Source organism: Aedes albopictus, chromosome 2 (assembly GCF_035046485.1).
Source record: "Aedes albopictus strain Foshan chromosome 2, AalbF5, whole genome shotgun sequence".
Lineage (NCBI taxonomy): Eukaryota > Metazoa > Arthropoda > Insecta > Diptera > Culicidae > Aedes > Aedes albopictus.
In genome coordinates, this window is record NC_085137.1 from 486,327,348 (window position 1) to 486,579,164 (window position 251,817).

Here is a 251,817-nt window from a genome sequence, read left to right on the forward strand (position 1 = left end):
CTCTGCTGGTGTCGTTGTCGGTGGTCACCAGTGAGCCCAAGTACACGAATTCTTCAACCGCCTCGATTTCATCACCGTCGATATGAATTCGGGGTGGCGGGCGCGGTGATTCCTCCCTGGAGCCCTTTGCCATCATGTACTTTGTCTTCGACACATTAATGACTAATGGCTTCACTCTTTAGTCGGATGTACGTTTCCGTCATCGTCTCAAATTTACGAGCAATAATATCAATATCATCGGCGAAACCAAGCAGCTGAACGGACTTCGTGGAAATCGTCCCACTCGTGTTTATCCCCGCTCTTCTTATTACACCCTCCAAAGCAATGTTGAACAGCAAGCACGAAAGACCATCACCTTGCCGTAACCCTCTGCGAGATTCGAAGGGACTCGAGAGTGTCCCTGATACTCGAACTACGCACATCACTCGATCCATCCACCCTTGGAGATGGCTCAGTACAATACAATTTGGTTTGACGACATGACTTCAAACTATTCCAGTATTGTCTGTGTTGAGTGGCAGCCCAGGTGTGAATCTGAAGCTTTACCCAACACTTCGATATCGGAATAGCTGGCTCAGGGCCAATGAAGTCATGTGATGCTCCAGTGCGAGCTTACTCATCAGCCAATTCATTTCCAGCGATGGAAGAATGGCCAGGCACGCATACAAGGTGAACAGCGTTTGCTGAATTCAGCTCCTCGATTTTGAGTTCGACAAGCAATAACTATCTTCGACCTAGAGTTGGGCGAAGCAAGTGCTTTAATAGCAGCCTGGCTATCTGAACAGAAGTATATTACTTTGCACATTACGTGCCGTTGAACTGCTGATTGCACTCCGCACATAAGAGCAAAGATTTCGGCCTGAAAAACGGTGCAGTGTCTACTAAGTGAGTAATACAGATACAGCCTTAGCTCACGAAAATAAACACCAACACCTGCTCGACCTTCGAGAAGGGAGCCATCAGTGTACCATACGATGCCGTCTGAAATACTTCTTTCCAGATATCCAGATGTCCACTCTTTCTGGGAAGGGAATTTCGTGGAAAATGTCCTATATGGAAAATTACAAGCAATTGTAAGATCACTTGGAGCAAGGGCAGTTTTGTCTTAATTCACCAAAAGTGGAAACGAGGTGTGTGTTGATGTACGGTTCACAGGAGTTACCTCTAGAAGACCGATTACCGAGTACGTAGACGAAGTGCAAGAAAGTTGTAACGGGACTGGGAAAAGCGGAAGATAAGGTTCGGAGAAAAACAACCTTCACTTAAGCGCCAGGTGGCTATCAACCACCGCGAAGGAGCGTGTCCACAACTCTATCGGAAAGTCCCGTACCCGGCCAGGGATCCTCAGGGCGAGTCCTTTCTTCAGTCCTTAACCCAACAATCGAAACTTCAGCGCAACCGAAACCGAACCGAAGGAATAGCTTAACTCAAAATATATACAACTTACAGGGTGGTCCGGTTACCAATAAGGAGTCCCTTTCCAGAGCCTATTCTAATCCAACGAGAAAAAAAACGAACTGTGTTGAAACTTCTCAGACACTAAAACTGTAACAACTAAGAATTGCTTAAAAAAGGCGTTTGCAGAGCTCTTCGTTTATTTCCCTAATAACTTGTGGAACTAAAATAATGGCAATTCACGAAATTCTTCTTAGCGCTTTCTTATAATATATACATTGGTATAGGGGGGGGTTAGTAGTTACAAAATGGGTCGACCTTACTTGGTTTACGGCTACCAGGGACGATGGCGTGGTCCCACGGAGTCCAGCGGAGGATGGTAAGTGCACTTACTGGTTATCAACGTGGTCAAACTTACGCCTTTGACCGGTCACGTGGCGTATACGCAGGTGATGGCGAGGCGTGCAATCTTTCATGCAACAAACCGCCGGGCTTGCATGCGACAGATCGTGTTGGATGGTGACGAGTCGCCCTCTATCGGTTGCCCGTGGAAACGCTTGCGGTTGGTGGCTTGGACAGACCGCGTGGTGAGGTGAACTGACACATCAGCGAGTGACGTCACTATTTATGCTGCACGATGTATGCTTCGTCACAGCCTTATCGGTCCAACAGAATGACGCAAACGATCAGTTCTGTGATGTCACGCCGTCCGGGCCCTAGGGGTGCACCCTCGTTTGAAGGGATCTTCAAACGATTTTCAAATTATTTAATTTGCCACAAACAAAATCACTTTTGTAAATTTACCTGTACAATTTCAATCGATTGGTTCGAAAATTCGTTTTTGTTACAGATTATCGCTTGCACACGAGGGTTGCAGCGTTACGGCTTCAGCCTGAATATTAAAAGACTCACTTTGTAAGGAGAACAATACATTCTATTGTGACACAAACCTTCCTAGATACACGTGTTTGCTTAATTGCACTTTCTTTGATAGGAACTTTTAGCATAAAAAAGGAAATCTGCAATTGTTGTATAATTTCATAGAATTAATCACAATTTAATTAGATATTCGATTAAACAATACTTTTTGCTTTGAAAAACTCGATTTCCTTCTAACAATTCACAATTTTTCCTATATGTCACTGTATGTCACTATATGTCTTTAACTGTAGACAGTCGGAATGAGAGAGAATCTTCAACCCAGATTTTGATTTCAACAAACCTACGCGCGACCCGATTCTATTCATTCGGCTATTTTCGGGGCCTAATTCGAAAGTGAGCTAATTTTTAAAGACCGAACTCATTTATCAGATTCTCTATGTACGTTCGTTAAGTCAGAGACACGGAACGCCAACTTCGCTTCTGACAGTAAAGGCTCTATTTCAAATACTTTTTAAGGTCAAATATTTTTATAACTTTTATTTCATTGGAATTTGTTTTTTTCAGGTGATGGGATTGCATAGTAAAATTTAGTTTAAGTTTTTTTTTTTTAATTACTGTAACCATGTTACAAAGTGCTACCTGTTTGAGATGAATATGGGGCAACGTCAAAGAGATCTTCGAGCGCTGCCGTGGGAGTTGAAGAGAACGCTCCAGACATCGCCATTAAGCACATCCTTTGGAGATGGCCTAATTTTCATTGGACCGTTCTCACTTCACCCTTTTGCCACCACACAAGACAAGGATCGGTAAATTCGCCTCACTCCATTCATATTCACTCCTCTTTGCTGAAGCGAATTGAGAAAGATGCAGCAAACGGATAGTCGTGATCAAACACGCAACCCCATCACCAGTGGGAAGCGATGCGCAAGCTGGTTGACATGGATATTCGTGGCCGATCGTCGCAGTTTGGATCGCAAGCGAATGAATGAATGGCGAATGGTGACGAATGCTGGTGAGCGATCGAAACGGCTATTATCATAACTAGAAGAGAATTTCTGCATGTAATGCATACGTTTTTAGTGTATTGTTGTTGAAATGCTAGATTAGCAAAGAAAATAATAAACATTTTTTGAAAACTTCAAATATTCGTACGCGCAATATCACTCACGAATCGCATCACCTCTCCATCGCTTGCGATGCGAATGTGGACGAATGTTTAAACACACAAACTAAAGCGACAACCGTTCGCTGCTGACTGTATTCGAGTGTGGAAGAAGATTGAAAAGTGGAAATCAGGAACCCTGACACAAGACATCCATAGGCCACTATTGGCCGAACAACAGTTGTGTAAATCCATTTGATATACTTGGGTTTTAGACCCCAAGTTGTACCAAAGGTACGCCGGCATTGCCCGAAGGCCATACATGCTTTCTTGATTCTGAACTCAATATAAGGTGTCCAGCAAAGCTTGGAATCAAGAATGACTCCAATGTACTTTACCTGTTCAGTCACATTGATTCCAGAATCAAAGAGACGTAAAGGTCGAACGCCATTACGTTTTCGCCTTTCCGTAAAAAGAACAATAGATATTTTACTCGGATTAACCGAAAGGCCGTATTGGCGACACCCACCCCTCAACTATCTGAAGGGCGCTTTGCATCAAGTCGAAAAGGGTGGTGATACACATATCAACTAACAATGCTAGGTAGTCGTCGGCGAAACCATAAGTAGGAAAACCGCTATTATTGAGTTATCTGCTACGAGATTCCACAAAAGCGGTGACAAGACTCCCCCTTGGGGGCATCCGCAAACACTCAATTTCCTAATCCCTGCTAGACGAAATGTCGAGAAGAGATATCGGTTTTTGAGCATTTGATGAATCCAATTGGAAATCATTGGAGATATACCCGGACTCCGTGCGGCTTCCAATATGGCATCGAAAGGCACATTGTCAAAGGCACCCTCGATATCTAAGAAAACACCCAAACAAGATTGCTTTTGAGCGAATGCTTTCTCGATATGGTAAACAACCTTGTGTAAAAGAGTCACCACTTACCAGAATGGTAAGCATGTTGGTTCACATGAAGAGGCACGTTGGCCAGATGAACATCACGGATGTGATGATCGACAATGCGTTCTAAGCATTTCAGAAGAAAAGAGGTCAAACTGATAGGTCTGAAGCTCTTTGCTTCTTCATACGACGCACGACCCACTTTCAGAATAAACTTCTCAGTGATATCCCGCCAGGATTTGGGAATATACCCTGTAGCAAAACTGCAAACAAGTATTTTTTTTTTCAAAACATGTTTGAAATGATCAAATCCCTTCTGAAGCAAAATAGGATGCCCCAGGAGATTTGAAAGGAGCAAAGCTATTAAGTGCCCATGCCCACTCAATTGATTCTATAGTTATAGTCGAAGCCGGGGTATCGTAACTACAAGAAAAGACATCAGGTTCATCCGAAGATGTAATATCCACACATCCAGGGAAGTGTGTGCTGAATAAGCATTCCAGAACTTCCTCATCAGAGGAAGTCAGATCGCCATTTGGTAAACGAAGTTCGTTCACTCGGAAATCCTTAGATTTCGCAAGGATTTTATTTAACCGACTGACTTCACTCAAACTGGAAACATTTGTACGAAGGTTTTTCCAGCCGGATCGTTCAGCAGACCGAAAAGCTTTCTGATAGGCCTTGTGAGCCGACCTGAAAGCCTCCGATCCAGCCGAACGTCGTTTGTTCCAACCCTTTCTACATTATTTCCTGAGCTTCGCCTGATCAGAGTTCCACCAAGGGGTTCCTCTCGTGGTCTTCACAGACCGCAGAGGGCAAACTTCTTCAAAAGCTTTCATAATGAAGGCTGTTGTAGTATCAACGGCTTCATCTAAATCACTTGGAGTGTAAATGAATGGTGAGTATCCATGAAATTTGGCTGCAACCAAATCGGTAAAGAGATCCCAGTTGGTTGACCGGGGGTTCCTGAAACGCAAAGTTTGCGAAGTAACATTCACATGTTCAAAAAAGATGTAGCGATGGTCAGATAAAGATTCTTCATCTGACACATGCTAATTGGTCATTTCGTGACAAATTCTGCTAGAGCAAAGCGTTATGTCTAACACTTCCTCTCTAGCAGATACCATAAAGGTTGGGCGGTTGCCTATGTTAAGTAATCCAAGATCTGCACTACTTAAGTATTCCATCAAACTGGAGCCTCTCAAATTGATGTCTGAGCTGCCCCAGATTATATGGTGAGCATTAGCATCACTACCAACAATTAGCGGAAGGCCTTTTGAAGTGCAGTATGCAATGACTTGCTTGAAAGCATCCGTATGGGATGTGTTACCGCAACCACTGTGCGGTGCAGCAAAGAGTCCGATGTGTGAAGCAACCGGCTCATCCCTACGCACCGATACACATTATACTGATAGACGGCGGGTAAAATCTATTCACACGTACATATTGTACAGACAGTTTGAACACAATCAGTTAGTTTTCAGCTTGAGTTTGTTGAGTACATAGTATGTACTCCAAGTAAACAAAAATACTCTGTAGTATAGAGTATAATCAATAAAAATTAGCGCAAGTTAAAATAGTTAAGAGTACACAGAAATGTAAGTAGTTTTATTTCCTATTTTCTTGTAAAATTGATTAATAATAAAATATTCTTGCAGCTTTAAAGTTGCACAGTTTGGCAACTAAAAGACTGTGTGTTTCTTTAACTTGCGCCAACATCCTTTAAAGATTTCTTGGTCCAGAGTTGGACAGAAATTTTAATCTAGAAACAGTCGTGGAGAAAACTATTCCAGACGTACTGCGAGGATCATCCGTGAGGCCACAACAGTATAGTTTGTTCTGCAGTAAAGAACAGGTACTGTTTGATTGATTCGTAGTCAGAATCGATATCAGTTTCTCTTGGTCTGCCTTTGTTAAGCGAACACATTGTATTCGCACATCAGAGCACAGTGGTTCAGATGCACTGTGAATGATTGTTGAAGTCATATAATCATTTGCCGCAGTATGGCCTCTGGAGTGAACAACATGCAGACCAAAACAAACCCTTCACGGCTTCAGCTCGAGTTGGAGTGGTTGCGACTTCAAGCACATTTCCAGTTGAAGGAGTTTGAAGCAGAGAGGGCCTTTCTCAGAAAGAAGTCTGAATTGCTGCAGCAGTTGGAAAACGGTAGAAGTCGATCCAGCCATCTATACATAATCAGCGATCACGTAGTATGTGATTCGCGGTTGGCAGCTAGAGCACCTGAAATAGCTTCTACAAATGGAAACTCGTCGTCTACATCTTCGACACCAGTCGTGTCAACCAGCACATTGATTCGGAATAGCGCAGTTTGTTCCAGTACCCAAAGTGGATGCACGTCTACGACAAAACCTACCATATCAGCAATCGTTATGAAGGCTTCAGTACCTGCACCTAATTCAACAGAAGCGATTGCAGCAAGCCCATTGCGGCTAAAGTATACCGGAAGATCATCAATAGGCAATGAGTTCATAGGCCACATGAATGGCAGAAACTGGCGGATAAAAAGCCTTATGGCAGAGATCGTCCGTATATACATCAAAGCTGTTGGGATTCCGGAAAATGTATTGGCAGTCGGCATGTGGTGCTACGGTTTAAGCGGTTGTTCACGGGGTGGGGAATGTTACCGCAACCACTGTGCGGTGCAGCAAAGAGTCCGATGTGTGAAGCAACCGGCTCATCCCTACGCACCGATACACATTATACTGATAGACGGCGGGTAAAATCTATTCACACGTACATATTGTACAGACAGTTTGAACACAATCAGTTAGTTTTCAGCTTGAGTTTGTTGAGTACATAGTATGTACTCCAAGTACAGTATGCGGCAGGAAAAAATGCGAAAGTGTTTTTCAACTTCAAACCTCGTTTTCGTTCATTTGACGTTAGCCAATCTATGTTTCAACGTTCCATGATCTCTAATAGGCTAGTTTTCTGAAAAGTTTATTGAAAATTTTCCCATTTTGGTCACTAACCTTTACAGGGCGGCGCCTGAAGCTGAAGACAATCAGAATTTTCAAACCGCAGAAAAGTACACAGGTCGCTAAATTTCGTATCTGATAAAACAAAACTTTTAATTTTCTCTACAACATCATCAAATATATGTACTTATTTCATCTAGTATGTGAAACTACATGGCTCTGGATCAGTGTGGTCTGGTTGTTCATTAAATTTAAGCTAATTTTGTTACTGTTATAGTCATTTTGTTTAAAGACCATTGGGCGCGCAGTTTATTGATACCCGCTTATTAGGCTCACATTATCACATGTTAAACATCAAATATGTTCATTTTTATTTTTCAGTGCTACAATATAGACATTGACTGATACACTGTCATGAAAAAATAGTCATATATATCCCGTATTTAGCGTGTAATAGTGCCTTGAACTTTTCGCATTTTTTCCTGCCGCACCCTGTAAACAAAAATACTCTGTAGTATAGAGTATAATCAATAAAAATTAGCGCAAGTTAAAATAGTTAAGAGTACACAGAAATGTAAGTAGTTTTATTTCCTATTTTCTTGTAAAATTTATTAATAATAAAATATTCTTGCAGCTTTAAAGTTGCACAGTTTGGCAACTAAAAGACTGTGTGTTTCTTTAACTTGCGCCAACAGGATGGTTCATCATGCGGTAAATAAACCGAACAATAGACGTTTTTCCTGTTGAGGTTTCCAACAGATACATCGATTGTGATAGCACATACATCTGTGGTGGTTAATTCAGAGACGAGTGTAGCGTCAATTGCGTTATTGGCAAGCACACATGCTCGAGGCATGACACGCGACTTTGTCATTTCATGTTTACTGAAAATATCAAACACCGGGTTCACAAGGTTTCCTAGATAGAAATTCCTCTTACTACGAAAGTAAAGTTCTTGGACTAAAACCACTTGGGATGTTTCATTTTGCACTGAGTCGGCAAAGATTGATCCTTGCAGTTCTTTCATACTGAAGATTCATCTAAGCTATCCTCACCGTAGCCTTTATCCAAACCTGAAAGATTGAACTCTTTTCAATCGCAAAACAACAAAGAACAGCAGCAATAAAACCAGATCGGTATTGATTGGAAAGCGCCAAAGGGGAGGATACACAGAATACACTCTGTAAAACGCATAATACGAATGTCTGTGCTGTCTGTCAGCAAATATGCTTCTCGGCCACTGGTGCAATACTGTGCCACGTGTTGTTGCTGTTATTTTGAACCTCCGCATATCGTTCCTATCCATGTTTCCCAATGCTTCAGCAATCACAATATTTTCGGGCTGTTGTTTCTTACTGCAGTGGACTCGTTTTTTTCTGCTCTCACCACCCTGTACCGCTGTTCGGCTGGGTTACGGTCACTAGCATTCTACTGAAGGGGCTGACTCCTTAGCTGACGCGATTCAGCATTTTCAGATACCAGAACAGACGCTGTTTGAGCCGCACCTCCTTGGTGGACAAATGCTCGGTACGTACCCCCTCAATCTAGCTGAAGTCAGATAAACAACAGTGCTCTGGTTGTACTACCAACTAAGCACACAACTCTTAGTTGGCGATCTTTTTCATCAACTAATCCGTGAAAGCATGAAGTATGAACTTGTGAGAACCATAGCTATGTTAAACGCTTCTCCCAGGTTGACTCACAAATTTGCAGCCCTCTGCTAATTGGTAAAGATTTAATATTCTTTTGAGAGGATTCCTACATTGCAAAATCACATAATTTTATAAAACATCCAGCGGTTGGAGACTGTCTGTCGCACATCCATGCTGGAAGTGATGACGGCATAGCTACATGACAATTACAGCGACAAGTAGCTCCTTTATCAAGAAACAAACATTGTCTTCCACCCTTTGCTTTCGTTTCACGAACAGTGGTATTAAAGTTTGAATAGTTGTGTTTTGTTCTCCGCAATCTTGGGTTCAAAGGATAACAAACACCCACACCCCACTGACTCGACTCGGTGACGATGCGATGGTCGGGATGCTTGGTCCTAATGATAAGAACCACACAACCACTCCAGTGAAGGTCACCTCAACCAAGAGCTCTCCGAAGCTTACAACGAGCTGGGATTCGGTTTGTTGTGCAAATTTGACTTGCTAATTCCGCTGTTTCCGAAAAGTAAACCAACAACCTTGCCGGGTGCTTGGTCACGTTTCGGTTTTGGGGTCGTCGTCGCCAATTTCGTTTCGCGATGGCACTCAAGAGAAACAGCATGCGAAGTCGTGGTAATTGCAGGTAAAGGTTACTCTATCTGCGAGATCTGGACAAACGCATTTGAAAAGGGTTGCCAAAAACCGTTCGTTTGCTTTCGTTTCGTCCATTTGGAGATAGATACTCGATCTGCAAGCAATTTTTTTAAACGACACTGACATGCTACAAAATTCCCACGATTAGTAGGTGAGTCAGCTCAATTTCGGGAAAACTACTTAACTGAAGGCCACTTACCGTGGCTGCCGCTTGACCAAGGCATAAATGAAGCCGTCTTTGGCATTGCTTCTCATTGCCATCAGAGCACTCGGCTGCATGATTGAACTGAACTCAAGTGATGTAGGTACCTTCATTCATTATTGTTGCATAATGTGTACATACGAGTGAATGGATTCGAATCAAATAGGGAGAAGACTCTTACGCTAGAATCATCCGGCTGTTTGTTCTGTTTGCAGGGCTGGTAGCGAATTACTTTTTAGTGAGTCAAAACGTCGCTATAACTATTCTTTAACAGTTACAGAATGAATCAGTTAGTAAGTTTGTTAAATCACTGAAACGAATTTCATTAGAAGACGGAAATTTTTGAAACTGGGAGAAATTGTTGTCAACACAATTGTTAAAAAATGATAGTTACGTCCTTGAAATACTAAAACACGAAAGTTAACCACAAAATCTACATCCCTCCCCCTGGATATTCGATCTTGACGCGATGGGAGGGCTTAACCCATTAGCACTTTAGCGCCAGTTCATTCACCACCGCTTGGACTTTGAGCTAGATATATCTAGTTTAAGAGTTGAGCGCAAGTGAAGGAATCGCCGTAAGTGCTAATGGGAACCAAAGGAGTATCCGTCGTGCATTTATCACAAGTCAAAAACAAATTATAATTCAGCTTGCATAGACCTAATCTTTGCATTCTTTGAATTTTCTCAAATTTAACAATAATTGTTAAATATAATGTAACGCAAGAGTGGGTAGAGGAGGTCTCTGCGTTACACTCATCATTCGTTACTTGAATTCGTTAGTACACAGGACAGGGGACGCTAGGATAAGTTGACTTACAGCCTTACAGATTAGAGTCATTACAATTAGAAAATTATGGACTGATTAGGTAAAGATAAAACTGTTGATTATACGAGTTTATATTTGTATTTCTTATTTTTATGGGTTTTGTGAATTTATAAAAGTTGACAAATAATCATTATCATTTTTATTTTTGACAAAAATCAGTTGACTGAACTTTTTTGTTTTTATATCTTAGACGGTATTATTTCACTGATCAAAAAAGCAGGAATTTAGTTAGGACTTAGGACGGTTGACATTGTAAAGGGTTACGATGGATATAATATTACTTTGGACTGAGATGATCACAGATATGCAGAAGACAACTAGCGAAATTAGAAACACAATTTGATACATTATTGACTATATTTTGACAAATAGGGTTTGACAAATTTCTTTACAATATCGAATGGAAGCTCAAAAAGTGTTATCTAACACTAATATGAGAGTTATTTGGGGATGATGCTGGTGCTGTCAATGGCTAACATCGGTTATTGTCACTATTGGTAATCAGCTTGAAATAATTTTCAGAATGTATTATAAAATAACTGAGGATATTATCTGATTATTGTTTGGGGAAGCTGTCAGAAAAACTAGTTGCCCATATCGGCTAAAAACGCTAGCTCTGGTAGCTGTCTTCGAATAATTTTCAGAAATATCAAATCTTTAAAAATTAGCTACGACACATTTTTTTTTTCTTTTTGCTCTTTGTATATTTCTTAAGAATAGTACTCTGAAGGCGTTAACATAGACATAGACACTTTTTTTATATCTGAATGTTGTCCAGTGACCTCGGATATTTTCGATTATTGAAATATTGTTCAATTATCAAACCATCTTTGGAGCTTCCATTCGATCGAAACACTAGTGCGATGGGAAAAGTTAAAAACAGTATTTTTAAAAAACTACTACGACCCAATGCTAATTACTACACACTTTGCTCAAGTTGACGACATCGTCTAGTCCATCGTGAGTATTGGTCCTATAAGGGGGAAAGTTGGGAAAGGGTCCAGGCTTTGCTATCAGCTGTAATACAGCTGCACCTGGTCACCCAATATCTACATCTTTCGGAGTTCCTCTACAGCAGGTGTCCGGTCACGGCGATTGTCACGTTTTGCGGGTTCAAAAGAGCCCGGCTTCCGACGACAAATTTTTCACTCGAAATCACCACCGAGCTTCTGTAGTCCAACCTACGCCATTAATCCACATTTCGAGAGATGGCCATCATCATCGTTAGGTGTGGAGGAGAGTAATTACACCTAACAAGTCCGTTGGGTTTACTACACGGAGGCAGCAGCGCTGCCATTACGGGGCATTTTTAAGAGGGAGAGCTACCGCAACATCTGGGTTCGCACTTTTATTGCCCCCAAAGAAGGACGGGGAAAGAGTTCACACTCATTAGATACACGTTCTGCACTTCGCGCGCGGACGACGTCACATCACATCACGCATTCGTTCGCCTTCGGTGGGTCGGACGACGACAGGGAGGACTGTGGCTAATGAAGACACACGATTTTCAAACTCGAGTGTAATACGTGTTCTCATTTGCTTCCGAACCCAGCTGGAATGAAAGTGGCCGGGAATTCATCTTTTCATGATGAAGCGAAAAATTCTATTGTCTGGCACATGCTTGTTAAAAATGAGCCTTTGTGTGACACGTATTTAGCATAGTTGTGAGATTTTTTTTCTCGCTCGCGTCACGATCAAGGCGCCAATTTCCGGCGAAGCTTCGCATTCTGTACTCCTCTTTCAGTCTCGCAGCCTCGCATTTTCATAAGTTGTTAATTAGTTTATGCTGAAATATTGACAAAAGACTACTCTTGGAGGTGTAAGCTCTCTCCGGTTGTCTAAAATTTTACCATTCTTCTCTTCAAGCTTCGTCAATTCTTCTTCTTCTTCTTCTTGGCGTAACGTCCTCATTGGGACAAAGCTTGCTTCTCAGCTTAGTGTTCTATGAGCACTTCCACAGTTATTAACTGAGAGCTTCCTCTGCCAATGACCATTTTGCATGCGTATATCGTGTGGCAGGCACGAAGATACTCTATGCCCAAGGAAGTCAAGGAAATTTCCTTTACGAAAAGATCCTGGACCGACCGGGAATCGAACCCGTCACCCTCAGCATGGTCATGCTGAATACCCGTGCGTTTACCGCCTCGGCTATATGGGCCCTTAAGCTTCGTCAATTATGAAATTTTTATTCAGTTTTCCTTTCTTCAAGTATTGTATAATCGATGCTGTAACCCATTTCATTATTGTAAAAAATATACACAGACACACTTATTCACGATGTTTATTCCTTCAAAATTCCAAACATTGGATTAGGATAAATGCATCGCCTTTGAATCAGATTTTGCATTCTTCAGATGGGAGCTTCTATATTGTGTATAAATATTGAAGAAACTTAACTAAAACTTTTCGTTGTCTAGTGTTAAGTTTTATTCAGTTTGTACAGCCGCTGACAAAAGACGGTGTTCGTGTCTTTCCTTGGAAAACGTCTGAAGAAATTCCTGATGGAATTCTTAAACTTTAATAAAGGGTTAGGTAAAGAATTTATTGGAAGAGTTTTTGGAAATGTTTAAAAAAACCCGATTTAATCCACCTATGGTGAACAGAACCCTTCTTACACTTATTAAAACTATTGTTGTATTATTTGTATTTAACATATTTATTTTGTGTGATGGACCAAAATATTGAAAATATTGTGGATTTGGCATCTAGTGGATTGGTTCCCAAAATAGCATCATGGACCATGGACTAAACTACCAAAAATGCCAGACACCTTCTAGAATCTTGTGTGAAATTTAAAAAAATAGCTTACATATTCTGGAATATTGTATCTTTTGTTAACTGCCAAAAGATCTTGAATCGATTAACAAATGGATAAGAAAATCAGCGAGATATACTTTGTGTAATATCTCTTAATCAGTCGATTAAATTAGCTCCGAAGTACTTGGTATTCATGGTTATGGTGCAAAAAGGACAAAAATGATATATCTACTAAGTTAATCAGTTTTGGCATTAGCTAGTTATTTTGGCTGTCCGGTTCTTGCATTTTTCCCACAATATATAAATTCAAAGCTTTCATTTAACATATTGTTAGTTTTCATAAAATTCCTGTGTATTTGTAATTTGTTATTTATAATTTTATTGAAAGCAACAATACACTTTGTCAGCATTATTTATTGAAAAATAATTTCCCATAGACTGGCCAAAAACTAATGCAAGATAACAAGTAAGTGAATAGATTAATAAAAACCCGATTTAATCCACCTATGGTGAACAGAACCCTTCTTACACTTATTAAAACTATTGTTGTATTATTTGTATTTCACATATTTATTTTGTGTGATGGACCAAAGGTTCTAGAAAATATTGTGGATTTGGCATCTAGTGAATTGGTTCCCAAAATAGCATCATGGACCATGGACTAAACTACCAGAAATGGCAGACACCTTCTAGAATCTTGTATGGAATGTTTAAAAAATAGCTTACATATTCTGGAATATTGTATCTTTTGTTAACTGCCAAAAGATCTTGAATCGATTAATAAATGGATAAGAAAATCAGCGAGATATACTTTGTCTAATATCTCTTAATCAGTCGATTAAATTAGCTCCGAAGTACTTGGTATTCATAGTTATGGTGCAAAAAGGACAAAAATGATATATCTACTAAGTTAATCAGTTTTGGCATTAACTAGTTATTTTCGCTGTCCGGTTCTTGCATTTTTCCCACAATATATAAATTCAAAGCTTTCATTTAACATATTGTTAGTTTTCATAAAATTCCTGTGTATTTGTAATTTGTTATTTATAATTTTATTGAAAACAACAATACATTTTGTCAGCATTATTTATTGAAAAATAATTTCCCATAGACTGGTCAAAAACTAATGCAAGATAACAAGTAAGTGAATAGATTAATAAAAAAGAATTTATTGAAATACTCATCGTAATATATCTCAGTAATCAAATGTCGAATCGAAAAAAAAATTTTAAGGCCTCTTACAAGGATATTGTAGCTTTCATTTGGTGCTTAGAGAACCCAAATCGGTTGACAGACAGCTGAGATATTTATTATGGTACCCTTGGTCAAAAATCTCTCAAAAAGTTAACCTTACTCCCAAGTACTCTTTGAAAGATATCTCGGTAACCAAATGTCCAATCCTAATAAAATTGTATAGGGTTCTACTAGAATGTTGTAGCTTTCATTTGGTGCCAGGATAACCGAAATCGGTTGACAGACGGCCAGAATATTTATTATGATACACTTGGTCAAAAATCTCAAAAGGTTTAGTTGTATAAATCCTAGTACTCTTCGAAAGATATCTCTGTAACCAAATGTCCAATCAAAATAAAATTTCTGGGCGATCTACTAGGATGCTGTAGCTTTCATTTGGTGCCAAGAGAACCCAAATCGATCGACAAACGGCCAAATTATTTATTATGATACACTCCGTCAAAAATCTTGAAAAGTTTAGATGTATGACTCATAAGTACTCTTCGAGAGATATCTCGGTAACCATACGTCCAATCGAAAAAAAATTCAATAGCGTTCTACTAGGATGTAGTAGCTTTCATTTGCTTCCAAGAGAATTCAAATCGGTTGACAGACGGCTGAGAAACGTGCGTGAATTTTTTTTGTAACGCACATACACACACACACACATACACACACACACACATACAGACATTTGCTCAGTTCGTCGAGCTGAGTTTATTGGTATATGAGACTCGGCCCTCCGGGCCTCGGATCGAAAGTCGGTTTTTCGAGCGATATTTATACCCTTCTTATGGGTGTAAGAAGGGTAAAAAGAATTTATTGAAATACTCTTCGTAAGATATCGTAGTAATCAAATGTCGAATCGAAATAAAATTTCTGGGCCTTATACAAGGATATTGTAGCTTTCATTTGGTGCTTAGAGAACCCAAATCGGTTCACACACAGCTGAGATATTTATTATGGTACCCTTGGTCAAAAATCTCTCAAAAAGTTAACCTTACTCCCAAGTACTCTTTGAAAGATATCTCAGTAACCAAATGTCCAATCCTAATAAAATTGTATAGGGTTCTACTAGAATGTTGTAGCTTTCATTTGGTGCCAGGATAACCGAAATCGGTTGACAGACGGCCAGAATATTTATTATGATACACTTGGTCAAAAATCTCAAAAGGTTTAGTTGTATAAATCCTAGTACTCTTCGAAAGATATCTCTGTAACCAAATGTCCAATCAAAATAAAATTTCTGGGCGATCTACTAGGATGCTGTAGCTTTCATTTGGTGCCAAGAGAACCCAAATCGATCGACAAACGGCCAAATTATTTATTATGATACACTCCGTCAAAAATCTTGAAAAGTTTAGATGTATGACTCATAAGTACTCTTCGAGAGATATCTCGGTAACCATACGTCCAATCGAAAAAAAATTCAATAGCGTTCTACTAGGATGTAGTAGCTTTCATTTGCTTCCAAGAGAATTCAAATCGGTTGACAGACGGCTGAGAAACGTGCGTGAATTTTTTTTGTAACGCACATACACACACACACACATACACACACACACACACATACAGACATTTGCTCAGTTCGTCGAGCTGAGTTTATTGGTATATGAGACTCGGCCCTCCGGGCCTCGGATCGAAAGTCGGTTTTTCGAGCGATATTTATACCCTTCTTATGGGTGTAAGAAGGGTAAAAAGAATTTATTGAAATACTCTTCGTAAGATATCGTAGTAATCAAATGTCGAATCGAAATAAAATTTCTGGGCCTTATACAAGGATATTGTAGCTTTCATTTGGTGCTTAGAGAACCCAAATCGGTTCACACACAGCTGAGATATTTATTATGGTACCCTTGGTCAAAAATCTCTCAAAAAGTTAACCTTACTCCCAAGTACTCTTTGAAAGATATCTCAGTAACCAAATGTCCAATCCTAATAAAATTGTATAGGGTTCTACTAGAATGTTGTAGCTTTCATTTGGTGCCAGCATAACCGAAATCGGTTGACAGACGGCCAGAATATTTATTATGATACACTTGGTCAAAAATCTCAAAAGGTTTAGTTGTATAAATCCTAAGTACTCTTCGAAAGATATCTCTGTAACCAAATGTCCAATCAAAATAAAATTTCTGGGCGATCTACTAGATGCTGTAGCTTCCATTTGGTGCCAAGGGAACCCAAATCGATCGACAAACGGCCAAAATATTTATTATGATACACTTGGTCAAAAATCTTAAAAAGTTTAGATGTATGACTCATAAGTACTCTTCGAGAGATATCTCGGTAACCAAACGTCCAATCGAAAAAAAATTTAATAGCGTTCTACTAGGATGTAGTAGCTTTCATTTGCTTCCAAGAGAACTCAAATCGGTTGACAGACGGCTGAGAAACGTGCGTGACTTTTTTTGTGACGCACATACACACACACACACATACACACATACACACACACACACACACATACACACATACACACATACACACACACACATACAGACATTTGTTCAGTTCGTCGAGCTGAGTTCATTGGTATATGAGACTCGGCCCTCCGGGCCTTGGATCGAAAGTCGGTTTTTCGAGCGATATTTATACCCTTCTTATGGGTGTAAGAAGGGTAAAAAAGGAATTTATTGAAATACTCTTTGAAAGATATCTCAGTAACCAAATGTCCAATCAAAATAAAATTTCAGGGCCTTTTACAAGGATACTGTAGCTTTCATTTGGTGCTAAGAGAACCCAAATCGGTTGACAGACGGCTGAGATGTTTATTATGATACACTTGGTAAAAAATCTCTCAAAAGGTTAACCTGTATTACTCCCAAGTACTCTTTGAAAGATATCTCGATAACCAAATGTCCAATCCTAATAAAATTGTATAGGGTTCTTTTAGGATGTTAAAGCTTTCATTTGGTGCCAGGAGAACCGAAATCGGTTGACAGACGGCTGAGATATTTATTATGATACACTTGGTCAAAAATCTCAAAAAGTTTAGTTGTATAAATCCTAAGTACTCTTCGAAATATATCTCAGTAACCAAATGTCCAATCCTAATAAAATTTCTGGGCAATCTACTAGGATGTTGTAGCTTCCATTTGGTGCAAAGAGAACCTAAATTGATTGACACACGGCTGAGATATTTAGTATGATACACTTTGTTAAAAATCTCAAAAAGTTTAGTTGTATAACTCCTAAGTACTCTTCGAAAGATATCTCAGTAACCAAATGTCCAATCGAAATAAAATTTCAAAGAGTTCTACTGGGATGTTGTAGCTTTCATTTGCTGCCAAGTGAACTCAAATCGGTTGACAGACGGCTGAGATATTCATCAATATGCTAAGTGTCAAAAATCTCTCAAAAAAGCTAACCTATATTACTTCAAAGTACTCTTCGAAAGATATCTCGGTAACCAAATGTCAGATCGTAATAAAATTCAATAGGGTTCTACTAGGATGTTGTAGCTTTCATTTGCAACTGAGAGAATCCAAATCGGATATCAGACGGCTGAGAAACGTGCGTGACTTTTTTTTGTAACATACGCACACACACACATACACACACACACACACATACACACACACACATACACACACACATACACACACACACACACATACACACACACACATACACACACACACACACACACACACACACACACACACACACACACACACACACACACACACACACACACACACACACACAGAATCGACCTTGGCACCAGCCTGGGAAGTATCGGTAACGGAAGAAGTTTCAGTGTCGGGGAACTCTTCGTCGGATAGGGTAGATCCACCGTCGGGGACTATCCGAGTCGTGCGCGAAAAGCCGGAGTGCTAAATGGCACACGGACGGCAATTGAATAACAAATTAGGTGTATGTTTGTACCAACTGTGTCGCTGAATGGCGATAGGTTAGGTACGAACACTAAAAAGATTAGAATAACAAATTTAAAAGCGACAAAATGTGCATGAGCACAGAAGAAGAAGAGCGCATGAGCGCATTGCCCCCCCTGAAGCAGTCGCATCAGTGGTACCAGGGGGATCGAGGCGACAAGGTGTAGCAGAGTTTTTCCAATCGGTTTTCTCTGCTCGGGAGGTTGGGAGGAAAAAAAAAACACACACACACACACACACATACATACACACACAGACATTTGCTCAGTTCGTCGAGCTGAGTTGATTGGTATATGAGACTCGACCCTGCGGGTCTCGGATCGGTTTTTCTAGCGGTATTTATACCCTTCTCATGGGTGTAAGAAGGGTAAAAAGGAATTTATTGAGATAACTCCCAATTACTCTTCAAAAGAAATCTCGATAACTAAATGTCCAATCAAAATAAAATTCAAAAAAAAAAATGGAAGAGGATGTTGTAGCTTCCATTTGATGCTAAGAGAAACCGAATCGGTTGACAGACGGCTGATAAATTTATTATGACACATTTTATCAAAAATATCTCAATAGCGTAAATTTTATTAAACCTAAGTATTCCTCGAAAGATATCTCGGAAACAAAATGTCCCAACGGAATGAAATTCAATAGCATACTACTAGGATGCTGCACCTTTCATTTGCTGATGAGAGAACTCAAATCGATTGACACACGGCTGATCAATTTATTATGAAGCATTTTTTCGAAGACCTCTTAAAAAGTTAAGTTGTATTACTCCAAAGTACTCCCCGAAAGATATCTCGGTTACAAAATGTCCAATCGGAATGAAATTCAAAAGCGTTCTACTAGGATGCAGTAGCTTTCGTTTGGGGCCTTAAGAACCCAAATCGGTTGATAGACGGCTGAGAAATTTATGGTGATACACTTTGTCAAAAATCCTAAAATAATTAAGTTGTACTACTCCCTAGCACTCTTTGAAAGATATCTCGGTAACCGAACGTCCAATCAAAATAAAATTCAATAGCGTTCTACTAGGATGTAGAAGCTTTCATTTCGTGCTAAGAAAACTCAAATCGGTCAACAGACGGCTGAGAACCGTGAGTGACATTTTTTTGTAACATACATACACACACACACACACACACACACACATACACACACACACGCACATACAGACATTTGCTCAATTCGTCGAGCTGAGTTGATTGGTATATGTGACTCGGCCCTGCGGGCCTCGGATCGAAAGTCGGTTTTCCAAGCGGTATTTATACCCTTCTTATGGGTGTAAGAAGGGTAAAAAGTACTAGAAAAAAATGTTGTAAATTCAGATGCAATTCATTTTTGGTTGAATTTCTTGAAAAATTGTTAAAGGAAATCGTAGAGGAAATCACTTAAGATACTTCTGGATGAATAATTGGATGAATTATGGACTGGAGAACAGATAAGCACTTAGGGGAGTTCGATCAGTAAATTGCTGAAAGATTTCTTAGAGCAAATTCTTTGAAAGAAGTCTTAGTGAATTTATCAGAAACTTAGAAGACTTAACCGAGCTCCTCTCGAAGTTTACATGATTCACGCTCCTAGAGGGAAGAAATACTATCAGGAATTACTCTATGAACCCCTCAAATTATAGAATATATTTCTGGAAGATACAGTCTATCAAACAATTGTCGGTACAGTAATTTTTTGGTCAAAATAATTTTTCATTAAAATGTTTATAACTTTTTTATACGTCAATCAAAAACGCTGGAATTTTAATCAATACTAACCCATATATTAAAACTCCATTGGTAAAATTTTGAGCGAGATCGAATAAGTTTTATGAAAGTTATAGAACTTTTAGTAAATCTTAAAAGATTTTTGAACGCATTTTTAAAACATTATATCTCAATATGTACTTGATGAAACTTTTTCTTTTTTTTTGTTTTACAGCTTATACCTAAAGCTTTTATATGCAGCTTTATTTGAGGTTTTATATTCACTACAAAAAATATGTTAAATCTGTATATGTTCAGGCTCAGAGTATCATTTGAAAATTTATCATATTTTGATCAATAAAAGTGTCAACTGTTTTCAACTTTTTAAAACTATCTTAATGTAATATTTTTATACAGGACCTACTAAACTACATATGAAGAGTAGGTCCTATAGATTTTTCGTTCAGTTATTGAATTTTATTGGTGGAAAACGTTTGGCAGATTATATGTACAAAATATGGTAAATTTTTAAACATCGTCAACTACATAAGTACATTTTTCATATTTTTGTAGTGAATATGAAAAAACCTCAAACATAGCTGCATATGAAAGCCTTAGCTATAAGATGTAACACAAAAAAAAATGAAAAAAATCATCGAGTACATATTGAGATATAATGTTTTAAAAATGTGTTCAAAAATCTTATAAGTTTTACTAAAAGTTCTATAACTTTTAGAAAACTTATTCGATCTCGCTCAAAATTTTACCAATGGAGCTTTAATATATGATTCATGATTGCTCAAAATTTCAGCGTTTTTGATTGACGCATAAAAAAGATACACTGTGGTGCATAATTGATCGGACAAACGCCGATTTTCATACAAAATGGCCAAGTTTGAGATGCGGTAACTATGGTTTGCTTTGATGGATTGAGCTCAATTTTTGACACGGAACTACAAATATGCTGAATTTTGTGTATACAAAGTATAAAATGTTTTCGTTCACAGGTCTGGGCGTGGCAAGGCGTTGAAAAAGTTTGCAAAAGTGATCGGACAGCGGCACGCGTGTAAATCAAAGGGGTACCGCTGTCCGATCACTTTTGCAATATTTTCAACGCCTTGCCACGCCCAGACCTGTGAATGAAAACATTTTATACTTTGTATACACAAAATTCAGCATATTTGTAGTTCCGTGTCAAAAATTGAGCTCAATCCAACAAAGCAAACCATAGTTACAGCATCTTAAACTTGGCCATTTTGTATGAAAATCGGCGTTTGTCCGATCAATTATGCACCACAGTGTATGAACATTTTAATGGAAAAATTATTTTGACAAAAAATTTGCTGTACAGACAATTGTTTGATACACTGTAGGCTCGTTTTCAGGCAATTAAAACATAAAGGATGGTTAAGTTGATGACCGTCTGTACCTTATGCTTTGTTTTCATTTTTTGTGAATATTTCCAAAATAAAACATTTGTATTGGAAGTCTCGAACTCAATTGTTTAACGCAATTTAACCCTTCAGGACGCGCGTCGTTATTAAAAGTACAACACTACCAGCAGTTTTAAGGGGGTTTCAGAGGGCTTTCAAAACGTTTCAGGGGGTTTTGCAGGAGGTACCGTGGATAGGATTTTGGTGATTTCACGGCACAAGTAGTTTACGAGAGTTTCAGAAGGCTTTTAAGGGATGTTTCAGAGGGGTTCCAAGGCGTTAAGGAGATTTAAGAGGGTTCCTGAGAAGATTTCGGGAGTTTCAGCTGATTTTAGGGGCTTCAAAGGTAATTTCAGGTTTCAGGTTTCACAAGGATTTCATGGCGTTTCATGGAGATTTAGGGGGCTTTGAGTGGTTTTGGAGGGTTTCAGAAAGCTTTCATGAGAGTTTCAGCGTTGTTTCAGAATGGTTCCAAGGCTTTCCGGAAAGGAACAAAGTTTCATGGGGTTTTTGGTTTTATGCGCTATACATAAACTACCGAGACTCAATTTTGGCCATCTCAGACACCCCCTTCCTCCTCGTAGACTTATGTTCATACATTTTTTTTTATAAATACGTACCGTACCGGAAGTCTACGAACCGTAGACTTTGACCGGAGCCGTCCTCCCCTCTGAAAGTCTACGTTGTTAATGAATAGATCCTTAGGCATCGTTCACAAATTACGTAACGCTATAGGGGGAGGGGGGAGTATGGCTGAGCGATACGGCCCATACGAAAATTTCTAGGTTTTCATACAGAAAAGCGTTACGGAGGAGGGAGGAGGGGTTGAAAAATGTCGATTTTAGCGTTACGCTATAAATGGATGCTGCCTTGTGGGGTTTTCGAGGGCTTTCATACGAATTTGAGGGAAGTTTCAGAGAAGTTTTACTACGTTTCAAAGGAAATTTTTAAGAAAAGGGGTTTCTGGAGATTTCAACGGGCATTCAAGGGTGCATCAAAAGTTTCAGATGGGTTTTAAGGCGTTTCCGGACGACATTGATCAAACCTATATTATTTCAATTTAGGTAACATTACTTGTGTGGAAGCAAAACATATTTTCTCTTTCTTTTCGGTTAGTTTGAAATACTGACAAGCAACCTAGGCTACCCTGCAATTAAGAACATTTTCCCGATTTATTGGAGGGGAATGACTTGTGTAATTAAAAAAACTTTAAATATACCATACATCCACTGCCGACCAAACAAACCTCCCCCCTCCCCACTCTCACGTCCTCTGAAGATCTCATTTCCGCACTCCTATAAATATTTGATGACCCACTTTGGGGGTATCCAGTCCAAGCATACGGTGCGCGTTGGTGGCATAGATGAGGTTTATGCAGCACAATCATTGCATCCGCAATAGCGACAGCTCATTTACTCCTTCCCCCTTATCATCAACATGTAGGTTAGGTACATACGACGATACACACAACTATTCAACGCTGGTTATGGGACATTGAGCCCTCTTCCAGATGTCACCGGCCGGTTTGCTGCTTCCTTGTGCTTGTGCTTGTGCGAGAGAGCTGTCACATCCTCTTTTCAACGCAGAAATCTGCTTCCTATCCTGGATGTTGGTTGACTCCGATCGCTACGACAACTATTTGGCCGGTGCACTTTGCACTCACATACAAGTGGTTGATGATGCTCATAAAGTACATACCTCCGCACGACGGATCTGGGCTTATAGTGAGCGGAGGGAACCTGACGTCGTCGTCGCCGTCACCGCCTAAAGGGTTGTTTGCTCTACTGGTGAACAATGACCGACGACCGTCCGACCGACCGGGTAGAGTGGTTCTAGAAGCGCAGAACTGTCGTCGGCACCGACTGATGCAATATCGATTTTCTTCATGCTTGCATCTATAGTTCATTTTGGTACTCTTGGGTATGCTATCTAAACTTGACAGCATATAAGTCAAACAGCAACGCTTATTTTCATTCCAGTCAGGATACTGACTGGACAACTATCACAATGAGTTGATTGATTGGCAAGTTGAGAGATAAATTAACAAAAATCCACGGCGTTTCTTTTATCTTACTAAGATAAATTACTGGTTCAGATTCTACGGAAATTACAAGCTGATTCCGAGGCTCTAGCATTTACGAAACCATAATAATACCACCATAAAACTCTGATGTTAGCTGTCATTTTACATAGATTGAGTCTTCATAAGTCCTTTCTTCACAAGTTTCTTCATAAGCATGTATGAAGTCACAGTTATTCTTCTGACTTCAGCTAGAATGAATCGACGGTTTATGAAAATGCGCGAAGCGCCTAAGAGTGATGCACGAGAAGAATACCTCTAGAAGTCGGATGCTAGTGGCTGGTATTCAGTTCAGCAAAAATGCTGTATTGGATGACAAGAACAGAAATGAAACTAATTCACCGCAGCAAGAAACGACAGCACGAAGATCGTGTGATTGCTGAAGCACTGGAAATTATATATCAAAAAGATACGCCGAGGTTTTATGCAACTGCCAATGTAGCACGCCTCAAGACAGCGCCAGTGATCGCTGCGCTATGAGATAAAAATTTCATGGCAGACAAAACAATTGAAGCAACCAAGTTGAAGCAGCACTTCGAAGATTTGTGATGAAAGAACAGGATTGAATTGACATAGGATAGGAATAAAGACGATCAATCACTGGAACCACCTCCTCCACCCCCATGTGGATGATGCTACGAAGTACGTTAATGCACTGAACAACAGCCGTTAAGAAGGACAAATGGGCGGAAATAATCATCCATCAAATATGCATAACAAAATTCCCAAATCAGTACAATTTTATATCGAATGGTTTGCCCGTTATTTATTGTTTTCAATAACATCGCTAGACGCGTCCTGGATCAGTTCAATTACAGACGTCTTTACCGACAAACTGGAACCATGCTGTTCAGCATCTGCCTCGTCAACAGCTTTGATCGTCGTAATCACATCACTGCCGGACACCCTAAGCTTCGACTTCACCTGTAGCACATCCCTGGAATCCATCGTACCCGTTCGGGCCTCCGTCAGTGCCTGGAATTCATCCTGACGTAAGCTCTTCATCTTCGGGTTTTCCGTGTACCACCCGAACGCCAGCGTTTCCTCCACCGTGTACCGAATGATCGGGTTCGGTTCCAGCAGATTCGCCACCAACAGCTTAACCTGACCGGACAGCTTGTGACGAACTCTGGACCGAAACTGCCACTTCCGGTCCATTTGTGCCTCGTACACCACCTTGGTACGTCCCTTGAAGGGCATCGACTTGTTCAACATCACGTACAGAAGCACACCGTATGCCCACATATCGGAAGCCCTCGCATCGTACGGTTGACCTTTCAATATCTCCGGAGCGGCGTAATCGAACGATCCGCAATACGTACTGCTCAACTCTGCCGCACCATCCCTCATAATGTGTCGAGCGAATCCGAAATCACTTATTTTAACGTTGAAATTAGAAGTGATCAGAATGTTCTCGCACTTCAAATCTCGATGCGCGATCCCCAGTTCGTGCAAGTACTGCAGGGCCAACGCCATGTGCCGTCCCCAGATCCGCGTCTGGTTCTCCCCGATTGGCCCATGGGCCAAAATGAACGTCAACAAATCACCCATCTCGGCGTACCGCATGAAGATAAAGATCTTCGAGTGGCACTTCATGATGGCGTGCACCCGGATGATGTGCGGATGACGAATCCTCAACAGGATTGCCAACTCTCGCGGTAGGAACTTCTTCTTGAACTTGGCACTGCATACCGCGGTATCGATCAGCTTACATGCTAGTTTCTCGCTGGTGCTGGCCTCTGCCCGAGTGTACTCCGTCAGGTAGACCTTGGAAAGGAGGAGGTTGTAAGAGATTTCAGGAGAATCAACTAGCGAGTATGTCACCTTGGAAAAGGTTCCCTCGCCCAGTCGGGCGATGAAACGGTAACCTAGAGTTTTGATGTGTTCTTGTGCTGATTTTTTCACGCCAACAGATCCTACGTTCGATGGCATAATTTGGGAAACATTTTAAAATGGCGTATGAGTTGTTTACTGGAATTTTGAACGCAAGTTTTTATTGAAATCTGAAGATGGACTGACCTAGGGGAGTGACTGCCTGAATGTCCTGAATGTAGTGTCAATTACTGGCACACTTGGATGAATGAGTATTTGCATACCTAGTGCTCCGCGAAATTGAATGCTGTGTTGGTAAACTCATTTGATGAGTAATTTGGATGAGTTTCGCTGTCAGTTTTATCTTGCGCTGTCATTTTTTTGCCTGTGACTGCGCTGCCATAGTGTCGCGTCTGAGTGGAAGTGCGCGTCCAAAGGATTTGCGTGGATTTGCTGTTGTTGATATCCTTCTTTGCTGCTTCGCACACGCGCACTCCCACTCTCACGCGTAACTATGGCTTCCCGATTCATTTGAGTGTTGCATCACGTTGCATGCTTGGATACATGATTTTTGCACGGAAAATCAAGATAACTCATTTTTGAATTTAATATACTGAAAAGTAGAAAAACCAACATCAAAGATTTTGATGTTTTCGGGATATGATCCGCCTAGAACTCTTCTGGATTTGGATAGGAATTCTCTTTGGGAATTTCGCCAGGAGTTCCCTCTTGGCCTTGGGGTTCCGTTGAGAATTTTCTCTTCGCTTTTGGCCGGATATTTTCACTAGGGACCAAGCTAGGGACTCCGCCGGGAATTCCGCCTGGGGATTCCACCGGGAATTCCATCCGGGATTCTACCCGAAGTCGTCTGTAGATCCCGCCGGGAATTCCCTCCAGAGATTCCGCCTGAAATTCCCTCGTAACATTCTACCAGGAATTCGCTCTAGAGACTCCGCCAGGAATACCCTCTGGAGATTCCACCAGAAATTCTCTCTAAAGATTCGGCCAAGAATTCCCTCTGAATATTCTGTCAGCAATTCCCTCTGGAGGCTGCATCAGGAATTCCGTCTGGAGATTTCAACAGGATTTCTTTATGAAGATTCTACCAAAAATCCCCCTGGAGCTTCGACCAAGAATTCCCTGTGGAGATTCCGCCAGGAGTTTGGGAGGAGGAATTCCGTTAAAAGTTCCTTTCCCTCTACAGCTACAGCATGGAATTCCCTCGTAGTGAGATCCTTCTGGAGATTCCGTCAGGAGTTTCTTTTGAAGATTCCTCCAGGAATTCCTTGTGGTGACTCCACCGGGAACTCGCTGTGAGGTTTCCGCCAGGAATTTTCTTTAGAAATTTCTCCAGGATATCCTTTTGCGATCCCGTAAATTATTTCGATTAGGCAATCCCTCAGAAGTTCAATTTGGGGATTTCCCAGAAGTTCCTTCTGAGGATTTCTCCTGGTGTTTTCTTCAAAGATTCCTCCATAGTCCCATTGAGATTCCTCCGGAAGATCGTTCCGAGAGATCCCCCGGGAGATCCGTTTGCCGTCTCTTCAGAACTCCCTCTGCGGATTCCTCCAGGAGTTCCCTCAAGAAATTTTAGTATGAGTTCCCTCTGGGGAATCCTCCAAAGGTATGCTTTTAATTAAACCTATCTTTTGGTCTATGAGTTGCATCCATGGTGCCACATCGATGTCACGTTACACGTTATTCATCTGCAACAACCAAGCAGCTCATCAACCCATCGTAAGGAGGAAAATTTGATCCTACGACCAACATAGGCATGGGATGGTTTGAGGTTATGGTTTTTCATACAAAATGACAAGGATGATCAGGAACAGCACCATAGACAAAACTGGATTCACCCAGAGATTCCTCCTGGAATTTCTATAGTGATTCCTCCAGGGATTCCTGCAGGAATTCTCTCTGGGATTTTCGACAATTTTTGAACTTCAAAAAATCATAACTACACTAACTACACTTGTCAAAACTTAATTCTTTCGGCAGAAATTGAAAGCTATACTTGTTTGCTACAACTTCTCCCAACAACGTGTGCCAATAAAATTGAAGGAAACATGTGTAATTATCGCATTTGTGATCAGAAAAACCTTAAAAAGTTGATTTTTTGATAGATTTCGATCTGGAACACCCTAATACCCAAGTAACAATCTTAATTCTATTTGGTTTTATTTGTTTTTATGATAGTTTTATCGGAATATTGCATATTCTAGTTTATCTTATCGGAGTCTCAGCTGACCACAACTATTCTTCGTCAATATGTGGTTTTAAAAACACCTCCAAGAATACTTGAGGTTCAGTTCATAAAACCATAAACACAACAAGAACTGTTGAACTTATTTTCAGTTTTATAAGGTTCTTGTAGTTATCTTCAATCATCCGTTCTTGATCAAGAGTAACTGTTCTCGCATAAGAACAGTTTGGTACATGAAAAATATAAGAAAAAACTCAAGCATCAGATTTTGATTCTCATCGTTCCATTATTGCTGCCAATCAAGAACACCTACCCGGAAACCCAACCGCAACGCGGTGCAGTGCCAAGTTCCTCCGGTTGCAGCATTCGAAATGAGGTGGGTATGGTCATCTAGGACGTCGTTTCCCGTGTAATCGGGGTTCCAATCATCGATCTTCAAAATCAACAACTACTTACCTGTTGGAAGTGCTGACCGGAGGAATGAGGCACTGCACCGCATCAAGGCCGGTTATCGAAAAAGGTCTGCCTGGTTGGCAACGGTACCGGGCTGATAAATAAATTCATCGGACGAGATTCACAAAATCCACCGCGGTGCGATAATTTATTGTTTGTTTACAATTTGGCGTACATGTTTTATGACGTTCTTGGCGGAGTTAGCATAAACCTATATCAAGAACGTTATAAACCTGAGTACTCTTGTGTAATACTTCTTACCCTTGCATAAGATGAAATAAATTTAAGGCGTTCTGGATGGAGGCCAACCAGGCTGCATTGAGAACGTTATAAAGAAAACTCATGAGCAATGTTCGCATGACCAGGAATAATATTTTTAAATATTTTATTAGTGCGTTATAATGGAAGCGCGTTGCAATTTTTGGAAGTATCTTGCAACATATATACGATGAATTTCGCTTGGCATTTGGCATCCTTGTTACACCACGGAAATATTTCCAATTTGTGTAATAAATTAATCCCGATTTCAATAATGTGTCATTTTCATTGTGTTTTCAATTTCAATTTAATTCACCAAACTTTTCTGTCGACATAAAAGCTGCATCAGCAACAACACTGACAAATTTATTATCGTTTTATCGTGCACTTGAAGAATTCTACAAGGAGAGAGCAATTCGCCTTGAGGACAACTTGGGAAGTACAACAAGTTTTAAGAGAAATTTAAAAACAACTCTCCAAGAGCATCTTAGGATGGGCCTCTTTGGTCTTATGGCGGGTTTATGGTTGAGTTGATGTCGTGTTGCAGAGCAATTTGGTTTATGCATGGTTTTAAAGAACAGGTGTTGAAGAATACTTCAAAAGCATTATAAAATTAATTTTGTTGCTTGGGTATACATACCCTAATATACATACCCTAATATACATACTGAAGACATTCCTGGAGGAATCCCTGAAGATATTCCTGGAGGAATCCCTGAAGACATTCCTGGAGGAATCCCTGAAGACATTCCTGGAGGAATCTCTGAAGACATTCCTGGAGGAATCCCTGCAGACATTCCTGGAGGCATCCCTGAAGACATTCCTGGAGGAATCCCTGAAGACATTCCTGGAGGAATCCCTGAAGACATTCCAGGAGAAATCCAGGAATGTCTTCAGGGATTCCTCCAGGAATGTCTTCAGGGATTCCTCCAGGAATGTCTTCAGGTATTCCTCCAGGAATGTCCTCAGGGATTCCTCCAGGAATGTCTTCAGGCATTCCTCCAGGAATGTCTTCAGGCATTCCTCCAGGAATGTCTTCAGGGATTCCTCCAGGAATGTCTTCAGGGATTCCTCCAGGAATGTCTTCAGGGATTCCTCCAGGAATGTCTTCAGGGATTCCTCCAGGAATGTCTTCAGGGATTCCTCCAGGAATGTCTTCAGGGATTCCTCCAGGAATGTCTTCAGGGATTCCTCCAGGAATGTCTTCAGGGATTCCTCCAGGAATGTCTTCAGGGATTCCTCCAGGAATGTCTTCAGGGATTCCTCCAGGAATGTCTTCAGGGATTCCTCCAGGAATGTCTTCAGGGATTCCTCCAGGAATGTCTTCAGGGATTCCTCCAGGAATGTCTTCAGGGATTCCTCCAGGAATGTCTTCAGGGATTCCTCCAGGAATGTCTTCAGGGATTCCTCCAGGAATGTCTTCAGGGATTCCTCCAGGAATGTCTTCAGGGATTCCTCCAGGAATGTCTTCAGGGATTCCTCCAGGAATGTCTTCAGGGATTCCTCCAGGAATGTCTTCAGGGATTCCTCCAGGAATGTCTTCAGGGATTCCTCCAGGAATGTCTTCAGGGATTCCTCCAGGAATGTCTTCAGGGATTCCTCCAGGAATGTCTTCAGGGATTCCTCCAGGAATGTCTTCAGGGATTCCTCCAGGAATGTCTTCTGGGATTGGTAAATATTGAAGTAAGTATATGGTGTTTTAGAAAATTGTGAAAAATCGTGAAATTTCATCTAGCGTTTTCCGGAAAAAAAGCCATCTATGATTTTTTTTGGAATTCCATGTATGATGTATGATCATATATGGATATCATATATGGATATATGGATAATTGGAGACCCTTCGGCTCAAACCTGTGCGGTAATAAAAAAAATCCCCAACAGTCAAAATATTGACCTTGGGTCATACAGGTTAACGAAGTCACACATTCACCTTCGTCATGTAATTACTAAGTTAATTGGAAATTATCACCATTAAGTCACGGACTCTGGACCTACGCATCAACAACACACTCCAGCGCCAATGACAATCCTGAACCCCACAGAACAACACTGACATATATAAAAACCTGTTTCACTGCAACGTCGGAATCACTTTTAAAAGCTGCATCCAATTAAATCGTACGTACTTAATGTTGATGCCGGGACAAAACATGCGGTGAAGATGCTTCGAAGCATGCTTTCCTTTACAGATGACGATGGACGACGTACATCCATTGCATATCTTCACTTGTTGTGGGTAATGCAGGAGCCTCCCTCCGTCGAAGACGATTCGATGACTGGGCCAGGCCAGATGCATAACGGCACCAAGGCCAAAGACGTGACTTGGCTAACGGTCTGGCTGGTTCAAGTCGACTGTCGTGTACTATAGTCCGAGGACTTATTGCTTTTCTCTCTCACTAGATATAATGGGTACGGAAGAGTATAATTGCAGAGGTGTTCTATCTGTTGAGCATTTTGTGCTATTATTCACTAATATATTTTGTGGTTTCTCGTTCCCTTTGAATCTAGAGTTTTAATTATTAAGTAGTCAATCATGTACATATATCAATTCTGCTGTATTTGGTCTTCAAAATAGATTCGGTTTGGTCTGATATAAATTGGACTTGTCTTCCTGATTTGTTGCTGTTTTACTTAATTTCTTCTTACATTTCTCTCCTGGATGTCCTGTTGTATTGTTTTCCTTTTTCTTCTTTCATTGTCTATTATACTTTTTTTTTTAATTTTTATTTAAGTGTAACAATCTGTTGAACTCTTTCCTCTATTTCTCTTTATGTTTTTGTTTTCTTATCTTTGTTTCTTCATATCCTTTGTTTCCTTCTTTGCTTTTGTCTTGCTATTTTGTCTTACTGTATTACTTTTAATGTTTTTTCATGCTTATTCGATTGTCTTTTTGTGTCTATAAAACATATTTGACTATATTCTTCCCTATCAGGTCATTTCTCTCGTGAAGAGATGCCAATATCTCCGTAAGCCCTATAGCGAGCACACGCCGTGAGGCGAAACGAAAGCGAGAAAATAGTCTCGCCACTCAAATTAGCCAGCAGCGTGAGCTGCCCTGAAGAGGAGAAAAACAAACATTCCTTTCAATAACAGAGCATCGCCGCACTGTTTGTTGATGCTGCTCTGCTACCTCACAACAACCCACGAAAACCGGTCCAGATCGAATCTGGCTGGCTGGCTGGCTAGACCCGCCGCGCCGTGTCCCAGGCAGGTATTTGCGGGGCCGAGAGCAATGAGGCCAAAGTAGCAGCTCGTTGCACTGTGCCGTTAGTACCCCTACTATCGATTGAAATTGGACCTCGCGGTCCCCGGCAGGCGGTCGCTCGGTGATCAAGTCGCTTTTTTTTCTCCATACATTTAGCTGCACATTGAAGAGAAAATTGCAATTTGAGGATTGAGCACGAGTTCGACGGAACCAGTTTGGAGGTTGAGCTAAAGAAATTCGTTGAACTACTTCCTAGTTGCACGGGGATTGTTTCGAGCATTGAAGGACTGAATGCCGAGTGTAAGACTAAGGGAAACAAGATTGAATGGTGAAATGAGTTTCATTTCTTTAAATTGTTTGAAATATGATTTACTTCAATGATTTCAATTTTCTTTCAATGTCAAGTAATTTCTTTTATAATATTTTTATAGAATATCTGTAATAAGCTCTATAGAATGGAGATAGGCGAGCTCGTCCCCCTTTATCAATTTATACAATCATAAGTTCGATTTGTTCTAATTACTATTGATTGAAACATTTCATAACAAAATGTCGCTGTGCAGGCTTTTAGAATAATAATGTAAGATATTTTTCACTGTGCTGAGTTAATCTTTATTATTACTAATAACCCTCCCCTTTGACCCTTTCTCACTTTTGATGTGCAAAATGAAACACAATTTTTAATAATGGTCTAATTGTTGTTCCCTTCTTTTTCTCTATTTTCAGACGCACCCCTTCAATTTACACCCCTGCATGCAGAAATACGCAGTTCAAAAAAGTGTCCAGAGTAGCTGAATCGGAGTAGAAGGTGCCAGAGTGCATGTGACACACAATAAGCCCTTTGTGTACAACCCTTTAACCGAAAGAAGAAAAAAAATGTAAACAGCGGCGTTTTGTTTCGCAGTGCAAAAAAGAATCATCATCCACGTCGTGCCCCGTAGTGAATGTGTGAGTGTGCATAATTTTGCCCAGTGCAAGCGTAGTGATCGATTGGGTTTCCCCTTCTTCGGTGGAATCAAGCGAGCCTCCACACAGTCCTCTACAGAGTGGAAGAGCCTCAGTAGCTCAACGCAGCTGTAATTTTGTGTGTAAAGTGTGTTCGTTCGGGTCTGGTTGTGGATGTTTGTGGTGAGTTCAGTGAGGCAAAAATATCGGAAGCAAAAAAAAAATTGTAATCATTTGGGACGGGTTGTGGATGAAAAGAAGAAGCACGAATAGAGAGAAAAAATAATAACACGCGAATCAATAATGGAGTGCGCCTGTAGAGTTGTAATCAACATGACGACAACGGTAGATTGCCGACGATTATAAGCGGATCTAAGCGATTCTGTCAGGTGCGAAGAGTGTAGCAGGTTGAGACCAGTAGCGCAATTTTGCGCTTATCGAGCCGGTTGGATTTCATTTTTTGGAGGTAAGATGAGTTTGTATTTTTTATATATTTTTTTTACATAAATCGTTTGATATCATTTTTCTACGGATAACGCTTCTGAATCGAATGCAGAAGTTTTAGGTCTTAATCTTTGACTCGTCCCTTTCTTCCTATTTTTTATTGATGTTAAACACTTCGACTTTCGCATGAACTTACGCAAACGCAGTAGTATCGCTACCTCCCCTTTCTCCAAATTGACCTGCAATTTGATGTAACAGGCGTCGATTTTCCCGCGATGTACCTACTACGGAAAAAAAACCAGAACCCAAAACTGGTAAAATGCATCATAATTCAGCGATAAATCTATGTTTTAACGTGTTATAAAAATCGCCTTAAAAACAGCATATAATCATGACTCGTTGGGCCGTAACATGAAGCTAAAAAGAATAAATTGTAGCGTGAAATCATGCCGCATGTAATCAAGAATCATGACAAAAGTTTATGAAATAATAAGCCTTACTTATGAAACTATGTTTGTCGTTTATGATTCCTCATTGATTTTTTTATTTTTGGTTGTAACTCGTGATTCCAATTTTTTCTCAACCCAATTTGGTTTGAAAGGATATTAGATCCACAACAGGAGTCATACAACCCAGGTTACAGGAACTAGGGATACGAGCACCGGTTTTGGCCAGTCTAACAAAACCAATGAACCTATGAAAACTACCAACGTGTCAAATGAAAGGTTTCAATCTATATTTTGTAGACTAAATGTAGGTTTTGCAGGTTGTGCACTTTTCTGCTACAACTCAGTCAAGTTTTAACCAATTGACTTGAAATTTTGTACACGGCTAGATACTATACCTTTCTCACCAGGTTCCGAAATTGTGTCAATTGGTTCAAAATTGACTGATTAATAGCGGAAAGTGGCCAAAAATAGAAGTCTGCCCAAGTTCCCTACTTGATTTTTGAATTAAAAGTTGCACTGGTTAAAATATAAGCCCTACGTCAGTTTTGGCCAAATGGTTAACTTTGGTTTCTGTTTGGCTAATCACGTTTATTTCTTATGGGAGTGGCCAAATTAGAAACACCCTGGTCAAAAGAGCTGTTTTAAGGAAATTATTTTTTCTTGCATTTTTTATTCAAATTCAACATATCAAAAATGTCTGAAAATAACATCCGACATAAACAAATTTGATATATAACTTTCTATCCCATTTCACTGAATTTTACAATCGACAATTTCTTGAATGGAAAGTTTCAGACTGAGAGAAAGCTGTAAATTTAAAAACTGATGCCTTTGGTAACCATAACAATTTTTTATGAAAATGGTTAAAAATATTTATAATAATCGTCGTTAACATCATGATATTATGACTCGTAATCATCATTTCATAAAGGTATATATTTTATGACAACATGACATAAACAAAAAATAGTTATTTGAGAAAGTAAGGAGATTTCCATGAACTGGGCGCAAATTCAACTAGATCACAATAAAACCAATCTACAGCGCGGTGCTGCAATGAACTCAACAATTGTCGGACCCCCAAAACTTAAAATGGCATTACAGATGTAAAGTAACTGAATTTTTATTTTTGTGTACGCAGATCTCAAGAAATGCCGGTTCTGGGAATTTGCTGGTGGATGACCAGCAGTCCAAACCAAAATAGTGCAAGAACTAATCAATATAAAAAGTGCTAAAAAATACCGAATTTTACCGAAAAAACATTGCAATAAGTAGTAAGTTAACATTTCAAATTCAAATAACACAGAAAACTAATCGAAACATTATACCCAGCGCATGTACAACTACCAAAAACCCCATAGACAAATGCTCAGCAAAGCCTCCAAACAAAGAACGATTCCACTAATTGTAAGTAAAAACATTAACCCTCCTAGTTCCCCTGAGGATGGTAACAACCTGTAACGGGACTCGGGACGGCATAAATCTCGGATTTGATACTACCTCCGCTTAAGCGCCAGGCAAGCTATTTCTTGCCGCGAAGGAAGCGAGTTGTCTCACCAAAGAATCCCGACCCGGCTGCGAGACCTCAGGGCAGGTCCTAAATCGCGACCGCTGACCCACGACCGAAACCTTAGCACACGACCTCCAACGAACAGAAACAAACTATCAAAAGAAAAGCTATCAAACTGCAGGGTGGATAGGTTTCCTTTGTAGGTTTTCCTACCCAGAGCCTATTCTACTCGACCCGAACACCGAAATCTGAAATCACCAGTATTCTCTCATCCAATCACTTGAACTTACTAAAATTGCCAAAAGAGTTATGCATTTGGTACCAAGTTTTACTAAAACTAATCTTTGAAAAGGTGTGTTGCTATGTACATAATGATCTTAACTCTAGGGGGTTAGTATATACAATTTTGGGTAGCGCTTACTTGTTCTTTTCTCACTGTACGATCCTCTTTTCCTTTCTCCTTCTCCTTTCTGATAATGCGAATCTTTCCTTTACTCGCACGGAATCCTGCCACCGAAACACGTTCTCTTCAGGGTGTCACCTTTTTGATCGGGTAGCCTGCACGTGTGCGGTTTTATGCTTTCCGCGGCCCTCTCTCGGCGGATAGCGGCAACTGAACCACCATATGTTGCGTCACGTGGTGAACGTCACAATCACCCCGTAGCGGTACGTTCGGACTAGTGGTGAATATCCGTCAATGGAGGTAACGGAGGTTGAAGGCTTGGCTAGGATGACCTGTCACTGGCAACATCGATGCTCGATGCTCGCGATGTTGTTATGCTGCACTGGCACAATGCTCATCGGCCCAACATGGTTCGACGAATATCGTCGGTGGCCGTGACTTTGGACGGTTACCACTACGTCCTAGGGGTGGACCTTCACTTGAAGGAAAGTCTTCAAGTGAATAATTTCAGGCATTAATTTTCGATTTTCGTTCACTTGAGCATATTATAGTTACCTGATTACTATTAAACGAGGATTCACAATAGCTTTCTTTCTTCTCGAAAAGCACGTTTTTCTAACCTGATATAAAATTAAACATTTAGCACATTTTCTCTTTTTAATTGGCAATTACAATCTTACTTTTCAGTTTTGGGATTCGCACTCACTACTTTACACCAGAAATAATCCAATCATCGACTAGCTCTACAAAATTAATAGTTCAACTTTTTCTTCTATGTCGCACTGCCGTGTCTTAACTGTTCGGTGGTTTAGACTTAAGAGACTGGATTGTTCAGAATGTTGGACTTATGCCCTTGACCGACGATACCCGAGCTCGTAAATGTTCGGTGTTTTTCGTGTACTTCCTTTTAGGAACGCAAATCTTTAGTTTTGATCAGGCCTTTACTGTAGAATCGCAACTTATATGGGATCAGAGACATGGAACGCGGGTAAGCCTACACGGAAATAATATCATTTTTGGTTTCATTGCCATCTGTATATATTTTGTAATAAAAGATTACATTAAAATACTGTAACCTCGTTACATTTCCCCCTACCGATCGGAAAAAAAAATAAATGAAGGAACTGAATTTATTTTTTTTTTTTCAAAAAATAATTAGTTCTTGTTTGAGGTAGTTAAAATTATTGTTGATTTCTATTTTAACTGAGGCAAAATTTGTGTTGCTGCATGTATACTTACTAATAGCTTATCTTTAATTATTGAATTATTTAGTTTGATTTTATTTTTACAGGTTATTTTTATTGCTTATTGACGTTTACTATCTGTACATAACTTTAAAAATCTCTTTACTAATTTTCCGAACCTACTGTGCCGTTCTAATGGGATACCATTGCTGAAAACTTGGCGTGACCGTTCATCACACCCAACCATAATAACGCGAAGCGTCGAGAAACCTCCCAACCATATCTTAAACAAACCAAAATCATTATTGGACTATCCGGAAACATCCGAACCAAACTCCAAATCTAAATAAATTGTTGCTGGAACTATCGCAGTTCCAAATGACATCAACCTACGGTATCCCCATTCCAACAGCCTCTACTGTATTCCGATTAATCGACCCGTCGAAATAATCGACGAAACTTTTGACATTTCTTACTGTCAGCTAACTGTGTGGTGAAAATGAAAATGAAAACAAAACCAAAGTGAAAAGAAAACTGAAAAATGTTTAATTATTGTGAGTGGCAAAGAAACAACTTAAAAAAAAAACAACTATTGCAGCGAGAAACTTGGAAAAACTCAACAACTATTGCAGGAATCATGGATGGGCAACTGTGTCAGCTACGTCTGTTGTTTGTGGTGCAAAATCTATTGAAAAAGTGAGTAACAAATCGGACTAAACTTTCAAAATGTGTTCAAATGTGAAACGGACTGATGTAAACAACCCGCCCACGCACGGAATTCAAAGTGTATCGTGTACCTACTTTCTAATTGTGAAACTGCAGAATGCAGCGATTTTAAATGTTGCTATTTACAGTGTTTACCTTTAGTGCCTGGTGGTAAACATCCAGTGTTTTCCTTCGATTGTGTGTTTACATAGCTGTATTATTGTGAACTAACGACTCGTTCGAAGTGTTTTTGTGTTGTGAAACTCTGTCCAAGGATATGTAAGGGAAGAATCAAGGTTCGAACGACAGCCTGGTCATTGTCTGGCCCTACAGACTCGCACCGACTTCCAGCGTACTCTCCCTTCTCTGTTCACCTCGGTGAACTCCGGGCTTGGGTGGTTAAGCTGGCTGATCGTTCTAAGGCAACCGATTATTCCCATGCACATTCCTTTACATAGCTCTATCAAATCCTCTAGAACTAAACGCTATTCTTCCGTTTTAGGTTGCAAGCAGTCCTAGAGGGGATCCATCGAGCCGCGAAGAGGAGATCGCTTGTAAGGACAACGTTATTGAAGCCAATCCCTCTCGCCGAACTCGGAGTTGCCAAACCGTAAGTTTGTGTTTTCTTGGTCTAAACCGTTGTAACTGTGCTCCTATTTGCAACAGACATAGCTTTGAAGAGAATGATCGAATTGATTACTTTTTCTGAAGATGCGTAGCATGGTAGACGCCTAATCTATTTCCTTGGAGATCTACCAAGTCGTAACATGCTGTACCTATCTTTCCTACCACTTTTGCCATCGAAAATGGGTCAGCCAGTTTCGCAGAGAATTGCTTGCTTTTATTTGATTGATGGAAGTTCTTTTTCAAGACAATCTCCCCTATTTCGAACGACGGGATTGTCTTGTTCGATCGCAAGTTATAATGTTTAGCATATCGTTCATATGCTTTCTTTAAATTTGCTTTAACGGCCTCAAAGATCGCGCGCAAATTCTCGGTCATTAGCGAAGGTTCATATATGACATCAGTCCCTGCCTCCCTTATATGCATATATTCAGCTCCTGAGCTTATATAGTTACGCCCATAGTTAATGAAGTAGGGTGTAAATAGCGTTGATTCATGGACAGCTGTCCTAATCGCTAACGCTACCTTATGTATATCTCTGTCCCAATCTTTATGATCGTCCTTTAAATATGAACGAATTGCCGCTCCTATTACCCGGTTAACCCTTTCTGTTGGGTTGTTTTCAGGGTGATAGTTTGCATTTCTCCAATGCGTAACGTGATACTTATTTAGAAACTTTTCAAATTCTTTTGATTTGAACTGTACCCCATTATCAGAAATTACTATTTCTGGTACGCCGAACAGGAGGAATACCATGTTCTCCAGAAATGCAATCAAGGGCGTTGTTTTAGCATCCCTGAGCGGTTGTATCATAACAAACTTTGAGAATAAGTCTGTAACTACTAAAAGGACAGAGTTTCCCGCCTTGGACCTTGGAAACGGTCCGACAAAGTCAACGGATATCGTTTGCCATGGCATCGAGGCCAGTTTTTGTTTACCCATTAATGGTTTTGGGTTGGCATTAGGATATTTGGTTGTTTTACATGTTTCACAACCCTGGCAGTATTTTCGAACATCGTTCTCCATTGATGGCCAATAGAACTGCTCTTGAAGTTTTTTGTACGTCTTATTACGCCCAAAGTGCATTGCATCGTGGGTGTCTTGGACTATTTTGAATCTCTGGTGCACGGGCGGTACAAATTTCCACTGAAACCTAGGGTCAATCAATTTAGATGGAACCAGCTTATAAATTTTGCCCTGGTTTACCCGGAAATCTTTGTATTTTGCTTTGTTTGACAAAATGTTTTGCTTTAATATTTCATATTCGGGGTCTGTTACAGTAACATTGTTCACTGCTCTGGATAGCGCATCCGCGGTGACATTCAAAGTGCCCTTTCGGTATACCAGTTCGAAGTCGTACTGCTGCAATTTTAATGCCCATCTTATCAGTTTAGCTGATCCACCCTCGGCGTTACCGAAACGTAGGGACGAATCGAAAACCGTTATCGTTCTAGAGAAAAAAGGACTGATAAGCCGAATTTTCCTAACCTAGAATATTTGCATATTGCGGTAGAAATTTTTCCGGTGATTTGTCACGGAATTTCTCCAGTCATTTTCCCAGGAGTTCCACCATTTATCGAGGAATTTCTGTAAGAATTCCTTCAAAAGTTCTTCTGCGGATTTCTTCGGGGATCCGTCCGTTGATTTTTCAAGAAGTTCCTCCAGGGATTTTCTGCAGGATTTGCTCTAAAAAATAGCGGAATTTTCCGTTACTCACTCCCAGTCAGGGATGGGAACACTCACTTGCAAAGAGTTACACTCACACTTGCTGTTTTCTCAGCTCAGAAGCGTGCAATCAAGAAACGATGTATGGACGAATTTTGCCTTGTGGTTTTGTCTAAAAGTTTGCCGAATAGAGTAGGGTTAGCACACACATCCTAAAGTCGTGACAGAGCTGTGAAAGCGACTCTCCACGAGGTGAGTGTAATTTACATTCACCTCGTGGAGAGTTGCCTTCACAGCTCCCTCGTCACTTTGGGATTTGTGTGTGACCCCTACACTATTCGGCAATTTTTTAGCCAAAACTACAAGGCAAAAGTCGTCCATACATTGTTTCTTAATTGCACGCTTCTGAGCTGAGAAAACAGCAAGAGAGTGTAACTCTTTGCAAGTGAGTGTTCCCATCCTTGCTCCCAGTATCACATGAGGGTACCGGGATGCTTCGTTGGCATGGCCCCCTCGTTCGGCCTATCTTAACGTAAACCAAAAACTTAAACAAACACGCATAACAGGATATCGGAAAAGCTATGCGCCAAACAACTGTAACATTTCGTTTCAATTTTAGCACTTTGGAACATTAAACTTGAATGAAAATGTCACTTTGTTTAGCTTTTGTAGACGCTATGATTCTTCGGCTTAGTGGGTAGTCTTACACGTGATTATTAATGGCATGATTCTGGAACATTTCGAATTAACTTTTCAATAACTGAACATTTGATGCGACGGTCAAAGACGCTATTTTGAACTTGTATATTTGTTTTCAACGAATAATAATTATTTTACAAATTAAATGTGGGCCGAATATTGAGGACATTTTGTTCACTATGTATCCAAATCTTGGCCCATCAGTAAAGTGACGTCAAAAACACCGATAAACTGACGTCAACAACATTGCTTACGTAAGAACCAGAAAGAACGAACAGGAAGAAAGATTTTGTGTGCGTTGACTGTAAAAATATAACACAATAATAGGGTTGTGTTGTTTTCGTTACTAAATTAAGAAAGAACTTCAGTTTCAGATTTATTTTTAGTTTTTTGAAAATTTGGCTCCAAAAATGTAATTTGAAAGTAAGATTGGTGAATAAACAGTGATAATACTCCAGCATAAATATAAAAAAAAATGAGATAATAAAGGGTTCTAGCGCTTGGGAAGCAATAGGCCAACGTTGTATCCACTAATAGGTCAATTTGTGTACCATAGACCAACGTTGCATACCATCACATCGAATCTTTTCAACGTAATTAAATAAATTCTTGAATATTTACGTTAGTTTACTTCCAATTGGTGAAACATGCATTGCCTAGAGTGCGTAATAGGGTCAACATATTATATCTAGTGCTATTAATTCATGAGGGCTGGTCAAAATTGTCAAGGCGGCTTGCAAATTAGGCCAAGGAATGGTACATATACCCTGATGTCGAATTCGCTTCCTCTGTCATGTCGTTTGATGTTTAAAGGTCCAGTGTAATGATTGTGTTGTGAAGAGCTGGAGCGCGGAGCCTCATAGCCGTGCGGTTTGGGTCACCAAGCTTCTAATCGCACCATGCTATGGGGTGAGGGTTCAATTCCCGCTCCGGGCAAGAGCTTAACTGCCGTTCTACGCATAATTGTCCCGTGTTATATGGGATTACCATATAACATGGGACAATCGGGCGTAGAACGGCAGTTAATAACATTTATACAAAATTTGACATTGAAAACTTTCATAAAACTGTGAAATTGGTCGTTTAACGCTGAACTGGTACCAGGCTTGATTTCAGTAGGTAATACCATATATATTATTCTTTCTATACATCACGCTTATTAAATAGCAAAAAGTTGGAACCAAAAAAGTATAACGTAACTTCGAGGTATGACTGTATAACGTTTGTCCGACGCCTCGACGATATCGAAATGTATTGTTATTTTCCGGACATTTTCATAGTTAGCAAATATCCCCTGATTTCAACACTCTCGATTCCATTTGACGCGGATTATTTTCTCATTGTTTCCTATTAAAAATGGTTCTAATTGGTCCAGGCGTTCCGGAGTTATGACCCTTTTAGTATGTAACCCGGAAATGCACCGGCCGAAGTAGCCAGATGGCGGCTGCTTGGCTTAAAAACCATATAATGAGGTGAGGATATATTAGATATGAGGAAGATGTCCGGAGTCCAAAAATGATGATCAGAAACATAAGATGGAGGACGAAAATAATAATGGTAGTTCTGTTATGGAGTTTTTGGCCCTAAAACCATGCAATATGGGTATATTTGGTATTAAGAAGATATCCAGAGTCCAAGGTGATCAGAAAATGTAATATGGCGAACCAAAACCAATGTGGTAGCTGTTATATACAGTTTTAGGCACTAAACCATAGACTAATTTCAAGACCTCGATGTACCAATGAAAACCATTAAATTTTGTGTATCCAGTCCGGTACCCAATAATATTCATTATCGTGTATTTTTTCCGTGTAAATTCCATTTTGTGTAAATTATATTAACCTTCATCCAGCCAACGTACATTTTCCACCTTCGGAAAAGCACAAAAATGGTCATAACTTTTTTGTTTTTCGATGGATTTTGATGAAATTTTCACAGCTTCCCGAAAAACTCTTCTAGTTTATGTTGCCGGGGACATGGGTGCCTGGTCCACATGGTTCCGGAGTTATTCCGGATCTTCTTGGGGTACCAAAATTGGCCACATACTTTGCGCAACGTATATCTCAAGATCCCGATGAGATAGAAGTATAGTGTCTTCGGCGAATTTGTTTAGAAGGTTAAGAACTAACTGGCAACGGCGACTTTGGTTCGCGATTCGGCCGCTAGGCGGCGCCAGTGTCAACAATGTTCAAACCCTCATATCTCAGAAACCTGATAAGATAGAATGATACTGTCTTCGGCAAAATTCTTCAGCAAGCTCAGAACTATCTGATAGTAAAACCTTTGATTTGGGATTTATCCGCTAGGTGGCGCATTGTGTCTGAAAAATTCAAACACGTATATCTCGATACCCTAATGAGGTACAAGCATGTCGTTTCCAGCAAAGTTGTTCAGCAGGCTAAGAACTATCTGGCAATGGTGTCTTTGGTTCGAGAATCATCCGCTAGGTGCCACCAGGGTCAAAAATCTTCAAACTTCTTTATCTCGGAATTCTGATAAGATAGAATGATGTCGTCTTCAACAAAGTTCTTTAGCAAGCTAAAAACTGTCTGATAGTTGAGTCTTTGATACGAGATTTATTCGCTAGGTGGCACCTTGTGTATAATATTTAAACACGTGTATTTTGTTACAGTAATAAGCTAAAAGCATGGCGTTTTCTGTAAAATTGTTCGGCAGGTTGAGATCCATCCGGCAATGGCGACGCTAGGTGACACCAACAATCAAAACATTCAAACAATTTTATCTCAAAAATCGGAAAACGTCCAGCAAATTGTTCCGAAAGTTAAGAGGAAGTAAGACGTATCTGGTGTCCTTGGTTCTGATATTATTCGATAGGTTCCGTCTAGTATTAAGAAAATATTTGTATGAATACCCTAATGAACAAGAAGTTTTCCATTGTCAACATAGTTTTCCAGCAAGCTAAGAGCAATTTGGAATAGTAGACGGTCGAGTACGGTGGTCCAAGAGGGAATACTTTAACACCGTTTTTGACCCCCAGCAGACAAATTTTGTCGTCCTACAATATTGCTTCTTTTGCTCCGTTTTTTCTTCCGGCAATGTCTCCGGGATTTTCTACAGGAACTTCTCCGGGAATTTTTCCAGGAATATCTCCGGGAATTCCACTGGGAATTTATCCATGATCTTCCTCCAGGAATTTCTACAGGAAATCTTCCGGGAATTCTTCTAGGACATCCTCCAGAAGTTCCTCCGGAAAATCCTCTAGGAAATCCTCCAGTAATTCCTCCAGGGATTCCTCTGGAAATTTCCCCAGGATTTCATCTAGGACTCCCATCAGGAACTTCTTCAAGAGTTCCTTCGGCAGTTTCTGCAGGAATTCTTTTGGGATTTTTTCCAGGAATTCCTCCGGACTTTTTTTTCCAAGATTTTCTCCGAAAATTTCACAGAGAATTTCCACAGGAATTCGTTCATGAGTGCCTCCGAGAACTCCTTTATGAACTCGTCCGGATTTTGTTTAAGGAATTCCTGCAGGATGTTCTATAGGAATTCCTCCAAGAATTTCTTTAGGAATTTCTTTGGGAATTTTTCCAGGAGTTTCTCCAGGAATATATCCGGGATGTCGGTTTTATTTTTGAAGAAAATCCTCTGGGAATTTCTCCAGGAAGTCTTCCGTGATTTTTTTTTCTCACAAAACCCTCTAGATTTTCTCCCGGAATTATTCTAGGACTCCCTTTACGAATACCTCCGGAAATTTCTCCAGGAATTCCTCCGGGGACTCTTCTGAAATTCCTCCGTGAATTTTTAAAGGAAATCTTCGGGATTTCCTCAGGAAATCCTCTGGAAATTTAACCAAGTATACTTCTGAGAATCCCTCTAGGATTTCCTCCATGAATTTCTCAGGAAATTTCTCTAGGAATTCCTCCAGTAATTTCTCCAGCAATTCCTTTGGGAAATTCTTCAGGGAATCCTGGGGGATGCCCCACAGAAAATTCCTGGAAGAATCTCTGCAGAAATCCCCTGTGGGAATACCTGGAGGAGTCTCCGAGAGAGTTCCTGGAGAAATACCCGAATAAATCCTGGAAATAATCCCGGAAAAAGTCCTGGAGAAATTACTGGAGGAATCACCGGAGGAATTGCTGATGGGAGTCTTAGAAGAGTTCCCGGAGAAATTCCTGGAGGAAGTCGTAAAGAAATCCCTAGTGGAATTCCAGGAAAAATTTTGGAAGGATTTTCTGAAGGAATTCTTATTGGAATTTCTGGAGAAATTCCAGGGAGAATTTCCAGCGACATTCCCGGAGAAATTCCCGGGAAAATTCCAGGCGGAATTCTTGAAGAAAACAAAGGAGGAATTCCTATAAAAATTCCCAGAAAAATTTCTGGAGCAATTCCCAGAGCAAATCCTGGAGAAATTCTCAGAGGGTTTTCTGAAAAAAAAAATCACGGAAGAATTCCTGCAGGAGGACTTCCGTGAGAGATTCCCAGTGGATTTTTTTTAAACCATAAGTTTTCCTGAAGAAATTCCCTGGAAAAATTTCTGGGGGATTTCCCGGACAATTTCTTGAAGAAATTTCCGAAGCAATTCCTGGCGGATTTCCTGAAGAAATTCCCGAAGGAATTCCCGAAGGAATTCCCGGAGACATTCCCGGAGATATTCCTGGAGGAACTTCTAGAAGAATTCTCGGAGAAATCCAGCCTGGAGAAATTCTTGACATAATTCTTGAGCAAAATCCCGGAGCAATTCATGGAGTTATTCCCGGAGGAACTCTTGGAGGTATTCCTGGGAAAATTCTCTGAGGAAATCCGGAGGATTTTCTGGAGAACTCCTGGAAAAATTCCCAGAAGAACTCTAGGGGAAATTCCCGAAGGAATCTCCGCAGGAGGCCCTGATGTGGGTTCTAGAGGAAATCCTGGACAAATTTCCGGAAGAATTCCCGGAGACATTTCCAGAGGAAACCCTAGAGAAATTCCCGGAGAAACTCCTGTAGACATTCCCGGAAGAAAAAATGGAGCAATATTGTGGGGTGACAAAATTTGTCTGCAGGGGGTCAAAGACGGTGTAGCGAATAACCTAGCGAATAAATCACGAATCAAAGACTCAACTATCAGACAGTTTTTAGCTTGCTGAAGAACTTTGTTGAAGACGGCTTCACTCTATTTTATCAGGATTCTGAGATATAGAAGTTTGAAGATTTTTTACCCTGGCGGCACCTAGCGGATGATTCTCGAACCAAAAACGTCATTGCCAGATAGTTCTTAGCCTGCTGAACAACTTTGCTGAAAACGACATGCTTGTACCTCATTAGGGTATCGAGATATACGTGTTTGAATTTTTCAGACACAATGAGCCACCTAGCGGATAAATCACAAACCAACGACTTTACTATCAGATAGTTCTGAGCTTGCTGAAGAATTTTGCCGAAGACAGTATCATTCTATCTTATCAGGTTTCTGAGATATGAGGGTTTGAACATTGTTGACACTGGCGCCGCCTAGCGGCCGAATCGCGAACCAAAGTTGCCGTTGCCAGTTAGTTCTTAACCTTCTAAACAAATTCGCCGAAGACACTATACTTCTATCTCATCGGGATCTTGAGATATACGTTGCGCAAAGTATGTGGCCAATTTTGGTACCCCAAGACGATCCGGAATAACTCCGGAACCATGTGGACCAGGCACCCATGTCCCCGGCAACATAAACTAGAAGAGTTTTTCGGGAAGTTGTGAAAATTTTATCAAAATCCATCGAAAAACAAAAAAGTTATGAACATTTTTGTGCTTTTACGAAGGTGGAAAATGTACGTTGGCTGGATGAAGGTTAAGCATATTACACCGATCTGACAGTTAAGGACTAAACATAAATTACGTTATTGGGTACAGATGATTGTTCACAATCTGCAAACCTGACTGCGACCATGACGCCGCTGCTAAAACTATGCAAATGTCCGAAGTCCAGAAATGATAATCTGAAAATTTAAGATGGCGATCTTAAGAGTGCTAATAAAAAAAACCATGATTGCGGCTGCTGTATGGATGGTAGGGCTCTAAAACCATACAATATGGAACAATATGGTATGGAAAGATGTTTGAAGTTTTATGTTTGAAAATTACGTAATGAATATTCAAGAAGTAGGATCTTAAATTGATTTTGGTTCGCTATCTTGGGTTTTCTGGTTACCACATGTACCCATCGGAGATAGTTTCGGCATTGCAGTCTTGATGATGATGAAGATGAACCTGGGCTTGTTAGTGGAATACCTGTAAGTTAAACGAAAATCGTGTTAAGTACTGTTCCTTTTAATTTTACTAGGAATTTGCATCCTTTGACAGATACGTATTTCGACCTCAACTATAAGGTCGTCTTCAGTGTATTGTTCTTGATTCGAGTTGAGTCGAGTCAAGTACAAGACACTGAAGACGACCTTACAGTTGAGGTCGAAATATGTACGTATCTGTCAAAGGATGCCAAGTCTTAGTGGAATTAAAAGGAAAAAGGAACAGTACTTAACACGATTTTCTTTTTTTTTTACTTATTTGCAGTCTTGTTTTATTGGAACAAACTATTTAATTTTGTTCGACGTTTCGACACATGGTTCGGCGTCTTCTTCAGGGAAAAAATACTGGTTGTTCTTTGTCTTATGGAATGGTTGTTCTGTTACGGCCAGTATAAGGTTTTCGTCGGTACATGTCATATGATTGGACAATATTTTAGCATAACATCTTCCCATATTATATTGATTTGGTGCATAAAATATTACAAAAGCTTCACTAATAAAAACATAAATACATAGTCGCCATGGATTTATCCCCAAACTCCCATTATTATGCATTATTGTTCCTAGACTATTTCAAATTTCATTAGGAATTCTCGTCTCCCTTCCCTTTCAAAATGTTTGGCTGGTTTTTGCATTTTAGTGTGCAGTGCAACAAATATTTATCAAAATCTCGAGTCCTCATTAAAACTCTTTAAAAAATCTATTGAGTCCCGCCCCGCCCTATATCAGCCAAAGAGTTTTGGGGCAAATCAATTATATTAATACAGTTTCTTACCGATTTTGGCAACACGAGATGAATTTTATGTTGCCAAATTGGGGTGTTGCCAAAATCGGTAAAAAAAATGTGGATTATTTTCAACTTTTATGCGTCAATTTGGCTTATATTATAAATATGGACTATTCACAAGCTATAAAACGATCCCTGTAGGCGACGTTCAAAAATTACGTCATGATTTGTAAAATTGTCGATTTTGGAAAATTTAATGAATTTTTATTTTTTGAAGAAAAGTAAGGCTAAAATAACACTACATTTACAAATACAAACGATTTTTCGATAAAACTTTTTGGTCAAAATTTTTTGTTGCCAAAATCGGTAAAAAAAAATGTTGCCAAAATCGGGTGTTGCCAAAATCGGTAAGAAATTGTTGCCAAAAACGGGTGTTGCCAAAATCGGGAGTAGACAAAAACGGGTGTTGCCAAAATCGGTAAGAAACTGTATTTATAACGGCCTTATTGATTGTACATGAAAATATTACCTGATTCAAAAGCAGCAGCAGCTGCAATTTACTATCGCTTAACGATCATTTTACGACTAAGCATAAATTAATTAATGTTGAATCAACACTTCTTTCCAGCGAACTACACATAAGCCTAAAAAAGCCTTTCATTCACTGTCACCTGACCGGCCACGTAAGCATCGTCACCGTCTTCGCCGTATCTCACATTTCTTATCACACATTTACTTACTTGTAAAACCTTTTCTCCCTCCGTCCCGTTTCCCTGACCCTGTACCACGAAAAAAAATAGTCAACTCAGTGGTTCCGGTTCGATTACGATTACGATGGATCATGCATCGAACTAAAATCAACCAAATCAGTGCAAGTGTTACGACGACCGATGCACCTCCGCCTCGCTTGACGATGCACGATGAAATATGGGAAGGGAGGGAAGACACGCGAAGGAAAATCGTTAATTAAACAAAAATGAAAGCGACAGTCCTCACTGTCGTCGGTAGGTAGGTTTGTGGTACGATTCATAATTTTTAGAGCCGCGATTCACGTAGGGGAAAACGGGGTAAGATAAAAATTTTGTATGGAGATATTTTTTTTTATTTTTTTACATCACACGAAATGATCAGATTTGAAGACATAGGACAGCTCACAGAAATGATCGTTGAATCTATTATTTAGTGCATTGCCGACGTTTCGATCCACGAGTCTTTTTCAGGGCTCGAAATTATTCAATCCACTTGTGAAGCGCTGAATCGATCCTGGAAAAGATCCAAACGCAAGGATTGGTACGTCAGTGAAGCTTGTCGCGAATTAGATAGCACAATACTCAAATTAGCACAACCGAGTTTCAGCGAGTTCGCAAACGAACTGTCACTGTGACTGTTCTCGAAAAGTTATTACCTTATTTTGCTCGAGTAAAAAGAAGCCATTTTCACCTCTTACGCTAATAGTAACTGTATATAGCTAAGGTTGCCACTTCGTGGTAGAACGAAACCAGTGAAATGTACAATGAATGTCATGATAAACATGAAACATGTTCTACTCAGCTTTTAAAATATAATAATAGCATGGAACGAGTTCACCAATTTATGAATACATTTCTCCAAAACTAGTCGCACGTCGAGTAGTGCACTGACCGACAACAACTTTCACGTGAAATAAACGCATGAATGAAAACAAGTGGTTAGGGATACTATAAACTCACTAACGAACGCAACAGAGAAATGAACTGGTCTAATCCTGACGCATTTCTCCGAGAGCATTTGTCAGAAGAAGTAAACAATCACAACGACTTTCAACATGTCTTCAAAGAAACTCTTAGAATAGCAAAATCTAGCGCTTTGCTAGAGACAACAGAAAAACGTATGCTAACTTTAGTCCTACTTGTGATTATTAAGACTAAGAGAAAACATAAAGCATGCCTTGGGATATCTTGAACACGTAAATTTCGTTTTTGCAATTTCTCATCGTAATAGGCTGTTTTACCTCACGCAAATCTGACAGGAAAAGGCCTACTTTCCCGCACCAAATTAACAGTGCTGTAATGGTTCATTACAGCACTGATTTGCGTTGCGTAATGAACCATTATAGCACTGTTTTCAGTTTTGGTCAACTTCATGATGCTTTCTGGACGCAGTTTTGAAAAATTGTGACAACTGCACAGTATAACCTATTATGATCAGATTTTCTTAAACATTGGCTATGAACATCAGTGTACAGTTTGATGGAAAAGTTTTGTTGAAAACTATCCTCAAGGGTAATTTATCAAATTGCAAAAAACGTTGTACGCAACTCGGTGCAGAACTCGACTTTTCCAGCACTCGTCGCAATTATCCAACTCGGCAAGCCTCGTTGGATAAATGTACTCGTGCTGTAAAAATCGTCATTCTGCACCTTGTTGCGTAAACTACTATTTTCAAACAGAATTTTCAAATCATAATCTTGCTAAGCATCTTTCTGGTCTTTCTGACATTGGTCACAGCTAAGTAGTGTCCATATTGCCCCCATTCACCCTAAAAAAACGACTGGAACAGAAAAAAAGCCAGCAGCGACACCCCGTCGCATCGTTCCAAAAAAGGAACGTCTATATAAATAAATAAACAATCTACGCGGCCGCTAATAAGAAGGATGAATTGGTTCGAAACATTGTGGAAGAAATGAAGAAGGGAAATTGATGACAAATGTACTGGGACGGGGGCCCGTCCGTCCAGCGATCGCGTCGTTCGTCGTCGGTTGGGAAACCGGGCAGGGGTGTGAAATTTCATGTACGCTTTTACAGATGGTCGGTTCGGTTCGGTTCCGTTCCGTTCCGTTCGGTTGGTGGCTGATTGCATCAACTTGAATGGTGGTGGTAACGACGGCGGCGGCGTTTGGTGGTTGCATCAAAAGTGACAAGTGAAACGGAACGAAAACAACTTTTAATCGTTTTGACAGGTGAATGGCTTTTCGGAAACTGAACGAAAAGCGTGATTGCTATTTGTGGAGCGGCTTGGGAAAATCTGTCATTTTCGGAATGTTACGGTTATGATGGGAGCTGGCTCTAATGTGAATTGACTTGGATTAGTTACAGCGCTTCTCCCTTGAGCTTGGGAATCTGAGATGAAATTCGAGGCTAATGATTTTATTTTAATTTGTCATTCGGGCATAAACGTTTGAAGTTATTCGGTAACAGTGGACAACATTTTGTAAATTTTAACTGTCCATATTAATTAAGCTTATTGTAATTCAATTGATATCAATTGATAAGCTGAAGCCAAATAATATTTCGAACAAGAACTTCACCAATATGTCAAAACTAAAACAAGAACTTCAGAACAAATCATTGATCGGTCAGGCTAAGTGACCTCTGCTCTACAGGGGGTGGCCATTAGCGTGGGTCATCGAAACCGTTTTCTCAGATCAAAGCTTTTTTGGTTCCGTTTCGTGTCCTGAGTATCTGTGCAAAATTTGAGCACGATCGGTTGCGTCTACACTTTGCGCATTGCAATTGAAATTTGTATGGAATTTTGTATGGGAAAACATACTTTTTTGCATTTTTGTCATAAGTTGAAAAAGTTTGTCTGAAACTTTTTAACCGATACTGTAAAATGATAGCCTAGGATGTTCTGAAAAACTTTGTTGAAGACCGCAAAGCGATCCGATGCTTGTGAAAATAGTTATAACCAACGAACCGCATGCATGTGTTTATGTTTTAACATGTAAAGGAATAACAACAGCAACAAAATCATGCTGTTTCGTCAAGCAATGCCGACGCTATAACTTTTTTTATAAGCATCAGATCACTTCGCGGTCTTCGACAAAGTTTTTCAGGACACTCTAGGCTATGTTTTTCTTTTATCGGTTACATGGTTTTAGAAAAATTCGAGCTTGTTATGAGAGAAATGCAAAAAAGTGTGTTTTCCCATGTAAAACCCCATATAAACTTCAAACGCGATGCGCAAAACGTGGACATAACCGATCCTGTCCAAATTTTGCACACATATTTGGGTCCTGAAATGGGATCAAAAAAGCTTTGATCTGATAGGATACCATTGAATTTTTCATTTTTCCATATAAACGATAACCCACTCTAGTGGCCATAATGTTTCGGATAGGCAACTTTTTTTCTCTCACAAAAAAATTCAACATGCTGGAACTTTTCATAGAGTGCATCAAAAATTCTCAAATTTCGACTGTTTATCAAACTATTATATGAGCATCATTGGTACAAATTTTAACTCGATTGGTTAATCTTTCATGAAGTTAGGACCGTTCTGGTAAAACATTATTTTTTAGACAACAAATTTTTGAACTGTCGATATCTCGGAAACCAGTGAACCAAATTGAATGAAATTGAATTGAAATATTGATACTTGATACGACGTTATACAATGTAATATTTTCTCACGACGAATAAAGTCATACTGGTTTGACATTTTTACCCATATAGAGTCAAGTCAAGTCAAATTTACAATACCACACAAAATATACTAAATGTGTTTTTTCTTTACTTCAAATAGGCTCTACCATAACTTATAAGAGATATCTCGAAAAGAGAAGTAGAAAATCTTTGGATAATAAAACTAAAAATCAATGACATTGATGTAAACAAAATACATTTTTTCGAAAAAGATCCAAAAAGTGTCAATCAATGATAACTTTTTTTAACGTTCAAAAAGCACCTATGTTTTAATAACTTAATACATTGTTAATTTCATTCAATTTGGTTCACTGGGTTCCGAGATATGACAGTTCAAGAATAAGTTGTCTGAAAAATAGTATTTTACGAGAACGGTTCTAGCTTCGTGAAAGATTAACCAATCGAGCTCAAAATTTGTACCAATGATGCACATATAATAGGTTGACAAACAGTCAAAATTTGAGAATTTTTGATGCACTGTATGCAAAGTTACAGCATTATGAACTTTTTTGGGAGAGAAAAAAAATTGCCTATCCCAAACATTGTGGCCACCCCCTGTATATACAGGGGATGGCCAAAATGTTCGGGATAGGCAACTTTTTTTTCTCTCACAAAAAAGTTCAACATGCTATAACTTTTCATAGAGTGCATCAAATATTCTCAAATTTTGACTGTTTGTCAACCTATTATATGTGCATCATTGGTACAAATTTGGGCTCGATTGATTAATCTTTCGCAAAGTTAGAACCGTTCGGGTAAAACACTATTTTTTAAACAACTCATTTTTGAGCTGTCATATCTCGAAAACCAGTGAACCGAATCGAATGAAATTTTGAACGTACACTAACAATATACAAATGCTTCACAAACTATTAAAACAAAGATACTTTTTGAACGTTGAAAAAAATTATGGATTTACACTTTTTGGATTTTTCTCGAAAAAATGTAATTTTTTTAAGTCAATGTCAATAAATTTTAGTGCTGAAGTCCAAAGATTTTCCACTTCTGTTCTCAAGTTACCTTTAATCAGATATATTAAAGCCAATTTAGATTAAAGGAAGAGCACATTTAATATTTTTTGTGTGGTATTGTAAATTTGACTTATTTTCCTCAATATGGGTTAAAATTTCAACCCGGTATAACTTTATTCGCTGTGAGAAAATATTACATTTTATAATGTTGTATTAAGTATCAATATATTATTGATAAATGATAAAAAATTTATTCAATTCGGTTCACTGGTTTCCGAGATATGACAGCTCAAAAATGAGTTGTCTGAAAAATTGTGTTTTTCCCGAACGGTTCTAACTTTGCGAAAGATTAATCAATCGAGCTCAAATTTGTACCAATGATGCACATATAATAGGTTGACAAACAGTCAACATTTGAGAATTTTTGATGCACTCTATGAAAAGTTACAGCATGTTGAACTTTTTTGTGAGAGAAAAAAAAGTTGCCTATCCCAAACATTGTGGCCACCCCCTGTATATAGGAGGTGCCTCCATTCTATTCTATGTGTGTCTCCAGTTCCGCACTCTGCGTAGGGTCCGCAGATCGTCCTCCACTTGGTCGACCCACCTAGCTCCCTGCGCACCACGTCGGATGACTTTCGAGAACCATTTTATCCGGGTTGCTATACGACATCCTGATGACGTGACCCGCCCACCGTAGCCTCCCGATTTTCGCTGTGTGGACGATGGTTGGTTCTCTCAGCAGCTGATGCAGCTCGTGGTTCATTCGCCTTCTCCAAGTCCCGTTTTTCATCTGCACTCTGCCGTTCGAAAACTCCAAGGTCGCGTTGGTCCTCTGCACGTAGGGTCCATGCTTTGCTATGATGTACTTTGTCTTCGACCCATTAATGACTAATCCGATCGCTTGGCTGCACTCTTTAGGCGGATGTACGTTTCCCCCATCGTCTCAAATTTACGAGCAATAATAGTAATATCATCAGCGAAACCAAGCAGCTGAACGGACTTCGTGAAAATCGTTCCACTCGTGTTTATCTCCGCTCTCCTTATTGCACCCTCTAAAGCAATGTTGAACAGCAAGCACGAAAGACCATCACCTTGCCGTAACCCTCTGCGAGATTCGAAGGGACTCGAGAGTGTCTGTGATACTCGAACTACGCACATCACTCGCTCCATCGTCGCCTTGATCAATCGTATCATTTTATCCGGGATTCCGTATTCGTGCATAATCTGCCATAGCTGTTCTCGATAGATTGTATCATACGCCGATTTGAAATCGATGAACAAGTGATGTGTGGGCACGTTGTATTCGCGGCATTTCTACAACACCTGGCGGTTGGCGAACATCTGGTCCGTTGTAGCGCGTTCACCCATGAATCCAGCCTGATATTGCCTAACGAACTCTCTTGCAATCGGTGATAGACGGCGGCATAAAATTTGAGAGAGTATCTTGTAGGCAGCGCTCAATAGTGTGATCGCGCGATAGTTCCCGCAATCCAACTTGACGCCCTTTTTGTAGATGGGACACACGATACCTTCCATCCACTCCTCCGGTAATACTTCCTCCTCCCAAATCTTGGTTATGACCCAGTGTAGTGCTCTCACCAGTGCTTCTCCACCGTATTTTGGTTATATTTTCTTGAAAAACTTTCAGGAATTCTTTCCGAAATTTCTTCAGGCATTCCTCTCGAGAATCTTCCCCGGATTCTTCCAGATGTTCCTCCCGGAATTTCTGTAGGGATTGCTCCTGGGATCTCTTTAGGATTTTTTGCAGGAATTGCTTAAGGGATTGCTTTAAATCTTAAAGGGGTGATACACAAATTATGTCACGCAAAAATCGACAATTTTTAACCCCCCTCCCCCCTTATGTCACACTTTTTGTATGAGACCTCAACATTTTTTGTATTTTTTCAGCAAAGTGCTCCAACTTTCATCCTATCGGAAACAGAGCTAATAAGCGCTTAATGTTTTGTTTTTTTTTGTATTTTTTGTTGGGAGTGAGCATGCATGACAACAAAAAGAACGGAAACAACCGGTGCTTAAATCGTCTGTTTTTGGCATAGGATGAACATTAGGGCAGTTCAGACTTTGAACATGCCAAAAATTCAAAGCTCCCATATGTTCATTACAATCCTTGGTGCAAAACTAGAGTCCTGTCAAATTTTCAGCCATTTCGGTGGTGATTTAATGGTGGCCCAAAAGCAAAATAGGTTTATATGGGAATTACACCGTGTCCAATAAGTTCTCATACAAAATCAAATTGTATTCATTTCGCATCTGTAATTAGGATTTTCAAAGTAAATTTATTTATTGAAAGGGCAACTAACACTGAATAAATACAGCAAATGTTTTGGAATTAACTGTCCTTTATCCTTCTCTGCTGATCGCTTATGTGTCGTAAGTCCATTTCAGCTGGCACGCACGCCATTTCATTGGTATTTCGTCTCATTTTAACGAGTAATGGATTTACGTTGAAATAAATTAGGTTCCTGTCCTCACCATTGCTAGTAGCAACTATGACCAGAAGAGAAAAAATATGAGACTCTGTATTGGTGGAGTACGAAACCGTTTTATTTTGGACAAAATAAATCGTATATTAAACAGAAATGTTCATTTACCTGTTTTAATGTGACTTGTTGTGTTTAAGAAGCATGGCTGCATATTATCGTGTTGATTCACATTATTCTCACTTTTAAAACATGCATGAATCCCTGTTGTGGAACATTTTGTCCAAAATTTACGTTTTATGATGTTTATCTTTAACATAACGGTCATGTTCAAGAAAATCAGTCCAAGTTGAACATATTTTCTGATTTCTTACCATATCATCATCAAAATTCTATTGTTCCATCCTTAGTATATCCATTTGGCACAATACTTGGGATAAAAACTCTAAATTTATTGTTGTAGACTCTATTGAGCTACCGTAGAATGAAAAATGTTTCGAACATTTTTCTTGCGTGCCGGAGCAAACAGATTTCAGAAAACGGAAGTGTACTGCTAGGCTTATAAAAACTTATAGAAAATAAAGTCATTCTGAACCGTATGCTTTATTTAATCAGTATTATGTGGCCCTTCAATACATGCATTCATTTTGAAAATTAGAATCACAGATGTGAAGTAAAATTATATTTTCTAAATTTGTATTTTGTATGAGAACTTATTGGACACGGTGTACTATGGAGAATCTTCAAAAAAGGTTCTCCACGCTGTAGAGCATTAACACATGGATGAAGTCATAGGGTCAAAGCCGAATTGAATTCTTCAGACCTCAATGATGAATGTTGCCGAAGACCGCAACTCGTTTCGACTCACGAGACAGAAGTTATTAATCAATAGTCGTCCATGCGTGCTTGAACAGAAGACCACAGCTCGATCGACACGCTTGACACGCAATCATAGTATGCGTGTTACCTTCTTGCACACCTTGCAGGACATCGTGTATGAATATGCGCATGCGAGTGAGAATTTGTTTAATAACTTTTTACCCGATTGTCAAAATGACTTCCGGTCTTCGGCAACATTCATCATTGAGATCTGAAGAATTCAATTCGGCTTTGACCCTATGACTTCATCCATGTGTTAATGCTCTACAGCGTGGAGAACCTTTTTTGAAGATTCTCCATAGTAATTTCCATATAAACCTATTTTGCTTTTGGGCCACCATTAAATCACCACCGAAATGGCTGAAAATTTGACAGGACTCTAGTTTTGCACCAAGGATTGTAATGAACATATGGGAGCTTTGAATTTTTGACATGTTCAAAGTCTGAACTGCCCTAATGAACATGGGGGCATAGACTGAAGAAGGATGTTCATACCCTATAAAAGAATATAGATTTCTGTTGATATTACTTCAGGCAATCCTGGATATTTCAGACATTCGTGCCGGAACATCTGATGGAATTCCTTAAAAAGAAATTCCCGAGTTTTTTTTAGAGAATTCTTCAATAATTCCTTCCGGGATGTCTTCTATGATTATTTCACGGTTTCCTGCTCAGCTTCCAGCCGGCATCCCTGCCATGATATCGCTAAGGATTCCATCAGGTATTCTCTACGGGATTCCTGCAGGAATTTCTGACGGGGTTACTTCAGAAAATCTCGAAAGGATTCTTTCATGAATTATAGCCGACATTCCTTCAAAAATTTCTGCCAATATATTTTCAGATAATCCAATGGGAGTTTCTCTATGTATATATCCGCTTTTTTTGCACAGGGGATGCGTACCGTGCAAAAAAGTGTTTGATTCAAAATTCGATATTTCGTGCAAAAAAGTAAATTGATTTCTCCATAAATCATGCCAAAATAAGAGTTTGACAAAAAAAATTGTGTCGAAAATACGTGCAAATTGACAATCAAGCGTAAGTGCCGTGATTCCTGCTGGATTCTTTTAAGGATTCAATAAATTCCTTCCGGCATTTCTTCTGTGATTCTTTCAGGGATTCCTGCCGAGCTTCCTGCCACGATTCCTCTCAGGATTCTCCCAGATATTTCTCCCACAATTTCTGTATGGAGTCCTCCCGTAAGTAAGAGCTAATGAGAGTGCGACAGTAAGAGAAAAATATAGAAATAAGGAGAAATAGGCTTTTTGATAACATAGATATCTGTACTAAGCCATGATGTCATCTGGCAGTCATTTTCTTATTATTCTTGAGTAGTTATCCTCTTTTTCACTTATTATACTGTATCAATACATATAACAATGCAACGAGAGCATAAAAGTTTTGCTAAAATAGAGCTTGAGTAAATTATCATATTGAAGATTTTTTTAGACTTCCAATTTTATCGTAAAATCATGTTATTTTATTGGAACTTGACTGTTGATAACACAGCGTAACAAAAATTAACGTTTGGTCTGTCTCAAGAGCAAACTTATGTGTCTCTGACAGGGTCGCTGAATCCGAATCCGGTCTCAGATTTGCTCCAGCACGTCACAATTTTGAGCTATACTCCAATTTATAAGGCAAAACATGCGATTTTGGGCTTTTTTGACTGCCAGCCAAATAAATTTTCTAAGCAATCAAAAGGTAAATTATTCAATTAACCTGTAAATTAACGACTCATGCAAAATAGTTTGTTTTACCAAATCAAATTTGATACATTTAAGCATTTTATGTTTGCATGCAACTTTTGGAGAGTGGCTTGTATGGGAAATATCGTACCTAACATAAATCGCCTAAAACTATCAAATTCGATTTGGTAAAATGAGATATTTTGCATGAGTCGTTAATTAAGATGTTAATTGACCAATTTTCCTTTTGATTTCTTAAAAAAACATATTTCCATGCTTAATGGCTGGCAGTAAAAAAAAGCCCAATATCGCATATTTTGCCCTATAAATTGGGGTATAGCTCAAAATTATGACGTGCTGGAGCAAATCTGAGCCCGGATTCGGATTCAGCGGCCCAAAATCTGTCAGAGACACATAAGTTTGCTCTTGAGACAAAAAAATGTTGCGCTGTGTAATAAAACTTAATGAAGATTTAAATTGCGAGACACCTCGGGCGTTAACGGGTTTAAGAATAATAGCTGATTATTTTGGAGGAATACAAGGTCAACTGCATCATTCCTCCTTTTAGTGCAGTAACTAATACTTAATACCCCACAGGCTCCGTTTAGGGAATAGCTGCATCACACCATGAATTGGGGGTCACCTGTTTAGTGGACTCTTACCATCTACACTTAAACATAACTGCTTCCGCGTACCAGAAAGTCTAATTTTTCAAATACTAAATTTCAAATTGTGTAGAACCTGTTTCGATCAGCAAAGCTACGCCCATCATGTTTGCTATTTTGACTCAACTGCAACCAGAAAAGGTCACAGCGTGCAGGTTAATGCAGCAAAAGCAAAAAGCGCGCCCCCTCAACCTACCGAATAAATCATGTTGCAACTTACCGAACCGAGACCAGAGGCCAAGCGCAAAACTTCGTTTCAATGCATATGCTCCACCACCGCCAACAACAGTAGTGGAGCGATTCCAAGCAACAGCATCAAAATTTAGGACTTTTTTTAATTCATGATTTTCTATTGAGCTGAAACTTTGCACAGTTTTTCAGTTCCATCTAAATCACCATTTTTCGATATCATATCTTCATGTTGAGTCACGACTAACTTTTCAAAAGGGTGTATATGAAAATGGTTGAAAAATATTCAAAAAGCTGCACAGCAAAAACGGTTCGTTAGATTGTTATGATTTTGTCAGCAAAGTTAGATAACTAAATGGTGATTACTAAAAAAATATACACTGTAAAAAAAATATTTTTTTTGCATTAAAAAATATAATTTTTGTCACAAAAACTTAAATATCTCAAAACCCTATCTTTTTACCAACGTCATTTTTTTAGGGAAAATGGTCCGTTATATTAGCTATCTACCATAAAAATTTGGTGATGGTAAACTAATAAACAAAAAAGTTATGACATTTCAAACATTTCACAATTTTTTACATTTAGTAGAAAAAAATTTTTTTACCGTGTAAATTATTTCGAGAATCACAGTTTGGTGCTGTTTTTTTTGTTAAGGGTCTTGCGGGAGTTAAACAAGTTGTTTTTACGATATTCAATATTTGTGTATTCATTTGTATTATGTATATTATATGTATAAATATTATATGTATTTATATTATATGTATATACATGTAATATATATACATATAATATATATACATATAATATTTATACATATAAATGAATTCTCAAATTACACAACAATAATCATAGATTTGACACAATAGGGGTAAGAGAGGGCTAAGAGTTTTGGGTTTGGATTTTATTATGGGTTATGAGATCATGAAAACAGTTTTACTTATTTTTTATTTGATTTTATTTATTTTTTTACAATATCGAACACTTTGGCATTATTGTCAGAACAGTTTGAGTATAGTTTTGCTTTAATTTTATTTTCTGACAATGGAATGAAACAATGGAATTTTTGGGTTCCTTGGATCGTTTTCGCGTTATTATATTGCTCGCTGAGCTCTGAAGCCTTTATTTCGTACTCTTCCGTAGTAGTAAGGGGCTGTCCATAAACCACGTGGTCATGAAGGGGGGCCATTCTGCATCAATTCCGTACATTGATTTAAATTGACATAGGCTCGAAAAATTCTTACGGTTTTTGTACTGCGACGCTGCTCCATCAGACATAAAATATATCTTTTTGACTTCTTTATGTTTATCAACGCGTAAAAAGTTAATCATTTTGGCAATGAACAAGTTTACGGATATTGAATCGTGCCTTAAATCTTCGGAAATTACAATGAAACTAAAGTGTTCAATTTGCGAACTTCCATTAAAATAAATAACGAATGGATGAATTGTAGCTTGTTGCACGTTCCAGTGATGGGACTGAACTTCATCTTGCAATACAAAACTGTAATTTTCAGAAAAATCACAAATGACTAAAAATTCACCATTTTGTAACGTATTTTTCGTATTTTTTAAAAAGCTGGATTGCTCTGTTTTAATGAAATCGTGAGGGATTAAACTTTCTAATTTCAAGCAAAAATATGACACAAACTCATCTACAGGTTTTACAATTGTTTCTAGGTCACACCTATCCGTGGTTACCCATTGCTCAAATGATAACTGATCAATATATTTTTCTTCAAACTCACCGAATAAAGTATTTTCCAATAATGAAGAATCTGGACAATCCGAACAAGATCGTAGATAGCAATTTGATGTTGTATTTTCACACAAAAGACTACCAGTTAACATTTTAATATCCTTTGTTAAATTTATTCTTTTCAAACTATGTAAAATAAGGTTAATATTCTCATGGGTTGTGCACACACAAACATTATGTGTTCCTGAATTGGAAAGAAGCTTGCATTGCCTTGGCCGAAGGCTTGCAAATGAGGAAAAACCTACTTTAATATTATTGTGAATTTCCTTGAAGCGTGTGTAAGCTTCTTTCAATGTCGTCATCATTAATCGTTTTTGGATTGCTTGACGCTTTCCATCTTGTTTTACTGATACATAATCTTTCTGGCCAGGCATAGCTCGACTTACTTCATCATCTTCAAAATATTGAACTACTATTTCTTTTGCCTCGTCTGTTAACGCATTACTAGACCTAGTATTTTTGGTTGAAAGACAGTTATTCTTAAATAGTTTTGCCTCTTTTACTGTATATCTATTGGTTTCGAACTCATCAATGGCATCTTGAATAGACCACGAACTTGGCAGCATCGACAAAATCAATAATTTTTCTTTCCTTGTCGTGGCTGGATTCGAGAACCTTTCCTTCATATTCATAATTACCTCATCGTAGTCTGTATTTTCCACATCCTCAGGTCCTAATTTGAAGAGGTTTCTACGTACAGCTTCGTTTATTTCACGGTATTTTTTCTCTGGATAATAAACGTAGTCCATCTTCGTCCATTTAATCGGAGTCACTTTTATCCCAGCTATGCCCTCGTTAAAGCGTTCGATGTTTACCTTTTGAATACACTCATCTTCCGATTGATTTGTTGAAACAGATGTCGCTGATGGTACGGTGGCAAGGCTCTCTGCACTTGGAACTTCTAGTAATTCCTCAGTTGTTGTCATTTTCGAACTTCCTGCGCCCTGCTCTTCCGATGATATACAGATTGCTCGTTTGTCAACGTTTAGACGGCAGGACGTGCAAATGCGTAAATTTGTATTCAATGTGGACATTGGAGCATAACCTGTCGCTTTCAGTTTATCTATGGTGCTTTCGGTGAGATTTCGTAACTCTTTTGAGCACTTTTTTTCTGCAAACGGCCTACAACAGTTGAGAAAGCGACTACTCATGTTGTTCGTTAGATTTTAATAAACAAAATCACTTTCAAGTTTTTACTCACTAGTTTGGTGTCGTTTACTTGACTGAAGAAAACTTTTACTTTACAATCCTTAATAACCATAGCGGTAGTAATTTTTTGCTTTTTCTTGAGCATTGTCATGGTACCTATCATGCATTTGTTGTTGTTGAAGTTACTCGCTTCCTCTCGATATTTATGATTCTATTCTCTGATAGGTAAATTTTTGCAGGTAAACTAGACGTCTAGAGCATTGTCGTGGTATGCACCTATTATGTATTTGTTGGTGTTGCAGTTACTCGCTTTCTCTCCATCATAAAATCTATTATCTAAGAGGTAAGTTTTTTGCAGGTAAACTAGACGCATTCGTCTATATAAAACTTTTGTTTTGCAGCTTTTATCTTAAAAATAATATTACTTATGTTTCTTATTATCAACAGGTTTTAACCCTATTAACAGAATTTTTCGCCAGTCACGTACAATAAAAATAATGACACTATCAATACTTTTGATCACTACACTGGATCGCGTCTAAGTTTCTAATAGATGCTATAATAGTTATGAATAATTAAATAAAAATATCATGAAAATAACTTGTTTAATTCATGCGGTAGCCTTAACAATAAAATCAGCATCATAATGCGATTCTCTGAATAATGTACACGGTAAAAAAACATATTTTTTTTACTAAATGTAAAAATTGTGAAATGTTTGAAATATCATAACTTTTTTGTTTATTAGTTTACCATCACCAAATTTTTATGGTAGATAGCTAATATAATGGACCGTTTTCCCTGAAAAAATCACGTTGGTAAAAAGATAGGGTTTTGAGATATTTGAGTTTGTGTGACAAAAATGATATTTTTTTAATGCAAAAAAAAATTTTTTTACAGTGTATATTTTCTTAGCAATCCCCATTAAGTTATCTAACTTTGCTGAAAAAATCATAACAATCGAACGAACCGTTTTTGCTGTGCAGCTTTTTGAATATTTTTCAACCATTTTCACATACACCCTTTTGAAAAGTTAGACGTGACTCTATATGAAGATTTGATATCGAAAAATGACGTATTAGATGAAATTGAAAAACTGTGCAAAGTTTCAGATATTTTTGAAGTGGTCGCTCAGGATCGACTTGCGTGCCTCCGTGGAATCCCTCAGTGGGCAGACACAAAATGGTTCGAGGGCAAAGTCTATCCTGCTCGAAAGAGGTGAAAAATGCACTCCGTTCAACGGGCAGGTTTCTGCAAGGAGCGCCCCTATTTGGATCCGCATAAATAAACTTTATGCCTGCAAACTGTAACTGTTTGTTTTCAATGCAATTTCTTCAGGGTTGTTGTTTTCAAACTAATAAACCAGCTCTTGTATAATGCTAATAGCTAATGAGTGTAAATATATGTAGTTTTCTCCCAATTCCAGCACAATGACTTCAAATCTTAGCGCCATAATAGAGAGATAATCAGATTAAATAACAAGAAACGCACCATGAGAGAGATGTCATAAAGCTCTGTATGTATGTATTGTTGTTGTTCAGAGATAGACTGCACTGAAGGCACCGCATGTGCGCCACTTATCAGCTTCAAACCCAACCCAACAAACAAGAGGGTCATAAAAGTGTGGTGGATCATTTGTTCCTTTGCGCCGCTCATATGACTCTCGACTCGACAGTTGAAGTTCATTTCCAACGCAACCATCCTACTGAAGTGAACCACCGACTATGTATTTGATTTTCAATAAAACTAAACTTTCACTCCAGCATTGTGAGTGCGCCCGAATAAAGATTCCACTCGGATTCAAATGACTTCTCCATCGCCATATATTGCAACCTAACATTCCATAACCCCCGTACACCAGACAACGGTTGGCCGCCTCTTGGTCATCCACAGCAAAATATACCTTTCAACCAACGCAACTACGCGATACAACCGACCGGCCGCTACTTTGGGGGGCAATTTCGAAGTTTTATTTTTACCTTGCGCCTTTTTGGGCGCCAATTTGTGCGCCGATACTTCGGAAGGCAGATTGCGTTGGTCCAGTCGCCTATTGGCGTGGTGTATTTTGCATTAGAAGCAAATCAAAAAAAATCTAGTAAAAAAATTGAAATTTCGCTAAAGCAAGATGAAAAACCGGTTCGAAGATGGTAGGTTTTGGAGGCACACACGCCTAGTTGAGTTCGTTTGAAATTGACGGTGTTGATTCAGGGTTAGTCTTAGGTAAATTAGGTGTACTAGCATAAAAAGCTAGAGTCTGCTGAGTCAATGACCAGCGGTAGCAATGACGTTTCATTGGAGGCATCTCCTTTCCCTTTCTCAAAGAATTCTGGAACCTTTTTCATGACTCCAGCAAAAAATCCTCCAACGAAACCTCCAGGAGTTCCTTTGCAATTTTCTTCCGGTTTTTTAGGAATTCCGTAAGAAATTTCTCCAGAATTTTTTTATGATATCCCTCCCGGCGATTCTCCAGTTTTAACCCAGCCATTCCTTCAATAATATCAATTCCCGGAGAAATTCCTTTAGAAATTCAGTTTTTTTTACAGGAATGCTTCCTGAAATGTTTGTTGGAGCTCCTCGAGAGGTTTCTTCCTGGAATTTTTACGCAGATTCTCTCAGATATTGTTTCACAAATTCCTTTAGAAAGTTCTCAAGAGATTCTTTTTGTAGTTCCTCCACAGATTCATAGATTCTTTCAGGATTTTTTTCAGAAATTATTTCCGGATTTATTTCTTGGGAGGGACATCTCAACAATTTCTTCATCGAATTACTGCAGAGCATTCCTACAGATTTCCAGGCATGCCTTTTGAAATTTCTACGAAAAATTCAATTTCTTTAGAAATATATTTTAGTGATTCCTTCAAGGATTCTTCCAGATTTGTTTTAAAATTTCTGCTAGGTTTCCTCCAAAAATACCTCTAGCAATTATTTAAGAATTTGTTTCTGGGATTCTTGTTCACTTCTACCTTTAGACAATTTGCAAGAAATTCTTTTATGAACTCTTGCAGAAGCCTCTCCGGCAGTTCATTCAGGGTTTACTTCAGGATATACTCCAAGAATCCCTTCAAGAACTTCTCTCTAATACCTTTGTCTGCATTTTCTACTTCGATTCCTGCGGAAACTATTTCAAGTATTCCTTTTGGAATTTTTCCGAGATTTAAATTCCTCAAGAGTGTTCTCTAGAAATCTCTTTAGGGATTTTTTTCAGAAACTCCTTCAGGAATTCCTCCAAAAGTTTCTCATAAAATTTGTCTATGAATTCCTCCAAAAATCCTTCAGGGAATCCTTGAAAAATTTCTCCTGTATATTTGTATAATAACATTTATTTATTTTTTTATTATAGAGGTTTTAAACCTAGGTTCAATGTATAATTACATGAAGGACTTCTGTAAAATCAGAAGTAAAATCTGAATGAATTCTTGGAAGAAATTCTGAAGGAATCAAAGGAGATGTTTCCGAAGGTACCGTAGGAGCAGTACCAAAAAGAATCCTGCCAAAATATTATTCAGTTATCACTGACAAAATATTCCAAGGGATTCCTGGAGAATAATTTCCGAAAGAATCGCTGAAGAATTTCTGAAAAAGCTCAAGGTGAATTTCTGTTGAAATCCTTTTCTGAGATTTATGGCAGAATCCTTAAACTACTGAAGGACTCGTTGGAAATATTTGTGGAGGAATTCCTGAAAAAGTTTTTAGAAAGAATCCGTGGAGGAACTTCTAAAAGAATCCTTTAAGGATTTTTTGAACAAACATAAGGTTTAATTTCTGTATAAATCTAGTAAGATATTTAAAAAAATCACTGGAGAAATATCTGAACGAATCTCAAGGAAATTCTTAAAGAAATCATAGAAGGAGCTGCTGAAGAAAATGAGTAATTGAGTAATACCTGGGACATTGCTTGAGAAACCCTTGACGTATTCCCTTAGAAATTTATTGAAAAGAAGAGGAATTCTTAAAGGAAAAAATCGGGTGAATTTTGATAGAAATCAAAATTCACCCGATTTTTTTTTGCACGGGTCAAGTTTTTGTTATATCTCAGTCAATGTTCAACCGATTCTCATGAAATTTTGTACACATGTTGGTACGATTAGTACTTTTTTTTATTCTTAATCACTTAACCTAATTTACAGCTCTTTTGTCCACTAGGGTACTACGTGAGCGATTCTAATTGGACGCTGCACTTCCACTTTGTACAGCGCCTAAATGTATTCTATTCTATTCTACTGTATTGAACTGGCTGCCTTTGTGCTTCTTTCATTCTTCTACCCTGTCCATGGTAGAATGATGAGCACGATGATGCTGATATGTGGCTGCTGTTCCTTTTCCAGTCCGATTGGGGGTCCAATTATGAGTTGCGGTTTCGCCGATATCCAAATTCCGGGTTCGTTAGAGCCTGAGGGATGCGGACTCAACTTTTTTAGTCATTCAATTTGAGCACGTATCTTTTCTTCCTGTGCTCCCCGTTGTTGAGTTGCTTATCTCTATGGAGATCAATTTCATAGTGCACGCATGAACTACTTCACACAACATTTAAACATACTGATTGCAGCAAAAGTTACAATTAAACATAAATAATCAGCTGATTGTGTACCACATGGACTTGGAAGAATAATATTACAAATTTTGGGTAAGTTTTACACGTGATTTTCACACGTTTCAAACGTTTTTTGTACATGATGACAAAGTTTGTGTGTCATTGAACGTTTCACTTGCTTTAGCGTGACTCAGCAAACAATTTGTGTATCCAGGCACACTCTGATCATTTTGGAGGTTTGGCAGCAGTCAGGCTGCTGTCAAATTTCAGTCCGCAATCCTCAGATTAGTACTATCAGTGTACAAAATTTCATGAGAATCGGTTCAAAATTGACTGAGTTATAGCAAAATAACGACACGTGCAAAAAAAAAGGTTCGGGTGTTCTTGGATTTTCTGAAAGAATACTCGCATAAAGTCGTAAAAGTTCTTTTGGAAATCCTGGAAGAATGCATAGAGAAACCCTTCTTTAAAGTATAATAGAAAAATCGCACGAGAAAGGAATTTATTTAGTAGTTATACCCTAAGGAAGTTTTCTAGAGCAATTCCTAAATGCATTTTTTAAAGAAATCCTGGAAGATTTTCCGAGAAAATACGAGGAACAACTACTGAAGGAATCTTTGAATTTCTGCAACTTAGTGAAGAATCCATGAATTCATCTTTGAAGGAACCGATGTAGGAATTCCTGATAGAATCCTTGGATTAAACGGGAAACGTCTATAAATTACGTCATGCATTGAGGAGGAAAGAAAGATCAACAAAGTGTGACGACCCATACAAAAATTTTAGATATCCCTTACAAAATGTTTTCCATAGAGGTGACGGGGGGTTCAAAATGGACAATTTTTCTTGTGACCAGTGCTGAAAAATTCATTTCGTCATATCTAAATTCAATCATCTACAGCTCATTTGAGAAGCTGAACATGAGAATATGGTATATGAAAAACTTGTGCGGCTAGACCAGTTCTGCAAGAAAGTCACGGAAAAACCGCTATTTTTCGAATATCTAAAGTAAATGTCAAGGACTATCTTTGAAAAATGCCTAATGATATTCACCGTGAATATCATTTGGCATTTTTCAAAGGTTGTCCGTGACATTTACCTTAAATATTCGAAAAATAGCAATTTTTCCGTGACTTTCTTGCAGAACTGGTCTAGCCGTACAAGTTTTTCATATACCATATTCTCAGGTTCAGCTTCTCAAATGAGCTGTAGGTGGTTGAATTTAGATATGACGAAATGAAATTTTCAGCACTGCTTGTGACGCATTTTAGCAATGGAGCAATTTTAGAAAGAATCCATGTGAAGAGAAATCTGGAGAAATTTTTAAAGAATTCTCTGGAAGAATTTCTAAACGGAACATGAGAGATGTTTCTTAATCAATCGCTGGTGAGTTATCTTAAGGCATCCCTGAAAAATATTTCTTCAAGAATATTTGGAAAATTTTTTGAAGAAATTTTTGTAAGAATTCTAAACTCCTGCAAAAATATTGCTGTAACAATGTCGGGAATCCGTAGATGGTTTTCTGAAAAAATCGGCGGAGAAATTTTTGAAACAATCAATGGAGGATCTTTAGCATAGAAAAAATCTTGATAATATTCTTGGAGGTTTCTCTAGACCTAGAGGGAGGAATTTCTAAATAAATTCATCTTAAAGTTTCTGAAAAGTTCCGTGGAAAATTATCTTAAAGGAATCTGTGGTGAAATCTCTTGACGAACTCCTGAAAATCCCGGTATTATATTGAAGATTCAGTAGGATCGGAAATCTGGTTATCCGCAGTTGGATAGGCAATTCGAAGCCTAAATCATTAGGCTAACGGGAGTTTAACCGGAAATCTGCCGAGAGAATTTTAAAGAAGTCACCAAGAACACGAACGAAAAATCTCCAAGAATGTCATTCGTAAATTGCCATTAAAATCTTCCAAAGCCAGGATCTTCAAAGTGTTGCAGTAAGAAATGATGGTGATACAGTATTGTTCCGACTTTATCACGCCCCTATTTAAAACTGCTTTTAAATATTCTACAAAATCTATACGCGTTTTAAATATTTTTACCATCGCAAAACGCACCTTCAACATTCATCTTTAAGTAGAGGGGAAACACTTGTTCTCAAATGTAACAGCAAATCAATGAAAAATGAAAGACTAACGCGCGGAGGGCGTGATAAAATTGGAACATTACTGTATTTGCAAAAGATTCATAAAAGATGTCAAGGAAAAAACGTCAAAAATTTACAAGAAAAACATGCAAACCTCTTAAAAATTACCACTTTTATTGCTATCAGGTCTAAATGAACGAATCACCTGTAAAGTGCTGGCAAAATAATATTTGTCATTTTCTCATCAGCGTGGGTCGGCCGGGTCAACTTGACTGTCAATTTTGTACCTAAAACTTAATTTTTGGCACACAGTGAGATACGTATTCAACCCTGTGCAAAAATTTTAATCAATCGGTTTGAAATTGACTTAGTTATAGCGGCAAGTGCCCAAATAGTACAAGACCCTATATGAAAAACTTATGCGGCAGTACCAGTTCTACAAGAAAGTCACGGATCTCCACTATATAAGGTGAATGTCATCAACTACCTTCGAAAAATGCCAAATGATTTTCATGACACATTTATAGGGGTCTGGAAAAATAGAGGCCCATGAAATGCAATCCAATATTGATTGCCAACTTTCAGGCAATTTCGGGCAGAGGTCAAGTACTAGAGACAAAAACCTTTCCCTGCCACGGACTTCAAGTTATTGAGCTCAAGTGTCGAAACCCGAAACGGGATGCCCGATTAGGATTAGTTTTCCTAGAAAAAACCAAGCTATGAACACAGCAACAAATGCTATGAACTAAAAGGCACAGTGCCAACTAAAATACAATTCCAGGATGACTGATGGACCCAAACCAATAAATGAAACCTCGTCATCCTGTGATCGGAAGGAGTTATTCATCTAAATAACAGGGCGCATTTATGTTATGTGTTATGCTGCGTCAATTTGTGATGTTCCTAATTTGTGCATTTGTAAGGTTCTATGTGTATCGTGAAGTGTTAATACTTTGTAATAATTAATTTCTTTTATTTTTGTAACAGGGTTTTCCGTAATTTTCTTGTAGAACTAATCCAGCTGCAAAAGTTTTACATAAACGATATTTTCAGGTAAAGCTTCTGAAATGAGCTGACATTTTCAGCACTGATTAAATAGAGCAGCATTCTGCAAAATTAAATCACTTTCAACTATAAGCTTGCTTTGCAGATGTTTCACAAGACTTCTGATTAATTTCCAACAACATTTTGAGATTTTATTGAAACGACAAAAAATAGAGCAGCATTCTGCAACATCTCACGGTGCCCATGAGTCATTTTGGAATTCTATCAGAAACAGCTGAATTTCAGCATAAACTCTGATCAATGTGTGAAAAGAGATAATATTTCATCCGTATCATTTAGGGACTTGAAGAAAATCAGGTATGATTGTTTACTCTTTTTTTATCGCCTTCTGCAGAAAGTAGGCTTCTGATCTTCAACTATGCACATTCTTCTTCTTTTTCTTTGTGGCTCTACGTTCTCGCTGGAACTTGCTCTGTCTCTGTTCAACTTAGTGTTCAGCTTTCTCTGCCTTCCATTGCATGAATTTGTATATTGTGAGGCAAGTAAAATATTACTCTATGCCCAGGGAGGTCGATAAAAGTTTCCGACCGAAATGGGAATCGAACCCGCCGCCTCCAAATCGGCGATCCAAAGCCTTATTCATAAGACTAACTGTAGGCCCTATGCGCATTCTCAAGCTCATTTTATTGAACTTGCTTTGCTCTTCTAATTCAAATCCACTTTCCTTCCAAAAATGTTTCCGGGCGTGCGTCCTTCAGCTTAACATCTCTCCTCATTAGCATAAATTCTACATTTCCTTTCCACTAATAGATATACATGCATAAACACACCTGCATTGCACTTGCCCGTTGTCCCAGTGAGCACACAAAACATGATGCGGTGCATATGTACGATGAAACCATGCAAAGTTACACCGATGACCCATTAGGGCCTGTCCATAAACTACGTAGACTCTTAGGGGGGGACGGGGGGATCTGGCCAAAGTCTACGCTCCATACAAATTTCGAAAATTTTGTATGAACAAAAGTCTACGGAGGGGGAGGGGGGGTCTGGAGATGGCCCAAAATGAGTCTACGTAGTTTATGGACAGCGCCTTATTGTGCAGAATTGCTTACCTACCATGTAGGTATGTGTCAAGTTTTCACAATGACTCATGTCGACCTCCGCTCCCCGACTGCTGGCTGGCCACAACACCTGACACCAAGAGACAGACCGCTTGGCTTCACCTACATGTCAAACGGTTGTGTTTTGTACAAGTCGTTCGATGGCGGTCAAACTGTATATGTAAATTTCCTTCCGTTTTGTTTCCCCCTCTACTCTCCAATAATGTCACTGCAGTGCGATTCGCTTTTTGCCTTCAACTTACCAGCTGATCATGTTGCCTAGTTCGGTTTGCAACTGCAATGAACTACAACTTTCCCCTTTTTATTTTGATCAATGTGATGTATCAAATTTCTGGTTGCAATAGCAGCTTCATGGTGGAATCTCAAACTAGGTTACTCACAAATTGCTCAATGCACATGCTATGCTTCTTATATTCATATATTCCCAGACAAGCAATCGATTGGCTACAAATCCCAATCCCCCACCAAGAGCGTACTCAATCTTCATTGTAAAAGTTCGAATTGTAGATGAATTTGTCGCAGCTTTCGTTGGGCCGTAAATCCGTCGTCACCACGAATCCGTCTCCGTCCACGCAAAAGAGCTGCCCGTTCTGATCCTGGGCGTACTCGTAGTTGCCGTTGCCACCGCAGGCCAGCGTAAATGGGATGCCGGCCTCCTGGTAGATGACGGTATCCCGGGCGCAGTCTGTGAGATGCAACATGGGTGAGGTGGTGGAATTGAATGACGATGAAAGTTATGTGAACTGATAGCCTGATGAATGAAGTGGATACTCACTGCAGTTGACAGCGGATACCATGCTGGAGCGAACCTGGTAGGAGCCGATCTTTTTCCCGTCGCGCCAAGTGCAGTAGACTCTGTCGGAGAGGACAATTAGTTAATTGGATCACTCAATTTTTATGAGATTTGTGATGTTTATTCGAATTTTACTTTCGATCAACTTGTATGCAATCATGTAATTTTTCAGTATATGATGATTATTGCTCTCATCATAATGACTGATTTTTTAACCAGATGATGGCCCAAGTCCACGCTTCATATAAATTTCGATAACTTTGTATGAACAAAAGTCTACGACATGGTTAAAAATAAGTGCGTAGTTTATGGACAGTGTCAAAGGAAAATCATGCAAAAAACTAGACTAAATATGCTGAGTGCCTGGTGGTGTATATTATCACCCAAAATACCAAAATAATACAAACTCCAGGCAACTCAAACTAACCCTCGTTCCAGACAGTATCTACAACAACATCCAACTGTAGCGATTGTATCTTCTTTTCGAAACACACGATAAAACAGGTAGCTCCGACTGCATGATTTTTTGTCCTGGATGTAACATACACGATCAAAAGTTTGGGGTCACCCCCTCAAAAACATGTCATAATTTTAGGCCCATATCTCCACCAATTTGCGTCCGGTTACAAAATCCTAGGCCTCATTCGAAAGATAATAAGTCAAAGTAACTTTAAACATGATTTAGGTGAAAATTTTTCAAAAATATTTGTATGTAAACCTAACCCAAAGTTGCCAAATTTTCTAAAATATGAATATAAACTTACGGCAGTGTCGCTGGAAATTGGGTCGACCAAATTTTAAGATGAGAGCGGCAATATAACCTATTTTATATTAGCTTTCAACTGCTTTTTACCGAACTTGGCTAAACAATCTAGAAAAAAAAGTTATTGAGTAAACTAACTCTTGATGCCATCGACCAAAAGTTTGGGGTCACCCCTCAATATGATGTAAAGCATTGTCCAGTTAGAATCCGGACGCAAAGGATAATTTATTGTGACGCTCTCAATGATCATAACCATATTTTTTTTTACAGCAGTCTGATCATAAACAAGTCCTCTATTGATGGTGAAAATTTAATCGATTTTCTTGCTACGAGTGAAAAGTTATTTCAGATTGAAGACAAGTGAAGGAAAAAAAATCTTGCACAAACACGCTGAACGTTAAGCGTGGTCAGGTACGACAGTTGCGAAAAATGTTAATGTCTCCATAACCATTATGTGTGATGTGCACAGATGTTGTTAACCATGCCATGAGGAAGTGCCCAAGGAAGATTGAAGTTTGTGTTCATGGATAAATCTGCTTGGAATTCCAAGATTTGCCAGGAAGTTCGAGCTCTGGACATCGTTTTCTCACATCACGATTTTGACACCAAATGTGTACAAAGATGATAACCTCAAGAATCGCGTGTTGCTTTTCAAAAATTCCCACAAGGGATCTGTAGAGGTTTGAGCTAATTTGGTGAGCTATCACGACAGCCTGAGATGTGTAGTGGTGTCATCACTGTTGGATAGTGTTTATAAACGAAAAAAACACTCAAATTTCGCTTCTTTGGAATTCACTGAATAGCCCTTAATTTCGCAAGAAAAGAAATATTTTTTCAAAGTTTCTTTGGAATCCTAATCAGATTGGTAGAGGGTCTCAGGACACTACAGAGATGACCTGATTGTTAAACAAATCCGCCGAAGGGGTTGATGTTAAAATTTACTACCATTGTGCAGATTTTTAAGGAAGCAATCACGGAAAAAATGAGAAAATGTATTAAAAATTAAATTAAATAATTTTAATGATATTTTCCCATGAAACTACAGTAAATTATCTTTGTTTTGAGGGCTTCACCTTTTCTGTTTGTTATTCCACCTCTGAGATATAAGTGATTATCTGCGTCCGGATTCTAACTAGACAATGCTTTATCTGCCAAAAGTTTGAGGTCACTGTCGTAAAACATGTAAAACTGATTTGGGAATATCTTCGTCATCTATAGTTCAATTGTCATTATTTTTGGCTCATTTCAAAGATAATTAACTAAATTTATGTTAGATGTTTTTAATTTAACGTATTCAACGATTTTTATGTATAAAAATGCTATGTAAAGTCAACACATTTCAACACATTTCAAAGAATTAGGCACTTTTACGTTAAGTTTCATGATGTGAATTTTAACAAATATGTGTGGTTCAATGTCTATGCATCAAGTACCATTCATTATGTTTCAAATAAGCCAAGAAGCAGTAAAATTGGAAAAAGGATGACCAAGATGGACCCATATAGCCGAGGCGGTAAACGCACGGGTATTCAGCATGACCATGCTGAGGGTGACGGGTTCGATTCCTGGTCGGTCCAGGATCTTTTCGCAAATGAAATTTCCTTGACTTCCTTGGGCATAGAGTATCTTCGTGCCTGCCACACGATATACACATGCAAAATGGTCATTGGCAGAGGAAGCTCTCAGTTAATAACTGTGGAAGTGCTCATAGAAAACTAAGCTGAGAAGCAGGCTTTGTCCCAGTGAGGACGTTACGCCAAGAAGAGAGAGAGAGAGATGACCAAGATATCAACAAATCACTTATCCATGTTTCACGATAGTGACCCCAAACTTTTGGTCGATGACATCACGGGTTATTTAATTTTTTTTTTTCTAGATTTTTTAGCCAAGTTCGGTAAAAAGCAGTTGAAAGCCAATAAAAAATAGGGTATATTACCGATCTCATCTTAAAATTTGTTCGACCCAATTTCCAGCGACTTACAGCAGTGTTTATATTCATATTTTAGAAAATTTGGCAACTTTGGGTGAAGTTTACATACAAATATTTTTGAAAAACTTTCACCGAAATCATGTTCAAACTTATTACTTTGACTTATTATCTTTCGAATGAGATCTAGGATTTTGAAATCGGACGCAAATTGGCGGAGATATGGGCCTTAAAAAAATGACATGTTTGCAAAACTTTTGATCGGGAGTGTATTTATAAGGCATACTATATTTGTGTGTAGCGCCGTGTATTAATACTGAACAAATTGACCCTTGTTCCGGCCAAACTTCATGACGGTCGTTCAGCAGCGAGCGTCATAATCCCTGCGTCTGAGCAAAGTTATTGTGTTGGGCCGCCTTTTAAAATTGCAAAATATGAGCGTGGTGGGAGTTTCCATCGTATCAATGCATTTGTTCCGGGTTTATTAGCTACATGTAGACGGCCGGCTGTAGCGTTGTTGAAGGAAAACTGAAGGTGTAGATGCCGAAACTTTTGGTGATGGTGCATAAGACTGCGCCTTGAATTCCACCTTTCAACTGTACGCTTTGCATAAAACACTGAAGGATACTAATGCCGAACACCTAGGTTATCTCTAGTTAACCTAGGTTGCATTCTTGTATTCTTGAGACTTCAGTCTTGTTTAGACATTATCGATATACTTGGAACTAGTCGGATCTTCCTCCAAATAATTTGTGATAAAGTCTTGCAATCTTCCATAATTCCTCTGGAATGTCTAGCATGGCTTCGCTTAGGAATCTATTCAACCTATCTGAGCTCTGTTATGAGGACATCCATTATCAAAGAACAGATATTTGGGGTTAACCATTGACTCTAAGACAAGATAGACGCAATCTTCCAACGATCAAGAGCTGTCCTCTCCACGTCCTTTCGACAGCTGGGGATGAGCAAGGATGATTGGTTGGATGCCTACTAAAGAGAGTAGCAGAGACCTCTGCCTTTATTGCAGACAACACAGAAAGCTGGCAGTTATTGATGGTTGGACCAAATATACAGTATTTGGTCTACGTTCAGGCACCGATATTTCAAAACAATGTAGAGTAGAGTGGGGCAAAAGTTCGAGTGGGGCAAGAGTTTCTTTTGAAGTTTTTGAGCTCAATAGTACATGTTCGGTGTAGTACTAGAATTGTAGTAATGAGCTGATTTTTTTTGTATGGTGAGAAGGTCATTTCTCCGTTTCTGCAATGGAATGGTACAAAAAGCATGGGTATAATGATTCCTTGGCTAATTTGATGCTGTTTGAGCAAAACTTTGGGTAACTGTGTTGTTTACGTTGCAAGAAATGGAGAAAACAACAACAGAGTTACCCAAAGTTTTGCTCAAACAGAATCAAATTAACCAAGAAATCATAATACCCACGCTTTTTGTACCATTTCATTGCAGAAACTGAGAATGGACCTTCTCACCATACAAAAAATGAGCTCATTTCTACAAATCTAGTACTACAACGAACGTGTCCTATTCAAATTATTTCCTTCGGGTGTTAAGGTTGCTCTAAGCCTTTTTGAAAAAGAGTCTTGCACTTCTAAAATTATGAAAATTGGTCAATCTACAGGAACAAACTTAACGAATTGAACGTCAACGAATTCTGGTATACTGGAGACGAAATTGTCTCCCGGACATCCAGCTGCCCAAAACATACACCAATATAATGGAAATGCAGACGATTCCGGCACCCCTATTAGAAAAATATACACTTACACAATCGTATATCAAGACCAACCATTTTGAAGGCCGCATCAACATTTTGTAAACAAACTACTTTCTGTTGATTTAGGGCCTTCTGATCTCCACCCACACACCTCATCACTACTAACAGAAGGCTTTCTGTTAGTGGCGGTGAGATGTGTGGGTGGATCTCGGAAGGCCTTAGGTCGACAGAATCGTTGATGCGGCCTCTTCAATTGTTGGTCTTGATATAAAATTGTTCCATATTGTTGCCATACTTATCTGGACTGTATGTATAGTAATATTACTGGATAAATAACTCAGAACAGACGGTTTTGAAAACATTCATGTATTTTCTCAAGCGATTCTACACTTGGTCAAATTGATCATAACTGATTTTCAACCTTTAATGATGCAAATCAACATGGAACATTTTGTGAAATGGGAACTACGAAGAAAATTACCAAAGTTGATACTGGGACTGAAGAACTAATTTTTTTTAGATAGCGAAGCATAGGAAATCGATTTTAAAATTCCATAGGGTATTGGTTTCCTTATTAGGTAAAGTGGCTCCCATTTTCATCCTACGAACAACAAAAGATCGAAGCACTGTTTGTTTTGTTTCTTATTTTTGTATTTTTTTTTTGTTGGAAGTGAGCACGCATGAAAACAAAAAGAACGGAATCGATCGGTGCCGTAATCGCTTGTTTTCGAATAGGATGAAATTGGGAGCGTGAGGTTACTGATGGCACACAAACCCTACATGGATTCGTCTACTTATTTCTCCACGAATTCCTTCAAAGATTCACTCAAGCAAGCATTCAGAAATTCCTTCGGGGATTATTCTATAGATTTGTGCAGGAACTCTATCAGAGATTCTTGCACACATTGAAGAGATTCTCCAGGAACTTATCCATAAGCTACTCCACGAACTCCTCCATGTATTCATCAAGAAATGTGTTTCTTGATAGGTATTTCTTCAGAAATTTCTCCAAGGATTCCTTCAAACATTTTTCCAGGGATCTTTGTGAAATTCTACGATAGATGTTAAGGAGTTCTTCCCGCTATTCATCCAGGGATTCTAACAGAAAAACCTTAAAACATTTCTGGAAACATTTCTCCTAAAGTTTCTTCAGGATTTTTTTCTGATGTTTTTGCAGGGTTTACTTCAGACATCATCCACGGATTTCTCCAAGAATGATTCCAGGAATTTCAGAAAATTCTCGTTCATCTGACACTGCACGAGTTCATATAGCAAGATCATACTACTCATGAGGGTGGCAGATTCGATTCCCGATCAGTTCAGGATGTTTCCAAGTATTCCTCCTGGAAATACTCCAGTAATTGCTTCTGAAATATATTACTGGAGGTTTGTGCAGAAATTCCAGCTTAAATTTATTCAGAAATTTCTCCATTGATTCCTTTAGTAATTCCATCAGGAATGACTACAGGTAATCCTTCCAAGCAGGGCTGAAAATCGTCGCCGTACGACCAAAAAAGTCGACGACGAGAACGAAAACTAGATCGTCATCGTTGCTCGTTCCACATCGGATGACTCATTCAAGCCAGCGAATCGTCGTGAAGGGCTTGCGTCGTGACGAAAACAAAATCTTTATTCGCTTTGTTTTGCTCTTCGTCCAAGTGCATCTAGCCGACGGAGTCAATGTTGCCACCAGCAATACAAAAAAAAAGATTTTATTAAAAAAATAATTGCACCTGGAATCAAACAACGATCCTCTAGATTGCCAATCCAGCACTCTTACCAACTGAGCTAGTGAGGTTTCACATTACTGTAAGTGCCGAAACGCCAATAAAAGCTATTCCCAGTTGGCGTTCGCTTGGCCCGTCGTCGCTCATTTCCAGGGAACAAAGAGGACGACGGAAAAGTTGGTGGGTGACTATTTATCAGTTTGGTTCTGATCGTCGAGCCGTGTAGATCGTTTTTAATAGAGCGGAGCAGAGGTGACGAAAAGTTCTCGTGTGTGAGTTAGTTGAGACCACCACATTGGTGGCGGAATCCAAGGCCGACGATGTCGGCGTTTAGACGAAATGCGTTCCTGATCGATTTCAGCAACCTACCCAAGCTACCGAAACAAGAGGAAGCTCATCTTTTCGTAAACCAGAAGCTAAACCTGGGTTACGATGACGTTGACGCGATTCAATTAAGCAATGCGAAGTTTGCGCTCATTGTCGAGTGCGCCACCCTGGAGCTGGCAATCAACACAGTCAACAAGCACGACCGTAAACATTTCATCGAAGTCGACAAGAAGAAATATCAAATTTCCCTCAGTATGGACGATGGTGGCACAGATGTGAAACTTCACGATCTGCCGCCTCGAATGGATAATAAACTGATCGAAGACTGGATGGCACAGTATGGTGAAATCATATCAATTCGCGAGTTCAAGTGGACAGACAAGGTGTTTTTCAAGAACAAAGACAATGGTGTGCGTATAGTGAGGATTCGTTTGCAAAAGCCGATTCCGTCGTATATCACGGTTCATGGCGAAGAAACATACGTAACCTACAAAAACCAGACTCCCACGTGCCGCCATTGTGGGTACAAGGCTCACCGTGGTCGGGGATGCGTGGAGAACAAAATGGTTCTGGCAGAACGAGATGGTCGATCTGTCAACGATAGGATGGAACGAGCAAGGTCATCATATGCTGATGTAGTGACGAAGTCTGGCGACCTGAACAAATACCATGAGAGGATGGAAGATGAACCACGGGACCTGAACATTACCACGGCAGCTACTGGTGAGAGTACCCAAGCGGCTGGTAGTAGTTTGATGACAATAGGTGAGGGGAAACAGGGAGAACGGCTCTCGCAGCATCCGATAACAAAAGATAACCCAGTATTGGCGAACGTTCATGAACTAACACCAACTAACAAAACTGATGAGTCTACGGAGATGGATTCTGAACTGGATTCGGATGATCCATATACTGAAACTAACACTACTAATCAAAAAAATGATAAAAAATCGAATACTAACACGACTAACAAAAGTACGAAGCACAAAAGACAAGAGACTGATACCACAACTGATGAGGAGAGGCTTAGACCCAGGCCGAAACGAAAAAACATATAAGTATTAGCTGGTTTTCTTCAATTTCATAGCTGAACATTTTTTCTTCTTATTATTATTTTTTCTCGTGATGGATTGTTTGACTTACTATTTTTGCAGTGTTAATTTAAATGCTTTTTCGAATCAGACTAAAATCAATGCTTTCAGATCGTTTATTAGATCAATGGAACTTGATATTATTCTATTGCAAGAGGTTCACGGACGGTATTTCGATTTTCCTGGCTATAAAGTTATATACAACATAGATAACATGCGTCGTGGTACTGCCATAATACTTAGAGACTATATTCGTATTAAAGCTATTGACAAAAGCTTAGACACACGTATAACAACTGTGCTACTCGAGAATAATGTTCTTGTATGCTCGATTTATGCTCCGTCTGGTAGCCAGAAACGCAAGGAGAGAGAAGATTTTTTCAGACTGGTTCTTCCTTTTTACTTGAACAGGCCGTGCAGTTCACTGGTAATGGGAGGTGATTACAATTCAATAACACACGCAAAAGACTCTACGAGTGGAAATAACATAAGTCCACAATTGAAAAACTTGATACAGAACGCTAGACTCATTGACACTTGGGAAAAGATACACAAAAACGACATTGAATACTCATTCATAAGACCAAATTGTGGATCAAGGATAGACAGAATCTATGTTGATCAAAGTCTGAAGGACAAAATTGTTGATGCAAAACTACAAATTAATTGCTTTACTGATCATAAAGCTATCATTAGTCGATTGAAGATGCCAAAGTGCAGTAAAAGAGATGGTAGGGGCGTCTGGACATGCAGGGCAGAGGTCTTGAATGATGAAGTTCTAGCGGAGTTACAAACTAAATGGATTTATTGGACAAGTCGTCGACGTTTTCATAGATCTTGGATGGACTGGTGGATTTGTTTTGCAAAACCCAAATTGATTTCGTTTTTAAAATGGAAGTCAAAACATCAATTCAGAGTATTTAATGAAACCATGGAATATTACTATTTTTGTCTCAAAAGATGTTACGACGATTACGGTAGTGCGAGAGGGGATCTTTTTAAAAATATCAACAAAATTAAAGCGAAAATGCTATCACATCAGCGAAAATTTTCATTCTTCTACAAAAGATGTAATGAAACGTACATTCAAGGCGAAGAAACTAGTACTTTCCACGTAGGACAAAAATTTCAGAAACGACAAAAATCAAGATTTGAAAAACTAACGATAGGCGATACCACTTTTGAAGATTCTACTGACATTGAACACAAAATATTTGATTATTTTCGAAATCTATTTCAAGAAACTAACATCGATTATGATATTAATTTTTCACCCCAAAAATCGATTCCCAATGCTTGTGCAGCGAACGATTCTTTGATGAACAGGTTCACAGTGGATGAGGTTTTTAAATCCATTTGTTCAAGTGCTTCTAAGAAATCCCCTGGACTTGACGGATTGACAAAAGAATTTTATGTAAAATGTTGGGATATAATAGGAACAGAAATTACTTATATAATGAATGATGCTATTCAAGGCGCTATTAATCAGGATTTTGTCAAAAGCTATGTTGTTCTAATTAGAAAAAATAATACGGATGACATCGATTCAATCAGACCTATTACGTTGACAAATTTCGATTATAAAATATTATCGCGAATTTTAAAAAATAGATTAAACGAATTAATGCCTTTGTTGCTAACGTCATCTCAGAAATGTTCAAATCCTAAAAAAAATATATTTCAAGCTGTTCTAGCAATCAGAGATAGAATTCCAATGTTCAAGTATAAACGGAAAAAAGGAATTCTCATATCGTTCGATCTTAGACGCGCATTCGATCGGGTCAATCATGAATTTCTATTCAAAACACTTGAAAAAATGAACATTAACAAGCATTTCATTGATTTTTTGAAACATATTTTTTCAATTTCCTATTCGAAAATCTTGATAAATGGCCATTTAACGGAAGATATCAAATTAGGATGCTCTGTAAAGCAAGGGGATCCTCTTAGCATGCATTTATTTGTATTGTATTTGGAACCACTCATACAAATCTTGAGGCGTGAATGCAATGGCAATCTTGATCTAGTATGTGCATACGCAGATGACATATCTGTCATAGTTGAGGATTTTTCGAAAATTGATGCAATCAAGCAAATATTTGACCATTTCTGTCTCACTTCGGGGGCAGAACTTAATTTAGCAAAAACAAAAGCAATCAAATTAGGGGCAACCAATTCAGAAAACTTACCGAATTGGATAAACGTAACTGATGAGGTAAAAATTCTAGGAATAATATTTTACAGTTCAATAAGTGACACCATAGAACAGAATTGGAAATCAGCTCTCACAAAACTTTCAAGATTTCTTTGGATGAACAAAACTAGACAATTGAATTTAATTCAAAAAATCACTTTTATAAATACATTTGCACTATCAAAAATATGGTATGTTGGATCTATCATTCCAATGCTAGCAAATACCTGTAAAAAAGTAATACAATTAATTCGACAATATCTTTGGCAAGGACATCCAACAATTGTAGCTTTTAATGATTTGACACTACCAAAACTCAAAGGAGGTTTGAACTTACATAATCCTGATCTTAAATGCAAAGCACTTTTTCTGAATAAGCTTCATTTCGCGAGAGATGATAGTTTAATAGACCTCAACCAAATTATTGAAAATGTACCTATGAAACAATTGCCTTCTAATTTCAGTTATCTTCATAAATCGATTTTAGAACTTCGTAAAATTAGATCTGACGATTCCAATTCTTTGCTATCAGCCGCACTCTACAAAAAGATGATTGACAAATTACCATTACCGAAACCAATAAGAGATCACCCAAATCATTGCTGGGAAAGAATTTTCGAAAACACTAACAGTAAACAACTATCATCCATCCAAAGATCAGTATGCTATCTTTTTGTGCACAAAAAGATAGCATGCAAAGAATTGTTATATCGTCAGAAAAGAATCTCCTCTCCATATTGCGCTGATTGCAATAATATTAGTGAGACTCTTGAGCACATGTTTTTTGATTGCAGAAAAATAAGAATATTATGGCAGTACACACTAGCAAACATTCGTAAACTAGATACAAGAAGCTTTAGAAACAAAAGTAATGCCGATTTCCAATTCCCTGAGTTAACTTTTTTGAATAGAGTAAAACGAGACCAAACGATGAACATGTTATCAAAGTATTTAAAATATATAATTGAAACAAAGACTGAAGATAGAAGTTTAGATCATTATAAATTTAGTTTAAGGATTTGATGTAAACTATTTTATAGAGCAGAAAATAAAACAAGATTTTTTTTACAAAAAAAAAAAAAAATTTATGATTGAGCTTCGTCGTGACGCCCGCAGTCGACGACGAAAAGGCTAATCGTCACCGTTGTTCTTTCGGACGAAGATTGTTTTATTGTTATCTTCACGCAGTGGTGACGGTAAGGACGTTTGTCAACCCTGCTTCCAAGTATTTCTTCACTGATTCCTTGAGAAATTTAGTCAGGCAAGAAACTAGAAATTCTTTAAGGGTGCTTCTAGTTATTTGCAGGAAATCTGATAGATATTGCACGCATTGAATTTTCCTGGAATTTATCCAGAGATTATTCCACGTACTACTCCCCGTGCTCCTCCATAAAAAAATCGTTAAGGTATTCTTCTAGATAGGTCTTTCTTCAGAAATTCATCCAAGGATTCTTTTTAACATTTCTACAGGAATCCTTTGCGATATTCCACCAGAGATTATTTCTGAAATTCATCCACCGGAATTTTTGAAAATTCTCGTTCGTCGTGCACAGCACGAGCTGTAAAGTTAAGAACAATATTGCAAAGTACTGAGGGTGGCGGATTCGATTGCGGGCCAGCTTAGGATCTAAGTATTCCTTCAGTAACTTCTCTAGTGATTCCTTCTGAAATTTATTCAGGGATTCTGTGAATAACTACTGAAAGTTTCAGGATATGTTCCTGCTGAAACTTCTTAAGGAATTGATTCAAAAAAATCTGCAGGGATGCCTTCTGCAATTCCTCCAGGTTTTCCATCAAGAATTCCCACAGGTAATCCTTCATAAATTTCCATGAAATCTCCTGGGATTCCTTCAGAAACTCCTCCATGGATTCATTCAGGAATCTCTCCAGAGATATTCCAAGTATTTCTTCAGGAATTATTTGGAAAATTCATTCGGGAAAGCAGAGATTTTTGCAGGAAATTATCCCGAAATTTATCCATAGGTTCTTACACGTACTCCTCCACGTATTCTTCAGAAAAATTCTTTAAGGTATTCCTCTAGACAGGTTTTCCTTCAGAAATACCCACAGGCAATCCTTTAGGAATTCCTATAGAATCTCCTCCTGGGATTCTTTCAGAAACTTCTCCAGGGATTCTTCCAAATATTTCTCCAGGGATTCCTTGAGATATTCTTACAGGCAAGCAACCAGAAATACCTTCAGGAGTTCTGATAGACATTTTTGCAGGAACTCTATCAGATATTCTTGCACGCAATGAATAGATTCTGCAACAATTTATCAATAGATTCCTCAAGGTGATCCCTCCATGTATTCTCCAAGAAATTCGTTCGGTATTTCTTCAGAAATTCCTCCAAGAATCCTTTGCGAATTTCCATCAGATATTGCTTCAGAAATTCTTGGATTTTTCCAGAAATTCCCACAAAAATTATCAAATATTCATGCAGATGTTTTGGAGCGAATGCTTCATTAATTCATTCTAAGAGGAATCCGGATTTTTTTTAAGAATTTTTTCAGAAATTCCACTGGGGATCCCTTAAGAACTCTCCTGGGCTTTTGTCAGAAATTCTACCATAAATTATTCCTTTTAAATTTCTCTTCTGGGAGGAATCCTTCCATTTTTTTTAAGTATTTAAACTCCTCCGAAGAGATGTTAAGGAGTTCTTCCCGCTATTCATCCAGTGATTCTAACGAAAATCTTTAAAAAATTCTGAAGGACAGTCTCCAACAATTTTTTCGGGATTTTTTTCTGATGTTTTTGCAGGGTTTCCTTCAGAAATAACCTCAGGTTCCCTTCAGAAATTTCTTCAGGGATATTTACCCAACAATCCTTCCAGAAATTTCCATGTATTCCATCAGAACATCCTCCAAAGACTACTGTAGACATTTCTTCAAGTTTACTTACCAGAATTTTACAAAGAAATACTTAAAAATGCCACCATAGATTTCATTTGGAATTCCTGCAGAATCCCGTCCAGAGATTTCTTCAGAACCTCTTCCAGAGGTTCATCCATAAATTCATTCATACATTTTAACTCTAGCGGGATGTTGGAGTTAATATGGACTCAGACAGGCACGCTGAACGTACACTATACCATCGTGGTGCGAAATACCTAACATCTTAGGGGGTAAATCGCCCAGCAATAAAATGTGTGAGACTTACTCAAAAGTGTGTAATAGTTAAGACATTCACAAAATCTATTCTTGCGTCCTTTGTTAAATTCACAATGATTCTGCCGTGCAAATCAACTTTTAATTAATTAATTATCGATGTTTGCGTCTAACCCAGTCGAGTTTATTTCAAAATATCAGCCTTTAGAAATACTGATGAGAGTGAGAAATGAGCAAATTGAAGTGAAATTTGTGAAGAAATAACTTAGATTTTTTTTCAGGAATTGCTTCAGAGATTGTTTCAGAAATTCCTACAAAAACTCTTGCAGGGATTCCTGCAGGAATTCTTCCAGAGCTTTGGCCAGGAATTTCTCTAGAGATTACGGCTGGGAACGTCCAAGAGATTCTGGCAAAACATATTCCGAAGATTCTTGCAGATTTTTTTCAGAGTTTTAATCAGAAGTTCCGCTGGAAATTTCTACAAGAATTCGTCCATAGATTCCTTAAGAAACTCAATTTCTTTGCTTTTTTCAGGCATTTCCTCTGGGCTTTTCTCAGCATTTCTTTCAGAAATTTCTACAGGGGAATTCTCTTGAAATACCTCCAGAATTTCTCCTTAGATTAAATTTATCCTCTTAGAAAAAATATTCAGAGTTTCTTACAGAAATTATTCCTAGTATTCCTTTAGAAATTCCCTCAAGATTTTTTCCAAAGGAATTCCTCAGTTATTACCTCCAGGAGTTCTTCTTGTGATTTCTGAAGGGGTTTATCTAGAAACTCTTCTATGAATTGACACGTAGTGTAGATATTAGCACTTCTTACTTTTTCCCAGAAGGGTCTTCGACGACTTCTTACATTTTTGTAGGTTTCTGAATATTACATGAACTTTGAGGAACGAATGTTGAAAGTGTGCCATATTGGAAAAAAAATTGATACCGAAAATATTTGTGTGTATGCTCACGAACTTGTATTGTAGACGTGCATCGGGGTCATTTATCCTCAATGTAAATCAAAGGAGGGTTAAGGTGTCATGATGCAACACTAAGCTTTCAAACGAATCATTGTCTTTTTGCTTTTCAATGATTGTTTGCCTCGAGTTTTTCAAGTGATAAAAAAACTGCCAACTCTGCAGCAACGCATCAGAAAAAGTATCATCGCAATCACTGCGAGTGAGCATAGGATGATACTTTTTCATACGAAAATTCGCTTTGGTGGCAGAGAATTATCACTTTGAAATTTCGAGCCGCATATCCAACATTGCTGATGATGCTGTAAAAAGCCTTAACTATTCAGAGTCCAACTGTCACTATAAATAAACTTACACTCCATTCTCAATCTTGTATGCTCCGTAACTGCCATCGTAATCGCAACGAACATCGTTGAAACTCACTCCGTTGGTACCCCTTAGCGAAAACTTTTGCTGGATCTTCTTCTGAGCAAAGGCTGCACTTTCGCACTGCCGAAGGTATGAATCACCGTGCAGCGTATTGTTATCTGAAACCAGAGAAAAAAACTCTAATCAGTCACATATGACGTCTTCGCGTGACGCAGATATCGACTCACAACACGGTAGCAATCGCCACAAACTATCGTGTACGACCGTTGACCCAACCAATGGATCTCCAGTATGTTCATTAGCACACCAACATACCCCGGAATCGCACTGCAACGCTTCGTAGTTCCCATTCGGCAGACAGTGAAGGGTAACTCCCGTACGACCTTCGGCTTCCAGTTTGGCACGACGACGACTACACGCTAAAATAAAACATTTCTGCAATTAAGCTGCTGATTCCCAAAGCAACGAACGTGAACCGCAACCAACCGCAAGTCATTTTGCTGGCGTCCTTGTACCAATCCCAGCCGAAAATGCGCCGCCCATCCTCGCTGTAGCAGAAACACCTTCCGGAGAGTCGGTCACCTCGGCACTGCTTGCTGGCGTACGTCCCGTCCAGGTTGCACCGCGGATACCAACCGGCCCACTCGTCCTCGTCTTTCATGTGGATCGTGTGTAGGCAGGTCGCTGACAGTAGTGTGGAAAAATGATTTATTATCCACCAGCAGAACCAGAGAGGTTCAACAAGATAGAGATACTCACATCGATCGTAGATGCACTTGCGATCGGCGCACTTGAGACCCGGGGCGCACCGCCGGTTGGCCACGTTCACGTTGCAGACCTTCATGTGGCCCTGGCCGCCGCGGCATCCCGGACAGCACCCGTTGAGCAAGGCGCCGGAAATCAACACCTCGCCCTGGCCGCAGTCCGACTGGCGCAGCGACGAGATGCACCCGTAGAAGCCTTCGCAGCTGGGCGGTCCGATGGCGGCGTTTGATCGCGATGCCAGCAGGATGATTGACAGGGCGAGTGACAGTAAGAGTGCGGACATTTTTGAGTACCGACCGGCGTGTGTAAGCTTGACGGATGGAAGTGGGAAACTGGTTCGGAACGTTTGCTTGGAGTTTGGTTGACAGTCGGAAGAATTGAAGCTCAGATAAGAAAGTTGTTCGAGTGGTATCTTAAAGTGATTTTTGGTGTTGAACATTGAGAAGGATAGTGGGATGATTACTGGTTAAATTTAGGCGGAAAATATTAAGATAGATTAAGATAGTCTTCAAATAATTACAAACCATACTCTTTGAAAAATATTCACATGTGCTGGAGCTGTATCTTCCATTATATACAGAATGAAAGAGAACGAATAATTTCTAAATCAGAGAAATTAATAAAGTTTCGTAAGTTTGAGAACTTCGAATTCGTTTGATTATATTTTTTAAAATAAATCATTTATATTAGAGAGCCTAGCTATTCTGTTGACAGTCCAGTATATGTGATTACAAATAATGTAGATCGCAGTGACATTTCCCAACGATTTGACTAATTATCTAGATATTCTTTCGCATTTCAGTTGAATTTGTGAAAATACTTATGATCAGAATTCATAGACGAATATCTTGTTTTCCATGGGATATGATGAGAATATTTAGTCAATATTTGCCGACCAGCGCTTGAAAAATGAAGTGTTTTTTCCTAAACGAAACAAAATTTGTTTCCCTCTGACCGGCGCTTTTCATCCCAGGGCGGTAGCTATATACCTTCATTGACTAACATGCTTCAGGGAGCATGACCAATCAAATTTATTACTGAGAGTGAGAAACGATGGTTCAGTAGCGTGGTGGCTCTCTGAATCTTCCTCTTCGACGGTGTATACGGGAATGAATACACACTCGTCGTGTTCGATACTTTTTTGACGTTTTTTATTTTTATCCCGTTTTACACTGCAAATGACATAAATTCAATTTAAAGGTATTATAATAGTCACGTACACATTCCCTTACCACTAAAATAATTGTTTTACAAGTTTTGAGCAACAAATAAATCCATTGAATCATCCGCATCTTCACAGAAGTCGTAGTTGATTCGGGTTTTCTTTGCTCCCTTTGCGTGTTCCTTTGTAGTGGTTGCTGGCGCTGATTAATTGTCCCACTGGTGGGTCGCGGGCTGATTTTTGGTGGGTCGCGAAATCTTTATTAACTTATGTCAAATGTTATTGCTAGCCATTTTCTAATTTTCAAATACTGTCTTGGAGGATCCATGTCTATGGGTTATTTGTAAATTTTGGTTTTTTCCTTAATTATGTTTAAAATAAAGTCTTGTCTAGAGTATATTGAACATTGAAACTACTGTCTGCGATCTGATATCAATTCTAAAAGTATGAGTTTTCAATCGGACGTTTCAAGATTAGATTTCACTTGTGTGCAGGAAAAACTGAGTACAAGTTGTTGATTGCTGTTAGTATTTTCTATTAGACTTACACGCCACTTTTAGCAGTTAAAATATCAACAAATTTGGAAATACCAAAAACCAGCAAAAAATTATCAAACTTCGACAAGAAACCTTACCTTTACCGAACTTCAGTAAAGCTAAGCCTCTGTGTAATTCAGTTGAATGTCGATAATCTGAACTTTGATGGAATAACTGAAAAGTAATTTCAATAAAAATGGATATAAAATAAGTGTGTATGAAGGATATCATTAAAAATTTCAAGATGACTCATGTGGCCATCCAACAGTACTGTAATTCTAAAAAATACTACTTGATGTTCACCCACTCGCTGTGAATATTTATAGCATTTTCAACCGATATTTAAAGTAGACTGTAAAGTTCTGCAAAAGCATAAAATTAGCACTATATCTGAAGCCAGACTGGTTAAATGTATTAGAAACTAGGAATCTTATTTCAAATGTTTAAGACTAAGAGTTAACCTGATGCTGCAAAATTGGACACCTTAACCTTTCTTAGACTTTTCCAAAAAGCTAAAAAAACATTATAAATAAAAAAACTGGTTTTTCAGTTTGAGGGCTACGTCACGTAAGTTTATCATAATCTATGAAAGTGATAAAATGTATTTTATAATGTAAAAGGGAGTCCAAATTTTCCAAAAAAAATGGCTTATTTTATAAATTTTCGTGCTGGTGGGTCGCCAAATTCTTTGAAAATCAAAAGTGGGTCGCAAGCTGAAAAAGTTTGAGAATCCCTGATTTAGGGTATCGCGCCACTTAGGCGGTGGCTTCTATATTCGTCTGTTTTCCATTATAACTCAGTCAATTTTGAACCAATTGACTTGAAATGTTGTACACGGGTGGATACTATACCTATCTCACCACATTCCAAAAGTTGTGTCAATTGGTTCAAATTTGACTGAGTTATAGTGGAAAACAGACGAATATAGAAGCCACTGCCCAAGTGGCGCGATTCCCTACTAGTTTGTTTGTAGGCATCCTGGCTCTCGTCGGGAGTGTATTCTTTTTTATCCATTTTTTTGTTTCATAAATATAACCTTCAATTCTATTCGTTCTGTTCCCTTTGGAATTGAGCCTGTTTTTTCAATTGGTGTTTTGTATGCACTTCTGGATAAGACTATCTACGAATGATCCCATTCGTGGAACTGCGTGATAAACGGACGATGGCAATATATAAAACAATCAAAAGATCCATAAATCTAAATTCATAATAAAATTGATTTAAAAAAATGGATAAATTGCAATAATTCCTGCAGTTATCATGAAAAAAAAGTTCATTCTCAATAGAGACTGAAATAACGGTATAAACTATGTATTCAATAGACCGAGGAATCGCTTGCTGTCCGAACTTGCTAACGCTCGTCGGACTCAAAATATGGTCAACATCTCTGCATTCTACCGACCAAAATTTTGGATCGGCGGTTTGCCTAGAACCGAATCGACGCAAATACGGCGAGTCGGATATCGGAAACTTCGCGGCCTGCTGCCGGCACACTTTAATATGCCGTTTCCTTGAAATTGAAACAACGCTTCATAAGAACTTCTGATATCTATATTTGACGGGATGGATAGCTAAGAAAACCTTATTTGTACCGAAGAAATGGACGCCAACGTTCGTCGGACCACATTGATTATGAACATTGAACATCTCTGTTTGCATCATACTGTCAACTCCTTACAACTCGATATCCAAGAGACCATCGAGTTATGATATGTATGGAGATGAAAATGAAGCGGTTCTTACGATCAAATATCTCGAAACTAAAATATTGGTAATGTTTTTGCATCCGAAGACGAAATGAATTATGGGACATTTCCTTAACCAGATTTTATCTAGGAAGCGGCGAGAAGGAGAATCCGATCTCATGCATCTCTCATCTCATTTCCCATCTTATCTCTCATCTCATCTCATCTCATCTCTCATCTCATCTCTCATCTCTCATCTCATCGCTCATCTCGTCGTTCATTTCATCTAATCTTTCATCTCATCTCATCTCTTATTTCATCTATTATCTCATTTTTTATCTCATCTCTTATCTCCTCTCCTATCCCATCTCTCATCTTATTTTTCATTTCATCTCATCTCTCATCTCTAATTTCTTATTTCTCGTGAAAACATTTCACAAACATAAACAGTGGATATCACTGAATGGTTTGAATTTTCACATTCTTGGGGGAACGCTAATGGGGCTAGCTAAAGCATTGTCCACAACTGTGGTAAATTTTACCATCAACCCTTCGGCATGTTAATACAACAATCAAATCATCTATGCGAGGCAATTCAGTGAATTGATAAAACGCGAAATTGGAGTGTTTTTCTGTTTATAAACACTATCCATATGTGATGACTGATGATACAACTGAACGCCTCCGGCTGCCGTGGCAGCGCATAAAAATAGGTAAAGCGTCTACAGATCCCTTGTGCGCGTTTTTGAAAAGCAGCACGTGGTTTTTGAGGCTGTCATCCTTGTGCTAATTAGTTCTCATTATCTTGTTGTCAAAAAACGATGCCCAGAGTTCGAACTTCTTGGCAAACCTCGAACTCCAAGCAGATTACTCAATGAACCCAAGCTTCAGTCTCCCGGCGTCACTTCCTTATGCCATGATTAACAACATCTGTGCACAAAACGCAATGGTTTTGAAGATTATTAACATTTTTGCGACTGTCATATCTGACCACGCTAAACTTTCAACGTGTTTGTGCAAGATTTTTCTCCTGCTCTTGTCTTCAATCTGAAATAACTTCTCACTCGTTGCAAGAAAATCGATGAAATTTTCAACATTAAAAGAGGACGTGGACTAGTTTAGGGTCAGACTACTGTAAAAGAATCATGATTCGATTGTGATTATTGAGAGCGCCATTTGAAAATATACCATGCCTCCGGATTCTAAGTAAACATTGCTTTAGTGAGTTGTTTTCCGAACTTGGCTCTCGTGACTGGGGTGTTGACACTTCGCTTTTCGTAAAATTCAGAAAGTTAGGGACTACCACTGCCACTAACGTTAGGGACCATTAGGACCGATTTTTCAACACCTTCAGAACGCGGAACTCTTTTTTTTTGCTTAGTAAACTCAGTGTCATCTCATGTAGTTTTTCCAAAGTCTCCGAATATACGTTGTGATTTCTGATAGCATCCTCTTCAATTATTAAGTTTTTTATCTTTTTTTTGTAATTTTTTAAATTTAAAGCATTTTTGTTAAGAAAATTATCTATTTTTTTGCATCCGCTTAATTTTTGATTTTACCCATAGCTTTTACATTCGTAAAATGTCAAATATTACCTTCTGAATCACTTATTTTGGACTCCCAGAAGCTACGTTCAAAATTTGAGCGAAGTCGATTAAGTCTTAGGGGGTGGTAAATGAACTTGAAGTTTGCATGGGAAAACTTGGCCAAGATTATGCAGAAATCGATTTTGGCCGCTAGGTGGCGCTGTAACCGTTTAACTATATGCAGGGCTGTTATAACAGTCGCGGATTTCGCGATTTTCGCGGATTTGTCGCGGATTTATGTGCCACGACGCGGATTTCGCGGATCCTTGAAATTTGGTCGCGATTTTCGCGAATTTGTCTGATTTAAGTCGCGCATTTCGCGGATGCCTATCTATATGGCAGTTGTAATTTACATCATATGCTGATTTATCGACCGTATTCTATTAATAACTTGATGATTTTGTGGCTATATCGGTCTCTTTCTACTCATAGTATAAGGGAGTGGATAATGAAATGATAGATATGATAGAATTCGCTAGGTAGCGCTCTAATTCGCTAGGTAGCTTTGATCTCTACTCCCTTATACTATGAGTAGAAAGAGACCGATATAGCCACAAAATCATCAAGTTATTAATAGAATACGGTCGATAAATCAGCATATGATATGAAAAGTTTGGCTCAAAAAGAAAAGTGTTCTATCCTATAAGATCGAAAAAGCTAATAGGAAGAACACGCCGCGATATAGGCATACCCCTATGAACGGAGTGCGAATTCCGAAAAAGCTACCGATCGATAGAATTTGTGATGAAAACAGAACAATACATTAGGCAGTCGAGTGCCTGAAACTTTTGCCAGTCTTGGTAAGGTGGTATGAAAACTACCAACCAAGCCGATCTGTTTAAAAGCACAGGTCGCACGGCAGAAGTTTCACGCATTCGATGTATTCGTTCAATACATGGCCTACTTGCCTAATTTCACCTTCTATAAAAAAAAATTTTTCACACTTGTTCGCTACCTAGCGAATTCTATCATATCTATCATTTCATTATCCACTTTGATCTCTACTCCCTTATACTATGAGTAGAAAGAGACCGATATAGCCACAAAATCATCAAGTTATTAATAGAATACGGTCGATAAATCAGCATATGATATGAAAAGTTTGGCTCAAAAAGAAAAGTGTTCTATCCTATAAGATCGAAAAAGCTAATAGGAAGAACACGCCGCGATATAGGCATACCCCTATGAACGGAGTGCGAATTCCGAAAAAGCTACCGATCGATAGAATTTGTGATGAAAACAGAACAATACATTAGGCAGTCGAGTGCCTGAAACTTTTGCCAGTCTTGGTAAGGTGGTATGAAAACTACCAACCAAGCCGATCTGTTTAAAAGCACAGGTCGCACGGCAGAAGTTTCACGCATTCGATGTATTCGTTCAATACATGGCCTACTTGCCTAATTTCACCTTCTATAAAAAAAAAATTTTTCACACTTGTTCGCTACCTAGCGAATTCTATCATATCTATCATTTCATTATCCACTTTGATCTCTACTCCCTTATACTATGAGTAGAAAGAGACCGATATAGCCACAAAATCATCAAGTTGTTGTAATTTACTTTAAGACCATTTTTTTTCTCTTAAATTTATTTCTATCGAAGCTTCTTGTTGGGGACAGTCTCCTTCGGAATCAAACACGCATCGATAGCAGATTTTGTGGTAATCAGCTTCAATGCTAGAATTTATTTTATTTTAAATACAAATCTTACATTAATTCTAATTATAAACTTACATCCTCGTATTTGCACCAATCCCTGAAGGAGCACTTCTCCAAACAAATTCACACTTGCTCAGCTTCTCTAACTGCTGTCGTATATACAATTGAACGATCTAAATTCATACATAATGTCCGAACCTACTTTCTCGACAATGTTGCCAGTTTCACTAAAACTTTACAAGTGAAAGTCGTCACAACACTTCTGTCAAACGTTATCTTTTGCAGCTTCGAAGTAGTTTCTGTTTTAATAAACTTTTCAAAACTACGAAATATATTGAAAGTCGCAAATTTATGCAAATTTTTCCAACAAGTCAAAAGTTTTTTAATGGAATGCCAGCAGATATCACGAATGTTTTCGAAGAAAAGGTCATGCGATTTTGTTGAACTGATCTTATATCTTCATAAGAAAAACAATATGAAAAGAATCATGTCTCTACAGTTTCTCTAGATTCTGATGGTATTTCCCAAATTGGTTGAAATTCTCTACTGTGATATCGCAACTTTGAATTCAGTTTTTTGTTCTGTACCCACATAGACCTGTGCGCCGACTATATTTTGCTCGGCGGCGGCGTGAGGGCCTTTTTCGGCCGGCGGTGGCGGCGTGAATAGGCGTGACCAAAATTTGACCATAATGTAAACATTGGCAAAGCAAAGAAGTTGTCATTACGCTTATGAATTTTTAGTCTGAGCTTTTTCATGACCATTGATGACATAAACTATTACGTTTAAATGAATACCTCTATTGATTTCTGTTCGGGTCAGTGCCACCACATTACCTGCATCCTTAGTGTAGTGCATGTTGCATTACTTCATTTCAAATAAAGGGCAATAAAATATCGGTTTTGCTGCAGTTTTTGTTTTGTTTTCTTCGAACCTTCAGAAGCTATCACATTTGATAATAAGGTCGCATTATTTACACTGAGGAATCCCCGAATGATTTCAGGGAGGAATCTCAGAAGGTATTCCAGAAGGAGTCTTAAAGAAACTCCTGGAGGAATGCATGAAGAAAATTCTGGGCTTATCTCTACAGGAACTGCTGTTTTTAACCCTGAAGGACCTTCTGCAGGAATCTTTGGTGGTTTAAAAATCTCTCTTGGAGAGGTCCCTGCAGAAACTTCTGGAGAAATCCTTGATTTTCGAGGAATTTCAGAAGGAAATCCAAAGAGAATCATCGAAAGAGTTCCCGAAGGATTCCCCAAATGAATTCAAGCAGGAATTCCAGGAGAAATCCCCGAAGGAATTCTAGCGGGAATTTCTAAAGGAATCCGAGAAGGATTTTTAGGAGGAATGTACGAAAAATATCCAGGACGAATCTCTGAAGGAATTTCAAGAGAAATCCCTGAGAGAATTCTGGGAGGAACTGCCGAAAGAATTTCACGAGGAATCCTCGAAGATATTCTGGGAAGAATCCGCGAAGGAATACTAAGAAGAATTCCGGTAGGAATCCCCGAAGGAATTCCAGCAGGAATCTCCGAAGAAATTCGTAGAGGAATGACCAAAGGAATTCCAAAAGGGAGTCCCGAAGGAATTCCAGAAGGAATTCCCGACGGAATATCAAGGGAAATTCTCGAAGGAATTTCAAGAGGAATCCTTGAAGAACCCCCCAGGAGAAACCCCTGAAGAATTTCTAGAAGGAATTCCTGAAGGAACTGTGGGAGGAATCCACGAAAGAAATCAGGAACTTCTGGACCAGAAGAAATTTTTGAAGGAAATCAAGGCATAACCAGGCAGGAATAGGAAGTCCTGGAGAAGAAATTCAAAAGGAATCTCCGAAGGAACTCTAAGAAGAATCCCCAAATTCCAGGAGGAATTTCCGAAGAAATTCTGAGAGAAATCACCGAAGAAATTCAAGAAGGATATCCCGAAGCAATCCCAGGAGGAATCCACGACGGAATATCAAGAAGAATGCACGTAAGAATTTCAGGAGGAATCCACGAAGTAAGTCCTGGAAGAATCCCCAAAGGAATTAAAAAAAAATATGAAATTTGAGAAGAAATCCCTAAAAGATTTCTGAGAGGAGCCATGGAAAAATATCCAGGAAGAATCTTCGAAGGAATTCCATAAGGAACACCTGGATAAATTTCATGAGAAATCCCCGAAGGAATTTTGAAAGGAATCCGTGAAGGCATTGAGGGAGGAATTCTCGAAGAAGTTCCTGGAGGAATCCTCGTATAAATTTCATGACAAACCCCTGAAATAATTCTTGGAGGTATCCCCGCAGGAATTCCAAGATAAAATCCCGAAAAAATCCAGCACGGATTCCAAAGGAGTTCCAGCTATAATACACAAAGCAATTCCAGCAAGAATCCCCAAAAGAATTCCAAGGAAGTTCGAGAAAGAATGCCCAAAGTGTACCTAGGAGGAATCAACGAAAAATATCCAGATGAAATCTCTGATGGATTCTCAGAAGACAACCTCGAAGGAATTCTAGGAGGAATCCTCGGAAGAATCCTCGGAGGAATTTCATAAGGAATTCCCTGAGGAATTCCATGAGGGATCCTCGGAAAAATTCCAGGAAAGAAATCTTCGAAGAAGTTCTAAGAGGAATCACCAAAGCAATTCCAAGAGGAATCCCCGAAAGAATCCCAGGAGGAATCCTCGATGAATTCCAGGAGGAATCCCTCAAGGAAATCCTGGGGGATCCCCATAGGAAGTCTAGGGGGAATCTCCGAAGGAATTCCAAGAGGAATCCCCGTAGCAACTCTAGGAGGAATCCCCGAAGGAATTTCAAGAGAAATCCCCGAACGAATTCCAAGAGGAATCCCCTAAGAAATAGTAGGAAAAATAACCGAAGGAATTCCAGGAGGAAATCCATGAGGAATCCCTGAAGTAAATCAAGAAGGAATCTCCGAAGAAATTCTAAGAGAAATCATCAATGAAATTCCAGGAGGAAACCCCGAAGAAATTTCAGGAGGAATTCCCGTAAGAATTTCATAAGAAATCCATGAAGGATGTCCAGGTGGAATCCCGAAGGAATTCCAGGAGAAACTCCAGAATGAAGTGTAGGAGGAATCTCCGGAAGAATATATAGAGGAATCCCTGAAGTTGTTCAAGAGAAATCCTCGAAGCAAGTTCAGGGGAACCCCCCAAGACAGTCCAGTTGGAATCCCCGAAGATAATGCAGGGTAAATCTCTGCACGCAGGGAAAAATTTCTACTCAGTGGCTGAGTTGGTCTTACTCAGAAATCGAAAAATCCTTTGTTTTCTTACTCAGTTTCCGTTAAAAGTGGGACAACCCATTGCCAATGGGTTGTCCCACTTTTAGCCGAAACCGAGTAAGAATACAAAGGATTTTTCGATTTCTGAGTAAGGCCAACTCAGTCATTGAGTAGAAATTTTTCTCGGTGCATGAATTGCAGAGGAAATTCCCGAAGGAATTTTTTCGGTGTTTTTGAATTCTTCTATAAGATTCTCTGAGAGAACTCCTGTAGCAATCCCTGAAATGGAGGAGGAATCACTGAAGAAACACCCGCAAGAGCCCCTGAAACTCCTGGAGGAATCTCTGAAGGAGCTCCTAGGCTAATTTCTGTAAGAACTCCTGTTGGGATTTCTAAAAGCACTTCAGCATGAATCCCTGCAAGAACTCCTACACTAATTTCTGAAGACCTCCTGCAGGAATTCCTTTAAAAGGTTCTTACAAAATTCTTGATGGATCTCCAGGAGACATTTAAGAATCCTTCTGAAAGCCTCTGAAGGGACTTCTGGAAAAACACCTGAGCGAAGTCTTGTTGAAATAGTTCAGGGAGTTTCTGAAGGAATTCCCAATGAACACCTGATCGAACTCTTGTAAAGATCCTCGAAGGAACTTCTGGAGCAATCCTTGAAAGAACTCCTGTAAGAATCTCTGAAAAATTACATGAGGTATTCCGAAGTAATTCCAAGAGGAATCCCTGAAGCAATTTTAGGAGGGATGCTAGAAGGAATTCCTGTAAGAACTCTTGATGAAACTCCCAGGGTAATCCCTGAAAGATCTTTTTAGGATCCCTACAGAACGTCAGTAGAAATACCTTGTTGGAATTCTAGAGAATTTTCTGATGGATCTCCTGGAGGAATCTCTGAGGAAATTCTTTGACTAGTTTCTGAAGAAACTCCTGTAGAAATTCCTGAAGGAGCTTCAGAAGGAATGCCTGAAGGAACTCTCAGACTAATCTCTGAAGAACCTCCTATGAGAATACCAGAAGGATCTTATTGATGAATCTCCGATGTATTCCCAGGAGGCATCCCTGAATCCTATTAAAAAATCTAAAGGAACTCCTGGAGTTTTCCCTGAAGCTTCTACTGTCGAAATCTTACTAAGAGATCGTCTGAAAAAAATCAATCCTGCACACCAAAAAATTCTCAATTTTGATGGTGACGCAATTGAAGAAATTGACGTAATCAACCATGACATAAACTATATTATGATTCATTTTTGCGGCTTTGGAGATGTGAATGAACAGACTAGCATCGCTGAAACTGTTTAAAACTAGTTGGACATATTTGTGAATGCGTTCCCGTAACATTTAAACAAAAAACTTAGTTTTCAGTTCTATGTGCCTTATATTTACATGACCAATAACGTAAAACAGCCGCATTTAGTTTGTTTACACCGAAACGTCAAACGCCTTCGCTCGGAGGAGGCAAGAGTTGGTTAAATCTACTTCTAGTTACATTTACAGAATTAAAAGTTAATTAGTGCCCAATAAATTAGTTGATTAGTACCCAATAAATTATCTTATTGCACAGTGAGTGAATTTACGAGAGTGGAACGACAGCGTGTGCCAGCGCCAGGATGCCATTTATACGAATGCAGCTCGTGACGGCAGAAAAATAGCTCAAGTGCAAGAGGAGCTGTTCCGGATCACGAGAAAGTTGATGGAAGTGAAAAACAGCCAAATATCAAAATATTGTATTTACAGTGACAACAACTTGAATAAAGTACATTCGAACAGGATTCTTGGTCTCTATTATTTACTCTTAACCGAAAAAAAAAACAATGGAAGGGGGAATGTTTTGGTTAGTGGCTGGAGGGAATTGAGGTTATGTTATCGGTAGGAAACACTTGTAGTAAAATTACAAGCCCGCTTCAAAAAGCATCTTGTAAAAATAAGGTTAAACTTAATATTGTGTCATTTTGCTCGCTGCTATATGTCGCAGTTAAATGACGCAAAATTACATGGGTTTTTCGAAGTGTGTGGATCATTAAAAAAATCCTGAAGGCATACCTGAAAGATTTTCTGGAGGAATCCCTGATAAATCTCCAGGAGGTATCACTGAATCATTTTGGAAGAATCTTTGGAGAAACTCTGGAGAGATGTGAATGATGAATAATGAATGAAATCTAATGTAAAAAAAAAGTTCTAAGAGTTTCGTATTTGTATGGACACCCACAAATTGCATTAAAATTTCTTCAGGAGTTCTGAAAAGAGTCTTCTGCAGAGTTTGTCTAAAACAATAGAAAGACAAAAATAGACAATTTGACCGGATTTCAAATTGTTAGAACGTACTATTTTCAATTTAAATATCATAAGGGCATAACTTTAGTAAATGAATTTTTTTATTGATACATATTTTCTAATAGTATTCAGAAAATCGATGATGAGAAATCAATTATTGCAGTCAAATTCTTATGATAGTGACCGTGAGATTTTTTTTATCTCAACTTTATGTTAAGGACAAAAGTCTTGAAATCCCGCTTCAATAGTGCATCAGAACTTTATCTGTGACGAGTAACGAGTAACGAGTGACGAGTAACTGTTACTGTGACGAGTAACGGGTCTGGTGGTACGTCGACTGGTAACGGGTCCAGAGATAGTTGTTCCTGAAGCTCTGGGAGTCTCAATACGTTTACCGTAATAGCACAAACAAAGGTTGACGAAAAATGTGACCCTAATAAAAATAGAAAACTTCATAGGTTCTACGAAACTATTCTTAAAAACATGTCATTATTCAGTATAAAATCTGGTTCAATATGAAATTTGAATATTTATGTTCGTGTCGCGGATTTGCTTCTCGAGTCGCGGATTTTATTTCCGAAGTCGCAAATTCCGCGGATGATATTTTGGAAATTTTGTAACAGCCCTGTATATGTCAAACAAATTTGTCGATGACCGTTAGAGTGATCTGACTCCTGTAAAAAAAAGTTATACCCTACATCAAGTGAGGCGATACATTTGGGATTTCATTATTAATATTATTCCTTTACATGCACTGGCAAAGCAGCAATGATGTTTCGACTCATTTACCTACGTATAACATTTTTCACAGGCGGCGGATCACTTTGGGTTTTTCAACAAAGTTGTTTGACATATAGTCACCTACAAGAATACCAAAGGTTTTGTTTATAGAGCGGTTACAGCGCCATCAAGCGTCAAAATTCTAGATTTCTGCATACATTTGGCCAAAATTTCCCAGGCCGTTGAGCGAGCCGTTGAGCACCCCGTTAGACTTAATCGATTTTGATCAAGTTTTGAATGTAGCTTCTGCGAGTCTAAAACAAACGAATCAGCAGACATGACATTTTTCGAATTTTTTTCATAATGATGATATTCCTGAAAAGGAGTATATTAGTATACAAAAATATAAATATAAATAACAAACACATTTGCAGTGCGATATTGAAGGGGCCGAGGGATTGAGACAACATTGATTGATTTGACAAACACAAGATTGAAAAAGAAAAATAAATAAATAAAAAAACAAAAACCGTTCGCAGTAAAAGTCAAAAGATAAAAATAAAACACAAACATTACAAAAAATACATGAATTTTAATTTTTGCTCCCACTTGAAGCAGGAAAATAGCAAGATTGAAACTTGTGGCAGATGTGGCAGATCTTACGCCGTCACGCACCGTTCTGAGGTGATATACTCGTAACGTGAAATTTAAAATTTAATTGGACTCAACTCTCATACACAAAAAAAAAAAAATGTGATTGATGAAACACCCTTTACGACAAACATTGTTATCCTATTTATTTTTTATTATTCGATAAAACTGATAACATCATTTTTTCATCCAAAAATGTACTCCTCGCAGTTCGTTTCCGGTTGAACCCGTTCGGCCACCACAAAACCATCCCGGTCTACGCAAAATAGTTCCCCATTGCGATCCTGCAGTGTGGCATAGTTCCCATTACCTTCGCAAAGTAGTTCCAGCTGCAAACCGGCTGCTTGAAATATCTTCTCATCCCGGGCGCAATCTGTGGAATAAAAAAAAGCTTGGCTTTCATTTGAATGTTCTTTTAACCGACTGGGTCGCTGTTTTTTTTTTATTTTAAAGAAAATATAAATAAAGTGCTCGAGGACTATGAAGTTATCGAATCAATAAAACCTGATATATATTTGTCGACGGAAAAAATGCAAAGTACAAAGAAAGCCTAGCTCCTAAAATTATAAAAAAGTAAATGAAAAAAGAACGCAAACTTATTTAGTTCTTATAGTTTTAGTTGGTTTCAATTCAACCATTCAATTTGTTTCTTTTATATTGTTGATATAATTGTAGTCTTTTCATTTGACTATTTACTTTCTGTTCTTTATTATACATAGTTTTTCTTTTCTATACATTTAGTGTTCATTTTAATTGCTTACTATTAGATTGATTGATTGATTTGTCTTTATTAGAGAGACTCTTACTATTAGAGAGACGAACCAGCCAAGAGCTGAAAGTCTCTCAAATAAAGACAAATCAATCAATCAATCAATGCTTACTATTCTTATCGTTTTGTTAGAACTTTGCATTTGTCTATCTAGGGTGACAATGGGTATTATCGGCAGGATTGTTCTCTTCGTCATGGGGGGTTTTTGTCAGCCAAATTGCCTGAAACTTGGCCATATAATTCAGGTTTCAAAAAACCCCCTAAGACGAAGAGAACAAAACGGTCGAGAATAGGTAATTTCCCCTATATGTTATTTTTCCTATTACATATTAACGTTTCCTTTCTTCAAGTGTTCCTCTATGGAGTTATCCTGTCCTGACATTTTCTTCTAAGAAACCTGCTCGCAAAAGAATGCTTGTAAAATCGCAAATCAACCAAGTAGGCGTAAGAACATCCCGGGCCCACATCAATTACAAATTCAAATTTCGCCCCTATCGTCAAATACGGATTAAACCTACGATTCCTTGCAGAGAAGGAATTAAATTTCGATCTGACTTCGCCTACTCAACCATTAAATCGAATCATATTGCGAAGCAAAGCAATGAATGAACGACTTCGACGATGACGCAGAGCACAACAAAGCGAAGAAGTCCTCTCCTAGAGCAAGTCGAAATGTTGAAATCAAACAAATCTCCTCTGCCACCCAGTAGTGCGCCTTCATCATGCTCATTCAGCTGATGTTGTTTACTTTGGCAGGCGACAAAATGTGGATGAGGGCAGTGGTAGAACATGTAGCACAAGTCTCTTTCCCTGATGTAGTAAACATACCGTTCCACCTCCTCACACTCGCTCTCTTCTTTGAAGCAAAATGTCTTGAATCTTGAGAAACGTGTGCTGATAGTCTTAAGCGTCTCTATGTTGAGGAGCTGGCCTACATTCAGGCGATTAAGTTTTAGATTGGCTGTCTCGGTTTTACCGAATGGCTTGTTGTTGTTGCTTTTGCTGCTTTGTTGGTTATATTATAATGCCGGTGGCGGCGGTAAAATGTTCGGCGTATAAATAATACTTACTGCAGGTCATCAGGTGCGCCTTGAGGCTGCTCGTTTGGTACTGCTCGATCCGGGTGCCATCGCGCCAGGTGCAATATGCGCTGAAATTGAATTTTTATTACTTTTGCTGACAGTTTGATGTGGTTTGTTAGCACAGCGAGATGGCTCTAAAGAGGATATTCAATGGTTTTCTATGTACCGTAAACCGGGGTCAAATTGATCTCCGGGTCGAAATTGATCAGACGATTTTCCGTTAGATGAAACATACTTCAAATAGGGTATCGGGATGCTTCGTTGGCATAGTCCCCTCGTTCGGCCTATCTCAATGTAAACCAAAAACTCAAACAAACACGCATAACTCGATATCGGAAAAGCTATGCGCCAAACAACTGTAACATTTCGTTTCAATTTTAGCAGTTTGGAACATTAAAATTGAATGAAAATGTCACTTTCTTTAGCTTTTGTAGACGCCATGATTCTTCGGCTTAGTGGGTAGTCTATACACATGATCATAAATGGCATTATTCTGAAACATTTCGAATTGACTTTTCAATAATTGAACATTTGATGCGACGGTCAAAGACGCTACTTTGAACTTGTGTATTTGTTTTCAACGAACAATAACTATTTTACAAATTGAATGTGGGCCGAATATTGTGGACATTTTTTTCACTATGTACCCAAATCTTGGCCCATCAGTAAAGTGACTTCAAAAACAGCGATAAAAAGACGTCAACAGCATTTCTTGCGTAAGAACCAGAAAAAACGAACAGGAAGAAAGATTTTGTGTGCGGTGACTGTAAAAATATAACACAATAATAGGGTTGCGTTGTTATTGTTACTAAATTAAGAAAGAACTTTAGTTAAAGTGATTTATTTATAGTATTTTGAAAATTTAGCTCCGAAAATATAATTTAAAAGTAAAATTGGTGAACAAACAGAGATAATACTTCAGCAGAAATATTGAAAAAATTAGATAATTAGTGGTTCTAGTGCATGGATAGCAATAGGCCAACGTTGTATCCACTAATAGGCCAATTTTTGTACCATAGACCAACGTTGCATACCATCGCATCGAATCTTTTCAACTTAATTAAGTAAAATCTTGAATATTTACGTAAGTTTATTTCCAATTGGTGAAACATGCATTGCCTAGAGTGTGTAATAGGGTGGACATATTATTTCTAGTGCTTTTAATTCATGAGTTATGGTCAAAATTGTCAAGGCGGCTTGCAAAATAGGCCAAGGAATGGTACATATACCCTAGTTTCCAAGCAAATATCGTTGAGTATCGGTTCCCATCTGCACGATAGTCGAAAGGAAATTACTTAAAATATGCTAAACCTAACCAAAAAACGTGTGATCAATTTCGACCCGAAGATCAATTTGACCCCGGTTTACGGTACTCAGGATCAAGTCCTAAACAAGAATAAGAAAAATAGTCTTGTTCAATGAAGTAGGTTCAACAGTGTTGAAGTTGCTGCATCCTGTTCTTACCTATTCCTCAACAAATGGGTAAGAGCAGGATGCAGCAATATCAACCATGTTCAACATACTTCATTGAACAGGACTAACTGTAGTTGAAGTCAGCGGTATTCCTTGAAATATAACTTAGGGAAGCCGTAAGGTATTGTATATGTACTTACATTCCTCGTTCGAACTCGTTTACCCCATAGGTGCCATCGTAGTCACACACCAACGCTGTGTGAGTAACATTCACATGGCCATGTAAGGCGAATTTCTTTTCCAATTGCTTCTGAGCAAAGAACTCACTTTCACATTGTCGTAGGTACTGCTCACCATGAAGTGTTCGATTATCTACGGTTTTCGATCAAATTATCCATTGTGTTCTTCGAATAGTAATCAATACTCACAGCATGGCAACTTCTGCCACATTGATGGCAACACAGCCGGCACCCGTGGCCATGGTTCCCCCGTCTTGGGATCGGCACACCAGCACACTCCTCCATCGCACTGCAACGTTTCAAAGTTCCCATCGGCGCTACAATGCAAGGTAACATCTTGGCGTCCGGCCGCTTCCAAATCGGACCGCCGTCGACTGCAGGCGCAAGTCATATTGTCCGCCTTGCCTTGCCATTGCCATCCAAATATCCGCTTGCCGGTGGTCGAATAGCAGAAACACCGCCCCAGCAGCCGATCCCCCCGACACTGCTTCGGGATGAACTCCCCCCTCGTGTTGCATTGCGGCTTCCACAGGACCTTTTCGGACACGTGCCGGGTGGACAGGCAGCTAGCTGTTTCCAATAATAAATCATCTTATTTAATCCACCGTTGGTCACTAGAACTCACTTGCTCCAAAACTTACTACTATTCAACGCACAGATGGCTCCTTTGGCACAGAATAATCCCGGTGCACAGGCCGTCCCGTTGGAGTCACATCCCGTTTGTCCCAGTCCGAGCCCTCTAACGCAACCGGGGCAACAGCCGTCGAGGGCAGCGCCCGGAGTCCAGTACTCGTCCGCTGCACAATGGACTTGAGAGATGCAGCCGAAAATGCTGTTGCAGGGCACTTTGATAACGCTCTGTTGGCTTTTCACCACTACCGGAAGGAGTGCCAGTAAGAGAACCATACAAATCCGAACATTATTCATGGCTCTTGCACTTTGGGGACTGATTTGAACGAATGGCTGGTCGAGAACTAGTTCCAGCGTTTCTCGAGCTCGATGGCGATGGTAGTTTCCTGTGCAGAGAGAACTTTCAAGTGGCTAGCTGATTGCTGGTGGGTAATCACTCCATAGGATGATATAATGGTGAACGTCACTATGGATTTTATCAAAAATCCACTTCAAATTGCTTTCCTCTATCGTGAACTACTCGGACGTGTTGAGTGTTAGCTTGGTTATTTGTTCTTGTCGAGCCAGAACTGATCCTTCGTTGGGCACCTTACAGCAATATTGCTCTATATGGTGTGTCATCACTACTGATCAGAACTGTTTTGCTCTTTCTTGATCAAAGTTACATTAAAAGTTATTGCGTTGAAACGGCTATCTCAGTCATAATGTATTGACGATTTATTTTATTCTACCCGATGTGTTTATCGAAACATGGGGTAGAATAAAACAAATAGTCAATACATTAAGACTGAGATAGGCGTTTCAACGCAATTACATCCAGATTCAGTCGAAAAATTTCAAATCATTACATTAGAAGAAATTCAGTAACAGTGTCACTGTATTACTTAAAATGCATGAGAGCTCTGAGGTTGTACATCAAGTTTTATAGAGAATGTGCACAGTAAATGTAGCGTGATTAGCTTAGCTTAGCTTAGCTTAGACTGACTGCACATATCTATGGTTGCTACTTCGTGATTGACTCGAACCAATGACAGTTGCACAATGAAACCAACTAAAATGTAGCGTGAGTAAAAGCAACAAATTGAAAATTAAGCAGTACAAGTACTCTTCGATATAACGTACAAACAAAAATCTCTTTGTACGTTATATCGAAGTGTACGTTATATCGAAGCAGAGAAAAAAATAATATTTTTTGACGTGAAATAATGTAAATAATGATTTCGGTGAAATTCACAAAACCAATAATGCAAAACATGAGTTTTCACGAAAAACTCATTTCGTTTTTTGTGCTTCGATATAAAGTACAAAATTTTTTTCCCCATATTGCGCTAATTTTGGGTAACAAAACTAATGCTGCAACACAGCATTGATATGAGTGATTTCGTAGTTTATCTGGGGGTTCTTCCTGAGAAAAAATAAAAAAAATCAATGTTGTACGTTATATCGAAGCAAAATGTACGTTATATCGAATTCGCTATATACCTGTAAAACGATTTTCCCATAACTTACAAAGATGCATCATTTAAAATTTAGTCCATTCGTTGTGTTTCATCGAAATGCGCGTTATTTTTGTTTGATGCCTTCCTGAGCTTTTGTACAGTATCATGCGCAGGCTTGTAAACAATCGACACTTTTCACTACCTTCGTTTCGTTCCCGCGGTCGGGTGTCAGCTCGCTTTGTTTCATTCGAGCGCGACCGCTACCTCTTACACACAACACGAGCGGTAGAACGAAGATCAATAAACAAAAAAGTGGATCAAATCATCGTCATCTGACACGGTGACATTTGTCTAATTCCAGCTTTTCGCAAGATTTCAGCCAATTATGATTAAGATTGGTATAATATTAGTTTATTCGTGTGTGATAAATCGATTACGACACATACATTTGTACAAAACAGCTCTCTTTATGAGAAAGACATGAATAATAAAAACCGAACGATCTCCCGAAGACGCAATCGTGGTCAAGCGCATTCATTCGACATTTTTGTTCCGGACAGTAGTTTGATCGCTTGTGTTGCGAATGTTGGAGACAAAGGCAGCCGAATATCGACAAAAAAGATGTCAAAGACTGTGATCGCTAACAAGACTGATCATGCGCCACTAGTTTTGCAACATTTTATCAATTGCGCCTGAAGTTTTGCCAAAAAAGACGCTGCTATTCGTTTCTAGTTTTCGCTGCTAACACTAGTTTACAGCATTTTTGAACTCGGTTAGCTGATGATCATTTTTGGTGTAGAATCATGCCCTGAGTGCGAAAACGCGAAGGAAAAAATTACAATAGAGCGGATTTTTTTTCGACTTTCCATACAAAGTTGATGATTTAAAATCGATTTTTGTTATATTTTTATGCAAAGTCGCTCACTTCACACGTCTTATTCTCCGTAATCAATGCTCCGATTGAGCTGAATTTTTTACTGTAACTCGCCTTCATATGATATGTCAAAAAAAAATGTTGAGAAAGAATTTTTAGATTGTTTTTTTTTCTTATTGAAAAATATACATTTGTTCAAATATTTTTGGAAATTTTGCCAAAATTTAAAGAGATCATTTATAATTCTCGCCACTATCTTGAATTTCATCAATCTGACGCAAAACCTGCATTCAGATGATCGAATGGTATTGTATTCAGCTTTTAATTCTTGGAAACAGATTTTAAATTGGTTGAACAAAACGCAAGATATTTGAATTTTGTTCAATTCCATATTTTATAAAGTTGTAAAACCCGATATTGAGCTAAAACTTAAAAACTGCTTTACTTAATTTTTTTTAAGCACGGTTTCTAAATCGGCGCTAAATTGTACTTCAAAAATTTTGGTCGATGCCAGATGTTCACGACTTTCGTTTTTTTTTTTTGTAAATTAGTGTAATCAGAATCCAATTCGTTACAATTGGACGAAGTGTAGCGAATTCCGGATCATCGAATCCGCCACTTCAAAACCATGTGAATTTGGCAATTCGGGGCAATATTTACATTACTAGCAGATAGCAGTGTAACAGTTTCGAACCAGTTCGGGACAAGTTGAAACGGGTGGTGCAAAATTAAGTTTTGAAATAGATTTCAATAAAATTTGGAAATTTATCCTTCGCCAAAAGATTGTTTGAATGTATGCATTCTTCTTCTTTATGGCTCTACGTTCCAACTGGGACTTGGCCTGCCTCGCTTCAACTTAATGTTCTTTGAGAGCACTTCCACAGATATTAATTGAAGGGCTTTCTTTGCCTGCCATTGCATGAAATTGTATATTGTGAGGCAAGTACAATGATACGTTATGCCCAGAGAGTCGAGAAAATTTTCCCGACCGGAACGGGAATTGAACCCACCGTCTCCGGATTGGCAATCCATAGCCACTGGCTAACCCGTGTTATCGTAATCAAATTGCTAATCAAATTGTTTATCATCAATAGAAAACATCATGTTAACCCGCTGTTTCATTTTGCCCCATCCGTTTCAAATTGCCCCGTTGTACTTTTTACATGAAAATTAAGGTGGTCCATATTTTCGTGGAAATTGGAAACCAAACTTTTTTATTAGCAAAAATATCTATGTAGAGTAATGCGGGGCAAAAGTTCGCACGGGGTAAAAGTTCGCAGTGGGTATTTTTCTGAGCATAAGTTAAGAACCCAAACAAATCTGTATGGGTTCGACACATATGTAATCAGGTCAGTTACTCGTCAATAAAAATTGGAATGATTTCGGTATGGTTTGGCAGAGTTATGCGATAAAATGTGTTTCTATCAGGTATCAGGTATCAGTAGGTCGGCTCTAGAGGCACGTTCTCCTCCATTCGGGAAATTTGTGCCATCGCCATGAACACGAGCCTATTCATCATTTACCTGACGGAGAAGGGAAGGAAAAAGGATAGGACATGGGAAAGGACAGGTAAGGGAATAGGATCGTCATACTCGCAAAAGCGTACCACAATGGGTTCACATAGCGTCCTGAAAAGGACACTGTAATAACGCATAAGCGTACCACAATGGGTTCAAACAGCGCCCTGAGAAGGGCACTGTAATAACGCATAAAGCTTAAAGAGAGCCTATAGCTCTTTACCACAGCGGGTCAAGAACAACAGAACGTCCTGAAGATTCAGGTTTCTGAAGTTAGTTTCACTTAATAAGTGTTTCCCGAGTACTCGGAAACGCAATTGCGCAAAAACTGGACAGTTACATATTAAATGATACGAAGTTCCATAATCGGATTCACAGCTATCACAGGCAAATGAATCAGCTTGCTGAATATTCGCCATGTGATAACTGAGTCGGCAGTGGCCAGTCAATGCTTTGACCAGCATGCTGCAATTCTGCTTTGACAGATTTGTTAGATACTTTGCCACCCCTAGAGATGGCTCAGTACAATACAATTTTGTTTGACGACATGACTCCAAACTATTCCAGTATTGTTTGTGCTGAGTGGCAGCCCAGGTGTCAATCTGAAGCTTTACCCAACACTTGGATACCGGAATAGCTGGCTCAGGACCAATGAAGTCATGTGATGCTCCAGTGCGAGCTAACTCATCAGCCAATTCATTTCCAGCGATGGAAGAATGGCCAGGTACCCATACAAGGTGAACAGCGTTTGCTGAATTCAGCTCCTCGATTTGAGTTCGACAAGCGATAACTATCTTCGACCTGGAGTTGGCCGAAGCAAGTGCTTTAATAGCAGCCTGGCTATCTGAACAGAAGTATATTACTTTGCCCATTACGTGCTGCTGAAGTGCTGATTGCACTCCGCACATAAGAGCAAAGATTTCGGCCTGAAAAACGGTGCAGTGTCTACCAAGTGAATAAGACTGATACAGCCTTAGCTCACGAGAATAAACACCAGCACCTGCTCGACCTTCGAGAAGGGAGCCATCAGTGTAACATACGATGCCGTCTGAAATACTTCTCTCCAGATAACCAGATGTCCACTCTTCCCGGGAAGGGAATTTCGTGGAAAATGTCCTATATGGAAAATTACAAGCAATTGTAAGATCACTTGGAGCAAGGACAACTTTGTCCCAATTCACCAAAAGTGGAAACAACGAGGTGTGTGTTGAACTGCGGTTCACAGGAGTTTCCTCTAGTAAACCGAGTACCCATAGACGGTAAGTGCAAGAAAGTGCTTCTTGTTTGAGATGAATGTGTAGTGGGGCAACGTCAAAAAGAACTTCGAGCGCTGCCGTAGGCGTTGAAGAGAACGCTCCAGACATCGCCATTAGGCACATCCTTTGGAGATGGCCTAATTTTGATTGGACCGTTCTCACTTCGCCCTTTTGCCACCACACAAGACATCCATAAGCCAATATTGGACGAACAACAGTTGTGTAAATCCATTTGATATACTTGGGTTTAAGACCCCAAGTTGTACCAAAGGTTCGCCGGCATTGCCCGAAGGCCATACAAGCTTTCTTGATTCTGAACTCAACATGAGGTGTCCAGGAAAGCTTGGAATCAAGAATGACTCCAACGTACTTTACCTGTTCAGTCACATTGATTTCAGAATCAAAGAGACGTAAAGATCGAACACCATTACGGTTTCTCTTTTCCGTGAAAAGAACAATAGATGTTTTACTCGGATTTACCGAAAGGCCATATTGGCGACACCAACCCTCAAATTGCTAATCAAATTGTTTATCATCAATAGAAAACATCATGTTAACCCGCTGTTTCATTTTGCCCCATCCGTTTCAAATTGCCCCGTTGTACTTTTTACATGAAAATTAAGGTGGTCCATATTTTCGAGGAAATTGGAAACCAAACTTTTTTATTAGCAAAAATATCTATGTAGAGTAATGCGGGGCAAAAGTTCGCACGGGGTAAAAGTTCGCAGTGGGTATTTTTCTGAGCATAAGTTAAGAACCCAAACAAATCTGTATGGGTTCGACACATATGTAATCAGGTCAGTTACTCGTCAATAAAAATTGGAATGATTTCGGTATGGTTTGGCAGAGTTATGCGATAAAATGTGTTTCTAGGTGTTTTGATAAAATTTTTGGACCTTTCGGAATAAGAATTTGTAGTAACAAGAAGAAGAAGAATCTCATAACCTCTTGATGTCGGAGAATCGTTATTCCATAGTAGTTCAACAGGTGCACTCGAATAAACAATAAACTACTAGTGCTTCTTGCAGAAAGGGACATTGTTAAAACCTCGGCAGTGGGGCAAAAGTTCGCAGTAGCTGTGGGGCAAAAGTTCGCACTAGATTTCTGCATCTAGTACATCAATATATTTACAGAATCTTTGAAGCAATGATGATTTCGTATGGAAACTACTATATATGTATAATATGTGGCTGTCCATTTATTACTTAAGAATTTATGAAGGATGGGGGGGGGGGGGGGGTTGTGATGAGAAATCTTACGTGCCTTACAAAAATATTTTAGTTCTCATACAAAAAATCTTACCAAGGAGGAAGGGGGTGTCGGAAAATCGCAAAAATTCCCTTATGTAAATAATGGACAGCCCCTTAGCAGTTATGATGAGGTAGGTTGATCTCACGCATTATGTAAAAATTTCTTCGAAGAAATCATACCGCTAGAATCGACAATTTAAAAAGTGCTCGAACTTTCGAATTGTCAAATATGTTTTTTTAATTTTCTCTACAATTTCTCAATAGATCCCATCAAACATTCTTCTGCAAAATCTATGACTTAGAGAAAACGTTTATTATAGAAGGACAAATATCTGAAAAGGTCGCTCCAATATCCAAACATAGTGAAATTAGGAAGCTACAAGAAGAGCCTATGGTCAAAAAGAAGAGAAATCTTCAAAAAAGTTCGTAACTCTAACATCGCCAGCGAAAACTACATCAAGGAAACATGCTACGATGTGAAATTGTTTAATGATAATACTAGTTGGCAAAAAGGACCACCTTGTACCGACTTTTTGACCCTCTAAGCAGAATACCCTCTTCGAATGAGTGTAATCAGTTTCGTACCTTTTAATTCCACTTTATGTTGCTTATCCTTTGACAGATACGCGTATTTCGACTACCACCTGTAATCTTCCTCAGTGTCAGATATTCAAGTGAATAACTGACACTGAGGAAGATTACAAGTGGTAGTCGAAATAAGCGTATATGTCAAAGGATAAGCAACATAGGGCGGAATTAAAAGGTACGAAACTGATTACACTCATTCCAAAAATGACCATCCTTAAATGGAACATTTGTCTTTTTTTGTATATTTATCTTATGTCCTAAAGCATCCTCTAGGAGTTCATTCAGTGTTCTTTATTAACCTTCCTCTGATTCCTTCAGCTAACTCTTCAAAATTTTCTCTCAAAATCTCAAAAATCTTCCAGGACTTCTGTCAGGAATTCTGCCATCCACCTGAAATTTATCCAGAGCTTCCAAACGGAGTCTTTCAGGAGTTCTTCCAAAAATTTGTCCCGGAATTTTTCCAGCATTTTTTCAGGAATTCTTCCAGAGATTTGTCAGGAATTTCTAGCAGAGATTCAATCGGGAATTTCACCATCAGGTTCCCCAATTTCCCCAAAAGTCTCCGCCAGCAATTTCGGCAACAGTTCTTCCAGGGATGCCCTCAATGTTGATAAATATAAATTCTTCCGACATACAGTCAGGTTTTTTTTACGCGGGGGATACGTACCGCGTAAAAAAAACTCAGTTCAAATTTCAAAAAACCGCGTAAAAAAGTCTCAGCATTTCTCAACGAATCATGCAAAAATAAGACTATGAATTTTTTTTTGAATGGAGTTTTTATTTACGCTGCCTGTACTCAATTGCTTAAATTTTTTTCAGGGAATTACTCCAGATATTATTAATAGAGAACTCATAAGCAATTCGGCTTTCTGGAATTCCTATAGGGATTCCACTATGAATTTTTACCAAGTTCCATTTAGAAACGCCTGAAAAAAATCTAGAAACTTTTTCAGAATTCATTGACATTTTCTTTAGCAAATCCTCGATGAATTCCTCTAATGTTTCCCCTAGGAAATGCTTGTGAAATTCATCCAATAATTGCTCCAGTGATTTGCTAAAGATTTCTTCAAAGTATCCCTCCAAGAATTCGTCTAGAGATTCCTCCGCAAATTCTACCAGTGTTTCCAGCGTTGCGTCAGAGGTTCTTGCAGGAATTATTCCAGGGCTTCATTTAAATATTCCTGCTAAAATGCTTTCCATTGGTGCGAAACCACCAGTAATTGTTTTCGAGACTCCTCAAGCAATTTCTCCATAGATTACTCTAGAAATTACAGGAATTTCACCAGAGATTTCTCCAAGAGTTTTTTCAACGGCTCATCCAGAAATTCTTTCAGAAATCAATTTAAAAATTCGTTCAGAGATTCATTCAGGAAGCCTTCAGAGATTCCTCTAGGATTTCTTTTCCAAAGATTCCTTCAGAAGTGCTTCGAATAACTGATTTGGAAATTGCTCCAGAGGTTCCTCCCGGAATTCATGCAGTATACCTGCATTTGTTTCAGATTAAACCTGGTTTTCAATTGCCCAATAGCTGTAAAGGCGTGGATTTACCAGTGTGACCTTGCTGGGGGTGACAGATTCGAATCCCGGTGAGTCCAGGAACTTTTCGTAAAGGAAATTTCCTTGACTTCTTTAGACATAGAGCATCTTCGTGCCTGTTACACTATATACATAGAAAAATGGTCATTAACAGAGGAAGCTGAGAGACATGTGTGCAAATTAATTGAGCTTGAGCTGAGCTTGCTTGAGCTTTATTGACGGCCCGTAGATGCTACACCAGTATCGACAGACCAGGAACCAATGAGATTATTTATCTGCCGGGGACTAGCAGACATCTGTAGTGTGTGAGCGTTGGTGTAGATCATTTTAGGCGATAATGGCGCCTGTCACGTCAGGTTGCAGGTCTATGTGGGGAAGGAGAAGAAGTAATGATTGCAATCATTTGTATCCACATCCGATTATACCTCATGCGGGTGTCGGAGTGTTAGTAAGATGTGGTTGGCAGAGGTTCACACATTGGTGCATGGATGCCAGGCGTAAGGTGATAGATTTGTGCGATTATTACTATGAAGCTGAAATGACACAGTTCGCTTGCTTCCATAACTCGTAGGCGTTATCTGATAGATTGACACTGTTCTGTGAAAGTTGGAAGAAAGAGAAACGGCTTTTCAATCGTTCCTAGTTCTAGCGATGGCTATATACCGTGAGGTCGCCATTCACCGCTCATGCCCCATTCACCGCTCATTTTGGGTCAATCATACAAAAAGGATCAAATGTTAGTAAAGTATCATAACAAAAGTGAATGTAACATGCTGCCACATTAAAAACTTTCATTTCACCAAGTTTTTATATGGGTGTACCTGAAATCACGTTCTTAAAAAATATTTCCCACACTGCGCTGCAGGACAACATGGGAACTGTTCAAGGCAAACAGCGGAAAAAATATCCAACATGTAAAACCCGTTAAAGATTCCATTTTGACAAAACAGTGTAAACTGAACGTCATGAATCATCAATACATTGGTAAATAAACGTCATTTTGTTTTTATAAATGAATAGTTTCTGTGATTCCATGAAAAAATAATCCAGTGAGCGGTGAATGGATCCATTATGAGCGGTGAATGGATGCATGAGCGGTAATAGGAGCCAAGAGATTACACATTTGAATTTTTTATTTTTTCGGCTGTAAACATGTTTTACAATCGTTTTATATTTTTTCTATAATAACAACATAACTGTTGAGTTGTTAACGTAAATTAAAGTGCAATATTCGCAAACGTCGATTTTAAATGTCATATACTTTACGAAAATGCCGTTAAATGAGCGGTGAATGGTGACCTCACGGTACATGAGTTGTGTATGTAGAGAGGAGAGTATAGAGAAAATGGATAGAAAGATACAAATTAGAAGGAAAGGGACGGGCCAAGGATTGAACCCAGGACCTTCTGCATATGAATCAGAAGCGGAAGACACTAGATTACCAAGCCCGTCTCTGATTTGTGCATGCTGCAAAATAATTGCTGTGTCTAAATATATAAGTGGTTAATTCAGGTAAAGTCTGGGGCCATTTGGACAGGAGGACCTATTTTGGGCGTTTGCTACTATAATTCAGTCAATTTCAAACCGATTGACTTGAATTTTTGAACATAACTAGATACTGTACGTACCCTATTATTTTATGTTAAGTAGATTCGAGGTGTGTATAAATAAACTCCATCATAAAGCCAAAATAAAATCATCTTGGTTTTATGATGGTTCTCAGCACCTCTTTAAAGTAAATTATACATCACATTGCTGCTTGGGATGTATCTCAAGTGTTAGTCCAGAGCCAACTCCCTACATAATTCTTTTCGAATATTTTATGAATCTGTTGATTGATTGATTTGTCTTTATTAAAGAGATTTTCAGCCCTTGGCTGGTTCGTCTCTTACTATGAATCTGTGAATACTCGAAAAAATGGTTCAAAATTGCTTTCTTTGCTTTCAAAATCGTTCAAATTGCATTCCAGTACATAGCGCTACCAACCGATTTTGGATACTAATCGTCTACTTTTAGACACATTCCATCACCACCATGGAATGCCATGCAAGACAAACAATATGCATATTTTTCGCTGGCCGCCAGCTAGAGCAAACCAGCAAACGAGATATTTCATTGTTTCCAGTTCCAACCCGAAGTCGAGTTCGAGCTTTGCGCCCGCACTATCTATCCTCAGCCAGCCAGCCAGCAGAGACAACGGCGGAGAACCTTAATCGTCTAATTGCAATCTTTCGAGTCATTCGTCGGACTACCATCATCACACTACCCCCTACTACCACTAGGCTTCTGGGCTACCCCTTCCCCTGTGGTCCTGGGCCAAAGCCGAAGATGCGCGTAGTGCATCTTGTTTTCTTCGGGTTTATTTCAGTGTAGAGCGATGAAACAATCCGATTGAATGGAAATAACAAAATTTGTTACAAGTTGTTTTCTTTATTAGCAATGATATTGATAAAAACGGTTGTTTAAAAACAAATACAACTGTAACAAAAAATATAATGTTTGTTAGAAATGTGACAGCAACAATAACACACTTCAATATGAAACTGAACGAAATTATATCAACTACTGTTGATTCTAGCTTATTTAGTTGCTATAGCTGCGTTACAATCTTATTCTGTGGTTCTATTCGGGGATCGCCCGCTGAGGGAAGACTATAGCAAGCAGCCGAATTGTCATATCTTATCAGCATTACGAGGCGGTCGGTCGGTCGCTTGATCGGTACTTCGGTCGGTATACGTATAGCTTTCGTTACGTTATGGTCGCTTGAAGTCGACGACAACACACTATCTGCGTTGTTTGCCTACATATAGCCACATCAAGTCAGTGTAATGCACCGAGAGCACGTTCCCGATGCCGGATTGGTCCCGGCGTTGAGTGGCCTCAGCTGTGCGTTTCCCTCCGTGTCGTTTCGTAGGTAGTAGTAGCCTCTTCGGGCGGGAAGTGGCCGGCCGAACAACGGCGCGATAAAACCCCAGCAATTGGTAGGCTCGGGTAGTGTTTTTCGAGAATTGTGTCCGATTGGATGCGGTGAATTTATTCCCATATAAACGGGTCCGGTTCAGGCTAACGTTTTACGTGCGGCGCGTCACTAATTGATTCGGGAGTGTTTAACTTTTTCGCTTGTGTCCAGATAAGTGTATTTCTAGCAAACATGGTTAGCATATGAAACTTCTTAAGCGTTTAGTTTATCGTGGGCGAAAGATTTTTGTGTCAATACAAATTGAAAAGTTTTGCATACAAATCTGTGTTTATTACATGGATAAACCTTCATTAACCTTGGAAATCTATTTCGCTTGAATGTTTCTTGAAGAACCAATAGCATGACGTTATGTTTTAAGGCATCGAAAATTACATACGAATTAAGTCTTACTTATGTCGTTTTCGTTGGAACTGGATCAGATCACAGTTTCAACCCCAACCCGACTTTGGTTTCGCTTGTACTAAAGTTTGTTTGACGTTGTTTGTTTACACATTTTCCGCCGATCCAGTTCCAACCCAGGTTCAAAAACGAATTCGACATTAATCATCAAATTTAGTAAAAGCAATGAAAAATGGATATTCGGATTCTTTTCAGATTCAAATCTAATGAAAATAGAAAACTCTGAAATTGGACTAAACATATTGAGTTTGCAGAGGTGCATGCTCTTTAATGGATGATTTTGAATACTGGAATTTGACTTACAATGTAATACCATTCATTTTGTTAATTTTCGTTCCATTTTGAAGGTTCAAGATAGATTTGACGGGCTTGGTGATCAAGTGGTTACCGCTTCTGATTCGTATGCAGAAGGTCCTGGGTTCAATCACTGGCCCGTCCGTTTCCTTCTACTGTCTATCTTTGTATATACTTTATCATAGCCATCGCTGGAAACAGAAACGGTTGAAAAGCCGTTCCCCCTCCTTCCTATTTTTGCAGCACAGTGTTCAATCCACTGGCGTAGCCACGGGGGGGGGGGTTTAGGGTTAAAACCCCCCCCAGAGCCAAAATTTGTGGAACAAATTTTCAGTATAAAGCGCTTTGCGACGAAAAAATTTTCGGCTGCGCCGCTATTTTCAAACTACGAATACAATGGCTCATTACATTTTACAAAATGTAAATATCTAATCAAAAAAGGTATTATTGACCGTTGAAAACCCCTCCCAGAGACAATTTCTGGCTACGCCACTGGTTCAATCTATCGAATATCGTCTACGAGTTATGCAATCAAGCGAACTGTGCCACAAGTTTCATAGTAATAATCACACAAATCTATCATCTTACGCCTGGCATCCACGCACCAATGTGTGAACCCTCTGCCACCCATATCCCACCAACATTCCGACATCGGCATGAATTTGTGCGGACGCAGAGCTATATTCGGTCTGCTGTGGTTACAAACGATTGCAATCATCACTTTCTTACCCTTCTCCACATTGACCTGCAACCGGACGTGGCAGGTGTCATAATCGCCTTAAATAGAGGATTACCAACACTCACACACTGAAGATTCCTGCCAGTCCCAGGCAGATATCTCATTGATTCCTTGTGTGAGCGTAACGGATCTGGCGATACTGGAGTAGCATCCACGGGCGGTCAATCAAGCTCATGCTTATTTTGAAGCTTTTAGATTTATTTGATACTAACAGTATTCATGTTTCTTCTGGTAATCGTAAGGACTGTTCAATTTATAAAACGGACAACTTGCTTGTGCGATATCTTTTTTATTTTTCAATAAAGCCATTATCAGTTTTTTGCATAACTTTCTATAGTTATTCTCAAATGTAGGAAAAATATAACATTAACCAAGTTGTTCTTTATTGTGTAACTAAAGCGGTTTTCGTAAAACATCAATAAAAACCCATTTTTCAAAATTCGACATAACTTTCCACATACTTAACATGCACATTTTCATGAAGTTTTTAATGTATTGGAATCTTATACTATTATACTACAGGTAAAGCTCAATAGTACACATAATAATAATGCACCAAGCAGTCTCCAGCGTGATATAGTAAGTTGCCTTGTTTCCATAGAATTTATTAAAAAATGTTCATTTAAGTCCTGTGTTGCAATAGCATCACGGATTCGGCTAAAAATTTGTCCAGAGTAGTAGAATATTGCTCTCTGAATGATACAGAAGAGAAATTTACTTTTAATTGCATTTTTCATCCAAAATTTAATCCATAAAGATGGCCATATTAAAAAGTTTCATAAAGCCTGTATCCGCAATAATCGGGACACAGAAGTACGGCTGTAGCTCTATAATGAATCGGTAAAATTTGCCAAATAATTGACTGAGAACCCTTTGTTGTAAGTTTATTATTTGTGCCAAATTTCATAAAAATCGATGCATTACTTTTAACTGTGGATGAAAAATAAACAGACGTTGTTTTAAGCATTTTGTACAATCTTGACCAATTTTCATTCGCATAATAGATAGTTCTTTTGCGCTACAGTTCAAAGTGCTGTGAAGATAATTATGAAATTTCGTTAGCAGTTATGATACTTATAGAGACACTTTCTTGCAAAATTTCATCAATTTTGATCAATTAGTTTGAAAGTTACAGGTGTTGATAGGAGTGAGTGTTAGTGAATTTTTTTCGCGTTTTTCATGTCCGATGTTTGTCTATTCGTAATTTTTGAATTTCTCTGCCAATTTTCATTAAATTTTCACAGTAGATAGTTGATTATGTGTATATTATGCCTGCAAAATTTGATGATTATTGGTATAGTACTTTCAATAGTACAATCGAAACAATAAAGGGTGCTGACTAATTGCTGTCTGAGGGGCCAAAATCACGTTTAGTCCCAATACATGTTTCGACTAAAAAATTATTGATAGTGCATCGATTTTTTTGAAATTTTGCACATACAACAAATGAAGTTTGAGAGGTTTGTGTTCAAAATTTTAGCCATTTCCTTTTCCAAATTCAAAAGTTACAGCGCTGACTAGCAAAACTAGGGGCTGTACAAAATTCAATGGCGCACATTCTACTCTTTCATTGGTACAACAAAAAGAACTGCATCAATTCACATGAAATTTTGTAGGTGAAATGAACACATCTGAAGATGTTATTAAACCATAAAGATTTTCATGCGTCTATTGCAGAGTAATAGCTGTATTTCTGTGTCCCGATTATTGCGGATACAGGCTTTATTTTTTGCTCCATTGATACAGATTTTCGACTCTAGCGAATCTTGTTATTATTTATTTTCAACAAAGTTGGTGCTATGTTATTGTACACCTTATTTAATAATAATCGGATGCAAAGTTTTTATTTCCTACATCATTGTTTTGCAAAATTTGCATTTGGTTGCATTGTTATTTGGAAGAACCTTCAAAGAACGAAACTGTTTTGATAACTGTGTCTGTAATAGCGCACAGTAACCAAACCAACAATGCTATTAAGAAGCAGTTTTCTGCATTTAAAACCACATTATTCCCACTTTCGACTGAATGCATAAAAAAATTGATTATTTAATATTTTCATGCCCTTTTTGTTTTACAATTGAATTTTATTCAAAAAATCGAATCTCACTTGAGACTTTAATATCTCAACACTTAATTTTCCAATTGAGTTTAAATTTTGTCAGAATGTTTATTACTCATGCTGCTGCAGCATAGCACATACTTTTCTGGTATTAAAAACAATATACCATATTTGAACAGTAATTTTATATATATTTTCAATTTTCAGAAATCGAAAAATTCGCCTGATTTTACACCTGACCGATTTTCTTTAAAATAAACTATTTTTATTCGATTCAAAAATGATCACTATAATAAAAGATGATGTACTGAACAACGAATCAAGGGTGGCTAAATTTGAACTACGCGTCTTCTTTTTACAGCCTTGTAAAGTTGTCCGTTTTATAAATTGAACAGTCCTTAGCTCTTAGGAACTGTTACAAAAATTAAAGAAATTAATTACTACAAAGCATCAACATAACACGACACACAAAGAATCTTACAAATGCACAATATACAGACATCACAAATTGACGCAACGCGATTCAAAACATATATCCAATATATATGTTCCCTGTTATCCAGCTGGATAACTCCTTCCGATCACAGGATGACGAGGTTTCATTTATTGGTTTGGGTCCATCAGTCATCCTGGAATTGTATTTTAGTTGGCAGTATGCCTTTTAGTTCACAGTAGTTGTTACTGTGTTCATAGCTTGGTTTTGTCTAGGAAAACTAATCCTAATCGGGCATCCCGTTTCAGGGTTCGATACTTGAGCTCAATAACTTGAAGTTCGTGGCAGGGCAAGATTTACATATTTACTACTTGACCGCTGCCCAAAAAGCCTGAAAGTTGGCAATCAAAGTGGGATTGCAATTCATGGGCCTCTATTTTTCCAGAACCTTATAAATGTGCATTAAAATTATGGAAATACATACAAGTATAAATAAAACATACATCACAAAGAACGCACGAATAATGAACTTATAACACATTAAACAATTATTCTGTCTTATAATTGTAACAAATATTTATACCTGTAACACAATCCAACGTTTGAGCAAGAATTTTTCGTGAATCGTTCACCGATTCACTAAAAATTCAGCTCCCATATGATTCATATCCTTCATAACAATAGTGTTAAGGCCATATACTTAACACTACGATAAAGATAAATAACTTAACCTAAACTCAAAACGAAACCAAAACGAGTTTTGCTACCCGAAAGACACAGTGCTTTCCAGAAACGTAACGGTGAACAGGACTAACAAGTTCCCAAAAAACACCTCAACTCAAAACTAGATTTATGTTACCCGAAAGCCAAACTGCTCTCCAGATTTTGTAACGAATAAATCTTACCTCAACTAAACTTTACATTTATGAACGAGCTCTTGTCCACAAAAATAAAATGGCCTTAAAACTGTAGTTTGTTGTAATTCATCCAACTAGCTTTCATTTGCATACACGGGGTTTTTTAGTTGGGCGCCATGTTACTAAAATACAACATGGAACCCTACAAATGCTAGGGCCCCACGTAGGGGGGCCATGTTACAAAACTAAAAGAAATTAATTATTACAAAGTATTAACACATCACGATACACATAACTTTACAAATGCACAAATAAGAGACATCACAAATTGCCGCAACACAACACATAACATAAATGTGCCCTGTTATCCAGATGGATAACATCTTCCGATCACAGGATGACGAGGTTTCATGTATTGGTTTGGGTCCATCAGTCATCCTGGAATTGTATTTTAGTTGGTAGTTTGCCTTTTAGTTCACAGCATTTGTTGCTGTGTTCATTGCTCGGTTTTGTCTAGGAAAACTAATCCTAATCGGGCATCCCGTTTCAGGGTTCGATACTTGAGCTTAATAACTTGAAGTCCATAGCAGGAAAAGGTTTTCATCTCTACTACTTGACCGCTGCCCGAAAAAAACCTGAAAGTTGGCAATCAAAGTGGGATTGCAATGCATGGGCCTCTATTTTTCCAGAACCCTATAAATGTGCATTAAAATTATGGAAATACATACAAGTTAGAATAAAACATACATCACAAAGAACGCACGAATAACGAACTTTTATAACACATTGAACAATTATTCTGTCTTATAATTGTAAAAAATATTTATACCCGTAACACAAGACTGGAGAGTTAACCTTGGTCAAAGCTCAAAGGATTACATATTTTGAGGGTGATATAAAAACGAGCTTTTTATTGCATAATTTGAAAGTATACTAGCTAGATAATACAAATTCTTAATTTCATAAAGATTAGAGCATTAGAACGAATGTTACAGTCTATTGTAGCGCGCACTCTTCGTAAGGCAAGGCGAAGTGCGCAACTTTAAACACAATTATGTTGAAATCGTGTTTTTATAAATTGCCATTACGGTGATCACGATATCTTAAAAACTAGTTGACCGATTTGCAAACTTTTTTTTTCAAATTGCTTGTATTCAAAATCTGAACAGTTGACGATAAAAAGCTAGCATTGAGTCTAGTGAACCAACTGGTTCAATCCCTAGTTCGTCTCTCTCTTCCTAACTATTTTCTCCATCATATATAACTCATGTATAGTCATATGTTCCTAGCCATCGCTAGAACCAGAAACGGGTTGAAACAGTCGTTTATTTTCCTTCCAACTTCACGGCACAGTTTCAATTTATCATATCACACCTACACGTTATACAATCAGCGAATTGTACCGGATCATAATAATCAACACACATTTTATGTAATCTGACTCCTGGCATTCACGCACCAATGTGAACCTTCTGCCATACAGCCATTTCCATGAGCACTCCGACATCCTCAGAGGTCCCGAGCAGTTACCTCATTACTTCGTTGTGTCAGTGTAGTTGATCTACCGATACTGGAGAAGCATCTACCCGAGGTCAATCAAGGCTTTGCACGCGATTCCATGGAGGATTTGCTGGTGGAGTTTCTAAAACTAAGTGAAAAAGCATTTGAAAATTTGGAACTTGGTGTACAAGCTTATTACGCGTTCAATCCCAGATTTTGTGGAACTGAAGTTTTTAGGGGTTCAATTATCAATCTCAACTACCGTGAGGTCACCATTCACCGCTCATTTAACGGCATTTTCGTAAAGTATATGACATTTAAAATCGACGTTTGCGAATATTGCACTTTAATTTACGTTAACAACTCAACAGTTATGTTGTTATTATAGAAAAAATATAAAACGATTGTAAAACATGTTTACAGCCGAAAAAATAAAAAATTCAAATGTGTAATCTCTTGGCTCCTATTACCGCTCATGCATCCATTCACCGCTCATAATGGATCCATTCACCGCTCACTGGATTATTTTTTCATGGAATCACAGAAACTATTCATTTATAAAAACAAAATGACGTTTATTTACCAATGTATTGATGATTCATGACGTTCAGTTTACACTGTTTTGTCAAAATGGAATCTTTAACGGGTTTTACATGTTGGATATTTTTTCCGCTGTTTGCCTTGAACAGTTCCCATGTTGTCCTGCAGCGCAGTGTGGGAAATATTTTTTAAGAACGTGATTTCAGGTACACCCATATAAAAACTTGGTGAAATGAAAGTTTTTAATGTGGCAGCATGTTACATTCACTTTTGTTATGATACTTTACTAACATTTGATCCTTTTTGTATGATTGACCCAAAATGAGCGGTGAATGGGGCATGAGCGGTGAATGGCGACCTCACGGTATCAATTCAATGTGCATATCCAAGATTTTCTATAGGCCACGGAACCATGACAAAGTATCTAATGTTTGTAATTGTTCAAGTTAAAAGCGCTTTAAAAGGATAAAACTAATCATGTGTTCTATTTCTCTCCCATTCCAGGTTTCCGTAACGAGTGAAACCAATCCACAAGATGGACAAATCTTCGGCTGCGGGTGCGGCCTCTGGGCCTAAGGTCTCCCAGATTGCCAACCTCTTCCAACGGAAGCCGGTAGAACTGGCACCGGAAGTATCCGCCAAAGAGGTCGTAAGTCATCCCTCCCCAACGGCAACCGTGGTACGTACGGAGTCCCACGCGGCCCGATTCAACAACGCCCGAGCACTGTTCGAGAAACTCGGCGAAGGTCGGGTAAATCGGCCACCGCCATTCAGTATTAAGATGTCACATTCCAGCAGCAAGGAGGACAATCTGTCCGAGGTCGGTTCCGAGCATGATCGATCGCCTTCGCCCAAGCGGAGGCACCATCCAATCACCAACGGAATTGGCAAGCTAGATTCCAATAGAATACTAAACCAATCGAGACTGAAAACTGAAAAACCAGAAAAACCGGAAAAGCCGGAGCGGAAGTTCAACTCGCGGGAGTTGATCGAGAAGCAGAAGAACTGGACATCACACTTTTCCAAAACGCGAACCACCAAGGGCGGCAGCGATTTCAATCGATGTGATATTATAAGGACTGTCCCGGGAACGGGAATCATACCCGGAGGAAGCAGCGTCACTCCACCGCCTCCGGTCACAACCAATGGCGATGCCTGTGTGCAACCTGCCAAAGAAACCAGCAGACCCACCCGTCCAGACCCTCCCCCGCAGCACAGGCTTCAATCCCCGAGTGAGCCTCCCCCTAGTCCCCCAAAAAGACAGACTCCTCCTCCACCGCCCCCGGAGAAGGGTCCCCGAAACATTCGTCAGAATTCATTTCCATCGCCCACCAAACTCCCGCCAGCAGTTCCTCCGCACGCGATCGACCCCAGCTCGCTAAGCCCCACAAAAATCAGCCCGGAAAAGCTCAAGTCACCACTCCGGCAAGCGGAACCTCCGCCACCAGCCATTCCATCCTCCCTACCTCCGGTGGCGCCTCTGCGCAGCAACAAATCCGTCGACGAGCCGCCGGAAAAAGGCGTCCGGAAAAAGTCCCTCGAAACCACCCTGGACGACCAGACGACGCGACAGTTCAAGTACCCGGAACTGGGTGGCCTCCGGCGGCAGTCCACCGAAAAAGACAGCGGCACCAGCGGGCTGACGTCGCCTGCCCACGCCATCAGCTCGTCGCCGAGCCCCGGGGCCAGTGCCTCGTCCGGGCCTTCTTCGCCGATTCACACCGAAGACGAAAAGCAGGAGAACGAACCCACGGAGAAAGCCGACTGCAGCAAGCTGGACGAAGACGAAGGCATTCCGGCGGAGGAAAAAAGCGGTAAGTGGACCTAATCGGTTTTCCGGTTATTATTTTGGGGAGTGATAACAGCGATACCGTACCAGCGATACGCACACCATACATTTGATTTTCAGAGATTGTTTTCAAAACGCTGGAATTTCGACCGATAAGGGGACGGTGCTTTACCAGTGTTGGGTTTATAGGTTTAGGGTTCGGAAGATCAATTTAGTTCAGGCGGTTTCACACAAACAGTTTAACATTTATAGGATGTGTTCATTTACTCAGAAAGACATTCTAATGATTCAGCCATTCTATGGTAAAAATTAATGTAAACTTCATCATAAAATTCTTCAGAAGTTTTACATAGGGAATCGCGCCACTTGGGCGGTGGTTCTATTTTCGTCTGTTCTCCGCTATAACTCAGTTAAATTTGAACCAATTGACACAATTTTTGGAATGCGGCGAGATAGGTATAGTATCTACCCGTGTACAACATTTCAAGTAAATTGGTTCAAAATTGACTGAGTTATAGTGGAAAACAGACGAATATAGAAGCCACCGCCCAAGTGGCGCGATACCCTAGATTGATTTTACTTTGATTTGCATCAGATTGGTGATTCCTCATGGAGTGCCTTCAGGGATTGTTCCAGGAGTTCCTTTATTCATTTCTCAGGGTATTTACACAAGAGTTCTTTTTGAGATTTTTCAAGAAGTTCTTTATAGGATTTCTCCGGCAGATCCGTCAGGGTTTCGTCCTGAAGTTTTCCCCTAACTGCTTCTGGGATACAAATGAGAATTTCTTCTTACATTTTCTCCAGGTGCTCCTTAAAGATTTTACAAAAGTTCCCTGGTAATACTTCTTAAAATATTCTGAGAATTTCTCCAGAATTTCAACAGAAATTTCTCCAGGAGTTTCCCGAGGATTCCCTCAGTTCACCAGGAAGTTCTCCTGGAGTTCCTTAAAAATTAGTCTAGGAGCTCTCCAGGCATTTCGCTAGCAGTTCTCAGGAATTTTTAACAGGATTTATCCGGAATTTCCTCTAGGAGTTCCCTTCAAAAGACCCCGAAAATGCCTCCATTAATTTTTTGGGAATCCCTCCATGACTTCTCCATGCGGGATTTCCCCTAGAAGCTCGCCAAGAATTCCTGCAGCATTTGTGTTGGAATCTCTCAAGGATTATCCTGGGAATTACTCCATGATTTTTCTGGAAAGTTCCCTACTGAACATCCACGAAATTTACTTCGCTAATAATGCATGTTCCTCTCCAGGATTTCCCTAGGATTTTTCCAGATTTTTTTTTATCTTCCCAAAGACGTTCCTCGAGTGTATTCGCACGAGTTCCACGAAAATTTCCCGAGAATTGTTCCAGAAGTTCCTCGGAAATTCCGCCCGGAATGGAGGAATTCCCGAGTAACATTTGGAGCAATTGTGGAGGAACTCCTGGAGAGAATTATTTCTGCATTTTCGCGGAAATTCCTCCAGATGTTCATCAAGAATTCCTCCAGTAGTTCCTCTGGAATTCTTTCAGGAGTTCCTCGGGAATTCCCCCAGTAGTTCCTCGGAAATTCCTCCATGTGTTCCTCGAAAATTCCTCCTGACGATCCTTGAGAAGTTCTTCAGAAATTCCTCGAGAATTCCTCCAGGAGTCAATCGGGAATTCTCTCAGGAGTTCCTCGGAAATTCTTCTAGACGACACTCAGGAATTCCTTCATAAGTTCTTCGAGAATATCTCCAGTAGTTCCTCGGGAATTCTTCCATCGCTTCATAGGGAATTCCTCCAAGAGATCCTCGGGAAGTTCCCCAGGAGCCCCCGGTAATTCCATCAAAAATTTGTTGAAATTCCTGCAAAAATTCTTCAGAAATTCCTCCAGCAGTTCCTCGAAATGTCCTCCAGGTACTCCGGAAATTACCTCTCTGAGTTCCTCGGGAGTTACAGAGTATTTGCTTCGGGTATTCATAGGCAACATTCAGAGGCACTCAGATAAACTCCTGGAGATAATTTTCCTAGAATCTCCTGGAAGAATTTCTGAGATAATGCTGAAGGAATTCTTGAAGAACTCCTGGAGGTATTCCCGAGAAACTCCTGAAGAACTTCTCGAAGAACTTCCAGAGGAATCCCCGAAAAATACTGTATGAAATCTTGAGGAACTCCCAGAGAAATTCCAGAGCAACTCTTGCGGGAATTCTCAAGAAACTAGTAAAGGAATTCCCTGGGAACTCATGGAGGAATTCTCGAGGAACTCCTAGAATAATTCTAGAGGAAATTTTGGAGGAATTCTGGAGGAACTCTTGGAGAGCATTCTGGAGGAACTCCTGAAGAGAATTCTTTCTGAATTTTTGCGGGAATTTCTCCTAGAGTCCCTCGGGAATTGGAATTTCTCCAGGAGTTACTCGGGAATTACTCCAGGAGTTCCTCGGTAATTTCTGTAGGAATTCCTTGGTTTTGAACGACTGTGGATTCACTTTCAGTTTATGATTAGTTTGCGATGCAGTCATCAAATGGATATAAAACGATGATTAAATTTTTATCCAACTTTTCGCTCCGTATGGAAGCTTCTTTAGAAACGAAAAAACGATACAAATTGAGTCCGTCAAGAAGCTTCCATTCGAAGCGTTCTTGAAACGATGAATTTGATGACTGAATCGCCAACTAATCATAACCTGAAAGAAATTCCATGGGAATTCATTTTGGGAGTTCTCGAGAAACTCCTGAAGGAATTCCCGAGAAACTTCAGGAGGTACTCTTGAGGAATCAATGGAGGAATTCCCGAGTAACTCCTGGAGAAATACCCAAAGAACTCCTGAAGAAATTTGTCGAGGAACTCCTGGAGGAATGTCCGAAAAAATCCTGAATGTATTCCCGAGGAACTCCTGGATGAATTCTCGAGAAACTCCTGGAGGTATCCTGCTCCTGGAAGAATTCTCGAGAAACTTCTGGAGGAATTCCTGAGAAACTCCTGAAGAAATTCTTCTCCTAGAACTCCTGGAGCAGTTTGTCGAGGAACTCCTGACGGAATTGCCGGAGTAATTGCCAATGAACTCCTGGAGAAAATGCCGAGCAATTGCCAAGAAACTCCTGGAGAAATTGCCGAGAAATTCTTAAGGAATTTCCGAGGGAATGCCCGAAGAAATCCTGAAGGAATTCCCGATGAATTAATGAAGTAATCGAGTAACATTTGGAGAAATTCCCGAGAAACTCCTAGAGAAATTTCCAAAAAACTCCTGGAGGAATTTCCGAGGAACTCCTGAAAAACTCCCAAGAACTGCTGAAATTCCCGATGAACTCCTGGAGAAATTCCCGAGGAACTTCTGGATGAAAGAAGGCGCCGGGATGAACCTGCCTACGGCAGAAAATCCCGTAATAAAAAAATCTGAGAAACTTCTAGAGGAATTCCCGAGGAACTCTTGGAAGACTTCCCATGGAACTCTTGCAAGACTCCCCAAGGAACTCCTGGAGAAATTCCCGAGAAACTCTTGAAGGAATTCTCGACGAACTCTTGGAGAGATCTTAAGCATTTTTGGTTAATTCTTCGGATCAAGCTACGGAAAATCCTGGATGAAGCTCCTATCTGAAATTCGAAAAAAGTTCTTGTGAAAATTCCTAATAAAAACCTTTTTTAGACATTTTCGAAGGTCCAGCGGAAGAATGCACTAAAGTTTTTTTCAAAAAACCTTGCAAAAAACCGCGGTATTTGAAAAAATCGCTTAAAAGAGTCAAGTCACGGTAGATGTGAAAAGGTTTCAGGAGTTCCAGAGAGGCTACTAGGGGCGTTTCAAGAGGTCACAGGGCGTTTCAGGGAGGTTACAGGGCGTTTCAGGGGTTTCAGGGGGTTCCAGGATGTTTCAGAGGTGGCATGGGGTTCGAGGGGGTTTTAGGCGGATTTTGGATGAATTTCAGGAAGTTTCAGGGGATTTTCGTCGGGTTTCAGATGCGTTACAAAGGCGTTTTCGGGGGTTTTGGAGGATTCTAAGTGCATTACATGCTGTTCGAGTTGGTTTTGGGGGATTCCGGAAGCAATTCAAGAAAATTCAGAGGATTTTCGGCGGGTTTCTGATACGTTACAGAGGTGTTACATAGCGTTACATTGGCTCATTGGCATTTTCGGGTGTTTCGGAGGGTTTTAGGGGGATATTGGAGGTATTTCAAGAAATTAAAAGGATTTTCGGCGGGTTTTGGAGGCATTTCAAGAAGCTTCGAAGGATTTTCGGCGGGTTTCAAAGAGGTTACAGAGTCGTTGCATGGGGTTTTGGCGGGTTTTAGGGGGATGATGAAGGCATTTCAAGAAGCTCCGAGGATTTTCGGCGGGTTTCGGAGGCGTTTCAAGAAGCTTCAGAGGATTTTCGGCGGGTTCCAAAGAGATCACAGAGTCGTTACATAGGCAGTTTCGGAGGGTTTCAGATGCGTTACATGTGGTCCGATGGCCATGGGGTTTTAGGGAGATTTTCATGTATACATATCAAGAAGCTTCAGAGGCGTTTTTGGGGGTCTTAGGTACGTTACAAGGGGTCCTACGGGATTTCAGGGAGTTCCGAACGGTTTTCAGCGAGTTTAAGAAGAATTATAGAGGGCGTAGGTGACGTTCTCGGGGGTTCCAGAGGGTCTTTTTTCGTTGCCCTCTGGAACCCACAATAACCCTCCGAAACTCCTGAAATGCCTATGTAACGCCGCTAACGTCTCTGAAACTAGCTGAAAAACCTCCGAAGCTTTTTGAAATGCCTCCAAAATGCCCCTGAAACCCCATGTAACGGATTTTAAACGCTCCGAAACCCCCGAAAACGTGTATGTGACTCCTCTTGACCATCTCGGAAATTCTTCCGAAAATTCTCTGAAGCTACTTCTATCTCCAAAATCCCCGTAAAACACCTTTGAACCGCATGCAACGTACTTATAACCCTCTGAAACCTACAAAAACTCCTCTGTAATGTCTCTGAAACCCGCCAAAAATCATCTGAATCTTCTTGAAATGCCTTCAAAATCCTCCTAAACCCCCTCTAAAACCCAATGTTACATACTTAAAACCCTCCGAAACCCCGAAAACGCATATGTACCGCCTCTTTGACGTCTCGGAAACCCGCCGAAAAGAATTGTCTCCGAAATCTCCCTGAAACACCCTCCAACCGCATGTAACACACTTATTACCTTCCGAAACCCCGGAAAATCACTCTGTAATGTCTCTGAAACCCGCCGAAAATCTTCTGAAACATCCTTAAATACCTCCAAAACCCCCCCTAAATCCCTCTCGAACTCAATGTACAATGTAACGCCCCGAAACATCCTGGAACCCCCTGAAACCCCTTAAAACGCCTTAAAATCTCCCTGAAACGCCATGTAACCCTTTAAAACGCCTCTAGCTAGAAGCTCCCCTGTGGTATCCTGGATCCCCCTGATACCTCTGAAACCTTTTCAAATTTAACGTGACTTTACTTATTTTACGAAATGTTTTCAAATAACGCGTTTTTTGCGACGTTCTTTGAAATTACGCGTTGAGTCATGCGACTCCACCAGATGCCGTCCTCCAGTTTAGGCGCTGTTACATTCGAAGACTCTAAAGCCGTTCCGCTTACCCTCTCTGAAATTCCACGATTCATGGTCGTCTAAAACGACCGGAAGACAGAGTACTGTACAACGAGAGTTTTGTCTTCGTTGGCAGCCTACGGGACTTCAGATGGTTTCGCACACCGAAATTACCACGGCCGGACTGACGAAGACTATCAGCAATAATGCACTTGTTCTTTGTGGTGTTAAGTCCAACTCTCATTCTTCTTCTTCTTCTTCTTCTTCTTCTTCTTCTTCTTCTTCTTCTTTATGGCTCGACGTCCCCACTAGGACTAGGCCTGCCTCGCTTCAACTTAATGTTCTTTGAGCACATCCACAGTTATTAATTGAAGGGCTTTTTTGCCTGCCATTGCATGAATTTGTATATTGTGAGGCAAGCACAATGATACACTATACCCAGGGAGTCGAGAAAATTTTCCTGACCGGAACGGGAATCGAACCCGCCGTCTCCGGATTGGCGAGAGCCTTAACCACTAGGCTAACTGGAGACCCGGTGTCCCCCTTTTTAAATTAAAGGAACGCCTTTTCCACGGCCCAACGGTCGATCTCAATGATGACGATCCGCGAAGCCCTGGAGCATATTTATCCGACCACGTGACAGCACTGGTTTCGCTCCTTTGCACACCAGCTCTCCTTATCGCTCCTTCCAGTGCTATGTTGAACAGTATGTTCGAAAGGGAATCACACTGTTTCAGTCCGTCTAAGGCAGTGATCCTCAGGCGCATTTTTCAACTGCTTGTATTGCAACGTCTGGATCGGTCTGTGAATCATTCAACACGTTATTCTTGATTATTTCGGGAGCAGAACAACTTTCGTAAGAAACATTGATAGGAATTCTGCGGCAACGTAGAGAACTGGACATCATGTGCGGCCCGCGGGCCGCACTTTGGTGACCACGGGTCTAAGGTTACGAAAGATTAAGAAATTTCATCCGCAACCCATAGACTTGTTTAGGATTGGTCAAGCGTCGCACGAATCAGTCTAATCAGCATCGCGTGAAAAGCCATGTTTGATCGTAATCTGTCATACCTCGTTTCTCTTCACTGAATAGTAGTATACCTTGAAATCAGTAAATGGATGGTGGGTCTGCAAGTTGTACTCCCAGAGCTTATCGAGAATCTACCGCAGGATGAACATCTGATTCGTCGTTGATCAGTCCTTAAGAAATCCCGCTTTTTGAATAGAATTCCAATCCATACTTTTACGTTGATTTCTTCTGTAATTCGCGCATTCCAGTCGATGCCCTTTCTTGTATAGATAGTAAACACCGTTCAACAATTCCTCGAAGTGCTCTCTCCTCCTGGTAGCCACCATTGTTTTGTGGGTCAACAAGTTTCCATCACAGTTGCTGCACATGTCGGGAGAAGGCGCTGTTTTTCTCCGCATGCCATTGACAGTTTCGTAAAACCTCCGCATATCATTCTGTTCCATACCGCTTCCTGCTCTGCCGGGTCGCCGACACCAACATCAGGTCATATCTGGATGCTTTTATACGCTCCCGTAAATACTGGCCTGGTCACAAATAAGAAGATGCATCTCAATAAGTAAAAAATCGTCCAAGAAGGGGGAAGCGATTATCGAATGAATCGATTTTCCTAGAAAGGTATATCGCACCAATAATTAATAGCTTCTCTCGTCCCGGTGTCAAACTGTAAATAAATCACAAAACGGAGGGGACATGCTGTGTGTTTGCGTTGTTCATACCATAGGCTCACTGGCTGCTCGCTTGCGTGGTTGTTGTGGGTGGGTGCTGGCTGCTGATTGACCCGCTGCCGCTCTCGATCGGTAGCTGTTAGTAGTATGTTGCTTTGTTGAAAGCGTGTGTAGGTGTTCGACGGTTAGTTGTCGAGAGAGTCATGAGAAAAATTGAACAAAGTCCCGAAGTGTGTCCATGTCCACTGGAGTGACATGTAAATTATTAGATTAGGACTAGGGGATACGTCGGCATAGGGTTACGAACTATACCTACTCGCGTACTTAAGTGTTGCAGGGATCAATTACAATAATCGAGGCGAATAGAAATGTTGGGTGCAATTTGCTCGTTTAATTGATTGGTGTTTGTCGTGGGCGAGGGTGTTAATTGTTAAGCACATACGGCAGCTGGGGTTTTCCTGCACACGGTTCCTTAGCAATGCTTAGCAGATGAATGACATCTGCGCAAACATTGTCTGAATATGTAGTCTAGGACGTAGATACTAGACTGTCAGTGTAGTCAGGCTTGACAGAAACTCCCTCGCGAGAAAATGAGGAAGCGATTTTGGCGATTTTCTGAGGAGTGAAAATAAAACTCAGAAATCACAACGCACATCCTCAACAGCACCGAGCGCGAGCTGGCCGCGCAGCGAGGAGTTCGTCCAACACTCAAAATTTCTTGTTGTGTTTCTCACGTCCACTCACACTCAAAAAGCTCTCGCGAGTTCCACTCCCATACAAAGAAAGACTCTCGAGGCGAAAATCGCACTCAAAAACCCGAAATAATCATCGGCTCTTTTTTCGTTCCCCTCTTCCTCGCTCAGTTTTTATTGCCTCTCTGTTTGGGGTTCGTTCGCTCCCTCGCGACGAGGCAAAAGCAAAACACCGCTCTAGAGCATGTTGCCAAACTCTTTTGATTTCGAGGAGGATTATCAAGCCTGAGTGTAGTACAGATGGTCAAGGTACGTACGTCTTCTAGGATAATCAATTGACAAATGATCTTTCCTAGACCGTACGTTTTGAAACAATACTTGGTTCAACTTCTTGAACCTTATAGACGGGTACTGAAATTGTAAAATTTTGTATTGGCTGAGTCACATCAGGTTTATATTGTTAATGGAGAATTAGGATTACTACATTTACAGTTGTTCCAGTCACCATACTATCATTGTCATTCCAAAAATAAATTCTTTTGAAATGACTTCCTACTGTATGTATGCATTATTTATCTTATTAAAGCAGTTTGTATGTGCTTAAGCATCTGTTACACTATAGGCTGTCTGGACCAGCAGCGATATTGGCTTCCCACTGACGTAAAATGAGTTCAAATGACAGGAAACTTTCGTTCAATAATTTCCATCCAAAAGCTGCTAATGCCAATTAGCAAATGTACGTTGTATGACGTCAATCGCAGCAATAATGGTCACCAAATTTTCAGGTCGTAAATTTTCTACCCAAAAACCCAAGGATCGGAAGCGCAAAATCGTTAGGTTAATTGATGATTTCAATCCTGCCAAGTTTTCCCATTTGCAATCAGTGATTGAACTTTTCTTTTTCCTCGGAAATGGAATTTCCGAGCAACATCGGCAACGAAGTCCGTTCAACGAATTGAACTGTTTGTCCTCCTTTTACGGGGAGCATCTGCTGCTGCGCTCTCTGCAGCAATAGATATTTGGATTATCCTGAGCTATTGGTGTGTATATCGGTTGCTCACTGGTAGCGAAGTTGCGCTAGTTTGAACCATGGACTATTCAGTGCCACCGACGACTATGAGCCAATCATAAATCTTTGCCAGATTTGCTTGTTGCCGAAGTTTCTCTGTTCTATTGGATGTTTTTGTTGGCTTCGGCGTTGGGCAAGTGGTGTCATATTGTAAATGCAGATATTGATGTCCATTTAACATTCTGTTTGAATGGGGAAGTTTTTTTTTTGTTATCTATTTCCCATTAGCCCGGGTGTCAAAAGTTCTAAGATAGAAACAGATTGCTAATTTATGTAGTTTGTAACATTCTAAAATATTAGACATCACTCGAGATTCTCTTATTACAATTTACATATGTATTAGCGTGGTTCAAAAAATCGTTTTTGCTCCACACCGCTTATTCGATTCCTAACCAGATTATATGCCTTCTCCCAAAATTTGAGTTCATTTGGTTGAAAATTGAGACTGCACAAGCCCATCAAAGTTTGTATGGGAATTACTATGGGAAAATGATGTTTTTCATTCAATCGACCGTAGCATTTCCCCAAGTACCCTAGTGGGTTAGTCGAACCTTGGTAATCCTAGGCTACTCTATCAGCTACAACTTTGCCGAAGACCGCATTCAAATCGGACGCCTCATTAATTAGTTATCGATTTGTATCCAACTGGGCAAACTTTAATTAGGATTAGTTTAACCATCATGAGTAAAGATTTCGATTCTGGATAAAAATCGGTAACTAATTAATGAGGCGTCCGATTTGAATGCGGTCTTCTGCAAAGTTGTAGCTGATAGAGTAGCCTAGGATTACCAAGGGTCAACTAACCCACTAGGGCACTAAGGAAAATGTTACGGTGGATTGAATGAAAAACATCGTTTTCCCATAGTAATCCCCATACAAACTTTGAAGGGCTTGTGCAGTCTCAATTTTCAACCAAATGAGCTCAATTTTTGGGAGGAGGCATATAATCTGGTTAGGAATCGAATAAGCGGTGTGGAGCAAAAACGATTTTTTTAACCACGCTAATATGTATGTACATATTTCTTATTTTACGTTTGCTAACATTTTAAAAGTTTATGTACAGAGAAGCAGACGTAACACTTAGAACAAATTTCATTTGAAAACATCGTCACGAAAGTGTAACCGCCCAATGCTAAATCTACTGTGTTTGGCCGGGCCATCAATAGGTGGCGGTAGTGAGCAAACGTCAAACAGGAGTAAAAACGATGCCAGAATGGTCAATCGACCTACTACCACAAATTTGAATCGACCGTGAAAACAGAGATCGATGGGAAGCGGGTGGAGTGTGACGTCTGTTTCTCTGTGGTTTATGGTTGAAGAGAAAGTTTATCTTATAGAACTAACAGTTATTTGAATGCAAGAACTTCCCTCCTCTGTGTGCTTTTGTTTATGGAGTACAAGTCTATAACAACATTCTGCTCTTTGCATCTTGTTTAAAAGACTGCTACTACTTTTCAACAATTAGACGGTTGGTGTCAATTTTAACGTAATCGTGAGACAAACGCCACGACATACATTCCTCCGGTATAACGTGACAAACTCGTGTGATCTAATCACAACAGCGAGAAACATCCACAGCCTCTCGTCCAAGTAATCCGCTCGTTTCCTGCGACGTGTTCACATAATTCGTTATTTACATCAGTGTCAAAATGTGGTCGTTGAAACTGCCGGAGTTATATTCCCTCGCTGTAGTCGTCCTCCTGGGATATCTTATCTACTACACAACCACAGTCGTCAAGCGCCCATTTCTGGTCACTTCCAACGGACCGTTTCGAAGGTATCTTCGCAAGCATGTACCCATGACCCGTTGCCGGTATTGGCCATGCTGGTGGTGTATCGAAGGCCGAGCGCAGACGCTACTGGCAAGAATCGTTCGTTCCTGGATGACTACCGCTGTATGCTATCGAAGAGAGCTGCTTACGCTGTCCGATGGCGGTCAAGTTGCGCTGGATTGGTTAGACCAGGGCCGGACGCAGGAATCGCCGGTGGTTGTTATTCTTCCGGGACTGCTGGGTGATTCCCAGTCCGAGTATGTGAAACATCTGGCGAGGAGTACCGTGAGTATGGGAGCTAAGGCGGTCGTGTTTAACTATAGAGGACTAGCGGGCGTTCAATTGAGAACCCCGCGTCTGTATTGTGCGTGCAGCGTGGACGACTTATCCGAAGTTCTAAACCACGTTCGATCACTGAACCCTAAGGCGAAGATCGCAACTGTTGGTGTTTCTATGGGCGGATTGATCGTGGGAAACTACTTGGTTCATCGGACGGAGGAATCAAAGGAAGCGCTAACAGCAGCGTTCACGATTTCGCTTCCGTGGAACATGTTCAAAGGGTCTGAGAGTATCGATCGGCCGATCATGAACAGGTTGCTGGGCCGCCACTTAACCAGAAGTTTATGTCGACTTGTCAGCAAGCATGAAGTTCTGTGGGATGAGAAACACACCTGGAACATGAAAAATGTTATGGCCAGTCGATCCATCCGTGACTTCGACGCAAACTTTACCTGCAAGAACTTCGGATTCAAGGACTTGGAACACTACTACTCTCACGCCACGTTGCACGACAAACTGGATCGAGTGCAGGTTCCACTGGTGTGTCTCAACGCTGCCGACGACCCATTTCAACCGATGGATGCCGTTCCGGTAGTGGCAGCCAGCAAATCATCCCACGTAGCTATCTTTGTCACGGTTCGCGGAGGTCACATAGGCTTTCTCGAGGGAGCTTGGCCGTTCAGTCGGGAACCCTTTATGTGTCGGCTGTTTCGTCAATTCCTAACAGAGGTCCTGTATGACGTTAATGGAGATTTCAGTAGCACCACACAGCTTATGTTAAAACATCATCAAATGTTAAACTTAAGGAAATAAATATCAGAAAATGTTATAATACTTGCGCCTGTTTGTGTTTTCTTGTGGTAACAATGGATTTTGCTAAAACTTTCACAATTTCTCGAAAAACTCTTCTAGTTTAGGAATTCGGGAAGAGGGGTACCTGGTCCACATGGTTCCGGAGTGTTGAAGATCAAGTAGGCATTGGTGATCCCGACATAGTTTGACACATAGTTTTTCATTTCACTTCTTGTTAAACCTCCAACCAAGTTAGATCAAATAAAGATTTGTTCCTTACGTATACCGAGATTCCCAATAGGTTATGGGCTCGACCAGTAAAGACGCAGCGGTTAACGGAATCCCGCAGTTCCGGGGAGGACCTGGGTTTCATAACTGGAGTTTCCGTGTGTGCGCTTACCTGGAAGCAATGGGAGTAGACCATACGTTGACGGAGGACCCTCCCGCGCAAGATGCTTTGAAGGCCAAATTTGCAGAGGCGGAAAAGAAGGCAAAATCCTTGCTGATCGGATTCCTCGCTGATGAGTGTCTCGAAGTTATACGGGAGAAGAAGTCGACCAAGGCTATGTGGACAAGCCTGCAAAACACGTTTGCGAAGAAGTCCTTGGGAACGCAGAACCTGGTGCGGAAGCAGTTGAGCCGTTTGAAGATGAAGGAAGGTTCGTCGATGCGTGAACACCTGGTGGCATTTGAAGACTTGATCCGCCAACTACGTGTTGCTGGTGCCAAGCTGTCGGATGCGGATATGGTGGTAACACTGTTCGGAATGCTTCCAGATTCATACGACCCTCTCATCACGGCGCTTGAAAATCTGGGGGACGATGAAATAACGCTGGACCACGTGAAGCAGCGGCTGCTTGCGGAGGAGATGAAGCAACAAGAACGGCATCATGATCCATTTGAAGAGGTACCCACGGCGTTTTCTGGAGAAAAAGCGAAGCTCAAGCAAACGAAATTCGGTGGCCGGTGCCACAGGTGTGGAAAGAAAGGCCACATGAAAAAGGATTGCGAAGAAGTCAGTTCGGAATCAGCAGCGGTAAACAGGAAGGCGGTAAGTTTCATGATGGATCGGCACGGTGGTCAACGGAACGGCTCCAGCAAATTGACGTTCAGACTGGATTCCGGCGCGAGTGACCATGTAGTGAACGATTTGAAGGCATTTTCATCGGCAAGGCAACTGAGAGCTCCGATCATTTTCGACATTGCGAAGGAAGGACAGACTCTCGAAGCGGAAGCGGTTGGCGTTATTGATGGTCAGAGTAATAGAGGAGTACCACTCAACGTCAACCAGGTGCTCTACGTTCCAGAGCTGCGGGAGAACTTGTTGTCGGTTAAGCGTTTGACGAAGGCTGGCGTTACCGTAATATTTGAGGGAAGCGTTGCTGTGTTGAAGAAAGGCGATATTGTGATTGCGACGGCATTGCTGAGAGGAAATCTCTATGAATTGGACATCAAGATATCAAATACTAAGCACTGCGAGGATCAGACAAGCGAGCCAGAGGGGGAAAATGATGTCCCGCATGATGGAGATGAAGCTGAGAAGATTGAAGGCTGCATGGTTGATTGTCCGGATAAATTGAAGCCCTCTTCCCGGCTTCCGGTGATGCAGTGTGATAGGCGTGTGCAGCGATATCAAGATTGGCAAAGCGAAGGAACCGGTGACAAAACCAAGAAAGGCATACGACGTGTTCAACAATCGAGCAGTGGTTTCCTCAAGATAAGGGCTAATACGCAGCTGCTTGAATCTTGGAGGACTAATGCGAACTCGACCGTGAAACTGCGTGGTGTATGCAACCAGAGAGGAGCCTATGACCTGTCCAAAGGTGTCGGATCAAGAGGGGGTGTTGAAGATCAAGTAGGCATTGGTGATCCCGACATAGTTTGACACATAGTTTTTCATTTCACTTCTTGTTAAACCTCCAACCAAGTTAGATCAAATAAAGATTTGTTCCTTACGTATACCGAGATTCCCAATACGGAGTTATTCCGGCTAGTCTTTCTTCGGCAAATTTGTTCAGCAGGTTAAGAACTACACAGCGTAACAAAAATTAACTTTTTGTCTGTCTCATGAGCAAACTTATGTGTCTCCGAAGGATTTTGGGCCGCTGAATCCGAATCCGGGCTCAGATTTGCTCTAACACGTCACAATTTTGAGCTATACCTCAATTTATGTGCGAAATGTGCGATTTTGGGCTTTTTTGACTGCAAGCCATTAAGCAAGGAAATATTTTTTTTAAGCAATCAAAAGGTTAATTGGTCAATTAACATCTAAATCAACGACTCATGCAAAATATTTCGTTTTACCAAATCGAATTTGATAGTTTTGAGCGATTTATGATAAGTACGATATTTCCCATACAAGTCACCCTCTAAAAGTTGCATGCAAGTTTTCATACTAACATAAAATGCTTAAATCTATCAAATTTGATTAGGTAAAACGAAATATTTTGCATGAGTCGTTAATTTAGATGTTAATTGACCAATTAACCTTTTGATTGCTTAAAAAAAATATTTCCTTGCTTAAGGCTTGCAGTCAAAAAAGCCGAAAATCGCATATTTTGCCCTATAAATTGAGGTATAGCTCAAAATTGTGACGTGTTAGAGCAAATCTGAGCCCGGATTCGGATTCAGCGGCCCAAAATCCTTCGGAGACACATAAGTTTGCTCTTGAGACAAAAAAATGTTGCGCTGTGCTATCTGATAATTAAGTCCTTGGTTTGTGTTTTATCCGCTAAATGATGCCTTTTGTCAAAAAAGTTCAAACACGTATATCTCGAAACTATTGAGCTGGAAGTGTGCCGTTTTAGATAAAGTTGTAAGAACTATCTGACAGTGGGACCTGGGTTTGGGACTCATCCGCTTGGCGGCACCAATATCAATAATAGGCAAACCCTTGTTTCTCGGAATCCTGATGAGATAGAATGATGCTGCCTTGGGCAAAAGTTGTTCGGCAAGCTAAGAACTATCTGACAACGGCATCTTTTGTTCGATGTTCGTCCACTAGGCGGCGCCGGTGTACAAAATGTTCAAACATTTTTATTTCAGAATCCCGAATTTTGATTGATTTATCTTTATTTGAGAGACTTTCAGCCCTTGGCTGGTTCGTCTCTCCAGAATCCCGAAGATATTGTTCGTGATTATCTGATAGGTAGGGGTTTGTCGCAACAATTCTAACACCAATATATCGAAACTCTAATGAGTTAGAGGTGTCCAGCGGTAAAGTTTTTATGTTAGCTAAGAACTGTATATGGCCTTTGGTTTGGTTGGTTGATTTTGATAACAATCCAGTTAAAAGTTTAAATTCACTACTTTTACCCTATTCCACCCTTGATTCCACCTTTTCAAACAATATCGTATTAGACTGCTACATGTATTTTTTTTATTCCATGCTATTTTTGGGATAGGTCCCAATCCAATATTTGTTAGGTATGCGTTTGCTTTACATGAAATTGTGAAAGGAATTCCACTAGAGATTTTATCCATGAATTCCTTCTTTAGGGATTTTTTCAGGGATTTCGTCTGGGAATCCATTCCATTTTTTCTAGATATTCCACGAGAGATTTATTGAAGATTACTTCTACGGATTTCTTAATGGGTCTCCGCCAGGGGTTCCTCCACGAATCCCACACCACCAGATATACTTCCGGGGATTCTTTCAAGAATTCACTAGAGATTTCTACAGAAATTTCACCGGCGATTCATCCAGGAATGCCTTTTTTTCTCCTCAGGGATTCCATCAGGTATTCCTACAGGAAACCCATAAAGTATTCATTCTGGAATTCCCTGGGTATTTAAATCTACGTTCCAAATTGGATTTTTTCTTGCACTTCTTGTGAATTACACATAAAATTCTTCCAGGGGTTTTATGCAAGAGTTTCGGAATATTGGCAGGGTTTACCAGCTGGAATTCCTAAATGAATTCTCTGAAGATGTTCTTGGAGGAATCGCCGGAGAAACTTCTAGAATAATCTATGGAAGATTGACTGGAATGGTCCATCAAGAGTTCTTGCAGGAGTTTCGGGAGAAATCCTGGTAGGAATTTCCGGAGGAATCTCTACAGAATTTATTAGAAAATCCCCATCAAGCATGCAGAGTAAGGTGGCCCACACTTATATGAAAAACAAAAATTTCGGAAAATGCCAAGTCTTACCTCCTAAATCAGTTGTTTTGGACTCCCAGAAGCTACGTTCAAAATTTGAGCAAAATCAATTAAGCCTAAGGGGGCGCTCAAAACGCTTGAAGTTTGTATGGGAAAACTTGGCCAAATGTATGCAGAAATTTTAAGTTCTCGAATTTTGCCGCTAAGGTGGCGCTGTAAGCGTTCAATCATCACACCCTTTGGTACTATTGTAAGTGACTATATACCAAACAACTTTGTCGAAGACCGAAAAGTGATTCAACGTCTGTGAAAAAAGTTATACCCTAGGTAAAGTGAGGATAAACTTTATTGTTATTTTTTCAATACATGTAAAGGAATAATATCAATAATGAAATCTCAATACTTTGCCTCACTTTGCCTAGGGTATAACTTTTTTTACAGCCGTCGGATCACTTTGCGGTCTTCGACAAAGTTCTTCGGCATATAGTCACCTACAATAATACCAAGGGGTTTGATTATTGAACGCTTACAGCGCCACCTAGCGGCAAAATTCGAAAACTCAAAATTTCTGCATACATTTGGCCAAGTTTTCCCATATAAACTTCAAGCGTTTTGAGCGCCCCCTTAAGCTCAACCGATTTTGCTCAAATTTTGAACGTAGCTTCTGGGAGTCCAAAGCAACTGATTTAGGAGGTAAGACTTGGCATTTTCTGAAATTTTTGTTTTTCATATAAGTGTGGGCCACCCTAATGCAGAGGGAATCCTAAGAAAAGTTCTTTGAATAAATACCCCTACAATTTTCCTTGGAAGCGTCAATCGAGGCATTCTGGAGGAATCCATGAATAAGGCCTTGTTAGAATCGCAGGAGGCATTTCTGAAAGAATCTCAGGAAGGTTTCCCGAAAGTATTGCATCAAGTAAGTAATGTAAGTATGCCAGGTGAAATCCCTAGAAATATTCCTAGAAGTACCACCTTGGTGTAATAGGAATTACTTGAGGAATTCTAGGAGGAGTTGTAGGAGAAATTGCAGAAAGAACTGTAGCAGATGTTGCTTGAACAATCCCAGCTTGAATTCCCGGAACAAGGCCCGAACAAGGCCAATAGTAGCTCCTGGAGGAATCCCATGAGGAGTTTCTGGAGGAATCCCTGGATTAAACTTTGAAAGAATTCCTGGAAGGATCCCAGAAAGATTGTCTTGAATAATCCCACTAGGAATTCCAGAAGGAATTTCAACAGAGATTTCTTGAGGAATCCCGAGAAGAATTCCGAGAAGTATCAGTGTAATACCATCAGGAATGCCTGGGGGAATCCGAAGAGAAGTTCATTGAAGAAATGTCGGGAGGAATCCATAAAGAAATACCTACAGAAATCCCTGGATGGATCGGTATTCCTAGAGCAATTCTTGGAGGAGTCTCTGACTAAAATCGCAGGAGCAAATATTTCGGATAACGCAAAAACAGCTCAGAATGAAGCATTTTGAAAAACGACGAAATTAGAGGTGTCGCTTGACAATATTTGCTTACATTCGTAAAATGGATCCCGGAACTGGTTTCCAGGAAATCCGTACATCGGTTCCAAAATGATCAGAAGTATTTCAAACAACGTAAAACTAGCACACAATGGTGTACACTATGATAACCGCAATGTTTGAAATGCCGCATGAGAGTATTTAACCATTTTCAAAACTTGGCCACTGGGGCCGCGATTCCGGAGAATCGGTAAACCTATTCCAAAATGACTGTGTGTATTCTAAGTGAGCAATCATGATGATAATGTGCTACATATAACTTTTAAAATGATGAAGTTTGATATGTTTTATTCATCTTCGAATGGCGTCTTTGATGGTGTTTATTCATCTTTGAAAAATGGATCCCGGAACCACCGGAACCCATTCCAAACGTATTTCGGATAACATAAAAACAGCTCAGAATGATGTATCTTGAAAAATCATGATGTTTGAGGTGTCGTCGCATGATGATATTGAATCATATTCAAAATTTGACCCAGGAACCGGTTTCCCGGAACGTCCGTAAAACTGGTTCCAAGACACTTAGTGAACGAGATGGACTTTCAGACATATTTTTCTATCATTCTAGTTCGCTTAGGTCTGAAAACTAAACTGTTATATCGAAAATTCACTTTTTTCAATATGGCCAATTCCAATGACCCATTTTGGTTCCGGAATAACTCCGGAATCAGGTGACCATTCCAGCAATCCCTAAATAAGAAGGATATGCGCTTCACGTGTCAACAATTCGTTGAAAAATATTGAAAAACAAAAATGTTGTAGCGAAAAGAGTGTTTTTTTGCACTCTCGTTTGGGGAATGTGGTTGGTAACGGAAGGGTTCAGGACTCTCCCTGCAATTCCTCCAGGGATTGATCCAGGAATTCCTCTGGGGATTTCTACTATTTTTTTAAGTCCTCCTGGAATGGATCACTAAAACGGCTGCTATGAAATGAACAGAGAGCGCCACCGTAGCTATGTGTTTGACGTAACTCGTTTTGCAAAACTCCCCTAGAAGCGTGACGTATATGTATACGGACCCAGAGATGTTCCAGATGGCTTCAGGAGAGTTGTAGGGGTTTTCAATGGGTTTTAAGGGCGTTCCAGGGGTGTTCCAGAGGAATTCAGAGTGTTAAGGAGTATTTCACACCGTTCCAGGGGATTCAGCAGCGATCCGGAGTTTTTCAAGGGATTTCAGGAGCGTCCCAGGGGGTTGAGGGGGTCCCATGGGTTTCAAGGAGTGTTCCAAGGCCTTCAAAGGCGTTCGTTTCTTCAGTCGTAGTTTCTTCTACTCAAATCTTATCAGTAATTTCTGCTTTTAGTTGTGTTTAAAATTATTTCAGTCAACCAGATGGCGTTTGAATTATTTGTATCACTGATGTACTCTAGCGTGCGCAGCTTTTTCTTTTTCTCACTCACTCTCGTAAACAAACACGAGAAAGAGTAAGATGAAAGAGGTAGCATTTTGCCCCCTCTTTTATCTCGCTCTTTCTTGTTTTTATCAAAGAGAATGAGCGAGAAAAAAGAAAAAGCTGCTCACGCTAGTGCTGATGTATCGACCCATTTCCAGTGTAACTACAGTGATTCAACTTGGGAGTTGTTTTAACGTGAATTTCTTATTGACTGCTATTGAGAATTCCACTAAAAATTCCAAAAATACTTCCAGAGATTGTTGAACCATATTTTTTTTTACTGAAATTCCTCGTAAGTATGAAACATATATTTACGAGACATTGTTTCAAGAATTTTTCCCAGGATTACTCTTGGGCTGCCTTTAAGAATTCCTGTCAGGGATTTCTCTCGCTATCGTTCCAAAGATGCAGTCAGAGTTTCCTCCCCGTATTCCTAGTAGATTTTTTTCCACGAATTCTTCATGGGATTTCTCCAGTTGTCAATGCCCGGGATTTCTCTTCATCCCTCCAAATCCCGTGTTTTGTGCCCAGCTACTCATTCGAGTGACAATGTATTCCATTGACAAAGATTCGCTTCTCATTTGACAGGTGCTCTGATTGAATGAAATCGTTTTGAACATGAATAGAAAATATAAAAATGAATAAGACGAACTTTTGCAACCCTGAATAATTCAATACATTGTCACTCGAATGAGTAGGTGGGCACGAAACACGAAAAACCCTGCAAAATTCCGCCACACTGAAAAAATATCGAATGTTGGGTCAAAGTCGGGTCATTTCGTTTCGTTCGTTTTTAAGGCTTTTGAAAATTTTGGGATATTCCATGTATTCCAAAGTGTTCTGGAACTCTGTTCTTAAAAGTCTATGGCTATGAAAGTAGTTTCTCAAGCTAAAAATAGTAACTATTCATCATTAGACAGGGTTCAAATCAATAATTATTCCAAAATAGTTTTGAAATATTTCACATCAGCCAATTGAACAGTCAGAAGATTTACTGGACATAATAGATTACAAATCGTAGCTTTGTACAATGCATAAAGTTACCGGTATACCCGTAGACTTTAGGATGTAATCTCAAGAACGGTTTGGATGTCCTTAGACATCTCAACAGATCTGATGCTGTCTATTGAACTTTAAGATGTCCAATAAGTCATAATGTATTATAAGTCGTGGCTTTGTATTATGAATGAAGTTACCGTTACACCAGTAGACTTAAGAATCTAAATTCCAAAACAGTTTGGATGACCTAGGATATCCCAACTGATCTGAAACTGTCTATTGAACTTTCAAAAGACTTACTGGGCATGATAGACTACAAATAAATGAAAGAAGTTACCGTTACAGCCGTAGACCTTAGGATCTAAACTCAAGAACAGTTTGGATGACAGGATATCAAAAAAAAATACTCTGCATCATATTTTATCATTTTTATGCTGTAAAGCACCAAAACTACGGAAATATGTAGAAAAACTCTGTAATAATGCTTGGAAAAATATACGTAAAGGAAAACCGCGTTAATTCAAAAATACGCGTAAAAATAAACTGCGTAATTTAAAAATCCGCGTTAATGAAAACCGCGTAAAAAAACCTCGTAAATAACAACCACATAAAAAAAAACCTGACTGTATTCTGTCAGGATTCCTGGATCAATCGCTGACAAACTCAAGCTACGGGTTCATTTATCTACTAAACTCAGTATTCCAACTGCCTCCTTCAGCACACTCCTAAATACGTGCCTGAAAGCAGGTCAACAACCGACATAATCCCCACTTCGGCCGCATCTTGACTCGGTTAACCACATCATCCTCAAAGCATCCAACCAAATCGATATTGCCTGGACGCGGACGTGTGAAGATCAGCAAGAATCACTTTCACGCGAGCATAAGTCACACTCTCCTATGGGCCCCCCCCTCTCGACACATTCTTCAATCCCAACTCGTTCGTTCTTTTTTCTTATTTCCGAGTTGATACGAAATACACATGTTATCCGCACGATCTCAGGGGCCGTTGTTGCTTGCTGACGTGCGGTAGAAGCTGATGATAATAGTCATCATTTTTCACTCATCTTCCCTCCTCGTGCTCCAAGAGATTTCTTTCAGTACCATAGCATCATCCAGTGTGGGGTGATGCTGGAGGAAGCTAAATCAAGATGTGTTTTATTTATAGTCGATTCGCGTAGGGAGCCCATTCTGCGGTCTCCCCACTTTTCCCGATCTCCGGACCCCGACCCGACAGGCAGACGGACGTTTTCATCATGACATGTTGTATACAATCGTGCATCTTAATTAGTCGCGCACAGATAGGAACCGTCCTCGATTCATAAAACTCGATCGTAAAGTTTTTTCTCGGTTCACATCTACAGCACTGCCATCTGTCATAATAATTGTAATGAACGGCATTTCAGTGCATTGCACAAATGTGCTCAATGCATTGCACCAACAACTCCTGCACTCTGCAGACAATTTATTGAGTAACCAGCAGAAAATGATTAAATAAAACTCGTATGTTGCTCCCCGCAAGACTTCAACCTACGCGACAAATCGCGGCGATGAAAACCGTCCAATCTCCAAATTTTGCATAAAGTCTCGGTTGGCGGTATACAGTGCTTTCCAGTTTTTCAACATTCAGTAAACATGAAGATTTTGACCCCAACGAACGTATTTATTCTTCCCACGCATACGACTACACTAGTACCGTAAACCGGGGTTTAAATTGATCTCCGGGTCGGAACTGATAAGAAGATTTCTCTTTAGATAAAGCCTACTTCAAAACTCTTTAAAATGTTTCCTTCGAATATCATTTAGTATCTGATTCCAACAGTACGAAACTCTTCAAACTATGCTTGATCTAACTGAAAAACGTCTGATCAATTTCAACCCGGAGATCAATTTGACCCCGGTTTACGGTACTAGACAGATGTATAGATAGATATTTCCAAAAGCAGTTACGCCCTTTTCAGAGCTGGTAGCAAGTCACTTTTTAGTGACTTAGTCACTTTTTTTGGGTTGGTCACTAAAAAGTCTCCTTTTTCAAAAGTCACTATTTTCACCTAAAAAGTCACTTTTTTCAACTTTTTTGGGAAATTGAAAAAAAAATACGGATTGAAAAATATCCAAAAATGTTAAACTATTGAATGATGCCACATTAAAAAAGTTGAATTTTCCCCATACAAACCGTTCCATACGAAATAATTTCGCTTCGGGACTACTTCTATGTCTTTTTTCAGGATCCCTGGGAGACACTGAAATAAATGGCTACTACTAGCTGCTATCCTGCAATTCCAATCAAGTTGTCCGCGATGATTGAAATATTATAATATAAAAATCACCATATTGGCCATTAAATACCTCTGAGGAAACATTTGGTCGTCATGACCGCTTTTCTCAGTAGATCAATCCTAGCAGAATCTAAATCTGGTCTTAGTTATCTTAGTGAAGCGTGTTTTTACGAATTGGAATCTATTTTGTTAATTGGAACAGACATCTTCATACACAGATAAACGCCCAAAACTATGGAATCCCCTTATAATTTCATGGTGTTGAAACTGCTGTGTTAAAAATTGTTTATTTGAATTTTTAAAACGCCTCAAATAATGAGAGCGCACCATGCATGGGACAAACAAAAGGCCATGAATAATCTTAAAAGACCATCACAAATCTTTGCGGACCTCCATATTTCTTCGCAGACATTATTACATTACGGACCCACAGACCTGCACAAGCACTGGTTGTTTGTGGATTGGACACAAAGGCTTATATTCCATGGAGATCTTGTAAGATCTGTACCATCTACACAGCTAGTCGCGTAAATCTGGTCATTTATCGATTGATCCCTGTGTTAAGCTTCCATAAGCGTTGGTTCAACAATCAGCCGATTTATCAACAGACTCCATTGGAAAAATGTTTAATGGGGTACCTTTACCGAATCTTTCTAGTAAAACAAACTTAACGGTTGAGATTTCGGTAAAACATTACCGAAGTTGGTGATTTTTTTAAGTGTGTATACAGTTCAATACAATACTCCATTTACTTGTTAGAAGAGTCTAGGGCGTATAGAGTAGTCATTCGTATAATACTAGTTTCGCTTGTAGATCCTGTACCTACATTTCCTGGAGTTTTGGGATGACCTAGATCATATGTAGAAGTGAAAGTAGTAAAACTTGTGAAATCGTCAAAACATATGCGTTAAAAAATAACATCAATAGAACCTAATCACTGTACGTGTACATTAGGGTGGCCCACACTTATATGAAAAAGAAAAATTTCGAAAAATGTCAAGTCTTACTTCCCAAATCAGATGTTTTGGACTCCCAGAAGCTACGTTCAAAATTTGAGCAAAATCGGTTGAGCCTAAGGGGGCGCTCAAAACGCTTGAAGTTTGTATGGGAAAACTTGGCCAAATGCATGCAGAAATTTTAAGTTTTCGGATTTTGCCGCTAGGTGGCGCTGTAAGCGTTCAATAAATAAACCCTTTGGCATTTTTGTAGGTGACTATATGCAAAACAACTTTGTCGAAGACCGCAAAGTGATCCAACGTCTGTGAAAAAAGTTATACCCTAGGCAAAGTGAGGCAAAGAATTGAGATTTCATTATTGATATTATTCCTTTACATGTACTGGAAAAATATCAATAATGTTTCACCTCACCTTACCTAGGGTATAACTTTTTTCACAGACGTTGGATCACTTTGCGGTCTTCGACAAAGTTGTTTGGCATGTAGTCACCTACAAAAATGCCAAAGGGTTTATTTATTGAACGCTTACAGCGCCACCTAGCGGCAAAATTCGAAAACTTAAAATTTCTGCATACATTTGGCCAAGTTTTCCCATACAAACTTCAAGCGTTTTGAGCGCCCCTTTAGACTCAACCGATTTTGCTCAAATTTTGAACGTAGTTTCTTGTAGTCCAAAACATCTGATTTAGGAGGTAAGACTTGGCATTTTTCGAAATTTTTGTTTTTCATATAAGTGTGGGCCACCTTAGTGTACATATATCGAAACAACTTTTATAGATATTGGAGGACTGAGTTCCAAATAGTTTGGAGATCTTAGAAGTATTCATGGCATGTTTAATATGTTTTTCATATATTTAAGACATAAACCCTATGAATAGGGACAAGACATTATAAAAATACCGCAAACATATTTTTGGCCACCTGTTTGTATCATGGCTTGTATGGGGCCACCCCATGGTGCGTCGGTGAGAGTGCAGGCCAAATAGCAAGTCGCTATTTAGTGACTTGGTCACTATTTTAAGTCCCAAAATAAAATCAACTACTTCTCCCAGAATGCCTGTAACTACATATTATGAAAATTTCACTGAAACAATTTAAATAAATTACAAAAAAAATTGAGACATTTGAGGTAAATTAAAAATTCTATTATATTTTCATAGGGTAGTCAAAAAAATTGTTGTTTTCTTCTTGTAATTCTTCTGAAATTTTCCAAGGGGATACGTAGAGAAATATTTAAAGAATTCCATCTAAATTTCTTAATAACTTTCTGTTATATGTTTCCACAAATTTATTATTATTTTTTTTTAATTTTGAAAGATCTCTTGAAAACAATATTCAAGAAATCATATTTGAGAAATTCTTACTTAAATTTATTCACACATTTTTTAAGCATTTGTCTATCTATGTTTTCAACATGGTGAAATTCATGACAGAAAACATCCTACTAGTTCTCCAAGAGTTTTATTAGAAATTCCGCATTCGATGCACTGCCACAAAGTATGAATATTGTAATATTTTTGTTTTTATTTTTGACATAATTTTCTGTAGAAATTTTAGAAAATATCACTCAAAAATATTTTCTTTGAATCGGTCTACAAGTACAAAGGCAATACCCGCAATTGTTCAATAAACTTCCGTGTATGTCTTCTTTAATTCCTCAGATAAAATCGCAAAAATTTCTTTATCAACCTGGACATCCGTCAAAACTTTTTCTAAAAACTTTATCAAGAATTTTCTCAGAAATTCCATCAATGTTGCCTAAAGGGTTTCTATTGGAACCGACTAAAGATCAATGTTGGCACATCTATTTGAAGGGCCCAGAATCAAAGAAGTGTAAGTGTCCATTTTGTCGATTTTGAGCTGAGCATATCATAAAATTCTTCAGATGATGCTGGGTCATTAGGCCGAAGGTCATTAGGCCGAAGGCCATTAGGCCGAAGGTCATTAGGCCGAATGGTCATTAGGCCGAATGGTCACTAGGCCGAATGGTCATTAGGCCGAATGGTCATCAGGACGAATTGAAAATCAGCCGTTATGAGCCTGTAAAGAGATCTGTTGTTTTTACTTTTTCCAAAAATTTTTTGCCGAAAACTACTTTAACAATGAAACTAGAAAGAATAGCCTATGTTTTAAAGAAGGAAAAATTTATGAATTGAATATCAGCAGTTTCTGCGCCAAAAACTATTTTAGCAATGATACTAGAAAGAACAGCCTATGTTTAAAAGAAGGAAAAATTCATGGGTAAAATATCAGTAGATTCAGCATCAATAAAGTATCTTCGTGCCTGTCACACGATATACACATGCAAAATGGTCATTTGCCGAGGAAGCTCTCAGTTAATAACTGTGGAAGTGTTCATAGAACACTAAGCTGAGAAGCAGGCTTTGTCTCAGTGGGGACGTAACGGCAAGAAGAAGACCCAATTCGGCCTGATGACCATTCGGCCTAATGACCATTCGGCCTAATGACCATTCGGCCTAATGACCATTCGGCCTAATGACCTTCGGCCTAATGACCTTCGGCCGAATGGCCTGACACCATTTTGAAACTCCCATACATTTTGTATGGGATGAAAAATTAATCAAAAACTTAAAACCTCATTTACTCGAAAGTGGGTTTTTGTCACTTACACCCCTTTGCTTCTAACCCCCTCATTTACATTTATGCCATGCCCATCTAGTTCTGCACAATATATGCTAGAAAATTGTAGATAGGGAAGTGGAACCATCTCGGCAGGGGTCCTAATTTGGGCACTTTTCTGCTATAACTCAGCCAATTCTGAACCAATTGACACAATTTTTGGAACGCGATGAGATACTAATAGTATCTAGCCGTGTACTAAATTTCAAGTCAATTGGTTTGGAATTGACTGAGTTATAGTGAAGAGTGCCCAAAATACCGGCCGCTGTCCAATTGGTTTGCTACCCTACATGCAGCTTTGTTCAATTTTGGGAATGGAGCATAAAAGTTTGTTTTTGAAAATTTTCATTATGCGATACCCCAGGGTTTTCTGAATCAAATTCGTTCTACAATGTTTCCTCACTAAGCATATTTTGGTGTAAAAAGTCACTATTTACCCACTTTTTTGCTATCTGCAAGTCACTATTTGGTCACTATTTTCGAGAATTTGGTCACTAAAATAACTATTTTGACCATCAGTTCTTGCTACCAGCCCTGCCTTTTGTTTATTGGTGTCAGTTTGTTCCCTTTTACTGATCCTAATAGAACGTGGCAGGCGTCGGTATCGTCTGTTCTTTAATTGTAACTTCAAACTATAAATAAGTTTTATGCAATTCAGTATCATAATTTACATTTTTTATAACTCATTTTGGTATCATAATGTCCAATTTTTCCGAACTGGCTCATTATGCAACTGAAATGAGCTGCATAATGAAAAATAGTTGTATAATGTTCATAATGCAACTCATTTGAGTTGCATTATGAACATTATGCAACTCAAATGGGTTGCATTATGAAAAAAATCATTACATAAAATTTTGTATGGAACTCGTTGCAAAACTCGATTTTTTCAGCACTCTTCGTATTTATCCAACTCGGCAAGCCTCGTTGGATAAATGTACGACTCGTACTGAAAAAATCAACTTTTTGCAACTCGTTACATAAATAACTATTACAATTCTTTGAGACAAACACGGCACTTCACTGTAATATTATATTCAAATGAAGCAAAGCCGAACGATCACCCAAAAGCGATAAGCGTGACGTGCAAAAATGTGCGCTTGAACAGCCAGCGTTGGTTGATGGATTGGTCGTTTTGTCAAACGGTTCGACGACACTCTCCGCGCCGATTTCGTTGTCAGCGAGATTTGGGGCAAAAGTACGATTTGTGAATACACATACTTGAGTTCCATGATTGGTGTATCTAAGAGCAAACGCGCATTCTTGTTGATGGTAGACATCTACGCATGCGCGACGAGTGGCTTACAGCAGCAGTTGCAGTTGAGTATTTGCCAATATAGCACTTTGTTCGCTGTGTTGAGTGGGATGTTCACTTCTGGAATTACTCTCATTGAAAGAAGAATGTGTGAATACACAGTGCAGCGTTTCCCAAGCTGAGAGACTGCCACTCACTGGATAACTGGTGTCCTGAAACTTGTAAGCAATAATTTCTGAACATTTTATTCATATCCTTTAACACATCTTACAAAACAAATTTGATGAAAAACCAATGATGAATTTGAAGAACATCGTTTCCCTTTCGGTACTACCTTTCCTGTTCATACTCTAATTCGGATCCTTGACGTCATAGTTCACTACATCCTATATGTAGATTTCTTTCTTTGAGACACACAGCATTATCAAAAGGGTGATAACGATTTGATCATAAAAACAGATCATCTCATATGCATGTTTGATCATCAAAACACTCTTCTATCTCAACGCAAACCTCTGACCCTTCTAAAAATCTGTTTTCTGACTATCAGTGAGAGACGCTGAAACACTGAAACAGAGCTGGGGGGAAGGCTTACAGATAATCCCCCTTGTAATCCCCGCTCGTGCAGATCGTTTGGTGTCTACCAAAACACTGCATGTTTGCCCAATCAAGAGGACTGGGACCTTAATATCCAAGAAAATGCCTACAGCAAATCCTACACGCAGATTATAGATTAAAACCAGCATACCTAGTAGTATACAGCTGCACCAGTGCAGTGAGTTGCTCTTTACCGACGGCGCGGCGGTGCGCTGCGCAGAACCACCGAGAGAAAGAGTCGTGGGTAGAACGAATTTATTGGTAGATGTAGGTACTTATTGCGAGTGGCAACGCGAACAACGACTGATGTGAGGCTTAGAGACTACGTACAGTAGTGGACGAAAATATACAATCTCTGTAATGTCAGCTTGGTGAAGTCTACATAGAATCGTATCTACTAGAACATGTTGTCTGTCAACTATCTTGGAAATTGCCAGGTGTTTTATTTTATTGGAAATATCCTACAACTCATCAGAACATTCTAAATTCCGGTAAATGCATTTTTTTTTCTATAAAATTTTGTTACTAGCACAGAGATAATAACCTTTTAATTTCATGAATATTTAAGGCTTGCAGATTTTCCTGTCATTTTCTTTTACATTTTACAATATTGTTTTTTTTTTCTAGTTTTGAAAGTCTTTGTATGTGATTTTTCCCATTTCACCTCCTCAAATTCATTAAAGAAATTTTTGAAAGAATTTGTGACTAAAATTGTAGCTAGTTTTTTAAATCAATCTGAATCAATTCGAAAATATTTCCTTAGACTGGTTTAGTTCAGTCTTGTATAGTTTACACATAGTACACAAGTGTCCATTGTAGAGGTTCAAAAAATAGTTTTTGCTCCACACCGCTCATTCGATTCATAACCAGATTCTAGGCCTTCTCCCAAATTTTAAGCTAATTTGGTTGAAAATTCGACGAAAGAATGTGCAGGTTGAGGATCAAGGGCCGATTCTTCAACATCAGCATAATAAACGTGCACAGCCCTCACTCCGGAAGCACTGATGATGACAAAGACGGATTTTACGCGCAGCTCGAACGCGAGTACGACCGCTGCCCAAACCAGGACGGTATCGCAGCAGAACTCATCAAGATGGGCCCGGCCACCTGTCTGCACCAGTTAGTAGTCAAGATCTGGGAAACCGAACAGCTACCGGAGGAGTGGAAGGAAGGGATAATCTGTCCCATCCACAAGAAAGGCGATAAGTTAATGTGTGAGAACTTTAGAGCGATCACTATTTTGAATGCCGCCTATAAAGTGCTATCCCAGATCATCTTCCGTCGTGTTTCACCTAAAGTAAATGAGTTCGTGGGAAGTTACCAAGCCGGTTTCATCGACGGCCGGTCGACAACGGACCAGATCTTCACCGTACGGCAAATTCTCCAGAAATGCCGTGAATACCAGGTCCGAACGCACCACCTGTTCATCGACTTCAAAGCGGCATACGACAGTATCGACCGCACAGAGCTTTGGAAAATCATGGACGAGAACAGATTCCCCGGGAAGCTTACCAGACTGATAAGAGCAACGATGGACGGTGTGCAGAACAGCGTAAGGGTTTCGGGTGAACTATCCAGTTCATTCGAATCTCGACGGAGACTACGACAAGGTGATGGACTTTCCTGCCTACTATTCAACATCGCCCTGGAAGGTGTTATGCGACGAGCCGGGCTCAACAGCCGGGGTACGATCTTCACGAAATCCGGCCAATTTGTCTGTTTTGCGGATGACATGGATATTATTGCTAGAAAATTTGAAACGGTGGCAGAGCTGTACACCCGCCTGAAACGCGAAGCAGCAAAGGTCGGACTGGTGGTGAATGCGGCTAAGACAAAGTACATGCTGGTAGGTGGGACTGAGCGATACAAGACAAGCCTTGGCAGCAGGATACTTTCGAGGTGGTAGAAGAATTCGTCTACCTCGGTTCCTTGCTAACGGCTGACAATAACGTGAGCCGTGAAATACGAAGGCGCATTATCAGTGGAAGTCGTGCCTACTATGGGCTCCAGAAGAAACTGCGGTCAAAAAAGATTCATCCCCGCACCAAATGTACCATGTGGTTCTCTACGGACACGAGACATGGACGATGCTGGAGGAGGACCTGCAAGCACTTGGAGTTTTCGAGCGACGGGTGCCAAGGACGATCTTCGGGGCGGTGTGCAGGAGAACGGTGTGTGGCGGAGAAAGATGAACCACGAGCTCGCTGCACTTTACGGCGAACCCAGCATCCAGAAAGTGGCCAAAGCTGGAAGGATACGATGGGCAGGGCATGTTGCAAGAATGCCGGACAACAACCCTGCAAAGTTGGTGTTTGCTAACCATCCGGTTGATACAATAATGCGTGGAGCGCAGAGAGCACGATGGGTGGAAAAGGTGGAGCGTGATCTGGCGAGTGTTGGGCGTGACCGACGTTGGAGAGCTGCAGTTGCAAATCGAGTATTATGGCGGCAAATTGTTGATTCAGTATTATCATGAATTTGAAGTTAACTAAATAAATGAATGGTTGAAAATTGGGAGTGCACAAGCCCTTCAAAGTTTGTGTGTTTCATTCAATTGACGGTAGCATTTCCCCAAGTGCCCTAGAGTGTTAGTTGACCCTTGGTAGTCCTAGGCTACTCTATCAGCTACAACTTTGCCAAAGACCACATTTAAATCGGACGTTTCATTAATTGGTTATGCAATACAACAGTCGCCATCTTGAATTTTGGATCGCCATCTTGGTAAAATATCAGTTTATGGACTCCGAACATCTTTCCCATACCTAATATAATCAGGTATGGGAAGATGTGCGGGAATCCATAAACTGCATCTTGGATATTTTACCAAGATGGCGTTCCAAAATTCAAGATGGCGGCTGTTTCGATGAGTCTTAGGCTCTAAACCAATATAGATGTCTTCCCAATACCAGAAAGATGTCCGGAATCCATAAAAGGCAATCAAAATATTCATGATCTTCTTCTTCTTCTTTATGGCTCGACGTCCCCACTGGGACTTGGCCTGCCTCGCTTCAACTTAGTGTTCTTTGAGCACTTCAACAGTTATTAATTGAAGGGCTTTCTTTGCCTGCCATCGCATGAATTTGTATATTGTGTGGCAAGTACAATGATACACTATGCCCAGGGAGTCGAGAAAATTTCCCCGACCGGAACGGGAATCGAACCCGCCGTCTCCGGATTGGCGATCCATAGCCTTAACCACTAGGCTAACTGGAATATTCATGATGGCATCTGTTTTATGGAGTTTGAAGATCTAAAACCATGCAATTATTTGGTATGGGAAAGAGGTCTGAAATCCAAAATATCTAAGATGGCAGTCCTAAATGTAAGATGGCGGCTGCTTTGATGAGTTTTGGGCTTTCAAACCTTGCCATGTTGATATATTTGACATGGGAAAGATGTCCGGAGTTGAATAATTGCGACCAATTTTTCAAGCTGGCAGACCAAAATCCAAGATGGTGGCCCAAAATGCCCAAAATTCAATGTGGCGGCTGTTTTAATTAGTTTCAATTCTATTGGTAAGGGATAGGGATGCCAGCAACGTGGGGCATACAGTAATTTTCCAACTTTATCACTACCATCACAGGTTAATTTATAATAAATTTTCTGTCATTTTTCTGCTCTTCGTCAAGAGGAATGTTTAAGGCGAAACTAGATCCATTTCCTCACTTTTTGGTTTTTGATTTTTAACAAAATAACGAAGCAATATTTTGAAAATCGGTTTTCGTACACATGTAGAGTATGGATCAAAGTATCTCCTGAATTTTTCCCTGGTGGAAAAAGTTTTTCGTTTTTGCAGAAACCATTTTTAAACAAAATTGCACAAAAAAATGGTTTCTGCAAAAACGAAAAACTTTTTCCACCAGGGAAAAATTCAGGAGAGACCTTGATCCATACTCTACATGTGTACGAAAACCGATTTTGAAAATATTGCTTTGTTATTTTATTAAAAATCAAAAACCAAAAAAATGAGGAAATGCTTCCAGTTTCGCCTTAAGGACAGACTCGTTAGAATCTCAAAATGGCCGCCACAATGGCCGACATTGGCGCCTACTCACGATTTCGAGGGCACAAATCTCTTCGTAAACAATACCAGCGCACTTGAGCTTCTTATTTCAAGCTTATTGCAAGTGAGCAAGAATAGAATAATAAAATTCACTGTTGTTTGAAGCTTGCTTCTTGAGATTTGTGCGTCTAAAGTTGAAGCGAGATTTCAAGACGTTTGTCCTTCAAAAGCGTTTTGCAGCGCTAAATGTTTTTATACAATGTTTAAAAACATTATCGAAAAGGGTATGTTGAAATTGGAATTATCATAATAACGAATGGAGAAGATGCCCGGAGTTTAAAAGCGATGACCATAAAATTAAAGATGATAGTTCAAAATTCAAGATGGCTGCTGTTTTATGAAGTTCTAGGCTCTAAAATCTAGCAATATGATATTAGGAAATGTTCGGAGTCCAATAATAGTGACCAAGATTCAAGATGCTACTATCAAATTCAAGATAGCGGTGCACTATTCAGTGTTGCGATTTGTTTTATTAAGTTTCTGATCTAAAAACATGCAATATGGATAGGTAGGGTAATGGTTCCCTTATTAAGCATGTGGCTCCCATTTTCATCCTACGAAAAACAAAGGAATGAAGCACTGTTTGTTTTGTTTCTTATTTTTGTATTTTTTGTTAGAAGTGAGCACGCATGAAAACAAAAAGATCGGAATCAATCGGTGCCGTAATCGCTTGTTTTCGAATAGGATGAAATTGGGAGCGTGAGATTACTGATGGAACACAAACCCTACTTGTGAAAAAATACAAGATGGCAATTCTAAATATAAAATGCAGAGATTTGGATTTTGAATTTTGCATGTGTACATTTGATATGTAAAAAATTCAAAATTGAGAACTACAAATGAATCGTAGTCTTGGATTTCATCAATACTGAACATCTTTCTTATATAAATTGTATCCATTTTAAGTGGACTTGAAAAACAGCCGACTTTTTTTTTGTTAAACTCTAGTAGACCAAGTAGGTTCCATCAGGGATTCCTTTCTGAATTCCTTCATAGACTCCTAATCGAGAGGTCTACATTTATTTCTTGGGGTCTCCAGTTAGCCTAGTGGTTAAGGCTATGGATCGCCAATCCGGAGACGGCGGGTTCGATTCCCGTTCCGGTCAGGAAAATTTTCTCGGCTCCCTGGGCATAGTGTATCATTGTGCTTGCCTCACAAGGTACAAAATTCATGCAATGGCAGGCAAAGAAAACCCTCCAATTAAAAACTGTGGAAGTGATCAAAGAACACTAAGTTGGAGAGAGGCAGGCCACGTTCTAGTGAGAACGTAGTGCCATAGAGAAGAAGAAGAAGAACATTTATTTCTCCCGAGATTCTTTCCTGAATTTCTTTAGGCAGTTTTTCCGAGATTCCTTCAGTGAATTCCACCGGGATTCTTCTCAGCATTCTGTAGAATATTCTTTGATCGATGTTTCCCGATTTTTCTTCAGATATCTCTCCTGGGATTCCTTCAAGTATGCCTTCAGAATTCTGTTGAGGATCTCTCCATGATTTTTTTTTTCTAGAATTCCATTAGGAATTGGAACTCTTTGGGTTTCCTTCATTGATTTCACCCAGCATTCCAACAGGGATTCCTTTCGGGATTCCGTTGGGGATTTATTCTAGGGTTCTTTCATGGATTATTCCCGACTAATACATTAGGAATTTCCCCTGGAATCCCTTCAGATACTCCCCCAGAATTTCTTCAGAAATTTCTCCCGGTTTTTTTTTTCTGAGATTCCTCCAATAAATTCAAAAGGGTTTTCTTTTGGGATTACTTCAGGGACTTCTGCCTGGCTTTTTTCCAGGGATTTTTTGCGTGCTTCATCTATGGATTCCTTTTAAAATTTCTTCATCAATTCCACCCAGGTCTTTCATGTAGTCTTTCCAGGATTCTTTTATTGATTTATCCCGGGTTTCCTCTCGAGATTCTTTCTCGGTTATTCTTTTAACCTTCCTTTGGCATCACGTTGGGAACAGCTCGCTGATGCAGTGTACGGTTTGGGTAAAAACATACCTTAATGCCAAAGGAGGGTTGAGGCTTCCCCGGGATTCTTTCAGGGATCTTTCCCGGGTTTCCTTTATTGATAACATCATTAATTTCACCCGAATGGCTCTCTTCCAATATTCGGAAAATGCTTCGGGAATTTCTCCTAGATACTTTTAGAGATTTCTTCAGATATTCTTCTCGAATTTCTCCGCTGATTCTTTGTATAAAATTTATTCGATTTCTTCAATGATTTATCCAGGAATGCTTTTGGGATTCTTTCAAAAATTTCCCTCTTGATTCATCCTTAGATTTCTCATGAGATTCTTTCAGAGTTTCAGTGATTCCTTCCGGGATTTGTTTGAGAGATTTTTTCAGGATTCTCTCTAGGATTACTTTTGACCTTCTTTCAGGGATTACTCCAGCATTCCTCTAGAGATTCTAAGGATGCGGGGGCTCGTCCTGGATTATTTCAGGAATTCCTTTCGGTAAGCGTTCTGAGATTCTACGAGATTTTTTCACGGGAGTGCTTCAGAGGTGATCCCGTCCTATGGTTTCGATCTAGAATCTTGTAATGCTTTGATGTCAACAGAATTACAACGCTTACAGTACATAGTGCTTTAATTCGTCGATTTCATGCGCATAAGAAAAAGCGCATGTTTTGACATGAATAAGAGTTGAATAATCAATCTACCTATCAATCAATCAATATGTAAGATATAATTATTTTTTTAATTGCAAATAAGCGTTTGATGATCCTCGGCAAAGTTGCACAAAAGGCAGTTTTGAACAAATTGTAAAATTTGTCTAAGACGTCATAATGGCTATATCTCATACTTTACGAGATATATTGCGTTGTCTGTGCATGACCCATAGAAATCATATTTTTCATCATAATTATTGAACCAAATTGTTTACAAAGGTTTTTGATGGACATTAAAAAACTCTAGCTTTTGAAACAGCAAAGTTGCTTACAAATCACTCGAGGGATTCACTAAACAGCGTAAACCGGCGATTAAAGATTATCCTGATTCCCTTAAGTTTCACAACTACATCTACAAAAGACGCACGCACACATTTGAACGTGATTACCACTATTCGAAATTTCATGAAGCATTTCATATAACACAGAATCATGGTATCATGGCTAACGTAGCAGTTTAAACTGTTTAGTGAGCCCTGATTTTTATTGGGTAACTTTGAACTCCTGTAGCTGCTTTCGGCGCATTTGCAGATAACCGTTTTGAACCATATATACACGCTAAAACCACTCAGCACATAGAATGTGTAAGCCCTACTGATAAGTGCATAATTTCCAGACCACACAAAAATGTGTTACAGTTACACATTCTCAAAAACAGCTCGTACACTCGTCTGGATGCGAAATATCGATATTTTTTTTTGTTTTCCAAGGTCACTAGTAAACCAAGATTGCTGTAGATTTTTTTTGCGAATTTAACGATTTTGCGGACACAGGAGCTGATTTTGTGAATGTACAAGGGTTACACATTTTTTGGTGTAGTCTGGAAATTATGCACTTTAGTGCTGAGCGGCGTTAGCGTGTATACTAGTGCAATAGGGCTGACCAACAAGCTGATAAAACATTTGTAATTTGTAATAGTGCTTTATGAACACTAAATTGAAGAGAGGCAGGCCAAGTTCCAATGCGAACGTCGAGCCATAAAGAAGAAGAAGAATGCAGAGGGTGTCAGAAGTATCTTCGTTCCTGATACACGATATACGTATATGTACAAGCAAAATTGTCATTAGCAGAGGATGCTCTCAGTTAATAGCTGTGGAAGTGCTCATAGAAAGCTGAGAAACAGGCTTTGTACCAGTCGTAACGTTACGCCAAGAAGAACGCAAAAAAATCTGTTTTAATTGTCATTAATTATAAGTAGTCGATTTAATCATATTCTATCATTATTTTAACAATGCATGATTAAAATAGACCCTATATGTACCCCAGGAGGGGCTCTGGGACCTATTGAACCGTTTTTCATTATTCACAGCTGTTATTTTGATTACGCATTCCTATTGTTTTGTCCCTCACTGTACAAATACTACAACTTGCAGAAAGTTGTGACTGGAATTGTATTAGTACCGCTCTGGAACAAAAACAAAACATCGTCCACGCCAAGATCGCGATCGTCTGGTCTGGCGCGCCCGGTTCGCTCGTTCCAATTTGCTGTTCTGGGAGCTGAGCTGAGTGCAATATGGGGGGATCTCACTCACTCGAGTGTGTTGTGTTCATCAACACCGCACCGCCGCCGACGGCAGACCTGCTGCTGCTGTGGGAGGCACTACTTGGTAGTCGTCGCCGCGCCGCACCCATCCAGGGAACGTACGAGACACTCGTCGAATCGACCGACCGACGCTAGTTTTCGCGTTTGAACTCTGGTCACGGTTGGACGTGCGGTACGCTCTGTGTAGTGGCAGTTGTATCGCGACTTTTGACGGTTTGCGCCGTTGTCGTCGGCTTGCGTTTTCCGGTCGTGCCTCCCTTTTCCAGCCGAGTGCGGCTCCAGAAACGGCGCGTCGCCGCCGGCTGCCGGCTTTGAAAGGTGGAGCGAGGATCACTGTGCACGGCGGGAGAGGTGTACGCGCTGTTGTGTTCTTGCCGACGCGGGAAGGCGGGGAAGCAATTGACATTCCTCGTAAGGGGATGGCTATTGCTATTGAACAGAAGCAACTTTGCAATTGAAATGGAATTGTTATCTAATTGAAGTGTAATTACTCAGACGTGTGCATCCAGAATGGAGTAAAGCAAAGATCGATAAGTGATAAATGTGTGTGATTTATGGCTATGAATAATTTCATGAAGCTTCTTAAGAGCCGGATCTCAATCTACAAGCTGTGAAAATCCGAGAAGAATTCAAAAGGAGAGAAATCCCATCAACGAAATGGTTTTGCCTGGCTTTGAAAACGCATCAGTGTTCAGTGAGAATCGGTGAAAATTCGTATGAATCAAAATTTCCCATCTGCACACTTTACCCTAGATATAGGCGCCGGGCTTGGGCTTGAGTGGAGGAAAATGGAACAGTGCGAGACATGCTGAAGAACGCCCCATCGCATCGTCGACAGAAGAAGATTGAAAATAGAATCGGTCGCAGATCATCGCATTTGGATCGGAGGGGAGCCAGCAGCAAGCCGCTCGGTATTAAGAGCGAAAGTTTTCAATTTAGTATCGTCTGGTGCGGGTTCTTGATATTCGTTTACCCATTGGCGTAGGAAGATGTTTGTGCGACGAGGGGTTTTAAGTTATGATAATGGATTCTGAATCATAAGCAATCCGAATTTGATGATGATCAGATTGTTTTCAGATTTGACTATTTGGTAGTAATCTGGCAGTGAAATTTCTTAGTCTTACAGTTCGGACTCGCATACTCGGGGCAAGATTATTCGTGATTCGATTCTCTGGCTCTACGTTCCCACTGAACTTGGAATTCACATGGCGTTCCCTGGGAAATCTTTCAAGAGCTGTTTCGGTGATTCGTACTGGGATTTCTGAAGGTGTATTTTCTTAGAAAATCTCATAAGATTCTAATCTTTAGATTGGAGATGAACCAGCCTCGGGCAAAAAATCTCCATAATAAAGCTTATAATAATACCTTGAGATAGTCTCCCAGAACTTCTTTTTGCGATTATTAAAAGGTTTACTTCTGGAAATCCTCCAAGACTGTTCCTAGTATTACATTTCGAAGGATTCCACTTGATTCTTGATAACGATTCGTTAAGAAGTATTTTTATGGAGATTCTTTAAGAGCTTCCTTTACATAATCGTTATCTTGTAGGATACTTCCTTGCAATCTCTTAAAATTCCTCCAGGAAGTCCTCCTTCTGTGATTCCTTCAAAGAAGGTTCTGGGATTTCCCCAAGTAATCTTTAACGATTCTACTTGGTAATATCTTGCAATACGTTGAGAAGTTATTTTGGGATTTCTTCTAGTTCTTTCTGGAATTCTTGGAATTCGATGAGAAGTTTTTGATGTGATATAAAAAAGGATTCCAGACCCCTGGGATTTCTACAGAAGTTCTTTTTTTTTTCTGAAATTAATCCAGATGTCTCTTCTATGTTCCTTCTGATGTTTCTTTCATCAGCTCCACCAAGAATTGGAATTGCTGAACCTTTAGGAGTCGTAGCGTTTCACCGCTACTGTTGCATCTTCGAATATATTTGTAATACTCGGTTTCATCACCAGAGTCATATATGACCCCCTCCGGCCCCAAGGTGTTAAAGAATTCGTTCTTGGGATCCAAGAGATTCCTCCAGGTTTTTTTTTTTCTTCGCCTAGATGTTCCTTCTGACATTCTTCTAGGAGGTTCTCCGGCTCTGAACTCCCCACCGTGTTCATTCCCTTTTGGAGCTTACCCAGAAGTTCTTTCTGGGACACCTCCGAAAGTTTTCTCTGGCATTCTTTCAGAGCAGTCTTCTGGGACTTTTATAGGAAATCATTCTAAGATTTGTTCAGGACTTTCTGCAGGAGATTCTACTGGAATTCCTACAGGAGTTGTTTGAAAACCCTGCAGGAATTCTTTCTGTAATTCATCTATGACTTCATTCTTTAATTCCTCCAAAAACATCTGTTGATCTTTTTCAGAATTGTCTTTTGATTTTCAGCTGGTTTTTCTATTGAGATTCCTCCAAGAGTTAATTCTGGGGATCTTCCAGGAGGTTCTTCTGGAATCATGATCTGTATTCATGAACATGTTAACATTACTCTTGAATTTGGTATGCGTCGGTTATGAATGCAATTCCTAATTATTAAAAGAGTGACAAATTAGGGGATGATATCATGAAGAATGTGCACCGGATGGAATCGTGAACAGTTGCATGTGTTCACTCATTTGCCCTTTGAGCGGAGCCTTGTTATCTATGTAGGTGACCATGGAAGCGAGTTCATTTTATGTATACACGGCATCGCTCAAACGTCAACATTCTTGCAACATGACCTGCCCACCGTATCCTTCCGGCTTCGGCCACCTTCTGGATGCTGGGTTCGCCATTAAGTGCAGCGAGCTCGTGGTTTATCCTTTTCCGCCACACACCGTTCTCCTGCACACCGCCGAAGATCATCCTTAGCACGCGTCGCTCGAAAACTCCGAGTGCTTGCAGGTCCTCCTCGAGCATGGTCCATGTCTCGTGCCCGTAGAGGACTCTTATTAGCGTTTTGTACATGGTGCATTTGGTGCGTGGGTGAATCTTTTTCGACCGCAGTTTCTTCTGGAGCCCGTAGTAGGCCCGACTTCCGCTGATGATGCGCCTCCGAATTTCACGGCTAACGTTGTTGTCAGCCGTCAGTAAGGATCCGAAGTAGACGAATTCCTCCACCACCTCGAAAGTATCCCCGTCTATCGTAACATTACTACCCAGACGGATCCGGTCGTGTTCGGTTCCGCCTACCAGCATGTACTTTTTTTTTTTTTTTTTGAGGCATTCACCACCAGTCCGACCTTTGCTGCTTCGCGTTTCAGGCGAGTGTACAGCTCTGCCACCGTTCCAAATGTTCTGGCAATAATGTCCATGTCTTCCGCAAAGCACACAAATTATCCGGATTTTGTGAAAATCGTTCCCCGGCTGTTGAGCCCGGCTCGTCGCATCACACCTTCCAGAGCGATGTTGAAGAGTAGGCATGAGAGTCCATCACCTTGTCTCAGTCCCCGGCGAGATTCGAATGAACTGGATAGTTCACCCGAAACCCTTACGCAGTTTTGCACACCGTCCATTGTTGCTTTTATCAGTCTAGTCAGCTTCCCAGGAAAGCCGTTTTCGTCCATGATTCTCCATAATGTTAAGCCGCAGTTTTAATTTATTTATTAACTGAATGAAATTGGCCTACAATCAAGGTTTACTAGGCAGCTTAAGGAGGGTTAGTGGATGAAACGTTTTAAGATGATGTTGTGTGTGCATGCGGGGCCTTTCAGAGTTTTAGTGGGGTTTCATGGCGTTTTCGGAGGCCTCAGAGAGATTCCCGGGGTAGCAGCGGGCTTCAAGTCTTCCAGAACAGCTGCAGAAGCTTTAGAGAGGTTTCAAAAGGATTTGACCGCTTTTCAAGGAGCTTCGGGTTATTTCCGGGGATTTCAGGAGAGCTTCAGAGGTGTTTTAGAAGAGTTTTTACGCGATTCAAAAGGGTTTCAAAGCGTTTAGTGAAGTTCAGGGAGTTGCAGGGGCCATCAGTAGAGTTTGAGAAAAATGTACGGGAATCTCAGGGGCGATTCCCGAGGGGTTTCAAGGCGTTTAAGTTGATTTCATGATGTTTCAGAAGGTGAGAATGAAAGTTTACAAAGATCTCAAGAGAGTTTTTAGGGTGGCTTCAATGTATTTTAGGAGGTTCTGGGGCTTCTGAAGGTTCAAAGGGGCTTCAAACCTAAATGAAGTCTACGGTGATATCAGGGGCCTGCCCATAAACTACGTAGACTGTTAGGCGGCGACGGGAGGTTGGACTGGCCAATGTCTACGCTCCAGACACATTTCGAAAATTAAGTTTGCACAAACATCTTCGAGAGGGGTCTGAGATGGCCAAAAATGAGTCTACGTAGTTTATGCACAGCGCCCAGGGGGTTTTGAAGGGCTTCAAGGCGTATTATAGCGTTTCAGTGGATTTCAGGTGGCTTCAGTAGAGGAGCTAAACCTATTGATGCCGGACTGTTTCTCCGTTGTTGCCGCACCCTCGTTTACCTCGAAAACGTTTGCTTTGTTCGGTTCATTGTCGGGGTCATATATTACCTATCCGATTCCGAAGGGTTAAGGGAAGTCCGCGGGGTCTCACGGAGTTTTCTGAAGGGTTTCAAAGTGTTCCAGTGTATTCGCTTCTAGGAACGACGGTCCTTACTCAAGGGAGTTATTTAAGCCCCTGAACTCTGTGCTTGGACGAACATAGTTGCATGAGGCTGTGTAAGCATGAACTTGGTTCATAGCGCTTCAAATTATCACTAGTTAGTTAACCACATATGTCCGACAAACTTTTTGCTTTTTCCTACACCGTGTATTTTAAATGGGTGCTGGGAATCCGGGTACCCTGTCGGCCACATAAGGGTTAAGCTTTTAGGTTTAATAACCTATACTCAAGTGAATTCTTGGATACCCTTATACTCACTCCCGCTCCATCTTGGCATTAAAAGCTCTTTGACTTCATCATTGGCCTTTTCCCCGTAAACCTTACCCTCAGTCGCACATCTGCTCTAGATAAAATGAAACGTCATTTATTTCCATGTTACTGTAACCTTTTGGAACTGGATTGTTTCGCCTAAATATAATTTGTCTAATATATTCTATGAAGTTTCTCATGTATCAGCTTATACGGAATTCAGCTGATTATTTTGAGATTTTTTTTTATTGTAAATTGATTAATCGCCCGCTACTCCAGTATTGCCAGACCAGCTACACTTACACAAGGAGTGGGATGGGAAAGGAAATGGTGATTTCAACCGCTTGTTGCCAACAGGCCGTTGAGTCCTCTGCGCCTGCACAAGTTCATGCGGATGTCGGAGTGCTGTTGGGAAATACTTATTTTTGGCATAAAAGTTCACGCATCGGTGCGTAGATGCCACGTATAAAGTGGTAGTTTGTGTGAAGATTATTGTGAAACGGCCCAGTTCCAAACCAAACGCATAACTTGTAGGCGTTATATGATAGACCTACACTGCACTACTGTGAAAGTTGAAAGGAAAGGAAAAGGCTTGTCCGTTTCAGGTTCTAGCGATGGCTATTGAACATACTTCAAATGAGTGTAATCCAGCTTGGATATCATTCTTTGGAACTGTCTTGTTGTTCTTCAGCTGTACACTGGCATTTTTAACTTCCGCTCATCGTGGATTTAGATGTTCTCCAAGCTCCAGGTTTCATGCTGACTTCTACTTTAAGGCTCCGATTAGAACTCGTCCTGCAACTCTTCAACTTTGTATTCTTTGAGCACTTACACATTTAATAATCAAAGAGTTTCTTTGCCAGCCATTCCCAGCTTTCTCTTTACTATCTTTGTCTGCGTTCTCTATAACATTAGATGTTCTTCGTGGTGCTGCTTCTACTTTTCAACCATAACACGTATGCCCATACTCTTATCTCTTCACATGATGCCTCGCGGTAGATTCTAACATATTTACAGTGTACTGTATGCGAGTCGAGAAAATGACATGCGAATAATGATATGATGTGCATTGCAGAAATAGTGATGTTTTTTTCGATTGTTCATTACGCAGTCACCATCGCATTGGAAGAGAAAATCCAATTCTGTGAATGTTCAGCTTTTATTGCTTCACAAAGACGGTCTTTCCCAATCCCAAGACTTTGTTTGAACTATAATCTGAAATTGGTTGGCGCCTGGTTGGGGATGCTGATCGGTTTCGATTGCACCAATTTCGATGCGTAGGAGCACGAGCTGTAACGGATCAACTGTTGTTATTGTGCGACAGAGAACTCAACTCTCTGGCACTACTGGCGGTGGTCAATCTAGTTTTATTTTGCTGATCGTGGCTACCCACTAAATTCCCGAGAAATGAACGAAAATGCGAACGTCAACGCAAAACTGCACGACGAGTTCCGCCCTCATGCTCCGAAATAGCTGAAGCCATTCATTCGTTTGCTCAGTTCAAAGAACGTGGCTTTGGATGCGTGTGTTTGCATTGGCAGGTTCTGTTTATGTTTCTTGCCAACACCGCCGAGTTAGAACTGATTCGATGTAGGCAATTTGCGGGGAGGAAATTTGAGACACCACGCATAATTGGGTCATTGGCGCTGTCTTGCGCGCCGTTGCTGCTGGATGGTAGCTTTCGAAAACAAATAAAACTAACAAAACATCTGCATTTATTTAGTGTAAACAGCATGAACCGTTGTTGCTTTGCAGAGGAGGGTTTCGTTTTAACTCTCTGTCACGAATGAGGTGTACAACACGTATTTACTTAGCTCACTTAAATTGCTTCTGTTTTTACATCCGGAGAAATGTTTTAGACATGAATATTTTTTTTAGGCAACAATCTATTTTAACCTACAGGTGCACAATCTACAGGTTTCATCTGTAATACTTATAGCAAATTGACGTGTGTGTTTGAGATTGTCCATTCCATTGTTACTCGAATTTCTTATAAATATTGAGCATGGTTCTATAATCTTTCAGGTGAAACAGTTTTGTTTCGAACATTTTGTACTACTGCTTCTAATTCTTTAAAACAACTTTTTGAATTTTTGAATATACACTTTTCCTGAATAGTTAATTACTCGACATCATACTAACTAACATGCACGACATCGTAGGACTTTTAACTTAGTCATCGAATTTGATTCATCATCCTGTCGAATCCGCCATCAGTGGCAACCAATTTGTGCTGAGCTCAAATCCAAGTGTGGGTTGAAATCCGAGAAGTGAATTTTTCGGCGTCTCTCTACCAACACCGCTCGAGCAGTTTTGAAAGCGAAAATGCTCGTTCTTTCATTTAGGTTGGTTATTCATATTGTTGTTGCAGTGGCGTGGCGTCTTTCTCGTGCTGACAAAAATAACAATACACCGCGTCTGCCGTCGTCGTTGATCTTTTCCGCTGAGGATGATGCTTTTGCACTACGGCCCGAACGTTGGTCAATGGTTTCGTCGTCGGCTACTTTTACAATACACAAGACGCACTAAAATTTGAGTGGGATCAGGGACACACTCGTCTGTCGTCGCCGACGTCGATTTTTGCACTGTTCTGTGCGTTTTTTTTCTGTTCGGGGATGGATATTGGTTTGACAAGAACGCCAGACGATATTTGACAACGTTGACATCATCGGGCAACGCTGTTGTTTGGGCGAGTTCGTTATCTTCAGTCGAAAGAAGAATGATGGATTCAATTGTCTTGTAAATTAGCAAAGAATTTTGAAGCTGCAAATATACTTCTTTGAGCGCTGGCTTGAAGGCAGAGTTAGCAAATATACTATCAGGTATCAGTAGGTCGGCTCAAGAGGCACGTTCTCCTCCTAGCAAATATACTAACTTGAATATATAATTCAAGTTGTTCGTGGTGGTTCATTCAATTGCATCCTATTATTTGTCTCTAGTAGCAACTTTTTTCAATCACATCTTTGTATTGTTTTACTGACTATTCTAATCTGCTTGTTTTCGAAAATGACCTTTATGTAAAGTATGCAACAACAGCGGTGAATGTTGAAGAAAGCAAATGGCCTATATTTTACCTTTACCTTGATTCAAATAAGTTTTAAAAGCATATCGATTTATTTTTCATATACTGTATCCAAATTCAGCCTGATATCTAAGAGTGGCAAACCATACACATATTAGAAGCGGATCAGAGTCTCGTTCTTCTTTCAACTTTACTTAACCCTTTGGTTAACATAGAAACGGCTGTATAAATTCACACATTAAATAAAACAGAATACTGTCTTCGACAAAGTTGTTGCAAATTGAGTCCTCTAGTAAGTAAAAATTGGAATATTTGTATCTGAGACTTTACTGACAACCTAGAACATCCTGAACACTATAAAGTTTTAAGAAACGAAATAATGTATTCATTTAAACTTCGTCAAGGTTATCAAAAGGTGGTTTATAGTCTAGGTGCTCCAAACTGTCCTGCAGTAAAGTCCTTCAAATCTACAAGACTAATTTTATGTGTTTTCACCATGAAGAAAAGCATTACATAATCGACTGGGATTCGTAAGCTCTTGAAATTTGAATGTCATTTAGCTATAACTGTTGCGTAACCAACAGCGGCTACAGGACCATCCTGAAGTCTACTATAAATTATTGCAAACCTTTGGGACATTTAAGGTCGTCTAAAATGTCCTATAATAAAGTCTTTTGAATCTACAAGAATAATTTTGTGTGCTTCCGCCATAAATAATAGCATTGCATAATCTGCTGGGATCTTTGAAGCTCTTAACCCTAGTAAGATGTTAAAATGTCCTTTAATAAAGTCCTTTGAATCTACAAGAATAATTTTATGTGCTTCCGCCTTAAATATTAGCATTGCATAATCTGCTGGGATCTTTGAGGCTCTTAACCCTAGTAAGATGTTAAACTGTCCTATAATAAAGTCCTTTGAATCTACAAAAATATTTTTTTGTAATTGCGTTGCATATTCCCCTACTTTTCACTCGCGGCAAGGGCAATATAACGGCCTACTTTTCTTCACTAAAACAAAAGTGCCGAAAAGTACTACTTTTCGGCACTCTTAAGAGTGCTGAAAAGTAATACTTTTCGGCACTTTTGCCAGCGCACACTTTTTCCCAACTACCACCACTTCCGTTGATACAGCTGTTGCTTCTATATTCACTGAGCAGCTCGAGTCCGAATCAGGATGATTTAGATTCTGATTCGGACTGCAGATCAGGTGTAGATGCTGTAGCTGGACTGGAACTGCTTTCGCTCTTGCCTATGCTGCTGCATGACGACGACGGGAGCTTGAAAATTCGTGACACCCAGCCTACCATAGCCTACCTGATCGAACAAAAATACAACGCAGGCGTGCTTGGAGGCGCGCACGTGGTTTCTCTTGTTACATGTTTGTGTTACAAGAAGAGATTAAACTTAACGATTTTTTAACAATTACAAAAAAACTTTGTATGCAACTCGTTGCAAAACTCGATTTTTTCAGCACTCGTCGTATTTATCCAACTCGGCAAGCCTCGTTGGATAAATGTACGACTCGTGCTGAAAAAATCATCATTTTGCAACTTGTTGCATAAATAACTATTATGTGCTTCCGCCATAAGTAATAGCATTGCATAATCTGCTGGGATCTTTGAAGCTCTTAACCCTAGTAAGATGTTAGGGTCAAGTTGACCCAGGCAGGCACGCTGAACTTGCACTACGCCATCGTGGTGTGAAAATCCTAACATCTTAGGAGGATTAAAATCTCAAATGTCATTTAAAGTCACTATAGGTAAACCAAACTACCTTAGAGTTTAGAACTCCAGGTCTACATTCTTAATAGCAGCAAAGTCTACTTTACCGAGTATCCAAGTAACAATTCCATTGCTGATTGGTTTTGTTTGATTTTTTATTAAGGTTTTATTACAGCAATAATTGGAACTAACAGTTTTATGACTGCTTTTATGAAAACCATTGATACAATGTTTTATAGCATACTTGAAGATATTCATAAAGACAGATTTCAAGAGTAAACAAAACTCTCCGATATGTAAACCTTCTGGCAATCATTATTACCACAATAAAACTGTTAAAACTCTCAACAGATGGTGACATCTGTTGGTGGAAAAGCAGAAACTACGACACTGCTAGGTTTATTGCGGCCATCATAAAAGTAAACTTGCTTTCGTTTTATTTTCGCTGATTATGGTCGTCGCCATATTGAAAAATTAGCTTACGTGAATGGAAAATAGTTAATTTTGCTTAAATTAGCAATGAATCGATAGTTTGCCACCATTTTCATAACATGCTCATTGCTCACATAAATAAACTCTCTCTGCTGAGTTTTCTTGTGATTCGAGATAGTTTTACTGAATTCACAAATTGATTTACAGTATGCGGCAGGAAAAAATGCGAAAGTGTTTTTCAACTTCAAACCTTATTTTCGTCCATTTGACATTAACCAATCTATGTTTCAACGTTCCATGATCTATGATAGGCTAGTTTTCTGAAAAGTTAATTGAAAAATTTCCCATTTTGGTCACTAACCTTTACAGGGCGGCGCCTGAAGATGAAGACAACCAGAATTTTCAATCCGCAAAAAATCGCACAGGTCGCTAAATTTCGCATCTGATAAAACAAAATTTTTGATTTTCTCTACAATATCATCAAATATATGTACTTATTTCATCTGGTATGTGAAACTACATGGATCTGGATCAGTGTGGTCTGGTTGTTCATCGAATTTGAGCTAATTTTGTTACTGTTATAATCATTTTGTTTAATGACCATTGGGCGCGCAGTTTATTGATATCCGCTTATTAGGCCTACATTATCACATGTTAAACATCAAATATGTTCATTTTTATTTTTCAGTGCTAGAATATAGACATTGACTGATACACTGTCAATAAAAAATACACATATATATCCTATATTTAGCGTGTAATAGTGCCTTGAACTTTTCGCATTTTTTCCTGCCGCACCCTGTACTTACTGGACATGATAGAATACTAATCATAGCTTTGTATAATGAAAGAAGTTATCGTTACACGCATAGACTTTAAGATCTTAACTCAAGAACAGTTTGGATGACCTCTAAGATATCCCGTCTGATCTGATACTGACTTTTGAACTTTCAGAAGACTTACTGAACATGATGGATTACAAATCGTAGCTTTGTACAATGAAAGAAGTTATCGTTACACGCGTAGACTCTTGGATCTAAACTCAAGAACAGTTTGGATGGTGCTGAGCATGAGCATGAGCATGAGATGACCGTACAATTCGTAGTTGCTACTCCGTTTCTGACCAGAACAGTCAACATTGCACAGGGAACCAAAAGGATGGGGCCTGGGTGTAGCTTTCCATCCTCAATGTGCAATTTTGAAGGTTCAAAACTTTATATTGTCACTACCGGCGCCGGCCACGTCCTTACGGTCATCGGGGAAGGGAAGGAATGTTGGTGTGACATCCGTTGCTACTAGAGACCGTGTGTACCTCCGCATCCCCACGGTTGTCACAGGAAGGAAGTTTGTTGGTGGGAAGGGAAGGGATAGAAAGTTACATAGATCTGGATTCACATTGGTATGTGATATGAACTATGCAACCCTTGATATGATTTAGTCTTCCGCCAGCCGGCTGTTGGAAGAATACAATAATTTTATTGTATGTTTGTGTATTAAATTTAATTCTATACCGGGTATGAATAATTTTTAAACCACGCTTATGTCGGATCAACTCGTAATAACGCACGTTTTAAGCTTATCGTTCTCAGTCAGAAAATAAACTGTATGCAATTCCGTTTAGTGTTACTGCCAATGCTGAAAAACCGAAACCCGCGCCGTAGCTTTACGAGAAAACTGGACAAGTAAACAACTAAAATCGTTGCTTTTGAGTTTCACCTATGTTCTTGTATTACTTTTTTCGCGTTCCCGTGTTAATAAGATTGCTTATAATAAAACCGTTGTACATATTTATTATCCGCGAAAGTTCGCAACGCGTAATATAAGTTGAAGATGTGATGAAAAACAAAAATACATTATCGTAAGTGTTCGAAAAAGAAACCATAATTATGGAACTCGGCACGAATAAATCGACGCGGTCTACTTGTCACTGTATCGTACGGTAATCTTGACCTTTCTAAAGAAAGAGATAATTCGCCGCTTTGATCGCTGATTGCCTGCTTGTAAATCTGAAATAGAAAATAGTATTAAATTGTGATACGTTCTCCACTGTTATATTTTTGTAAATGGTTATTTATATATAGGTTAAATTTACCTGCATCCCTCTGAAACAAACGGTATATTAGCAGTGAAAAATAAATAGAGTAAAAAAATAAATAAATAAATAGTGTAAAAAAGTACACCAAATTTTGATCCTGGAATGTTCCTGCATTTAAATAAACCCGGCCGGAAAATAGCAAGATCAAAACTTGATATGGTAGATCTTACACCGTAACGCACCATTCCAAGGTGATCTACCCACGTTACGGGTCAAGAACAGTTTGGATGGTGCTGACAAGAAAGTATCAGAGGAAATTTTGATATTTCCAGGATGCTTTTCAATACTGGCTGTGCAATAGAATAGAATAGAATAGATAAACTCAGGAACAGTTATTGGATGACCTAGGATATCATGATTGTTCTGATACTGCCTTTTGAACTTTCTAAAGACTTACTGGACATGATTGATTACAAATCGCAGCTTTGTATAATGACATAATTTACCGTTACACCCGTAGACTTTAAGATCGAAACTCAAGAACAGTTTGGATGATCTAGCTCTAGCATATCCCGACTGCTCTGATACTGCCTTTTGAAGTTTCAGAAGACTTACTGGGTATAGTAGATTACCAATCGTAGCTTTGTATAATGAAATGTATAATGTACTAGCTGTCCCGGCAAACTTTGTCTTGCCTCTTATGGTGGTTTGAAAACAGTTGAGCTCAAAATAGCACCGCACTCTAGATTGATTTAGTTTTGGTCGTGTTGATTTCCTTCCCAGCTGAGTAGTGTCAGTGTGCGGTAGTTCGGCAGCAGCAAAGTTTCGCGCGCTCGCTTTGCTAGATTTTTGCGATTTCTTTTTCTTCTCTGCGGGGCACCGACGACGGGACGCCAAGCAGTCAGTAGTGTCAGTGTGCGGTAGTTCGGCAGCAGCAAAGCTTCGCGCGCTCGCTTTGCTAGATTTTTGCGATTTGTTTTTTTTTTTTCTCTTCTCTCTGCGGGGCTCCGACGACGGGACGAGTGTGCGCGCGCCGTGGTTGAGTCGGTTCCGAATTTTTCGCTTTCCTTCGGCGCTAGTTTCCAATACACTTTTAGTTGATAATAAATATTTTCTTTCATTTTTTGCATTTACACAAAAGAGTGAAAAATGTTAGTTCGGGTTCGTCGGTCGAGAAAAATTCCGGGCGCCGACAAGTGAGTCGCGTTCAGTGTATTTCTGTGTGGAATAGACTAAAGGTTTCTGCTCCCTAGTGGAGTGGAGACGCGCGATAGAATTTTCTTTTTGGCTAGTTCTTGCGTCGAAAAGTGGTCGGTTGTTAACGGCGGTTTGTGTATATTGATCCATTGTCAAATCATATCACCAACCATAGGTGACTCCCGGACTGACAATGTACCTTACCCTACTAACAAAAAATTCCTTCCTGAGACAAACGTGGAGATGCAGCGATTCGCGGTCTTTTTAACAACGTTTGTCTTACTAACATTCCCTTCCATCCTCGATGACCGTAAGGACGTGGCCGGCGCCGTTATTGACCTTATTAAAGTTGAGAGCTCTCGACCTGTGTACATTGAGAATAGTAAGCTAGTCCCAAGCCCTATTCATTGGTTCCTTGTGCAATTTCGATTGCTCTGGTCAATCACGGAGTAGCAACTACGAATTGTGCGGTCATCTATGCTCATGCTCATGCTCATGCTCATGTTGATTTCCTTCCCAGCTCATAAAAATCAGTACTTTATCAATTTTCTCACTTTTCAAATTGATTTTCGTAACTTTGTGTACATATAAACACAGCCACCACGAACACGAATCAAACCGTGCAAGAGCCATGCTGATTGGTTCATCCGTTCTTGAGTTTTGTTGCCTCAAAGAAACTTCAAACTCATTTTTATATATATAGATAATGAAAAGTTATCGTTACACGCGTAGACTTTAGGATCTAAACTCAAGAACAGTTTGGATATCCAGAAAACATATTCTGCATCATATTCTACCCTTTCTATGCTGTTGAGCACTAAATACTTAAAAAAAACATTATGATAACGCTTGGAAAAATTCCGGCTTCAATTCCGGAAAAATCCGGAATATCCGTATAGTGGGTATACAGAAAGCTTACTCTAATATACATTTACATTACATTCACACCGCATGAGCATAGATGACCGTACTATTCGTAGTTGCTACTCCGTGATTGACCAGAACAATCGAAGTTGCACAAGGAACCAACAGACGGAGCTTGGGAGTAGCTTACCGTACTCAATGTGCATCTTCGAGAATTCCAAACTTTATTAGGTCAATAACGGCGCCGGCCACGTCCTTACGGTCATCGAGGAAGGAAAGGAATGTTATTATGACGTGCGTTGCTTACTAAAGACCGAGATCACCTCTGCGTCTCCACGTCTGTCATGGGAAGGACTTTTTGTTAGTGGGGAGGGGAAAGGGCGCATGATATGAGTTCACTTTGGTAAGTGAAGTGATTCATGCAACCCTATTAATATCAAACCACTTATTTTCATTTGGACTAAAACAAAACACATGCCGACATCGAAGATGACGAACCATTCAGATAGTTTTCGAAGTGCGAAAATTAACGAAAGAGAAAATAAAGTGATTTGAACCAACGTGGCTTTGGAACTTGGGCCGACACTTGACGTGACGAACATTTCAATGTCTGTTGACTAAAATCGCAAAAAATGTTGTTTGTTGCATTTATCGTATCATAAATCGCCCCGTACGAAGATGAGCAGTCAAATAGACGACGACGACGACCGAATGAAAACGCGGCCTGTAAACTTTGCCTCCAAAAACTCACTCTCGCAAAAATCTAGCAAAGCGAGCGCGCGAAACTTTGCTGCTGCCGAACTACCGCACACTACTGACTGCTTGGCGTCCCGTCGTCGGAGCCCCGCAGAGGGAAGAGGAAAAAAAATCGCAAAAATCTAGCAAAGCGAGCGCGCGAAACTTTGCTGCTGCCGAACTACCGCACACTACTCCATTACATTCACACCCATATTGAACAGTATAAAAAATAAATCTGCAAAGATCTATTTATAGGATTGAAGTTATATCAGATAACCCTGACCAGTAAGAAGAATTTAGTTAGAATTCCGTGTTTTTCTGAATACCTATACTATGAATATCTAATCGTTTTCGGTTTTAAACCTAGGTCAGAGCTGACCCAGACTCCCAATAAACGAACGAACAGGCCCGGATTTAAGAGGGGCAAAGGGTGCAAGTGGCCCGGGCCCCCCGATCAGCGGGGCCTCCCAAAAATCCCTGAGCACTATATATTTTGTTCACGAAACCATAAAAAATGCACATCAAAGACGACTATATTTTATGTCAGTTCTAGGGTGGTTATATTGGGTTCTTCAAGGGTATCCATATGCATAGATTCATAATCTGAAATCAAAATCCAAAATATCATAATTTTGAAGCACTCGAGCTTTTTGCAGATTGGATTTGAAGTTGTTTTGGGATTTTTTCGGTATGAGCTCTGTTTTGTCGCTTTATATTTTGAAGCAAAGAAATTTGCTATTTCGATTCAGCTAAAAACAATATTTTAATTACTTAGTAATCCAACTGTTTGGAGTTGAAGTGTTTTTCAAAAAAAAAAAAATGAATATTTTTGGGGCTCGGTTGTAATGCTTGATTGCAGCAAATTCATCTCTAGATAAGCATAACAGTATTCAACAATTTGGTAGAACGAAGTTTTTGTTGTATTTTGAAATACGCGAGTTTCTCTAAAATCTCTTGAAAGTTCTTATCGAGTTCAGTAGATTTTTTTTCTGTAAGTTAAAGTTACTACACAAGAACGTCCCTAAGCATAGAGTGTTTAAAGAAGTTTTGCGGAGTAACTTAAAAATCAGTCTATTGATTATATATTTATTATAATTGTAAAATATTAAGGAATTCGCGCCACTTGGGCGGTGGCTTCTATTTTCGTCTATTTTCCGATATAACTTATTCAAATTTGAACCAATTGACACAATTTTTGGAATGTGGTGAGATATGTATAGTATCTACCCGTGTACAAAATTTCAAGTCAATTGGTTCAAAATTGACTTAGTTATAGTGGAAAACAGACGAATATAGAAGCCACCGCCCAAGTAGCGCGATACCCTACATTCTGAAAGCAACTGCTTAGAACCGATCTGCATAAGTTCATTGAGTACAGATGTTATCATGGGAAAGAGATAATGATTCCAGTAGATGTTTCGAAAACTCGGGGCAGTTTTGGAAATCTTATTTCCAAAAACATGTCGGAGCTGTGGTTTAACATCTCTATATTTTGAGTTTTACTCATGTTTTTGAGAATATATTGCTAAAGTTTCCCCTGGTGTCCTACCTTTTTCTATCTGAATCTTGCAATACTCAATATGCCTAGGTATTGTTATTAGAAAATGTTGGAAGTGGACATCTAAGGACCGATGGAGTTGGTGAATTACAAAGAAGAATGTGGGGTGTGATGAGTGTTGGATTCAAGTTTTTTTTTGTTTTTATTAACGTGTATTTTAATTAAAAAAAAATGGATTCAGGTTGGGTTTCTACTTCACAGAACCGTAATCTTTTCTGTTGCGGTGTTGGTTAACGCGCCTTGTCTAGCGACTTTAGGAAGACGTGGGTTCAATTCCCATCAGAACTACGTGGATTTTTTTGAATTTTTTCCACTCAATTTGTCAGTTTTTCAACATAAATTGTGCCTATGAACTTCAGTCATTACGTACGTCTAACATACCATTTCGGTTGATTATCAGAAAAACAACAACATTTGTGTTCGTAAAAATTAATAAAACAAAAATACGAACAATACACAACATTGAAGAAAAAAAATATATATCTTCAAAATCTTGCTGTTGGGGGCCCACTTTACAGGGTTTGCCCCCCCGAAGTCTAAATCCGGCACTGCGAACGAAAACTGATCTGGATCCGACCCAAATCGAGTCAACATGTAAACATTGTGCAAATCAATCGAACTGTCAGTTGCGAATTTTCGTTAAATTCTTCCTTTTATGGGTAGTACGCAGATCTCAAGAAATTTCTTGGCCTATCTCGATGTGATTACTTGAGCGATTCCGTTTGAAGTGCATACCTCGCTTTTGCGATTAAACGCACGTAGAAAAGTTAGTTGGCACATTCATTAGGCAATGCAGAAAACACCCAAGCGAGTACTTTATCTCTAATTTGCTTGAATGGGTGAGAATTTCTGGTTTTGAATGGATCAGAAAAAATCCTCAGTCCGAATCTCGCCATGTTTGGGTTGGGTTTGGGGCGGATCTGGATCCTACTCGATCGAATAAACGAACGTTTTGACAACAGTTAAGGCGGATTCAGAGCCAAACTAGGTTGAATAAACGAAAACGACATAAATTATGCTGCAGCTTAATAAATAATACAGAATTCACAATCAAAAGCATTCAGGTACACCAGGTGGCCACTTAACGGCAATTCGGAATGCTTCCGGGATCCCTCCCGGGATGCTTCAAGAATTCTTCTTGGTTGGGTCAAGAATCCTTCTGTGTTACTTCCAAAATACTTCTGAGATGCTCCCAGAATACTTTTGGGATGGTTTCAGGTTACTTCTGGAATGCTCTAGCTAGCATCTGGTTTCCTTTACAATTCTTCTTCTAGGTTGCATCAATCTTTCTGAGATGCTTCCCGAGTTCTAATGGTATACTTCCAGATTACATCTTCGATGCTTCCAGATTCCTTCTAGGGTGCTTGTTAGGAAAACTTCTGAGTTGCTTTCAGACTGCTCCCAGAATGATTCTGGGATGCTTCCATATTTATTTTGGAATGCTTCCACAATCCTTCTGGGATTCTTCCAGATTCCTTCATATATGCTTCCAGAATCCATCAGGGATGCTTCCTAAATTCTTCCGGGATACTTACAGATTTCTTCTTAGATGCTTCCCCAGAACCCTTCTGAATTACTTTCAGAATTCTTCTAGGTTGCTCCCAGATTCTTTCTGGGATGCTTCCAGATTCATTTTGGAATACTTCCCGAGTTTTTCGGGAGTTTTCCCAGATTCCTCTGGGATGCTTCCAAATTTCTTCTAAGATACTTCTTCTGGGATACTTATAGATCCCAGACCCCCTTCATTGCAATGGTGTATTCGAAGATCCTGTGTGAGTTTCGATGATACACTATGAATATTTCTCTAACGAACAGATATTGGACCGACCTAGAATTGAAACCCTCAGTATGGTCTTGCTGAGTACCCGAACGTTTACTGTTTCGGCTATATGGGCCCGTTAATTAAAACTACTTGGCATAAATCACCTGGAACCAGAAGAACTCTCTAAAGCGTGATAAATAAATTAGCACACAATGGTCTATTCACTATGCTGTCATCTTCAATGCTTGGAGGTTGATGCCCCCCCCCCCCCCTTATCGTAACTGACCCTTCTTGTTCGCCCGCAATGTTTTCATTTTGTAGTTGACCCCCTTTATCTCTTCATTCACCAATTGCAGTGAAGTGCCAAATTTAACGACAACGATCACAGCTTGTCGCCATTAATTGAAATTTTGTAGTGTCTTCTTCGTAGCCGTGATTTGCAATTCGGAATAGCGTTCTGCGTTCAGTGAGTGAGTGTTTTGTAAACAAAAGAAGATTTTTATCAACCTGCTGGCTGAGGCTGACATGGACAAGCCGAAAACCGATCAGAGATGAAGATGGAAGTGAACCCGACCAGCGGTGATGAAGTAACAAAGTGCCACCGAAACTGACGTGACAACGGGGGGTCACCGCCATCGTGGTCGGTCGTTGTGTTGGGCACGTGTCCCACGTTGTTGATGGGTTTTGGATGCGAATGGTGAAACTTCCCTGTCATCTTCATCGCATTGCATTGTAGTGAGTGGTTGGTTGGCTACCGTTTCTTGTCATCATCGACTTTGGTGTTCAAAACTGTTGATGGGCGGGGCAGACTACCTACTGTGAGTTCTGAATGAAAACAATTCATGGTGCGCAACAGTGATTCAGATCTATTCGGATTCGTCTTCTGGTTGAATTGGTTGCAGTTCTGCTGCAAGGATGTGCCTCAGCATTAGACGCTTCTGCATCGATTGTAAAGGTAAGAAATATTGTTTTAGGAACGATTATAAAGATGTTGTGTAGCCTCTAAAACCGTGCAAACCGTAGAAACATCAGTCTTGGATAATACAAATTCAAATCGCAATGCGATAAAGAGTAACAAAGGTTTGTTCTCTTCGTCATGAGGGGTTTTTGAGACCCAAATTGGCTGAACTTTGGGCATATAACTCAGCCCTGGTTGGGAAGGACTTGAGGCCGACTCTGAGTTCAACAGGGTTCAAAAAACTCCTCATGACGAAGAGAACAAAACTGCCGAAAATACGTAAGTTCCCCTATGATCGAACCCCAATTTTGCACGCTTGCACGCCAAAAGAAATATAGACGAGGAAGAAAGGGGATAAATTGATAATTATAAAGCAGGAAGAAGGGACATGGTCAGGGATTGAACTCATCAACTTCTGCAGACGAATAAGAAGCGTTAGTTCTTGGACCACAAATCCATACCTTGTACATTATGGCTATAAACTGGTTTAATTGAATGAGTTATGCGAAGATGAAGAAATTTGTCCTAAGAAATACAAATCGGCGGATAGTGCTACTACAAATTTATTGATATTTCTAAAATAAACTCGCTACCAGCAATTTTGATTTCAGTAAATGTATCCTCTTTCGTCCAGCTGCAGTTCCAGTTTTTTCTTCAGATATCCTAAAAGGAAAGCCCTCCTCTGCGCTTGGTTGTATGTTTCCAACTCCCGACCCATCGATTTGTTGGCCATGTGTGCTTCCAATTCTGTCAGCAAATTATCCAAATACACATCTTCTCCGGCTGGTGCTTGACCATCTAACTCCCGTCGTATGGCGTCCAGAAGTTTTTCGCTGTACTCGCCAAGTCCACCGCTCTCTTCCAACACTCCTTGCTCCACCACGCGTCCCATAAAGTCCTGAAAAGCCGTTTCGATCTCCTCATCTAGCTCGGACAACAGCAGCGGTCTTCCCGATCCCATTTCGAACCACCGAGGCTTCTCCCCTTCATCGGCCACGGATACAGCCAGATACGCGCAGAGCCCTTTTCCGTCGTCCAACTGCTTGGTACAGAGATAGCTGCAGAAGTCCTTCGCCCCACCTGCTATCGGCATGGCAGCGGCTTCCGCCGCTTCAAAATCCTTCAACCACGGTGGTTCATCCAAGTTCGAAGGCGCGATCGTCTGCGGCAATGGGTCCAGCGCTCCGGCCGGAGGTTTCGCCAGGAAGGGTTCGGTCAGGATTCCCGACTGAACGCACGTTACCAACTTTACGAGATAGAGATTGCGCTGCCGTTTGGAGTCTATTCCGCGATAGATTTCGAGGCACAGCTTCTCAAACCAGGATTCGATCAGTCCCTGCTCGACGGGTCTGCTTTGAAACAGATACATACTGCTGCGGGCGAAACTCAGGATGAAGAGGAAGTCTTCGTCCAGTTTAGTCTCCAGAGCAGGTCCTGCCGCCATTTTGCGTATGTTTGTTCTTGGGTGGGTTTGTCAAAAAACGAAGAAATACGCGAAATAAGCAAGTCTACTGAGATTAAGCTGTAGGCTGGGCTACTGCGTTCTGTGATTTCACGTGTGATTCAGACCTGTTTATGATGGCACGGTGGCACCCCTCCGGTTCTTCTGGGATTCCACAGGAATTCAATCCGGGATTCCTCCAAGAAATCTGTCACGGTTACTCCACGAATTTGTTCCAGGACTCCTTCATGAGTTTTATGTGGGATTCCCACGGAGTTCTTGATGATTCTTTGGGATTCTTCCAGGAATTACTTCTGAGACCATGTCTGAGACTCTAAAGAAATTCCGTTTGCGATTCCTTCAAGGGCTCTTGCCAGGATTCTTCAGAAACCCCTTCCGAAATTCTGTCCGGGATTCCTTCCAGGAATTCTATATGAGAATCCTTCCACAGTTCCTTCTGGGATTTCTTCATGAATTCTCATAGTGATCCTTCCAGGAATCATCCAAAAACTTCTTCAGGATTCTTCCTGGAGCACCTTCTGGGGATTCTTTCAGAAACTACTCCTGGGATTCCTTCCAGGATTCCTACAGTAACTCCACCGGGACCTTCTTCCGGGATTCCTAGAGGAACTACTTCCAGGATTCTTTTGGGAACTCCTTAAGGGATTCCTTCAGAAGCTCCATCAGGGATTCCTCCGGGATTTTTTTTTTCTGGGATTCTGTCAGGAATAGCTTCTGAAATTTCTTTAAAAACTCCTTCGTGGATTTCTTCGGTAACTGCTTCCAGGATTTCCGACACCAATTTAACAGCATTTTGTTAGTTGCCCTCAATGCGACCCTGTTCGTGAAGTGAAATCCAAATCATCGAATCCGCTAAATAAAAACCTTGGAAATCTGGTGCTGTTCCGGTACCTGAATTTTCCTGCACCAATTCTGAGTCAGTTTGCAATAGTTGCAAGCTGTTATACAAGTACCAAGTCAGGTCAGAACAGACCCTAACCGTTATATGTCCAAAAACACGCAACAGACACTTATTTTGACATGCTTAAACGTATATTTGTCCGTTTAAGTATCAGTCGTGTCGATACTGAAACCGCATTCACGAGAAACTTTCTTCGGGAACTTCAACAAGTTTTTTTAACTTAAAATGTTCAGAAACATTTCCTCTTTTCGACGATGTATGCAACACTAGTCCCAATTTTACGGTTTTCAACAGCAATATAGCCGTGCGTCATATCCGGATTTTTTTACTGTTTTGTGCAAAATTGCTGGGTGCTAAGGTCTGTATCCGCAAAAATCCGGACCCAGAAACACGGCTGTAACTCTGCAATGGATACAATAAAATTACTCAAATTCGGCCTGGAAACATCTTAAGATGTGTTCAATTCACCTGCAAAATTTCATGTAAATCGGTGCTGTACTTTTTGTTGTAGCAATGTAACAGTAAAACGTGCGCTAATGAATGTTGTACAGCACCTGGTTCAGCATGTCAGCGCTGTATCAGCAAAATTTCAAAAAAAAAATCGATGAACTATCAACAATTTTATAGTCAAAACACGTATTGGGGCTAATTGTGGTTTTAGCCCTTTCGACAGCAATTAGTGAGCACCTCTTATTGTTCCGATTGTACTGTTTAAAGTATTATTCCAATAATCATGAAATTTTGCGAACATAATATATACATGATTAACTAACTTCTATGAAAATTTCATAAAAATTGGCAGAGGTATTCGATAGTTATGAATAGGAATATATAGCATATGAAAAATACGGAAAATATTCGCAAATACTCACCCACATCAGCAGTGATAGCTTTCCAACCAGTTGATTAAAATTGATGAAATTTTGCTAGAGAGAGTATGAATGTACATCATAACTGCTCACGAAATTTCATCGTTATCCTAACTGTACTTTGGACTGCAGTGGAAAAGAACCATCAGTCATGCAGATGAAAATTGGTAATGATTGTACAAAATGCTTGAATATACCTCTTTTTGTTTTTGAGCTACAATTAAAAGTATCGCACCGATCTTCATCAAATTTTGCTCAAATAATAAACATACACCAAAGAGTTTTCAGTGAAAATTTTGGCCAATTTTATCGATCCATTGCAGAGTTACAGCCGTGTTTCTGTGTCCGGATTATTACGGGTACAGACCTTAGTAGTGGACCCTGCGACTATAGTGGACCCCCTGCAGAAAAATCCAAATACAAAAGCCCAAATCACGTGCCAAATCAACTGATTCCAGGCTACTTCCACAACGGGAACATAAGTAAATTACATTGTTTTGTTTTGTTGATGTTGTTTTCAATGAGAGTGAAAGGGAAGGAGAGAATTTCATATAGAGCCCTATAGGCTAGCCCCTTTTGTACGTTGACAACACCTGTTTTAGTCCTTTTCAGAAATAGTAGTACTAGGTAGTACTTGTTGAATGGTAGGTGCATCACACAGCTCAGTGGAGAGCTAGGTATCAACTGGTAGGTAAATGGAAATAAATTGTAAATATGTTATACCTAGATTGAATAAAGGAGAGGCACTGAGCTGGTAGCGATATCAGTCAGTGCCTGGGTTTGGAGAACAAAGCCTCGCCTGTGTTTTTATTTCCAACAGTGCTTAGTAGTAGTAACACAAATATGTATAACCAATAAAAAAGGATGCGCAAATACAACTTTCAATAACTTCTCTAGTATTGGAGCGTAATGCGAGGTATGCACTTCAGACGGAATCGCTCAAGTAATTTTCGTTCAGTGCATTATTTTTCCGTGACCAGAATGGTCAAGAAATTTGACACAGCAAGCCTGAATTTTGCACGCATCGAGATAGGCCAAGAAATTTCTTGCGATCTCCGTACTACCCATAAGCTGGAAAATTCAGTGTAAACATTATATACAGGGGATAGACAAAATGATCGGGACAGGCAAAATTTCCACTTTCCAAAAAATGTTCAACTAGCTGTAACTTTTCGAAAAGTGCATCAAATATTCTCAAATTTTTACTGTAAGTTCTTCAACTAGTAGTGTATTAGTGGACAAAATTTGGAAAATATCGGACAATTCTTCACAAAGTTATAAAGATTTTTGGAAAAGATAAAATTATCCGATAGTCAACTTTGAGCTGTTATATCTCCGGATTCAATGAGCCGATTGCAATGAAATTTTGACCATTCATGACTTATATAATGAACTCTGGAAAACATTTGACTTAACTTGAAATTTTTAACAGGCGAAAAAGTTATAGCGATTTTATTTTTTTCGCATTTTTTTGTAAATTGGCCTATTTTTAATATGCATCCCATTACTTTTTCAACTTATTGGCGGCTATGTTGTTACTTTCCTTCAAAACGCATTTATATATAGGTCAATTAGAGGGAAACGAAATGAACTATAATTTGCATCTTGAATTTTGTAACGATTTTGATGTTTTGGATAATTTGGTGTTTTATTAGAAAAATAATCTAATCGTTATAATTTTCTTCTGTGTTAAAAATATTAAGTTAAGTCAATGGTTTTTCATAGCTCATTATATAAGTCTTGAATGGTCAAAATTTCATTGCATTCGGTTCATTGAATCCGGAGATATAACAGCTCAAAGTTGGCTATCGGATAATTTTACCTTTTTCAAAAATCTTTATTACTTCGTGAAGAATTGTCCGATCTTTTCCAAATTTTGTCCACTGATACACAACTAGTTGAAGAACTTACAGTTAAAATTTGAGAATATTTGATGCACTTTTCAAAAAGTTACAGCTAATTGAACATTTTTTGAGAAGTGAAAATTTTGCCTGTCCCGATCATTTTGTCTATCCCCTGTAAGCTGGAGAATTCAATAAACATTATAAAACGAGCTCACCCATTTTTATCCGTTCTTTATGCAATATGTGTCTATAAAAACACCGACTTAACGACGATTATTTTCTCTCCTTCTCAATTGCAGGAAAATCCTCCCGTTCCGAAGACCTCGACGACCAGCACGTTACGCGGCGCAAGAAGGCCTCGACGAGCATATGCTTCAAGGTTCCGGCGGCGGGTCTGGGTGCCCGTCCGCCCAGTATAATCAGCAGCAGTACCACCACCGACGAGGGCGGTTTCAACGAGCCGTCGCCGGAGATCAAAGCCAAACTGAAACCGGCGTACGATTTCGATGTGGTGGCCCCAGATTTGCCGGCGTCTCCGCCGAGGAGGCCCGCAACCGGGGCAGCAGCTACTGCCACCACCAATGGGGACGGGGAGGGAGCACTGCTGGAACCGCTGGTATCCGGCGGCGAGGAAGAACCCCAGCTCAACTACGCCGATCTGGGCTACCGGTTACGCCCGGATGGAACCGAGTGCGACGAAATCTACGGCGAGGTAGATCGCTATCAAAGTGCCAACAGCAGCAGCAGTATTATCACCAACAATAATAATCAACCGTTAGACTTAGTAGGCCACGGCGGCACTAGTAGTGTAGACAGTAGAAACGCTATTAACAATACCCGATCTCATTTGAACAATACTAACAACAATCAGCAACTTTCGGAAATGATCGCCACTAATGGCAAACCCGACACTGACGATGTGCCAATGGCCGAGATGGATCGAGTCCTGTACGCTTCGATCGTGCCTAAAGCGACCGGAGATTCGTCCTCGACCATCGCCAGCAGCGAGCTAGCGTTCATAGACATTGAAAAAGATGAGGCTAAAATTTTGGACCTGGACGAACTGAGCGAAGGAGGCGCCGAGAAAGGCTACCACAGCCCCCAAACGATCCTCGATCCGACGCGGCCTACTTTGAGTGAGTACGACGAGGATGACTACAGTAACAAAACTTTGCCGGATCCGCCATCGCTGATGTCGATGCGACCGCCACCCATCCCGGAAGGGCCACCTCTGGACCTGCAGGATGTGCAGTACGCCGACGCCAGCGACAACGAGCACGACAGTCTGGTGCTACCGGACGAGATGACGGCGGACGAGGCCGAGCGGTTACTCAGTTCGAGGTATGTGGTTATTTTGCTCTGTGTATAAATACAAACATGTTGTAGTAGGTAGCTTAGCTAAGCAGGAATGTGTCGCATTTTTCGCCGCCTACTCCGAGTTCATAGAGTGCTTCGCATTCAGAGTATGCACTATGCAAATGCGGCGGCGCTTGTTTTAGCTGCCTACTTCTCCCGTTGTTGTCGTTAGAGTTAAACATTTTGTTAATTTAGTCGGTAGGTATGTTGCAGCTGAATGAGCGGTTTGGGGCGGAGGTCAGATGCAGAAATTTGGGTATCAAGAGAAAGTGAATGACTTGCAAAATACTTGAGAACAGAAATTGAACCCTTTTTTGCTTCCCTCAACCTTTCTTTCCCATTGTTGCTCCAGAGTCTTCAGTTTTACTCATTATCACTCAGCTTTAGAGGTTTATGATCTTAGTGTTAGTGTTAGTGTTAGTGTTAGTGTTATTATATTATGTTATGTTAGTGGGTGTCTTATTTCATCATATACAAATTATGTTCCACGCCAAAATTTTGGTAACCTTTTGCTAGTTTTACACGTTTTACTTAAGTAATAACTTATGGTATTGACTAATTCGCAAATGTCGTGCACATCCCAGATCTGTCAGAGTGCCCAAAAGTGTCAATTTCCCAAACATATCAAATTTATGTGGACTACGGCACATCTATTCGAGGTTGACGTCCGCGCTACCCCGCTGTCATCATTAAATTAAAGCCCAGTTTAGCGTTGAAAAGGATCGCTCAAGAAATTTCTTTACCAATTCCTGGCAAAAACTTTTCACAGAGGCTGCCATCTGAATTGTTATTTCTTGGTAACTCCGTACTGTGATCGAAGATAAACGGTTTCATGGGCGATTCAGGCAAGGAATTTCAAGATTGGCCATGAACTCTAATGCTGAGTAAAAATTAATACATATGACTAAAACTCTGGAGCAACCATGGGAAAGAGAAAGAGAGAAGGATCTCGCGTGACATTTGAAAATGACCAAATATTTGGGTATATGTACTAACGTATTTCTGTTGTCCTAGCATCTAGCCATAAGATAAGATTCTTCTTCTTTGGTGCTACTGAAATTGATCAAACGTCTGTTGATGTGATTATAAGAACGAAATTTCCCCATCAGATGGCGCTAGGATGTGCATCACTACTCTCACTGAATTTCGTCTCGATGAAAAAATGCAAAATTTGCCATCCACAGATGCTTCCAAGATGCCTTTTTGTTGGGATTCTTTCAGGAATTCCAGTTGGGATTGCACCAGGAATGTCTTCTGGGATTCATAAAAAAAATCCTGGTGGGATTCATCCAGGACTTGTTTATGGGATTCCTTCAGATTTAGCTCCTGTGATATCTCCGGTATTTTTTTCAAGGATTCTTAAAGAATTCATCCAGTGATTTTTTTTTTTCAAATATAACTTGTTTGATACATCCATTAGTTTCTACTCGTAATAATTCCTGCTAGAATTACTCTATTGCTACACAGTTGGGGAAAATACTTTTTTAATTGCTCCAGGAGTTCTTAATGAGATTACTATCCGAATTCTACATCCGAATTGCTTCAAAAATTTCCTAAAAAATATTTTAATAGAAAATTACAGCAGAGCAGATTTTTTCTTAGAGAATTCCAGCAGAGATTATTCTAGGGACTTTTTCAGGAATTCCTCCGGTGGAAAATACCTGCTAGGAATTCTCCATGAATTCCTGATGGGGTTCCTCCAGAAATTGCTGCTTGAATTCCTCCAGCTCTTCTTTCTGGCATTTCTGTGGAAATTTCTCCTACAGTTTTTCCAGGGATTTCTCATAAGATTTGTTCAGCAAATCATTCACCGTTGATTTCTCCGGTAATCCTTCTAAAAATTCAGACTAGAACTCGTCCACAGGAATTCCTATTGAGACTCCTCCTGACATTCTTACATACATTGCCCATGTTATTCTTCCCGAAAACTCCTTCGGATAATTCATCAGGAATTTTCCTGGAGTTCTCCGTATATTGCTCCAAGAATTCCTAATGGAACTCAGAACATCTTCGGTATCTCCTGCGGGAATTCATGTAGGGATTACTGGTAGCAATCCTCAACGGTTTGCTTCAAGAATTCCACTAGAGATTCATCCAAAAATTCATCTAGGAATTCTTCTTGGGATTTCTTCGAAGATTCGTCCATTGATTTCTCAAGGAGTAGTTTAAAATACAACCAGGAGCTAACAAAATCTGGTTATCACTGTTCTATGAAAGAGTCTGTACACTTTACAATGTCTGTCTGCTTTCCTTTCTACAGAAGGATGTGTGGACTCCAAGCCAATACTATATTAAAGGCATCTGTGTTTGATCCCCGGTACGGTACAGGATTACTTAAAAAAAAAAAACACGGTCACGTTTAATGATTCCAGTGAGCTATTCGCTCTTTGAAGGAAGCACGACCAGGGTATGCAGAATATGACACCGCAAGCGAAAAACAGGCAACAAAGAAGGCACGGCAACAACGCTTTGTTTTTTCGTTAGCAGATAATGACAAAATCGCTCCCGAGTTTGTTCACAACAAAAACGGTAGGAATATTTGTCTCGTTCTGTTCACATCGTAATTTTCGCATTGTTTTACAACTGAAACTCGACTTTAAGGTTTGCAAGAGTCTTAATTCGTCCAAATGCGTATGAATTCGATGATGTGGGTCGAAAATTTCTGCAGAAAAGTCGGAATATCAGAACACGCACGGCAAGCGATGTTTGTTTTATTGCTCTCATCGCCTGACATGCGCTTGTTGCGGAGCGCCTTTGTTACCGACATACACCGTTTAGGACAAAGCGTTTGTTTTTCGGCGTGATCCGTTTTTCGTACCCTGAGCACGACACATGCAACGCCCAGTGACACAGCCGAAAACATTTCCTGACAGCTGCGGCGGGAATCGAACGGCCACGAATCCACCATACTTATTTCTTGCTAATAGAACTTTCTAGGATTTCTCTGAGTATGACCTTAGTATGTTACACTAAAAACTGAATGCCTGGAAACTGAATTTAGGAAATCTCAGCTAAATGCTTGACCTTCAATGTGTGTTGCTAGCGGTGTATCCATGGGTGCCGCTATGAATAAAGTAGACTTTTTGCTGATATATTAGTTAAATTTCAATTGCCGAGAGTTCGGCTGTACGATTCTCGACAAAAGAATGCAAAAGTCCGAGCTCAGTTAAGTGCTGTTATGCCAGTCTAATTCAATTGAAACGAGCATCTGAGTTGCAAACTTCTGAAACATGATCAATCCAATAGAATGACGTGTTTTTACTGAGCAAATGACTTGAGTGTCCACTTGCACGCTCTTGAATGCATCTTTGTTGAAGCAAGTGTTTACATTGTTCAACTCGTGCGGTGCGTAAGCAAACTGAATTGAATTCAGCTCATTTGACAGATGATCTGAGTTCAACTCACATGATTAAACATGTTCAACTTTCGTTCAAGCCAAGTCAGTTGCTGAACGGTGGTGTTTACACGTTCAATTCGCATTCAATCGGGCATTTTCCATTGACTTGAATCAAGCCACTTGCTCCATGTAAACTAGGCATTAGTGATGAGCTAGCATTTCATGACAAAACCATTGGAATAATTGCGGTTTAAGGAGAAACTTCAAAGAATACCATCATGGCTGCCACAATGGCCGACGTAGACCCCTACTTACGTTTTCAAGAGCACAAATCTTAAAAATTTGTAAACAAATGCGCTCGATTTGGAAAAGCTTCCTCTTTTTGCAAGTGAGCAAAGCCAGGATAATCAAGTGCGGCTTGGTTCGATGCTTCGTTCGTCAGATTTGTGCCTCTAAAGTTTGTATGCAAAATTGCAATGGGATTTCTTGATGTTTCACCTTAAGATCATTTGCTGGAATCTCGGCTTAATGCTTGACGTAATGTTCGTTGCTAGCGGTATTAGTTAAATGTCGATTCGGCTGTACGAATCTGGAGAATGCAGAAATCCGAATTCGACTGAGTGTGAGGGAACGCCACAACAATTCCTAAAGGTATTCTTACAATTCCCTGTACATTTAAATTTAATCGCCGACTTTAACAAAAGGATTGCCGAGAATCCAACAGCCGAGAATGCAGTAATTATTTTCACTGAATCTCGGTAAAAGTTTTACCGAGATGTCGTTAAAATTTTGCCGATATCTCGGTAATCCAACTTTTTACCGAGATCTCGGTAAAGTTCGCCGAGTCTCGGTAATGGTTTACCGAAATCTCAGTAAAAAATAGTAAGAAGCAACAAAATGTCTACCGGAGCCTGGAATATTTCATTGAAACTCGTTGTATTACATTCACATGATTCGTTTCACCGTTCGAGGTTAGATATTTGATGAAATCTAAATATTTGTTGCTTGTTGGGGGTGAACATTTGAAGCGACAAGTGACGCGATCGACAGTTTCAAAATGATGTTCTGGGGAATTCGGGTCATTAAAAATAGATGAATTTGAAATCACAGTTGAATCGCATGTTTTTGCATATTGATTGTTGTTTTTAACTACCTTCTTTCTTACCGAGTTTAAGGCTCAAATGAGAATCGCATATTCTCCAAAACTGAAAAAGCACTTTTCTCCAGAATGACGAAAAATCGAACAAAACCACCGTGTCCGATTGTCATAATTGACTAAATAAACAATCGGACATTCTTATTTTCTTCAACTTGTAGATTTTTTTTGGAAAAAGTGCTTTTTTAGTTCTGTAACATTTGCCATTCTCAATTGAGCCTTAAGGAGAAACTTCAGAGAATACCATTATGGCTGCCACAATGGCCGACTTGGACCCCTACTCACGTTTTCAAGAGCACCAATCTTGAAAATTCGAAAACAAATGCGCTCGATTTGGAAAAGCTGCCTCTTTTTGCAAGTGAGCAAAGCCAGGATAAACAAGTGCGGCTTGGTTCGAGGCCTCGTTCGTCAGATTTGTTCCTCTAAAGTTTGTATGCAAAGTTGCAATGGGATTTGTTGACGTTTCACCTTAAGTATAACAGGAACAGCTGATTAAAGCTATTGCAATCAGGAATGGGATCATTCATTTGCAAAAAGTTACATTTACTTGCTACTATCTCAGTTGAGAAACATGCTATGAAAAAAAAAACAATGTATGGATAAATTTAACCTTGTAGTTTTATCCTAAGTCGTGAGCGAGCTGTGAAGGCAACTCTCCACGCGATCAATATAAATTACATCCACGCTGTGGAGAGTTGCGTTTGCTACCTTCTGTTGACTTAATTATTGATGCTTCGTTAGTAGCTTGTTCTACAAGGTTTCAGGTAAAACAAAAATGAAATAGTGTTCCATACATTGATTTCTGCTACGATGTTTCTGAATCGAGTAAACAGTAAGTGCATGTAACTGATTTCAAATCAATAATCCCATCCCTGATTGCAATATTGATCACAGGACAGACGACATGGCGACCGTGACCGAACAGCTTTACATGGCTACCGAGACAGGGCGTGTTTTGTGTATGTGTATTGCGCAAATTGTTGGGAAAGGAAACTTTTCTCTCAGCTCTGAGTTTCTATAGAGTGCATCAAAAATTCTTGAATTTTGACAGTTTGTCAACCTATTATATGTGCATCATTGGTACAAATTTGTGCTCGATTAATCTTTTGTGTACCGTTCTCGTAAAACACTGTTTTTAAGACAACTAGTTGTTTACTGTCATATCTCCGAAACAACATTTTTTTTTGTTTTTATTCATGTGTATTTTAACTTAAACCGAATTCTACACTAGATGATGGAATGATATAAATATTTCTTCACACAATTTTCAAGTACCTCAAATCTGTGAAATTCTTTATCGGTTGTATAGCGAATACAATTTTGCTATTTTCTATAGCCTAATCAAAAGAGCACATTTTTCTGAGTATACATTTTATTGCGTTTCGATTTTGATTTCCGTGTTTAAGTGATTTAAACATTCGTACACGATCGGCCCTTTTACAAATCTAACCAACCACCTCTCTTGATTTTTCGTCGTTCCATATTCATCGTCTATCGACCGGTGGTTACTTGATATTGGAGCAATATACTTTATAAGTACACCACATGGCATTTGCATTTCTCAGTGTCTTATTTGGGATAATATTAGAAGACAAAATCTTTTTGGTATTTAGGTCGCGTCGTGTCTGCTCGCTGCTACTGTCTGTCTGTATCCAGACCAGACCTGCCAGCCTGCAATGCAACTAATAAGCATGTGTGTAGAACATCCCGTCCGTACGTTTCCCCTCGTCACGTCACCTGTAAACTGACGAGAAATGTGTGTACATACAAATTGGCGTCGTTGTTGGGCGCTCGTTGTACATAATTTCACCGTTCCAACGACTCCACTGTTATGCGGTTTAAATTGGTGGTACCAACTTATTTGGCATATCTTTGCGGGATGATCCATATACCACGTGTCCTAAATCTGAAGGTGCCTCAGAAGTTACAGGAATAAAACTACAGAATCGAAATGAAAACCAAATGATTTTAGTTGAAGATAGATAAAAGAATCAACCCAAATTTAGAATACTCAAACTTTAATTACTATGACATAACTTTTAACTACTTTATAAATAAATAATACACATGTGTTTCCACATCTAAAGTTCAATTGGTAATAATATTTACAATTTTAAGTACACTATCTGTACAGCATCTTGTTCCGAACTGCTCATTCTGCTGTGTACAAACTACAACTATATTTCCTATATTTCCTGTGTTATAATCAAATTAGCTCTATTTCACCGTCAGTTCTTCGCTCTCTCATCTTATTCCTCATTAGTTGATAAATGTATTTACCTCTATATATCTCTAATCACATACTTGTATCGTTTCCGGAATGTATCATCTTCCTTGCAACTTGCCGTGCTTGCTGAAACCACAACCCTCACCACTCAACCAAACCTTCTTCCGAATTTACCCCGCGTTTTGGCAAAATTTGCATGTGTCGTCGCTCAACAAACTTCCGCCTCATCATCTACCATACTGCAACAAAAACCGAAAAATGTTGATGACATTAAATTGCACCATCCATCAAATTGCCCAATGATCTGAAAAATATACCCCCACACACCTACATGTCATATACACACCACTTTCATCGCCACATTGAACTGCCTGTTCAACAAAACTGTATGATACTTACTTCTGATGTTGATGTTATTCGGTATGTTCCTGTTCCTGTTCATGTGTGTGTAGTATTTTGGAGTACAAAATCAGGTAATTTCTTTACTGTTTATTTACGTTTTTATAGTCTTTATTATTATAATTATTGGTGATAGTCAAATAATTTTGTTTGATAAGAATCAAAAATGGTAAATTGATGAAAAAAAAAAGGCGAAAACAAAATTCTAAATTTTAATTATTTTGTCACGAATGTGTAAACTGCCGTGAATCGCAAGTCAGTCCCATATGTAAAAAGTAGGCATTGAGAAAATGGCCTCTGAAGTTTTCAAATTTGATTTCTATGTGAAACTGTGATGAATTGAAAACTTCTGTGAAACGCCATGAATTGAAAACTTCTGCGATCATCATGAAACTTTCACATATTGTATCAAACGTGAAAACGTAATAGTGAAAAATATAAAACTTGCTAAAATAGTGTCAGGTTTTGTACTGGAGGGTGCACAAGTTCGTAATGGAACTGACTTGCGATTACTTTTCATTATGGGACAATCTGACATGGTGTTGTTTTTCAATTTTACTGAACAAACTATATATTTTTTTGCACGCAGCTGAAAGATCAGCCGAAGAAAGCTCGAAAACGGCCATTAACTCATTTTTGCCCAAAATGCAGATGGGACTGACTTGCGATTCACGGCAGTAAATCTGTTGTAATTTATATCTAGGAGTATACTCAATGTGTAGCTTTGCATCATATATAGCTTAGTTCTAGCTATTCTACTTCCTTTCAATGTTTTTATATCTCACAACTATTCTACCTATGATCGCATAACTGTCCCATATGAATAGGAAATCCAACAAATATGGGTCTGATATGCGATCATAGGCAGTATATCTCACAAAAAAAAGTTCGATCTGACCTAGATCTCTCCAACATACAAGAGTGGTAGGCATGAAACCATTCGATATAGATATCAATTTGACTACAACCATTTCATTACGAAATTTGTGTTATGATTTGAATGTTTACTTGAGTAAGAATTCAGTCAAATACCCATAGTGAAAACAATGACAAATATGATATTTAGGGGATTCACTAAACAGCGTAAACCGATTAAACTGATTAAACGTCGCAATCACCAAGGCAACCTTTGATTATTTCATTCGAAATTTCATAAAAAAAACTTTTCAATAATCAGATAATCATAGCTTACGCAGTTATTTAATATGTTTAGTGAATGCCCCTATTAATTTCAACCATAATGAAAAAAGCGTCTAGGGCTCTAGGGCCCTATTAAAATATTTCATTTCGACACACTATTCAGTATAAGAGTTTTTCCAAATGCAACGCCGCCACGGTTTTGCTACTTGTGTTGCCAATGTAATATTCTAACACGCAATTCAGATTACCCTTGAATCTCTGTTTATGTGTTCAAAATCATCATTTCTATCATACTGATGCTACGAAACTGGCCTTTCGGTAGTTGAAACTGGTTAAAAAAGCTCGGATCTCAACTAAAGGTTCATCCATATTGGTGACCAAGTAGCAGGCTTGACAGAAACTCCCTCGCGAGAAAATGAGGAAGCGATTTCGGCGATTTTCTGAGGAGTGAAAATAAAACTCAGAAATCACAACGCAAATCCTCAACAGCATCGAGCGCGAGCTTGCCGCGCAGCGAGGAGTTCGTCCAACACTCATAATAATTGCTTGTTGTGTTTCTCACGTCCACTCACACCCAAAAAGCACTCGGGAGTTCCACTCCCATACATAGAAAGACTCTCGAGGCGAAAATCGCACTCAAAAAACCCGAAATAATCATCGGCTCTTTTTTCGTTCCCCTCTTCCTCGCTCAGTTTTTATTGCCTCTCTGCTTGGGGTTCATTCGCTCCCTCGCGACGAGGCAGAAGCAAAACCGCTCTAGAGCATGTCGCAAAACTCTTTTGATTTCGAGGAGGATTATCAAGCCTGCCTAGTAGCATAATACTTTCTAAAGACGTGGTCATCATTTTTGGGAAATTAATAACAAGATTATAATCGTTATTGTTTTAAAGATTATTTTAAAATATACCTAATTTCTTCAGAAAATCCTCCTGAAACTTATTCAATTTTTTCCAAGGGTCGTTCCAGGAATTTCTTCTAAGAATTTTTAAGGAGTTCCTCCGAAGATGTTTTTGAAAATCCTTCAGTGAAGGAGTCAAGCTCCTTCGAGTCTGTTTCAGTCTTCCTAAAGTACTGTTTTATATACCCCTATTAAGGTTTCTTCTAAGGTTTTCATCAGGAATTTATCCAAAGAGTCCTTATAGAATTGCTACATTCCAGAAACTTATTTTAAAGTTCCCGCAGAACTGCCCAACTAACATTTATTGTGAATGTGCATAAACGTCAACAAAGCGTCCTGAATACGGCTTGATGCTGTGTTACTGTGTTGTACATATGGACGGAAGCTTTTATGAAAGTCCTTTACCAATAAATCTGGCGAGTTTAATCCACATGTATATGCTGTGCGAGCAGCTTCTATGCCACCAAGTCATAGCTCTTTTCTCGGTTCCTACATACTCAATCCTGAATTGCTTTTTCAGCACTTTTTTGACGAAAATAGAACAGCAGTACTATTTCGGTAGCTTCGGTAATCGATTTTACTGAGGCTCAGTACTCCAACTGTCAAAATCTGGTGCAAAATGTTAACAATGCAGTATAGTTCAGTTGTATACAGCTGTTCTGTTTTCGTCAAAAATTTACCGAACACGGTATTCCAAATTAAGTGTGTATGTAATCACTAACTGAATAACACCTTGAAAAGGCGTTTCTTTTTTTAGCCTTTTCACAGTTGTTAAATAGTAGTTATACGGCATCCCCAAATCGATTAAAAATAATTAGGTTTAGATACCGTGACGCAATACATTTGGTACTGGAATTATCGCTTTTAAAATTGAATAATTAAAGTACTTGCCGCTAGTTGGAATCGAACCTCCGATCTCCGTATCTACTGGTTCCGATGATGTCCTCGCTGCCACACTGCTATATATAAATAGCATAGAAAACAGCTCGTTTTGTTTTACTCCAGACAAGGCTTCATAATTGTGTCACTAGAAACCTTACCCATACTTCATCTTGCTGCAAAAGCTTGTAAAACGTCAAACGCAATAATATTTAGGGTGGGGCGGGGCAAGATGGGTCGCGGGGCAAGATGGGTCAGTGCCATTTTCGGGCGCATTACTCATGTTTTGATTATGTTAATAATTTTGTTAGATGACCAGCATGAATATACAAAAGTTTGGGGCATTGATTGAAAAATTATTCAATCTCATTGGAAATAAAAAATAAAATGGTTTTAGCCATTTTTCTTATGCGATGCATTCCATATAATCTCCATATAAACGGCCGCGGGGCAAGATGGGTCACTTTCAATATTGAACGTATTTTTGGAGCATTCAAAAGTTATTTATTTTTTATTACAAGAGTATCTCATAAATGACTTCAATCAAGCGGAATGAACGCTCAAATTCATAACATAAAATTATGATAATTTTTTAGTGAAAACATCGATTTTCAAGTCGCCTTAGGACCACTCAAATCGTAAAGTTTTTTATAGTCCAAATAAATTTATAAAATGTTTACTAGTAGCTCTTGTTTACTCAGTATGGATATGGAGCATATATGAATGCGGAACAAATATTATATTTTGACGTTTTTCGTTGAGAAAATGTGAATTACTTAAAAGGTGACCCATCTTGCCCCGCACTTTTTTCACGGTGCAAAATTAATCACTTTTTAAAACTGCTCGTTTAACATCATATTTTGTATTTAATGAACTTTTTATTGACTTTTAGCATAGCTAACTAGTGTATTAAAGAGTAGCGGACGAATACAAACCAATACGATTTGTATTTACAAAGTTATGGTGATCCATCCTTAAGCGACCCATCTTTCCCCGCCCCACCCTACATTGAACAAGCTGAAAGAGTGTTCTTTAAACAGCTACGAAGCGCTGCTGTTTTGTGTATTTGGCAACATTCAAAAACATACTGTATAAGAGCAGCTGTTTTATTGGCGCACATCTTCCGGGTAATCTTCCGGAGTTGGATTAAAGTACAATAAAAGCAACCCAAACATTTTCACAGCACAGAGAAGGACAGCTGTTCAGTATTTGTGTTGTAGCTATACATCCCACTAAAAGATTGTTTTGACAATAATGTTTACTTCCGACAAGCCGTGTTGGTATACCAAGTTTTTTTTATTACAGCTTCTAGTTGTAATGATATCGCATAACGGCCTTCAAAGCGCTGCTGGTTTGTGGATTTGTCAGTATTACGAATTGTACTGTATAATAGCAGCTGTTTTGGTAGTGGGGACTCCTATTCGATTTGTTGTTATCACACCTTCCGAGAAATCTGCCAGAGTTGGAATAGAGTGCAGTAAAGGCAGCTTCAGTAACAAGTGATTTATTTCTGAAAACGGAGCTTGATAGCTGTATGGTGCTTGGTTTGCAGCCGTGTATTAGCTTATGGTTTATATTTGACTAGATCCCTTTTATTCAGCGTTGACTGCTTCAATTCGATGGTTACAAAACAGAAAGCAAATGACTGAAGCTGAAAATATAGGTTGGGTGTCTCTTAAAATTCCTTCGAGGATTTCTCAGAAATTCGTTCCGGAGTTACTTTCAAGGGTTCTTTAGAGACACAACAAACTCCTTATATCAAAATTCCTAGATTCCATAGCTTCCTTTAATAAATTTTGCCAAAAGAAATATTCAGAAATTACTTTAAAGATATATCCATTAATGCCTTTGAGAATTCCTCCAATAGTTTATTCCGGTCCTCATCCAATCGTTTTGTCAGGAATCCCTTAATTTTTTTTTGAATTTCTCCAAGGATTTCGCTTTGTTATCCTATTCAACACGATGTACGACTTTTTATTGGTTGGGGAATTTTGAAACATTTTAAGTTTAAACGATGTGCAAAATAGCGGGGGTTAAATTAAAAAGTGTTCAGGATAGAAGCGGTAGTTGCAACGGAGGTAGACGGTACTATGTGGCAAAATGTTTTGATGTCAATTTTGCTCTAAAAAGAATGTACATAGTACTAACGAATACCCGGATTTGTTTTTAGATTTATATCTGCTTTAAAACCGCATTCTAAAATTTGTTTTTCCTCTTTTGATGTTTTATATCTCACTTTTTTATAAGATTGTTGAAATTGTATCAAGTAGGGTCCGGGACCATTTCGGCAGGAGCACCTATTTTGGGCACTTGCTGCTATAACTCAGTCAATTTCAAACCGATTGACTTGATTTTTTGTACATGGCTAGATACTGTGCTTAGCTGATCGTGTCTCAAAAATTAAGTCAATCGGTTGAAAATTGACTGAGTTATAGCAGCAAGTGCCCAAAATAGGTGCTCCTGCCCAAAGGGTCCCAGACCCTACCTAGACCTGTTAAAAAATATCATTTTTATAACGGGCTAGGCCGATCATTGTTATGATTTTTGATATTTTAACACCTAACATTGAGGGAATTTCTAATTAAAAACTTTGAAAAATACTAAAGATTTTTTTTAAGCAGGAGTTTGAGAAATATCCAAAGGCATTCTTGGAGAAATTTCCGAAACAATCCTAGAAATCGTTATGAAAGAATCCGAAACAATCATAGAAATCGCTTTGAAAGAATCCCCGAAGAAATCCTTCAAAGATTTGGTGAACAAATCACCTGAGAAATTCTATTTGAACCTTCGAAAAAAATTGGAATGAAATCGTTGAGGCAATTTGTGAAGAAATTCTTGGAGGAATTACCGGAAGAATACTTGTAGAAATTCCTTAACTCTAGTAGAATGTTGGGGTCAATATGACCCAGAGAGGTTCGCTGACCGTGCAGTACGCTGTCGTGGTGCGTATAGCGTAACATCTTAGGAGGGTTAAGTATTGCTTGGAAAAATACCTGAAGAAATTACATTTCAGTCCTGAGCACCCATAGTGGTGCAGAGGGCCGATTGAAAGATATGACGCGGTCAAATTACTGTCGATTTCTGGATTTCTGTGAGTATTTTTGGGGCCGGGGAAGGTTCGTAGCTTGGACTGAGACCTCTCCGGTCTCTGGAACGGGGGGGTCCCATACAGATGAATTTGCGGGGGACGTCCCCTGCAGTAGGCAGGCAGTACGACGTTTGCCGGAACAGCTAGTGAAGAATAAAAGCAAACAAAAACTACGACTTTGGCACCGTTGGCTATGTTTCGATTCGAATTTTTGATTACCGAAGTACAATGGCAACTCATTTTTGCGTAAAAAAATAATATTTCACTGTTTACAACTGGAATAAAGAGAAAACATTAATAAGTCCCGAATATATAAACTTCGCAAGAGGTACGCAACTAGGGTTCAGTGATGTTCTACATCTTTTATTATTATTGCCATTCTACGTTACAAGACACCTAGTTTTCAAAGTTCTACGTATGCTTCGGACACTTTATGATTAAAATATTGTATGAAGAGCGTTGAGCAGAGTAAAAATCTATGTTTGTTTAGAGTGATCCACAACAGCGTGAAACGATACATTATGGACCTCTGTTTAACCCCTTCCCGCCCACGACTTCATTCAAACTTTTGAATGCTGAAAAATGCTATGAACAAAAAGTGCTCGAACAAAAGTTGTTACAGATCACTTAAATTTATGAAAATCGTAAAAAAAAGTTTTTAATTGTTTATCAATAGTTATTGATTGTTTATCAATAGTTTCACTATTGAACCAATAACTAAGAGTTTACGAGTACTCTAATAAGCTTATAACCTCTTCCCAAACGCTTGTATAACATATTGAAGTGAACTGGTTTAGGTCGGATTCGCCAAAAAGTGATGGTGCTCTACAGTACAGACACCAGGAGCGTTAAAGGGTTAAAGGCGCATTATTTTAGTATTTGAATCCCACAATCAAGCAAAACTTCGCCAAATAGATACACACATATATACACAGATATCGACACTTTTAGAGCGTACCACTGCAGGAGTAGCATCTTGCAATTCGACCATTATCTGGCAGTCGTAAGAAGACAACTCTATCGTTGTATTATGTTACATATAAATGTAAATCACTTTTTATCACAGAACACAAGTTTTCGTGCCGAAATATATGATTTAAGCAAGATATTCGACTTTAAAACATCAAAGTGATTCGTAACTGCGTGTGATCTATAACTGTGTATGTACGGTATTTATAATCAGTCACAGAGCCAATGATGCAAATTATCACCTCACGAATGCTCAATCAACTTATCAAATGTATTTTTATCGCTTGCGATTGAACTGTACACTGCTCAGCGATGACCAGAGGCAAAAAAGTGGCAAAACGAACATGATGTAACTCACAAACGATTTTGCACACATCTGCCAGTGCCGCCACATGCTCAGCCGAACAGCCGAACAACACCGAATGGGTTGGTTTTAGAAGCTACGGCACGAACGCTCGACACTCACACAGAAGCAACGTTCGGATGTACCGACACCACACCAATAACGCTTCCAACCTACGATGCATCGCGATAAGCTGATCGAAAAGCATCGAAAGCGATGAAAAGACAGGCTTGGCTGGAACGCAACAGCTCAACGGCGAAACGGAGCAGCCAACAATGCTGATCAGCGTCGAGTCTATTCGTGTGCTATTCGTACGGGAGGTTGGTTTGATAAAGCGAGGAAGGGTGAAAACGTATTCGTTGTCGAAAGCGAATCGCATCATTTCGCGAATGTTTTCACCAAATAGCAAGCTTGCACAGAGCTTTTGTGGGGTGTGGATTGAAGGTTGGTTCGTGAATCAGCGAAGTGAAAATTGAACGGTGATGAAGTATACCTTTAATTATTGGCTATTTTCCATGTAATATGACGGGAATTAGCGCATATGACGGAAATTAGTAAGTAAACTTCTACACTATTAGGTGAAATTCTGCAACTTTGGACTGGTTTAGAATCGTTCAAAAATTGTTGGCAATTTATTCTTTAATAGTTCATGATAAGATTGAATTTAAAAAAAGCATGATTTTTTTTTTAATTGATTTTAATATTCTACTTCGTTTAAAATATGATTTGTATCCTGTAGTTTATACTACTCGAAGCATTTCAAATATTTCAATACTATACAATAGAATTAAATAAAAACAGTAATGATATTTTCAGTAAATGTATGCTATTCTTCCTAACTTTAACTTCTCATATGCAAATCTTCAATTAAATCAAATATTCATTCCTCCTTAAACATAATTTTCATTTATCTCTACCAACCTGTTTATATAAAACATGTAATCATATGAAATACATAGTAATATGAAAATTATAGAAACATATAGTATAGATAGGCTTGATATTTGTTGTTCTGAATGTTATGTACATGTTTTTTTTTATCGCAAATCCAAAATGATGCCACTTATTTCAAAACAATTTCTTAAAATTGAATTCAACAGGGCTGAAAAGGAAGCGAAACCCGTTTCGCACATGTAAGTAAATTGTATACAATTGTAAGAAGGTATTAAACCTCCAAACGTGTTGATTTTTTTAAATATATGTTTGATAGTCTTAAGAAAACACTTTCATTTCTAAGTGTACTTTAATGGCTCCTGTAAGAAACTACCACTCTCCTTAGCTTTTCGAGTATCTTTCAACTAATTTATTTGATAAACTTATGTCTGGATACAGCAACGACTCTATAATTTTGAATCCAATGAATCGCGTTGGACGTGAAAATGGGGTAACAGTTGAAAGAGCAGTTTTATGATTTGTTCTATGATCCGGTTATCATATTTCCGAGAAAGAAAATAATTGTATTGATAGTTATGGACATAGGGTATCAGTTCCCTTACTAAGCATATACGCTCCTATTTTCATCCTACTCAAAACAAAGGATTGTAATACAAGCAAATCGATCTTCAGCTTGGTAGAATACCTGAGTCAACCCCACGGTCAAACCAATAATTAATTACGTTTTTTATTACAATTGAGCAGTTTCAATTATTTTTAGAATGGTGAATTGTGGTATACTTACGCGTTTACCCGTGCATTTTGGCATGTTTTTAGTATGAATGAAATCTGAATGGATACATCAATCTGTTTATTATGGTATCCTCAATTGTTTTTATGTGACGAATTGTTTTCTTTTAGTTTTTGAAATCCTTTAACCAATATTATTTGACTATCTATCGAATTTGGAAGGAAAATTCCCGTTATATTAAGTTCTCATATAATTTCCCATATACCTTCCATCTCAGACAACAACCACTTCTCTCGGACGAACAAGCCCTCGAAGTGGAGCAGATCCTGCTCAACAACAAAACCGAAACCGACTCCAATCGACCGCCTCCACTACCAACACAATCGCTTCCAACCCCACCGCAGGAATTTCGTAAAGAACCAGACTCCCCTCCGGCGGTCACCTCAGCGGAACCAACCCCTCCACCTTCGGCCACGGACGAACCGGACTGGCTGAAAGACGTCCTAGAAGCTCCGGTCAAGAATAACATCGCTGCCCCACGGGACAAGCCGCCTCCTCCGCCACCGCCGCATACCGCCGCGTCCAATGGCCTGGAACCTCCGGCACCGCCCAGTCGCAACAACTCCACTAGTCAGTTCGAGGAGACCGCCAATTCGACCGATCTGCTCAACCAAACCATCCTGGATTCGTCGTCGATCCTGCAAGATTCGTACGTTTCCGGCGATTCGATGCCCAGTGTGACCACCTCGGACAGTCTGAACCTGAGCAAACAGGAGGAACAGTTGACGACCAACGATGCCGAGGCGGACGTTTCGGCAGACGAGAGCAACAACTCCGGGTTTTACAATGCGGAGTACCCGCCCGTCAAGAGCAAGGAGGTGTTCGTCAACCAGGACGGGGTGCACTTCTTCGAGGATGGGAACTTCTGGATGGAAGTTCCGGGTCTGCTGGACTCGGACGAGGAGGAAGACGTCCGGGTGATCAAGAAGAGCACCAAGGTGAAGTTCAGCACCAATCCGATGCAGGTGTTTTCGACGTTTTCGGTTAATGATTATGACCGGAGGAATGAAGACGTGGACCCGGTTGCGGCTTCGGCTGAGTACGAGCTGGAGAAACGGGTGGAGAAGATGAACGTTTTCCCAGTGGAGCTGATGAAGGGACCGGAGGGGTTGGGATTGAGCATCATTGGTGAGTTGATGGGAGGGTTTGGTGAGATTTTTAGGAGTTGTTAAATTTGTTTGCACTGTTTTTCGCAGGTATGGGAGTTGGTGCAGATGCCGGCTTGGAGAAGCTTGGAATCTTTGTCAAAACCATTACTGATAATGGTGCGGCCGCACGCGATGGAAGGATACAGGTAAGGGTTCTGCTAACTTTTTTTTTTCAACCATAAAAGGTCTTATTATTATTTTGATCCTGTATATTTATTTGAATTGGATATTTCTTCTCTTGCTCGCTAGGTAAACGATCAAATCATCGAAGTCGACGGCAAGAGCCTAGTCGGCGTGACGCAGGCATATGCCGCCTCGGTCCTGCGCAACACTTCCGGCTTGGTGCGGTTCCAGATCGGACGGGAACGTGATCCGGAAAATTCCGAAGTCGCCCAGTTGATCCGGCAGAGCCTACAGGCGGACCGCGAAAAAGAGGAACGGGTCAAACGCCAACTGGAGGACTACCTCCGGCGAAACACGGAAATTTCAGAAGACTCGACCCTGCCGGTATCGGCCAATTCCAGCGTATCGGAGGGTCCGGTCAGCCCGACAGGAGCGACCGCGGAATCGCTGTTCGAGACGGAAGCCGCCCGGTCCAGCGATGTGGAATCGCTTCGACGGATACTGCAGGAGGTAATTGATTGCTTTTTCCAATTTCGACACCTGCTTCGCTTGTTCTCCCTTCCATCAATCACCGTCCGCCGCCGTGTCATGACTCATGGGCAAACAGCAGCATTCATGAAATAGGGCGGATTCCAGTCATCCGCCATTTGGGAAAATGCTTTCGTCATTTTTCGCTTTTTTTCACCAGAGTGGAAATTTCCTTCCATATGAAAGGCCTTTTTCACGGTTGGTTCCTTGAATGATTTTTATTGTTTCATCGAATATTCTCACAACAGTTGAAATCCGTTTGTGTGTTGCGCCCAAAGTAGGAATTTATAATTAGTATCATGCGCCACCGAGAACAACAATGGGGGATTTTTCCATCACCGTGCAATTTTGGGTCGCAGGATATTGGAATTACTTGAATGGGGTGAGAGCGACTGGAGTTTTTGATTTTACTCATATACAATAGAAAAATTCGACTCTACTTCATTTGACATAACGCCTGTGTTTCATTGGGTATAACAAAATTCATACGCATCTTTTTTTCAAATAGGCGATTTCTAGAGCTATACCAAATGGCATTATGCCAAATGGGGTAAAGGCGAAAAATTCACCTAGTACACAGATCCTGCGGCTCAGTGTGGACGGTAGTAGAAAATAATCCCCAATACCATCCATTCAATGGAATGCCGTGCTTCAATGTGCTTCGTTCTAACATTATAGAAAAATACCTCCCTATTTGTTTGGAGAGCGTGATCATCATCGCTGCAATATTTCCCGTGCGTGTGTTGTTCTACTGTTTTGATCTCTGTGCTGATTTAGTTTTTTTTTCTCGTTTCTCGTTCTACTTTCATCTCATACTGTTTTAACAACGAATTAATACATTTAAAAAAAAACTCATATCGTGCGCATCATTGGAATGTGTTGGGACAGCATAAAGCGGTAATTGATTCCAATCCTCACCCTGTAGTGTACCACACTTGGTCGAAGCAAAGCTGCCTCTCAGCTTCAGTGCACACCTAAATGGAGTTATTCATTAGCATTTACGCCGTGGTTAACTTTGAGTTTGATTTAGTACCTCTATACTCCATTTTCCTCTGGCTTCCTTTCACATTTCTTCTCTAATATGTACCTAGCACACAGCCTCTACGCACAACGCTGCGCTCACGATTATCAGATTCTTGAGTTTTAACTCTGTTTACCCTATGGAATATCGCGATTATCGTTTCGCTTTCTAGAATTTTGCTTGCTTCGGTTTACTGCCTTTTCTTTCTGAATGCAAATTTTGCGTTTGAAATTTTTGCATGACTTGATGTGTTTTATCTTAATGTAACAGTAGTCAATAGTGCCAAAAGTCCCCCATGCAACACGGGACAGCACAAAACCACCAAAAATCTTAATTCAACAAAATAACTTTACATACTAAAACGGTAAGGTGATTCTTAAGTTTTCCAATCATTCTCAAAGATTTATTTTCGATTATTCACAGACTAACATAGGTATGTCACGAGTAAATTTCGTCGTATATCAATGCTTCTTTACTCCACGAAACTAAACCTTAAAATTTAAACTGTTTGACAACACTTATGCTATTTTCACAATATGCAACATAAAGACAAACAAATATCTTCTTCTTTGTCGTCCTTGTTGTGGACCATTCTTTGCTCCAGTTAGATCTTTCTAAATATCTAAAATTTAAATAAATTCGATCAAATATATTATATTTGAACCGTGGCACTCGTTTGACGCTTGCACGCTACACACTAGTTTGTGCTTCGCGAAACACGTAGATTTTAGTATTTGGCTACAATGTTTCAATAACTATATTTTAATTTTGGAATTATTGGCACCTGTATTAAGAAGTGTTACGTATGTTTGTCTGTGAATGAACAATTTCTTATTACATATAATTGTACTACAATTTTATTTGAGTTTATCATTCATGTGTTGTGTATTTTTCAAAGATTACAAATATGTTCTGAGCTTTCTCTTTCCTTGCTTATCATCGTAAATATTTTCAGAACTACACTGTAAACTCTTAACGTTGAACTTTTCGTCATTGAAATCATCGTCATCATCAAACATTTGAAAGCAGTTTTTTTGCTCAAAACAAAAGTTTTTGCTATGAAAATATATTCACTGTACTCCACATGAGGAATATAATGCAGTGAATATATTTTCATGATCCTTGTTTTGATTTGCAGCGAGCAAACTGCTTTTTATTTTCCGATGCTTGAGCCTTAATATTACCACAACCAGATGGTTCCTTCAACATCAGATAATGGAGAATTAATCATACCATAAGTCCAGCCAAGCAATTTTTGAAGGGGGGGAGGAGACAAAAAGTCAAAATTAAATCTGATATTTATTTTTGTGGGAGATCTTCAACTGGTCTGACCCGTTTCCCCGAAACACACCCTTCTTTATTTCATAGGCGGTTCTTGCAAGTTCTGTGGCTCTTCAGAACTGCAGAACACTACTGAAAAAACGGGCATTTCGGAAAACTGGTGTTCGAGGAAACGGCACTCGGGGAACCGACATTCGTGGAAAAATCATCAAGCACAACTACCAGTCCAGTATTAGCCAGCTGGAAATTATCTTGAGAAATCCATAAAGTCGTAATGAGTGCTGAGCTGAGCGGTCAGACTAAGGCCTGGGTGTCCTCTGCTATACGTAGGAGTGGTCTCCATTCGACTCGATCCATGGCTGTGTATCTCCAGTCACGCAATCTGCGAGGGTCCACAGATCGTCCTGCACTTGATCGATCCATCTCGCTCGCTGCGCACCACGTTTTCTTGTATGAGTCGAAATGCCTTCACTCAGCGAAGTAAACTACCGAAATTCATCAAAATACCTTATGAAATTTAGCCATAACTGTAAAGTATGGATGCCATAAGAATACCTTATGAAAATTGAACATGCTTATTATGACCTAATTACATAACATAAACTTATGAAAAGAGCAGAAAAATCACAAAATGATGCAAACTGGAATCGATCCATGAACGTCGAGATCACTGAGCTCGTGCACAACCCACGCGGCTATCGACGCTTGAGAATATCGTGTTGCTAAATGTTTATAAAAGCTAAACTGTGAGTCGATTCTGCGTCATAGACCTACAGGGGATAGACAAAATGATCGGGACAGGCAAAAATTTTACTTTTCATAAAATGTATAATTAGCTGTAACTTTTCGAAAAGTGCATCAAATATTCTCAAATTTTTACTGTAAGTTGATCAACTAGTTGTGTACCAGTGGACAAAGTTTGGAAAAGATCGGGTTATTCTGCACGAAGTGATAAAGATTTTAGAAAAAAGATGTAATTATCCGATAGCCAACTTTGAGCTGTTATATCTTCGGATTCCATGAACCGAATGCAATGAAATTTTGACCATTTATGACTTCTATAATAAGCTCCTTAAAACGTTTGACTCAACTTAAAATTATTACCAACAGAAAAAGTTGTAGCGATTTAATTTATTTTATGATTTTTTTAGTGAATTGGTATATTTTTAATGTGCATCCCATTACTTTTTCGATTAATTTCCGGCTATGTTGTTACTGTCTATTAAAACATATTTATATTCAAGACAATTAGAGGGAATTTAATAGAACTGTAATTGGCATCTTGAATTTTGAAACGTTACTGAAATTTAAGAAAATTTGTTGTTTTATTAGAAAAATAATCTAATCGTTATAATTTTCTTCCGTGTTAAGAATTTCAAGTTAAGTCAAACGTTTTTCAAAGCTCATTATATAAGTCATAAGTGTTCAAAATTTAATTGCATTCGGTTCATCGAATCCAGAGATACAACAGCTCGAAGTTGACTATCGGATAAATATATCTTTTTCTAGAATCTTTATCACTTCATGCAGAATAGCCCGATCTTTTTCAAACTTTGTCCACTGATACACAATTATAGTTGATCAACCTACAGTAAAAATTTGAGAATATTTGATGCACTTTTCGAAAAGTTACAGCTAGGGTAAGTGTACCAGTTATCGCCATAGTGGTTCCATATTTGGCCATAGCGTTAATTTGGAAAGTTTTCAAGCTTTGACCTATTATGAATGTTTTAGGAGCAAGAATTTAAAAGCATCTTGTCATTAAAACTCTTGAAATGATGCAAAATTTTGAATTATCTCAAATAACCACTATGGCCAAATAGGGAACCACTATGGCGATAACTGGTACACTCAGCCTAATTGAACATTTTTTGAAAGTGAAAATTTTGCCTGTCCCGATCATTTTGTCTATCCCCTGTACCTTATGAAAATCGTTCTAGCCGTTATGAATTGTTTAAAGGCCATTTCATAAGTTAGACCTTATGATAATCTTAGGTTTATTTGCCTGAGTGTTCGAGAAAGATTTTTACCAGGTTGTATTCTGACAACCTGGTGACGTGTCCCACTCACCGTAGCCTCCCGATTTTCGCAGTGTAGGCGATGATTGGTTTTCTCAACAGATGATCTGTGGTGCACCAGTCAACACCAACAGACGTGCCCATCTTCATTCAGGCTTATTTCGGTGGCCATAATACTATATGCTGACGCGAACGATGAGTCAACATCGAGCTGCGTGGACAGCTCGATTAACAGTTCGATCGTTCGCGGCGAGCATTGATCGGACCCCAGTTAAATTGTCATGCTGACCTCAGCACATACGGTCCAGAACTCTTCGCCCATAAGGCTCAGGCAAAATTGATAATGTAGCACAAGCACACCTTGGTGAAACACTTTTAGGCCTATTTAAGAAACCCTTGACGCGACAATAGAGCAGTCGAATTCTGGTCCACGGACCGCACAAGTTATTGGAGTTATCACTGTGATATCACCTCCCTGTTCGGCACGCGTGTGTCAACGTAAGTCAAAGTATGACTAGTTCTCAGTCTAGTGCTTCGTGAGTCTGCCGGTGTAAAAACTCTACTCTGCGGATCATCAATAGCAAGTTCCCTATTCAACACGTGAACAACCGGACTAGTACAGATGCATCTCGTGATTCATTCGCCTTCTCCACGTTCCGTCTTCCATCTGCACTCCGCCGTAGATGGCACGCAACGAAAACTCCAAAGACGTGTGGGTCCTCTGTACACATGGTCCATGCTTCGTGCCCAAGATGACTACCGATCTAATCAGCGTTTTGTAGATAGTTAACGTCTTGTGACGGCGACCTTTGTTTGATCGTAGAGTTCTGCGGAGTCCAAAGTAAGCTCGATATCTTGCCACAATGCGTCTCTGAATTTCTCTGCTGGTGCCGTTGTCGGTGGTCACCAGTTAGCCCATAAGTACACGAATTCTTCAACCGCCTCAATATCAGCACCGTCAATAGAAATTCGGGGTGGCGGGTGCGGTCACATGTACGTTTTCGCCATCGTCTCAATTTCACGAGCTATAATATCAATATCATCAGTGGAACCAAGCAGCTGAACGGACTTCGTGAAAATCGTTGCGTTTATCCCCGTTTTCTTATTTCACCCTCTAAAGCAATGTTAAACAGCAAGCAGCACGAAAGACACTCGGTCCAAAATCGACGAACAAGTGATGTGTGGACACGTTGTATTCGCGGTATTTCTGCAACACATGGCGGATGGCGAACATCTGGTCCGTTGTAGCGCGTTTACCCATGAATTCAGACTGATATTGCCTCACGAATCACGGTCCTGAGAAGATTCCCGTGATTATCTCGGCACATGTCGGCTTGTGGCACAAAACCTCTGCACGAGCGATTCAATTTCACGTAGAACTTCTGTGTGTTCTTAGCGTGGTACAGCTCTTCCATCTTTTTCTTCTTTTTTTATTGTAGTCCATGTAAATCGAAAATTCATCATTACTTTGAATATGTTTGAACCGGTCTCCTTAGGCTTCTGGGTGTTGTATAAGTTTTAACCGAAAATCAACACATCCACGTATTTTACCAGATATATTTCAAAAGCAATCTCCCTGGTAACGAACGATTCTCAGCTGCTAACTGTGAACACCAGTCCTAGTGTAGATATCCATGGACCTTGGAGAATGCTGGCAACCAACACAGTTAGCACTGTAGCCACAAAAGTAATGATTTCGATGAAACCAACTTCATAACGCTGCAGGAAACCCTTAACTACTAGTCGAGCTTTGTATAGAACGTGATGACCGGACTCATCTTCTGTCAACCGAAATACCCTTTAGGTTTTCAAGGGCTTCAATTAGGGGCTGGACATCTGGTTGGACGGCTTGAGCATCAGCCTGGATTTCTTCACCTTTTTGCTCATATCCAGGTTCTTTGCAATCTTCTACATACCGGTAGTACTTCTCATTGAATTTGACATCGCCAGCAATAACAATTCATTTGGTTGATTGTTCTACAGCCTTTACACATTTATCGCGCTCAGTATCATACGGAAGATCTTTTGATGTTTTTCGGTGCAGAACGACTAGGACTAGCATCTAGTACAATAAAAAAATAACTGGAAATGATTTGCCTGCCAAGTTATTAAACAAAGAGAAAATCGATGAGGAGAAATCGATCATTGTAGATACGTCCGTATGATACTAAGCGCGAGATTTGGAGCGTAGCCGACTCGGCTGTTAAATGGAATCCAGCTTCTTTCTGCAATCCACGGATCCGGGAATCCGAGCAAAAGGTTGAAAATGCTCAATTTCTGCATCGAAGACTTCTCCTTGTACTATGATTCAGCAGGGGTCAGATTCCGTGGAAGCACCGCAATCGAACTCTGGTTCACAATATATAAGCCCGTCAAAACAGCTGTTCTTCAGAGTGATTTTGGAACCTTCTAATCCATGGTTTCCAACCTTCGTTTCGCGACCCCCCTAGTGCTTGCAGGCACGCTGCGATTGTTCTACGAAAAGCGGGTGACAACAGACTGGGGGGTCGCGAGAGCCAAGGTTGGGAAGCGATGTCTAATCGATAACTATTGTCCGAATAAATTGTTCAGCTACTCAGTTCTGTTGGAGTCGAGAAGGCAACCGTTTTCTCGATATGAATTCCTGTTTTTTTCTTCTAAACCACGGGGGGATAATCTGCTCAACAGCAGGGATGGGAACACTCAGTTGCAAAGAATTACACTCACTTGCTGTTTTCTCAGCTCAGATGCGTGCAATCATGAAACGATGTATGGACGACTTTTGCCTTATGGTTTTGTCTAAAAGTTTGCCGAACAGAGTTGGGGACGCACTTACATATTAAAGTCGTGACAGAGCTGTGAAAGCGACTCTCCACAAGGTGAGTGTAATTTACATTCACTTCGTGGAGAGTTGCCTTCGCTGCTCCCTTACGATTTCGGTATGCATGTGCGACCCCTACTCCATTCGGCAAACTTTTAGGCAAAACCACAAGGCAAAAGTCGTCCATACATCGTTTCTTGATTGCAAGCTTCTGAGCTGAGAAAACAGCAAGTGAGTGTAATTTTTTGCAAGTGAGTGTTCCCATACTTGCTCAACAGACACCCGGTTCAGGTAGTGATGGGTTAAGGACCGTCTTCTACCAAAAAAAAAAAAAAAAAATAAAAGGTGAAAGCCAGGACTACTGTTTCCTCGACCCACTAAACAACATTCCCATGGTCACCAAACCCTTCGTCTCTACGCATATCGCATCCTTAAGGTTAGGCGTAGCCTGCCATGAACATCGTTGACTGGCTTTTGGAAGTCCAGCTGACGCTTAGCCAGTTTCCCGAGTGGTCCTTACTCTCCTTACTACTCCTTTTGTCCTCGGAAAGCAGGCAGGGTCGGCACTACGCCTGCTTCCAACTTCACAGCAAGTATCAAGAACTGATACCGCGTGCACAGCGATTTGACCTTCCCACAAGTAACGGGTGGTCACTAAATAACGGGAATGCTTTTAGCAGCTGATTAAAAACAATAGAAGCGTCCATAGAGTAAACATTTTTTAGACAAAACCATCGTCTATCTATCCACAAAGTCAGCGTATTTTTTATTCTGTGTCAACTTATTCTGTTCTGCAGAAAACGACATTGAAACAGGAAGCACTACCAAAACGCCTTGGACGGCTCTACTGATTGCTCAAAACAACCGTAAAAAAAGTTAATAGTAAACCATTATAAAACTAGAACCCGCCCGGTTTTGAATGAATTCCACATTTCGGCATCCCAAGAAACAGATCCTGAAGGAAATAGAGGAAAACTAGCAAAACCAATAAGCATGATATCATTTCACATAATAAAATCTTCTTTTGTGACATGGGCTGGATAAATCAATAGAATGCCTTGTTAAATAACAAATATTTACATCAAATCACATTTACACATTGAACAACATGTAAATGGTTAGTTATAAAAAAATAGCACAAAAAAAGTTCAACAATGAACCGCAGTGCACAAATTACATCGACACGTTTTGGTGATACAGAAAAATAACATTTTTTGGAAATTTCTATAAATGTCATTTACGGGAAAAGGCTACAACCAAAGCAAAAAAAAAAACAAGTCAGTATCCCCATTTTTTCTTATTACTGTTTGAGTGTGTAGATGCTAAAGGTAGCTGAGAAACCATTTATTTTGACCAACGATTTCACAGACGCAGAAAATGCGTGAAAGTAAACTCTGAAAAGTCGTACAAAGCAGTTGCTCCAACATCACTGCAAAAAAATACTGTACAAATTACTACGTTCAACTTTCTTAAATTTTATATTTTACATGGACGTACATTGTTAAACCTTTATGATAGTTAAATTCAGATTGCCATTTTTAAAGATCATATATTTTTAAGAGCACATTCAAAGCATTCCCGTTATTTAGTGGCCACCCGTTAAGACCCTATCAGCCAGCACACAGAAGGACGTGCCGACATGGAGCCTCCACCTGCTCCGGTTCGAATTCCTCTGGCTGCATAGAATTTTCATTGGCTTCTAGAACAATATTCATTTACCTATGATCAACCGTAAGATGTTGCCACACCATCCGTGTGCTGCGGTTTGTACCACTTTGAACTATTCGAATTCCGCAAAAGCTTCAGATTTTCTCTTGATTAGGTACACGGTGGTGAAGTGGGTGTGATCGTCAACGAATTACAACAGACAAACAGACGTAACACTCTTCAAAACGGTTTGACACATGCATTTACCGATCAATTCAAATTTCATTTGATTTACGCGATCCTTCCACCAGAGGTGCTAGTGTTTGATCACTTTGACGTTAGCCAGTGTACACGTTGCTGAATGATGCAAACGAAAATTACAGGCGTTTCGTGTAGTAGTGTGCTGTGCGTGTTAGACAAACGTGAAATTGAAATCCAACCATCAAAGTTTTTGATGAATTTCCTACGGCTACCGTCCCAGAAAATCGGCTCAATTGGTCCACACACGTCCGAGTGGATATGTTGATGTGGCCTTGTAGCTCTTTTCCGCGAGCTGGTGAAATGATCATTGCAATGCTTAAACACAGGACATGACAGAGGATAGGAATAGGACACATATTTGGCAAAAGTCTAGTTTCTGTGGTTTAAACTTCACGCCAACTGTTAGATCTTCTCGAACTAATACCATCACGTCTCCTTCGTTAATCCTGGGACTGGCGGGTCCAATCCCCTTTCCGGTCGGGCAAATTTTCTCGGCTCTCTGAGCATAGTGTATCATTGTACTTGCCACACAATGTACAAATTCATGCATTGGCAGGCAAAGAAAGCCCTTCAATTAATAACTGTGGAAGTGCTCTAAGAACACTAAGTTGAAGAGAGCCGGGCCAAGTTCCAATGCGAACGTAGAACCATAAAGAAGAAGATACTCGAAGTGTACCGGCAGCGCCACAACTTGATGTCTCCAACATTTGCCAAGTTAGCAGTTACCTGTTGTTGTTCACCTATTCAGCTTTAGAGCGTAAAGATATCCACGAAGATAAACCGCACCATCTTTATTCAGGGTTGCAACCTTTCCATTGAACGGAACTTCAATGCCAGCGTTTGTCAGCTTCTTGATCGACAACAATCTCTCACGAAGGGACGACCCGAACATGACACCTCTTGCTACCGTGATCACTGATCATTACACGGTTGCTCGCGCAATCCTTTGACCAGAGATTCCCCAAAACGGTTATAATAAGGTATCTTCTGTTCCAGCTCCTTGCATCTTTGTGTCGCTATGAAACTGGAAGCCAGATTTGCATGCCTTCACCTACTTCTTCTTTGAACGCGAACGCCCCAGCTTTTCTTTAAAGCTGTGCATCCTGTCTATTCTTTTCGATTCTTAACTGAGTAGCCAAGTCTTCATCAGTTCATAAGACAGCTCATCCTTCTGGGGATTCTCCGACTCCGTCATTAACGACTCAAACGGTTCGGTTACGGTGAGCATTGAACAGATGGTTACTTTTCTCACCACGAAGCGATGATTCTTCTTGCAGTTGGAGGCGCGCAATATGCTTCCTGATGACGATCTGTCTTCTTGTCGACTGCCAGGAAAAATCTTCGAAATCTTTAAATATTTCCTTAAAGGTCTTCTTCATCCGAGCTTATCCAAGGTTTCAACCGTAATGAAGATTACCGGCAACGATTTGGCCCTACAATTCTTGAAACTTGGTCGCTGCAACTGCTTCCACCGAAGCATATTTCTCTATACTCACGTACCAAACATCAAAAACTTCTTCTATATTCTTTATTTGTAGGATACAACAATGCCAAATCACTTGCTCGACCATAAGAGGCAGTTCAAGAATAAGCCCTTTAAAATAGATCTTTCATGATAAATTAAAAAAAATAATTGATGAACAATTTGAAGGAAGGATTGAAGACTTCTTTAAATGCTATGAAATGATAATTATATTGTTTGCGTAATTTTAAGTTTAAGCGAAGACAACTTTACCAAGAAGACACATAACTCTGTTATTTCCCCATACTGCCGGCAAGCGTCACCGATGGCACCACCGCCTGCTGAGCTAAGGTGGTACCTTTGTATAAAAGTGTAAGAATGTATTGATGCGAGTATGAAGTACACACACTATCGTGAATAGTGCCACCTTCATCCGTGGTGGCGCTGCTAACAGTAACTCCCGATTTTCAGCAGTGCTGCAAGCCTTCTTGATAAAGTGGTCTTCGGTTAAGTTAAGTTTGGACTATCTTAGTTATACCCTGTGACTATTTATAATATTGCATGAACAATTATGCTCTTCTGACATCGTTTGCAACCCTGTTATGCGTTTTACAGTTTTGGCCCCATGGAATGCATTGAACCCCCTACTCATCCAAACTTGCTGCCCATTTTATTTTCTCGCCCTTCTTATGATCGTCTGTCTCCGTATCCTTATCAAAAATACTCAAAAATGAAATTATAATTGTACTGAAAAATATAAACCCCTGCCGTATATAAAATTTCCAGAATCTTAAAACCATTGCACTGCATGAGGGCGATATCCTTAACCTCAAACAACAGGTAAGTCGTATTTTATGCCTTCAATACCTACTTATGTTTTCCTCTGTCTCTATCCTCTTCTATTTCTATCTTCTTCGGCGATTCAATTATCTCGGCAATTTTAACAAATCCCAAATTAAAATTTTTTGAAACAAGGTAATAGCAAACCCCCTTTTTATCCTTTGCCACTACTAACCATCAATCAAGATATATAATTGCAATTTGGCGAATCTAAACCCGCAAGAAATGTACCACCCCCAAATTGGCAATCAATCGCCTTTTCGCTTCTAAATATCTTGCACAACTCTAACCCCCTTATCCTCTGCATAAACACGTGTGTTGTGTACGCATTTGAGCTGTTTTGTATTACCGTGTACTTCCCCCCTCAAAACAATCGCGAATCACCTGTGTTTGTTCCCGGATGTTTTTGCCTCGTGACGATCCTTGTTTTCGATGGTGTGCCGTCCAGTTGTAATATGTCCTCAACCCATTATGATTAGCAAACACCTGCATCATCCGTTTTTACACACCGGTATCTACCGCACACAGTCGTTACACTTTTGGCACCAAACTCTTCACTAATATAAACAATAGGAAGTTTTGTTTGAATCGTACGACACAGACACGATGAACACACACAGTCTACACCTGACGAGAGGACCACTGCACACGATGTTTGGTTAAGCACCATGCATATCCTTTAAGGACAATTTTGTAGGATTGTTTTACTATACGGGATTTCTCTTGGTTTTCTCCTATTTAATAAAACTTTCAGTTGATAACATCATGTTAAGAAGACTTGTGTTTTAAAACCTTTTTTGCTGTGCAGTAAATGTTCTAATAATTTGATTATTTCGAGGTTTCATCCGACAGTGTTGCCAGTCTTCTTAATATTATGTTTTCGACTAAATCAAATTCTTTTTTTTCGCTTGAACTAATCTAATTCTTCTTTTACCAATAACTCTTCGAAAACCTCTCAGCTCATCAAGTACCAACAGAACTGTAACGAGGCGGAACTGTTGGCCGAGCGGATGAAGCACACGGAACGAGAGCTGGCTAACATCAAAAAGGAAGCGAACAACTACCAGAACATGCTTCAGCAGAGTCAAGCCCAGTACGTTACGCTGGAGAAGAAGTACGGCCGAGTGAAGAAGATTTTGCGTGAGTTCCAGCACCGGGAGCGGGATATGGTATGTGGAACTTTTGTTTGAAAAGAAGCATCAACTATTCAAGTCACTGACCTGTAACCTATTTTTCAGATACAATTCCAAGAATACTATCTTCAGCACCTACAAGAGAAGGACACAGAATACAACGCCCTGGTCAAGAAACTCAAAGACCGAGTGATTCACCTAGAGCAGGAACTACAAGAAACCCAACGGAAGGCCGGGTTCCCAGTGATACTGCCATACGATAGCACCAGTCTGAAGTTGACCCCGCAAATGAGCCGCAAGCAGCCACCAAAGCCGGTGTTCCAGAAGCTGGAAACCGAACTGTCCGATACGGAATTTTCCGACCTTTCACCCGACGGGGAAGGCGAAGACGGTAAAACGGCCACCGTCGAACGGAAGCTACCCACCCAAAAAGACGACGAACTGGACACGGCTATACCGCAGCATGAGCTGTTGGATAACTCGCTAAACAAAGGCAAAAGCGATCTGGTAGCCCGCGGCGGCCTGTCCAAGCGAAGTCTTCCCGGAAAGAAGAGCCACAGCAATAGTGGTTCCGATTGCGCCTTGGACGAAAGCGAAGAGGAAATTACCGACTCCACTTCGGTATCGCACGAGTACACCGGACTTTACAGCACTCCTCAGATCATTAACAGGCAGCTAAACAGCGTTAAAAACGGCCAGGAGAACTCCGGCCTTCCGGTGTACGCCCAGGTCAACAAGGATCGCAGCGAAAATCATCACAGCTCCGGACAAACCCAGCACACCACCATTCCGAACATCTACCGGAATCCACCGTCGGACAACAACAAGCTCAACTCCAGCTATGGATCCGATCTCAATGCTTCCTCCTACGACAGCGATCTCGGATCGTCCACCGATAAGCTCAAAGACAGCGGCGTGTCCAGCGACAGTTGGATGTACCCCTCGCGGAGGCCCAAAGGACTGAAAGGTATTACGCCACCGATGCTGGCGGAACAGCTCAAGGAACGGCTAGCGGAAAGGCGAACTGGGGACGACGGGTCCTCCCGGGACTCAAGCGACGACTACTCCGAAATTAACCAGCGACACGTTAGCCCTGCCGTATCCCTTTCGCAGAACCTCCTGTTCGAAATCAAGAAAGCAGTCAACGAAGCACAGCCAAAAGGTAAGGCCAACACCATCACGATTCGACATACTTTTTGGCTCAGTTCTAAATGTCACAGTTTTCAGTCGATACAAAGGTTTCTGGTTCAACCAATTTTTCAAAACATTTCTGGATCAAAATAATAATTATTTATGAAATTGGTGAGCTCGTTCCATATTGCTTCATCAAGCTTTATTATCTATCTGATGATTGTACTTACAAAATTTTTTATCCACATGGAATAGCTTAGCAATTCAAGAGCGTGAACAATCATCTTTTCGAAACTAATATGAAAACGTGACATTTGAAATTGAGCAAAAAGATGTTGATCTTCTATTGTGCCGTGTAATCTGCGTGTTGTGTTCTCATTCAGTGTGCATTTGCTCGTAAGCTTCGATCAAAATTTCGCAACCAACCGAGTTCTGGAAATATAAGTGTGACGCATTAATGTTCATTTCTTGCTACCCGTAACAAAAAGGATGTGCAGCTGCACATCCATCGTAGAGAGAACCAAAAGATAATCGTAGTTCTTTTGGCGTTTTTTTCTTTCTTTTCACTTTCTCTTTCGGAATGATGCGGACGTGCAGTGAAAAACATTCTCCCACAAAATCTATCTCCTCCAGGAAGTAGCAGCCCGTGGCAGCAACAGCAGCAGTCGTCGTCGCCCCAAGTGGGCCAATCGGGGGGGACCGGATCGCAGGGTCCTCCGTCGCCGTCGAGTGTGTCCAGTGGTTCCACGTCGCCGGGGGCGTACTCGCCGAGCCGAACGCTCGATCTGTCCGGGTCGACGTCGAGCTTCTCGAGTGATCGCATCCGGGACTCGCACCAGTGGAAGAATGGTCCCGTCGAAGAGTGGTCCAATGATCAGGTGAGTTTGATGAATGTATTTTGTTGTGGAAATTGTTACTAGATACATATTTGCATAGACATTTGTCAGCCATTATCACTCAAATCTGATTCGTTCGTAATCGTTGGGCATCGATAAATAATTAGTAACACTGCTAATTGATACTCAAAGAAGTAACTCCAACTTTTTTCCACCGTTATCATAGTTTCAGTCGGACAGTAGATTACGTTGATATCGTTGCGTTCAGCTGCTAGATGTTTCGAAATGAAACTTTCTGTCTACCCATGTATGTACTTACTTACTTACTTTCAGTCCTGATCACCCACGGTGGTGCAGAGGGCCGAATTGAAAGCTCTCCATCCTGGGCGATTGCCCGTCATCGCCTTGACCTGTGGCCAGGTCAAATTTCTGTCGACTTGCTTTATTTTGTTGTTGAGGCTGCGCCGCCATGAGCCTCTGGGTCTGCCTAACGCTTGCTTATTGATTTCGTTTCCGCCCTGCGTAGAGTGTGGCCGACTCACCTCCACTTTCGCTCCCGAATTTCTGTCGCTATCGGCTTTTGATGATATCGACGATGGAGCTCCACGTTGGAGGTCCAACTGTGAGGCCACCATACACGAATTATATACCGCAAGCATCTATTGATGAAGACCTGCACTGCCCCTCTTGGCATGCCAGTCCCATGTTGTTTCTACTACGAATAATATTTTTGTCTTTCACGAGCCCATTTAAAATAAATTTGATATTTTTCTCGCCTCATTTCACAGCTCAATTTGCCACGAAAAAGTTAATGCATCACATGAATACATTTTTTTGAAAACAAGTGAAGTTATAGCGTTATTATAGTGCAAAACCTTGATACTTTGAAAAACAACATGGGACTGACATGCGAAGAGGGGCAGTGCAGCCGTTGCGTGTTCTCCACTGATACACACCAGGTTTCACAAGCGTACTGCAGCACAGGTTTTACGTTCGAGTTGAAAATTCGGATTTTGGTGCGTCGACTGATCTGATTGTTTTTCCATACATTTCTTAAACTCGCAAAAGCAGCCCTCGCCTTCTTGATCCGCGCACCTATATCGATCTTGGTGCCGCCATCGGCCGCCATTTGGCTACCAAGATTTTGGAAGTTTTCAATATTCTCTACTGATTGCCCAGGTACTGTAAAGCTGGAAGGGTTGACCGTATTTACGTCCAACGATTTGGTCTTGGGGGGCATCCATAAAGTAAGTCACGCTTAGAGGGGGGAAGGGGGGTTCTGAAAAGTGTGACAATTCAGCCAATTCGAAGTCATTTAGGTGTTCCATGGTAATGGGCTGCCACAGTAATCCACGATTTGGTTCACGGTCAATCGCACCTACCAGGATCTCGACGATTACGATGAGGAACTGTAGCGGTGATAGTATACATCCTTGCCTCACTCTAGCAACGACCCGGATGGGATCGGACAAAATACCGTTGTTCAGTGCTCTGTACTGTGCTTCAATGAGGCCGATGATTTTCTCAGGGAAACCTTTGCGCCTGAGGGCTTTCCACATGTTTCCGTGATTGAGACGGTCGAAAGCTTTTTCGTGATCAATGAACACCAGGTAGAGAGACTCTTGGAATTCATTGATTTGCTCCAGGAAGATACGGAGCGTGACAATATGATGCACACAGGATCGTCCGGCACGGAATCCTGCTTGCTGCCGTCGGAGAGTTGCGTCAATCTTCTCCTGTATCCACTTTGCAGAAGACTTTGAGAACGATACACAGTATCATGATACCCCGCCAATTATCGCATACAGTCAGGTCACCCTTTTTGGGTACTTTTACTAAGACGCCTTGCATCCAGTCGGCAGGTGATGCAGTAGTTGTGCGGATAGTACGGGGTCAGCTTTGAGTTTCTCAGCTGATATGCGGTCGACCCCTGGGGCTGTTTCTATCTCCTGCACTGATGGAGCTTCGGTGTTCACACGGGTAATGCGTCGCACCCTTGGCGGATCATGCTGAGGTGGTGATGACGTGACCGACACTTGATAAAGGTTTCCAAAGTGCTCGAACCAGCGTTTCAACAGGCATCGTAGCATTCATCTTGGTCCCACTAAGGCGACGTGAGACATCGCAGAGCAGACGGATGTCGTTGGTGTTTGCGGCTTTCTCCTCTCCGTCGGCTGCTAGAGAGTCCGCCCACGCTCTTTTGTCATGTCTACAAGGGCGTTTCATTTGCTTCTCGGGAGCCGAATAGCGCTAACGGACTTCGGATTTGGCTCCTCGTAGTTTCACTCGCTCTATCGCGGCTTTGGCGTTCCTGCGGAAAGTGAGAAAGAAAAAAGAAAAAGCTGGCTCCGTCAATGCTTGGCCTCTATTTTCATCCGTTTCTCCTGGGGTATGAAAACATATCCTTGCGATCCGAAGATTCTCAGTGGTCCAAAATCCGACTTGGTTCTGGGTATACTCTGTCAAACTGGGTTTTCGTGTACTGTACACAATCTTTAAATGTCCCTCAAACTTCTCTTGCAATAGGTACATCGTTGAATAGCGGCTGAAAGCGTCAATAAAGGTGAGGAAATGACGTCACCTTTCAGGTGTAACCGTGTTCAAAGGTCACAAAGATTACTGTGAACTAGGTCCAGTGTCTTGACATTTTTCTTGAAGCTTTCGGAATCGGTAGACGTGACATCATTCCTAGAAGATATGTTTCGCAGGATATTCACAATGCCGAACATCGATGCCACTCGCTAGCTCTCGGCGTTCAAATTCACGGATAGCTTCAGCATCACGGTGTCTACGTTTAATTATCATGCCATTCATGGATGCAATTCTTCGTACAACATTATTTAATCACGGTAGTCGCACTCTCCACCAGACGCATATGGTGCAGTCCATTTCTTCTACTATAGGTCTCAATTGATGATGACATGATGACATATCCAATCTCGTCAAACGTGACTTCAGCACCTTTTTGCACCAAACTGTCGGCGTATACCAGACTCATATCAAGGTCTGGAATGAATAATACATAGCTTAAAAGAATGACTTTTGTTTTCCCCATTTTGTCCGTAGCAATTCCACGCTTGCCATCAGGAACTGTCATGTAACGTGGCGAAGGTCTTTCAAAGTAAAAAAAAATCCTTCCTGTTGTTGCTCATGTGCGAACTGGCTCCTGAGCCCACTATCCAGTTAACTGCAGGATCTTCTCCTATGGTGAATGCAAACGTTTCTTCATCGGACTTTGCAACTTTTGCGTTTGGTTGTTGTTTGAAGCAGCTGATGCATCTCGTGGTTCATTCGCCTTCTCCAAGTCCCGTCTTCCATCTGCACTACGCCGTAGATGGTACGCAACACTTTCCGTTCGAAAACTCCAAGAGCGCGTTGGTCCTCTGCACGTAGGGTCCATGTTTCGTGCCCATAGAGGACTACCGGTCTAATCAGCGTTTTTTAGATAGTTAACTTCGTGTTACGGCGAATTTTATTCGATCGTAGAGTTCTGCGGAGTCCAAAGTAAGAACGATTTCCTGCCACAATGTGCCTCTGAATTTCTCTGCTGGTGTCGTTGTCGGCGGTCACCAGTGAGCCCAAGTACATGAATTCTTCAACCGCCTCGATTTCATCACCGTCGATATAAATTCTGGAAGCTGAACGGACTTCGTGAAAATCGTCCCACTCGTGTTTATCGCCGCTCTCCTTATTACACCTTCTAACGCAATGTTGAACAGCAAGCACGAAAGACCATCACCTTGCCCTCTGCGAGATTCGAAGGGACTCGAGAGTGTCCCTGATACTCGAACTACGCATATCACTCGATCCATCGTCGCCTTGATTAATCGTATCAGTTTATCCGGGAATCCGTATTCGTGCATAATCTGCCATAGCTGTTCTCGATCGATTGTATCATACGCCGATTTGAAGTCGATGAACAATTGATGCGTGGGCACGTTGTATTCGCGGCATTTCTGCAACACCTGGCGGATGGCGAACATCTGGTCCGTTATAGTGCGTTCACCCATGAATCCAGCCTGATATTGCCCCACGAACTCTCTTGCAATCGGTGATAGACAGCGGCATAACATTTGGGAGAGTACCTTGTAGGCAGCGCTCAGTAGTGTGATCGCACGATTATTCCCGCAATCTAACTTGTCGCCTTTTTGATGGGATGGGACACACGATACCTTCCATCCATTCCTCCGGTAATACTTCCTCCTCCCAAATCTTGGTAATGACCCAGTGTAGTGCTCTCACCAGTGCTTCTTCACCGTATTTTAGAAGCTCGCTTGGTAGTTGATCTGCTCCAGCGGCTTTGTTGTTTTTTAACTGGCTAACCTCCTCTTCAATCTCTTGGAGGTTAGGGGCTGGAATTCTTTCGTCCTGCGCACGTACTCCTAGATCTGTTACCGCGCCACACTCGGTGCTTGCAACGTCGCCATTGAGTCGCGAAGCCTAGTGCTGCAGCCGAGGTACTACCTATGGCGGACCGGATGTACCTCCAGCCATCTTCAAGTGTAGCTGCGCCAAGCTGCTCTTCCGTTGGTAGGGCCACTGCTAACTGCTGCGCGTAGTCTTGAGCCACTTCTACGTTATGCAGCTGCTCGATGTTGAGCCACGGCGTTCGACTTCGACGCGTGGTGATAACTGTCGAAAGTTTTGAGCGCATGCATACAGCGACTAAGTAGTGATCCGAATCTATATTCGCACTGCGGTATGTGCGGACATTGGTTATATCCGAGAAGAATTTACCTTCGAATAGAACGTGGTCGATTTGGTTTTCTGTTTGATGGTCAGGTGATCTCCAGGTGGCTTTGTGGACTGCCAGCATCCAGGTGTCGTAATTTTCGTGCATCAGCTTGACTTTTCCCATGTTCTTTATCTTTATAGCTTCAGATAGTGCAGGCCCATAATCTATAACAACCCATAACTTTATTAAACAATTCTTAAATTATTGTGATATGAATAATTGCTACGTTGCAACTGTAGACGATGCATGCTAATAGCAACATTGAGTTGCTACTATTGTAACTCCCATCAGCATTCAAGACGGTAATTTCTCGGAAGTTCTCACATTCCTAATGGTCGTGTGAGTGGAGCAGATTACTACTTCCTTCTACTCTCCAGTAGCGGTTTGGTTTCCCAGATCCCGACTTTCAACCAGTGCAGACAGGTTTCCAACTTTTGTGAGCCCATCTTGATGAGTTCAGCTGCGATACCATCCTTACCAGCTGCTTTATTGGTTTTGAGCTGGTGAATGGTATCCTTAACTTCCCTCAGCGTGTTTACCTTGATCTTCAGTGTTTATGTTCTCGGCGTCATTCAAATTGTTGTCGAAGTGCTATTTCCACCTTTCAATCACCTCACGTAAGTACATCCGTCAAGAGGCTGCCGTTCTTATTCCTGCACATTTTGGTTTGTGGCACGATGCTATTTTTGCGATAGGGTAAATCGGCCACCCTAAGGAAAAGTCAACTAAAGATGCAGAAAACAAGGTTGAAACTTCCGCAAAGCGTATGACCATAATGAATTTGATAATACTAAACTATATTGATGTGAAAGTTTTAGTAAAATTGTTTTTACATGTCAAAGAAAGATTTTTGGAAAAAAACTGTGTTTTTGGGTCGATTTTGAACCGACAGGGTAATATGAGTACCCCGTTTTTGATGAAGAATTCATCCCACCTAATGAAACACAAACTTGATGTGCGTCATTGTGCATCAAATCCTATAGTATCAACTTGAAATATATGGAAAATAAATTAGTTTGAAAGTTATCTATTAGCGTGGGTCATCGGAACCGTTTTCTCAGATCAAAGCTTTTTTGGTTCCGTTTCGGGTCCTGACTATCTGTGCAAAATTTGAGCACGATCGGTTGCGTCTACACTTTGCGCATTGCAATTGAAATTTGTATGGGATTTTGTATTGGAAAACATACTTTTTTGCATTTTTGTTGAAGACCGCAAAACGATCCGATGCTCGTAAAAATAGTTATAACCAACGAACCACATGCATGTGTTTAAAACATATAACATATAACAAGGAATAACAATAGCAACAAAATCATGCTGTTTCGGCAAGCAATGCCAACGCTATAACTTTTTTCATAAGCATCAGATCTCTTCGCGGTCTTCGACAAAGTTTTTCAGGACACCCTAGCCTATGTTTTCACTTTATCGGTTACACAGTTTTAGAAAAGTTCGAGCTTGCCATAAGAGAAATGTAAAAAAGTGTGTTTTCCCATGTAAAATCCCATACAAACTTCAAACGCGATGCGCAAAACGTGGACATAACCGATCGTGCCCAAATTTTGTACACTTATTTGGGTCCTGAAATGGGATCAAAAAAACTTTGATCTGGTGGGATACCATTGAATTTTTAATTTTTCCATATAAACGATGACCCACTCTACTATCTATGGTAGTGGTGCTCAGGCTGAAGGATACCGCGGGCCAAATTAACAATTCGGGATCGACCGGCGGGCCGCATAGAATATCGATGAACAAAAACAACAAAAAGAACCATTTTACAACACATTTAAAGAAAATCTAAACCGTTGAAACTTGCTTCATGTCGTTTTTATTTTTCGTTAAGTAACAAAAGTTGACTTATAACTGTGGTTCTACAATATATTTAGCAGAACTTTAATTATTATTATTATTATTATTTCGTTATTAGTGAGGCTTTCAGCCACAGGCTGGTTCACCTCCTAGAGCTTTAAGTTTTTTTTTTGTATTTTAAGGAAAACAAAACACAATTTAGATTCATAGGCTAAAGCAAGCCTATGTTTGAGTTTCAATTTGAAATTTAAACAAACAATTTAGGAGTCGCCCTAGATTGCCTTGAAGCCACTTCAAAAATTTCTCATGCAACTTTTATATGAATTTCTTCTGAATCGCTCCAAAAAAGCTGGATCTTCTTTTGAACTTTGTTCTGGAGTTGGTCCAGAAGATTTTCAAGCAATTTCTTCAACAGCTTATCTTAAAATTGCTTATTCAGAAAATTTTCTGGAGTTTCTTTTAGTATTTCTAGATTTCCCTTGGAACGCCTCCAAGAACTTTTATTGGATTTGCCTTTGGAATTGCTCTGAAGTTACTTCAAGAATTTTTCATGAATCTTCCAAGTATTTCTTCTAGAATAGCTTTCAGATTTTTCCAGAAGCTTCTCTAGAAATTTTCCTGGAGTTTCTCGAAGATTATAGTGAAGTATTTCCATAAGTCTCTTCTGAAGTTGCAGCTAAAGATTTTTATTAAAGTCTTTTAAAAATATCTTAAAGTTTTCTATGAACTTCAACATACAACCAAACCAGAATGTTTTATAAATAAAAACCAAACCAGAATGTTTTATAAATATTTCCCAAAGTGCCTTCAGGAATGCTCCTATGCTGCTATCGAAATTTATCCTAAAGCTGCTCGGATTTTTTCTGCTCGAGATTCTTTACAATTATTTCTGATTCTCACAGTTTCTTAAAAATTATCTTTTGAAGTTGCTTCAAGATTAATGTTCAGATTTTCCTTAGGCGTTGCTGCAATTGATCCTGGAATCTTGTTTGTAGTTTTCAGAATATATTTTGTTGCTCCAGGAATATCTTCTAAAGTTGTTTGAGGTATTTCACCTACAGTGGCACCGTGGCACCAGAACTATTTTTTTTGTGACTGGTTTTGTGGCTTACCCAACTAACATTTATTGTGAATGTAAACGTCAACAAAGCGTCCTTAATACGGCTTGATGCTGAGTTACTGTGTTGTACATATGGACGGAAGCTTCTATGCAAGCCCTATATACCAATGAATCTGGCGAACTTAATCAGCTTGTACATGCTGTGCGATCAGCTTCTATGCCACCTAGTCATAGCTCTTTTCTCGGCTCCTATGTAACCACTAACTGAATAACATCTTGAGAAGGCGCTTTTTCAGCCTTTTCGCAGTTGTTAAATAATAGTTTTACGGCATCCCCAAATTGAACGATTAAATATAATTAGGTTATGGATACCGTGACGCAATACATGTGGAACTGGAATTATCACTTTTACAATTGAATAATGAAAGTACTTGCCGCTACTTGGAATCGAACTCCCGATCTCCGTATCCACTGGTCCCGATGATGTCCTCGCTGCCACACTGCTATATATAAATAACATAGAAAATAGCCCGTTTTGTTTTACTCCAGACAAGGCTTCATAATTGTGCCACAAGAAACTTGACCCAACTTCATCTTGCTGTAAAAGCTTGTGAAACGTGAAACGCAATAATGTTTACATTGAACAAGCTGTGTGGTTGCGCCAACAGATTCTTCTTCACAGCTTCTAGCTGAAAGAGTGTTCTTTAAACGGCTACGAAGCGCTGTTGTTTTGTGTTTTGACAACATTACAAAACGTACTGTATAAAAGCAGCTGTTGTAGTGGCTGGGACTCTTACTCGATTTGCACATCTTCCGGCAAATCTTCCGGCATTGAATTAAAGTGCAATAAAAGCAACCCAAACAATTTCACAGCACATACATGGATAGCTGTAAAGAATTTGTGTAGTAGCTATATATCCCGCTTGAAGTTTGTTTTGACAATAATGTTTACATCCGACAAGCCGTGTTGGTAAACCAACAGTTTCTTTATTACAGCTTCTAGCCGTAATTAAATCGCATAACTGCCTTTAAAGCGCTGCTGTTTTGGGGATTTGTCAGTATAATGAATTGTACTGTATAGTAGCAGCTGTTTTGTTAGTGGGGACTCCTATTCGATGTGTTCAAGTTTTCACATCTTCCGGGAAATCTCCCGGAGTTGGAATAGGGTAGAGTAAAGGCAGCCCCAGTGACAAGCAATGGATTTCTGAAAACCGAGTTTGGTAGCTGTATGGTGCTTGTTTTGCAGTCGTGTATTAGCTTATGATTTATATTTGACTAGCTTTCCTTTTATTCAGCGTTGACTGCTTTTACTCGATGGTTACACAACAGAAAGCAAATGACTGAAGCTTATAGCGCTGAAAATGTTAGTTGGGAAACCAACAGTTTCTTTAGTACAGCTTCTAGCCGTAATTAAATCGCATAACCACCTTTAAAGCGCTGCTGGTTTGGGGATTTGTCAGTATAACGAATTGTACTGTATAGTAGCAGCTGTTTTGTTAGTGGGGACTCCTATTCGATGTGTTCAAGTTTTCACATCTTCCGGGAAATCTTCCGGAGTTGGAATAGAGTGGAGTAAAGGCAGCCCCAGTTACAAGCAATGGATTTCTGAAAACCGATTTTGGTAGCTGTATAGTGCTTGTTTTACAGTCGCGTATTAGCTTATGATATATATTTGACTAGCTTTTCTTTTATTCAGCGTTGACTGCTTTTACTCGATGGTTACACAACAGAAAGCAAATGACTGAAGCTTATAGCGCTGAAAATGTTAGTTGGGTAGCTATACGACGTCGGAATATTTCGGAGTCGTGAGTTCGAATCTTACCGGAAAGGATTGTTCTTTTTGTATTTTTAATATTTCATATGTGTTTAACACTGTGAAAATTGATCAGCTAAACTTTTTTGTTCGATTTCTTAAGAAACTGAACGAGTTATTCCAAAAAATCGTTCAAAAATTTCTGTACGTCGAAAAGTACTCCGCGGGCCGCATCTCAAGGCTTGGAGGGCCGCATGCGGCCCGCGGGCCGCAGGATAAGCACCACTGATCTATGGTATTAAAACAAGAGAAGTCTCATGTAGTGTTATTGGTCTGCCCTCATCGGGGTAATTTGACCAATGTTTTTGAAAATTATTTTTTTAATTTAGTGTGAACTTGCAGTACTTCGTTCTAACATCTCAATCGCTTCTATATGAGGCCTGTATTAGAGGTACAAGGTGAATTTGCAGAAATTACTAGATTTAATGTGTTTTTCATGAGGTGCTCATATTGCCCCATTGGCCAAATTACCCCGACTACCCAATAGAGCTCTCAGCTGCATTGTTTAAGGCTGATTTTACTATACACCAGGCGACTCCATCCTGCTTGCCCTCGTTCGTTACCGCTGTCTTGAGACTCTGCGCGTATGCTGAGGCGACGTCTCTAGGTTGTAGGTCGTAGGTCGATGAACGCGTTATCCGTCACAGAAATAACATTTCCCCCATTCACGTTTCACCCTGCAGGTCTGCCAGTGGTTGCTCGGCATCAGCATGGAGGCGTACATTCCGGCTTTCGTCAAACTCCAGGTCATGGGCGGAGCATTGCTCTATCTGGAACGGACGGACTACCAACTGCTCGGGATCGATGGCCAGGACAAGAAGCACATCAAGCGCAACATCAAGGAACTGCGGCGGCTCAACGAGAAGGAACGCAAACAGAAGGAAAAGGACCGCCGGGAGCGGGAGAAGCTGATCAAGAAGGCGGAAAAGAAGGCCGAAAAGGATCAGAAGAAGAAAAAGTAAAAAAAACGCCAAAATAGGAGGGGGTGGGTAGTAGAGTAAACCAGTAAGCGGATATTGTTTTATGTGCATTTATCTCATAAACACGTATATTGAGGGTATAGTGGGGAAGGGAATGATTTAACTTTGACCCGAAGCGTAGTGGGTTGTTTTGTATAACAAAAACTCAGTAACAGGATAATGCTATGATTGTAGCACAGACAGACGCAAATGTATAGTTAGTTGAGTGACTTTTGTTTGATATTTCCTCGACCTATTTCTTATGTTTTTTGTTTATAGTTTTCTTTTTTTTTTAGTTTTACAACAAAATTTGTTTGTTAGATAGCTTGTTTATATAGTACTAGTAGTGATTGATAGCTGAAGTTAATTTATACGGATATCAACAAAAAATAGTAGTACATACGTAGCATGAAACAGAAAATACACATTGAACACAAACAATAATTAGTTGTTAGTCTGCTAGCGAACGGAGATACCGCTGAGCGGTGGCTCAGCCGCTGCAGAGATTTTCCTTATTTCCCGTATGCAGGGGATTAGTTGTGTACCATATAGTTCTTACGGTAATAGCAAACCATGCAAATAAAAGCATGCGACATTTCTTAATTTGCTTCCCTTCCTATTTGAGGGAAACTTGTAATAAGTGTAAAATTTATCGTTTTAGTTTATTTGTGAATCTAAATTATTTATTTGAAACAATTCAACATATTAACACAGACATACATACAAAAACAAACTCACATTCATACACACAAAACAATCAACTTGTAGCAAATCACAAGAAAAGCCATTCGTCATTTTTCGATAGTCTAGTAGTTTTATGAATGATCGATAAAATAATGCAAATACAGCAAACATGGATAGATATGATACAAATACTACAACAAAAAACATTTGTATTAACGAAAGAAACTGTTATCCGAAATACTGTCGTAGTTGCTAGTAGAGAAAGTCTAATCACCAACGCCACTCAGTTTACACTTTACTTGGTACGAAAATTCTTGCAATCAGTTTTTTAATGTTAGATTCAGTAGTCAAGTACCTTGAAACTAGAGTGAATCCAGTATCTCGCAAGGGTTATCCGATGAAAACATTAAACAAAAATATGAATGAAAAACCAACCTATATGTCGGTATAACGAAGAGACTACGAGCGAGCGCAAAGACAGAAGGCGTGGGCGAGTGTATCAATCAGTGCGTGTTTATCTGTAAACTATACATCATTTTTTGAAAACGGAACGATACTAGAATGGGTATGCTAGCAAGCCCCCATAGTCGAAAGCAAAAACAAACCAAACTATTCGAAAGATTGTAGTGAGAACAAAAGAATATGAGAATAAAAGAATGAAAATTATGTTTTTGTGTTAATTTATTTGTTTACCAGCCCTTTATTTGTTATTTTTTTTACTTGCTAGATATCTTTCTTCATTTATTCCCCATTCCGTTACTTTATTTTTTTTTTCTATATGCGGGAACAAATAGCTGATATTCTACACAAATGCTCACATTTTTAGACAAGGTGTGTGCCGACTACATTTTGACAATTAAACTTCCTGACCTTCCAGGCCATTTGAGGAAACATTACAACTCACCAGAACTTTTTCACCCCATAGTTTCGCTAGAAATTTATTTAAAAACCCGACAAGTACTTGTTTCTTCTGAGTATCTTATTGTTCCATGACAACTCCAAGAACTTCTTCTTTATCAACGATTCCACCAATAATTTCAAGTATATGTATAGTATACCTACTTTAATATGATAAAGATAAAGGCGGAAAATATAGTATTGAACCCAAGTCTGAATCTCAATTTTGAAATACCGTTCTGTCACGGTCGCCATATAAGGTGGTTTGCCTCAAACTGAATAAACCTCTTGTAAGGAAAGAATGTAAAATCTTAAAATCAATTAAACAATAATTGCTTATTTGATTTTTGGATTTTACATTCCTTCCTTACTGGAGGTTACTGTACTATTCGTATGTGTTTAGGTCAGCGATCGATGGCGATCGATATTGGACTGAAGATAGAGAATCAATGCATTCTCTCGATAAAAAGTTTGGGGTCACCCCCTCAAAACATTCAATTTTTCTAGGCCTATCTGCCCCCACTCGCATAACAGTCCCATTTGACTTTTCATCACTTTTGAGTTAACGTTATGAATGGTCCTCATTTTTGATGTACTTCCAAAAACAATAATAAAAATTACGAATTTTTATGTCAATGTGTGAAAAAAATACCAAGTTATGAGCGTCCCATATCAAAAGTACCCGCATAACAGTCCCATCATGGATTTTTGTGTTACGTTACACAAAACTGAACAATTTTGTAGAGGTTGTAATATTTTTTACAGTTTTATATTCATGTGCAAAGCAATCTGTGAAAGTTTCAAGATGATCGAAATATTTTTCAAATTTTGGCGATTTTTCAAAGTTTTATATGGAAACAAGTTTTCAAACTTCAAATGCCGTTTTCTCAATTCCTACTTTTTGCAAATGGGACTGTTATGCGAGTGGGGGCAGTATATCTCCGTCAATTTGCGTCCCATTTCATGGAAACATTGTTTCCATGATCTTCTGCAGCGTCCCGGGGTTGCTGACGCACCCTTAGTGTTGGTCACGACTGTAGGCATCACCGCACCCCAGAGGGGTTCGTGTTGGTTGCCTGGTAGAGACTATAGAAGCACGTCCGCTTACGCCTATACAGCCGATAGGTTCGATTCCCGATCGGTTCAACCTCACTTTTCCAACACAATGATTCTATCTGCGCAAGTTCACGGTCGAACTGGTCATGTGTTTCGAACTTCCTGTGCAATAATCCACTTCTCAGCTATATTCCTATCGTTTTTTGTCCAACACTCCAAATTCGTACGCTATCTGAGCGTTCAACGTTACATATATTGTAAAATTCCTTCTCAACCTTCGAACCACGATAATCTCCACCTGGATCTCCATGCAGCAATCTCCGTGCTTCTCCTTCGTGTTGTCTTCCTCTGGATCACTCCTGTCGCCAATCTTCCGTCTAGATTCTGTCTTTTCATCTATGTGCGACCACCGAGCAACCGCAACTCCATCGAGCTCCTTCCGGTGACCAGCCAGCAGTCATCCACTTGACCGGTATCACTTTTCGTTCCCATGGATCCTGACCTCCATTGCAGGCAATCCATTCACCCAAGGATCCCGTGCTGGGACTCCGAGGCTTATGCGGCAGATACTTTTCCAAGCCCGAAACGCGCTGTGGAACATGCTCCTGAGCCCATAACCTGTTGGAGCTAGTCCACCATGGTTTCTGAATAATACGCAGTAGTCACTGCGTTCTTTTTCTTTATGATATAGAAACGGTCATCCATAGAGCTATGCCTCGCTGTGGCCTGCGTGGTCATGGTGGACTAGCTCCAACAATATACACATGCAAACTGGTCATTGGAAGTTTCCTAGACTCCCTTGGGCATAGAGTATTTCCGTGCAGTGCTGAAATAGTTATTTATGTGACGAGTTGCAAAAAGTTGATTTTTTCAGCACGAGTCGTACATTTATCCAACGAGGCTTGCCGAGTTGGATAAATACGAAAAGTGCTGAAAAAATCGTGTTTTGCAACGAGTTCCATACAAAATTTTATGCAATGATTTTTTCATTATACAACTCATTTGAGTTGCATAATGTTCATAATGCAACTCAAATGGGTTGTATTAGGAACATTATGCAACTCAATTCAGTTGCATAATGAATCAGTTCGGAAAAACTGGCTATTATGATACCAAAATGAGTTATATAAAATAGAAATTATAATACTGAATTGCATAAATGTCATTTCGATACCCGCTCTTTTTTTGAATATTTAATCATTTAATGTAAATGTCACGGACTACCTTCGAAAAATGCCAATTGATATTGATCATGAATATCATTGGCATTTTTCGAAAGTAGTCCGTGACATTTATCTTAAATATTCGAAAAAGATCGGACAAAGAGCAGGCTTTGACCCAGTTGGGACGTTACGCCAAAAAGAGGAGAGAAGATGTTAGCGGCGTCATGGTCGCGATTTTTTCCGCAGTCAAGTTCGCAGATTGTGAACATTCCTCGGTACCCACTTACGTAATTTATGTTTAGTCCCTTACTGTCAGAGCTGTCAGATCGGTGTAACACGCTAAATATAATTTACACAAAAGGCAATTTACACGAAAAAAAAATACACGGTAATGAATATTTATTGGGTACCGGACTGGACACAGAAAATTTAAGGGTTTTCTTTGGTACATCGAGGTCTTGAAATTAGTCTATGATGTTACCGAGGTGTTTCCTGGTTGTATTTCGAAATGAGATCCTTTTGGATCTTTTCTGGCCTCAGATATCCCGTTGTCACCACTCGGTAACAAATCACGTATTACTTTCTTACGATCCTACTTAACTTCGACTGACTATGACTCGGAGACAAACGTCCTCCTAGTTAGGTTTATTGCACGGGAATCCCGTGGATTCCGTGGTCGAGTTCAATGCGGGCTCCGGAGATAGGGATAGGTGCGTTCTACTCTCTCTCACAACGATGCTCTCCGCCTCAGCAGCCTTAACCTAAGGAGTGTGTGCGATGGAGTATTAGCTTTTGCTGCTACCACAAGCGTGGTTATGTTGGAGTGTTAGAGCCGATGCACACGGGCGGCGCGTCCACGCAGCGTGCACGCAAGTGCGTCCTGAGTTACACACAATCAAATGGGAGGATGCACACGAGAACGCAACGCTACCGCACCGCAACCGCGCCGCACCGTGTGCGGCACGCAATGTCAACGCATGCCCCACAGGAACGCTGCGGCGACGCAGCGTGAATTCACGCAGCGTCAATAAACGCTTGTGTGCATCGGCTCTTAGTCACCCTTCCTTCCGGAGACCACTCGCTTTACCTCAACGTGGTGGGACTTTGCCTCTTTTCGCGATGTTGTTGTTTTATTTGTATTAAACTAACGCTCCATTGCACACCTTCCACTGCGTTATGGGCTGTCCATAAACCACGTGGTCATTTTTTTCCTGAACTTTGGACCCCCCCTCCCCCACTGTGGTCTTGCGTAGTTTCAAAGTAACAACTTTTACCGAAATTCGTTGAGATTTCGGTAAAAATTACCGAACACGATTAGCTGTGTATCATTATAGTTGGGTGGTGTTTTTATCATCGATTTAATCACCCGAACCTATGCTGAATTCATTCATACTATTCTAATAATGCCAGAAGGGAAATATGTCACATAGAATCTTAGGAAAACTGGGTCTTTCAAGACACTTCACAACTGAACAGATTGTAGCACAAACATTACTTAAATTAGCTGGGATTTTGCAAGTTTTGAGTAATCATGAGAAAAACGCGCAAAAGCATCCAGATTGAAAAGAACCAATTTCTTTGAAATTTTCCATTAAAGTGCACTAAAGTGTCGTTGTTCTCAATACTTGGGTTTTCCTTATGTCATTTCTAGTCTAAGATCCAGGTGGTTTGTATCTACAAACTGTAAATGGACAACACAATTTTTCGTGCTGTGGACAGGAAAATTAAACTTATCCGGTTAAATAAAAAATCGATTGGGTTTTTAGAGTAGACAGGAAAAAAATACAAAAATAAAACACGTGGTTTGGTCGCAGACGGGGCAAGTGAGATGATTTCGTTTGACTTAAACAAAAAAGTTGAACATGTTCAACTTTCGTTCAAGTCAAGTCAGTTGCTCAACTGAGATGAACGGTGGTGTTTACACGTTCAATTTGCATTCAATTGGGCATTTCCATTGACTTGAATCAAGTCACTTGCTCCATGTAAACCAGGCATAAGGCAAGATGCGCCAAGTCGCACAATTTCTGGGCACCATCAGTCAGCGTCTATTCTTGGGTAGGGATCGCCTTGGAATTGCGGCGGCGTAAACGCGGCTTGGGGATTTGACTATGTAGATCGTCGGTGTAACCCTCCATGAGCAATCGCTCCGTGAATGCCGGGTTGTCGAATTACTAGATCAGCCATCCCCGATGGCTATTGATGACGGTCGGATATGTCCGTCATCCTCCGTGTTCAACCCTGTTCCGAATCTCCAGATGGTCACTGTGCAGTACATCCCGTTGATCTTCCCGTTATTGCGAGGTTTCCTTTCGACGTGGAAACTATCTCTTAAACTGTAAAACGACCAGTTCTACGGGTTGCACCGCTAGCTTAGCCTTATCCGCCACCTACTTCCGATAATAATGGCACAAATGTCCCAAATGGAGGATAACGTGCCTCTGGAGCCGGCCTTCTGATACTTCCGATAATGGTGCCTGCTACGTCAGGTTGCTGGTCAATGTGAAGTTCAAGTTCATACAGATATCGGAGTATTGTTGGAGTACAGCTTTTGGCAAAGGGTTCACACATTAGTGCGTGGATGCCAGGCGTAAGGAGCTAGATTGTGTTTTGATTGCTCTGTAGATGGTGCGGCACAGTTCGCTTGGTTGCATAACTTGTAGGCGTTATAGGATAGATTGATTTACACTGTGCAGTGAAAGTTTGAAGAAAGGGAAACGGCCTAATCAACCCGTTTCTGGTTCTAGCAATGGGTATGAACCCATCAATATACATAAGTTATGTAGAGAAGATAAAGAGAAAGTAGATTGAATGATACAAAGTAGGAGGAAAAGGACGGGCCAGGAATTGCACCCAGGACCTTATGCATACGAATCAGAAGCGGTAGCCATAAGACTACGAAGCCCGTCTCGCCTCATGCGCCATTGTCGAGCTTCCGATAAACAAGAAGCTGCCCGTTTGGGTGATCCTCCCCTCTTTGTGCGCATCGACCGCTATTCACTCCTTGGACAGAAGATCGTACGCCTTCTTGGCCAGAACCACCAACTTGCGGAGTTTCAGTATGCCCTGTTTGATGTTATTCCTCCCGCTGCTGGTGTACCCGATCAGCTCGTCGAGCGGCTCGGCAACTAAAAACATCTTTGGTAGTCTCCTGTTATGGTTCAGTACTCTAGTGATGTCTGTGCAACTCATCTGCGCTTCCTCTGCTGGCGCTGTATCGCCTCGTTTCCCTCCTGTGTGATCACTGGTGGATACTCCAGCTTCTGCCCTTGCCGCCGTGCCCTCTACTTCTCCACTTACGCTCACTTGTTGGTTAGACATCTCCATTGCTGTAGGGTCTTTTTGCCGATGAAGTAGTCGTCAGTGATCCTGGTGGTTACACATGCAGGGAGTTCACTCGAGTGTTGGCACAGCCCCCTATGGACTTATCCACCGATGAACCAAATTCATCGCGGTCCGAGAATTTTGACACTAGAGCGGGGTCTGTTCCAATCAGAATCGTCCAATTCTGATTGGAACGGCCCCGCTCTAGTGTCAAAATTCTCGGACCGCGATGAATTCGGTTCATCGGTGGATAATTCCATAGACGAGTGCACCGATGAACATTGAGTTCACCGAGCCTGAAAATTTTTGACAGCACAGCGGGGTTGACTCTCAACAACTTCTACTCAGAGATGCATCACCAAAATGCGCTGATATTTTTTTTCTTTGATTTCTTACATGAATTTTCATTTAAAGTGATGCATATGAATAAAGTTACTGCACTAGCTCATATTTTTCCAACTTCATCGCGAAAACTAGATGCAATACATTAAACAAATTTTCAGCTGGGTAGAAGTTGTTGAGAGTCGACCCCGCTGTGGTGTCAAAATTCGCTGCCCGAGTGAACTTTCAGCAGGCGGTGCACTCGTCTATAGGGACTGAACTCAGACCAGATCATTAGGAGTGTTAGGAGATAATTAGGAGTGTTCATCTGCATCTACTTCCACTCAGTTAGTTGCATGAACTGGGTACAGGTCAAGAACGTACTCACCCGATGTGGCCGAGGCACTTCTAGCTGGGCTCTAAGGCACTTTTGGAAGTAGTCAGTGACAGGTCGCCAGGTATAGAATTAATTCCGAAAGCTCAACATTGATTCCGCGTTAATATTTAAGTCTTCAATAATGATGGTTTAATTTATTTTAATTCGTTTGGACTAATTTGAGTTCTTTAGAAGACAATTTATCATTTTAGCGATTTATACAAAGACAGATAGTGTATGGTAGGCTACATAAACAGTGATGAATCAATTCCATTCAGTTGACAACCCCACTAAAAGTTTTACTGATCTTTATCCACCGTATTCCAGCATGATGAACCAAAACATAAACAAAAGAACCAAAATTTGTAACAGTTTTGCGCAACAATTTTCTACCCAACCTTTTACAGTCCGTTGTTGTTGACCCGATCTATCTAATCTCAAAATCGGTTTTAGTTGTAAGAACGATGACAACAACCCCATTTTTAACGAACTCAGATTTCAAAGTTTTTTAAACTTCACTTTTAATCGTTTACACACTGCATTCACAATTGAAGCGAATGATTCTCTTTCGGATGAAGTTTTATGCTCAAATTTGCCTAGATTTAGAAAAGAATAACACGTAACAGAACAGAAACCTCTGTTAAATGAACTATGAAATACCCCCCATTTGACATTATTTTTAGGAAACATACATTCCACTCGTCCAGAAAACGCAAAATATAACACCTAGCAAAACTGAAAGTGGTGGATGAAATTCATTTATACAAAACCACTGAGAACAAAAAAATATACTTGAAACGTAAATTGAAACACCGTTCTCTAAAATTCCATATTCAACTGACATGAAAAAATAAATAAAACTGAACGAGCACAAGTTAAACAAAAATCCATGAAAGAACAAATAGAAAATCATTGTTAATCCATTGTTAAGACCTAAACAAACAAACTAAAACTAATCGATACGCGAAAACAAGGAAGTAAGAAATACTCTCAATCTAGTTTGGTACGCTCAAAACACGTGGCGAAAATTTCGAAAATTTAATATTATAAACTAAAATAAATGATAAAATCGTATACACACTCCCCCCGTTCCCATTGAGCCACGAAAAGGTGTAAACCAAAAAGCAACAGAACAATGTAGATAACAAACAGTAATCGTAACAATATCGTTTACAATGACGTTTTCCTCTAATCCGAAAGCAACCAAAAAGATCACATCACCACAGCAGAGTTGCTCTCTGTCACTATCAATAGTAGGCAAACCGCCGATTTTGATAGGCTGACTGCGATCCAAGTCAGCGTGTGCTCTGTTGAGTCACCGTCACTTTTTTCCCATCACAACTGGACTGATTGCGATGGCGAGTAGATATCACTGATAGGCCATCTTCAAAATCGTTCAAAAATCAAAATAAACACTTAATAAGGTGGTGAAATTTGAATATGTGGTACAGAATAACAAGTTTTGTATGTTGGTCATTAAACATTTTGAGTTTTGGCTAAAATCTCTAAAATATCAGTTCAGTTGCTATGATAGTGCTCTGGAGTGCGGGTCAGTATCAAGTCGTTGCCGGTCACTATCGTTTTGATATTGATCGGCCTACAGTGATAGTGACGGTGGTGCAAAATCAATAGTCAACTGACATGACTGATATTTCGCAGCTCTGCGCCACAGTAGGTTAATCCTTGATTCGCTTCCCTAGCAACTGTCCACCCTTGGTAACTGATGCAATCGGGCTACCTTGTTTCGTGTTTAGCTGTACTCTCTCTCTATCTCTCTAGCTCTAGCTAGCTTGTTCGTTGCTAATCGTTTCCAATTTTACCCGATTGCGATGGTGGAGCACTAATGCTCTCTGGAGATGAGTTCCAATGTGGTTTGAAGTTTGCTCGAAAAATGATCAAACAGGTTCACGACGCGTCGTGTTTTCGATTCCAAAAAGGGAGATGTTTTATTATTTTCAGCTTCCAGTCGATGATGTGCTGTGTGATAACGGCTTGTAAGGTTGAACTCACATTACTCGATGCTGCTGGGGGAGGTCTGACGATGATGTGTGCACCGTTCGTTATCATCTTCAACTTGCTCGGGCCACATTTATTCAAACGAACGCTTAGGCGTGATACACGTCGCGTGACGAATGATGTAAATAGACTGAGTTTTATGAATTGTTTTGTGCTCGTATTGGTATTGTAATGTAGTGAAAAATATGCGGTTTTCCTGAAGTTGTTTTTACGGAATTCATCGTAGAATGATCTGATGATAATCTTGAAGAAATGCGTGGTGGAATACATGTAAGTAATGTACTACTATTGCTATCCTCTCGCATATGAATAGCATAGAACATAACTCATTATGATTTTCAATAAGCTTGAAATAACTGCCACAAGAAAGCTTACTCAACTGCGTCCATCTAAAAAGCGTGTGAAATGTCTAACGTAGAGGAAGGTGCTACAGGAATTCTAATGGGCAAGATTACGTAGTTGAAATTATTAACTCAAATCAAGTTGTTTATTTTGGGTGTCAACATTGTTACAGTTGACTCTCTACATCTCGATATTGAAGGGACCATCGAGATAGGGAGAGATCGAATCCAAGAACCAATTTGTAATGCACACTAGATTGAAAAATCGCCCGTAACTAAGAAAAACCGTCAACAAACAGATGTCACTTCGCCGTCCCAGAATATTTTGCACCTAGAAAACGAGATCTAGCAACCTGTAAAAACGAGCATATCGACATACGGAGAAAAAATCTAGAACAAAAACGAACGAGATCGCATCGAGATAGAGAGATATCGAGATAAGGAGATATCGATATGTAGAATGGCAAAACGTATGCAGATTGAAGGGACTGACCAAACCATCGAGATAGGGAGAGATATCGAGATGTAGAACATCGACATGTGGAGAGTCGACTGTATACCCATCACATGGCGACCGTTACAAGACCCACCCCTTAACAGAACATCACGTCATTACACACTTTACACGGGCTTCTGCATATGATAATAAAGCATTTTTGAAAAAAAAAACCGATGTACATTCAATTCTTATAATCTACTGTTTCAGACTAGGGGCACAGAGTATCTGTACGCACAACGCTCAAGCTGTGATTTGAGAAAAGTTGGCTCTGAGCTCATGCAAATTCCCTGCGCTTGAGACTCGTAACATTGATGCACATCACATTACCATTGCGAGTCTCAATGTAACGTCTCAAAGAGACGAGGTACAGATCACCTGTCAACCGAAAAAAAAGTGTAGAGTGAGAATGACTGTGGTATCGGGGATTAACCCTCCTAAGATGTTAGGTTTTTCGAACCACGATGGCGCAGTGCACGTTCAGCGTGCCTGTCTGGGTCATATTGACCCCAACATCCTACTAGGGTTAATATTGTTATTTGCTGTGCTGTTGGTTAATTTATGATTTATTTTACAGTTCAAGTAAGAGTGGATGTACACTGAAAAAATTGAACGACATTACGCTATACGGATGAGGATGTATCGAAGAGTGTATGTGAATTTATGTCAAAAAAGGCAGTGAAAGGTGAAAGTTTTAGGACACTTATAATGCGCATATTATAGGACATTTTCGACATGATTCGATCCAAATGTTGAAATAGCATACACAAAGCATCAGTGGCGTCTCGTAACCTCACTTTTTACCTGTTCAACGACCCTAAAAGTTGCATTTGCAGAGAATTGAGGATCAGAATCAAATTGAAAATAGGCGCAAACGCCTATTATCGTCGTTTTCTACAAATAACAAGAAATCAAGAATTTGCATTCGTTGAACAGGTAGATTTGAGGTTAGGGAATCGCCACTGCAAAGCATTTACTTGATTGTTAGGCGGCCTCTTCCACAAGCCGGTCTGGATCTTCAAAGTCCTAAGGGTCCAGTTCAGTTACGCATGACCATGACCTGTCTATGGATTAAGCCTTTCCTTCCGATGAAAAAATGAAGTATCAGATAGTACTGCCGTGCTCGAGTCCCGACAGGACAAATACTATTGTTCATCCTCATTCTTGTTTACGGACCTATCCGCTTTCGACCGTGTTTGATTCGTTCGAATCCGTTGCCCATTTGATTTTGCTGGCGTAAACGGGAATGCGGACGATTTACGTTCGAAAGTGGGTTCGATCGAAAACAAGAATGGGGGTGATTATCAAATAACATGATAAAGAAGTCAATGGCCGGAAGCCAACCGGGGCCCGTCCATAAATTACGTAGAATCTCATGAGAGGACGGGGAAGTCTGGCCAAAGTCTACGCTCCATACAAGTTTCGGTGTGGACAAATTCAACGAGGGGGAGAGGGGTGCGGTGCTCTGAAATGGCCAAAAATGAGTCTACGTAGTTTATGGACAGCGCCGTTCCCGGCCCGCAGAAATGTGAATGGCCTCTAATCTGGCATCAGTAGAGAAAAAGTGCCATTAACTCCTTAGTTGGAGACTTGACGACATCAAGGACAATTACTTTGACTTGTAAGAACTAGCACGGGCAATACTTACAAATTATTCACTGGTTCATGTCATTCGAACCTCAGTGTTGTAACTGAGCCCACTGAGACGAGTCTCATGCTTGACTCATGATTAGCTCATGGAACACTGTCACATTCATGTATACAATGTATACAATTATTATACAATGTCATGAGAAATCAGACGCTCTGGGGGCAATCCAGATACAGCGAAAGTAACTCTGTTATCGAAGTGTTACTCAGAATTCTTCTGGATTGCTCTGGCTCACTATGGTTTTCCCGAAATATTGCCTGATACCAGTGAAAAATTGAGCAGTCTTGCCCGATTTCCTGCTTCGTAGAGACGTTTCTGAATGGATTCGAACGAAAAGAGTTACTCAGGTTTGCTCCAGATTTCACAGTGTCTTGCCCCTAGATTTCAGACATAGCGTGAGAGGTTTTCCTACTTATGTTTTTGCCAACGACTACCTTACATTGTTAGCTGGTATATGTGCATCAGCACCCCTTTCGACTTGATGCAAATCGCTCTTCAGGTAGTTGAGGGGTGGTGCCAATACGAGTAAAACTTCTATTGTTCTTTTTTTCGCAGGAGGGCGAAACCGTAATGGCGTTCGACCTTTGCGTCTCTTTGATCCTGAAATCAAAGTGACCAAACAGGTAAAGTACATTGGAGATATTCTTGATTCCAAGCTTTCCTGGACATGCCGGCAATGCCGGCGAGCCTTCAAAACTTGGGGTCTTAAACACAAGTATATCAAATGGCATAGTTGTACAATCAATATAGATGTCTTGTATGGAGGCAAACGAACGAAGTGAGAATAATATAATCAAAATTAAGCCATCTCTGAAGTATTTGCTTAATGGAGATGTTTGAAGCGTTCTTTTCAACTGCCACGGCACCGCTCGTGTTGGGTGAAGTTTCAGATTAATACCTGGGCTGCCCTCATCACAAACAAAACTGTAATTGTCGAACTAAATTGTATTGTACTGAACCATCTCCAAGGGTGGCAAAGTATCTAACTAATCTGTCAAAGCAGAATTGCAGCATGCTGGTCAGAGCATTGACTGGCCACTTCCGACTCAGCTATCACATGATACATTTGTATGTGGTAGCTGTCAATCCGATTATGGAATATAGACCTGAATCTTCAGATTATTCTGTTGTTCCCCCTGTGGTAAAAAGCTATGAGCTCTCTTTACGCTTCATGCATTATGCGAGTGCCCTTTTCAGGGCGCTGTTTGAACCCATTGTGATACGCTTATGCGTTAGTGCTCTCTTCTAGGGTGACGATCCTATTTCTCTTCGTGTTATTTTCCCCATCCCATCTCTATCTTCTCGAGTAGATGATGAATAGGCTCGTGTTCATGGCGTTGGAACAAATTTCTCAAATCAAGCAAAATGTGCCTCTGGAGCCGACATACTGAAAACTATACCGCATTACATGGCGACTGTGATAAGATCCACCCCATACAAGAACATTATGAAATTTGTAATCAAATATGGATATATTTTAAGGTTTCATCGGGACTCTTAACTATTTAACTAATTAAGCAGCTTTCGCCAAAACGTTTAAATTTGTTTTTCAAGTAAAAATGTAAAACTAGTAAAAGTTTTCCGTAGAATTTTGGAACTCCATAAGAGTTACCCGAGGCCAAATATGAGCATGTTTACTGTTGAAAACCTTCCAAATGCTTTTCAATTTAACTTCATTTCCATAATTATAATGATCGTGGTGTTGCTGAAGGTGGTCGATGGTGACTGTTCGAGGGTTAATAAAACATATTTCTTAATAGGCAACCAACTAATTGGAATTATTGGCAGTCGCTTAAAAATTACAAGCGTTAACAGAGCAACATTTTTTATGTAAAATAATTATTTAAATCCAGAAAATCAGACGTAGCACTTGGAACAAAGTGCGATTAAAGTCATCGCCATAAAAGCATAATCGCTTAATGCTAATTACGCTGAATTTTGCAAACCCACTAAGTAGATGGCAATAGGGAGCAAACGTCAAACAGGATCAAAAACTATGCGAGCGCCATGTGGAAGAGATTTGCGAACTACATAATGTTTGAATAGTCCGCTAAAAAGGGAAACAATGGTAAGTAGGTAGAGTGAGACGTCTGTTTGTCTGTGATCTATCTATCCACCCAAAGTCATTTTTTTTATTTGTGTCAATTTATTTTGTTCTGAGAAACACGACACAAAAACTGGAAGCACTACTAAGCGGCTCTAGTGATTGCTCAAAAATTTCCTTATAAAACGTAATAATAAACCATTATAAACCTAAAACCTGTCTGGTCTTAAATAAATTCTTTTAATTCCTGAGTACAAGAATTTCAAGAAACAGATCCTGTGGAAATTGAGGAAAATCAGCTAAATCAATAAGCGTGAAATCATTAAAATGGCATTTATTTAGCATTATATGCGCCTTTACAGCAGGTTATTTAATGCCAATCTGCCGTATATGCGCCATAAGTGCTACTTCAATGCAGGTTTTGGCCCGATATACGGCTGATTAAATGCTTAACCTTCCTGTCTCTCCGATTGTCAAAAATAAAAACAAAAATTTTACCCTGCTCATTTTTCCCGCTCCATACCTATTCTCCTCCCCTTTTCTTCCCCTTTTATTTCTCTCGCTCTCTTGTGCAAATTTTGATACTTGGGGCACGTTATGGAAGGTTGTAATTTTTTTTTTCGCGAAACTCTCCGAAACTGGGATTCGATCCCTCGACCCTCGGGTTGATGATGTAACAGAACCGCGCTACAGTATAACCTATAGATGATCAGATATGTGCGTTGATTTTTTGATCTATTTGAGGCACAACACCTGCAGTTGTTTCGTTTAACCCCGTGCTCGGACATGTGCTGATAATTAACTTTAATCGTGAGAAACGCATCAGGGGAGATTTATTTGCAAAAGGCCTCTTTACTTTCATTGATTACCTTCGTGTGCTACCTATGTCTAAAAGGATACCCGAATGATGCCGGTCCTACAGCCATAACACATAAATTAGAACGTTTTGTTGTGTTGTCGTGTTGTATTTTTAGCATCATTCGTCTCTCCTATCAGTTCTGTGGCATTAAAGTAGCAGTTCAGATGCTTATTAACCAAAATATATCGAGCATTTCAAATGCTACGCAACAGCTGTCAGATGTAAGGAGGCAGTTCGATTGCTTACTTAGGGCAGCTTAGCAGTCGAACTGCTATTATATAGCAGTAACCAGCTGGAATGCAGTTTTAAAACTGAAATACTGCTTATTTAAATGCTTATTGGTACCTGGGTATCCCTAAATATACATTTTTCTTGATGTTGTTTGAGTATATAGATACAAAATGTAGCTGGCAAGCCAATTTGAAAACTGCTACAAAGCAGTAGTTCCAGCATCAGTACTAAAAGTTACCGTAAAATGGGGTGTTGAGGAACGAAAAAATTGTTGAACCTCATTCATTTATGTGTTCTGTTTTTTGAATCTTTCAGGGCAAGCAGTCCGACGGCCCAGTCAACCAGTGATCGTATAAGTTGTAGCATAAGATGTCTAAGTGGAGGCGATATACGTACATTTAACATGCGCCCAAATGGAGTCATGCACGCATATGGCCTCCACTTTATCATCTTATGCAACATCTTATACGATTACTGGTTGTCTGGGGATGGTCTCGTTGCCTGCTACGCATAAAAATAGTAAAATTTGACGATTTTGTGAAAGAAAGAAAATGTTTTTATTTTTAAAATATATGGAAACGGTGTGTTTTATCGTCCTGAAGCTTGACTTTATATAAGAATTTTTACGATAAATGAGCCTTAACATCTGTAAAAAAATTCCGTCAGTTGTAACTTAGTGGCTTTTTTTTTGTTAACAAATGCATTATTTACAGTTACTATTTTGGGTAACCAAATAGTAATTGAGCGGTCAGACAGACTAACAGGTAGAATACTAAGGACGTGTTTTTTTATTCACTTCAAAAAATAACACATCATTTATATTAAAATGTATTATATACAATATTGGATGGTCCAGGGGGTAAATGATGAGTTCAATGCTAGCATTTCTGTCTGGACTATAGCTGGTTGGTCTTATTTCAGGAAGTTGACCTATTGGAGCATCAACGTTTGATGATTAAGGTAATGATTCTTGCGGGCCGTTAGATTACATTTTGTGTCGTTTTGACATACATTTTATTTTTCAAAGTGTTATATATATATAAAAAAAAAAAAAAAAGCAATAACTTTTTTAATGATGAACACTGCTTATACCAACAGGGTTTTTGTAACGTAAAGTACCGACAGGCAAAAAAAGTGGAACTATTTTGTTTTGCACATCCATATCTCAGCAGATAGTGAACCAGATTTCAATCTATTTGCGTTAACGGAATCCTACACTATCTTAGAGAGGTGTACCCGGATAAAAACTAACCATAGGGTATTTGGTGAAAATCATTCCTGTACCATACAGTGTACCAGCTACAATATAGTGTATTGTAATGGAATGGTTCGCTAAAAGCTTTGCACATTGGTAGCTACTATACATTAACATCCCATCTTTATGTAACAATATATTATACTGTTTTTCTTACGTTTGAACCATTCACTATTCCGAAACAATCTTTTTCCGTGCTTTTTACCCTTCTTACACCCATAAGAAGGGTATAAATATCGCTCGAAAAACCGACTTTCGATCCGAGGCCCGGAGGGCCGAGTCTCATATACCAATGAACTCAGCTCGACGAACTGAGCAAATGTCTGTATGTGTGTGTGTGTATGTGTGTATGTGTGTGTGTGTGTATGTGCGTTACAAAAAAAGTCACGCACGTTTCTCAGCCGTCTGTCAACCGATTTGAGTTCTCTTTGAAGCAAATGAAAGCTACTACACCCTAGTAGAACGCTATTGAATTTTTTTTCGATTTGGCGTTTGGTTACCGAGATATCTCTCGAAGAGTACTTATGAGTCATACATCTAAACTTTTTAAGATTTTTGACCAAGTGTATCATAATAAATATTTCGGCCATTTGTCAATCGATTTGGGTTCTCTTGGCACCAAATTAAAGCTACTGCATCCTAGTAGATCACCCAGAAATTTTATTTCGATTGGACATTTGGTTACAGAGATATCTTTCGAAGAGTACTTAGGATTTATACAACTAAATCTTTTGAGATTTTTGATCAAGTGTATCATAATAAATATCTTAGCCGTCTGTCAACCAATTTCGGTTATCCTGGCACCAAATGAAAGCCACAACATTCTAGTAGAACCCTATACAATTTCATTAGGATTGGACATTTGGTTACCGAGATATCTTTCAAAGAGTACTTGGGAGTAATACAGGTTAACTTTTTGAGAGATTTTTGACCAAGAGTACAATAATAAATATCTCAGCCGTCTGTCAACCGACTTGGGTTCTCTAAGCACCAAATGAAAGCTACAATATATTTGTATAAGGCCCTGAAATTTTATTTCGATTCGACATTTGATTACTGAGATACCTTACGAAGAGTATTTAAATAAATTCTTTTTTACCCTTCTTACACCCATAAGAAGGGTATAAATATCGCTCGAAAAACCGACTTTCGATCCGAGGCCCGGAGGGCCGAGTCTCATATACCAATGAACTCAGCTCGACGAACTGAGCAAATGTCTGTATGTGTGTGTGTGTGTATGTGTGTATGTGTGTGTGTGTATGTGCGTTACAAAAAAAAGTCACCCACGTTTCTCAGCCGTCTGTCAACCGATTTGAGTTCTCTTGGAAGCAAATGAAAGCTACTACATCCTAGTAGAACGCTATTGAATTTTTTTTCGATTGGACGTTTGGTTACCGAGATATCTCTCGAAGAGTACTTATGAGTCATACTTCTAAACTTTTTAAGATTTTTGACCAAGTGTATCATAATAAATATTTCGACCGTTTGTCAATCGATTTGGGTTCTCTTGGCACCAAATGAAAGCTACATCACCCTAGTAGATCGCCCAGAAATTTTATATCGATTGCACATTTGGTTACAGAGATATCTTTCGAAGAGTACTTCGGATTTATACAACTAAACCTTTTGAGATTTTTGACCAAAAGTATCATAATAAATATCTTAGCCGTCTGTCAACCGATTTCGGTTATCCTGGCACCAAATAAAAGCTACAACATTCTAGTAGAGCCCTATACAATTTCATTAGGATTGGACGTTTGGTTACCGAGATATCTTTCAAAGAGTACTTGGGAGTAATACAGGTTAACTCTTTGAGAGATTTTTGGCCAAGGGTACCATAATAAATATCTCAGCCGTCTGTCAACCGTTTTGGGTTCTCTAAGCCCCAAATGAAAGCTACAATATGCTTGTATTGCGATTTTTTTTTCGACTTAGACTTTGATGCAATAAATTTCGTCGCACTCATATTTCGCTTTCGATTTCGCTGTCAATCTCAGTCGCAGGGTTTTTACAACTCGCCCGATAATGTGGCAGTTTTCGCCGGCCATCTCAATGTTTACCATTAAAGTCTTTTGTTCTCGGTCCACCAGCTGGTCATGTTTACACAACAAAACCAGCTGGTTCACCGATGTTTACGTTCATCCTTATTGTTCTCGGCTACCAGCTGTTTATGTTTTCATAACAAAATCAGCTGGTTTCGCCTGAATCGGGGAAAGAAGGCGAAAATGTGTCATAAATGTTAGGTTAGTACCATATTAGGGCGAGTTCAATTTCGTCGCCAAAGTCTGATTATTCGTAAAAAATACAATATAAGGCCCTGCAATTTTATTTCGATTCGGCATTTGATTACTGAGATATCTTACGAAGAGTATTTCAATAATTTTTTTTTTATTATATTCACTTGTTATCTTGCATTTGTTTTTGACCAGTCTATTTTTAAATAAATGATGCTGACCTCATACAAAGTGTATACTAGCAGGTTATTGTTTTCAACAAAATTATAAATAACAAATTACAAATACACAGGAATTTTATGGAAACTAACAATATGTTAAATGAAAGCTTTGAAGAACCAGACAGCCAAAATAACTAGCTAATGCCAAAACTGATTAACTTAGTAGATATATCATTTTTGTCGTTTTTACACCATAACCATGAATACCAAGTACTTCGGAGCTAATTTAATTGACTGATTAAGATATATTGTATCTCGCTGATTTTCTTACCCATTTGTTAATCGATTCAAGATCTCTTGGCAGTTAATAAAAGATACAAAATTCCAGAATATGTAAGCTATTTTTTAAACATTTCATACAAGACTCTAGGAAGTGTCTGGCATTTCTGGTAGTTTAGTCCATGGTCCATGATGCTATTTTGGAAACCAATCCACTAGATGCTAAATCCACAATATTTTCTAGAACTTTTGGTAAATTACACAAAACAAATATGTTAAATACAAATAATACAACAATAATTTTAATAAGTGTAAGAAGGGTTCTGTTCACCATAGGTGGATTAAATCTGGTTTTAATTATTTATTTTAGTTTATGATTTTTTCCGTGCTTTGTTTTGTTGATGTTCGTGACTTTTTTATTGCAAAGGAAATGAAAGAGAAAAAAGTGAATAAGTTGAAACATCTATTCAAAGTCAATAAAATGTTTAAATAAAGTGATAAACCAGGTGTCCTAAGGACTGCATATCCAAGAGATATGGTGGGCTAGGTATGTAGAGTGCTATGAGAGGAATACGAATGTAGGTCAACCCGGAAAAACGCAGGCCAAATTACCGTAAATCAGTGGATGAGTTCAACACTATTCTTTCTCCTCTTCTCTCATGTGAAATTGCCTTGTACAACAACCGAATTAAATGCGATTTATCTTTGACGTTTTTAACATAAGGATTGGACTGGACACTGAAACGACTTCTGATATAAGTTCGTTTTCGCTTTTTAACCTAACTTATAGTTGAATCGAACTTGGCAGTTTTCTCATGAGTTGTTATGTACATATTTCATAGTTCAGTCAAACTGGAGCCTCAATATTGCAATAACGGTTAAGCACGCTGTAATGATACTTATGTATCTCGTCACCCACTTCATGCAACTACATTAGTGGTCTAATAACACTTAGCGCGCTAGGCATAGTTCCATCATGCCGCTCAAAGTGTTGCCACAAATAATGCTTAGTTTGCAAAACCCAGTTATCTGGCTGGTGGGACATGGGAGCCTAAGCTTCAACTGTTAATGTAATCAGAGGCTACTCAGACTTAGACAAGTTTAGGTTAGTTTGGCTAGAACTGCCATTATCGAAGGAACATGACGAGATAATATAACATTATATGGTTTATCTAATGTAAAACAATACAACATAACAAAAGAGAACCATTCCAAAACCATGATTAAATTTATAACCAGTAGTGAAATTACAATTAAAAACAATATATTTACGGTACATTTTATTGTTTGAAACCATACGTGTACCATACAATGTATGGTATATTAAAGCTCACGTATCAGTATTTCGAACAATTCATTTACAATAAAATGTATGGTTTTGTAAAAAAATATATATGGAGAAATTTTTTTTTTATATTGTTACGATACTTAACAACCCGTATAGTATATTGTAAAAATCTTATTTACAATTCACTGTATGGGTGTCTACATTACATCTTATTGTTTTTGTATTTTTTATTTTTACAGTGTTGTTTATTGTAACAATATGGTTCTAAATAGTACTGTTACAATACAACATTTGGTTTTTCTACTGTATTTTTTATTCGGGTAGTGAAACCCGATTGGAATTTCATGCAGCTTCCGGTGAGAACCAGGCAAATACATTATTCCCACATTTCTAACTTTTTCCGGTTCCGTTTTGTTTCCAGATTGATTATGAGTACCATGTCTTTGTAGCAAGTTCTCTCGAAACCTCGACAAGATAGCAACATTTTGTCTTCGGCAAAGTTGTTCAAAACAACAACCACTTCCTTTTGATGAGTTTCGTAGTTCAGAATTTCCCCACCACGTGGCGCAAGTGTACATAGAAACTTCCGGTACGACTTTAATGAGATATATCACAAGATTGAAGTCAGGTATGATCTTCCGCAAAGTTGTTCATGACTACGAGTACTTCTAGGCCATGAAGAGCATAGTTCAGAATTTCACCACTACGTCACGTTAGTGTACATAGTTACTTCCGGTACGACTTTGGTGGGATATAGCATGAGATTGAAGCCAGATAGGAAAGTGCGTTTATGTCTTCTTCATTAAAAGTTGCTTTACAACAGCTTAGCGATTATGGCGAAAAGGTTTATATTGCCATTTAGAAATGAAGCTAAATGTTAAAAGGGGTTGTTCATAAACAACGTAGACCAAATTTTGACCATTTCAGAACCAACCCCCTCCCCTTCCACCAAAAAGTCTACGTGGTTTATGAATGGCGTCAAAGACACTAGGGTAAGGGAGGTTTTTTGGACCCCTTAAGCAACTTCTCATAGTGGACCCTCCCAGTCCAGGGTTTACTGAACATTTTCAGTTATTACAACGCATTTAAGCAACTTCTTTCATTGGACTCTCCCAGCCCAGGCACTTTTTTTTCGCTGATTTATTTTTCATTTGTTTTCGCTTTTCAGCCACCTCCAACTTTGTTTTTTTTTTTAAGGTTACCTAAGTTTATCCTCGTCGCCAGGTTTTAGGGTCTAGCTCGAATTCAGAGTAAGATTAAATAAACCACGATCAGATTATTTACAGAAAATACCTAATTCTTCAGTAACTGGCGCCCTGAAACAGCGTCTTTATATCACCACGTCTCAGTCAATTCACCTTTCCTAGATGGTGATTATGACCGTTTCTTCTCGTTATCCCTAACAACGAGCACATAATGTCATGTCTCGGAACACCGAAGCAAATCATCTACTCATTTTTTTTTTAACAACATTATTAATTTCCTACAGATTGCTTAATTTTCGTATACTCTACAATGGGCCTGGTCATTTTAATATTTGTATCACATCTTTGATATGCTGCAAGTATTAATGCTGACAAGAAAATATCAGAAAAAAATTTGATATTTCCAGGATGCTTTTCAATACTGGGTGTGCAAGCGCTAGAAGATTGCTTAATTTTCGTATACTCTGAATTAAACAAGTTATTGAAAAAGATCTTTGTCACATTTATGTTTGACTTGGACAATTGCGGATCTAGTTTGCTTATATTCACAGCAAACATCTTGTGCTTCTTGCTTGCTGTTCATCGAGAAATAATTCTAAAATCCTTTAAATTATAATTCAGATACATCAAAATTTCTCCAACCCATTTTTTACCCTTCTTACACCCATAAGAAGGGTATAAATATCGCTCGAAAAACCGACTTTCGATCCGAGGCCCGGAGGGCCGAGTCTCATATACCAATGAACTCAGCTCGACGAACTGAGCAAATGTCTGTATGTGTGTGTGTGTGTATGTGTGTATGTGTGTGTGTGTGTGTATGTGCGTTACAAAAAAAGTCACGCACGTTTCTCAGCCGTCTGTCAACCGATTTGAGTTCTCTTTGAAGCAAATGAAAGCTACTACACCCTAGTTGAACGCTATTGAATTTTTTTTCGATTGGACGTTTGGTTACCGAGATATCTCTCGAAGAGTACTTATGAGTCATACATCTAAACTTTTTAAGATTTTTGACCAAGTGTATCATAATAAATATTTCGGCCATTTGTCAATCGATTTGGGTTCTCTTGGCACCAAATTAAAGCTACTGCATCCTAGTAGATCACCCAGAAATTTTATTTCGATTGGACATTTGGTTACAGAGATATCTTTCGAAGAGTACTTAGGATTTATACAACTAAATCTTTTGAGATTTTTGATCAAGTGTATCATAATAAATATCTTAGCCGTCTGTCAACCGATTTCGGTTATCCTGGCACCAAATGAAAGCCACAACATTCTAGTAGAACCCTATACAATTTCATTAGGATTGGACATTTGGTTACCGAGATATCTTTCAAAGAGTACTTGGGAGTAATACAGGTTAACTTTTTGAGAGATTTTTGACCAAGAGTACAATAATAAATATCTCAGCCGTCTGTCAACCGACTTGGGTTCTCTAAGCACCAAATGAAAGCTACAATATATTTGTATAAGGCCCTGAAATTTTATTTCGATTCGACATTTGATTACTGAGATACCTTACGAAGAGTATTTAAATAAATTCTTTTTTACCCTTCTTACACCCATAAGAAGGGTATAAATATCGCTCGAAAAACCGACTTTCGATCCGAGGCCCGGAGGGCCGAGTCTCATATACCAATGAACTCAGCTCGACGAACTGAGCAAATGTCTGTATGTGTGTGTGTGTGTGTGTGTGTATGTGTGTATGTGTGTATGTGTGTGTGTGTATGTGCGTTACAAAAAAAAGTCACCCACGTTTCTCAGCCGTCTGTCAACCGATTTGAGTTCTCTTGGAAGCAAATGAAAGCTACTACATCCTAGTAGAACGCTATTGAATTTTTTTTCGATTGGACGTTTGGTTACCGAGATATCTCTCGAAGAGTACTTATGAGTCATACTTCTAAACTTTTTAAGATTTTTGACCAAGTGTATCATAATAAATATTTCGACCGTTTGTCAATCGATTTGGGTTCTCTTGGCACCAAATGAAAGCTACATCACCCTAGTAGATCGCCCAGAAATTTTATTTCGATTGCATATTTGGTTACAGAGATATCTTTCGAAGAGTACTTCGGATTTATACAACTAAACCTTTTGAGATTTTTGACCAAAAGTATCATAATAAATATCTTAGCCGTCTGTCAACCGATTTCGGTTATCCTGGCACCAAATAAAAGCTACAACATTCTAGTAGAGCCCTATACAATTTCATTAGGATTGGACGTTTGGTTACCGAGATATCTTTCAAAGAGTACTTGGGAGTAATACAGGTTAACTCTTTGAGAGATTTTTGGCCAAGGGTACCATAATAAATATCTCAGCCGTCTGTCAAC

At 39.8% G+C, this 251,817-nt stretch overlaps 5 protein-coding genes and 2 long non-coding RNA genes across 16 annotated transcripts; 2 read left to right on the plus strand and 5 right to left on the minus strand.

Annotated features, from left to right (window-relative positions):
• Positions 1 to 24,417: 24,417 nt before the first annotated feature.
• Positions 24,418 to 25,695, minus strand: LOC109623118 (testis-specific serine/threonine-protein kinase 3-like). The gene is made up of 2 exons (XM_062849315.1): positions 25,480 to 25,695; positions 24,418 to 25,422 (listed from the first exon to the last, which is right to left on the minus strand). Exons 1-2 carry the CDS (start codon positions 25,585 to 25,587, stop codon positions 24,418 to 24,420), a joined length of 1,113 nt encoding a protein of 370 aa, XP_062705299.1. The 5' UTR covers positions 25,588 to 25,695.
• Positions 25,696 to 32,295: 6,600 nt separating this feature from the next.
• LOC109623115 (neurabin-1) lies at positions 32,296 to 228,956 on the plus strand. 9 transcript variants are annotated; one of them, XM_062854168.1, is made up of 12 exons: positions 32,296 to 32,997; positions 122,220 to 123,529; positions 183,825 to 184,866; positions 192,054 to 192,074; positions 201,219 to 202,129; positions 202,198 to 202,295; positions 202,399 to 202,782; positions 214,077 to 214,130; positions 215,090 to 215,299; positions 215,369 to 216,425; positions 216,992 to 217,272; positions 227,331 to 228,956. In XM_062854168.1, the coding sequence occupies exons 2-12, from the start codon at positions 122,251 to 122,253 to the stop codon at positions 227,607 to 227,609; spliced, it is 5,616 nt and encodes a 1,871-aa protein (XP_062710152.1). In that variant the 5' UTR covers positions 32,296 to 32,997; positions 122,220 to 122,250; the 3' UTR covers positions 227,610 to 228,956. The 9 variants fall into 9 exon arrangements, with proteins under 9 accessions (XP_062710152.1, XP_062710155.1, XP_062710151.1 ...); XM_062854171.1 differs by having other exon boundaries at positions 217,028 to 217,272; XM_062854167.1 differs by lacking the exon at positions 192,054 to 192,074 and adding an exon at positions 200,418 to 200,450.
• Positions 34,874 to 36,362, minus strand: LOC134288662 (uncharacterized). Its single transcript, XR_009998087.1, has 3 exons — positions 36,018 to 36,362; positions 35,893 to 35,957; positions 34,874 to 35,828 (listed from the first exon to the last, which is right to left on the minus strand). It is a non-coding gene; the product is annotated as an uncharacterized LOC134288662 (long non-coding RNA).
• On the plus strand, positions 36,547 to 37,836 carry LOC109420009 (uncharacterized). The gene is made up of 2 exons (XR_003896506.2): positions 36,547 to 37,217; positions 37,729 to 37,836. It is a non-coding gene; the product is annotated as an uncharacterized LOC109420009 (long non-coding RNA).
• Positions 70,476 to 87,199, minus strand: LOC109623116 (uncharacterized). Its single transcript, XM_062854149.1, has 6 exons — positions 85,823 to 87,199; positions 85,550 to 85,747; positions 85,291 to 85,482; positions 85,050 to 85,221; positions 70,844 to 70,923; positions 70,476 to 70,753 (listed from the first exon to the last, which is right to left on the minus strand). The coding sequence occupies exons 1-6, from the start codon at positions 86,265 to 86,267 to the stop codon at positions 70,545 to 70,547; spliced, it is 1,296 nt and encodes a 431-aa protein (XP_062710133.1). The 5' UTR covers positions 86,268 to 87,199; the 3' UTR covers positions 70,476 to 70,544.
• On the minus strand, positions 99,428 to 103,838 carry LOC109623117 (uncharacterized). Of its 2 annotated transcripts, none has more exons than XM_020077597.3 (5): positions 103,466 to 103,838; positions 103,014 to 103,394; positions 102,786 to 102,957; positions 101,161 to 101,240; positions 99,428 to 99,694 (listed from the first exon to the last, which is right to left on the minus strand). In XM_020077597.3, the coding sequence occupies exons 1-5, from the start codon at positions 103,749 to 103,751 to the stop codon at positions 99,507 to 99,509; spliced, it is 1,107 nt and encodes a 368-aa protein (XP_019933156.3). In that variant the 5' UTR covers positions 103,752 to 103,838; the 3' UTR covers positions 99,428 to 99,506. The 2 variants fall into 2 exon arrangements, with proteins under 2 accessions (XP_019933156.3, XP_062710134.1); XM_062854150.1 differs by having other exon boundaries at positions 99,428 to 99,712; positions 103,466 to 103,813.
• LOC115265458 (uncharacterized) lies at positions 178,997 to 180,029 on the minus strand. The gene has a single exon (XM_029870647.2). The coding sequence runs from the start codon at positions 179,891 to 179,893 to the stop codon at positions 179,057 to 179,059; it is 837 nt and encodes a 278-aa protein (XP_029726507.2). The 5' UTR covers positions 179,894 to 180,029; the 3' UTR covers positions 178,997 to 179,056.
• Positions 228,957 to 251,817: the final 22,861 nt, after the last annotated feature.

Bases quoted from the DNA above. Each gene is read 5' to 3' on its own strand.
- LOC109623118 (XM_062849315.1), bottom strand. From the start codon at position 25,587: ATGCCATCGAACGTAGGATCTGTTGGCGTGAAAAAATCAGCACAAGAA. The intron at 25,423-25,479 runs GTGACATACTCG...CTCCTTTCCAAG, and splicing joins GCGAGGGAACCTTTTCCAAG to GTCTACCTGACGGAGTACAC.
- LOC109623116 (XM_062854149.1), bottom strand. From the start codon at position 86,267: ATGTTCAACACCAAAAATCACTTTAAGATACCACTCGAACAACTTTCT. The intron at 70,924-85,049 runs GTAAGTTTATTT...CCTCTCCGACAG, and splicing joins TACAAGATTGAGAATGGAGT to AGTCTACTGCACTTGGCGCG. The intron at 70,754-70,843 runs GTGAGTATCCAC...TGCATCTCACAG, and splicing joins GGTATCCGCTGTCAACTGCA to ACTGCGCCCGGGATACCGTC.
- LOC109623117 (XM_062854150.1), bottom strand. From the start codon at position 103,751: ATGAATAATGTTCGGATTTGTATGGTTCTCTTACTGGCACTCCTTCCG. The intron at 102,958-103,013 runs GTGAGTATTGAT...CGAAAACCGTAG, and splicing joins GTGGCAGAAGTTGCCATGCT to ATAATCGAACACTTCATGGT. The intron at 101,241-102,785 runs GTAAGTACATAT...ATTCAATTTCAG, and splicing joins AACGAGTTCGAACGAGGAAT to CGCATATTGCACCTGGCGCG.
- LOC109623115 (XM_062854167.1), top strand. From the start codon at position 122,251: ATGGACAAATCTTCGGCTGCGGGTGCGGCCTCTGGGCCTAAGGTCTCC. The intron at 202,783-214,076 runs GTAATTGATTGC...TAAAATTTCCAG, and splicing joins TTCGACGGATACTGCAGGAG to AATCTTAAAACCATTGCACT. The intron at 214,131-215,089 runs GTAAGTCGTATT...AAAACCTCTCAG, and splicing joins TCCTTAACCTCAAACAACAG to CTCATCAAGTACCAACAGAA.
- LOC115265458 (XM_029870647.2), bottom strand. From the start codon at position 179,893: ATGGCGGCAGGACCTGCTCTGGAGACTAAACTGGACGAAGACTTCCTC.